Genomic DNA, 209,406 nt, shown 5'->3' with positions numbered 1-209,406 from the left:
TTGAATATCAGTATGACCAAATATAAAGAAGACCTTGCAGTTTTTTTTCCCGGTCTGTAGTCGGTTATTTGCACCTGGTAGAAAATTGGTTAATCACACAGACACAGTTTCACAAATGTGGTTTTATAGCCACAATTTAATCTAACTGTTGGAAGCAGAACAGCAGCCCCCTTGAAGTAGTAGGCACATTTGTACATCTGTACATTCGTGTAATTCTTAGTCAAAACAAAACCATGTTTTGAGGCCCCACTGTGTGTGCACTGGACGGTGCATATTTGGCTAGCAAGTGCTGTTGGTGATGTAAGGAATGAAACCTACTTGTCTAGTGTCTTTCATTAAATCAAAAAGAAGCTAATTGATTTTCCCTTAAATCAAAGAATATGGGAGGAAGATCATATTCTTCCATTGTATGCATTTAACTGTTTAACCTTAAAGGTTTTCCTGCTGTTTTTTGAACACCATTGTTAGGTCCTTAGAAAAAATTCTTTCAGTCTATTCCCTCATAGTGTAACGGTTTTGTTAACTGAAATGTCTCAATAGATTTTTTTTGAGACAGTGCTACGTTTTGAACTTGTGTGTATTCTTAAACTTGACATTTGTTGAATTAACAATTCATCAGCAGTACCTTTTACTTAATTAATTTTTAAAAAAAAAGATTTATTCATGAGAGAGAGAGAGGCAGTGACACAGGCAGAGGGAGAAGCAGGCTGCATGCAGGGAGCCCGACGTGGGACTCCATCCCGGGTCTCCAGGATCACACTCTGGGCTGAAGGCGGCGCTAAATTGCTGAGCCACCCGGGCTGCCCCAGCAGTACCTTTTAAATCTTTTTTAAAAAAGAATACTTTGGGGGCGCCTGGGTGGCTCAGTTGGTTAAGTGTCTGCCTTTTCCGAGTCCTGAGATCAAGCCCCACTTGGGCTCCCTATCAGCAGGGAGTCTGCTTTTCTTTCTCCCTCTGTTACTTCCCCCTGCTTGTGGTCTCTCTCTCTCTCTTTAAAAAAAAAAAAAAAAATACTTTTGGGGCACCTGGGTGGCTCAGTCAGGTGAGCGTCTTGACTCTTGATTTTGGCTTAGGTTATCATCTCAGGGTCATGAGATCAAGCCCTGCATCAGGCTTCATTCACACTAGACCTGCTTAAGATTCTTAAGATTCTCTCCCTCTGACCCCCACCCCCTATACCCTCTCCCTGAAGAAAAAAAAAAAGAAGAAGAAAATGCTTTGGTGCATCAACTCCAAGGTCCAGCCATGCAGGCTATACACTGTAACAACTCCAGGGGTCGCCATCACGTATTGTGCTTAGTCATGCAGGCAGAAGACCTAGCGTGTGTTACGCAGCTCTTTTCCTCTGATCAGTTGTCATACTGCTGTTTAAAATCAAGAAGCTTGGGACGCCTGGGGGGCTTAGCGGTTGAGCGTCTGCCTTCGGCTCAGGCGGCTCAGGGCGTGACCCTGGGGTCCCCAAATCGAGTCCCACTTTGGGGCTCCCTGCATGGGGCCTGCTTCTCCCTCTGCCTGTGTCTCTGCCTCTCTCTGTGTGTCTCTCATGAATAAATAAATAGAATCTTAAAATAAAATAAAGAAGCTTGGGATGCCCAGCTGGCTCAGTCAGTAGAGCATGCAACTCTTGATCTTGTGTTTGTAAGTTCAAGCCCCATATTGTGGGTGGGGTTTACTTAAAAAAAAGTATTTTAAGTAAATAAAATGAAGAAGCTCTTTGACAAATTACCTTTAAGATACCGTCTTATGTCACCCCTTCTTCCTGTCATTTTACAAATCCACTTTAACCTCAAAAAAAAAAAAAACGCACTGCTTACAAGTAAGGTGTATGTATGCGTTTTGATCATCCTTCCATATTTTTTCCCGTTTTTTAATTAAATGCTTTTAACATAGAATATTAAAACTTGGGATTAAAGTTGATAAAGTTACTGTGGTAGCATAAATACGGTATTTAACCTGCTGTACGACTTGAAGTCTTTGGGCAGAGAAGCGGCAAACAGCGAGGAAAGCTTAGTCCCTGAGAACTGCAGTTGTTCGCTCTACCCTGCTCCCACCGCGGGGGAAATACAAAAGGAGCATTTTAGGCTTCGGGGCTTTATCTCTGGTAAAGGAAGTGGTGTGGCAGATTGTGGGGTTATTTTTATGTGTTTTTCTCCATTTTAGAGAACAGCCTAATATTTCTATTTGCCTTTTAACGGAAAGTGGACCTTGTAACATTGTTGTCACTGGATTATCTAAGGCGGTTTGCTTTCAATTAAAAGGGCATATAAACATCATAAAGCAGGCAGGAATCTCCAGGTGCAACATCTAAGAGCTAAAGGCACTAAGCGGACAAGCAAGAGGTGATTAAGACTGACAACAAATGTAGAGAGACTTTATTGAAGATTGTAGTTCAGATATTTATTTTTCAAGGTTGGAAAAGTAGGAGCATGTGGCTATAATACAAAGCTTAATTCTTGCTTAAAGCTGTCGTGTGTTCTCAGATAAATCCTAATTTCCTTAGTCTGCTTTCATATCTGTGCGTTGACATTAGTGTGAGGGAAGAATGGGGAAATACAATTTCAGTAACCTTTTAGGTTTGGGTATTATGCCTGCAGATGTAACATTGCCCCTCAGTACAAATTAACAGCGATTATACAGAGCATTTTGGAATAAGAACTGTTCAAGAAAAGGCCAACTTCCGAGGAGCATTCTTGACTTTTTTTTGTTGTTCAACCTCACAGTTTCACAATTGGGTCTATCTTTGTCTTTCCAATCTGTGATACTGAATGTAGGTGATAGAGCTGAGCTGGATAAAAGTTTTGTTTTTTTAAGATTTATTTATTCATGAGAGACACAGGCAGAGAGAGAGAAGCAGGCTCCATGCAGGGAGCCTGATGTGCAACTTGATCCCAGGACCCCGAGGTCCGGCCCTGAGCCAAAGACAGACACTCAACCACCCAGGTGCCCCTGAAAAAAGTTTTATTTTCTTAGGGCTGTGTTCCATTTACCACCAAGAAGTCCCCTGGCTTTCTGCAGGTGTTCTTCAGTAGTGCATTTATTATTCAGGGGGTTAGCCGACCCTGCCCTCATTGCCATGGCCCACCACCCCTCACATAGCCTACTCAGTAATAGTTAGGCTGTACTTTGTATTACTTGAGGTATCTGCAATAAATGTGAAGAGTTTTTCTCTATTTTTCCCTCTGACATCTTTGAGGTAGATAACAGCTGTGTCTGTCTTTCATAGGTAGTAAAATGGATGTAGAATTTGTCTCCACTCTTCATTTGATCTTTACAAGAGAGAACCCACCACAAGTCTTCAGAGACTCCAGAGAACAATCACATTTTTTTTCTTCATTTCAGAATCAATCTGATGGGCCTAGGTGGCTTAGTCAGTTAAGCATCTGCCTTAGACTCCGGTCGTGATCTCCGGGTCCTGGGATCAGCCCTGTGTTGGGCTCCCTGCTCAGTATGGAGTCTTCTTCTCCCTGTCCCTCTGCTCACCCCCCAACTCATGCTCTCTCTTTCTTCTCTCTCTCAAATAAAATCTTTAAAAAATCAACTTGAGCTTTGTGCTAGGTATATGCAAAGATGAGAAGAGAGGCCCATGAATCTTAACAGAAGAGTATGTGCCAAGGAAGTTTTTTTTTTTTTTTTAAGATTTTATTTATTTACTTGAGAGAAAGAGCGTGATGGAGGGAGTGCAGAGGGAGAAGCAGTGAGCCAGACAAGGGGCTCCATCCTAGGACTCTGGGATCATGACTTGAGCCGAAGGCAGACGCTTGACCAACTGAGACTGAGCCACCCAGGCTCCCCGCCAAGGAAACATTTTCAGAGGGCTCTGAGTTTGGGCTGGGAAAGGTTGGGCAAGTCTTCTTGGATGAAGTGAATCATCGGCTAACTCTTAAAATAAAAGTTAAGGCCAGTAATATTTTCAAAAATTACATGCTACTAATACCTGAATATTGTAGAAGGGTTTCACATTGTCTATAAACCGGTACATTTTTTTTACAACTTCCTGAAAAGCTGCTTCAACTTTGTACTAATTCACAACTATTAGACATGATGACGAGTCTGACACGTTAAACTCCATACCAGCCTCATCTGTCCGTCTCGGGACACATTGGGCTTCCAAATCCACATGAACATGTTGAATAGGAGTCATTCTTGTCAGGCCCAATTTAAACAGCTTTGATGTGCAGAGTCTGATTGGAATTCCAACTGCTACAACTGACGTTTTCTTTTTTCCCCCTAACTCCATGGGTAATGCATGAGTAAAATGCTCCTCTGAACATTTACCAGGATCTGCAGATGCTCCAGAGCCCTGTTCAATCCCTGCCAAGGGATTGAACAAACTTCTGTTCCATGACTCTGAGACTCACGGTTATTTTTCTGTCTATAAAAGAACTACCTGGAGACAGCCCAGCTTACAGTGCTTTTAACTGATTTTTCCAAATGACATAGTGTAGCCCAACACAAGAAATGTTTCAGTGTGGGACTCAGGAATAAAGTAGTTCCATTGGGGAGCAAAAAATTTCACATGAGCTTAGAAGGAATGTGTGCTTCTTGGTTTCATCAAGAAAGCAGAGGATCCGAAATACCTGAGGTAAATTTGATTTGTCTTACGTGATTTTCCCGTGAGTGCTCGTGGGCCTGAATCTTTTTCCTCCAGTTTAAAGGTACAACTTACTGCATAGGTGACCGCAAATAGAATACTAACAACATGTGAGTCAACTGCATATCACAAACACCGTAGAATAACAAATATTTTACTTATATAGAAGATGTTAATAAATTTGGGGGACCACCCAAAATAAAAATGAATGCAACTCTTCAAAGAGCCATCTTCGGTGAATTGGGTAAAAGCCTAAATCCCAACAAGAAAACTGCACAGCTTTTCTAAAAGATGATACTGCATTTGCCTTTAACTTGGTAACATAAACTTCAAGATTATCAAACTTCAACCAAAATCAAAGGTGGTTTGACAATAGTGTTTGGTCAATGAAGCAAATTAAATCTTGCAAATGTTCTTACCTAGTGATGTAAGCTTATGAAAGAATGATAGCCAACAGCCTAAGGGAGCTGGACCGATTAAGAAGAGTGATAGAGTACTGGTGAGCTGTTGGCATTAGTGGAGATAATCGGGACATTGTTGCCCAGGCCCCCCGCTCAGCACATCATACACTCAAAATGACGAGACTGCCTGTGGATAGCTTTGGCATTTCGTGCTGGTCGAAACGGAGCCACAAAGGAATAGTTTCAGGAAATAGAGGGGTATGAACCAATGTGAATAATGGGAAAAAAAAAAAAACACATAGCTGAAAGATCTGGATGTGATTTAGCTCCACCATTAACCAGTGCGTAATCCTAACAGGGCATTTCATTGCTTCTTGTCTGTTTCCACATACACAAAATAGGTAAGGGGTGCCGAGAGATTATATAGCAGAAATCTTTTTTTTTTTCCTTTAAAGATTTTATTTAATCATGAGACACACACACACAGAGGCAGAGACACAGACAGAGGGAGAAGCAGGCTCCATGCAGGGAGCCCGACGCGGGACTCGATCCCTGGTCTCCAGGATCAGGACCTGGACTGAAGGCGGCGCTAAACCCATGAGCCACCCGGGCTGCCCCAGAAATTATCTTTTTAAACATAGAAATATCTTGAGGGCAAAGAGATGGTACAAAATAAGTTTGCTTTGTAAAATTTTGTGGACATACCCTACTGTCGGAGCATGTGATCAAATACTCCAGCATGATTTAGTTGCCGTCCCTAAGAAACCAGGGAAAGCACTACCACTTAAATTTAGTGGTGTTCCTGCCCAAAATAACAGGTAAAACTAGCCATTAGCAGATGGTATTTACTTCAGGTTTAAGTCAGAAGAGAGCAGTATGAAGATCCTGTGTCACCAGTTCTGAGGTTTCTCAGCATGTTAGCTTATTTGGGTGGTGTAACGGGGGAGGACCACTTAATTCCGGGCCCCGTTTCCACTTCTTGAAGGGTGGGGAAAGCATGCATTGCTAACTGAGGTGTAGAGAGTAGCCAACACTGTTGGAGTTGCGCCTGAAGAGCGTGGCACTATTGACCAATTCCGGCTGGCTTACTCTTGCAGGCCAGGCAGGAGTAATAAAGTGACCTCCTAATTAGGCAAGAGTTTGCGTGATCCCCAAGCTGGCAGACAACCCTCTGGGGACATACTTAGAAGAGAAATGCTTTTTTTTCTTTAACCATAATTTTACTCTACCGTAATGATTCCAAGTCTGGGGGAAGCTCTAGTCCCAGTGGTGGAAAGAAAAGAAAACCAGAGAATGTGTAACAGAGGGTAATCGGTAGCATTCACTTTTGGCTGTTGATTAATGTGCTACTAAATAAAGGCAACGTGATATAATGGGGGGAGGGGGGATAGAAAGCATGAATCCAAACAGCCGAGAATAAAATCCAAGGCTCTCAGTATGTTGCAGAGGAGTCTCCATGTCAGAACGGACAAAAATGCAAACAGCAGTGGCTTAAACGCGGTGGAGGTTTAAGTACAAATGCAAGTAAGGAGAGGCTGCCCGGCGTGGCACCGCATGGCCAGAGAACCCCAGAGTCCCAGTCTTGCTGCTGGGTGCGCGCGGCCCCTGTTCTCCAGAGGGCTGCCGCCTGAGGGTCCGCAGGTCACTTCCTGCATGTGGCCGAAGGGCCGAACTGGCAGGTGGTGCCGTCGAGCCTGTGATCAGCGGACCGGGGCCTAGGGAGAGTCAGCCTGGAGGAAAGGGGCCTTTTTATTTTTATTTTTTATTAAAAAATATATTTTTAAAGATTTTATTTATTCATGAGAGACACAGAGAGAGAGAGGCAGAGACCCAGGCAGAGGGAGAAGCAGGCTCCACGCAGGGAGCCTGACGCGGGACTCGACCCTGGGTCTCCAGGATCCCGCCCTGGGCTGGAGGCAGTGCTAAACTGCTGGGCCACCCGGGCTGCCCAGGGGCCTTTTTAAAATTCACACAAAGGGTCACCTGGACCCCAAGTTCTATGGGAAGGTGGGCCTCTTTCTCAATTGTGCGACAGCATCTTGGGGGGTGGTCTTGATGATGCGAGGTGGCTTCTCCAGCCCCAGCCCTTTGGTTTACATTATGATTGGCAGGAAAGAAGAAACAGGAGAACGAACTTCCCCTCTTGAGTACTTGCCAGAAGCTGAACATAACCACATCTGCTCTAGTATCATCGTTTAGGACAGGCACGTAGCCACTTCAAGGGAAGCTGGTCTAGTCAAGGATGAAGGCCAGCTGAGCCTCCCTGTCACACCACCATCAAAGGGTCAACAGACTATAGGGTGACGTTAGTGACTTTCTAATGGCAAACCACTAATATCCCTTCCAGGTCCATAGTCCTGCTCCATGAATCTCCCGTTTGGTATAGAAGAGGGGAAAGTGCGTTTCCCAGGGTGAGCGGGCCAACGTAGGTTCACAGGCGGCCATTCGTACAGGAGCTAACACTGAGGCCCCAACTCTGGTAAGTGCTTCAGGTTTGTTAACAGTTAAATCCTCACAGTGCTCCTATGAAATATTTTTTTTTCTTTTTACTTATTTATTCCTGAGGGACAGAGAGAGGCAGAGACCCAGGCAGAGGGAGAAGCAGGCTCCATGCAGGGAGCCCGACGCGGGACTCGATCCCGGGTCTCCAGGGTCATGCCCTGGGCCGAAAGCAGGCGCTACACCCCTGAGCTCCCCAGGGGGCCCCCAATTTTACAGATGACAGAGCTGAGAGAGGTTAAGGAACTAAGCCACCAGCATCGTACATGACTACGCAGGAAGGCAGCTACAGGCTGTGCCCTGCCCTGGCAACTTCCCTGAAGTCTAAAGTGAGCTAAGCTGGTCCACCGAGAAGCAGTCCTGGAGCCTGGAGGGAATTACTGAGAAAAGCTCTTTCTTTTGGGTACTGAGCTGGAAGGATGCAAGCCTGGAGCTTGGTGGCCGCCTGGCCAGCACGCCGTGAAGGGCCCGGGAGTGAGGCCCAGAGGGAGGTGGCGCTGAGGGTGCCGCAGGATCCGCTCTGCCTCAAACCAGAGACCTACCCCTGAAGGATCAGGCATTCAACAGCTTTCATTCTCATCAGCCCACCTGCCTCCCCTCCCCTCCCCGCACCTTTTTAAAATGAGCTTCTGAGATTCAGTGGAAGTTCTGGTCCTCGGGCGACCCGGCAGGTTGACCAAACTCAGCACCTGTGGCCCCGTACCTGAAGAACCAATGGCATCACTGCCTAAGACACTGGGGACAGAAAGTGGAGCAAGTCCACAACCTCATGAATAAGGCTGCTCGAGTAGTGACTTCATGTTGAAATCGAAGAGTCTGGAAGACGGGATGGTCAGAGAGTCGTATATCTAGAGATGTAGGGACTGGGGCTGGGATGAGAAGCCGGGCTGGCGCTGGGGAGCTCTACTGGAAATTCAGCACCCTCTGCAGGACCTTGGGAAAGCTCACTGGACTCCCCAGGGCACCGGCTCGGCACTCGAGCATGGAGGAGCATGGAGGAGCATGGGTGAGCATAGAGGAGCGTGGGTGAGCGTGGGTGAGCGTGGGTGAGCATGGAGGAGTGTGGGTGAGCATGGAGGAGCATGGAGGAGCATGGGTGAGCATGGGTGAGCGTGGGTGAGCATGGAGGAGTGTGGGTGAGCGTGGAGGAGCATGGGTGAGTGTGGGTGAGCGTGGGTGAGCATGGAGGAGCGTGGGTGAGCATGGATGAACATGGGTGAGCATGGAGGACGTGGGTGAGCATGGGTGAGCGTGGAAGAGCATAGAGGAGCGTGGGTGAGTGTGGGTGAGCATGGGTGAGCGTGGGTTGGCATGGAGGAGTGTGGGTGAGCGTGGGTGAGCGTGGAAGAGCGTGGGTGAGCATGGAGGAGTGTGGGTGAGCGTGAGTGAGCATGGAGGAGCATGGAGAAGCATGGGTGAGCGTGGGTGAACATGGAGGAGCATGGGTGAGCGTCGGTGAGCATGGGTGAGCATGGGTGAGTGTGGGTGAGCATGGAGGAGCATGACTGAGCATGGAGGAGTGTGTGTGAGCGTGGGTGAGCGTGGGTGAGTGTGGGTGAGCATGGGTGAGCGTGGGTGAGCATGGAGAAGCATAGGTGAGCATTGAGGAGCATGGAGGAGCATGGACGAGTATGGGTGAGCATGGGTGAGCGTGGGTGAGCGTGGGTGAGCATGCGTGAGCGTGGGTGAGCATGGGTGAGCGTGGGTGAGCATGGAGGAGCGTGGAGGAGCATGGAGGAGCATGGAGGAGCGTGAGTGAGCATGGGTGAACGTGGGTGAGCATGGCAGAGCATGGAGGAGCATGGGTGAGCGTGGGTGAGCATGGAGGAGCGTGAGTGAGCATGGGTGAGCGTGGGTGAGCGTGGGTGAGCATGGCAGAGCATGGAGGAGCGTTGGTGAGCATGGGTGAGCATGGAGGAGCATGGAGGAGCATTGGTGAGCATGGGTGAGCATGGGTGAGCATGGAGGAGCATGGAGGAGCGTTGGTGAGCATGGGTGAGCATGGGTGAGCATGGAGGAGCATGCTAACTGCTGAAGCTTCCTGAGGGTAAGGAAGGCCTGAGGAACACACTGTGACTGAGGAAGTGGAATAGGCAAGTAAATTAGCTGTGATATAATTATTATTGTCGACTTAGGCCAATACGTATTTGGCAAAGGTCTACTGGACGCTTGGAAGCATCGTGGTGCTGAGGGATGGGATGGACTTCAAAGAGGTGAGAGAGGGCGCAGCCTTCTCCGTTGGCGGTTCCCTACTGTGGGGACGTACTGACCCGACGCAGCGATCTTCGGTGCGCCTCTGGGCCTACAGCATCTGGGGCATCCGGGAACTTGCTAGACGTGCAGGAGCTCAGCTCCCCCCAGACCTACGGAACTGGAGTCTGTGTTCTAACGATCCTGGGGTGATTTTATGTTCATTGGAATTTGAGAAGCACTGCTCTAGGGTAGAGGGAAATTTGTGTTTTTTTATGCAAGAGAATAAGAAATGTCCGGAACCATTGGAGTATCTACTTAACTATCTGGAACACAGTGGCTGTAAGTTCCATGGTTTTCCTCAGGCTCTGTCCCGTTCTGCGTGGGCACCCACCAAGTCTCAGGAACACTACTCACTGCAGATCTACGTCGTCGTCGATGCTCTGTTCTAAAACCTGCTCGGGAATGGTGCGAACTCCACGAGTCTTAAATCTTCACGTGCTCTTGAAATCTAAGAGCTGTTGGATGACAGCTGCTGGTGTAGTCACAGGGACGTTGCAGGAGTGACTTACTGTGGTGTAACAAGTTTCCCCCTGAACTAAGCGGTTTATTTTATTTATTTTTTTTTAATTTTTTTTAAGATTTTATTTTTATTTATTCATGAGAGAAACACACACACACACACACACACACACACACAGAGAGAGAGAGAGAGGCAGAGACACAGGCAGAGGAAGAAGCAGGCTCCATGCAGGGAGCCTGACATGGGACTCGATCCTGGGACTCCAGGATTGCACCCTGGGCTGAAGGCAGGCGCTAAACTGCTGAGCCACCAGGGCTGCCCAACTAAGCGGTTTATAACAACAAGCTTTTGCATCATCAAGTCTGCGGGTCAGGAATCCGTCAGGGCCAAGCCAGGCGGTTAGGTGCTCTGGTTCAGGGTCTCGTAAGGAGTTGGAGCGAGCTGTTGGTGGGGGTGCAGGCCCTCGGCCGAGGCCTAGCTGGAGCTCAGGGGTCAGTCTGGAGCTTGCTCACATAGATGTTCAGGGCCTCGGCGTCTTGCCACTTGGATGTCCCCACAGACTCCCTAAATGGCTCTGTGGCATGACAGCTGGTTTCCCCAGAGAGAGCGAGCCGGGGGACACCGAGATACGCCGAGACAGAGACAGATGACACCCAAACAGAAGTTGGCATCTTATAACCTAACGTCGGTGACGGCATGCCATCACTTTTGCCATATGTTACTGGCCATGCAGACCAACGGGGTACAGTGTGGGAGGGGATTACCCAAGGGTGTGACCACTGCAGGGGGAGATCCTGGAGCCCGGCTGCTGTGGTGGGGGAGGCAGGTTCCCTATGAGCAGGGAAACCCATCAGTAGCCCAGGTGCAAGCTGGGCAGCTGGGAGCCTCCTCAGTCTCCACAGAGGAGGCAGGCCAAACTATAAAGGACTCACAGATGTCACACCCATGTTTGAACTACTTCAGGAGCTACTGATCCCAGCGCAAATGGATTCTAGTCCTAACTGGATGGGGAAATGAGGGGAATATGGAAGCAAAGAGCCTGTTCAGTTGAGACAGCCTTTGCATTCCAACCCCTCTGGGTGCAGAGTGGTCCCAGCAGTTCTTCAATTCATCATTGTATCAAAAAGTAGGGAGGGATGTTTTACCTGAAAATAGTCAAACTGATTCCTCTAGACAGGCCATACTCATTGCACAGAATGACCTTCCCACATCAAAGGTGGGTCTTTTTGACCTAGAGCCACAGAAGCAGGGAACAAGGAGTATAACCAAATGTCCAAATGTTGGAGAGACTCCTAAACTCCTCTTATCAACAGGCCAGCAGATGGGAGGGGGGGATTTCTATCACTTTGGTTTCATTTCCCTTTATTTTATTTATTTAATTTTTTACATATTTTTTTAATTGGAGTTCAATTTGCCAACATATAGCATAACACCCAGTGCTCATCCCATCAAGTGCCCCCCTCAGTTCCTGTCACCCAGTCCCCCCACCCACCTCCCTCATTTCCCTTTATTTTATTTTTTTAAAGATTTTTTTATTTTTATTTTTTTTATTTATTCATGATAGACACAGAGAGTGAGAGAGAGGCAGAGACACAGGCAGAGGAGCCCGACGTGGGACTTGATCCCCGGTCCCCAGGATCATACCCCAGGCTGCAGGTGGCACTAAACCACTGCACCACCAGGGCTGCCCCCTCATTTCCCTTTAAAATGGGACTGCAGGGATGCTCGGGTGGCTCAGCGGTTGAGCATCTACCTTCTGCTCTGGGCATGATCCTGCGGACCCGGGATCGAGTCCCAGGTCAGGATCCCTGCATGGAGCCTGCTTCTCCCTCTGCCTGTGCCTGTGCCTCTCTCTCTCTCTTTCTGTGTGTTTCTCTCATGAATAAACAAGTAAAATCTTTTAAAAAAAATAAAATGTGACTGCACCCTTCTACTTCAGGTGGTGCCACCTGTTTCTTATTCAGTCCCGTGCATCTCCGCCATTGGAGCAATCATATGACCAACCCAGCTTGCTTTACATCCCATTGTCCACGAACTATTTAAGTTGGAAAAATTGCACAGAGGAGCTATCGTCCATCTCCAAGAAATTTTGGCTGGACATGCCTCCGTCACACATGACCAATATGTAAACTATATTTCTCATTAAAAAGGTGCTCTGAAGAAAAATTGGATATTCCAGAGATCGTAGCAGGCAAAAATCAGCTACACAATCTTTTTCTAATCATCACAACAAAGCAGCACATCAAGAATTCTCATTTTTCGGGATCCCTGGGTGGCGCAGCGGTTTGGCGCCTGCCTTTGGCCCAGGGTGCGATCCTGGAGACCCGGGATCGAATCCCACGTCGGGCTCCCGGTGCATGGAGCTTGCTTCTCCCTCTGCCTATGTCTCTGCCTCTCTCTCTCTCTCTCTGTGTGACTATCATAAATTTAAAAAAAAAGAATTCTCATTTTTCTATTGGAAAATAAAGTTATGTTAATCAGAAACAATGGCATTTGGTCTACTTTAGATCAAAGGCCCCTCCATACCCCAGAGGGCCAATTCCCGCTCTTGTTAAGACAAAAGCCTTGGGTAAAAAATATACAACAGTACTTTTTTTCTTTTTTTGTGGACCATTTCCTCATTGTGGCTTCCAATAAACCTCTCAGTGGTTAGCAAGTTTTGACCAAAATGTTGAGCAAGATCTTTTCCTACGGCGGAATGGAGATTTAAACTTTGAGGACTCAATCAGGTAGGCATCAGATAAACATGAACTGCAAATCCCTCCAATGAAAATAAATTCTTCAATAATTAATAAAGCTCCGTGCCCCACTTCACCCTGGATTTCTACAGTCAATTGGAAAATGAACTTTGTTGACAGATGTGGTTTACTGTGGGTATCAACCCCGTGTCCTAGTGAGCGCTCTGGAAGGGGAAGTGAAGACACTTGCTCGCTAGGAAGCACAAGAGCTGGGATTGGCCCCCAGGCCTCCGGCTTCACAGCCTGAAGCCTCGGTCACCACGTTCGATTCCTCCTCCGCATGACCACCCGGTGCATGTTTACTACCTACCTGATGTGCTGTAATGTGAGCTACACGAATTCCCTGTAGACAAATGTCAAACACAGGAGGGAGATGCTTTACAAATATTTCTCTTAGTCAAGGCTTTGGCCAACATTTCCACTAATTTTTCTTAAATTTGAAATAAGTGCCATCCTGTCTGCCTCTACGACTCCCCTTTTCTCTACACTCCAAGGCTACTTCTTTCCATTTGTTTCCTATTCCCCTCTCCCTAGCAGGGCTGGCTCCACCCCACCCCCACCCCCCGCCCCCAGGGACCCAGGCTCCATGGGCCGGAGAGCAGGAGCCGGTGAGCCTGCATCAGCATCACCTGGAGGGCCGGTTGGCGGTTGGCCCATGTTGCTGGGCGCCAGCCCCCGAGGTCCTCGAGCACTAGGTCTGGAGCGAGGCCCGAGAATGTCAAGTTCTAGGTTCCTAGGGGCCACACCTGGAAAATCAGTCATGCAGCTCCTGAAAGAAAGAACCTCTGAGGGGATCCCTGGGTGGCTCAGCGGTTTAGTGCCTGCCTTTGGTCCAGAGCGTGATCCTGGAGACCCGGGATCGAGTCCCACATCGGGCTCCCAGCATGGAGTCTGCTTCTCCCTCTGCCTGTGTCTCTGCCTCTCTCTCTGTGCCTCTCATGAATAAATAAATTAAAAAATCTTAAAAAAAGAAAGAAAGAAAGAACCTCTGAGACCCACCCTTACTATTTACAAGGGGAGGGATCCAATCTGTGTTGATCAAAACTTGGTGGGGGCACCTGGCTGGCTCTTGACCTCAGGCTGGTAGGTTCAGGCCTCACGTTGAGTGTAGATGACTTATAAAATAAAATTAAAACAAAGACAGCTTTGTACTACGGCTTCCTCATCTATAAAACAGGGGTGATAACAGGACCCATCTCCTAGGCTTAGCTCCTAATTCACTGAGGAATACAATACAATACCAACACCGCCCGGCATAACCAAGCTTCCAGGTAACAAAATACATCTAATACTCAAATCATAGTAACTAGCCAAAAAAAAAAAAAAGTATTCCTTGATAATTACTTCTCAGTAGAGAAGTGTTTTCTTCTGTCATGACCCTGGCCTCTCAGGCTACTTCTCTCAGGGGAGTAGACGAGCTAACCCTTCCTAGAAAGTCCAGGAGGGGCATCTGGCCTGCCCGTGTAATCCCCCTTCCTCTCTTTTTGGAAATTTGGAGCTAAAAATACAAAATTTGGAGCTAGTCTGTGCACAGGAACCATCAGTCTGGGGCCCCATGAAGTAGCAAGGGGAAAGCCGATGCCCCTGTGGGAGGCCTGGGTCACCCAGGGCTGCCTGTGTCTGGGAAGAGAAGACCACTGATCCTCGAGAGCGGTGAAGGCACACCCTGCAATATTAAGTTTATTAAAACTTAAAAACATTAAACATTAAAAAATGTGACACATCGACCCATTACGTGCTTCATTTTTTCTGATTTCTCAGTTCCTTAGAATACAGGCGGAGAGAAGGGATGCACGAGCCTGAGGCCTCTGATGCGGGGTGAGGGCTGGGCCACTCCGTGGTGTCCCCGCCTCGGTGGACGACAGGCCTCTGGAGTCTGTGGCCCATGAGCTCCGGGGAGGCTGCCTTGGGCCACCGAGTGCCTGCGGCCTGAGCTGAGAAGGGACGGGGCTCCTCGGAGAACACCTTCTGGAGATTGAGCTCCGGTATCCCTAGCCCAGGGATAATTCCAGAAGCTGGGTTTCGCCAACGTGGAGCGAAGCACCCCGACTGGCAGCCGAGCGGGCCTCTGGAGGGGTGGCCCTGCGGCCCTGAGCCCAGGTGGGGGACAGGTGAGGCTGTGGCCTGCCCGGGGGTCCCAGGCCCTGAATGGGGCAGGGGGGGGGGATGTTCATGCTAACCAAATTCTGTTGGAGTTTTTGGTGCAAGCACCCATCCCATTATCATCTGACTTAGTTAGACTGCCTCAGTGTCCTAACTCTGAATTCTTTGGAAAGAGTATCTGATTGGTCTGGCTGGAGTCAAGGAGGATGTGATAGGGGTGGCGGCCGGGAAGCGGTGGCAACCATGGTGCAGCCATGGGCTGGACAAGAACCTCCAATCTGTTTCCTTTACTAAGGAGAATCGAAATCAGTCACATGTACCCAACGGGCCAATCCAGAGCCCCCAGACTCTTCTAGAAGATCCATGCCCAGGTAGCCTGACAGGGAGATGACGCTGAGGTTCCGTAAGTCCTGAGGGTCCAGACTTTGGCCATGTGCCCCTGACTTCTCATCACCACCATGAGTAATTGGATCAGGAAGGGCTACATGACGCAGAGGCAGCCTGTGCACCATCTGGGGAGTGGTGTCTGGGCCTGTGTAGCCCCCGAAGCTCTGGCCCTGGGGACAACAGTGCTCCATCGATGTCTTACCCTTCTAGGGTAAGAATGGAAGACCCAGGATGAGCCACAGCAAGGAGAGCAAGTGGGGGTCCTACAGTGAGACTTGGGGGATGGTGGGGGCTCCTGGGAGACACCAGGCTGAGGTCGTGAATGACCCCAAATTATAAATAACCCCAACTGTGCATTAAAGAGAAGTTACAGAGTGGAGATGGCCCATTGGTAGCAGTGGAAGGAGTGGAAGCACAATGACTGGGTCACTTTAAAGGTGAGAGAAAAAAAAAAGAGAGATAAAAAAATAAAGGTGAGAGACCCATAAATTTAAGGGGTAAAAAGAATGTTCCATTCCTAGAGCTGGGTTGAAGGCTCCTAGGTCTCCACACCACATGGAATTTCTTAGGCCCAGCTTTATTGTCCCTGTGTTCCTATGAGATTCTTGTTGTTTGTTTTTTTCAAAAAAACACTTATTATTTTGAAAGAGAGAGAGAGTAAGCAAGCACATGCACCCGGAATGGGGGGAGGAGAGAGAAAACCTTACGCGGACTCCCCGGAGTGCAGGGCCCAGGCGAGGCTGGATGTCGCCATCCTGAGGTCACATCCCAAGCTGAAATGGAGAGTCAGACGCTCAACTGACAGGGCCACCGAGGCTCCAGCTTTTCCCATTGTCACGGTGTCCTCCCGGCTGCTCTATTCTCCCTCAGCATGGTCACAAGGCCCTAATTAGCCACGACTACTGACTGTCACCTCAGCACTTTAGTGTGTACAGCGTAGGGTAGAAAATACAGGAGAGGAAGAAGAAGGACAAAAAGGGGGGAATAAGGATTTGAAACAACCGAGGTAGAGTTTGGTATGTGCCCACCAGCCTGGCTACACGTGACCTTTGGGCTGGTGCCTCCCGTGACTTTGGGCTGTGACCCTCCGGCTTACTTGGCCCTTACCTGCCCCTCTCATGACCCGGGAGAGACAGCAGCAGGAGAGAAAGAGGCTTCAAACCTACTGTACCCTTGGAAAGTTCAAGTTCATTGGTAGTTTGAAGAAGAATGAGAGACAGTGAACAGCCGGAGAAATTAAGAGCTGCCCACGATGCCTGAGCGTCTCTAAGAGGGGGTTTAAGTTCCAAGTCTTTGCTCCTCGTCGTCACGAAATGGATGGACAGAATGCCATCACTCGTGACCCACAGCTCCGTGCTCCAGCCTTCAGGACGTTGGTTTACGAGCTCACCGCCTTCCCCAGCGAATTCATACATCTCTAAAATTTCCTCTACGTTTCCGACACCAAGTCCCATGTGTGGGTTTCCTTCACACAACCACAGTTCAACCCTCCCACCGGTTCAGATGCCAGTGGCAAGTCCCAGGTTGTGCTTCTGGCAAAGTGGCTGCAGATGCGATGCTCCAAAGACACCCTCCTGGGGTTCAATTAATCTATGAGTTGGAGCGGCTCATGGGACATAGAGGAGGAACATTTTACTTCTTGGACCACCGGTTCGTTATAAAAGGACATAACTTGGAAATCGATGGAAGAGATGCGTACAGCAAAGTATGGGGGAAGGCGCTTCTTCCACGGTTCTCCAGGACAGCCACTGTCCCCAAGTCACATGCTCACTAACCTGGAAGCTCTCAGCCTTTTGGGTTTCTATGGAGGCTTCATCACATAGGCATGATTGATTACATCGTTGGCCACTGGTGATTGGACTCAATCTCCAGTCCCCTCCCCTCCCGGGAGCTCAAGGATAGGGTCAGGGCTCAGGGCGAGGAGGTGGTGGGGTGGGGGTGGGGGTAGACGGAAGCTTCCAACCCTCTCATCACAGGGTTGGCTCCTCTGGCAACCGGCTTCCATCCTTAGGTGACCTAGGAGTCCCCCCAAAGTCATTCCTTAACATACAGAACAGACTTTTGTGGTTCTCATCAGTTAGGAAATTCCAAAGGTTTTAGGAACTCTGCTAGGAATGGGGAATAAGACCAAATACATATTTCTTATGTTAAATCACAATACCACACTCTCCAAGAATTCATCTACAACACTGAGAATTGAGAAGTTAACCATTATTTGATGTAGCTTCTCGCTGGATATAAGAGACTGTCTTTGGAATTCAAGACATCTGACGGAGTGAATCTTGCTTACATTAAGCCCAACTCTGCCTCCCTGAATTATCCACCAAGTGGTTTTTGTTCTCTAAAAGAGTAATTTGGGTCATCCAGCGACTGCCTTTCAAGTGCTATTATGTAAAATCCAAGTTTTATTTTTTTATTTATTTTTATTTTTATTTCTTTTTAAATCCAAGTTTTAATCATAGCTCCTTATTTTTTTATCTTAGGGAGTCACTTCTCCACTCTCTCAGTTTACCTACAAAATGGCAGATGCCGCTTTGCTTATGTCCTAGGGCTGTTGGTAAAGGGGAAAAAAGACAGCAGTCATTTATTAAACATCCGCTCTGTTCCAGGTGCTGTGGTGAGCGCTTTATACACATTGAGCTCTTAATACCTCTGGTCCTATGAGACATTTGAGTGAGGACAAAGTCGAGGCTAAGAAAAATTAAATATTAAAAAGAAAGAAAGAAAAATTAAATATTTTGCCCAATTACTACACAGGTAGCAACAGAACCAGAATTTGAACGCGGGTTTGACCGGTAGCCTATTTTACTATTTGGCCTGCTATGAGCTGCTACTTAGGAAAGCACTTACTAAATTTCAATTATTCGAATATCTCAAGTGCTTTTCTTGAGCTTCTTTTTCTCTGGGAAAAACATTCTCAGTCTTTTCTTTGGAAGATTTTAAGTACTCTCTGCACATGATGTGGGGCTCGAACTTGCAGCCCTGAGATCAAGTACTGCATGCTCTACGGGTTGAGCCAGCTGGGGGTCCATCAGGTTTACCTTGATGAGCTATCATTTCCCTTTATCCACATCATTAGATTCCCTCGACTCATGGACTAGCATGTTTTTAATGTTCCAAAACTAGGGGTGGTGGAAGGGGAGGAGGGCGGGGGGTGGGGGTGAATGGGTGATGGGCACTGAGGGGGGCACTTGACAGATGAGCACTGGGTGTTATTCTGTATGTTGGCAAATTGAACACCAATAAAAAATAAATTTATTATTAAAAATAAATAAATAAATAAATAAATAAATAAATATTAGTAAAGCTTAAAAAAAACCTACAGTAAGGATGTCTGGGTGGTTCAGTGGTTGAGCATCTGCCTTTTGCTCAGGGCATGATCCCAGCCAGAGTCATGGGATGGAGTCCCACATCAGGCTCCCTATAGGGAGCCTGCTTCTCCCTCTGCCTATGTCTCTGCCGCTCTCATGAATAAATAAACAAAATTATTTTAAAATTATATAAATAAATAATAAAATCTTCAGTAAATCAGAAAACACAACTTTTAATGTGGGCTGACACCAATTAAGAAACACTGCTGAATGTTATTCCACCCAATATGCCATGTATTCAAACCGGAAAAAACAACATGCTTATTGTATGTGTTCCAAATCTACATATCAATGAGAAGGATGCCATCATCCCTGTTACCATGTTAGTTTGGGTAAAAATAGATGAGGATGCAGCTAAGTTGCATAAAATTTTACTGGAGAAAAAAGATGTCTGAACATACTTCGATGGAAGAATTTTTCACTAAATTGCTGCTTCCCCACCACCTCTTAAACTTAGTTTTTCTTCTCTTCTTAATTTTACATTCTAAGAATTTATAGATAACTTAAAACTTTTGTGATTAATATGGCCAATAAAATCTTTAAATGTTAAAAAATAAAATAAAATAAAATGTAGCAACCAGAATGGGAAGTCACGTCTTAATGTGTCCAGAGTTGGAAAACCCAAGGCGGGCAATGCTTCTCCAGTGCATAACATTCATTTTCTTCTAGTTTCTTCATCCAGACAAGCTAAGGCTGTGTTATCATCCTACCCTATAAGCTTTTAGGGTCTGACCCGCTGGAACCTGGCTTTGAGATGAAGGAGTCAGTGTCGAATCTGAGTCCAGAATCTTCAGAAATGCTCATAAGGAGCTCATTGAAGTGGGGCTACGGTTACAGGAACATCCTCCCAGACCTAACTGTATTTTAGGGCCTCAGAGGCCTAAGAGAGAAGAGTTTCAGTGTTCAGTGGTTTGGGGCGGGACAGTCTCTTTTATCTACATAGTTGAACTGGGATCCCTGGGTGGCGCAGCGGTTTGGCGCCTGCCTTAGGCCCAGGGTGCGATCCTGGAATCCCGGGATCGAATCCCACGTCAGGCTCCTGGTGCATGGAGCCTGCTTCTCCCTCTGCCTGTGTCTCTGCCTCTCTCTCTCTCTCTCTCTCTGTATGACTATCATAAATAAATTTAAAAAAATTTACATAGTTGAACTGTAAAACCAAGTTTCCAAATGCAGAAGAGCATGAAGGGAGTTCGTGTGATCACAGGGAGCCCCATCTCATTATCTAGGACTCGTTCTCATGGTGGCTCATGGGCCCCTGAGCTACATGTAGGGATAAGATTCAGAAAAAAAGCCAAACACCGTTAGTTTTTCAGATGTTGAAGCTTTCCAATTTCTAAATAATACACAGGGAGGTTGCTATACTTTTATTGCTTTTCACTACCTTGCTTTTCCACTTTGGGCCAAAACAAAATGAAAAGATGTTTTCTTTTTTGTACGAGAATGATTTTCTCTAGCAGTAGTTGTGAGAAAAAATTATGTGCAGTAACAGCCACCTATTTTTATATTAGAATGTCATTTAAAACGATTTGTTGGGGGTGACCTATGAAGAGGGAGACTAAAAACGATGAGTTTTACTGACGTCACCGGTTGAATGGTAAAGCGAAGGTAGCTCCTTTGTGAATAATATCTTAGTTTAAAAGGTGCCTTTCTGGGCACCTTTTCTTGAGCTCTATATTCAAAGGAATCTGAAAAAAAAATCTTTGGAGAGGCCGTCTAGAGTGGCCAGTCACTGCTGCCATGCTGTTGAAGCTTCCTTTCCTTCACTCGGGTTCCTATCGCGTATTTCCTCGTTTATATTTGCGAACTGTCTACCTCACCGCCCCTAGGGTGCAAATTCCAGACCAGGCTTGGCGAAGAAACCCCAGGACAGGACGTGGCTCATCGCGGGCACACGGTATTTGTCGAATGAGCAAATCCATCTTGAAAACACAGTTACTCCCCTACTCTAGACTAGCCCCCCAGTTGACAGTCCTCTGGTCTTTGTTTTTGCTGCTGTTCCATCGGTCGCCGATCGATTGTGTCTTTCCTGCTTCTCACTCTAGGTCTATTTATTTGCCGATGCAATTCCAGCCGTTCCCATTTGCCATAATACAGTGGAGAGCATTTATGGGACGCTGATAGGGCCTGTTTGGTGGGAGGAGTATCTTAACTAGGTTTTGCTAACAAAGTCATAGAGTTTGTGGATTTTTAAAGGAACACATCAGATTGGATTTCCCCCTCCCTTAAAAAAAAAGCTACATCACCGACTTGTGTTTTCTTGAGTGGGGCAGAAAGAGGCAGGCTGTGGGACTGGTCCCTAATTTCAGGTACCCAAAAGCAAGTACGTTGAGAAGGAGGACTGAGCTCCATTGTTCTAGAGGCAACTTTTGTGTCCACTGTCTGGGGTCTGAGGAAGGAGCTCATGTGAGAACCCTGGTGTTAGATGAAGACAAACCAAGTGCGGGTGGCCCAGTAGACACCACTGGATGCCTGGTAGGGTGGTTAGGTTGAGGCATATGGTTACACAGGACGGGTGGTGGTGAGCTCAGGGCCGGGGACTCAGTGTTCAGTAAATATGGGTCAAATTAAATATGGGACAAGGCTGGGCCTCCAACCAGACTTGACAGCCTCGCTTAGCAACCCGCATGGGGGCAGCTGGAGTCCCCGCTGGAACGGGGAGGGTTTGGCACAGGATGTTGGGAAAATCATTTCATTTCTTATGTGTCGGGGGATGGGAACTGAAGGGCAACAGCGCATTTCTTTGAGTCCTTGGAAGACGTCTTGGCCTTCACGTGGTCATGAAATGTGGTTGCTTTTCTTAAAGGGAGGATGGATAGAAAAACTCATCTTCATGTTGAATGATTTTAACAGTGATTTGTTATTTATATATTTCTTTCTAGCTGTGGATTTTTTTTTCTTTCTTCTTAAACTGCAAAAGAAATAGGTTCTGGCTATGAAATCCAAATCCGCACTGGGGGCAGTAAACTTTACCAAGTCGTTTGCCATGATAAAATTGCTTGTTAGCCCCACTTAACACGATCCGGGAGTTGGTAGAGACACCTTGATTTGTTCTTGTGGGGGATTTGCTTCTTAAGATAAGTCCACAATACCTAAAATGTTAAGGTGCAAATACGTAGCAGAGGTACTTATTCATCAAAAAAACACAAAAACAAACATTCAGGAGATCATATATTCGCCTCTGGGCTCAATAAAAGAGCTGAAGATATCTTGTTTTATAGTCACACATTTTATTACAAATTTATCTTATTTTGTACCCAATAGAAAAGCAAGTTTGGGATCTATTTACAAGTACTATACATTTACACATATTATATACAGTTAATGAGTTTTAAGAAAATGGGCAGAGAAACACAATATATACGGAAGATTATGCCACTGTACATGGTTCATTATCATGGTCCTCTGTGTTACTGAATCTTTGCTGTAGTAATAAATACAATTCTATATTTACACATCTTATAAAACATCTCATAAATGTATTTTTTTCAATTCCAAGTTAAAACATCTGATCAAAATAAACATGCTTATATAAAAATAAATCTACCTAACGGTCTTTTGGTTTGGATGTATTGAAGCTAATGTAGTATAATAGACGTTACAAATTAATCCTTTGACCTTTAGTATTTAATGATCTTGCTTCGTAAGATACTTAACACCTGTATTACGTATGGGGTAAGCAGAGAAGTCATGTTCCTGACATCAAGTGGGTTGGTCCAGAGACAACACAGCTAAAACCAAGCTAAGTAAAAAGGCTACGTCACCACGTCCCCGGTTGAGTCCAAAGTGGTTTCAGTCATCATTGCATGGAGCTACAGCAATATGTGTGCGAGAAGCTTCTATGCCAGTGGATTTCACTTGTGCTGGTCTGTGTTGGATCAGTTCCTTAAGATGCACATCGGTTCAAGCCACCTGATAAAGCCTCCTGCAAGGAGCCTGCACTCCCCTGAAGACCAACCAATCAACCACCCACCCACCCAAACCCCTCCCAGGTTGCTCGCCGTCTTTCCCAGGTATATATCGCTGGCAATGGACTTTTATTCTGAGCTCTGCACCGCAAGGAGGCGACCATGAATGCGACAAAGCAGACCTGGCTCCTACCCTGAGAGCCTCGGTGGCCACCTAGGCATCTAAGCTCATGTTCCTTTCGAAGCACTTGTAGGCAGTTGTACATCAGCAGGAACCATCTGCTGATAGATAAAACCTGGCGTCTCTAAGACTGACATGACTGTAGCTCATGAAGCCTTGCATTATCCACTGGGGGGGGGGGCCTGGAAGGATCCTTTGTGAGGAAGAGCAAAGGGCGGGGGCATTAAAAACAGTCCTACGGGTCATGGTCTTTCCTTACTGCCTGTTGAGGACTGTCTTCTGCAAAGAGCTGCAACCATCTTCTAAGGGTCTAAGACGTGACTGTAGCTCCTGAAGCCTTGCATTATCCACTGTGGGGGGGGGGGGGGCCTGGAAGGATCCTTTGTGAGGAAGGGCAAAGGGCGGGCATTAAAAGCAGAGTCCTGCGGGTCCGGCCTTTCCTTCCTGCCCGCTGGGGGCCGCCTTCCGCAACCACCTGCAACCACCTTCTATCTGAGCGTCTTTTCGGGTCTAGGTCGTCTTTGGTGGGCAGGTGGCTCGCCCCCGCCCCCGTCCCCCAAGTCGTCAGCCGGGCGGGTTGGAACCGTGGAGCATCTTCCGGGAAGGCTCTGCGGCACCGGGGCCTGCACAGCAGCGGCGGCGGCGGCCCGGGGGCCGGGGTGGGGCCTGCGCTGCCCGCGGGGGCGGCTCGTCCCCATCCTCAAGCTCGTCCTCATCGTCATCCTCCCCCGCGGGGGGGGGGGCGGGGGCGCGCCCCCGGGGCGGGGGCCGGGTCAGAGGCACGGCACGAAGGGCACGGAGGGCAGGCGGCAGCCCTGCGGGCCGGGGCGCGGCGGGTCGCGGGCCGCGGCGACCAGGGCCTGCGTGGCGTCGCCGGGGGCCTGCTTGTCGGCGTCGTCGGAGCTCACGGACGCCAGGCTGGGCTCCCTGGGCCTGGGCCGCCGCGGGCCGCCCGCCGGCGCCGGCCTGAAGTGCGGGTGGAAGAGGATGTAGAGCAGCGGGTTGAGGCAGGCGGGCAGCGGCGCCAGCACGAGCAGCACGAACCTGCTGAGCTCGGGGCCCGCGGCCGCCACGCCGAGCAGCGCGCACAGGCGCAGCAGCGCGGGCGGCCAGTACAGCACGCAGTTGGCGAGCAGCAGCAGCGCCGCGTGCCGGGCCGCCGCGTCCCCCGCGGGCGCGCACAGCAGCCGCGCCGCCGCCGCGCCCATCACCGCCGAGCACGCGCCGTTCAGCAGCTGCAGCGCCGCCGCGAAGGCCGCCGGGCCCGCGCCGCCCGGGGGCAGCGCCAGGCACAGCGGGGACGCGCCCCGCGCCGCCGCCCCGAGCAGCGGCCCCGCCGCCACGGCCGCCGCCGGCAGCGCGCACAGCGGCCCCGCCCGCGCGCCCCGCGCCCCCCGCGCGCCCCGCGCGCCCCGCTGCAGCGCCGCCGCCGTGAGCACGAACACGGCCGCCTGCGCCGCGAACAGCGACACGCACGCCAGCAGCCGGCAGCCGCCGCCCTGCTCCCAGCGCGCGCCGTGCCGGGCGAAGCTGCCGAACGTCGCCGCGTCCACCGCCGCCCGCGCCGCGCTCGCCGCCCCGGTCAGCAGGTCGGCGGCCGCCAGCCAGCCCAGCAGCCGCTGCGCCGGCCACGCGCCCGCCGGGGCCCGCAGCGCCGTCCACGCCACCGGCGCGTTGCAGCCGAGCGCCAGCACCGCCACGGTCCACACGCCCACGCGCGTCAGCCAGCTGCCCAGCAGGTCCTCGCACAGCTGGAACGGGCCTGCGGGCGGAGGGAGCGGGGGCGTCAGCAGGGCCCGGCGGGACCGGGAGCTCCGCCCCCAGCACCTGGACGCCGCTCCCGGGACACGGCCGGCCTCCCCCCATCTCCACCCCCAGCACCTGGAGGCCGCTGCCGGGACACGGCCTCCCCCCCCCCACCTCCACCCCCAGCACCTGGACGCCGCTCCCGGGACACGGCCTCCCCCCCACCTCCACCCCCAGCACCTGGACGCCGCTCCCGGGACACGGCCTCCCCCCCCATCTCCACCCCCAGCACCTGGAGGCTGCCCCCCCCACTCGGACCTCCACGCACCTGGACGCCGCTCCCGGGACACGGCCCCCCAGCCCAGGACCTCCACCCCCCCCCCGACCCCCCAGCCCCCTGGCCCCCTGGACGTGCGCCTCCCCCAACCCCCTCCCCGCCCTCCACCCCCCCCCAGCACCTGGAGGCTGCTCCCCGGGACACACGCCCCCCCAACCCCAGACCTTCCACCCTCCCACGCCCCGGCCCTCCACCCCCCCCCGCCCCCCAGCCCCTCCCATGCCCCGGTCCCCCAAGCACCTGCGGTGGCTCCCCCTGAGACACACGCCCTCCACCTACCCCAACCCCGAACCCCCACCCCCAGACTCCACAGCCCCTGCAGCGGCTCCCTCGGACACACGCCCACGCCCCCTCATTCCCCCACCCCGCCCCTCCAGCCCCCCCAAGCACCTGCGGCTGCCCCCACACACCCTCCCCACCTTCGCCCCGCCCTTCAAACACCTGTGGCGGCTCCCCCCCCACAGGCCACCCCCCTACCACCACCCCGCCTTCCAGGCACCTCGCTGTTGCTTCCCCGGGAAGCCCCTCCCCACCTCCGCCCCTCCAGGCACCTTGAGGCTGCTCCCCTGCCCCCCAACAACCCCTCCTCTCCCCCCTCCACTCCCCCTCCCTTCCTCTCCTCCTCCCTCCTCCCCTCCCCCTCCTCCTGCCAACACAGGCTGCCTGCTGGAGCAGCTATACGCAGAGAACCGCGGGGGGTGGGGGTGGGGGGGTGGGATTTAAGTCCCTTGATCCCAGTCCCCCAGGGACGGAGGACTGGGGCCAGCTGCAGGGCCAGCTCTCCGGGGCTTCCCTCTACATGTTTTTCTAGAATGCCTCAGGAATGTTTTGGAAGCAGAGAAAGAGCATCTCGAGTAGATGCTCGAGTAGTAGGAGTAGAAGAGGCAGGGTGGGTAGTGTAGACGTGCATTTCAGGAAAACCTGGTCTCAGGTTGATAAGGACATTTGATGTCTGAGAGCAAGACAGGCTAGTTGTTGAAACTAAGATCTCAGCCCTTCTTGGCTGTTCTTGTTTTCCTTTCGCCTGGCCCACCCTGTTCCTGGGACTGGGACAGCGCTGTGAGGTCCATATACAGGATTTTGCTGGTCTGTATGGACTGTTACTTGCTTTAATCAAATGGCTATTTAGGGAAGATGACACTTTAAAAAAATAAGTGATAGGGACGCCCGGGTGGCTCAGCGGTGGAGCACCTGCCCTCGGCTTAGGGTGTCATCCCGGAACACAGGGATCAAGTCCCACATAGAGGGCCCCGCGGGGAGCCTGCTTCTCCCTCTGCCTGTGTCGCTGCCTCTCTCTGTGTGTCTCTCGTGAATAAATACAAATTTAAAAAACTGATGACGTGAAGCAAGACAGCTGTGTGCCAGCTCAGGCTGGATGGCCAATATCTAGGCAGATGCTCAGGTGAGGCGCCTGGGTGTCTCTGTGGGTTAGGGTCAGACTCTAACTGAGGCTCAGGGCCCGCGTCGCTGTCCCTGGTTTGGTCCGGGGTCAGCGGGGAGGTGGCTCGAGAGACTTTGCCTCCCCATCTGTTGCTCAAGGACACCCCCACCCCATGCTCCCTCCCTCCCTCTGCCTCAAATAAGTAGGTAAATAAATAAAATCTTTTAAAAACTGGCATATGCTTTTAACTACCCGACTGATTCCTCCGTTTTCACTGATCTGAGTCAAAGGTCTTCCGCAGCAACCCTATGACCGGACACCGACCCCAGGGCATGGGCGTCTCTATCCTAAAGGTTCCCACGGGAGGGATAGAAGAGCCTCGGAAGCAATTCTGCTGGGACAGGTGGCGGGTATGTCACCCCAACCTCAGGGGCAGGGCGGGGACGCTGCTCGGCTCACCTGGGGCAGGTGAGCACTGCGCCGAGTGGAGGGCTTTCAGGTCTTCCTCAAAGTCCAGCAAGAAATCTTCAAGATCCCGCTCATCTGCAGGAACGAGAAGCCCTGTAATGGGGGTTCTGGGTCTCTTGGCTGGAGACCACATCCCAGGGGAGAGAGGCCTGCATTATCCTCGAGACACGGGATGGCACCAAGGGAACTGAAGGCCAAGGGTCCCACATTCCCCTGGGCTCTGGCTTTCTTGCAATCTATTACGAGGTTCCCTGGGGATGTTCTCAAGCTACTGGATGACACAGGATTCCGGGGAAACGGGGGTGAGGGAGGGAGCCCCAGCCGCCCCCCCCCCCCCGCCGTAGCGCCTCAGCTCTCATTCTGTTCTTGTTCCCTGCAGCTCACGAGGGCCCCGAACCGCACTGACCTCACACTGGGTGCCAACCCCCCAACACCGGGGGAGCCTCGTGGCAAATGTTCTGGGCTGTACTCTCGGGGCCCAAGAAGGAGAACCAGGTGCAGTGAGTTCAGCCTTTCTGGGAGATTGTGCTTAACAGAGGACCAAGCAGGACACAAGTGGTGCTCGGTTTAGCGCCTATTTCTGCAATGGGAGCTTTGTGATCCAACACACGGCATCACTGCCCTTAAAAATAAACTCCTTGAAGAACGTTGTCTTTCTTGTTATCGTGTATCCTGGCACACGCGAGGCATGCTTACTTTTTTTTTTTTTTTTCCCCTGAGTGACTATAGTAAAAATCAGCATGGATGGGGCAGGGAGCAAAAACTCAGGGAAAAACCCAAGTGAGATGCCTGCTGTGGCCTCAAACAAAAAAGCCACGGGCTACAATATCAGCTCCTTAAACTGATGTGTGTACATGAAGAAATGGTGGGGCGCCTGGCTGGCTCGGTCGGATGAGCGTCTGCTTTCGACTCCGTTCATGATCCCGGGGTCCTGGGATTGAGCCCCGCATCGGGCTCCCTGCTCAGTGGGGAGCCTGCTTCTCCCCCTCCCTCTGCCTGCTGCTCCCCCTGCCTGTGCTCTCTGTCTCTGTCTCTCTCTCTCTCTGTCAAATAAATAAATAAAATCTTTAAAAGAAAAATAAATGAAGTAACACTCAGACACAATCACACTTGCTTGGGAATCAAGAGATCATTAGGGCCCAATGGAGGAGAAGCCCGTCTGTGCAACTCTGTGCAAACTTGCAAGGCTGGCAGGGAGAGGCGAGTGGGAGCCGCGTGGCGTCTCCCCGTTCCCACACGTGTGGTTTCAGGGGCATTGCTGTCTGTTTAAGTAAGCTCTTACTTCAAGGGGAGCCAAGTGCCTTACAGACATTATCTCATTTCACCTTCCTGACAGATACCTTTGCGGGGGGTAGGAGGGGAGAACGTTTCAGAATTAGTTGGCTAAGAAGTGGGGTGTTTAGGCCCTTCTGCTCCCATGCGGAGGCGTCTAAGTGCCTGTACGGTCCACTTCTCTCAGGCCGTAAGAATAAAAATGGATTTTATCTTCTGGAGAAGGACGCTCAGAAACACGGCTAAAAAAATAAAGCCAATGAGGAGGAGGCCCTTTTAAAGGTTTGTGAAAAAAATAAAATAAAAGTTTGTGAAAATACTGGTGATAATTAAGAATTATCCCTGAGGATAGTACATGCTAAGGGGGAATCGAATTATTAATAAAAGTATGAAGGAGTCACCTACAGAAAAGATGAACTTTTAGAGTGAAACTTAAGGGGTATTTCTCTTTCTCTGGGGGTCTCTAAATACTGGGATTGAGTCCCAACTTGCTGGGGCTGCTTACATAGGGACTTGTCCCGAGTTCAGATGACCCGTTTGATGATTTTTCAAGACCCTTCTGGATAGGATTTCATCACTGTGACGTAGCAGGTCTTACCTTGAACTTGAAACATCCCGGCATCCTTCTGATGAAGGTCATCCGTACTGCTGTTGTCATCCTTAGTCCACTGATTGGAGATTTTATAGACATTCTCACACACCCCAAATACACAACACTGGTAAGCATAAGGCATTTCTATGACCCTTCAAATGAACGAAACCAAGCAAAAAACACAGGCTTAAAGACACAGGTTGTCAAATACCGTCTTCATCTTCTTTCACTCATTAATTCTGCTTTTGGGTCTTAGCCTTAATTAATAATCTAAAATAATGACTGTGTACAAAGATGTTCATTACTGCGCTATTTATAATAACAACGGAGTCATTAAAAGTTATTGCCATGAAATGTTGATAGTTGCTGAGCTTGGGCGATGCACAGATTCTATTATTGTCTCTACTTCGGTGCTTGGGAATTTCCATAATAAGGAAGTCGAAAAAGAACTGCTAGGAAAATTGTAGCACCATTAAAAAGTGCTTTTAGGGTGACATAAGGTAAAGCAGTGAGAACATGATGTAAGTCCGTATACGTACTGCGGTTCTAACCGTTAAAAATACATCGCAAACAACGAAGGAAATACAATAAAAAGTTGTTTGGGGGCATTTTCAGATTTTTTTACTCTCTTCTCCCTTCCTAAATCTCTTTTGGGGTTATGGTTCTAAAAGCATGTAAAATGTAGTGTGGCTTAAAAAAATATGTATGTATATGTACCCCCCCACACACCTACTACATACATATATGTATATATATGGTCTTTCAAGGGATTTTTTTTAAACAGTAATACGCACAACAGGTTTTAAAGAGCATTACTTCCTCAAAGAAATAGCCATTTCGGACATTTTATTAGAACGTACAACAAGCTAGGTAAATCTTAAAAAGTAAGCAGGACTGCGATCATGTTATAATGTTATTTAATTACGTGTCCTAGTTTCTACCCCATGGATCGGTGGTTTTCCAACTCTCCCGGTGAAGGCTAGGATGCGGGGGGGTGGAGGGGGGGCATCTTCAAGGAAGAAAGGAACTGTGGTCAGGATGACGCTCTCCCCCTGCAGGGCTCGTCCTAACCGTGCCGCAGGGGTGGGGGACTTGAGGGCATGAAATGCAATTCAAAGGAGTCCCATGACCTCATAAATTTCGAAAACCACTCTAACACGTCTATTATTTCGCATGACCACAAATGTATCTTATTAGTTTTAATGACAAACTCACTTGAGTTCTGGAAAGTTTTCAGATGATATCAAGCTCTGTAAGGCATGATTTCCTGTTAATTTTAAGTGAGTTAAACCATGTAACCCCGTTACAGGAAAGGACGACAGGCGGTTGGACGACAGGTCCCTGCAAAACATCAACAACAATTGGCTTTTGGTCTGTGTTAGCAGAAAGCGTCGATGTTAAAAAAAAAAGAAAAGAAAAGAAAAAAAGAAAAAAGCAACCTAAAGATTATTAAACTGCTCCATAAGGACACCTAAGCAGGGTCCATACCCTGGCGGTAGAAATAACCATTTTGGGCTTAGCTCCTGATAACTTTTCGGTTTACGATCAGAGTTGCAGGGCCGGGGGGATGTCTCTGGGGCACCTGCACTGTCATTTCTGCGTTCAGCTGCATTTTGCCTGGTGGGGACATCAGACATCAGAAGGAGCTACAGGTCATCTGAGAAGTGCGGTGGAGCGGATTCAGCTAGGGGTGGGGGAGGCGCTGCGGGTTTAGTCCCTTGGGTCCCTGCGCCCCTGGCTGACCAGCTCCTTCCCTCTCGGTCCAGTCGACAAAGGACAGGCTGGAGGGAGTCCCGCGCAGAGGAGAATCGGGACAGGAAACCTCTTCGTCGGGATGGCAAATAGGAAATGAAAACCCTTTGGGGGGCACCTGGGGGCTCAGTGGTTGAGCATCTGCCTTGGGCCCAGGATGTGACCCTGGGGTCCTGGGATCGAGTCCTGCATCGGGCTCCCAATGGGGACCCTGCTTATCCCTCTGCCTGTGTCTCTGCCTCTTTCTCTCTGTCTCATGAATAAATAAATAAAATATAAAAAGAAAAGAAAAGAAAACCCTTTGGAACTGAAATGACATCTATTCCGCCCCACCTGACTGCTCAGAGAAAATGGAAAATTTCACCTCAATAACCAGAACCAGCTGCCACGCAGATCGTCAATTAGCGGGTCAGGGCCCATGTGGCCTTGGTGGGGGGGGGGCCTTGGAGGAGGGAGGGTCTCCTGGGGGAGGGTCAGCAGGGGTGGGGGCTCCCCCTGGTCCCATCCAGCTCCAGGGTGCAGAGCACTAAGGGCCGGGCAGTGTGTGCATCGTGGCCTCTTCAGCAAAACCAATGTTTCCGATGAATTTAGGTGGCCCCCAATTACGTAAAATATGCCATCAACGAGCCATGAAACACTCACAGCTTTCTTAGAGATGGCAACGTGGAAAATGCATTGGGATGAATGATGGCAATTTTGTTCCAGGCTAAATTCCTATTAAAAAAAAAAAAGAAGAAAGGCAAGTGAGAGGATTATATATATATAGTGTGAAGTTTTACCACATATATTCATTCTTCTGCCAAAACTTAGCTTTCATTCAGGACAAAACACTTAGCCCATCACATCAGCCTCGAGATACAGATGTCTATAGTACAAAGTGACTAAGGCTGGAGCTTTGCATCAATCTTGTTTTAAATTAATCAAGGGAATATTATTCAAGAGGATATTTTAGATTTTACTCTGCTAAAAAGTTGACTTAAACATGCTCGTTAGATTTTATGAGGGCAATTCTGAGATGAGTGGGGACAGAGGAGGAGTTAGGGACCTCAGCTTTGGAGGGTCTTCCTCTGACTACCAAGTAAACTTGGAGAACATCCTGGAAACGTAATGAAACTGAGCCACACGCTGTGCATATTGTCAGGTACGTCGGGGCCGCAGGAGATACACTGAGAAGTATTAAAAAAAAAATCCCAGTAACAGAGATGCACATTTAAATTCTTAACTGCAAAATAAATCAAAAAGGGGCTAATACGTTGGGAAGTCAAATTCTTTGATAACCAGGAAAAACCTACAATTCACACCCCCTACACACACGCACTGAAATGGAGATTATTCAGCAGGAATAAGAACTTACACATTTCAAAGAAAGGAAAAATGAACTTAAATTTTGTATTTTTAAAATGCAGAACTGGGTATGCCCAGGGGGCTCAGTGGTGGAGCATCTGCCTTGGGCCCAGGGCGTGACCCCGGGGTCCTGGGATCGAGTCCTGCGTTGGACTCCTCCCAGGGAGCCTGCTTCTCCCTCTGCCTGCGTCTCTGCCTCTCTGTCTCTGTGTCTCTCATGCATAAATAAGTAAAATCTTTAAAAACTAAAGTGAAATGCTTAACTAATGGGGATAACCAAGGTGTAGGCCTGTGAGGAACCTGAAAGCGGCCACCATCCACTTCCCGGTGGCTCGTATGAGGCCGGCCCTCCTGCGTTTCCCTAGGGAGATGCTCTTCGCAGAACATTCATAGTCGCATGTGAAAGGCTCCCTAACCTGGATGAAACGTCTTATTTTGGTCCATCATGGGTCTGGGAACCGACAATGATTTTGGCCACAAAGGGGGGGTGGAGGCAGCGGGAAGCTCCAGCGGGGGCTGGGCAGTGGGAGGAGGAGAGCGCCCTCCAGCAGCTCACAAAAGCTCGAGGGCGAGGGGAGCAAGTCATCCCCGCCCCACTCTCCAGCGTAGCCCCCTCCTCGGCCCTGGCCATTACCTTGACCCTGGCCGCGACCTTGACCCCTGCCCCCTGGCTGCCGGGTGGAAGCTGGCCCCGCCAGGCCCCTCACCGACACACCCTGGGCGGCCAGGTGCGCGTTCTGGCTGCAGGTACCGAGGTCACGACTGCACACTGACCGCCGGGAGGTTAGGAGCCCAGGGTGTTGTTTCTGCGCGGCTCCAACCCTCAGCTCGGGGCTGAGGCCCAGGCTGTTAGTGTCTCTTTCAAAGCTGTGGAATGAGGTCAGGGGCTGGCCTCTGAGCCCAGATGACACAGGGTCTCGGCTGTGGCTCAGAACCTGCTGGAAGCTCTTCAGTAGACGGTGAGAGAGCCCGGGCGCTCGGGGTTTGGGTGCTGGCCACCCAGGGCCGCGCTATGCGGGCCACACAGGACAAGCCTCAGGGCTGGGGACCCCGGGGACGGCCACTGTGGGGCAGAGGCCTGGCGACGCCTGGGTGCATCGGGGGCTGCAGGACCAGGCTGGGGTCGCAGTTTGAAGGCGGGGCGGGAAGGGTCACCTGCACCTAGAAGGAGACCCCAAGGCTGGGGGCGCGGTGACCACGCTGGTGCCCAAGCCACAGTGCACGCGGAGGATGGGATGAAGAGCGGGGCGGCGTGGGGCACAGGCCGCTCAGGAGGGCGGGGACCCAGGGCAGAAGCCTGGCCCACCTGGGGACAGGTGGGTGACCCGTGAGCTCTAAGGAGCTGCGGGAATTCAGGGGGACTCAGACTCTGGCCTTCAGGGCCTTCTGCTGTCGGTAGGGGGCCGCCTTTCATTTCGTGTGACTGTGAGAAAATCTACATATGCATTTCCGGTGGGGACAGGAGTTCTGCGACAGCAGCGACTTGCCGGGGCCGCAGGGACCATTACCAACTCTATCCGCCATTTAAAATGGGACTGACTTTGGGAAGCAGCCAAAACTCCAAATGGGTGACCATGGCAGGTAATGGAAATAGGTTAGGGATTTTTGTTTTACGTCTGTTAAAAAAAAGTGCAAGCACTTCACAAGCTCACACTCGTGACAAGTAGGGAAAGGGCAACACGTTTAAATTCAGAACAAGATAGTTTTCGTGGTAAGTTTTTAGGAGAAGATAATTCTTAAGGATAAATTTAAAATGTTTTGAGGATAAATATTATTTTACAAAGGTGTAGGGACGCCTGGGAGGCTCAGCGGTGGAGCGTCTGCCTCCAGACCAGGGAGTGACCCTGGGGTCCCGAGATCGAGTCCCACGTTGGGCTCCCTGCATGGAGCCTGCTTCTCCCTCTGCCTGTATCTCATGCCTCTCTCTCTCTCTATTCTCTCATGAATAAATAAATAAAATCTAAAAAAAAAAAGACTATTTTTCAAGGGTATAGTCTCTTAAGTATTAAGAAGAACTTCGGGTGGGGGGAGGTTGGCGCCTGGGCGGCTCAGTGGGTTGAGCATCGGACTCTTGATTTCAGCTCAGGTCATGATCTAAGGGTGGTGAGATGGAGCCCTGCCTGGGGCTCTGTTCCCGGGGGGAGTCTGCTTGAGATCCTCTCCCCTCTCTCTCTGCCATCCCTCCCCCTGACTCTCCCTCACTCTCTAAAATAAATAAATAAATCCTTTTTTTTTAAAAAAATTTTTTCATTACTTGAGAGAGAGAGAGAGAGAGAGCACGAGCGGGGGGGTGGGGGCAGAGGGAGAAGCAGATGCCCCGCTGAGCAGGGAGCCCAATGTGGGGCTCACCCCAGGACCCCGGGATCATGACCTGAGCTGAGGGCAGATGCTTCACTGACTGAGGGACCCAGGTGCCCCAATAAATAACCCTTAAAAAACACAAAGAAATACTTTAGAGAGAAAAGCATTTTTAAGAAAATATACCGGAATTTAAAGATTAGATATTGTCATTATCCATCAGAATAATCACATTGAAATTCAGTTTTGACATGAAAAAGATTTAACTGTCCCAGAAAACAATCTGTTACCAAGATGTTTTTTTTTTTTGTTGTTGTTTTTTGTTTTTTTTAAATGTATGGTTAATAGATGGTGTTTTCCCTCATGGAGTGGAATTAGATACTCTATTTACAATTCTTAGTCATCTGGTCAACAGGAGCGTTTGCCAGGGCAGTGGTACTCAACCCTTGGGGTACTTGCTCACTTGCAGATGGTTAGGAACCACCTGAGATTCTGACTGAGGAGGCGGGTGGGGACGCCTTCCTTCCCGCAACCCCCCAATGATTCGTAAGCCCTTTGCAACACCTACTGGGAACCGTTCACCCAGGAGACACGAGCAAGTGGGAAGAACTGGGTGGTCATCCCATCCCTGTGTGGGAAACAACCCCTAGCAATTCCGGGCTGCTGGCAGACACATGTTTCGTAGGCAATTCAATGACTTGGCCTCCTTCTTCTTTAGCCAAATTCCAAGCCTGCAAATTTACTGCTTTCGCATATATTCCTGGACATGATCACGAGCAAGATATTTGCCTTTATGTAGCATAACTCGGCACAAAGGCCCAAGGACGCCAGCGTAGGGGGAGGATGCTGGGGAAGGGGCTGGGGAAGGTGCCGGGAGGCGGTACTCACAGCGCCCGGAGGCTAAGCAACTGCTGGAAAGTGTCAGCTTTAATTTCATAGATTTCATTATGTCGCAGGTCTCTGAAATGACAGAGGGCCAAGATTGATCCAGAGTCAGTGGCTTCAAAGATTAGTCCTCGGAGAAGGGCTACAGAGGGATTAGCTGCCCTCACGCAAAGGAGCAGGTGACTATCAAGCGACCGATTTAACAACCTTGCTTAGCCTAAAGAATGGCATCGGCATCCCAACGTTTACATGTCAGCACTGCCTCTTTCGAGGCAGGAGTTCCTCGGGTGGACGTGGGCCTCCGCCAGAAACGCGAGCATCGCTCAGCCACGTGGTGCCTGGCTCTGCCTCTGGGCCTCAAGAGCACCCAACCCTTACCTTTCAGGGACAGTTCTGCCCTTCTTTCTCTCTCTTAGGTGCCCGAAGGCATTCAGAGAAAAATGAAATGGGAAAAGATAGATGGTTAATAGTGTTCTGATCAAAACTGAAGTATGCCTTGAAAGCAGCAGAGCCGACGTTTTATGAAGGCAATTTTAAGGAAGGAGTTTCAAAATGTTTCATGTGGAAGTGGCACCTCCTCTAGAGGTGGCTGCTGTGAAACGAACACCCCAACATACCCCAATCCCTCCCATTTTTACAAATAATACTGCTCATTGGATATGTAAGCTTAAAAAAATTCAAGGCTCGGGCAGCCCGGGTGGCTCAGCAGTTTAGCGTGCCCTTCGGCCCAGGGCGTGATCCTGGGACCCGGGATCGAGTCCTACGTCGGGCTCCCAGCATGGAGCCTGCTTCTCCCTCCACCTGTGTCTCTGCCTCTCTCTCTCTCTCTCTCTCTCTCTCTCTCTCTCTCTCTCTGTGTGTCTCTCATGAATAAATAAATAGCATCTTAAAAAAAACTCAAGGCTCGAATGACACCAAAGTTCCATCATAAGCCAAGTTTGGGGAAGGGGAAGGGCGGAAGCATAATAAATGCTTTACTTACAGTAAAATGCCTGGTAAAATAATATTATCTATGTTTCCCGAACTTAATAGACATCCTACCCAGTCACACCTTGTGCGCGTGAGAAGGGAAAGCGCCAAATGTCTCCCCGGGGACTCGCGGGGCAAGCAAACCAGTGACCCTTGGAAATGTGAGTCTTGGCTCTTGTTTTTTGTCAGGCGACTTAGAGACTCGTATAGACGTACATTTTCTGAAGCTTCCGGCAGACTGAAAAACTGGGTAAATCTTCCAGCAGGTTGTAAGACAGATCTCTGGAAAACAGAAGGTACGAAAGGGGAAGTCTGTTACATATTAATCCTAAGGAAACATGCTCTGCTCTCCTTTCCCGTCCACAGGGACGCATCTCCCAAAGGCCAGCCTGACCGTCTCGCCGGCCCTGATGTGGAGCCGGTAGGCCCGGGCATTATTGGATTAAGCATAGAGCCAAACATTCACTGAAATGTAGCTGTTGTGCTTCTTTAATTGATTTAAATAAGTTGCTTAACGGATTTATTTATATTTTGTTAGTGATGATCTACAATGTTCTAGCTATTATCTTACCAAAATGACTACAAATTAAATTAAATTAAATGATTTGTGCCTCCCTGAGCGCTGCTATAGCTCTACAGCTAAGAGAATCACTGTTGGTTCTTTTCTAATCAACTTAAAAAAAAAAAGCCAAAAACCAAAAAACAAACTCACAAAAGAACAACCCAACAACAATTCAAAATGTAGCACTAACTTTGAAATCAATCACCGCAAAGGGGGAAAACAACCTAAGAAAGTCTTCAGCCAAAACTCAACAAATTACAGAATAACAAAAACATATGGACGTATTTAGGGTATAATATAACTAATCTAAAACAAGCTGTGGTAATTTGCAGAAAGCTTAAAAAAAAGAAAGCTGGTAGATAAAGTAACATAGATACTTTTAAAAGAAATTCCTGTCTCATGTTTAAAAAGTTATCAGCTAATCAACTAACACACTTTCATGCCTGATTCTAATTCTTAAAACCAGATCAGCACTACGCAACTGAAAAATCCACACTGTGCTCGAGGAGGGTTTTTCATGATCTTGTTCTCCTAGTCGATCACTCCCTTCTACAGTTACTGCATGAATGGAATTCACACAGAAATACAGTTTACCTACTACACATAAAAATGCAGATGAAGCTGTTTGCAAACACAAATTCATAGTTTATCCAAGAGGCTTGAGACCAAACTAAACCAAACCAAACAAAAAACAGGAAAAAAAGAACAAACCCCAAAACCAGGCCCCATGCCTATGCACAGATGCACCTGGTCAACAAAATGCTGTATATTTTTTAAAAAGCAGTGGTTGTGAGAAAATGCACATATGTCTCATGAAAGCCAGTCATGATTTGGTTCACTCATCTGCAGATGGCCCGGGGGTCGTAAACCCGCCCGCGCGGCTCTTCCTCCACGATGCACAAAACCTTCTACATAGACACTGTGTCCCCTTCTACCCACCTTCCACCTAATGATTTTCCCGGCTAACACCGACTGAGCACTTGTCATCTATAGACACCATGTTCACGGTGTCACCTAATTCATTTCTTTCTTTCTTTCTTTCTTTCTTTCTTTCTTTCTTTCTTTCTTTCTTTCTTTCTTCTTTCTTTCTTTCTTTCTTTCTTTTTTTTTTAAGATTTTATTTATTTATCATGAGAGACAGAGAGAGAGAGAGGCAGAGACACAGGCCAAGGGAGAAGCAGGTACATGTGGGGAGCCGGATGTGGGACTCGATCCCAGGACTCCAGGATCAGGCCTTGGGCTGAAGGCTGTGCTAAACTGCTGAGCCACCTGGGCTGCCCCCTAAGTTATTTCATTTGCTCCCCGTGGTCCCCTCATGAGGGAGACGCCGATCACCACTGCACAATGTCCAATAATTTGCTAAGGTCACCAGCTGCTTAGTGGGGAGAGCCAGGCCCAGCCCAGGCCCTCCCATGGGGGCAAAGCGGCCTGGGGGTGAGGGTAACAGGTGCTCAGTGAGGACCGCAGCCTGAGGTGGGGGGCTCGTACACTGATGCTTCCAGAACATCACTTGGACTGTAGTGGAGGCTGCGACCCTGGCTTGTACTGTCAGCCTCCCCTGGTTCTTCATCTGGGCCAGTGCAGGTGGCCGCACAGTAGGGCCCCTTCAGTTCTCCCCTTGGAGGAGAAGCCCGCTCCGCCCGCCATGAACAAGTCCCAGTGACAGGCCCAAGCACATTGGGAGCGACAAGCTCCTGCGGGTGATGGGTTTGCTCTCTCAGGCCTTTCAGCTGGAGGAGGGGGGCTGGGAAGGACCAGGGGCCTGGGACTCTGGGGGGCCTCGGTGGTGGAGCACCTGCCTCTGTCTAGGGCGTGACCCTGGGGTCCTGGGTTCCAGTCCTGCATCGGGCTCCCTGCAGGGACCCTGCTCCTCCCTCTGCCTGGGTCTCTGCCTGTCTCTCTGTGTGTCATGAATTAATAAATAAAATCTTTATACAAAAAAGAAAGAAAAAAAGGGAAAGAAAGAAAGAAAGAAAGAAAGAAAGAAAGAAAGAAAGAAAGAAAGAAAGAAAGAAAGGAGGAAGAACGGCCTAAGGGAAGGGAGAGGGGTCAGAGGAGCTGGGGCCGCCTGAGCTCGTGTTCTGGGTGTGAGCCCTGGTGGGTGTAGCCCGCTCGACCCTCATGCCCTTCCCGGGTGGGTGTAGCCCCCTTGACCCTCATGCCTTGCCCCGAGGGAAGGGCCGCGTCTCTGTCGCACAGGTGGGGAAACGGAGCCCCGCGCGGACGAGTAACTGGCCCACGACACCCCGCGGGTACCTGCGGAGCTGGGCTGCGGCCCCAGCCTCCCGCCAGCCGGCCTCCCCTCTCGCGGGGCCTGCCCCGGCCGCAGCGGAGACACCTGCGGTGTAGACCGGCTCCTCGGGCCCCGCGGCGAGCTCGGACCCTGCTGCCCTCCTGCAGCACCGAATTCCCGGTCTCCTCGTCGGTATCACACCTCGCGGGCGGCGCGGGATGAAGATGGCGCTTGCCCCATCCCCCCACCCCCATCCCCCCATCCTCACCCCCCCCCCCCGCCGAGGCTGTGGCGGGTGCGAGACCACGGGGTTGGGCCGGAGGGCGGGGGGGCCCGTGGCCGAGGGTCCGCCCTCCCACCCCACGTTGAGCGGCCCGTGGCTGCGCCACTAGGGGCCTGCGCTGGAACCACAGGCTGCGAGTGCCCGGGTGCCCGGGGAGAAAGAGCTCGCGAGGCTCGGGGCCCGGGACAGGAGGCTCAGGGTCCTCGCGTGGGAACGGGGCGGGGGGGGGCCTGGAAGGTCAGGACAAGGCCTTCAAACCCCCAGGACCTACTGTTCAGAGAGGGGAGGGTGGGGGGCTCCGCGTGCCCGGAAGGCCCCTGGGAGCCGTTTCTGCCCCGGGGGCGTGAGGCGGAGGCACCGCACCCGCACCTGCACCCGCACCTGCACCCGCACCCATCCTGCACTCACCCTGCAGCCGCCCCACACCTTCACCTGCACCCGCCCCGCCCCGCACCCATCCTGCACCCGCACCCACACCTGCACGGCCCCGCCCCCGCCCCGCAGCGGAGGAACGCTGCTCGCCGCCAGCGCGGCCTGTGGGCCTGCCCTGCCGGTCCCGGTGTTCTACGTGGGCGCCACGGGCTCCGGCCCTTCTGGCTCCCGGTGCCCCGACAGCCCCGCGGGGGAGCGACACCGTCTAGGCTGGTTCGGGCGCGTTTGCTGGCAGGAGCTGGGGCCAGTGGAAACCCGCGGGGGACGGGTGGGCCTCGGGAACGAGGGGCCCCCGCGACCCCCTGCGACCCTCCCCCCTCGCAGAGAGAGCACTTTGTCCTACGCACAGCACTCGCAGGGCGGGCAGCTGGTCCCAGGCCGCTCCAGGGAGGGACGAGATCTGGGCGCCGGTTAACGTCCTGTGGAGACACAAGCAGGTGCCGCTCGTTCACCGAGGCCTCACACGCCCGGGTCCTCCCGCCTGGGTCCTCCCATCCCACGTCCTCCCGCCCGGACCCTCCCACCCAGATCCTCCCACTCTGATCCTCCCACTCCCATCTGGGTCCTCCTGCCCAAGTCCTCCCACACAAGTCCTCCCATCCTGGTCCTCCCATCCCACGTCCTCCTGCCCGGGTCCTCCCACTCGGGTCCTCCTGCCCGGGTCCTTCCACGCTGATCCTCCCACGCAGGTCCTCCCATCCCATGTCCTCCCGCCCGGGTCCTCCCACCCTGGTCCTCCCACCCAGGTCTTCCCACCCCCACCTGGGTCCTCCCCCCCCCCCCCCGGGGTCCTCCAGCCCGAATCCTCCTGCCTTGGTCCTCCCACCCAGGTCCTCCCACCCAGGTCTTCCCACCCCCACCTGGGTCCTCCCACCCAGGTCCTCCCGCTCGGGGTCCTCCAGCCCATGTCCTCCCACCCGGGTCCTCCCGCCCAGGCCCTCCCACCCTGGTCCTCCCACCCTGGCCCTCCCACCCTGGTCCTCCCACCCCCACCTGAGTCCTCCCACCCGGGTCCTCCCACCCGGGTCCTCCCACCCAGGTCCTCCCACTCAGGTCCTCTCACCCAGGTCCTCCCACCCAGATCCTCTCACCCAGGTCCCCCACCCCCACCCAGATCCTCCCATCCAGGCCCTCCCAGCCAGATCCTCCCACCCAGGTCCTCCCACCCTGGCCCTCCCACTGTGGTCCTCCCACCCCCACCTGGGTCCTCCCACCCAGGTCCTTCCACCCGGGCCCTCCCAGCCAGATCCTCCCACCCAGGCCCTCCCAAGCAGGCCTGTTGGGCTTCTGGGGAGCCGCCTGCACAGAGCCCAGAGCCGGGCCAGGTACCTACAGGCTCTCCAGGCTCGCCGTTCCGGTCAGGTCTGGAAACTCGGTTATTTGCGAGGCACCGTTCAGAGTCCTAGGAGGAGGGGGACAGGAGCACCATCGGAAGGAGGGTCCAGGAAGGGGTAACTTTAGTGCCATCTGCAAAGCGCTTTCACCAAGTGAGACGGTCACTTGGTGTGTACACCCCCCCCCCCCCCGCCGCCCGGGGCAGGTGGCCTGTAAGAGAAGCACTTACAGCGTTCTTAGCTCTGGTAAATGTTGAAAAGCGGACCTTCCGACAAACTGGATGGGGTTATCATAGAAATGTCTGGAAAAACACAAACACCGAAGTCTTAGTACAAAAGTTGAACGACAAATGGAAACCTGCTCAAAATTCCAACAAACACAGGGGATCCGTGTGCCCTTGCCGATGCCGCTCACGTGGCATTCCCAATTCCTCGGTACCAGCAAAGCTCGAGGGCATTCTAACTCTGAGGACACTTTGGGTGAGAAATGTGTAAGAATGAGAATTTCTGACAGCAGGGCGGAGAGAAGGGACAGGCGGCGGCTGGGGGTGTCCCCAAACCTTTCTCTGCCTCCAGTGTCTGTGGAAGAGCCACCAGGAGGCCGGAAGGTGACTCAAGGTGCTGGCAATCGCATCGTTACAGAAAGAAAGTTGAAGTTCTCTCTCCACGTGAAGGTTAGACTCTCAGGCCAAATCTTCCCCTAACAGACGTGAAGGACTCCTCGGATGATCTGAGAGGAAATCGGATATTCTGCTTTTTTGGGGGGTAATACTCGGTTTTTAAAAGATCACCTACTGCTTTAAAAGGTGAGGCATTCTTAGGACTTAAATATTTTGAGTTACAGATGTCTGCAGTGTAGAGGTATGTGGACCGTCTGGTCAGTGAAGCCCTGCAGATAGTTCGTAGCGGAGACATCCCAGCTCAGGGACGTTCAACACACATCGCTGGGCGTCAGCTGTGCTGGGTGTGAGGCGGGACTGTGCGAGTCTACAGGCGGAGTCATGAAGGGGGCGGGCGCCAAGTGCCTACCGCGTGCCTGACATTATCCCAGGTTCTGGGAGCTCGAAGAGGATGGATAAAGTGTCGCTGCCCCCAAAGAAGCTCGGAATCCGTGGGGATGGAACACAGCGTGACACGTCCCGGTTGATAAAGCACTTCCACATGCAAAGCTCAATCGACCCACTCAACGACTTTATGGGATCCATAGCACAGACACTTAAATACTATTTATCTCATTTCTGGAGGGGGAAACTGAGGCTCAGATACTTTGGCAAGGTCAGCATCTCCCAGAGCTTCACTTTTCTAATTTGTTAAATAGGATAATAAATCTGAGTTGCAGGGTTTGTGCACAAATTGCTCTACACATTAGTTTGCTAATGCTCCTGTAACATCCGGCATAGTCCCTGGGTTGGAGTTGTCACCCAACAAACCTAAGTCCCCTTCTGTGTCCCTGTCCCCTGCCCTCCTTCCTTGAGTGGGATAATCCATAAGAGAAAGAGCTAGAGCTAGAATGTCAGTTTTATAACTAAAAGTGGAGTTCTCCTCAATGGATGACACTGTCCCTTATCCATATCATATGCTGGGATGCATGTCATCGGGTTGGCCTGCGTATACATATGGACGTACACTGGGTGCATATGAATCCACACGCTTGTGTACCTAAGTTTCGCAAACACAACTAAGGACTACAGCATTCTCGGGAAGGAGATTTCCTGAGAGATCAAGAAAAAACCTCATATAATGTCATTTGAAACGGGCCCTGGAAGACAGAATTTCAATAAGCATAGTGAGAGGATGGAATCAGAGGGGCAAAGGACGTAAGAGTTGGGTTCTACAAGCACTGTCGACGTGGGCTGTGGCGTCGGGGGTTGAGGAGAGCTGTGGAGAGCTAGCTGGTCAGGAGACAGGACTCTAGACCATCCTGAATCTCCGTGTGTTTTGCAGCAAGACGGATGCTGTGTTTCAGGGCAACAGCTCTGTTCCCAGTGGAGATGGGGGGCGGTTTGGAGGGGGATGGACGAGGTGGCGGGGATGAGCCTCAGGTTGACAAGAATGTTGAGGTAAAGGCTAGCTGAGGCGGAGGACGGGACCACAGCCTGGGGACATGGGGACTAGGTGGCCAGTGGGACCACAGAGACTGGGAATTGGGGATCTGTGAGAGGATGCGGAAGCCAGGAGAGGGGAGTTTCAGGGAGAAAACAGTGAACACCATAAAATACTGGGTGGAAGCACTAATAAATTTTGGGGATTGTTAGTCCTTTCTCGAGTGGTATTAGCATATCAAAAGAGTGATTAAAAAAGCACCCAAACAAACCCAGTCTTGTGGCTGGGAGGAAAAAAGAAGCAAAAGCAATGCAATTTGCCAACTTTTAATATGTAAATACTCTCTAATGAGGCCTAATGTTTATTGGCAATAAACCTTAAAACCCTTAGTTGGCCAACATGCTGTCAGGCTATCTCAGAAACAATGAATGTTTTTTTTTTTTTTTTTTTTCAGTTGTCAGGGCTAATTGGGATTCCAGCTCATTTGTGACGGATACTACGCGGTTCCAGAAAGCCTCTTAATCAAGTTGGCATGGGATGAATATCTGCCAAGAAATGCCCCTAGAGTCCTGTCCAACAGCTGTCCGTACCCTCCTCCTGCCTATTGGGGGCCCCTCCTGCAAGACCAGGCCAGTCCTCCGCCCCGGACCCACCAGCTCTTCTAACTACGACCCATCCTCACACCTGTGTTCACCTTCCCTTACGTCTACACGTGGCCCATCTTCTGTCCATGCTGACGGTTGAACACATAGCTCATTAATTACAAGCCATGGCTCTAGGTCTATTTTATGCTTTTACGGCATATGAATTCTGATATACGCCTTTTTAGAAAATATGCACCTTTCTAGAATTACAGCCTAGCTTATGATTGTATAAATGTGACTCGGTGCTTGGGTTTGATAACAAATAGATGCAGAGACCTACCTAGCATGAAACAGTCTTCCCCACAACACCCGCAGTCAATGGAATCTATTGCCATAAAGGACTCCTATTTGTATATAATATTTATTAGGACACCTGGCTGGCGTCAGCATCCAACTCTTGGTTTCAATAATAGGTCTGATCTCAAGGTCTTAGGATGAAGCCTCACATCTGGCTCTGCACCCAGCGCGGAGTCTGCTTGAGTTCCTCTCTCCCTCTTCCTTTGCCCACCCTCCCCGCCCCCCGCCAGCTCCCTCTCTCTCCCACAGAAATAAATAAATCTGTAAAAAAATAATTTCCATTTCTAGTATACTTGGATTCACGTTCTGAATGACTAGCTGACCTTGACAATGATTCTCTAAAAATCAGTTTTATTCCTTAGAAAATAGAGATATGTAAAGGTAAGTCCTAAGATTACTGCGAAGGGAGACAAGGCTTCTGGGGGAATGAAGCACAATGCCATGTTCGCTTGTAGGTTCTAGGAAAAAAAAGAAACTTTTATGTTATTTCGGCATTCAGCTAAAACCCGGCAAAACATCTCTGCGTACGCTTCTCTGTAAAGAATCTTATTTTGATAAACACAAAACTCGAGACCATACAGGACACCCATTTTATTATATTTAAAAGTGCAATATGTATTACATTTCAGGATGGAAAAAAAGCAAAAAGAACCCCGGCCACTTACATTGTAATAAGAGAAGGATTGCCTACAAATGCTTTCTCTGGTATCGACTTGATATTGTTGCTGTGAAATCCTCTAGAAAGAGAGGGAAACATTTGTTTTAAGACAATGCCATGGAGGGTGACATCATGTAACAGTACCCCCTTCCGGTGGCAATGATCACCATCTTCGATAGCCAGAGGATAAGGCTCATTTCTTCTACGCGTTTCGAAGCACATGTGCTCTCTAGGAGGAAAAATCGCAAGCTGTCATCTTGGAAGAGGAATAAAGAACCTGAAAATAACAGTGGTGCCTTATGGAAGCTTACACCCTAATGTCATAAAAGGAAGACCCATCTGTTTCCATCCAGGAGGGCATCGCCGTATAACCACTTGGGAAAGGGGGAGCCATCGCTGCAGAGAGGTTTATGATCACTCCTCTGACCCCATATGAGGAGACCAGGAGACAAAGTTGGCCTAAGCTGCTGTCAAGTAGAGATTTAAGTAATCGCCTTAGGAGGACAAGGTTTCCTGAGCTGAGGGAAGGCGCTCAGTGCGTCGGTCTGAGCACACTGACCCTCCTGTGGGTCCCATGTGGGCCGCGGCTGGAATGAGGTGAGGGCCGTCGTTGGGCTGCCGGACCACAGGCCGGGAGGGTTTCCCAGTCAAGCCACACGTGTGGGTTCCTTAGGGAGACCCCCCCGCCCCCCCCGCCCCCCGCCCTGCAGGCTTTCTCTTCCAATGGGCTCTATTGTCTACTCCTTTAGTTGTGTGTCTTACCTCCCTTGGCCAAGAGAACAGCCTCCATGTCCTTTCTGAGCTCTGGAACATTCCTTACGTATGTTATTTATATTTTTAGGTAGGAAGAAGAGCTAACTGAATGGAGTCCTTCAAAGACAACGTATACAACCTAACAGCTGAAAGCTGGCTTAACTCTGGTAAAACTGTGGGTCTGTAAAAATTAAACACGATTCACCTAGTATCTAAAGGATAGGAAATGACGTAGGTGAAAGCACCGAGCGCGGTACTAGACACATACATTTCATTTCTCTAGTCCTAGACCTACATGACCTTAAAAAGCTTGTCTTTCAAAATACTCAGCAGGCAACTGAATTCCATGACAGTTTTCTATAAACATGTGAAGTGTATAAATGTTGGGGAATATAGCTGAGGAAGAGAGCATGATTCAGAGAACTATATATTTTTTTCTCATATACGTATATTTGAGAAATCCATTACATGTCTAAAAAAGATGATCTGATGTTTGTTGGCAGTAGAATAAAATATATTTTAAGCGTACTTAACCATCATTTATACAAACAAGGTTGAAAACCTTCTCGTCAGTCATGCTCTGTACAAAAATCAAACATATTTTAAAGTGAATTCACAAAGAATAGACTTTTCCCATTAAATCTGTCCTAAATACTCACAGTTCTTTAAGGTTGGAGAGTGTCCTGATGGCGGTGGGGAATTCATCAAGATTATTATAATTTAAGTCTCTGCAAATAAGTAAACAGTATTCTCAGTTTTTAATTTAAAAAAATTCATGCATACGACACATACGGTGACAGCTGACATGCTCTTCCAAGGGGCCACCGAGGAAAGCTCTCGTTCCTTCTCTTTGCGGAGAGAGCGTCTGGGCTGGCTGACCGAGCCCTTCACCAGCGTCTGGCTTAACATGGTCCTCACACGGCTCGCTCTGAGAAATTTCAGAGTCCAACCTCAAGGGCACCGAGGTGTTGACAAACGGGGAGCCTAGAGCCACGGGCAGGGCTGGCCCAGCAGGAGGGGGCCGGGGCCAGGCTGTGGGGCCTGCGGCCAGCTCTTCCCCTGAACCTGGCTCAGCACTCCTCCTGCCTCCCCTCCCAGCTCCTCCCCCATTCCCACCTCACACGCTGACTTTCCCCCTTGCTTTTCTGTGTCCCCTGAAAGGGCACCTCGGAGGGCTGCTCTGTTCCTGAGGCCTGCAGAATGCCCGGGATTCCCCAGCCCACGTCCTCAGAGGCTTCTGTGCTACGGGCCCTCCCAGGAAGGGCATGAGGCCTAGAATTTCTGCAGGGTCACAGGACATGATTCAGACCAGGAGTAGGTTTTCCTTGGCCTTTGAGGCCAAGCTCCATGTTACCCCGCCCCCCCCACCCCACCACGCAGACACAGCAGGGCCAGGCCGTTTCAACCCCTCCGTTTCCCTAGCTGTCCTGACACCAATGGCTTTTCAGTCCCATCACTCAGACTGACTCTGCCTCGTATCTACAGCTTCTGATGGAAAAGCCATTGCGTCCTGGGCTCAAGGGAATGGCAGGTGTCCCGGATGACGCAGAGGGACCTTTGGGCCAGCCGATCAGATATGCTCAGATCTTCCTCTATGGGGAAGGACCGCTTTTGAATTTTAAGGGAGATCATCTGACCGAGGCAAGCATCGAGAGCCCTACTTGTCGGGCACGAGCCATCCTTAAGCGGTAGTGCCGCCAGGAAACCTGTGTCTGTTGTGGACATAAATTTCCTTCCTGTTTGTGAATCTCTCCAGATGCTCTGTTTTGATTAAACGAGGACTGGGTCCTTATAAATGACTTGGGTCTCTTGTGAGGGAAAGGAAGAGGTTGGGAGGAACCAATGTACTGATGCTCTGTAGCCCTGGGCAAGGTGCTAGGGCGGGGGGGGGGGGGAATGGCGGAGGGCAACGAGACTCAGATGAATTTGCCCTGAAATGTTTTACTCCTCGGTATTTACATGAAACCAGGTCCTCATCTCAACCAAGGGGCGGGGGAGGGAGACTATTTACGGAAATACCCTTGAAAGCCAGCATTGGTTTTTGTTCCTCCTGCGTTGGAAGGGACGGGAGGGTGCTTTCCACTACTAAGATCCTGCGCCCAGCCCTGCGGCCCCAAGAGCCCCAAGTGTTTTCCAAGAGCTCGCAGGGACGGCTGCCCACGCCCCTACGTCGACCTCAACGGTCTGCCCGGTCTGCCCGGGGAGCTCCATCTGCGGCATCTCCCCGCGAGGGTGGTGCCTCCCTCCCAAGAGGGAACACAGAGTGGCTTCAGCAACCTTGGGCGGGAGGCCATGAGCACCCAGGGGCCTCGAGAAGGCCACCAGCCGAGGGTGGCCCGTTGGGAGATCGTCACACCCGGACCCGATGAGCAGCTACTCCGACCATGTGCAAAAGCTGAGCTCCGGGTACAAGTGGCCGACAGGCTCCGCGGCCCCACGGGAGGTGGGCTTTGGTGTCTCGCCTCACAGCCCGCCCAGAGCCAACCATGTGGGTTCGGTGGTGCTGTGTGGCTTATTGCACTTGAGTGTTAACAGCATGGGGGCAGGGGGGCACAACTGGAAGCACGTGCCCTGCTCCAGACCCTCCGAGCGCTCGCTGCCTGTCTCCTCACTAGGGCGGTGGGGGGCGGCTGGCCCAGGGGGCCCCGGGGCTCAGCGCTGGACTGTCTCTATGAGGTGCCAGCTCAGGTCTAGGCTTGTGCCCCGACCTTTGGAAGCAGTGTGCACAGGCAAACACGGATGTCCAGGCCAGGCTAGAGCAGAAGCGAACCCCAGCCATGCAGTCGCCTAGATGTGTCACGCTGGCAAAGCGACTTCACCGACTAGAGCTTAGCGTGGAAGGCTGATAGCTGCTCTCACGGGGTGCGCGTGGGGTCAGCTGAACCCGCGCACCTGGCTGTGCGATCCCCGGAGGTGGGTGCACCCGACAAATGGTAGCCGTTACTCCTTTCTCGTGTGCACTTCTGCTGTTAGGGGGACCCCTGCTCATCTCAGATCGGAGAGCCCTGATCGGAGAGCACTCGCCTGGGCGGAATCCTCGTGGGGGGTGCAGGGAGGAGCAGACTCGCGAGGAGTTGATCCCTGACACCCACAGCCCACGTTCCTCAGCAACCCGTCGCTGCTCGGCTGAGAACATCTCATTTAGCTTATAACGGCCCTAACTAATTTACCACCCTCGTCCCATTAGAATGAAATCTCAGTTTTGCTACTTAGCTGCGTGTGCACGCGCGTGTGAGGTGAAGCCACCGTAAATATCTGTTCAGAGCAATTAACCAAATCAGACAGCAGGTTTGGCTTTAAGGCCATCTTGATTCTTTCAGAATACTCATGAAAACACTGAAAAAAGGAAACAAATAAAAGGTCAACTCACAAAGTCTCTAGGCTGTGGAGCCCATCAAAGCATCTCTTTCCCAGGGAGTGAATTCTATTGTTATGGAGATGCCTGCGGGAGAACGATACAGACACAGTCAGGAAGGCGCAGTGCGCGTGGAAACTTCGCGCATTCTGATTGCTTTCATAAAAAGCAAGAAACTTAGAGAGAATGCATTCATTACATAGAAGAAATGCTTTAACTTTAAAAAAATTTTTTTCCCTGAAAGGCCAAATGACCCATCCACTCTCATCGTATTTGAGTCTGTACCATAGAATTAATTAATTAATTAACTAATTAATTTTATTTTTATTTTTTATTTTTTATTTTTGTACCATAGAATTTAATAGGCGATGACAATCTTACCTTTTGGGTCTGAGACATCAAGGCGCATCGAGTAGCATGGGCAACACGACTGATACAGGGAAATGCAGGTTGTTAACATAGCTTTGGGACGTCGGCGTTAAGCAGAGATTCTGGTCATTATTGACAAATGAAGGTTGGAGGGAAAGTCCTAGCCTACCGAGCCTATTTTCTCTTACAGTTGCTGGCCTAGAAGGGACCTCATTCCGGGGCGGGACCACGGGTTAACAGGCAACAACAATTTTAGCCACAGAGGATGGTGATCAGGTTTTTTTTTTTTTTTTTTGGCTGCCCAAGGAGATCAGTTATCTCGACACAGTATTAATGCGTATGATTATCATCTCTGGTTCCCTGGTGAGTCAGTTAAGTCAGGGCCAATGAGAACAGCTGTGCACATGACTGAAAACTGGACTAAGACCCAAGGGATTTTTAGAAAATGGGCCTAAGGAGCAGAGGGTGACAAAGAATCGCTGGATCTCTGCAAATCCACTCCCTCAGGCGGGGGAGAAAATTAAAGCACGGCCCCAGCTTCTGGTGGGTCAGGAGCATCATGTTCACATGGGTGAGTCAGAGCAGAAATTGGCCAATATCACCCCAGGTTTCTTGTCCTTTAGATTAAGGTTCTGTTTCTGTGTTTTCCCAAAGATCTTATTTATTTGTTTGTTTTACTGAGGGGGGCGGGGGGGGGCGGAGGAGCAGAGCGGGAGGAGAGGGAGGGGAAAGCACCCCCAGCAGACTCTGTGCTGATGCACAGCTAGGCCTGGGGCTCGGTCGCATGACCCTGAGATCACGACCTGAGCCAAAACCAAGAGCTGGACACCCGACCGACCCAGCCAACCCGGCGCCCCAACTGAGGTTTTTGTTCTAATAAATCGATGTGGGTTTCATGTGAGATCTTTGTGACATTTATTGAAGATCTTCCACATGCAACACATGGGGGAGGGCACTGAGGGCACCTAAAAAGATGGTTATTATTTTTCAAACTATGACCCGAGACCCATTTTGGTTTACTTAACATAATGAAATCTCGACCCATCGGGGGGAGGGAAAAGCCACATGAATGCACAGCTCTCTGTCAACGCTCTGTCCCTACCTCCCTTCCCTTGGGAGGGGCTCAAAAAGGATTTTTGAGCCTACATAACAAGAAGGGCGCATTGCAATTTGCCCTGAATTCTAAGTATTGCCAGAAACGAGGAGCTTTGATTCCCCGCAGTCCCAGGGCCAGTGGGCGGTGGGCGACCGTCGGGGGGCCACCCGTGAGCTCCGGGACACAGCACTGCCATGTGGCGCCCAGCAGCTGCGCGCTGCATGTGGCCCGAAAGTCTTCATGCAATGAGAACAGTCGTGGGTCGTTTGGGGGAGGAGCTCGGGGGGTTTTCCTCCCTGTAAACGTCCCTACTCGAGGTCTGAAGGACCAGCACTTGGGGCCAGCGTCCCGCGGTGCAAATTCAGAAAGTGGAGAGAGAGAGAGAGAGAGAGAGAGAGAGAGAGAAAACTTACAGAACCACCAAGCTGGAGAGGTTCCCAAAAGCATAGTCTGGGATGTGGCGGATTTTGTTCAGGGCCAAGGTCATGGCCTGCAGGGCCGTCAAACTTCTGAAAGCCTGCACGGGGATCTCAGTCAGCGCATTGTCATCCAGCCACAGGTGCCGCAGGGCGTGCAGGCCGCTGAAGCAGCCGGGGGGCACTGCGCTGATGTGGTTGGCGTCCAGGCGTCTGGGGAGGAAGACAGAAGGCCGGTGACCAGGGCCAACCTGGGCAGGACGAGGACTTGGCGGCAAAACCATCCCCACATGATGAACAGGAGGGCATGGGGCGCGGTGGCTCTCCCGGTGGGCCCTCCTCGCGCCGCCCGGCCATGGCTGCTGGGGCCACGGAGACCCCCAGGCTCTGATTCCCTCCAGGCAGGCGGGTCACACGCTTCTGTGCACGGAAGTGGCCCCTGGGCCACGGTCTGTCAGGTGTCCCTGCTGACACCGGGAGATATGCCCCTTGCCCTCCCCTCAACCCAAGCCGAGTACCTGCCTTTGCTTTCTTTTTCTTTCCTTTCTTTTTTTAAAATATTGTATTTATTTATTTATTTATTTATTTATTTATTTATTTATTTGAGAAAGAGAGTGAGCCTGAAGAGGAGGAGGGGTAACAGGAGAGGGACAAGCAGCCTCCTCCCCACCCCAACTGCAGGGCTCGACCCCAGGACCCTGAGATCGTGACCCCAGGACCATGAGATCATGACCCCAGGACCGTGAGATTGCGACCCCAGGACCATGAAACCGTGACCCCAGGACCCTGAGATCGCAACCCCAGGACCATGAAACCGTGACCCCAGGACCGTGAGATTGCGACCCAGGACATGAACCGTGACCCAGGACCCTGAGATCGCAACCCAGGACCATGAAACCGTGACCCCAGGACCCTGAGATCATGACCCCAGGTCTGTGAGACCGTGACCCCAGGACCCTGAGATCACGACCCCAGGACCATGAGACCATGACCCCAGGACCCTGACATCGTGACCCCAGGACTGTGAGACCGTGACCCCAGGACCCTGAGATCGTGACCCCAGGACTGTGAGATTGTGACCCCAGGACCATGAGATTGCAACCCCAGGACCCTGAGATCATGACCCCAGGACCGTGAGATTGTGACCCCAGGACCCTGAGATCATGACCCGAGCCCCCAGCAGATGCTTAACGCGCCGAGCCTCCCCGGCGCCCCCAGGCCTCTCCTGTAAAAACACACAAACACACCATCCCACTGCTTTGCCCACCGAGCTGTGGGTGAGGATCGGGGGTCATGCAGGCTGCAGGGCGAACCCACAGTGAGAGAAGATGCAGCCCCCCTGCCCATTACTCAGCACAGTGCTGAGCGCGCGAAAACTGCCGGCTTTCTGGCTCCTTCTAACCATCTGCATGAGGCAGGTATTTGTTTCTCCCGACATTTTCTTTTTTTCTTTTTTTCTTTTAAAATTTTATTTATTTATGATAGTCACACGCAGAGAGAGAGAGAGGCAGAGACACAGGCAGAGGGAGAAGAAGCAGGCTCCATGCACCGGGAGCCCGACGTGGGATTTGATCCTGGGTCTGCAGGATCGCGCCCTGGGCCAAAGGCAGGCGCCAAACCGCTGAGCCACCCAGGGATCTCCCGACATTTTAAATAATAATAAAATTAACAGCTTTCTCAGCTTTTGCTTCTTTCTTCCACACACCGTTATTTATTTATGTTTTTGCAGGCCATTATGTCTGATATAGGTCTGGTCCCCGGGCTGTTGCAGCTTTAGAACCAGCAGAGGGAGTGCAATGCACTTACTTCGTCCCTACCCAACAGACACTCAGGTGGTAGTGACAACGACTGGACTTTTCTTATTGGAAGTTGCAATTTTCTGTAAGGTGCGTGAACAACGGAACCACCACCACCCTGCTATGCTTCCAATGACCCTCACTCACTTTTCCAATTTGTTCGTAAGGCTCACATATTTGTTTGCATTTCCAAAGCTAGGATTTAAAAAAAAAGGGTTGCATTTTAAGCAGCCCATTATTAGGAAGGATTAGAAAATCACGAGTGGATTCTGAAAAATGTTTTAGGAAGCATTTAAGACTAAACAGATGCAGGAGGCACACCAGGATCATGAAATAATCCCTTGCAAACCAAATTTAAACAGTTTAGAAGTAGAAGTCTCTCTAGTGGGGAGCTAATCTCTTCGGAAAGCAGCTTCCTCGCTTTTGGTCACATTTGTCACTTCACTCGTCCCCGGCTCCTCCTCCTCTTGACCAAATGGGGACTAGTAATGCCTGGCCCCGGACCAGGTTTTGATAATAACTGAGATAAGGTCACCTGGGATGAATTTGCAGGGTTTGGGGTTAGAGCCCCCTCACGAGCACATCTCCAGGAGGGCAGCGGTCATGGGAGGGAACAGTAAACGCAGGTTCCAAGGATCTCAAGGTCCTGCCAATAAACAGAACCCGAAAGGTTTAGGAAAACCCAATGCTGCCTCCTCCTCGTGCCTCCAGTGACAACCCGCTCAGCCCGGGTTCAAATCAGGAATGATTTCATCAGGGGGAGGAGGTGATGATTTTCCTTCGACCAGAAGTGAAGCATGGAGGGAAACTCTCGTAACGACCACACCGATTAAAGACGGGGGACTTTATTTAAATAATACGAGCCTCCACGTTTTAGGTGACAGATTGTAGGATCATGGCCAGTTGCTTATGTGATGCAGCAAGTGGCTTCTAGAGGCCTGAAGATGACTCATCTTAAAGTTCGGTGCAAACATTGGGGCCCATTTACAGAGAAGGCTCTCAGCGCTGAGCCAGAGGCCTGTCTTCTTCCAGCCTCAGGTTCCCGCTAATGTCCCTGCTGGATCTCGAAGTGACCCGGGTCTCAGTTTTCAATGTTAATAAACCCATTTCTCTGGATAGATGAATTTATGAAAAAAATTAATTTATCGTTTATGATTTAGGAATCACTTTTTTTCCCCCTCGAGAAAAGAATATGATCTGCCTTCCACATTGTAAGCTTAGGGCAATTTTGCACAGTCCTATCCCTTCACATACCAATACTCCCAGGTGTCCTGAGTGTGGCACTAAAACGGGTCTCTGCCTCAATAGTTCCTTCATATAAGAAGCTCCCCATAAACCACAGTTCTTCTAAACGCCGTGTTTGGAAGTCCTTGTCCACATGCCTCAGTGGCCCAAACAGCGAGTGGTGTACTGTTCACACCCAGAGACATTACCTGATTCAATCCTAACAGAAGATCCTAAGGCTAAACTGGAGTATGGAATTCATTATCAGGCCCGTCGTACAGGTGGTTCTCACAGAACAAAGTTAAGACTGCTGACAAAGCCGCTGGCAGGGCACAAGTTGTGCCTATTCAGTGAGTAAACAAAAAGATCATATCATGTCAATCTGGTTTGGGGCCGCTGGGCATTTTCTATTCATATGCTTGGAAAATGCAATATTTAAGTGCTGGCGTATAAGAAAAACATCACCACAGAGCCTCGAAAAACACAGCTCTGTAATATTATCAAATATGACAAAGAAAAATGACTGCACTCTATAGCTCCACTTTTTTGAGTGTTTCTTTGCTATTATTTCTATTTCATGCCAAGTCACAAAGGGTGTGTGTGTGTGTGTGTGTGTGTGTGTGTGTGTGTAGGCAGCTTAAAATCTGAATTAGTGCAGATATTTGGGACGAGAAACGTCAGGTCCAAGTCAGTGCACAGCAGCTGTGTGTGACTGTGGTCAAGTCAATAGACTTCAGCCTTTGCACCTGTAAAATGGGGGTAACAGCTATTTTATAGGGTTGCTTCATGATTAAAGGAACACATACACCAAACTATAAATTGCCTTAATGGTTTTAAATTATTATTACTTGAGGCTGGTTACAGTTTGTATTTGTATTTTTATTTTTTGACCATGGAAACCCCTGAGGAAAAAAAAAAGGTAGACTCAAATTTTGCCTAAAAGTTGGCCAAAAAGAATCCTATGTTGTCGGTGAATTTCGGTTCTGAAAAATGCTACTTCTTTCATTGCTCACGACAGAGATAATTAAGAGGTGTCTGGTCTCTTCAATAAATGGTGCTGGGAACATTGGACATCCACATGCAGAAGAATGAAACTAGACCACTCTCTTGCACCATACACAAAGATAAACTCCAAATGGATGAAAGATCTAAATGTGAGATAAGATTCCATCAAAATCCTAGAGGAGAACACAGGCAACACCCTTTTTGAACTCGGCCACAGTAACTTCTTGCAAGATACATCCACGAAGGCAAGAGAAGCAAAAGCAAAAATGAACTATTGGGACTTCATCAAGATAAGAAACTTCTGCACAGCAAAGGATACAGTCAACAAAACTCAAAGACAACCTACAGAATGGGAGAAGATATTTGCAAATGACATATCAGATAAAGGGCCAGTTTCCAAGATCTATAAAGAACTTATTAAACTCAACACCAAAGAAACAAACAATCCAATCAGGAAATGGGCAAAAGACATGAAGAGAAATCTCACTGAGGAAGACATAGACATGGCCAACAAGTACATGAGAAAATGTTCTGCGTCACTGGCCATAAGGGAAATACACATGAAAACCACAATGAGATCCCACCTCACCCCAGTGAGAATGAGGAAAATTAACAAGGCAGGAAACCACAAATGTTGGAGAGGATGTGGAGAAAGGGGAGCCCTCCTGCACTGTTGGTGGGAATGTGAACTGGTGCAGCCACTCTGGAAAACTGTGTGGAGGTTCCCCAAAGAGTTAAAAATAGACCTGCCCTACGACCCAGCAATTGCACTGCTGGGGATTTACCCCAAAGATTCAGATGCAATGAAACACCGGGACACCTGTACCCCGATGTTTCTAGCAGCAATGTCCACAATAGCCAAACTGTGGAAGGAGCCTCGGTGCCCATCGAAAGATGAATGGATAAAGAAGCTGTGGTCTATGTACACAATGGAATATTCCTCAGCCATTAGAAAAGACAAATACCCTCCATTTGCTTTGACGTGGATGGACCTGGAGGGTATTATGCTGAGTGAAGTAAGTCAATTGGAGAAGGACAAACATGGTATGTTCTCATTCATTTGGGAAATATAAAAAATAGTGAAAGGGAATAAAGGGGAAAGGAGAAAAAAGGAGTGGGAAATATCAGAAAGGGAGACAGAACATGAAAGACTCCTAACTCTGGGAAACGAACTGGGGGTGGTGGAAGGGGAGGTGGGTGGGGGATGGGGGTGACAGGGTGACGGGCACTGAGGGGGGCACTTGACGGGATGAGCACTGGGTGTTATTCTATATGTTGGCAAATAGAACACCAATAAAAAATAAATTTCTAAAAAAACAAACAAAAAAAATTAAGAGGTGTCCACACTTAGACTTACTAGAAGTTACCCTTATTTTTCAGCCTTCAGCATCACAATGACATGTGTGTGCATGTGCATGTGTCGAATCACAAAGGGCAAAGGGTTTTGTTCCTGATACTTTAGTGAGTGGCACATCTTCATTCCAAAGGTAAAGGAGGAGAGGTGACACATGATAGCACGTTCTCAGAGACATGTCCTACCGGGGGTCTTGGCATTTAAGTATCTAGCAAGACTGTGAAGACGTAGCACAAAACCTGCACGCTGGTAGGCGTAGCGAACTAAATCCTTTAAACAACGGGAGTGGCCCCATCACCTTTTAGGCAAATAAAACCTCTTCATCATGGTCTCAAAAGGTGTTCTGCAAAGTGATCACTGTATGGAAATGGGACCCCTTTTATGCTCCTTCCGTCACTTATAAATTCTAGCAAACTGATAGGTAAGACATTTTACCCTCTTTTCTATGCGGTAACAACTACGTGCACGTGGTTCCTGGAAAGTGCACTGAATTAGAAAAATCAAGACAAATTGAGTCAAGTCTCCGTCAGTGATTAATCCTGAGATGTGGAGACACACCGATTAATTTCTCCGAGGGTCACTTTTTATATCTGGAGAGCATAACAGGTCACAGAACTGCAGCGGGAATTAAGCGAGAAAACATGTGCAAGTGCTTTGTAAGTAGTAAAGCGCGCTACAAATGACAGGTGTTATTACTTGAGGAAAATCTTTACGTTTAGGGAGTGATAACATTTCCCCCCCCCCCCCACAAAGGTTTCCCGAATTTTTCCTGAAGGTTCTTAACCCTTTGTCGTTTCAAATCTCTAAATGGAGATGGACATATTTTTGAGGGGGTCCTACGGGCTGGCAGGCCTGCCGCTTTTCTAGTCCCCGTAATCCTTCCTACGTAAGGTCAGTAGCTACGCTGCGTGTTTTGAGAGAGTCTAGGAAGCCTCCCATCACAGACAAAGGAGCACACACACCTTCTGTGTTAGGCCTGCAAAGGTCGAGAAGGCCCAGAAAGGCCCAGAAAGGCCCAGAAGGTGAACATGGCTGAGGAAAACTATGACATCAGTTGGTGCAAGAACAGAATTGTCATCAAGTGTGAATCTGGGCAGTGTGACCTTGAGGACTACCATCAAGGCCAAGCGGATCTGTCAAGACTGTGGGGCACGTGTTGAAATAACTACCTCTCTGTAGGGAGGCCTTGAGGTTGGAGGACTCCATAATTACCAAAGGGAATCTGCTGCCCAAACTGCTTGGCAAATGGGACTGTCCCTCATGGACCTGGGGTCGTCCCTCCTCGCTGCTGGGAACTTGTCAGGGCCATCCAAGGTCACCCTGACAGGCTTCGGTGCTTTTGAGTATCAAAGGTAGACATTTAGTCTGGATAACTGCGCTAAAGGAGGCTAAATGGATGCGTGGGAGAGAACACGGTCACTTGTCGGCTGTGGGCCCCATGGTGACTCCATGTGCCCTCCGGGGCGCCTGGGCAGGTGGGGATCACGCAAGAGCAGGGATGAATGTTACCCAGTATTATGTGAACTAGAAACAAGATATAACCGCATGTTTGCTGTGAACTTGCACACATTACATTACACTCTGTGAGCGCGGAGTGTCCTGTGTGATGAAGACTTACGGGCAAGAAAAGCAATCTTTCATGTCAGGCCATGGCGAAAACAAAAACAAAAACAAACAAAACACACAAAAAACCAAAAAGAACATGTAAAAAGCTCATGTTCTTACCTTCTGTCTAAAGATTTTTTTTCCTCCATGATCTTTTCATGTGTAGATGCTGGATTTTACACGTTTTTCTCTCTTAAGAGAAACAATTTGCCAATCTGTTTCCTACTCCAGAAAGGAATTTTTGATTTATCAGTGGCATTACTGTAGGGATTAGAGAAGCTATGAGATCATGCCTGCTATTGTTTTTCCAGAAAAAGGCCCTTTACATCTATCTCATATATGATACCTTGCCAGTGTATCACACAGACTCATATCTCTGTTTGAGAATGTTTTTTGATAAGCCACAGACTACAAGGAAGAAAGCGTTAGTCGGAAGATAAGCCGTAGATCTTGGCTAATTCCGCATCTGAGATGGCTGTGCTGATGTCAATTATTAACATAGATGACTTGAGAAAAAAAAGCCAAAAGTGTGAAAATGTTGCAGCTGCAGGTATAATATAAGTTTATGGGGGTTTTCTCAATCGACACAATTGAGAAGCATGGCGTTTTCATCACTGACCTTTCTGTTTTATTTTATTATAAATTAATTAATTAATTAATTTTTAAATTTATTTTACCTTTCTGTTTTATATTTGGATGAGCAATTTTCTTTCTAAGTCTAATGGGAATGACCGACTCACTGGCACGGACATTCCTGCATTTTCTGAGACCACTCCAAGCAATCCATGAAGGGTCAGAAGAACACAACCATTTAGTTCATTTATAAAATCTTTAAAAAACGAAAGCATTTTCAGTGATTACCTTGCTTTGCCTGCGAGGTGAAAAGCACAGAGTTCCAAGCTCGTACGTCATACAATCTGATGAGGCAGCTGAAATATTTGTTACAGTCAAGTTCTACCGCTTGGAAATCGCATCGCCCTGGAGCCAGGGGATCACTGGAAATTGAATTTGTCAGGTCGTCGTGATAATACTCTTGGGACAGAATTGTATCGCTGGGAGCTCTTAGAGATGGGATTCATGTTGATTTATAGAACTCCTTATATTAATAGGAGCCGTTTTTACTATTATTTAATATTTGCCGAGTGACCACAAGGTGGGATTTCTCTTTGGATGAGATTTCCCACCCATATGCTGGCAACGCACGACGTGTGTGAATTCACAGGAGCAGCACGACAGCTGACGTGGGCGGTTCTGCGCCTCCCTTTCTAGTCCCCATCCTATTCGTTGCTACACTTACTGTAAACCGGGAACATAAATTAGTGCTTTAAACTCTGAAAAGGTGAGCAAGTCGGCTCATCTCCGCGGCTTGGGGGGCGAGACAGCCTCCAGTGCCCAGGACAGCAGAACCCTAGAGGCAGGCGAGTGGGCCTGGCCACAGCCACCTAAGGGACCCGGTGTCCGTGGCGCCATCGGGCGGTGACAACTGGGTCTTTTTTTTTTTTTTAATAATAAATTTAGGGATCCCTGGGTGGCGCAGCAGTTTAGCGCCTGCCTTTGGCCCAGGGCGCGATCCTGGAGACCCGGGATCGAATCCCACGTCGGGCTCCCGGTGCATGGAGCCTGCTTCTCCCTCTGCCTATGTCTCTGCCTCTCTCTCTCTCTGTGACTATCATAAATAAAAATTAAGAAAAAAAATTAAAAAAAATAATAAATTTATTTTTTATTGGTGTTCAATTTGCCAACATACAGAATAACACCCAGTCTTAAAGTCAATTTGCAAGCCTGGCTCTGCTCCCCAGGGGTCCCTGCTGCTGTGAGTTTCATATCAGGGCCTCGGGCACCAGGAGCATTCCCGTCTCCAGTTTCACTTTTCTCCAGAGAAAACAAAGGCTTTTATTTATTTGTTTTTTTGGCCAAGGGCAGCCTTGGTCTCCTGGGCCCATCAGGGCCTGAAATCTGCGGGTCATTCTTTTGGATCTTCTCAGCCTTCCAGTCAATCCTGCACCAAGCCCTCTCCCTTTATCTCCCAAACTCTCCACTGTCTGCTTCAGCCTCTTATCTCTTAACACCTGCGGGGCCTGCAACAGTCCCAGAGCTGCTCCCCTGCCTTTGATGTCTTATCTCTGCAATCACTCCCTGGGCTGTGGCCCGTCTCCTGGGGCGGCCCATCAGAGCTCAGCATCCACCTTACCCACCTGCCCCTCGGTCCCCTCGCCATCCACCTTACCCACCTGCCTCTCGGTGCCCGTCCCATCAGGGCTTGTCATCCATCTTACGCACCTGCCTCTCGGTCCCCATCCCATCAGGGTTTGCCGTCCACCTTACCCACCGGCCTCTCGGTCCCCGTCAGGCTGTCCCGGGTTCGCCCCCCCCACCCAGGTACTCCAGGGCCTTGTCCCCGGGAGCATCCCCTCCTTCCTGCCCATCTGAATTTCACCAGCCCTCCAAGGCCTCACATTAAGGTCCTTCCTCGAACCCTACTCCCTCCCCCCTTTTTTTAAAAAAAAAAGTTATTGCGGTACAGTTGACCTGCCGTATCGCCGCCGTGGCTTCAGGCGCACGGCATCGACATTGAACAGCTCTACGCGTTACTCTGCGCTCACGACGCTAAGAGCGGTCACCGTCTGTCTGTCACCGTGCCACATTAGGACAGTACGACGATCATGATCCCTGTCCGGCCCTCTTCACCTCTGCGACTCGTTTGCTTGACAGTTGGGAATTAGTCCCTCTTAAGCCCCTTTGCCTCGAGCCTGCCCCTTGGGTTCCCAAAGCAGAGACGCGGCTGAGACCATGGAAAGCCAAGTTGTGCGGACACATCAACGCCGAGGCCCCGGAGGAAGCCCTGCGGCGCAACCGCCAGCTCGGAAGGGCAGGTAGGAGAGGCCCGGGTGGCAGGTGAGAGCCTGGCACCTGGGAGAGCTGGGGACGGGGCCACAGGCCCCCCGGGGGAGGCTGGCCGGTCCGAGCAGATGCTGAGGACATCACTTAGGGCTTTGGTGCAATAAACTCAATAAATATTTCCTGAGCACGTTTTCTGCAGGTCCTGCTCCAGGTGCTGGAGACCTGATGGCAAACGTGGCAGGCGTGAGCACGCTTTCAAGATGCGTCCATCCAACATTTACGGAGCCTGTTTCCTAAAGTGCAGCCAGACAATCATCACAAACGAGACGTTAGGTGAAAGGGACCGTATGGTGGGAGGACCTAACCCACAGTTCCCTTTTCCTCGGGAACCAGGCTGCCTTTCCAGCTGTTTCGACTCAGTCTTTCCTCCACAGCACCCACGTGGGAGACCAGGCCGGTCATCTCCTGCCGCTGCCCCCCGTGCGGCCCCAGTCCCGGTGTTGCTGGTCTCGGCGACGGGCCTCACTAGCACCCACGCGACTCCCCGTCCTCCTGCGTCCTCCGTCGCCAATTCGTTCCCAGTGCCGGCGACTTCACCTATTTCTCAAGCCCATCTCCATTTTGCCGTCTCCACGGGCCCAACCCTGATAAAGTCCTCCGTCTGCAAGACTGTCCCGGTGACCCAGGCCAGACGACGGCCTTGCTGCCGGCACGCCTCCCGTGGACTCCGTCCGCTCTGGCCACGGACACCAAAGCCTTGGCACCCCCCAACGGCCCTCGGGGTGTCGGGCCAGCCACCTGGCTGGACTCTGCTGGGACACCTTGCAGCGCACTCTTCCCGCTTCAGCCCTGTGGCCCTGGATTCCTGGCTTCTGCCCCTGATGCGCGAGGGCCCTGCCTCCCTGACGGCGACCAGTGCCTGCGTAGTCCCTCCGTCTCGAATGTTCTTCCCTCTTGTCTTTGTCTGATCGACTCTCACCTTTGCAGAAGGGCTGAGATACCCTTTCGTGCCTACGGTTCCCGCGTCAACAGGGTGGAGACGAGCCCCACCCACAGGCACAGAGGCTGGGGCAGCGCGAGGCCCAGGGAGACAGCGGGGGCTCTGTGGGCGCTGCTCAGCAGCCTGGCCCCCTGCCCCTCTCTAGCCACCTGCGGCACCACCTGCCCCCCTGCCAACCTCCCCGGCGCGCTCCGGAGGGCAGGTGTGATTGGCTCGCCCCCTTCCAGGGCTCACTCCCGGGAGCTCTGGCACCCGCGGCCATGCGCCCATTGTCCGGCCTGCATTCCGGAGGCCGCAAGGTAGCGCAGTGGCAAATGTGCATATGTGGGAGGTCTTAGCTGAGCCTCAGCCCTGGCCTGACTCCACTAGGAGCCCGATGACCTTGAGGAGGTCACTGAACCTCTGAGCTTCCGGCCTCCTCCTTGCTGAGGAAGGGAGCATCTCGGCTCGTCCCTGGGGGACGCTGCTTCCAAGACGGGGCCGTGTACACGCGCCTCACCAAGAGGAGGGGCTGCTGCTCCCATGACCCCAGGGGGCTGACGTCCTGGGGCCCTTCCAGCAGCCTTCCCAGGCTTTGCTGCTTCCTCATGTGCCTTTTTGCAATTCTGTCCTGACCTCGTCTACCCCAAGGAGGGGGGACACAGCCCCCCTTTGGCTGTGCGCCTTCCCAGTGAGGCCCTTCCTTTGGCTTCTTCAGAGTCTAACCTATTTTCCAAAGGAAGGCCTCCTTTCCTATCACAAGACTGAGAAAAGTGGCATTTTACTGCTCATCGATGACGTCCTCGCTCTCGCGGGGCTCTTTATCCAGCTGACAGGACGGTCCCCTCCGGGATTTTCCCGGGGCCCGGGCACAGGGCCCACTGCAGAAAGCCTCAGGTGGGGGACCTTGCCGTAAGTGCTCGCATTTCTTGTCCCATATGTGATCCTGAGGACTGTGCCCCAACTCGCCGCAAACACGCTGTAGGAAGGGCCCCCCTCTGGAAATAACTTTTGCCTCCTGCTTGCACGCGGGGAGGGAGACCAGGAAACCTTGTCCTCTTGACAGGTCGCTGGGTGCTGGTGTGCACGTGGCTCCGGGAAGTGAGCTCCTCACAGTGCATCAGGCGCACGCCGCGGCCTCTGCAACATCTAAGTCTGCCTCCATCCCAGGCTGTACCTAATATGCTGGCACTTTGGTGGAAAAAAACCAAACTAAAAAAATTTTTTTTACTTACTGGATGTGCCTTTTTATTGCGTAAGCTTGTAATTTCTCTTTCGGGAGACCATTTTAGTGGAAGGAATAATGTCACTAATATGAAACCATTGTTTGTTTTTTGTTGTTTTTTAAATCCCTTTGGTCTTTTAAACTTCTCCTCTGGGTTACCTCACCCTGCTTTCTTCTTATCTGCTTACAGCACCTTGTCTTTTGTTCTGTCCTTCCCAGTCTTTATCCAGGGTCTGAAACCCAATAGGCTCCTGGATGTCAGAGGGAGAAGCCGGTGGCTGGTTCTAGGCTTGCTTTGCTTCTTGCTCAGCTCTGCGAGCCCTGCCCCTTCCTCCTCATCTCTTCTTCTTGCTTATTCTCCTGGGGACTCTTGGCAGCAAAACCCCACATGGTAGGCCGTGGGCCGGTGAGGCTATTACGGCCTCACAGGGCTCAGAGGGGGAGCCTGTGGCCGGGAAGCTGCCATTGCAAGATGCAGGGGCACATCATGGTCCGGGCACGAGCTACGTGTTCTCCGTAGGTTTTAAAAACAAGGTCTTAACGCTCTGAAGATGAACATCAGCTGGTCGGAGGATAGAGACCACACTGCAGATACGCCAAGCCAATTGGCTTCTCCAGCACAAACGTGGAACCCACGAGAACTAACGCGTATTAAATAACACTGGGCCGACGCGCCTACATCACTCTGTTGGATCACCTTGGACTTCACCACGGGCGGCGAGATGACTGTCAACGGATGAAGCAGTGATTCTTTTTCATAGACCAATCTCTTAACTACAGATACAAAGGTGTGAGGGCCCGGGAGGGGAAAGTTTCGGGTTTCCATCAAATCACTGTAATCTGAACCTAGTCCTCAGATGACTATTATGCCAACAGTTTCTTGGTGAAATACAGCTCATTGTGAATTCTGATTACATTTCCTATTCCGTCCCAAAGAGACAGAAAGGAAGTTAAGTTATATTCGATCATATTACCCAAAGCCACCTGGTGTCTGGGCGGTCATTGCCACGCAGAGGCAGAGGGCCGTGCCGTGCAGGGGCCGGCTCTGGCCTGCTGGGCTCTGGCGCACGGCCTTGACCTCTTAGGCTTCAGGCAAGGAGTTTGTAAGCATCAGGAGTGGGTTACAAGAACACAGGTGTACCTGTGTGCTTTCATCATGGACAAAGGCGAATGATTTTCGCTCACGTTAAATGAATGAAGATGACGTCCCTTGAAACGCGAGCATGATTTGTCTCTTGCTCACAGCAATGTTACCGATTTTAATATATCCCGTTTCTCCAACCATATTCTATGAAGCCAAGTCCACAGGGTGGAGCAGGTGTACCAAGGATCTATTTCAGTGGGGATGGGCCGCTCTGGGTATGTGGACCACTCGTGAGCTCATAGAACAATGTGGATGGTCATTTCTCAAGTGCGTCGGCCACACCGATCCCCAGAGGAATTTGTTAAGATGAGGTTTCTGATCAAGACGGAGATGAGGCCGGTGTCCTGGGCGGCTCGGAGCTGCGGGGGCTGTGATGGACACGTTAGGGTAGCAGTGTGGCCTCCTGTCTTTAGGGGCCCCAGACTGTCAGCAGAGTTAATAGGCGCACGTGTGCTATTTCAAGTCCACGCAACAGTGCAAGCCCCGGTTCTCCGTCCTGTTCTTCGCACACATTGCTTCCTCCTGGAAAGCCAAGTGTGGGTTAGGCCAGGAGTTCGGGCTCCAGCACAGCTTGGGGGGCCGCCCAGCTCCGGCTCCCGGTCCTCGGAGGGTGCCTAGCATTACCGTTGGGCCAGGCAGGAAGGCCCCAGGGAACACAGCATCAGGCTTTGGGCCTGAGAATTACCGTTGGGCCCCCCAGGCCAGGCGCCACGGGGGTGATGCACCCCAGCTCCGGCGGCACAGGGTGCCGCCCAGGGAGCCGAGGGGGAATGCGAGAGAAGTAGTGATTCCCGGAGAGAGAAAGAGGAGGCCCCGGGACCCAAGGGGCTGACTGGCTGCAGTGCATGGGCCTGGGGGGTAGGAGGGTGTGGGTAGGAGGTGGCTGGGGGGAGGCCGGGGTGGGAAAGGCTAGGTAGGAAGCCTCGGGGGAGCTAGGTAGGAGGCCGGGGGTGGGGGGGTGGAGGCCAGGTGAGAAGGGGGGGTGTAGGAGGTGGGAGGGGGTGTAGGAGGTGGGAGGGGGTGGGGTAGGAGGGAGGGAGGCCAGGTAAGAAGGGGTGCCGGGTAGGAGGCTGAGTGGGGGGAGGCCAGGTAAGGAGCCTGGGGGAGGCCGAGTAGGAGGCCGAGTTGGGGGGATGAGGCCAGGTGAGAAGCCTGGGGGGGGGGCTGGGTAGGAGACCCGGGGTGGGAGTGGGGTGTGGGTGATGGAGGCTAGGTAAGAAGGGGAGAGTCCAGGTAAGAAGTGGGGGTGTGGGGGTGTGGGGGCAGGTAGGAGGTATGGGGGGCAGGGGGCACGCACACGGCCCAGGTCCGGGGTCCCCCTCTTGCACCCAGGGCCCCCGTACACACCCCAGTCCCGGGGTCCCCGTGCTGCACCCAGGGCCCCCCCACCCTGGTCCCAGGGTCCCCCTACTGCACCCAGGGCTCCCCCACCCTGGTCTGGGTCCCCCTGCTGCACCCAGGGCCCCCACCACCACCCTGGTCCGGGGTCCCCGGGCTGCACCCAGGCACCCCCCGCACACAGCCCCTGGAGGAGGAGCGATCCCGGGGTGGCCTGAGGGCACTCCTGAAATGCCGCAGCCCTGTGGGGTCCACAAAGGGGCCCTTGTGCGTCTGTTGATCCAGGGCCCTGACGCCCTGGGAAGGCTGTTTGGCTGCGCTACAGCCCTTCACATGGTCTCCAAGCACAGATTTGCTTTCATTAAGAAGAAAAAAGATCAAAGGAGGAAGGTCTCATCTTGAACCTCGCCGTCCTTCTCTGTCCTTCTCTGGGCCAGCGCTGAGAAGCATTAGCAGACTATATATAACGATTGACCTTGACCCATGGATCTTTCTCTTGGTTTACTTTTTCTTCTTCTTTGAAAGGGGGAGGGGCGGAAGGAGAGGGAGGGAGAGAACCTTAAGCTGACTCTCCTCTGAGAGTGGAGCCCGGCTGGGGCAAGATCTCACAACCTTGAGGCTATGACCTGAGTGGAAATCAAGAGTCGGCCGCTCAAGCGACTGAGCTCCCGGGGGGGCCCCGTGATGAACCAATTGATGCTTTGAAACACTTTTCAGCTTTTCAGCCAGAGTCTGCGGCACGTGTTTGGCTTTTTAATGCACTTCTCTCCCTCATCGTGCCAGACTGGGTGCCGGTATTTTGTTGGGAGGAGGAAGACTTCCAGTGCAAGTAAGACAAAAGCAGGTATCACACATGATATATCGGGAATTATGTGATGGGACCTGAACACCTACACATCCCAAGGAGATGAGGATTTCCTGGCCACTCATGGCACGGTCTTGCCAAATAATCACTGTCAACAAATGTTTGCACCCCAAGCTCTAAAACATTTAGTTGGTAGGAAAGGGCTTTTTTTTTTTGTGAGAAATAACTCATTTTTGCTTATCCAAAGATTCTAACTCAATGAAGAATGGAGACTCCTGATGGAGAACTTGTGTGTTCAGAACAAGGAACGACAACACCCCTGCTGTGTGTTGTGTGTGTGTGTGAGGCTGCAAGACGTACCATTAGATCCTCATTTACTGATATGAGGACCCCTAATGAACATAAAGAACTTTAAACGTTAAATCTTTGACTCAGCACACATTTTATGGCAAGCAGCTCAGATCATCTAAAAACAGAATAAAGAGGCCACGATATCTAGGTTGTGAGACTCATTTTTTTCTAGATAAAAGGAGAAAGCATGATTTCTACTTTGACCTCCAGAACTAAAATGTTCAGGGGAATGCAGGGCAAGATCCTGGATGGTCTGTCCTGTGATCCCAGCAGGGACGAGAGGCTTTTCACTGCAGGTGCTGGGAGCGTCTGATGGGGAACTCCACACATACTGCTTAATGAGGATGCGAAGGACTGTCGCTCTAAGGAAAACTCTCCTGCACCACCTATGTAGGTTTGGTCCCCAACCAAGGAGTTTATTAAAATGGTCATCTGGACATTTCCCATATTGAGCTCCTTCCCATATTGATCCTGAGAACATCTGCAATTTATACTTACAGGGACTGAAGGCTTCGCAGGTTCTGCAGAGCTTCCGAGGGAACCTGTCCTAGGTGATTATTCTGCAGCATGCTGCATGTGAAAACAGATGAAGAAAAGCATTAAAGGAGGTTTACAGTAATTTCTTTTTACAATATTTTATTTATTTATTCATAAGAGACACACAGAGAGGGGCAGAGACACAGGCAGAGGGAGAAGCAGGCTCCCTGCAGGGAGCCTGATGCGGGACTCAATCCTGGGACCCCAGGATCACGTCCTGGGCCCAAGGCAGATGCTCAACCTAATCAATAATTACATAATTATACAGTTAAAATCAATAATAACCAGCCATAGCAGTGCCAGGCACTGATCTAGGTGTCAGGGAAGCAGCAGAGCCTCAGACCGAGTCTTGGCCCTTGGGGAGCTCCCATTCCTGTGTGGACTGAAAGATAATTAAATATGAACGGATGAGCGTATGGTGTCAGACAAGGGATAGGTACTGTGGATAGAAAACAAAACATGGATTTGGGATAGATGGCTACAGGGGTGAGATTTTTTATTTTAAAGGTGGTCAGAGAAGATCCTTCTTAGGAGGTGACAGTTGAGTGGAAACCAGAATGGAGTCAGGGAGCAATTCGTGTGTACATCTGGGAAGAATTTCTGAGTTGGGGGAGTAAGTGCAAAGGCCCAGAGGCCGGAACTTGCCTGACTCGTTCAAGGAGCAGCAAAGGATCCGAGTGAGGAGGAGTGAGTGAGTGCAAGAGGTTGGGAGAAACTGAGGCCATCCCATGGAGGCCTCACAGGCTCCGGTGAGGCTTTAGGTGTGGCGAGAAATGCATTGAAAGGTATCAGAAAGGGAGACAGAACATAAAGACTCCTAACTCTGGGAAACGAACTAGGGGTGATGGAAGGGGAGGAGGGCGGGGGGTGGGGGTGAGTGGGTGACGGGCACTGAGGGGGACACTTGACAGGATGAGCACTGGGTGTTATTCTGTATGTTGGTAAATTGAACACCAATAAAAAATTAATTTATTAAAAAAAGAAAGGTTTATGTAGGGAAATTATAGGATCTTATTTATGGTTTTTCTCCCCCCCTTTTAAAAAGTTCAGTAGAGTCGGCACACAATGTAACCCTAGTTTCAGGTGCATGACCTGTTGATGTGATTTACGCTATGTTCATCACACGTGTAGCGACCACGGGGCCCTTACGTGGCTGTTATTATGAGGTCGCCGACTGTGTTCCTTGGGCTCTGCCTTTTATTACTGCGACTTATTCATCCCATAACTGGAAGCCTGTATCTCCTACTTCCCTTCACTGATTCTGCTCACCACCCTTACCCCCGGCCCCCTCGGGCAACCATCAGTTTGTCCTCTGTATTTATAGGTCTGAGTCTGCTTTCTGTTTGTTTATTCATTTTTTTAAAATTCAACTTATGAGTGGAATCATGTGGTATTTGTCCTTAGCCGGATTTATTTTCCTTAGCATAACACTCTCCGAGTCCATCCACATGGTCTCAAGTGGCATGACCTCATCCTTTTCATGGCTGCATAATATTCTCACACACACATTTTCCTTATCCATTCACCTACTGATGGGCACGTGGGTTGCTTTCATATCTTGGTCACCGAAAGTCACTGCAGTAAAGACAGTGGTGCATGTATCTTTTCAAACTAGTGTATTTGTCTTCTTCTTTTTTTTAGTTATCTTTTTTTAAATAAATTTATTATTTATTGCTTAGTGTATTTGTCTTCTTTTGGTAAATCCCCAAGAGTGGAATTATTGGAACGTATGGGATTTCCATTTTTGACTTTTTGAGGAACCTCCATGCTTTTCGCCACAGCGGCTTGCTTACCTGATAGGCATTCCCACCATCAGTGGACAAGAGCCCCCCATGCTTTCTCCACATCCTCAACAGCACTGGTTTTACTTGTGTTTTTAAAAGACCACTCTGATGACTATATAAATTAGGCAAAATGGAAATATGGATACACTAGGAAGCTATTCAAGATCCCCTTTCTTCTTGTGTGTGGTCCTATTTTAATACAGAGCTGTTGCACTTTTGCTCGCAGGGGTTCAACAGTTCTTTTTAGGACGTGAGGACCACGGAATAGAAACACCTGGTAACAATGAAATAAAAAAATATAAAAAAAGAAATAAAAATATATCGTTGCGGGCAGTGAACTAGCAAGGAAAAAAAATCCCCATTAGATGCCTTGTATTTTGCTATCTTATTCATAAATGTTTACAATACCCTAATTTTGCAGCCATTCCCCCTGTATTCCATGGTTTATGTAAACCAGAGGCAGAAGACTATTTTAGGAAAGCAGACATTTGGTGGAAACATTTCTTTTTTTTTTTTTTTTTGGCGGAAACATTTCTGTTTGTTAGGTTACCAGCTTACATTTGGATCTCAGACCATTTGCCTAGTTCTCTTCTGCACAATGGACATTTTTTTACATCAGGCGACCAGTGGGGATCCAGCCCCAGGGACGTCTGACTCTGACCTTGCTGTGCTTTTTGCAGCACCTTGCAGCGTTGTCCTGAGGGGTATTTGCTCAATGTACAGATTCCCAGGTCTCATGGCGGATGGTATGATTAAGGTATGGGTGGGTAAGAGGGTGGGTTCTTTTTTTAAAAAAATATTTTATTTATTAATGAGAGACACAGAGAGATGCAGAGAGAGAAAGGCAGAGACACAGGCAGAGGGAGAAGCAGGCTCCATGCAGGGAGCCCGAAGTGGGACTCCATCCCGGGTCTCCAGGATCAGGACCTGGGCTGAAGGTGGCGCTAAACCGCTGAGCCACCTGGGCTGCCCAAGAGGGTGGGTTCTTGAATCTGTCCACCTCTCCCCTGCCACCAGCAGTGTGGCCTTGGGGAAATCATTCAATTTCTCCACATTTCAGTGACCCATAGTAACACCTACCCCGAGGGCTTACTGCCATGATCCCATGAGCCAAAGTACATGGAACAATCCTTGCTGCATGGTAAGCATTCAATGAAAGTTGGCCCTTTTTGTATGAATTGATGGACTCCTTGTCAAAACGAGCAATATAATGAGATCATACTGGATGTGACATTTTAATTGACCAGAAGATAAAATGCACCCCCCCCCCGCCAAAAAAAAATCTGTGCCAGTGGTTCTCAGACTTCAGGGTTCATCAGAATTCACAGGAAGACTTGTTAAAAAAAATGCAGCTTGTTGGGCCCCACCCTCAAAGTTTCCGGTTCAGTAGGTCTGGGTAGGAGCCAGAGATTTTGCATTTTGCACAAACTTTCAGGTGATCCCAGTGCTGGAGGGCAAAGGCACCACACACTAAGCATCACCCTCTGCTGCACTTAGTTGTTGCTGGTAGCATATGTCTCCTAGACTTGAGGCTACACTGAGGTGGAGTCTTAAGGAGCAACCTATGGAATCTCCCCGACCCTTGGTCATTTATCTGTAAAATGGGAGAATAAGAGTGTCTGATGGATGGGGTGTTTGAGGTTTGAAACATGAAGGCGTTTATAACCCTTTCATCTGCACAGATACGCGTTTGTATACAAGTAAGACATGAAAAATATTCAGAGGTCATAAAATTTATACTTTTCTTACCGCGGCTGAGATCCTGTTTAATAAGGAATAGAATCATGTCACTTGTGTTCCAAAAGTATACCGAGATAATTTCATTATTCAACTCGAATTCAGTTAACATTTCATAAATTAAGAGGGTCAAGTGTATTGGTTCCTTGGGAACAAAGTCAAATTTTAGGAAGCTCTCACACTATGCATACGTGTTAAGGAACTGGGAAAACTGTAGCTTGAATTCCATATTTTGCATAATTTACCTGAATATTACAATTTTACATTTCCAGGGTATGTTGCACTTTTCCGAGTAGTTCTAATATATTATGTTAAACCACAGAAAGATTTTCTAAGTCACTCAGTAATTGAGTGATAAATTTAAATGATGGTAAGACACAGATAATGGACTTAAATCGATGTCTAAACTTTGTAGGTAATATATCACTCTATAAAGTATTTATTGGACTGTCCCTCTATGCTTTGCTAACCAAACGGTGGAACTATTAAAAGGTGGACTTCTTTAAAAAAAAATTAGAAGATTGAAGTAGAGGATAAGACTTATTCAGACGGTTTTCCTTCAAGTAGTTGCAAACTCTTTCTGAAGTTTCATGTATCGGGTTTCAGAAAACAGAGCTTACATGAGCTTTGCCAATGAAAATTTTTAGAGCTACTCCTGCACTACCTCTCAGCTATTTAATTTTTGAACTACTTCTACTACCAGTAAAATACCAAAATTATAATTAAAAAAATCACTTGAGTCCTGATCTTTCCCTAAAATAAAGAACTTCTGTTTAATTACTTTTAAATGACAAAATAAGAGCAAGTTATCTCCATTATATCCTTATAAGTCTCCAGTGAGTTAATTAAAAAATTCTGTTTTTGTTTAAGATAGCCTAGTGGGAGACAAAACAATTAAAGGGTTTATAGCACTAAGGAGTGCAATTAAAACAGAAGGCATTCACAACATGGCTACTGATTTCTTTTGCAAATACTCTTTATTCAGTTCATTGAATATCAGCAGAAAGCACTGAGAACTGAATATGGGTTCAGGCACTGTTAGCTTCATTTTTATCATTTGCATATGGGTGAGAAAAGAAAATAAAACACTTTCTCTAGAGACAGAGGATGGCTGCATCATTTTTTTTGTGCATCATATTTTCTTAATTTCTGTCTCTGATTTTCAAATACTAAAAATCTTAAAATATTTTTATTTTTAAAATTCATTAAAAATCTAAAATGTTTAAATTATTAAACATGCAAAATATTATTTCCTACAGCACCCCATGCTTCTTAATGATACAATGTTTGGTTATCTCTTTTGCCAACAGGACTGATTGAGAACAGGTACAGAGAAGCAAAGGGAGATGAAATCCTCTGTTGCAAGGGGACTTCCAGGGGACTTCCTCATGATCGGTGGCTTGGTATTCCTTCTGCTTAATTGTTCTGTGTTTAGATATCAAGTAACTGTGGAGGCTCTGTTGTAAGTCTATGTGGCAATGAGAGAATTTTGGCTACTGGTGACTTTCCTGCGGTGGGTTTTACCCATTATTTCCACATGGCTTTGGTTCTGGTGCTGGGTGGCAGGATGACTCAATGGCCTACGTGAGCAAATGAACCACGCAAATGAGAGCCTGGTTCAGAATTCCATTGGATTGGGTATTTTGCAATACAGAACCAATAACTTATTTTTTTTATGAGGCCAGGATACAGGGGTACTCTTAAATATTAATGATCTTCCAGAGTTCACAGTAGCAAGATTTCAGATATAACAGAGTCCTAGCCAAGGAGGGCATTGCTATCTTCATTGTCTTAATGGACTGGATTATTATTCTCTCCTCCTCTCTCTCGCACTCTCTTTTCTTAATAAAAAATCCTTACCCTCTCTATGCTGGTCAGGGACCCACGTAACTATAACTTTTATATTACCTTTCTTATCATGCTATACTGTTATCAGTTATTTCTTTCTTCCTCCTAGACCCAAGTCTCTCTTTAATACGAAATATTTTATAATACCCTCTTTATTATATTTAGATAAAAATTCATAAAAATAATTACACATCATTTTGAAGAAAAAAGTCAATATAATGTCCTGCCCTGACTATATTATGAAGGACAAATAAAAAGAAATTTATAATAAAGTGATACATATATCATTACACACATGATGTTCAGATAGGAGACATCTTTATGAATGAGTCAGATATCTGCCTCTCCTTTTGATGAATAAGGTTGGGCACGAGAGGAACAACATGATCCCAAGCTATTCTGTTCAAGAAGAGGGAATGAGATTAGAGGATACTAGAATAAGAACTAGAGTTAAGATATATAACGGACTATACTTTTATGGGAAGGATGGAAACAACCTTTATTAAAATAAAGATAACATGTTAAGACAAATTTTAGATGTTCTAGGGGAGAAAGTCAGGAAGTGTTAGACTCTCACAAATGAGCATGGATATTTTCACAAATGACTTCCTTATAGAGAAGAGTAGTGTCAAAATAATTCTCCACTAGGACAAGATAAAGGTAGGATTGAAATACCACAGGGAACGTTTATCCTATCTTAAAGCTCCATCACACGCTGCGGCAAGTATTCATTCTCCAGTCGTTCAAGAGGTCCTGGAGAACATATAGGCAATGGGGAATTGAAGCCAAATTGGAAAAAGGAATATCACACTATTGCCTTCATAGAAGTTGGGTGGTAGACAGGGGTGGAGAGTGGAAGAGCAAGGTTACAAAAGCAACAGGCCACCCCCAATAAAGAAATTATTATATAATCGTCACAACGTAGATTTTTTTAATGACTATTCTCCTAAACCTTTTAAGGGCCCAAAATACAAAGTATTTATAAAACAATCTCTGTTAATGAAATTCAGTGAGACCCTTATGTTTCATGTTTCTCTTCCGATTTAATGGCAATTATTTTTTAAGAAGTTTTACACCTCTGCCTTTATTCATCTTTATTTTTTTTAAAATTTTTTATGATAGTCAGAGAGAGAGAGAGAGAGAGAGAGAGAGAGAGAGAGAGAGAGAGAGAGGGAGGCAGAGACACAGGAAGAGGGAGAAGCAGGCTCCATGCACCGGTAGCCCGATGTGGGATTCGATCCCAGGTCTCCAGGATCGCGCCCTGGGCCAAAGGCAGACGCCAAACCGCTGCGCCACCCAGGGATCCCACCTTTATTCATCTTTAATTTGTTCTGTGGCTTTTGAAGTAATTCCCCCTCACTAACATTATTTTCAACTAAATATTTCATTCAATACCTGGAATAATGCATCAACAGAATTGTTCAATGGTTTTAAGAGAATATACTTATGCCATTTAACTTCTCCTGTACAAATTATCAGGCTTATGCAGAACTTCTTGTAAAACCTTTTAGTATTATTATGCATGAAGATATTATTGATTTCCATTTGGCCTGGAGGGACAGACTGACATCAGGTCACGTGCGGGAGATTCCTTTATGCTGGGTTGAGTAGCACATCACAGGACAGTTTACTCTGTGCCGATCATCTGGAAAACCAAAGAGGTCCCCATGCATTTCCACTCCACTCGGTGGCAGGCAAAGTGACCGTGGTTGAGGACCCTTGTTCTACTGTCAACACATTTTCAAAATATTTGCTGACTGAATTTGCTCATTGAGTATCAGTGGGCAAAGGAAGAGTGAAGACCCCTCTTGGCAGAGGTCTTGCTCCTCTAAGGTCCTCTTCAGGTGCACAGCGATCCCGCTGAACTGCTAAGTCTGAAACTGCCACTCCTATGTTGACAACTTTTCCTTGAGTCCTCATCATGCCCAGAACAGGATAACGCCCGTGTGTTTTTGATGTGATGTACATGATCTCTGGGACCAGGACCCTTTCTATCTGTCCAGGCTCTTCTCCAGATACTTTGCACCTTTTGCCAAAGGATGAGTACCAACCTTCTTAGAGCTGCCTCTGTGTCTCTGGGGACATTATCCCCTCAGGTGGCCACCAGCTATGGATGGCTATTTCATAGGTGGGCCAAGGTTCAGCTCCCAGGTCATCTCTCTGGAAAAACATCTCTCCCAGGAAGCTAAACCTGACCCATCAGACCAGAGTAAACGTTTCCCAACCTCTGGAGTTCCACAGTGTCTTGCATAAATTTCTAGACACACTTCTCAGATGAATCAGAGATCTGTTTGTTTGTCTTCGTCCTACTATCCTGACCCCACAGCCCATCACTATATTATAAACTTTCCAAGGGTATGGACCATACCTATTGATTTTTGTATTTTTAGCAAAAATGTGTTCAATCCCGTGCATGCACACACATGTGCGCTCTGTCTTACTCAGTACACCCAAAATACATTTTGTGAAGTGAATTAAAATAGTTGATTCTAGTATCATTTATTTAACAAGTATCCAAAATACTCTGTGGCACATACCTCAACCTTGACAAAACAACATCTTATTTGTCTAATCTAAACTTGATTAATTTATGACGCATTTTGAATGGTTCCAAGTATTTTGCTGGGTACATGGAGTTGTCAGTGCGCTAAAGAGTTGGTGCTACAGCTCAAAATTTAACCACATAATGAATTAACATGAGGATTTGGTAATAGGACAACCTAAAAAGATTTCTGACTAATAGCGAACCAAATTAAGCGTAGGGGGATCAAACTTAACTATGTAAGCAGACCAACCTGATGGTTCTGCTGTTAAATTTAATTTTTAATGAAATGTAAATTTTAAATAAAACCGCTTTTCTAATAACCTATGAGTGTCTCATGTCAATGAAATGCAATTTCCATTAAGGAGAAGTATATCAAAATACCTCCCTAGAGTTCATAACTTTTATCTCAAGAAAAAAGGATATTTATCAGTATATTCTCTGAGATAAAATTTTCCTGGTATGATTTTCTTTTCTTTTTTTTCTTTTTGGTATGATTTTCAACTTATGTTACCTATTTTCTCTACCTAGGCGACTTTTTTTTCCCTACAGGAATAAAGTGAAAAAATATCTAGCAGTGAGTACTAGAAGAAAGATGTATTCAGTAATAGTGAATTTTCTGATGAACACACTGGGAAGCTGGATATTAAATAATAAGAAAACTACCTTACAAGTCTCAATGAATGAACAATTCTCAACGAAATAACTACTCAGTATATTTGTTATGCACTGGGCTTTTCTCTATTCACAAGTGGAACATAAACTTGGTGGAGTTTTTTTTTTTTTTTAAGCTAATCCTTATTCGGTGCATTACATGGAAGCCAGCTTGACAAATGGTTTGAGGCTGTGGTCTCATGATGTCAGCATCATAATGATTTATTCACTTGGGGATGAAAATGATCCAAGACACTGTCCCCAACTTCATTACACAAAAGGAAAGGGAAATGCTCTATTAAGAGTTTGAGCTAAGTTGCTTCTTTAGGGGCAATTTTAGATATTAAATTAGAACAGAAGACATGAATTTCTTTTCATACATGAATCCAGCCAGGTATAATGTGGTCCTGCGGTACCAGTGAAGGTAGACTTGAATTTATTTTTTATTTTTTAAAAGATTTTATTTATTCATGAGAGACAGAGAGAGACAGAGAGAGAGAGGGAGAGAGAGCCAGAGACACAGGCAGAGGGAGAAGCAGGCTCCATGCAGGGAGCCTGATGTGGGACTCGATCCCGGATCACGCCCTGGGCCGAAGGTGGCGCTAAACCGCTGAGCCACCCCGGCTGCCCGGTAGACTTGAATTTAAATGAATTATCTTATGGTTCTAAAGAGCTTATTAGAGGACTTTAGTCTTTACAAGTTAATTAGCATCCACTTGACACTAAAATCAGAAATATGACCAAAAAATATATAACAAATAACACTCTGTTTACTTACAGAACTTTAAGACTGTGAAGGCCAGTGAATGCTCCCTTGGGAATGTATGTCAAAGCGTTTCCGGCAAGACGTCTGTGGGTTTCAAGGGAGAGGAGAGACAGTGAGCAGAGTTCTCTTCATGTGGAATTCATTTAGTTGTTAAGAAATGCAATAGAATTTTGTTCAAACCACAAATGCCAAAGATAACTGTAAAAAACTTTGTCTTGTCATATTCCGTGAAAAGTTTCTGTAAATTTCTAATAAAAAAACTGGCAAAAGAGATGCCTGCGAAGGCGTATTAAACATGACCTATCGGACAATAAATCATTTACTAGCTTGGACTATATGCATAGTTCTCCTTTCTAAAAAATTTTTTTTATTTTTATTTATTTTATTTTATTTTTTTTTCTAAAAAATTTTATACAGAAGTTAGCAACACATAATATCCTTCAAAAATTGTATCGTCCAAATGTGATGGTCACATGATTTTTACAATTAACCTCTATAAGCATAAGTAACATAAGAGTATTTCTGTTGCAATTATCTCACAAAATACCCAACTTTCTTACTTAGGTTGGCAAATAAGAATGTAGACTATCACTGTTTCTAATTTTTTTTTTATGATAGGCACACAGTGAGAGAGAGAGAGAGGCAGAGACACAGGCAGAGGGAGAAGCAGGCTCCATGCGCCGGGAGCCCGATGTGGGACTCAATCCCGGGTCTCCAGGGCCGTGCCCTGGGCCAAAGGCAGGCGCCAAACCGCTGCGCCACCCAGGGATCCCAACTATCACTGTTTCTTTCCCCCAAACCCTATCAGAAAAGGGTAGAGTAGCTTAATTAACGGTGTGATTGAGCGACGCCTTAAAAAGTGAAAAACAATAAAGCGTGTTTAGTATGAAAGACATTAACATGGTTTATGTAATGGAAGGTTTTGACATGATGAACTGGTAAAAGTTCATGCTTTTAATGAACTTTTTAAAAAGCCTATAATGCTTTTCTGAGTGGGAAACAGTCAAGGTGGCAACATATGCAAAAAAGATGGGCGAGGTATGGCCCCCCGAGCATCTGGTTCAGTCCTTTCTCAAAGTCCCATCGAAGCCATAACCTTGGGTATTTGATGGTCCCACAAGATGGAAAATCCAACACCATCACCACAGTGACTCAGGAGAGCACAGGACCTTTTACGGAGCTGATCACACTGGAGAGGGTCGGGTAACACTGGGAATCAAGACACCCCTGTGTTTTCTTGATGGAGATGGAGATGGAGGTAGAGGGTGGAGGGGCCCACCTGACTGACGCTTATTCCTAAAGGGCTTAACAGCTTCACATTCATATTTTGATATTATCTACAAAGGAGACAGAACTCAGTTCTGCTGAGTTCCCCTGATGGGACTGAAATGGTCCCCTGACCATTGGGCGTGCGCCTTCCAATAAGCATCCTGTGCGGGTCCACACGCTAATAGTAAACTCTGAGCATTTTTTAAAAAAGATTTTATTTATTGAGAGATTTATTTATTTATTTATTTATTTATTTATTTATTTATGAGAGACCCAGAAACAGAGGCAGAGACCCAGGCAAAGGGAGAAGCAGGCTCCATGCGGGGAGCCCAATGCGGGACTCGCTCCCAGGACCCCGGGGTCATGCCCTGGGCGGAAGGCAGGTGCCCAGTCGCTGAGCCACCCAGGGGCCCCTAAACTTTGAGGACTGACGTAAGTAGGATCCCATACACAGAACTTCTGAATGGCGCTTTTCGTACGTGCATTAGGAAGCACGATTTGTTCGATCCAAGTCAAATCGACTTGAAATGAGAATAGATCACAATTGTTGTCATCTCGCTCTAGCTGTCAAGTACGTTTGTATTTCTAAGTTTCATTTCCTCCCTGATCCCACGAAAGATGGAGATAGCGTAGCTACTCAGGTCCCCCTAGCTCTGGAACTCTGGTTTCTCCGACTCGTCTTGGGTTCACCTGCTTTCCCTTCTGTTAACCAATCTAGTCGTGTCGAGACGCGGACAGCTTTCACAGCGTGCTCCCCTGCCTTCCATGTGGTGGCCATGGGCGTCTTTCTCAAACCCGACAAAAATTGACTGGCTTGGAAGAGAATCGAGGAAAAAAAAAACCCCAAAGTACAACAACCACAGACTGAATTTTCTACTCTAGTAAAAGTACCATTTTATGAAAGCTTTGTTTTGAAATATGTTGGTGGAACTGGCTTGTGGGGAAGAAAGTGATTTCCTCCTGCCTGTGGTCAGAAGAGTGCGAGGGCCGCCAGCGCAGAGCACGGTGAAGGCTTCCACTGCGTGTCGGTGACATGGGAGTCAGGCAATATGTAACCAGGGTGGGTCCACGGGTGTTTTGCTTGTTTCCTATGAGGTTGTCTTTCTAGAACACCCCTTGAGGCTCCCGGGCTGGCCTCCAGCTGGCCTCCCACATTGGATCCCCCACCCCCACTCATCCTGTGTCCGCTGGTGGTCTTTGGGACACCAACTCTGACCGTATCACTGCCCTGCTCAGCATCCTTCGCCGGTTCCCAAGCCAGATGGAAAGGAAGGCCGCATCCTCAGCCGCCCCCGCCATCCAGGGTCTGAGCTGGGTGCTGGAGTGGGTGCACCCGAGGCTCGCTGGCCTCAGCATCCCCCCGGCCCCTTGCTCTCCCTGCCCAGCCCTCTCGGCGACTGCATCCCTTCGCTTTCCAAGCTTGATGGGCAACCTCCCCTTGGCCTGGCCCCGCTTTGGGGGCACTTTGTGCCTCTCTAGTGGGTTTGCTGGCCACCTCGTGTCCGGTGTGCACTTGTCCCGTCACAGACGTGACACTGGCTATTCCCTACGGGTGGGAATCCTGTGTGTCCGGGGTAGGCCCTTGTGCAGCGCCTGGCCCCGAAGGGGCTGCCCCATACATCGGAGTGGACACCACCAGCTGTCCCCGCCTCCGTCGCCCCCTCCTTCCAGAAGAGCTGCCTGTACCCAGAGCTTAATGGACTGTCCGGTCACTCGGCTCGAGACCACACCTGCTGGCCTTCCTTGCAGCCACGCTGGGCTGTGAGCGGAGCGCCGTTGGGGGGTCCTGGGTCACCCCCGAGAGAGGCTGCTTGTCCTCCGCTCTGCCTGACGGGGAGCTCCTGCGGGCGGCGCTGGCCTGGAGAGCCCTCTGAGGAAGGCGCGGCAAGGACAGGGAGGCGCGAGTGGCCCTGGGCCCCTGAGGGCTTCACGGGGCGCAGCCGCCCGGCCCCCAAGTCAGATTACTCAGCTGGCGAGGCCGGTTGGCCTCCCCTGTCACAGACCTTTCTAGATGCCGGGCTCGAGGGACCACGTTTGCAGCCAGTGTTCCGACTGCAGCGTTGTCGCCTCGCTTGACCTCCCTTGGTCCTCGCATGGTGGCTGGCAGCCGCACTCCAAGCTCTCTGGGACACTGCTGTCGCTGTGCTCCTGACAGCCATGCTGAGGCAGGGGGACATGGCCTTCCCCTTCCTTCTGGCAGCCTGTGCCTGCACTGTGGGGTGCTGGGGATGCCGGAGGGGGGCCAGATGTGCCCGGCTCTGACCCTGCCAGGTGCGCCCGGCCCGACCTTGCCAGGTGTGCCCGGACCCCACCAGGTGTGCCCGGCTCTGACCCCACCAGGTGCGCCCGGCCCGGCTCCCACCAGGTGCGCCCGGCCCGGCTCCCACCAGGTGCGCCCGGCCCTGACCCTGTCAGGTGCGCCCAGCCCAGGCCCCGCCAGGTGCACCCCACCCGGACCCCGCCAGGTATGCCCAGCTCTGACCCCACCAGGTGCGCCCGGCCCGGACCCCGCCAGGTGCGCCTGGCCCAGGCCCTGCCAGCCTCCTTACTAACGGGCCACGCAGTCATTGGCGACGCCACAGCAACACGCCACACGAGACCCACTCCGAGAAACCCACCAGGGCAGGGGGCTGGAGAGCAGCGTGCGGGGCAGCGAGCTAGAATTTCAGCCCCGAGCCTCTCTGCGGGGACGGCGTTTCAGCGGACGTCTGAGCCACGCGGGCCCCTGGGTGAGGGCAGCGGTCATGCAAAGGCCCTGAGCGGGGACTACAGGGAGGCCCGTACAGCCGGAGCGGGGTGACAGACGGAGACAAGGGTAGGGGCGACTTGGAGAGGCGCCGGGTCTACCTCCCACAGGGCTCTGGCGGCCACGGCCCAGGAGAGGGCATGTCATCAGATCTGGGCTTTAGGTGGTTTAGTTTTTGAAGATTTTATTTCTTCATTTGAGAGGAGGGGGAGAGCGAGTGAGCAGCAGAGGGGCAGAGGTGGAGGCAGCAGCAGGCTCCCCGCGGAGCCCGGAGCCCGAGGCTGGTCTGCACCCCGGGGCCCCGGACATCACCCGAGCCGAAGGCCGCCGCTTACCTGACAGAGCCCCCAGGATCCCTGCATCTGTGCCTTAAACTGGTCCTTCTGCCAGGAGCTTTTATAGGCGAGAGTGGAGTGGAAGTGTGTGTGTGGGGGTGACCAGAGCAGGTCAGGTGGGGGTGCTGGCGCAGGCATGTGGGGCAGGAGACAGGGAGGCCCAGCCGGCAGCCTCTGAGGGTTGAGGGTCGGGGTGAAACACAGGCTGCCCCAGAAGAAGAGCGCTTTCTGTTTATGGCCATAGCGTAGGTCACTCACGTTGGCCGGCTACCCTACGTGCTGGTGCAGCCCGCTAAGGAGCTGCGTGTGGGTGGGAGCCGGTTAAGGATCGAGGGCCCACTCAGGCTTGGCTGGTGACATGTGACTTGACCAGTCACACTGAGCTGACAGATAATGGTCATTTCATCCCAAGGGTCCCTAACTGCCCCTGCTCAAGGCCCGAACCTCAACGGTACCTCTCTGAGTCCAGGGCAGAGCTTTCAAACGTGGGCTCGGCTCCTGGGCCACCAACGCCACCAGGGTCATCAAGGAGCCTTGATGGTTCCTGAGACGCAGACGTTGGAGATGAAAGGGAGGGAGTCCAAACTTTTTATTTACTTATCTTGTTAGCTAAAATCGTTGTCAGGCCAAATACCTTCCTATCACTTCCCACGCATTGTTTCTGTTTCCTGGGCGAGGGCTGTGGAGCCCAAGTCTGCATCCACAACTAACCCGTGGACCCGGGAACCTGTGCTTCCGGGGAGCTCGTCCTAAAGGGATTCACAGGGCGCTGTTAGCTACCTGCTGGGCTGCTGCAAGACCCAGCTCACTGACAAAAACAACCATTGACAGCAATCATTGGGTCCCCCTCTGATTTCTTCACCATGTGGGATGCTCTCAGGAACTCTAAAATCAAATACATATAAACTATAGAGGAAAGAAGGCTTTCAAACAAATACACGGATAATGAGAACTGTGCACACATCTTTCCTGGGATGATTTGAACTAACAAATCTCCGGCAACTGTTCCAGCCCCAGAGACCCACATACCATTGGACTGAAAGTTTTTTTTTTTCCTATTTCTAAAATTATTTCATGGGAATATCTCTTCCATCATCTTCATTTCTTTTTTTTTCATCATCTTCATTTCTATACTAAGATACCACTTAATAAGGAAGACTTTTTATATATTTTTTATATGGCATAAAAAACGTTTTTATTCCTAAAGATACTGCTCCAGATGTAAGATTCATATTTGTCCCTCTATTGTTAGTTTTACTGACAAGAGTCAGATGCTTGGGGACTCCTGGGTGGCTCAGCGGTTTAGCATCTGCCTGCGGCCCAGGGCATGACCCCGGGGTCCCAGGATCGAGTCCCACGTTGGGCACCCTGCATGGAGCCTGCTTCTCCCTCTGCCTGTGTCTCTACCTCTCTCTCTCTCTCTGTGTCTCTCATGAATAAATAAATAAAATCTTAAAAAAAAAGTCAGATGCTTAACTGGCTGAACCAGTTGTAACATTTTACAGGTGCCCCTATGTAACATTTTAAAATTTTATTTACTTATTAATCAGTTTATTATTATTTTTTTCTTTGTAACATTTTTAAAAAGGATTATTTATTTATTTTGGAGAGAGGGAGGGAGGGGGAGCAAGGGTGCATTGGAGGGGGAGAGAGGGAGAGAATTTTTAAGCAGACAAGCCCGATCTGGGGCTCAACCCCAGGACCCTGAGATCATGATCTGAGCTGAGACCAAGAATCTGACACTTAAACTGACTGAGCCACCCAGGCGCTGCCCTCACCGTGTAACATTTTCATTTTCTGTTACTTCATAGCAGGACGTAGATCAAAGATTATTATAGTCCATATTTTGTAGGTAAAGATACCAAAGCTCAGAAAGGTTTTATGTAAAATGGAAACCATTGTCCTTTGCCCAGTTTTACTTACACATAATGTAGTCTTGTGTTAGGGAGCACAGCAGTTATGTAGCAGCAAGGGCTACTTAAATAATCAGAGCAGGATGAGCTTGAATATGATAACCCTTATGATTTAAAAGAAGACATTTCTGGGACGTCTGGGGGGCTCAGTCGATTAAATGTCAGACTCCTGGTTTTTGGTTCAGGTCATGATCTCAGGGTTATGAGATCGAGTTCTGAGTCGGGCTCTGTGTGGGGAGTCTGCTTGAGATTTTCTCTCTCCCTCTCCTTCTGCTCCTCTACACCCCCTTCTCTAAAAATAAATAAATAAATAAATAAATAAATAAATAAATAAATAAATAAATAAATAAATTAAAAGAAGACATTTCTGACTACTTAGCAAATTCATGCTTTGCTCCTAGAAATTACTGCTTTATTTTCCAATTTTTTTACAGAGTACATGAGACCCGGACAGCACACATGCCATCCTTGCAAAATTAATTTGTTCTAGAAATTTGGTGACAGCTAAGATCAGGCTTGATGGTAGTAGTTGCCCCCGCTCTTCCCGTTCTGAAGCTCTGGATGACACCTGCTGATTTCCAGTGTTCTGGTACTGTTTTCCTTCTCTGTGATTTTCTGATATCAGTTTCCAGTGACTCTGTTACTGTTTCTAAACATCTTTTCATTCTTCTGGGTTGTGATCAATAATTGTAGTTAAACTATCACTTAAACATGAAATCTCTAAAGTTTCCTATTCCTGCATGATGCATCAAAATATTCTCATGTGAAAAAGTTCTTCTATAATAAAATTAGCAAGAACTGTAATAATTTTGTAATTGATGACTTTCAAAAGACAAAGTGATGAAAACAAACCTCACGGTCAATTCAGATTGGCCATTCATGATTCAACTCTATGGATTAAGTGCTCTTCTTGCTTTTGGGGCCACCCCGTCCATTGATGAGTGTGGCTTTGGGTTGTCCTTAAAGGAGCCAAGTGTCTGGATGATGAAGAGTTAGACATAAATAGGATGAAACTCTTAATGAGACGTCATCTACTAATCTTATCTCTGCTGGATGTAATGCATCATCTTTGTAATTGACCAAGCTCACCGTGGTGGGTTTTCTTTTATAAGACGTCCACGCTACTCAGAAGGGCCCAGATGCTTAGACATTAACCCACTGGTATTCATCTTTGGTAAGGTTTGCTGAAGCCTATTTAGCAGTCTTGGATGCAAGGACCATGAAATCCTACCAACTCTTTTTCTTCCCATTGGAAGAAATAAGTGTCTTTCCTAATATGCTTCAAGAAATTGTGATTTTCAAAAAAAATATGGTTTCCATCCCTCCTCCTCCATAAGTTAAGCATATCCCATTGGTCAAGTCTAGTCAAAAATCGTTCTTTTTTTCTGTGTATTTGTGAGCTATCCATTTTGTTTTCATTATTAGGATAAAAATATTCAGATTTCAAATTTCAAAGGCTAAGACCACTGGAGTGAATAAATGAACTCTTCAGGGTAACAGAGAATAATACTTCAGAGGGCATAAAGTCCTATGGTTTCTTTAATCACAGACTAGTAAAGTTCAATATTTACTCCTTTGTGAGGTTTCCCTTAATTACCTCAGTCCACAGTCAACTTTCGTGTAGGACATATTTTATGTCTATGAAGGTTCATTTTCTACCTTTTTATTTGTAGTTTACCCCATTGGATTATAGATTCCTAAGGTCAGGAATCTTACTGCTCCCACAGAGCAGGTAGCCGAATCAATAAGTATTGATGGATCATTTGATCTTGTTTCTAAAGACAGTTGGCCATCGTGCTACAGTTGCTTCCGGTCTGGCATAACTATTCCAAGATGCCTGGTCAGTCATATAACCAGACCAGAAACAGCTAAAGAATATTCCTTCGTTATGTATCAAATTTAAATTCAGCAATTTCTTTGAGTACTTAAAAATTTTTTTTAAATTTATTTGAGAGAGATAGAGAGCACGAGCAGAGGGAGGGGCAGAGGGACAAATAGACTCTCCACTGAGCAGAAAGCCCAGTGCAGGGCTCAATTCCAGGAACCTGAGACCATGATCTGAGTCAAAGGCAGACAGATGCTTAACCGACTGAGCCACCCAGGTGCCCTTCCTGTGAGTACTTCCAATATGCCACATACAGTGCTTTGCGGCGTAAAAGTAGTATCTACCTCTTATTAGTCAATTCATAAGCGCCGGGCACACTGTTAAGTACTTTCCATATATTGTTCTATTTAATTGTTATAAAATCATATCAAACAACATGACTATTCCCCTTTTACAGAGGGGAAAATGAGCCTAAGAGAGGTTATTTGCTCACACTTACATAGAAAAGTTTACACAAGAGAATTTGGTTCATCATAGCATTTTGGCTCAAAAATTTGAGTTTTTAACCATTACTTTGGCTAAAAGTAGGGTGCTCTGGAACTTAGGTTGGTCAGGAAAAATCCATCTAAAACAGGAAGAACACAAGGACACAAATAGCTGCATCACTGTGGTTTAGGCCAGAAGAAAACTGTACTCACTGCTTCTTATTCAGCTTCCTTGATGGCCCTCCAGATCTTTGCAACCTTGTTGCTCTCACTACTATCACTGGCGGTCTCTCTTTCTTCTCGCTAGCCCTCTTTTAATTCTCATCCTCCAAACATAGATGGTCCTCAAGTTTCTGTCCTTACATCTTTTCTTTTTTCTCTGTCTAGTGGTGCTCAAACTTTAGTGTGTATTGTCATCTCCTGAGAAGCCACAAAAATTCAGATCCCCAGGCCTCAACCCAGATTTAGTGAATCAAGAGTTTCTAAGGGGAAGGATTCAGGTGATTTTAATATGGGTGAGGGCCACACTGGGAAACACAGAGCCTATACCTTCTCTCAAGGTTCTCATCTGCCCCAGCACCTTCAAAAATCACTTTTTTTTTAGAGGAAGAGAGAGGGGTGGAGAAGAGCAGAAGGAGACGGAGAGAGAGAATCCTAAGCAGGCTCCTCACCTAGCATGGGGCTTGATCTTACAACCCTGAGATCATGACCTGAGCCAAAATCAATAGACACTTAACTGACTTAGCCACCCAGGTGCCCCCCAAATCACCTCTTTGTAAACAACTCTCTAGTCATTATTTCTGGAACACAGTCACCATGCTCAAGACTCACATTCCAACTGTGTTAATGATATCTCCATTTGGATGTCCTACACGTATCAAAACAAGACATCCCCTGCCTCCAAAATATCAGTTGTTGCCCTTGATTGAATTCCCTGTTTCACTGACTACCTCTCACGAGTCTTCTGGCATCTAGTCTCATAACTTTACTCACAATCATCTCTCACCTTCAGACTTCCATTTGACCCCCTTATCAATCAACTGATGAGTCCCTGACTGTCTTCCTGCACTGTGATGCTTCCATATATCCCAGTGGGTCTCAGCCCACCTGAAGAGCTTTAAAAAAATTCTGTCTGGGTCCCCACTGAGACCCATTATAGCAGAATCTCTGGGAATAAGTCCCAGTAATTAGTAGTTTTAAAAATGCTCCATATGATACTAATGCATATGCGAAGATGGGAAACTCTGAAATAGTTCTCTCAGTATAGTATTGATAAGATCAACAAAAGGCCTTTATGGTTTCCATTCCCAGAAACGATGATTCATTCATTACTTGTTGGAGAATTAGGAGAGGTGATTATTTAATGGATTTTAATAGTTATCCAGAAGAGACAGTAGGAACCTGAACTATGTGGTGATAAAATCGAGCAAACGAATGGGAAAGACAGTTGTGGAGTTGTGGGTTCTGGATCTTGGAAATTGGCGGATACTGGGGGTGAGAGAGAAAGAATTACAGAACAAAAGGAGTGATAGACACAGTGATCACAAATTTGGGTAAGAATGCTGATGGCAAGCAGGAAAGGCAAGAGAAAAAGCTTGTTGGGGGGGCTGGACGAGGAAATCTGGTTCTGCACTTGTTAGGTTTTAAAGTATTGGTAGGCTAGGTGGAAGTGTCACTTGGCAGATGATTCTCAAAATGTGGACCCTAGACTAGTAGTACCAGCATCCCCTGAGAATGTGATATAAATGCAAATTCTTGACATCTTCCCCTCCCACATCCAACTTGGTGAAGAAATGCTGTGTTGGGTCTCAGTGATGGGTTTAGCAAGCACTCCAGAAGATTCTGATCTCACTAGAATTCAAGAACCCCTGGCCTAGAGTAATGGTCCTCAAATTTATCATGAATCAAAATCACCTAAAGAGCTTATTAAAGGCAGTTTCCTGGGCCCGATCCCAGAATTTCTGATTCACTAGGTTGGAATGTGGCACAGGATTTGCATTTCTAACAAGTCCACGGGAGGTGCCAATACTGCAGGTCCAGGGACCACACTTTGAGAACCACTGGTGCAGCGGTCAAAGACAAAAGAAATATTGATTTGGTGGTCATCTATCTTAACAAAAATAGTTCAACTCTTGGGTTTCTTTCCAGACAACTGCAGTTGTCTCCTAATGGGTCTGTAGCCTCCTATCAGGTTCCTTTGCTTCTGTAATTCCCCAATCTCTTCTGCATACAGAAATCAGAGAAATCATCTAAAATCATAAACCCTATTGCTTCACTAGCTCTATGCAACCCTCCAATGGTTTTCCGCTGCTCTTATTTGAATTCTATACGTAGCCTGATTGGTCGTGCATGATCTCGTCTTTGCTTCTCCAACCTCATCCTGTGTCAATCCCCCTGCCTCCGACTATGTTTCAGCCCCGATGACCTTATTCCATGCCCACTGACATGTCATGTTCTTTCCTACCTCAAGACCTCTACTTACACTACTCTTTTGCCAGAAACATTCTATCTCAGCCCTTAGGACAACCAATGTCCTTTCATTCTCCTGATCTCCTGATCTCAGTTTAGATGTCATCTTCTTAGAGATACTTTCCACTCCTTGTCCTCTCTTGTTAGTTATTCTCCACCTGTGTTTGTGTTCTTCCGCACTCTTGATACAAATAGCATAGGTGCTGGTTTCCTCACTGAGTATATCTGTCTCCGACTAAACTGTGAGCTCCCCTGGGATGGGGACCTGTTGAATGAGCAGGTGAACCATAGCAACTCTTCTCTGTTACATTCCTGGTGGCTCCATAAAGATGTATTCAATGAATGAACTGAAAAGTACCTGAGAAAGGAAACAATGAAATGAACTACAATGATCTGGGGAACACCTACATTTTATAGGAGTTGGGAGTGGAGGGGAAAGGATGCTAAAGAGAAAAAGAAGAGGAGCCAGAGAGGTAGGGCACTTGCAGAACACTGCCAAAAATGTCATAACAAAAGGTACATACACGTGTGCACACACCCAGGGACAGCTCCCTAAATGTCTATATCTAGCTATATGGGTAGACATTCGGAAGAGAACCAAAATAACTGCCATGAAATAACATTAGAGAAAAAGAATTTCAAAGAGGCAGCATTTTTCATCATTTGCCAGACCTCCGAAGACAAGGGACTGAGTACTGTGACAAAGCCAAGGGGCAGGAAGATTACTCACGGGCATGAAGGTGTTTCCACTTTACTAACACAACCAGTATGTGAATTACAGTTTACCAAAGTTCTTTCATCATCATTTCATTTGATCCTTAGGAAAAAAAAATCTCAAAAGACAGGCAGGACAGCTCTCAGCACTTTCAGCAACATGATGAGGAAGCAGAAGTAACAAGCATAGATTGTGCTTTCAGGAAGTTTGGTGGTATTTCTCATTACACATTTCATCTGCAATAATCGGTATCTACTATTTATGTAGAGATTCTTCAAGGCCAACCATAATATGAGCAAATAGTTCCAGGGAACAATAGTAACTTAAAAACAGACCTCCCTAGAGCTTCTCATGTTTCCTTGACGGCTAAATCGAGTATTTGATTCCAATAGCATTAGAATCTGGAAAGATTTTAAAATACTCCTCGGAAACAAAGGCCTTCAAACGCACACTGTTTAAAATGGTAACAGTTCATTTTCCCCTCTGGTTTCACCAGCCTACGAACCTAAGTTTCATGGGACTCGTAGATGTCCGCCCTAGGCATGCTCTCCCATTAGCTCTTCTCATCTAAATACGCTCTGGGGGCTCAAATGTAGGATCTTTTATTTGTCCAAAGAGCGAACATGAAGACAAGTCCCTGGTAGAACCGAATCAACAGAACCAAGAGAGACACTGTTGGAGAGAAACGCAATGAGTGCACGGATTGTCCCAATGTGGTAAAGGGCCATCCCGCCCTGATCCTGTAAACCCTTTAGAGCTCACAGCTTGAAACAACTTTTCCTTCCCAAGTCCTGGATCCCCGAGTGGCCGCACAATCGGGCTCAGGAAATAGGAAAGAGGGAGGTTAGAATCTTCCCGAAGGTGCTCCCATTTTACTAATACAGCTCAGGGCATGAATTAGAGTCTAGCAAAGTTCTTTCATCATCATTTCATTCGATTCTCAGGGACATCTCAAGACGCAGGCAGGTAGCTCTCACCGATACCCCCGCAGGCCCAGTGGGGCCAAGTGGATTATCAGCTAGGGAATGGCAGAGACAGGATAAGAGTCCTGCGTGTTGCCTCTAAATACTGTGCTTTTTCTCTCTACACAGCGCAGCCTTGTCACACTCATACGATTTCTGGTTTTTGCTTTTGTTTCCAGAAGGAAAAGGCTCTCCTTCTCTTTGCCACAACAGGACATAAGGCCTGTGCATGTTTGGTCACCATGCAGAGTTAGGAAAAGGAATAACAAACGATAAACAGGACATGAGTGCGCCAACACACGTGGCACAGGTAGGAAGCATTCCAGAATGTCACGAGGAAGGGGAGACCATGAACGGTGATCGCTTTTATTCTTCTTAAACACTTGCTTCAGGCAGTCACTTTCTCCAGTGATTGTAATAGCCGTGTATTTCTAAACGCGGAGCCATTGAGTGCCTTTAGGACTTTCTGGATTCTTAGAGGAGTTTATTTATTTTATTTATTTATTTTTTTGATTTTTATTTATTTATGATAGTCACATACAGAGAGAGAGGCAGAGGGAGAAGCAGGCTCCATGCACCGGGGGCCTGACATGGGATTCGATCCCGGGTCTCCAGGATCGCGCCCTGGGCCAAAGGCAGGCACTAAACCACTGCGCCACCCAGGGATCCCTCTTAGAGGAGTTTAAACTGTGACACCTTTGTCAAGCTCCGGGGACGGACAAGGGATGAATCACTGTCTCTTTCATTCCTCCACAAACGCACAGACAGACAGAGAATATGACAGATCGATCATTACCAAACTCAGTTTAAATATGGATTTTTTTAAATTTTTATTTACTTATGATAGTCACACAGAGAAAGAGAGAGAGGCAGAGACACAGGCAGAGAGAGAAGCAGGCTCCATGCACCGGGAGCCCGATGTGGGATTCGATCCCGGGTCTCCAGGATCGCGCCCTGGGCCAAAGGCAGGCGCCAAACCGCTGCGCCACCCAGGGATCCCCCCAAACTCAGTTTAACACAACATTTTAAAGGATTCAACTGTGCAAACTGCTGTTCTAGGCCCTGTTAGGGGAGAGAAATGCACGGACAAACCATGTGCAATTCCTAACCCTCCCTCAACTTTGTGAGGTTAGCTTCGAAGGTGGGTTTGAATCTTAGCCCTGACACTTAACCATTGCATGATCTGGAACTGGTTCCTTATTTTCTCTGTTCATCATTTCTTAAAAAAAAAAAAAAGAAAGAAAAGAAAAAAGAAAAAAAGAAAAAAATCTACGTTTATGGCCATGATTTGGAACTAGTTCCTTATTTTCTCTGTTCATCATTTCTTAAAAAAAAAAAAACAAAAACTACGTTTATGGGGCTGTTAGGAGGGTTTATTTATTTTATTTTTATTTTTTAATAAAGACTTTATTTATTTATTCATGAGAGACACACACAGAGAGAGGCAGAGACACAGGCAGAGGGAGAAGCAGGCTCCATGCAAGAAGCCTGATACGGGACTCGATCCCGGGACCCTCGGGTCACGCCTTGGGCCAAAGGCAGATGCTAAACTGCTGACCCCCCAGGGATCTCCTGTTAGGAGGGTTTAGTGGGAAAACGGGTATATAGTGTTTTGAACAGTTCCCGGTACAGAGTAAACTACTATTTGTTGTCCTTATAATATAACATGTCATTATTTTGAAGCTCTTACACTCTGGAAGAGAGACTTAAGCACAGCTAAGTCTGATAGAAATGATCAGCAATCTGAGGCATAATCGCAACGCTCTGCAAAACAGGTGCTTTCTCGTTATGGTTTGTTTTGTTTTAAAGACAACACCCTAAAATTAGCCTTGGGAACAAAGGAATAAACCAAGAGGAGTTGAGCATTTCTCCAGGTTCTATGAATACTATGCCCTTCTGCCACGAAATGAAAAACGATGTCTTCGAAACATCAGTCAGATGCAACACAGGATTATATATGAGAAAGCGGTCTAGCTTTTGAATTCCGCAAGTCAGCCAGCTCAGCAGAGGGAATTCCAGAACAGAATGAAAAAACTAGAATGAATAGCCCTTTAAGGGTCCCTGCGATTTCTGAAATTCCGTGATTCCACGGTCGACACACTTAATGGACTTTCCAGATATAAAACTAAGACAATACAGAAAAATATCTTTTTCAAATGGTAGTCCCCTCCCTCTTTTTTTTTTTTAAGTTTTTCTTCCTTGAGTTTTCTCAATTACCTTTTGAAAAACCGGCCTTGGAACAGAATTAACGTTTACTTCATGAAGAAAGAGGAGTTATTTTGAATGAGTTGGGTCGAGGAGGGAGGAACTCTGCTGAACAAAGTCCTTGGGGAAGTGAATGGTTTATTGATTCAGTTTGTGGTCTACAGTTGAGGTGCATGTTGACTCAGGACTCAGGCCTGTGCCATTGCGGGGTGTGAGGAAATTTAAGAGGAAAGCAGAGCAAATGCACACCTTCGAAATACGGGCTGGGAGGGTGTAAATGGGACTAAGCATCATGTATTAATTACAGTGAGGAAGGGAGGATGGGAAGGATGGAAATCAGGAGAAAACCTTACTTGAAATTTGCTACAGGTAACCTTTAGAAATATTGGCTAGTGTCTATCCCATCCGTTGTTTTTTCCTAAGGCAGCTAACTGTTCACGTGTCCGGTTTTCTCAGTATTCATTCACGCGTGGGTTCATCCAGCAAAAATATGCTGGTTATTTATAACATCCAAGCCTTGACCAAGAGGAGGAGGACTCGGCCCTGACCAAGGTTACTCTTCAGCGATGGAAATCGCCAGAGAGAAAAGAGAAGAGGGGCGAAGGGGAGCCTGGACAACCCCGAGCGAAAACCCACAAATGATACAAACTTGCTGGACAGTCTCATCATCTGAGCTCTCCCCCGGCCCCCACCGTATCCCTGGGTAATAATCTGGGCAGATATTCAACTGATTTCAGTAGTAAAACAACAGCACTTGCTAAAAATACAAGGCCATCAAAAATACAGATGAAACCCTAAGGGGGGAGACTTGAGAATACCCTCCTCCTGAAAAGGTGGACATAGTGTCATGTGGTTAAGGTGGAACATTCCTCCCACTTCCCGCGGTGGATCACGCAGCACTTGCACCATTACAATCACTCCCCAGATTGGACCCCGACTCCCGGATTTATGAAATAAGTATTTTCAAAAGAGGCCGTTGCCTCCACACAACTCCTTTAATCAGCAGTGGGAGGACTGACTCGGGCCATGGTGCCAAGCTTTCTTCGCGGCGCCTGCGACTGCACGGGGCTCCCTCGGCCTCCCTCACTCCAAAGGGTAAGAAGATCACATGAATTTTTAAATGCAGATTTTTGGACTATACAGTTCTTTTTCATCTTCTGGCAAGTGATTACGAGACTCAATCAAGATTCTTCTGTGTATCATTAGCTAATTTTAGCTTCCTCCCTTTTTATTTACTTATTTATTTATTTTTTGCAGTGACTTTGGGAGAGCCCGGCCTCAAGTCCTCTGTGGCTTTCCCGTCTTTCTGCTCAAGCCTTGAGGGCAGCTCAATTAGGGAGTCGGAAAATAGTGATTAAAAGTGATTAGGCCGCGACGATTCGGTGCCACGGAGCGTGGACTCCGTCCTCTCCGTCACAACCCGAACCGAGCGGCAGTTTTTGGTTTTGATTATAGCTTTACTTGCTATTTTTTTTTTAATAAACATGAGCCGGTATTCAAACTTTTAATATCCTGCTGCTTAACTCTTTCCAAAGAGACATCCAGCGCTCTTAAACAGCTTTTGTTTTAAAATTTTAATTTGTTTGGCCAGGTCTCACCTTAGAAAGTTGTAGCCTCGTGGTAAACTCTTGTATAAGTTGATTTCCAGAATCAGAGGCAATTCTTTTTTTCTTTCCTCCCCTCCCAACTAAGTGTTTCCTCATGTGCCAAGATTGTTGGTGCTGACAGCTTTTTTTTTTTTTTTTGCTTGTTTTCTCGGGCCTTGGTCTGTCTGGTCCCCCAGCAAGTGCAAGGTGGTACTTACAGCTCCTCCAGGAAGCGGAGACGGGCCAGGGCGCTCGGGGGCAGCTGGCTGATGTTGTTCATACTGAGGTCCCTGGAGAGGAAGGACAGACAGCACGTGAGGGGTTGCGAGTGCCACCGCGGGGAAGTCCAGCCGCTCGCTGCACACGCTTTCAAGCAAACCAGCCAAACCACCCCACTCCTCTGCTTGCCAGGTGAGCTGCTACTTTGCCTCTGAAGCACAGCCTCCCCGCAGCCCAGCGCATCCCGGGTGCCCTGCGCCACAGTAGAGTAACTGCAAAGGATCCAGACTGTTCCCGGGCATGGTTTGCCCCACCCAGTGTTTTTTTTTTTAATATTTTATTTATTTATTCATGAGAGACACACACACAGAGAGAGAGGCAGAGACAGGCAGAGGGAGAAGCAGGCTCCCTGCAGGGAGCCCGATGTGGGCCTCGATCCCGGGTCTCTAAGATCAGGCCCTGGGCTAAAGGCAGGTGCTCCACCGCTGAGCCACCCAGAGGTCCCCCCACCCCGTGTTTGAAATGACATGAGGCAGACAGCAGAGGGACCAGGCGTAACTCGGGCTGGGACAGAACCCAATGTTGCATCTTGCTCTGAATTTGGCCACAAAAAGCAACGTCTTCAGCATGCAGCTCTGCAAGGCTACAAGCACCTTGTACAAACCACTGTTTTGATTCAAGGAAACTTAAAAAAAAACAAAACAAAACAAGACAAAACAAAACAAAACAAAAGGCCTATTCCCTCCTTCTAACATGTTCCCTTTGCAGGTTCTCGGATTGCATTAAATACGTGAAATGAACCATAAAACAAGGGTGTAATGTGATCCTGCTCTGTAGCACACTTCCTGCTGGGCCGGCACAGTAGTTCCTGGCACAGGAAACAAGCCACTTTGGGCAGAACTCAATCAATTTTTGTTTTAAGGGAAACGCCGTGTAATTAGATTTTATTCTGTTTTTTATGTTTCTGTTTCTTTACTGTCTCCCGCATAACCCCACAGCATGGTTGACATCTGCCATCTGTATCGCAGAGGACAAAAGACCTACGATGGTGGGACAGATTGTCATTAAGACCAGCTAAGACTTTATGCAACAGTCAGCGGAAGGATGACTTAAAAAAAAAAAAAGTCCTCCTTGCTCAAACCTGAAGATTCAGATTATATTCAGGATTCATTATGATCTCAGGTCAGGTGTACAAACTTAAAACTTCGCTCAGGATAAGACAATGGGCTTTTTATTAATTATTTAAAAATGGACTCAATTGGCATAGGACATGGTATTAATTTTCGGCGTCCGACGTGATGAAGTGATATATGTCTATACTGCAAAACGATTACTGCACTAAGTTAAGCTAACATCCATCACCGCACATTTTTTCTTGCAATGAGAACTCTTAAGATTTACTCTCGTAGCAACTTTCAAATAAACAACCCAGAATTATTAACTATATTCGTCCTGCTGTACCTTATATCCCCCGAAATTTGTTTCTCATATAATTGGAAGTTTGTATCTTTTGACCACCTTCACCTATTTCACCCATGAGCTTTTTAAAAAAATCCGAATTATTCCTGTTATTTAAGTGGCCACCCCCCATAGCTTCTGACCAGCTGATGTCAGTATGGATTGCTTGGTTCCTTTATCAAATATTAACTTTTTTAAAAAATAGATTTTTATTTATTTGAGAGAGAGAGAGAGCAAGAACATGAGCCGGGCGAAGGGAGAAGCAGACTCCCCGAGGAGCAGGGAGCTAGACGTGGGACTCGATCCCGGAACCCCGGGATCACGAACTGAGCTGAAGGCAGACGCTTAACCAACCGGGCCACGCAGGAGTCCTTAAATATTAACTTTTAATCATTGATGGAAAGAATTGAGGGATCGATCATTTACTCTTTAACAAGTCAGCAATATACAGGGAGATAAATTATTCAGTTTAAATGTTTCAGATGTATGCTTAAAAAATTATAAATTTTATTATCTGCTACTGAGCAGTTTATAGCTGAGCAAAATGCTATATTCTCAAGCGCAAACTAAACCATGCCAAAAATACACACTAAAAAAACCCTTATGTTTCCGTTTATTACAAATCGGGGTGATTTTCAGTCGAGGTAAGAGTGCCAAATAATTGATTAGCAATTTAAATTTGTCATGCAGATATTGCTGTGTAGTAGCAAAAGTGTATTAGTTCACTGAACAGACATGGATTAAACTACTCAATGAAGTTTCTGGATTCCTCACGGGGATGTACAATCCCTGCGACGTCTAGAGAGATCTCAGGTGCTCACTTATGTCTCGTTGACAGCCCACTTACGTTCTAAAAGAATCAAGGGGGTTTGCTTTGGGAGCACGTTGATTAGCAACCCTGATCAAACCAGTTCCAATGTCAAGGCAGCTGGTAGGGCTGGCACTAAGTTTCCTGGCCTCTTGGGTTTGCCTGCGTGATGTGCAAATGAGTTTGGGACAACCTTCGCTCTCGTCTATAGTCAGAAAGCTCTAACTAGAACAAGGGAATTAAATGTTAAGGAGTTCATAAACATTCCACGTTGTTTTGACTTATTATCCTATTTCAGGTTCCTGGCAGTGCAGCTTATATAAGCCTTTGCTCCCAGGGTTTCCCCTGGAACAAGCGTGTAGTGTCTTGGGTTTGAATCCTGACTCTCCACTTCACAAGCTGCGTGGTCTTGGGAGAATTAATGTCCGCGTGGCAGGCTTCCTTGTATTTAAACTCGAGTGTCCCTGGATGAGTAGTTTATGCTATTAGAGTATTGCTAGCTGTTTCCAGTCAAGAGTGACTTGTTTCTTAAAGAGTGTGTCCCCTTCCCAAAACGATTTAGTAACGTCTCTGTGTTACCTGATGCTGGGGGTTCCTCTCAGAAAATGAGCAAATGCTGCTAAACTGTCCCTTTACCACTATTTTCTAAGACATCTGTTTTCTTTTTTAAAGATTTACTTAATTAATTAATTAATTAATTAATGTATTTATTTGGGAGACAGCAAGTGGGGAGGGCGAGCGAGAGAGAATCTGAAGCAGACTCCCCGGCGAATGCAGAGCCTGGTGTGGGGCTCAAACCCGCGACTGCAAGATCAGGACCTCAGCTGAAACCAAGAGTTGGATGCTCAACCAACTGAACCACCCAGGCGCCCCGAGTCTGCTTTCTTTTAAAGAACTTCCAAGCAATGCGTGTAAGCTTATGGCAGAAAAACAGCTTCTAATATCAATAGGGTAAAATGAAAGTGGGCCTCTGAAATATAAATTCAAAGCAGATAAGGTAAAAAAGAATTTGTCTGCATTCCCTTTTTTCTTGTGTTAACCTTTGCATTGATAGTCAAGTGGAACACGGGGCCTCTAGCTCGGTGCTTCCCAAACTAAACTATCCATCCTGAAAGACCAACTTTAAAAAATTCTGAATTTGCCGTGGGTTTAAAATTCTTTTTTTAAAAAAATAGTAAAATTAATTACTAGGAAAGGGAACTGAAAACACTAAAATGCATAAAACAGGAGCTGAATACTTTGTTATGTGATTCGACAGAGATTATTCAGTTACTATAAAAATTTCCAAATCTTTACTCTCAAATTCTTATCTGTTGTGGATCAGTAAAAAACAGCCTTGTGCTGGGAAGGACGCTTCCCTGGACCACTCTTTGATTAGCAATGCTCTTCTTGGTTTCATGTCAATTTTGAGTTAAAAATGATAGAATGAGAACATTAAAACTCTGTACAAAAATACTCTCTTTCTTACTTAAATGATTTGTAAAAACCTTTCTTTTTAGTATTTGGTCTCTCTGGCACCCGGAACACATATAACTTTAGCAGGAAATCAGGAGTCTTAAAATAATTTCCAAACCCGTACACGTTTATTTTTCAAAACAATGATTTTAAAAGGCAGCCTCATGTTGCACCATATTTTGTCTATAATTCAGTTTCCTAACATTGGTGAAACAACGTGATGGATTTCTTTAATTTTTTTCATCTTTTGCCAAGATGTGGGAATTAATTTTGAAGAAGTGGCCACCATGCACCAAGATTTCATAAGACACGGAGGGTTTACTGTGACAAGATGCTCAAATATGTTCACCCATCCTGCCCTGCCTCTGACCCAGCTCTTGGTGGTGGTGTGTTGATGACCATGTCTGGAAATCTAGAACCGGGGGCTCCAAGGCTCTATGGGAGCAGTTGACTATGTATTGGAATCACCTCAGGAGCTTTATGGGATATTGAGGTCTGCGTCCCATCCCCAGAGCGCCTGAGTTGATTGGTCTAGTATGGGCACGGAGATGTTGAAGACCTTTTGCTGTGATTGGAACATTCAGGCAAGGAGGCCCCCCCCCCAAATTTCCAGATGAGTTCTCTGAGCTCTGTGACTCACTTAAGAATTCAGGAGGCCTAACTGTACCCTAGGAATAGACTTCCGTCCAAGCAGACGGTAGCTCTCTCCTGCCAATGTCTTCGTTGCCTGCAGCTCTATTGTTTTTCCTCATTTGACAAATGTGAGTTGAACATTAATTGTGGGCAGATCTAGGGACCCAGTGGGGAGAATCAATCTCCAAGTTATCTTCAACTTTTCCCTTTCCTGCTTTCCCTATGTCCTTAAAACACCCAGTATTAATTCCATAGAGCTTTCTTCTGGATCTGGCCTCCCTTCCTTCTTCCTGGCTGCTACCTTTGGTCAGGTCCTTGTGATGGGGATCACGGTTGTGCTCTCCATGCGGTAATCACTGAGCCCCCTCATACTGGGTCTAGTTCATCTTCTACGCTCCAGCCAGAGAGGTCACCCTGAAGAGCCCTTCTATGTGGGCTCAGAGCCACTATTAGCCAATAAGAAAGGCAACCCCTCAGGTGCATCCACAGGAAAAGGGGCCTCCTCTGGAGGTGGGCATGTGAGCGACAGAAAGCATCCTCTTGTTTGCACTGAAGCAGAAGCACAAGGGGAATGGTTTGCAAGCAGCGCCTGGCCTGGAGTTCAGCCCCGACGGAGTAGTCCCCGTGCAGGGCAGACCTGCACAGCTGTGGCCATATGGGCCTCCTCCATCTGAGAACTCCTGCAGGCTCCAGGCTTCGTAGAGGAACGAAGGCCTCAACTATTTAGGCTCTTCACGATCTGGCCTTAATGTGTGTTTTCACCTCTATTTTATGTCACTTTCCTCTCTGCATGTGTGGGCCAGTCACACACTTGGAATTCTTGCTGTTGCCCTTTGCATCTGTTTTTACACATGTGATTTTCTTTCCCTAGAATGCATTAGCCTCTTTATTTCCAAATGCCTCCCACCCTCCCCTCACCCTGATTCAAGATCTAGCTTTACAGACCCTTGTGTTTCTGACACAGGCTTTTATCTTTCCAGCTTAGTTTTCTATTTCAGTCTCTAGTCCTTTGATACCTCCAGTACGAAAGCTTTGTCTTCGCCCAAGAATCTAGCTTAGACCACACATTGGTCACCTGGATCGCTACCTCACCCACACCCTCAACCCCCTGGTCCCTTGTCTTTTGTTTCATTCTCCTGGCAAAATCCCAGTCCTGGAAAAACACCATAATTCATTCTCTCTGTTACTATCCCAGGGTACTGAGCACTACTAGAAAAGGGAAACTCACAAATGTGCAGACTGGTGACTATAAATTCATGGTCTTTGTGGGTTCTCAACACGGCTGCACAATCCTGTTATTTGGGATTGCTCAATTCACTCCCACAGGAACTGTGGCCAATCTTTACCACTTGCCTCAAACCTCTTAATCAACAATGACTCCCATCATGGGACACCTTCCTTCTTACTTCACGGAAACAACTGAGATTCTGTAGGCCACCAAACATGAAATAAATCAAATTCTTATTCTTTTTTTTGTCCCCTCCTTACTATACCTATACTTTTCTACTTGCTTAGCCTTGCTTATGGGTCCCATCCCCTCTACGATGCTATAGCTCGTTACTCTATGAATAATTCTTTCCACTTCCTCTATTTTCCACCTATTTTTCTTCTCTTTCCATGTATAAACAGAATCGAGTCTTTTCCACTATTAAAACAGATGGGAAGTGGGACCTTCCAATTTCATGTCTTCCTGTACTTGCTACTCTGTCTTTCCCATTCCCTTTGGAGTTGTTTATCGTCTACCATAGTAGTCTCTGCTCCCCATTCCCTTTCCAACAACCCACACTGACTTCCATCCCTATACCTCAATGAAATTGTTCTTGCCAAAGAAACAGAGACCTCCATATTGTCAGATTTAAGGAACACAGGACTTACTGAGTCTCTTTCCTGCATTAGATTTGCTCTTTCTGGAAACTCTATACTCTATTGGTTTCCAAGTCATCATTCTCTCAGGATTCTTTCCATATTTTCCAACCTTTCTACTTTATAGGCTCCTTTGTGGGATTTTATTCTATTTATTCCATAAATGTCAGTGTTCTCTGGAATTCCGCCCTTGGCCTTGCGCTCTTCAATCTCTGCCCTTTCTTCTTGGAGACTATTACTTACTTTCATGGGTTCAAGTGCCTCTTAGATGCCCATAACTCCCCACATCCATATTCCTCGTCTTAATCCCTCTCCCCTAAATTTCAGAACCATGTAATCTGATTTCCTTCTGCATACGTCCATTTAGCGATCTTGCAGGAATGCACCATGTCCAAAATGGAAAAATTATTTCCTGTTCCAAACTTGTTTCTTTTTCTGTAGTGCCAGTTTCTAGTGAGTGCCATCACTACCTCCCTGTCAAAAAGTCCAAATCTTAGATACTATTCAAGTCTTCCTTTTTTAAAAATTTTCATCCTATCTGCCTATCCTCTTGTCCTCTCTCTTTCCTCTTTCCTGCTGCAGCTGCCTCAGTCATCTGAAATTGTCTCCCAACTCTGTGGTTGCCTGCTATCATCAGTCTTATCCCTTCAGGCTCACCCTCTAATGACTAGAGATACATCCAAAAATGCAGAATTAGCCAAATGACCATCCTACCTAAGACCTCTCAGTTACTATAATTTTCCAAATGAAATCCACATTTGTTAGTACTGCATACAAGCTCCATTGCGCAGCACAACGATACTTCACTACTCTGGCATATTGACTTCCCTTCTGTTTTCAAGGCTCAGGTAAGATGTCGTCTCCTCCCGGGAGGAAGAGGAGGAAGACTTTGCCCAACTGCAAGGTTAGGGTAAGTGATTTGCCCTCTGTCCTCCCATACCACCCAGACATTTAATGGCATCATATTGAAGTGATGCGTTTATGGGCCTCTCTCCTACAGTAGGTTGGGACTCCTCATGGTCAGTGGCTGTTTTTTTGGTTTTTGTTTCTTTTCCATTAGACTGCTTCTAGTGTCTAGTTGAGTCTTGCCATAAAGGAGAGACTCAGTGAATGCTGAATTGAACTCTCCTCTATTGTGGCCTTCCTGTAAGTGAGCTGATGATCTTACCTGATCCATTAAAAAAAAAATCCTGTTTCTCATCAAATGGCTACATTGCTTCTAAGTGTGAGGTATATATCACACTTCTAGTATTGGACACTTTTGGGAACAAGACCCACTTGGAGGGTACCCACCTTCCACAATGATTGATTTTTGCTCAAAATTAGTGTTACCCTTTCTCTCTTCAGTCAGCCTGCTTCTGTCCGAGAGATTCCTCAAAGATTCTTGTTAATTGAAAGTTCGCCTTCTACTCCCATACCCAAGTGCCTCTACCCTGCTACTATTGCTTTCTCTTCCCGTCCTCTTCCCCTCCTCCTCCTTTCTCTTCCTCTCCTTCTTTCTACTTTTCCCTTTCTCCTCTTTCTCCTGCTAAAATATCTTTCCTATCGTTTCTTTAGATACACTGTGGGAGGAATGACTGCATTAGGTACTTAATCCACTGTCTTAAAATCCAGCTATTCTGTTTATATGGGAGATTCGGTACATGCATCAGTGAACAAAGAGGCCATTCCTTATAGTGTGGCTATTAAACAAATTAAGAAAACAACTCCCCAAAATGGTTCTTCAATCTCGGCCACCGTTGAAGACAAATATTTTCTTCTTTAGCAGCACAGTGCTATTCCCATTTCTTCTAAGCACAGTCATTTTAAATTTGTCTTGGGAGATCCAGTAGCATTTAGCTTTCTGCCAGATACCTTTGCTAACAATGGATCCAGGCTGGAGCCATTCCAGCACTTTTTAAATCGATCACTTTTCAAATATGCTTCTAGAGATAAGCCCTCCTGTGAACTTCAAAGGGAAAGGTGCAGGCTTGAGTAGCATTTTATGATAGTATGAATAATGTTATTTCCACATAATTTTCTCATGTCATTAACTTCAAAATAATGTGTCTTTGAAAAACATTTTTTATTGAAGTGTAACATATATGGGAAAATGAACAAATCTTAACTGTCCAGCCCATTGAATTTTCAGTGTGAACATACCTTCACAAATCCACACAAATCCAGAAATAGAACCTAGTCATTGCCTCAGAAGCTCCCTTATGTTCCCTTCCACCCACTTCTCCCCCAAAGGGAACCAGTCTGCTGACTTCCAACATTTTATATTAGTTTTGCTTGGTTTTGATCTATCTATATATAGAATTACACGGTGCATAATTCTTTTTTTTTTAAAACACATTTTATTTTTTATAGCTGTTTTAAGAGGACACTGCAGAAATTTCCCATGTGCCTCTTGCCTCCACACATGCACAGCCTCCCCTGTGATCAACATTCCCCACCAGGGCGGTATATTTGTTACACTGTTGTAACAAGCAAAACGAACCTATTGACGCTTCATGATCACCCAAACTCTGTAGTTTACAGAAGGGTTCACTCTTGGGGTCCTACATTCAATGGGTTTGGACAAATGTATCCACCATTATAGCATCATACAGAGCATTTTCACTACCCCAAAATCCTCTGTGCTCTATCTACTCATCCTTCCATTCCCCATCCTCAATCCTGGTTATCCTGAACCTTCTATTTTCTCCATAGTTTTGCCTTTTTCAGAACGTCATATAGTTGAAATCAAGGTAGCCTTCTCAGACTGGCTTCTTTCACTTGTAGTACAGAGCCAAGTTCTTGTGTTTTCCTAGCTTCTCTCGCTCATTATGTTTATGAGATTTGTCCATGTGTTGCATGTAGCACTAGTTTATTCCATCTCAATCTAATACAGTATCTTGTTTTGTTATTATACCACAACTCAACTCTTGATGGGCATTTGGGTCAGTCTGTGCTCATGATGAGTAAGTAGTGCCCCTATAAACATTCTTAAATACATCTTTTGTTGAGCATATATGCAATGTATGCATTTCTATTGGGTATATATATATATGAGTGTATATATACTAATGTGTATACACACACATATATACACATATATGTTGTTGTGTATATATGAGAAATGTGTGCATTTCTATTGGGTATATATCTAGGAGTTGAATTGCTGGGTCTTGGGGTATGCATATGTTCAGTTTTATTTATTTTATTTTTTAATTTTTAAAAAATATTTTATTCATTTGTTCATGAGAGACACACACACACACACACGGAGGCAGAGACACAGGAGAGGGAGAAGCAGGCTCCATACAGGGAGCCCGACGTGGGACTCCATCCCAGGACCCCAGGATCACACCCCGGGCCTAAGGCGGTGCTAAACCGCTGAACCACCCAGGATGCCCTATATTCAGCTTTAATAGATCCTGCCAAGCAGTTTTCTAAAGTGGTTACGTTGAGTCATACCTCCACTAGCAGTGTATGAGAATTCCGATGGTTTCACCCCTGTTTTTCTCCATTTATTATCATCAAAATTGGTATTATTTCTCTATTAAATTTTAGTCATTTTTGCTAAACGTACAATGGTATTTCACTGTGGTTTTAATTTGCATTTCCCGCATGTCTAGGAGAGTCAAATACCTTTTCATATGACTTTTGGCCATCAAGATACCCTTTCCTGCAAAGCTCCAGAAGAATATTTTATTTGATTTGATGACCTTTATTTTTAAAGTTTATTAAAAAATATTTTATTTATTCATGAGAGACACAAAGAGAGAGAGGCAAGACACAGGCCGAGGGAGAAGCAGGGTCCCTGCGGGGAGCCCAATGCAGGACTCGATCCCAGGACCCCGGTGTCACAAACTGAGCTGAGGGCAGATGCTCAACTGCTGAGCCCCTCAGGTGCCCCTGCTTTTTTTTTTTAATTTTTATTTATTTTATGATAGTCACACAGAGAGAGAGAGAGAGAGGCAGAGACAGAGGCAGAGGGAGAAGCAGGCTCCATGCACCGGGAGCCCGACGTGGGATTCGATCCCGGGTCTCCAGAATCGCGCCCCGGGCCAAAGGCAGGCGCCAAACCGCTGCGTCACCCAGGGATCCCAGGTGCCCCTGCTTTATTAAATTTTTAATGGAAACTTAAAAGACAGAGCCTCAGAGCAAAGCTCATTTGAAAAAAGTTTACATTGTCATCCTTTTCTAATAGATAGAGATAGTTAACGTGACTAGGTAGTCACGTACCTTACTTATATTATTTAGTAACAAGAGAAGAGGTAGATGTAGAGGCCGCATCTAGGTACCCAGGACTGAACGACAGGATGCAGATGGGGCACACCGCGCCCCCAGGCTGGGTCCACGCAGGCCCCCAGGGACCCACCTGCCAGCACCCAGAGGCCCTAACTGACCAACGGGCCCGCAGCCCCAGGCGCAGCTGCCAAGGAGGGAGTCTCCACGCGCCCACACCTGGTCACCGGCTCCCTGGACACCCAGCGCCTCCCTGGTCTCCCCGAAGCCCCCGCGCTGTCCCGCCCGCAGTCCCCCAGTGTGCTGAGCTCAGGGACCTCCCCTGCCCTTCGTCTGCTGCAGGTGAGCCTCTGGCTGCTGCAGCCTCCCACACAGTCGCTGCGCTAGGCCCAGCCCTCGGGACACCCACCCCCTGAGCACCCGTGGGGAGCGGCCACTGACTGGAGAGTCTGGGCCCCAAGCACCCGCTGCACGCGGGGGGTAGGCGGGCAGGCGACAAAGGGAACCACACATGGACGGACAAAGAAAAAGAGTAGGGCCAACCCAACCTTCTAACCTTCACCCGAAGCTGTCGGGTCCGCAGCCCACGGCGGTCGCGAGCGGCCCTGCACCTGCCGGAGGGAGCAGCCTCGGTCGGAAGGGAAGTACTCTGGGAGACTCCTGGGTGAGGTTCTTGTTCTGAAGTCCAGCAAATCACCCGTGAGAAGCAAACGTGACAGGGTTGGCAAGGAGGTGGGAAAGCAGACTTACGATGTCAAATGCTGGGGCGCCGGGGGTGAGCGCCGGCCGTGGCTCGGGTCACGACCCTGGGTCCTGGTGGGCCCATGTCCAGCCCCATGTCCGGCCCCAGGCCCTCGGCTGGGCCTCTCCCCAGCCCCGGCACGCTTGCTTGCTCGTTCTCTCTCTCTCAAATGAATAAACGAAATCTTTTTTTTAAAAAAGAAGCCAAATGCCATCAGCAGCAGCACTGTCGTTGTCATCAAACACACAGGTCTTTGGGGATCCCTGGGTGGCGCAGCGGTTTGGCGCCTGCCTTTGGCCCGGGGCGCGATCCTGGAGACCCGGGATCGAATCCCATGTCGGGCTCCTGGTGCATGGAGCCTGCTTCTCCCTCTGCCTATGTCTCTGCCTCTCTCTCTCTCTCTCTCTCTCTCTCTCTCTCTCTCTCTGTGTGACTATCATAAATAAATAAAAATTTAAAAAAATTATAAAAAAAACCACACACACAGGTCTTTGGCCATGGAGTGTAAGAGGTCTAGCCATAGCGTTTCAAAAGGTCTCAACCGATTCGGAACTGAGTTTTCCCTCCGCTACAGGGTGGCGCCTTGAACAGTCGAAAGGGCTGCGCAATCACCAGACATCACTAGGAAAAATTACATATCCAGGAATTCCCTGAGGTTCCATCTCTTCTGTTTTTCTCTAGTCTCTGGGAACAATCTCCAGCCTTGGGTGGGCAGCTGTTTGCAGATCTGTACTTCTCCAAGCTTCATTTCTGAACTTCTCCATGTGGTTAGTCAACTGGTCACCTAAAACTCAGCACATTTGGGATCCCTGGGTGGCGCAGCAGTTTGGAGCCTGCCTTTGGCCCAGGGCGCGATCCTGGAGACCCTGGATCGAATCCCACGTCGGGCTCCCGGTGCATGGAGCCTGCTTCTCCCTCTGCCTATGTCTCTGCCTCTCTCCCCCTCTCTCTCTGTGACTATCGTAGATAAATAAAAATTAAAAAAAATAAAAAAAAAGAAATCGGATATTTAAAAAAAAATAAAACTCAGCACATTTCTAGCTGAATTTATCGTTTTCTCCCTTTCCCCCCTGGTGCTTCCTCATATCCCCAGTGAGTGCATCCTGGTTCTTTCAAGTGACCATCCTGGAGGCCTCAGGCTTATTTATCTACGTATACAACACCCTGTCTACCAGTCACCCCCACTCTCTAAGTGGTCATTAGTCTCACTGATTATAACAGTTGCCTGTGTCAGATAATTAATAATAACTAGCATTTCTCTCTCTCTCTCTGACACACATACACACACGCACCATCTAAGGAATCTTCAGGTTACAATCCAATTTACAGATGAGGAAATAGAGGCACACAGAACTCTAGTTTTCCTAGGATGACCCTAGCAGTTGAGTGGAGAGCCAAAGTCTGAACCCGGTCCATGGGACCAGTCCTTTGCAGCTGGAATCCATGATCTGATTTCCTGCCATAGCTTAAGCTCAGGTCCTAATATTTGCTCGCCCTTTTTGACTCTTCAGTACCATGTTATCTAAGAAGGCGCCTCGGAAAAGTCCCCTCTCTACCGTTCACACTTCTGTGCGGCATGTCTGGCTGCTTTTACCTCTTAGCCAGCGCCTGGAGTGACTCTATTTGAGAACACCCCCCCCCCCCGGCCCATCCACTCTGCTTCCACTTGGCCTTTGGAATCCATATTTTGGGTCCTTCTTGGCTCCATGGTGTGGAGCCCGTGGCCCATTCCTCTCCCAGCCCCAGATTTCAGGATTCCAGTTGGAACCCCGGGCCTTTCACTTATCTGGGAGGAAAGAGAAGTCAAGCAACTGCAATGGGATCTTCATGGTCCTCTCTCCTTCGTTCTGTTCCCCCTTTCCAGTCCACCTGAAGTTATCTTGATTGGTTTTCCCCTGAAGGATGAAGGAGCTAATATTTTACATTGTGCTTCCTTTTTTTCCCTTTTAACAATGACTCCTTTTATTTGTCTAAACAGTTTAGGAAGCTCGTTCGTGCCACAAATTGGTCTCAGCATGAGGCAGCTGAATATGGATATTAGTAGAGTCCTACTCAAGACTGTGCTATAACTCACAACAGGAAAGTTCATTTGAGTGATATATTCTGTTTCTCTTTACACTAGAAAAAAATCAGACCAACCAAGTTTGGAACTAGAACAGGGTTTCTCAAACTTGGCACTATTGATTTGGGGGCTTGAGGATTCTTTTTTGGTGCAGGGGGGCTATCCCGTGCCTCGTAAGGTGTTGAGCAGCACTCCCAGCTCTACCTACCAGGTGCCAGGAGCATCACCACTCCTCCAGGTGTAGGAACCAAGAACTTGTATAGACTGTGACAGGGTGACTTATATTCCACCCCGCACTCCCCCCCCCATTTGTATACTGACGTTCTCATGCTCGGTAACTCGGTATGTGATTGATTCGGAGACAGACTCTTTCAAGAGGCAATTAAGTTAAAATGAGGTCATTAGGGTGGATCCTACTCTGCTAGGACTGGTGTCCTGATGAGGAGAGGACATTTGGACACAGGGACAGAGGGAAGACCATGTGAGGACACAGGGAGAAACCAGCCAGCCACAAGCCAAGGAGAAAAGACTCAGAAGAAAACAACGCTGCCAACACCTTGATCTCGGATTTCCCAGCCTCCAGAACAGTGAGAACATGCATTTCTGTTGTTTCAGTCACCCGGTCGGGGGGTACTTTGCTCCGGCGGCCCTGGGAACCTTGTGTACAGACATGGCCAAATAGATGTTCCCTGGGGGCCAGTCGCCCCGGGCTGAGAATCGTTAAACTGGCACATGCTGATTACACACAGGGGACTATTTGTTTTGCCTTTTGCGATGACAGAAGTTAGTTCCTAATGACTTTTTTTCTTCAAAAGAGGAAATGTAGGAAAACCTTCCCTCCCTACTCCTCTTTCACACCATACCTGCCTTTTAGCAGATAAACTCATTGCTTAATTATTGGACAACAAAAATATACAAGAAAGAGAGTAAAAGGCTCTGGGATCTACCCTGCGTGTGTCTGTGGGTGGATGACACTGGGCCTGTGTCTGTGTCTGATGGCTCCATAATGATTACACTGAAGAGACTCCAAGCCCGGGTTGCAAAGAAAATCTTTCAAGAGCTTTCATTAAAGGGACTAGACCCACTTTATTCCACCCAGGCAGAAATTCCCATTGTTTTTCCCGTGCTGTGCAGGAAGCAGTATGCTGAAAGATCTTGCAAGCAACCTGGTGTGACTAAGGGATCCTTCCACGCCAACAGGATGAGATCTTCCTATTCCATCTAACGTGCTGAGCACATGCAAAGAATCTGGGTTATTATTTAAAAGGCAGATATGAGGGGCGCCTGAGTGGCTCAGTGGTTGAGCGTCTGCCTTTGGTTCAGAGCATGATCCCAGGATCCAGGATCAAGTCCCACATCAGGCTCCTTTCAGGGAGCCTGCTTCTCCCTCTGCCTGTGTCTCTGCCTCTCTCTCCGTGTGTCTTTCATGAATAAATAAATAAATTCTTTAAAAAAAAAGGCAGATATGATTCATCACCCTATAGTATCCCAGGGGTTCAAAAAGCCTTTGTTGGTTATGTACCATCTGCAAAATGGAGCCTAAATACTGTCATGTAGGCGTGGTCCGCAGAGAGGAAAGTGGGTTACAGATTTGGAAGAGAAGTCAGGGTCTCGAATGATGGTTTTGCCACCACCTTGCTGTTAGATCCTGTCTCCCCCTCCCCCCCCCGCTTTTTTTGCTTTTGTGGGCTTGACGTCTTCTTTTTAAAAGATTTTACTTATCTATTTGACAGAGAGAGTGAGTGTGCACACAAGCAGGGGGAGCAGCAGAGGAAGAGGGAGAAGCAGGATCGCTGCAGGGAGCCGGATGCGGGACTCGATCCCAGGACCCTGTGGTTACGCCCTGAGCTGAAGGCAGACGCTCCACCAACAGCCACCCGGGCGCCCCGGGCCCTTAGCTTCTTGATATCCTGTCGTAGCACCTGTTTCATGGGGCCACGGTGAGGATTAAGTGACCTAAGGTGGGTTCACACCCTTGGCCGGGTGGGGCCCTTGGAAGGGCTTCCTGGTGGTGGGCCGAGGTCCCCAGGGCCCAGTCCCGCCTCGCCGGGTTAGGTCGACGTCCCCAAATTTCCCGAGTGCAGATCCGCCTTCCCTATGCTCGAGTCACACCCTCACAGCCCGACCCAAGTGCAAAACTCCGGAGGCCCGACGCCTGCAGGACCTTCGCCTGCCGAGCACGCGGCTTGGCCGGGCCGCCCTCGAGGAGTGGGGTCGTGCCAAGCCTCCCGGCGCCGGCCTGGCCTCTGAGCGGTGGCCACCATGTGGGGCCACGCGGGCCTGTGGGGCTGCCTCCCGCCCAGGGTCCCCAGAGGCCGAGGGGCCCAGGACCCCCACTCCTGTGGGCTCCCACTGAGCCTGAAGCGGGGACAGCGCCCAGGCCAGCCAGGTGAGCTGGGAGCAGGGGCCAGCTGCTTTGGGCTGCGGCCTGCGCCTGAGGTTCGTGCCCCCAGGGACACAGCCGTCACTTCCAGGGGCCTCGTGCTCCAGGGCAGGGGCCTGGAGGCCTGGAGGCTCCCCGATGCTCCCTCTCCCACCCTTCCCTGGCCCCGGGCCTCCAGCAGGCTCCGCACCGAGGCCAAAGCCAGCCTTTCAAAAACAGACAATTCCCTGGCACTGCCTGGAATCTTCCAGCGGATTCCTGTTTTCTCTTAGATTAAACCCAAATGCCTCAGGCCTGGCTGACGGGCCCCAAGGCCTAGGCTTCCACGCTCGACCTGGCCCCCGGCCTCTCCCTGGCCGCACCCAGGGCACAGCTCCCCTTGCGGCCCTCCACCCCCCACGGGCTTCCCTCCCTGCAGCCTGTCCTGTCCGTTCACCTGCACCCAGGGCACAGCTCCCCTTGCAGCCCCCCCACCCCACGGGCTTCCCTCCCTGCAGCCGGTCCTGTCCGTTCACCTGCACCTCACCCTCCTCCTTCCAAAGCCTGGCTCCTCTTCTTCCTTAAATGATCCCGGTTTCGGGTGCTCCTCTTGGCCTCTCCCAGTCCAGAGCAGGCCTCTCCCCCTTCCCTGCTCTTCCTCCTGCCAACCCCGGCCCTCCTCCTGCCTGGCTGCCTCCCCCACCCTTCCTTTTTGTGGTCACCTCTTTACTTCCCTTCCTGTCTTCCTTTCCTGAACGCCACGAAGGCAGGGTGTGCTAAATCACCAGCTCTTAGCCCAGTGTCTGGCATAGGGTTGACAATCAATAAATACTCTTGGTGAGTGACTGACCAGCTGAATGAATGCTGCATTCTCTGGCATTATTCCCTTCCTTTCTTATTTCTGGGAGGATTATTTTTACTAAGTATGTTTTTGTGGGTCTCCGAGGAGAGTACAGCAAGCAGATTAAAGAACACTGTGTCTACGCCATGGTGCCTTTAAACAGTTGGCCGCAGTGTATTAAAAATAACTTTTAAAAATAACATGACTATAAATGTTAATCTATTTATCGAAAATATATTAATGAACAATGGATAGGAAAAAAATAAAAAGGAACTCAGTCTTGCTGAGTAATTTTTGAATTAGTTCTAGCTGAGTAGGGAAGATGTAGAAACATGACTGCGTTTTAAACAAATAGGGTATTTGTTTTTTTGCATTTTTATTTTGCTATTGGACAGTAAAATAAATAAATAAAAAATTGCTGTATTTTTATTTTGCTATTGGACAGTAGCTGAACCTGCATAGACAAATTTCTCCCTAAATCGAATTTTCCCTCCCGCTAAATGGAAAAATCTTTACAGTTCTTAGCTCAGTCATGTGGGGAATGTGAATGAAATATTTATAAAGCATATTCTGAGATCCTTTGAAGTGTTTACTTAATGCTCAATGAGCTCCTGTTATTTTTGCAGTGCTTTTAAGCATTTTTAAGCTCAAAATAGTAAAAACAGAAATCTAAGTCTCCGAAAGAACAAATGCTACAGGATAGACTTTGAATCGAATTCAACTACCTGAAAGTTTGATTTAAGATTCCTCTTCTTTAGACTAACGTAGCTCTCTGGACGCTGCATCACACTGCTGCTCACGTTCAAAAGAGGAAAGACGAAACGTGCCTTCATGTGGTGGTGATACTTTTCAATTAGGCAGTGGGAATAATCTAGCTTAATGTTTGCCTTTGCTTCTCTCTGGGACTGCTGGGCCAGCTCCAGAGGGACACTATTCCATTTCAGGTAAACCGCTTTTCCCCCTGAACCAAGCTTCCAGGCATGGAGGCCGAGTCAATGATCAGAGAAGAGAGATTTCAAAACCTCGGACACTCAACAGTGAAAAAGATCAAATGCTAAACCAATTTGAGCAATAGAAAAGATTTCATTTTGGCTGCCACTCACGGGGTTTATCTCTTTAGCTTCCCAAGCATCCGTCATAAAGGCAAGTGTCTGCTTTTCTTAAGCATTTGCTTGGAACATTCATTTATATGCTCAGAATTGCCTAGAGAGCCAATAAGTCACCCATGAACTTTTAAAAACAACCCAAGGCGTAATTATTCACTGTTATTGGTTAATGAGTTACAAAGCTTCAGAAAATGTAGACATAAGTATGACATTTAGGGTCTTTCACACCAAGTGTGACTACAGATTATAAGTAGAGATATCAAAATGTCAGTGTAAGCTGTATCAAAGGCCTCATTATTAACTGAGAAAAGATGGAAGAGAAAAAGAAATGGGGGAAAATCCATGCTTGTATTTTTACAATGAATCTTGTTAAAGGCACCGAATATCCTACGTGGGAATTTAACAAGCACGTGCTGATGATTAAGCCAAACAAAAACCAAAGCCAAACAAAAACCAAGGCAAGGAGTTGTACCAACCTCGAGGAGGTGGGTTTACAAGCTCACTACGAGTTCCAGAGCAAGAAGGAGGGCCCTAACACTCGGACCCTGACCATTGGTGGTCCCACTGTCCATCCCAGCTCCCGTGCAGCTGGGCCGCGCACGGCCGTGTGACCATCCTGCCCACCAGGGCCTGGCACCGAGCATCAGGAGAGGAGGTCATTGTGACAATGTCCGGTGCAGCTGGTGGAAGAAAGTACTGGTGACAGGACAAGGATTTTCTTCGTTGGTACAATACTGTGTAGTTTTTAATTGCATTTTCACGAATATGAAACTTATTTTTTTATTTGACTTCCTTAAATTAAAATTAAATTTTATTTTAGGTCAAAGTGATCATACATTTGCACCTAGATACATATGCATTATAATACATATTGATTATAATATGTTATCTATGTGATAGATATATTATATATATATATCATCCATTTGTACATCTGAGGCCAGAGTCTCTCCTGGCTCATTCTTTTCAGGCCTCAACCAGGATTATCGTTTGTGCCGGAAGTTTGGGTGGTGAGGAAAGAGTTGTCGGGCTGTATGAGGTAAGAGATGTCTAGCTGCTTCTTATTAAGACTTTCAATGAACCTCTCTATTTTTACCAGTAGTAGGACTTTCAGAAATACTCTTTTCTAGGAATTGGGTTGCTGCTTGACCAACCGTATGCCATGTCTCTGCTAACTCTTGTCCCAAATTTGTTGAGACATTTCCTGTATTATCATTTTCTCTCCTCTTCTCTTTGTCTTTGTAGGTTTATGCTCTTCAAACTACTTTGCTGCTGCCTGAGGTAAACGCATGTGTAATCTCTTATGTGTTTCTGACATTTTTCTTAAGCTGGAGCCACAGGCCAATTATTCCGATATCTACTTGTGTTAGGGGTAATGTTTCATTATCCCAATCCATGCCAGCCTGGTTAGAAATAGCCATGATATATCACTTACAGGGTGTGGCTCCCAGTCACACAGCACTTAGGAGGTTTAGTCTCCAACAGATTTCCTTCCCAAATCATTCTGGAAGTTCCAGCTTTGGCTGGGATGACTCATCTGCAATGCCAGAACTCGTGTTTTTGACCACAGGACGGTATCTGCTGTTTACCCCCTCTTCTGCCCAAAGTTGCCACAATGATGTATCAAACAAAATGCTATCAATGATCAATCAGTTTATACCCAGATAATCATCCCAGGCATTTTCCACCTGAGACTACAAAGCATCCAGGGCTCTATCGCTCCCAACATCACCAGGGCCACCACCGTCGCCCATATGCTCTGGACCCAAACTTCTGCAGTTAGGCACGATTTCTTTTCGATACTTCCGAGAAGTTTCCCCCATATAAATAAACCCTTCCTCAGTCATGCTTGAATCCCAAAATAGAGACAACGTGGGTGCAGGTTAAGAAATTTACCCGTACTGATTCCGCTTATAAGTCTATATGCCTCCAAGAACAAGTCTGTAAGTACTGCGGGTCCAGAAAGCTGTCAATACATTTTCTATTAGTTAGAGAGGGCTTCTTGAAGGAGTTAAGATTTCAGCAGTGTTTTTAGTGTCCAAAGAAGAGTAATAGTAAGTAAGGTAAAGTGGCTGTTCTAAGGGAGTAGCTGCTGGGGTGCCTGGGTGGCTCAGTCAGTTGAGTGTCGGATTCTTGATTTCAGCTCTGGTCATGATCTAAGGGTCATGGGATCGAACCCAAGTGGAGCTCTGTGCTCAGCACAGAGTCTGCTTGAGATTTCTCCCTCTCCCTCTGTCCCTCCCCCCTGCACTCTCTCTCTCTCTCTCAAATAAATAAATAAATAAATAAATAAATAAATAAAATCCTAAAAAAACAACAACAACAACAACAAATCCAAAACCCACAACAAAGGGAGTGGCTGGAGTCCCAACTGAGGAGTTTGGGTAACTCTGCTGTCCACCTACTGATCTGGCTGACAGAGAGTACCCTAATCTTCCCTCATTAATAGATCAGTCCCATCTGCTTAGCTCAAAGAGAAAAATCCTCCAAACCAAAGGAAGCCTATGTTTTAAGCATTGACATATTGGTGATTTTTCTATCCTATTAGCATCTCCAGGCTAGCTCTCAAGATCCCAAGGTGGAAGTAAAATGACCAAAGAGGAAATGAAATGTACAGAATAAAAGTCTTCATTTTCTAAGCAGGGATAAAAATGGTAGAAGTTGCTTAGCCCTAGAAAATCCAGTATAAGCCCAATCTCCCCATAAAATCCCTCCCAGATCTTAGCTGGTTAGGAATGAAAATCTTCTGCGACCAAACTCTCAAAGAACTTCCTTTTATTAACCTATGTTAATCATAGTGCCCCTAATACCAGAGTTCTGAGAGGACCAACACTTACACTGAGGCTTTGAGAGATGTGCTGGCTGAGACCAGGGAGGGGTGGAACAGGGAAGAGCACTTCTGGAGGGTAGGGGCATGCGCAGAAGCACAAGGGCCTAGGAAAGCAGGCCGTCCTCCAGAAGCCCCCAGTGGTGCGGCAGGGTTGAATGGAAGTGCTCATGTCGCAATATGACCTCACACACCAAGGCCCGGGGTGAGGGCCAATGGCCAGAGCCAAGACCAGCTGGCCTCATGGGCCATACACAGAAGCTCAGACCATCCTGGAGGCTCTAAGAGCCACTGCAGGATTTGAAGCAGAGAAATCATCTTTGCATTTAGTACATCTCTGGGGCAATAGTTCTTTTTCTTTTATTTAAAGATGTAAAAAAAGGAGTGATGTTTTATGGGGGCGGGGGGTCGGGTAATATATTTTACTTTATGTTCTCTCTTGGGAGCAAGCACTGAATTTTGTGTCATTTTTTGTGCATATTACATATTCATTTTGAGTTAGACACACTAAGAGGCTTAAATCAGAACAGTTCTTCACACGTTATTTCTTTTGTGGCCAGGCAATCCTTCTAGACGCATTTTTAGGAGACTTTACATGTCTGCTAGCCTCAGACTGGCTGTAAGAATCTCCCCAACCTGACTTGCAATTCCAATTAGTCATAGATCAAAACATTAATGTGGACAGATTAAAGCAGAAGTCCTCATGCTTTATTTCCTAATATCATCTGTCTTTGCTTTGAAAAGCACACCAATGGAATCTTCTGCATCTGTACACCCCAAAGGCAATTTAATCTCCCTTGGCCAACATTACAGCTTTAAAGTAACTCTATGCTATGATGTATTTTTCCTCGTTTCCCGAGTTTAAGCATTATATAATTCCCTTTTTTATCAGCCTCATTCCTGCAAATGGTCAGTTGTCACATTGTTTATAGTTTTTACCATCGTCCAAAAGGAGCCTTACAAGCTTGGAGTTAAGTAAATTGATTTTCCACATATTGTCACGTGAAACTGAACATAGGCAAGGACATAATCTAGAGCGTATTAACACATGTGGTTTTAAAATATTTTTATTAATCTAGTATTTTCAAAGGTTTTGAAGGTAAAGAACACTCATGTATAAACTTTATTTTTTTCATGTATAAACCTTAAATGTGAAAAAATTTCCCCTCATTTGCTAGATATATCTTAGAACAGATATTCCATACATATGAGTTACCCACTTAAATTGAATCTTATCCTTTAAAATGTCTAATTTTTTTTTCAATGTTAAAACCACATATAGAAAACTTTAAAAATTTTGGTTCTATACTTTAATGCCATCTTAAATTAAATTGCTCATGGTTACCATTGTAAAAACACCAGTACCTGCGCTGAAGCTTCTTTTGAAACAGTTCAGTGAGGGCCACAGGATTCCTTGTCTGTACACCAGGTGATGGCAGATAGGGTTGTTTTATTTGGAGGGCTTAGTTTAGAAATTCTTTCTCCTTTGCTATTGATTGGGTTACCAGTTGGTACATCTCACAGTTATCAATGAAAAGTGAAAGACTTCTTAGTCTTCAACTTTTATGTAATTGCTGTTTATACTAAACATGCATTCAAAAGCTAAATAATCAACCTTATCAAGATTATACGTGAAAAACCCCAAAGAGAGTGTGAAAGAGAGTCAAAGCCTCCTTTTCAAAGAGGCTTAAGTGTATGGGATTTGTACAGTAATATTTGATGCTCAGAGTCCTATTACATTTCCTGGCTCTGTCTAAAGTTGCTGGAAAACTGACCTCTGGGAAAGAGAGGTGTTACTCATCTGCCCTGTATGACCCCGACTCTGATGGTTCCTGATGAACACAAAGTATATAGAAGATATGTATATATATATATACAGAAGATATATATATATATATATATATATATAACTTTCATAATTTTGCTGAGTGCCATACTTTGAAATCACATTTCAATTTCATTAAAAAAAACATATGCTCAAAATTAAGGAACACTTAGCTTAGCACCCCAAATTTACCTTTCTTTTTTAAAGCAAATTTTAAAAACATTTTTATCTATTTATCTATCTATCTATCTATCTATCTATCTATCTATCTATCTATCATCTATCTATTTATTTATTTTTGTATATTTTTAAATTGGAGTTCAATTTGCCAACATATAGCATAACACCCAGTGCTCATCCCGTCAAGTGTCCCCCTCAGTGCCCGTCACCCAGTCACCGCATCCCCCCACCCACCTCCCCTTCCACTACCCCTTGTTCATTCCCCAGGGTTAGGAGTCTCTCCATGTAAAAACATTTTTAAACGAATTACACAGACAGGATAGTGAACATTAATGAAAATCTTATTCATGCTTTGGTCTCTTTCCAAAAATGCAGCTTGCCATAGTAATCCATTCATCCATCATTCGACATATTATTTATCTAATTTTTAAAAACTGAAGTGTAGTTGACATACAGTATGATATTAGTTTCAAGTGTGCAACAGTGATTCAACGATTACATACATTATGAAATGAATTACGAAATGCATTTAAAGTCCATTCATTCGTCATTCAATAAATTAATGATGAACATTTAAAAAAGTGTTGAGTAGATATTAATTTATAAATGTGCCATGCAACTTCCCCCCAAATTCACTCACTCATTTACTCATTTATTGACTCGACCAACACTTAACTGAGAGCCTTCCATGTGCCAGACCCACGGAAAGCGCTGGGAATATAAAATCCAGTAAGACGTGGACACTGTGAGAATCTCTCAGACTAGATTGTAATCCCTTTGACAGCAGAGGTTTAGTGAGAATTAAATACTACACATGGCTCTGACCATATATTAATTATTTATAATCTAGCATATGTGGGGGAAGCTTTGACCTATGGATTCATTGAATACTCTTGGAGAGAGAGAATTTAATCTGAAGCCCCATAAACTTTGTTCCCAGATGTTCCAAGTGAATTCTACTATCCACTTAGGATTAGTTTTGCATTGTCCTTTTTGATCATAGGATGTGCTTCATACAATCAACTTGTGTTGCGGTATGCATACGCCATGTGTAACACATTTTTTGCTACTGACTACAGTGATTGAAGTCAGATGTTATAAGCGCTATTCTTAATAGTGTCATAATGCTGGTGTTGAGAGAAAAGGCTCACACTCTTCTGCTACAGACCCCCCAGGCCTACCCTTTCTGAGGTTATATTTGTTTAACAGCATTCTTGAGACAAAGCCTCTGCCTATTATCCATTTCAAAAGAATATTTCTTAATGTAAAACCTCAGACAAGACAGGAGGGCCTGTTGTGGCAGTTTCACGTGGGAGATGTGTTTAAATGAGGAAAGCACTGTGAAGTCCGCCACTGCCACTGAGCCGGTGCTCTTTGTGGGCAACTGCCCTGTTTTGGGGGGGGTGTCTGTGGGCACCCCTGGTGTACCGGAAAGGGCACTGACTGAGGGGTTGGATGCATTCCATTCTGCACTTACGAGGCACGGGAAGTTGAGCAAGTTGTCCTCTCTGTGTACTCCTTCACTTGTCCATAAATTGGGGACAAGTAGTAGTTACCTCATGGGTTGTCCCGTAGGGTAAACCGTGACCTAATGTGTGTATATGCGTGCGTTTTATGATGAGCTGTCCATGGTGCATGTAGGATGGCGTATTGACCATAAAATATTCAATATGCTACAGGTATATCACCACTTGTGCAAGAACTACGACAGTTCATATTACAAGTACGTTAACATTTGTCACATTTCCCCCTCACGACTCTGTGTACCCTACCTAATCTTTTAGCAGTCACGGTACGTGATGTTTTTTGAGTGCTATCATTTCACAGGCAGTGTGCTAGGTGTGCTAGGCATATTCAGTGTTCATAATGATCCTCTGTGATGGGTACTATTATTACTTCTGTTTTGTGGAAGAGAAACTGAGTCACAGAGAAGCTAACTACCTTGCCCATGATCACTACCTGGTAAATTATGGAGGATCTGACAATCTGACTCCGAGCCTTCACCTTGTTTTTATAAAACAGCTTTACTGAGCTATCATTCACACATCATAAAATTCACCTGTTAAAAGTGTGCCAATGATTTTTTAAAGTATATCCACAGAGTTGGGCAACCCTCTAAAATCTAATTTTAGAACATTTTCGTCAGCCCAAAAAGAAACCTTGTGCCCATCAGCAGTCACTAACCAATACCCCCCTGCCCTCTCAACCGTGGGCATTTGGGTTATTGCCATATTTTGGTAGGCTGCATTATTTATGAATCATTTACTGTACTATTATTAAGGTTTATTTATTGGATATCTTGCTCATATGCCTTCCAGATAAAAATAATGTGTTGATTGATCAAACATTTATTGACTCAACATCAAATTCCAGACAGGTGTGTCAGAGACCTAAAAGAAATTCCTGTCCTCATGGGGTTTATTGTATAGGAGGAGAGGTAAACAATTTGAGTTACAAAAGCAATAAATGATGTGGGAACAAAGGCAGAAGAAAAAACATTAAATTTCCTTACTACCTACAGCCCATTGACAAGTCCTTGAAATGGGCAGAGTGATCTTCCTCTAGGGTGCAGCTGCCTCGATGTTGATACTTTGCTCAGGGCAAAAGGCAATGTTAGCTCGAACCCAGCATGCTGTAAATCTACTTTAACATATAAAAATTCCTTTAGAAACTTCCTTCATCTCTAAACCCCCCAGGATATGTGTTGGCGATCATCCCTCCCGCCAAATATATGACCACCGATACACATCCGAAGGGCTTCATGACTCAGGTTTTATGAGATGGCAATAAGTGACCTTTTCCCAACAATAGCCAGCCCCCTCAAGGCCCTGGAACCCTTGCTTCCCCATCCCTTAGAGACTTAGTCCATCCCTCACCCCCTCCCAACTTGAAAGTACAGAATGGGCGGCTCCTCATCACCCGGTGCACCTCCTTCTGCCCACGGCTCCTGTCCCCCGTGCTTTCATAAAACCACTTTTATGCACCAAAGATGTCTCAAGAATTCTTTCTTGGCCGTCGGCTTGGAACCCTAACGTCTTTTCTTACATCAATAAATGCTCTAATAAAGATGTAACCAAGATGTTGTGGGAGCTCCACGGAAGGGACCTTAATTCAACAAGGGGAGCATGTGCAAAGGGTGGGCAAGATAATGGGGCAGAAAGGCTTTCTTGAGGGGGTGCCCTAGGGCCAAAACCGGAGGGAGGACTAGGGATATGTGGAGAAGGATGAGGGAGACAATGTAGGTAGAGAGACTGTGTGTGCTCTACACAGGGGCCCAGAGTGTACCACGTGTGGTACATGCAGTTATGCCATCCATGAGTTGTTATGACTTGTTACAGGATGTGCATGAGGCAGTGGAGGGATCTGAGCCTCCCGGAGACAGGAGTGAGTGAGAGATTATAGCGGGATTTATAGGCCATGTAAGGAGTTCGGGCTTTATTTAATAGTTCTGTGTTTCCCCAAGTATCCGGTCATGATTCTGGCATAGAAGGACAGTAGCTTGACTATGATTTAAAAATTTTTTTAAAAAATACTTAATTTATTTATTCATGAAAGACAGAGAGAGAGAGAGAGAGAGAGAGAGAGAGAGAGAGAGAGAGAGGCAGAGACACAGGCAGAGGGAGAAGCAGGCTCTATGCAGGGAGCCCGATGTGGGACTTGATCCCAGGTCTCCAGGATCACGCCCTGGGCCAAAGGCAGGTGCTAAACCACTGAGCCACCCAGGCATCCCTGAACTATGATTTTATATTCCTCACATATCTGCATACCTCTACATCTACAGCTAGGCACATGTGTCGATGTACCTATAGATAGGTAGACATATATTAATTGACTCAAATTGCTTAGGTAAGTCTCATAAAAATGGAACATTTCTATTCCTACCTGTAAGTGGAAAACAAGAATCACCTCTCATAAATAGAAGGAAACTGTTAAAGTATATACAATGAAAACCAAATGATGTCATTAAATTCTAATTAGATTCCTCGTTATATCTGCCAAGTCAAACTGAGCCCGAAACTCGTATTCCCTTTGGAAAGAACGGGATGTAGTGGGTTCAAGAGAGATGTGGAAGACAAACCAGGCCTCGTTGAGGCCCTCCCACTGATGAAGCCAGCAGGTTGAAAGAGAATCGGAAAGGGGGTAACTTTCCCATTAGGTGAGGCATTGGTTTAGATTCAGTGGCCAAGTACCAATACTCAGATACTGTTGGGTATGGGTACCCAAGGAGTCACCCAAGTTTTTTGGGAGAAACATGTATGATATTAGGATGACATTCCCAGAGAGATCGTCCCATGTGTGTGTGTGTGTGATGCTACTCTGGTTGTGGGTGAGCCTTTACCGGGTGCTAACTTTTAAAAGAGCAGGAAAGTGAGTACCAGGCTTTTTAGCTGCTGCGGGAGGGGCTGGAGGCTCATGTGTACACATCCTTCCTTCATGGCATTGGGCTCATAACTATTACCAAGGCAGTGAAGTGGGAGCATTTCTTCCTTGGTTGGGGTGGCGTTGGTGGTGGCCAACTGATGGAAGCCCGGAAACCTGCCCTTAGCCCTCATGTGTTTATCCTCCCTGCTTCCACTTCACTGGATTTTCTCAGTTTCTCTGCTTTGACCTCATCCCCATCTTCTGCCCCTTTCGGCTTCTTTGTGTCAGTGTTGCTTTCTTGAGATCATTGTCAGCAACCCAGCAAAACGGGCAAACAAGGCCAGAGCATAGGCTGCTCCCAACCCTGCCGGCGCCTGGGGCAGCGACGGGGCAGCTGGAGCTGCACAGGCCGCACCCAGCACTAAGTGATTCATCCAGCAATCCGGGGATCAGTCAAGAGGATAGGAGGTGTCATCTCGTTTAGGAAATCCTCTTGAGATTTCACTGAAGTGAGGAGAAGAAGGTGATGACAAAGTATAAAGTGGGGCCAATTCTAATCCACATTGTGACCTGGTATTTTATAATTGCATAATACTTGAAAATTGCATTCAGATTTTTATCCTATGAAGAAACATGTTGAATATAATGTCTTTGGAAATGTTCCTCTTCAGGCTGAATTACATTTTCCTTGCACCAAAAAAACCAATGGGAAGATGCACAGAAGACTGACTGGCAAGGAAAACGATGCCAATGTTCATTAAAATCTGATTTATAATGTCTATGAGGCCATGACATTCTAGAAGTCTAAGGTAATGTACATACTGACCAAAAAAACCTAAAAAAAAATTTCCAAGCACCTTTGAAAAGCTTTAATTGTATACTTGACAATGTTATTCTGAACTTTCAATACTGGGGCGCTATTTACAGCTTCCATTTTAGTAGAAAGGTATTTGAGAAAGACACTCTGTGTGCACAACTGTCTGGAAGGATTTATCTCATTCTCCCTGATGGAAGCATACGTGTACCTTCCAAACGTGGAAATACGTTAGAGGAAGGTTCATCATCTTCTTGTTCTGAGCCACATATTTTAGGAATTCAGCAAAGATGCAGAGGGGGGTGAAGAAGGCAGGAAAGAGAAAACACAACAACACATCCACACACCTAAAAACCAGAGGCTACCACAGAGATTCTTCAAAGTCGTCTTCTATAGTGGGAGGATTTCCTTTAAATCCTTTTCAAAAGCATATGGCTGGCTTTGAAAGCTTAAATGGCATTTGTCAACCATCAGTAAATCTTTAAAATTGTTTCTGCAAATAGGCCAACTCAGTTTCGGCTTTTCCCATTAATCTTTAGGTAGGACCACTGAAGACTTTTTCAGAACCTAGAGAATGCCTTGATTAAAAGGCTCATTCAAGAGGGAAGGCTTTAGCATTCACCTTGGGTACATAGTCATTTCTCCAGGGTATTCATGGGCTGTTATTTCAACTCTGCAATTGTGCCCCAAACAAGACATTCCCCTCCCAGCACCCCCCCCAACAAAGCTTTGAGTAGAGACATTCTTTAGTGAATTACTGAAATCTTGCCCTATTTGTCACAGCTTGTTATTTTTTTTTTATCAAGTGTAATCAGTTCAAATAAGAGCCTTAGTTTGACAACTTTACAATTGTTATCATTTAAAAGAGACAACATTTTATTTTATTTCTCCAAGTGCACCAGTAGTCCTGCTCCAACTACCTGTACCTGTCTTGAGGGCTGTCTTGCTTGCTAGTTCATGATTTATAGCACAGTTTCTGGCCTTCAAAGATAGAAACGAGGCAGATGAAGTCTGATGCGTGAACAATATTCAGTTGTAATTTTTAACTTTTGCAATGTCTAGTGAAAATTAATCTGCTCATCACACATCACTATTACATAACGTTCTTTGTTCTCTTCAATATTTTTAAAAGTATTTGCATCCAATTTAGAGAAATATTGTGAGAATTAATAAAAATTTGGATAAGACCCTGGGATGTTCTTGCATGTAGTGGTGCTATACGAGTTTAAACAATAAAACACTTCTTAGGATTTTCATGAAATTAAGGCATATCTATCGAGGGATTTCACCTGAGGTTCATCTCTAGAACTTTCAGCATTTTCATGGAAATGACATGAACAGAACAAGTAGTTTCTAGGCACGATATTCAGAATTATGGCAACTAAAATTACCGTCTGTGTCATTTTCATGGCACCTGCCAGTTTGGCCTCAGTTTTTCCAGTGTCTCAGGTCCAGTGGAAAATATCAACTTTGATCTCTACCATCATTCCAAGATATATATTTTTAAATTTATTCATGAGAGACACACACACAGAGAGAGGCAGAGACACAGGCAGAGGGAGAAGCAGGCTCCATGCAGGGGCCTGATGTGGGACTTGATCCAAGATATTTTTTGAAGGTACTAACGGTCACTGAAGTTACATGCAGATAACACTGTCCTTAGGAAACAACGCTATTAACTGGCCAACAAACAAACCAACCACTTTGATTACCCCAAGAAAGATAAAGATAACCAGACACAGTTGGAATGCCAGCCGGCCATTCCTGATGCAGATCTTTTTTTTTTTTATTTATGATAGTCACAGAGAGAGAGAGAGAGAGAGAGAGAGAGAGGCAGAGACACAGGCAGAGAGAGAAGCAGGCTCCATGCACCAGGAGCCCGACGTGGGATTCGATCCCGGGTCTCCAGGATCGCGCCCTGGGCCAAAGGCAGGCGCCAAACCGCTGCGCCACCCAGGGATCCCTGATGCAGATCTTAATCATGACAATGATGGAGACTCCATAGCATCTTTGGTCCTGAGGTCCCTAGCAATTTTTGGTGCTTCCATTTCTCCAGGCCAAAACCACCCTAAAAGTACTTCCACACCAGTGAAATCTTGAGCAACACTCTTGCAATTGTACAATTGCCTTTACCACCTTTTAAAGTCTCTTTTTATGCATGAACACTTCAACCTTCTAAAGTGGTCATCACAGCTGACATGAAGGCAAAGTATTTGGAAATTCTTTGTGTAGTCCTGGGGAAAGCATAGGAATCAGACCTCTTTTCAGATCCTCTCTCTCCACCATTTATTAGGTTTATGACCTTGGAAAATTCTTCAACTACTTTGATTTCTTTATTTATAGAATAGAAATAACAAATCTCACTGGCTTGGCATCAGCGGTGAATAAGATAACATATGGGAAATCTGGCACATCATAAACGGTGGCTATTTTGGTTAAAAAAAATCTGGTCTACATTATTTTCTGCTTTGCATTCCTCATTCTCCAAGTATTCAGACCCTGCCTCACATAACTATTTTGGTAACTCTCATTATCACTCAGGATCCACTGCAATGTTCAAATCAGTTGCATTCTCCTTATTTTCAGTGAGGACATGTTGCCAATTTCATTTAATAATAGCTCCCGAAAGAACCATAGTTATGTTTCTATTCCCGCAACTTCCTTAAATTTGGAAAATCTGAAAATGACAACCAGAACTTAGATACCCAAAAAAAGTCTTTTAATTTTTAAATTCCTTATAATTTGCCAGATTTCCTTAGATACTACTCATGAAAGGCCAGGACAGCCAGAGGATATCATTAATCATATATAGATTCTATTTTTTTTTGGCAGGTAACATAAGTGCAAAATAGTGTCATCATTAATGTATTACTTTCTTTTAATCCCCCAAATAACTAGGTGACTTTTATTTAAGCTATATTTATTTACATTGCATTTCTTCATCATCTTCCCAGTTTAAAGGTATCGATGCAAGACAATTTTTCTCTGTATGATGCCCTCATTTGCACATCATCTAGTATTTTATCAAGCCAGAAGTCCTGAATTACTGTAAGCTTAGTAAGAGCACCTCAGATTTAATAAAAGGAAATCTTTGCTAAAATGAAATGAAGGAATGTTAAGCCCTCTCTCAGGATTGATATTACAGAAGTAACATAATTTTATAATCCTCCTTGCTCCTTTAATTCTCCTCTTGATTCATAAAGAAAGATTATACCAGTATATTTTGTCCTCATTAAAAAAATACAAACAAAAAACTGTTCTATTCAATGGATAATCCTCATAGCAGTCTGTCTTTAATTCATGACTTTCTACTTCTACATAAAGGCACAGGAATCACTCAAGTACACCAGCCATCTAGTTGGTGGCAGCCTGCCAGTCTTCCCAGGTGCAGTGTTGGATAAAATATTATCTCATTCTATTGAGTTCTAACAGTGTGCTAGACATTGTGCAATGGAAAGGCGCGCAGAACAGGTGCAACAATTACTGCCTTTCAGGAGCTCATGGTTGAAGACCAACAAAACGTTTGTCTTTGCTGCTGCTGTTTCACCAAATTATTTTTACTTAGATTTTTCTGAGTAGTTAGGAAGTGGCATCTGATAACCTCTGCGCTGGGTGAATTACCAGGGACTGCTTGTTTTCTCATTTCCAGTTAATCAGTTTATGTTACCTAAAAAGGGAATTTCGAGGTGAGTTTTCTACTAGAGGAATTGAGAGACACACCTCTGCCAGGTTTTAAAGGGCATGAGGCTTACCCGATGGGCCAGGAGAATGTAAATATAGGAAGGGAGAAAATGTATGCAACTGTTCGGGAGATGGGGCTATGCTAGCACGGTAGCATTCAGAGGCTCTTCTATAACTCCCTGGGGAATCTTAGGAGACAGAGATTTGTTTAAAGACAGTGGAGGAAAGCCAAAGAGCATATACACATTCCTTGGGATAGTAGAAATGCAGAAACATGTATACATATGATTAAGATGGGAGAGAAACTGGTTAGGACATTATAAGGGAGCCTGTGGAACAGAAGAAAAAAAAATGGAGGAGGAGGAGGAGAATAATTAAAGTCTGAAAGCATTTTCAGGATCTTGCTGCGGGTTGGCCATTCTCAGAGTAGCATGGCCTCAATATAGTGAGTCAAGCCCAGTTGCTCTCCTAAGAAGCCCGGCCGCCTGGCCTGTTCCCTCCCACTTCCAGACTAATTCTTTCTTGACCAGTTGTAGGGAATGTGACGGCACGCTGTCCAGGTGCCCCACCTTCGGGACCGAATGGCTCACCCCCACAGCTAGGGCTCCCCCTGAATCTCCCTGTCGAGCAATTAGAGGGAGCCTCCTGAGGACTTTGCTGCAACCTCATCTCGGTCCTACTTCTCTCTCCCCACTACGGGTGTCACCTTGATGCCCCAGGAAACTTTCTGCCCTCCACTCTACAGCTCTGAGCCTACTTCCCAGGAAAACTTTTCTTTTCTAACCTCCAATCCTGTTTTTTGAACATAGAAATCTCATGCCGATTTTTAATGTTCGAAGAATTTCAAATGAAATATCACTACAAGAATAAATCAAAGCAATGACAGTATTGAACGCACCACATCCTCAAACAACATCCATATCCTCCCACAGTCCAGTTTGTTGAAACTCATTTTGATATGGACTTAGGACTATTTCCCTTGTACCTATTCCAGGGCTATCACTGTAGCTTCTGTGATAGAATTCTGATTTTTCTTAACTGGTTGTTTATTTTTCGGTCTCTTTTTCACCCCATCTTCAGGATCAGCTTGGAGTCGTAATTCTCCTCTACTTATGTTAACCCCCCTGGACAGTCATCATCTCCCTAAAAACATTTATTAAGTGTACTGGACAGTAAATATTTCTAAATATTTCAGGTATCACTACACTAGTTAGACTTTAAACTTTGGTAAGTTGAGGTTGTCATAGTCTTTATATTTTGTTGTTGTTGTTGTTTTTTTAAGTCTTCTTTATATTTCACATGTGGTTCCAAGTTTATTCTGTGCACTGCTCCTGGTTCTGGGATAAATATGTGGGAGTGCTGCCCTCCCCCATTTCCCTTTTCTCATCTTCCTTTCTTGTTCTCACTCTACAAGCATTTTCCTGGTACTTACTATGTGGCAGGCACCATGCTGGGTTCAGGGGATTCAATGGTAAACAACACACACATAGTTCCTGTCTTTCTGGAATCTCACATTGAGATACTTGTCACGGAAACAGTTAACTCATTGTAAGGCAAGTAATTATTTAATTATAACTGTAAATGTTGTGAAGAAAAATAAGATATTTTGGTGCAAAAATGATTTAAATAATCTTTATTAAACTAACATGTAAGCTCCACTACATAATTTTATATTCTGGCAAAGGCTTCTATGTTACTTTGACCAAAGGTGGACACATCAAAGGGCTATCTAGTAACCTCTGAGACAGGGCTTTGTTTTTACCTGTGCCAAAAAATAGGCCTCCTAACTCTTTTGGCTTAAATGCCAGACAAGGTCAAGGACTTTTATATGGCCGCTTAAAATATTAGAGATTACACACACACACACATACGTTACATGTATAAAGTATAATTCATATATGCTAAAACTCATTCTAATAACCTTCAGAGACATAAATAAGAAATATAAGAGATATATAATCTTTACCAGTAGAGGGATCAATTAACTTACATTAATATTTCCTTCAGTACTGTGTAAATTGGTTTTGAAGCTACCTGGTCGCTTAGACACTTGAAGAGAGGGACTTAAATCATCACCATTGTCAAGAGAGGGACTTAAATAATAATTGTCATCGTCACAGTCAACATTTATTGATTACTTGCTGCGTGGCAGGTGCTGTCTTGAAATCTCTGTGGATTCGATCTGATTTGATCTTCCCATAAAGGAAGTCTCAGGATTGTCTCATTTTACAAACGGGGAAACCAAGGTTTAGAGAGATAAGGCAATTTCCTCCAAGTCCCACAACTAATAAGTGACAAAGCAAATTCTAACACAAATGCTTCTGGTTTTGCTAAAGTCTGGGTAGCACTCAATGGAGGCTGAGGGACTGCAAGCAGAAACTGTGCCAGGCTGCTGCCCAGAGCTGTGCGCTGCACAGTTCCCAGGGTTGTGTGATTCGGTGAGCTTGGCCGCTGGGGCACTGTTCAAACACAGATGCCCAGGTTCATTTCCAGGTCTACCCAGTCAGAATCAGGAATGTGGACTTTAAAAAAAACTCCATAGATGATTCTGACTTTTGCCCCAGTTATGAACTCTTGAACTAGACTATAAATACAATGAAATATTTATGGGTTTCACCTAAGACCTATTGTTAAGTGGATAAATGTGCTACAACCATAATGCTGTAACCAAATTTTTAATAAAATGTAATCACAGTTGAAGTCTTTTTAAGTACATTTTTTTCCTATTTGCTGATTTTATACTAACATGTAAATGCATTTTCCTGGTCATGATATAATTAAATATTAAAAATTCAGGCTCCTTGCAGCTCAGCTCACTGGTCTCCTTGTATGACTGCAGTTATATTGGCTTAAGTTTGCTGTGAATAGTGGTTGACAGATGAGAGAACAAAGGTTATTTGGAATGTGTCAGCGAAGTTTTCTGAAGCTTTGGGTAAAAGGTGTTGGATTAGAGGCGCTGGGCAATGTCAAGGCCTGGTGGATCTTTAAGCAGGAGGTGGCACAACCAGAGCTGGCAAGAGGAAGACAGACTTGACCAAAGTGCAAAGGTGAGCCAGTGGGGGAAGAGTGAGGAGACAGTGGTCCAAACGGGACTTCCCTAAAGTGAATCCACCGTAAAAGAGGATGATCGATACCCTCTGGGTGGGACAATGACTCCTGGCCATGGAAGAGGAGATGACACCTGAGAAGAGCCTGAAGGAAGAATCTGTATATGTGGAGATGGGAAAGCAGCCAGTCCGGCCAGAGAGATTGGGAAGAGAAGAAGTAGAGAGGCGGGAAAACAAGGGGCATGTTGGGGAAATGGGGTCCCTTCCCATTGGCCAGAAGAATAGAAAATTTGCTGGGAAAAATATGGAAAAATGAGGCCAACATGTAAAATCACCAAATTTCACCGCCAAGTGGAGCATTAGCTTTAAAAGAATCTAACATTTCAATTTGATGATGGAGACACGTGAGATAGAGAGAGATTAAGCGGCCAGTAGAAGCCAAGTGGAGCCGTCTCCGGGATTCCTGTTGGTGAGCTCCGCTGGCACACTTGAGCTGGCCGTGGGGCCCCGGTGGGTGGGGCCGAGCTGCCCCAGCAGGGAAGTGACACGGTCGGTGAAGCTCAGGAAGGTCAGCTTGGCAGCCGCGCACGTGTCACAGGAGCGAGGTCAGGGGAGCAATTAGGAGGCTGAGCGTGTGTGCCAGACACAGATAGTAGGCTTTATTAGCCCCATTTCCCAGATAAGGAAACTGAGCTTTGGGCTGTGGCCAGGCTCGGGCCTGGCGGATTCCAAAACGCGTGCACTGGACGGTTGGCAGGGTAGCACACTCGCTTGGCTGAGGGTGGGAATAGTGCTAGCGGGCAGGGCTAATGCCGCAAAGAGGTCTAGAAGGCCTGAGGGCTGAGGAAAGGTCTCGTGGATTTGGCAGTCGGAGGTGGGGCGGGTGGAAGAGAGAGTGATTTCGGTTGGATGATGGGAGTGGCAGGCTGACTGCACAAGGAATGGAAGAGTGAGTGGGTGGGAATGGAATGGCACTGGCAAAAACCGCCTCCCCTTTCAGGAATTTTGGCAATGAGGGGCCCCTGGGGGGCTCAGTTGGGTAAGCATCTGCCTTTGGCTCAGGTCATGACCCGGGGTCCTGGGATGGGGCCCTGTATCCGACTCCCTGCTCAGCAGGGAGTCTGCTACTCCGTCTCCCTTTGCTCCTTCCCCTGCTTGTGCTCTGTCCTCTCTCTCTCTCTCTCTGTCAAAGAAATTAAAAAAAAATGAATTTCAGCGGTGAGAGGAAGGAGAAAGAGGAGCAACTGTTTGGGGAAATAGCAGCACAGAGGGGAGGCATCCCTCCTTCCACCAGAGAAGACATCTGTAGGATGCGCATGTGTGTCAGCTGCTATGCTAGGTAGTGGGGACATGACCATACGTAGATGAAAGACGATGTTCCAGAACAACCATCTCTAAAGGGAAATCCTTTTGTCAGATAACATGCCAGGTGACCACATTTAATACATAAATCGATACCAACATTTTAGATTTCTTTTTTTTTTAAGATTTGATTAATTTATGAGAGAGAGAGAGAGAGAGAGAGAGAGACAGGCAGAGGGAGAAGCAGGTTCCATGCCTGGAGCCCAAGGTAGGACTCGATCCCAGGACCCCAGGATCACACCCTGGGCCAAAGGCAGGTGCTAAACCGCTGAGCCACCCAGGGATCCCTAGATTTCAAACTTCTACGAGACAATCCAGGGATCTGGTCTTCACCTGTGTGTTCCCTCCAGTACCTTGCATGGCATGCTCTCCATCAAAGGTTCACCGAAGGAATAAACCATGGGTCCCTGAGAAAGAAGGGAACTCGAAGATGAGGGGCAGCTTTGGCAAAGCCTTTGGAGACTCGAGGGAAGGAGGGGTGGGGTGGGGGGCTCATCGGTCGACAGAAGCCTGGAGGCCGAGCTAAAGCTCAAGGGTGGATTCCAGATGCAGGTCTTATGGTCACCAAAGGGGCAGGAGTTGAGATTATGACCCTCAAATGGGAGATGCTCTGGCAAGGAGAAGGGATAAGGAGCCATTTCTGGGGAAGAGCCATCGTAATCTGGCTTTCAGCAGGACAGCAGCGATTGACCCTCAGAAGTGGGTGGGCTTGACTTTCAAGAGACAGCAGGCTTGAGAGTATCATCCAGAAACCGTTGGTTCATGTGTTCTTACTCTGGGGGTTTGGGAAAGGACACAGAGAAGGAAGCAACCTAACCTGGTTTTACAGCTGGGAATGGGAGTGGGGTGGAAGGCAGGCTGGCTCGGAAGCCAGCGTGGTGAGGGCTCAGAGCTGGAGGAGGTCCCGGCCTGACTCCACGGCCGCTCTCCCAGGGGGTTGGGGACATGCAACCCCCATGGCTGAAACCTGGCAGGGGCCTTGGCTTGCAAGTCCAGCCTGCCTTCCTGGATGTAAAGTCAACCCAGGGTGACAACTGCACTAAAATGGACACTGGATGTCCTCTCTTACTCAGCAGATGACAAAACAGATGGTCTCCGTGGGCATATAATCAATCAGTCGCAGGGCAAGATCAAAACCCTGAGCCTCGGGGGTGTGGCCTGCTGTGAGGAGCTCCGTCATTTGAGGGAAAACCTGGATCAAGGCCCACGGCTTCACCTGGCAGGTGTTGCCCACACTCGAACTGTGCTTCAGCACGTTTCTCCACCCCGAACACTCGGTGTCTTTCCAGGAGCCCTTAGCCACTTGGATGCTTTCTGGGCTCTCGGCCTCTTCAGAGCGCTCCCATTTCCAGGCACAGGTGCCTGCAAGGAACTGAAGGAGAGCTTCAGGAAGTTTCCTCCCATGTGCTTTCCTGCTCGTGGCGCCTCTGCTCCTGTGCCTCCATGAGCCACGTCCCGTCCGTGGGGCAGCATCCTCCCCAGCCTCTAGAAGCAGGGCCCGGCCCATCCTCTTTGGCAAGTCCGTTCAGCTGTAGGGGGGTGAGTGGGTTCCTTGTCCTGCCCCCTCAGGACTCCACACTGACCCTGGAGTGAGGGTCACAGCTGTCGTGGCCGGCGTGTCAGGCCCTGTTCTAAGTGCTGTGCATGTAATGACCCTCACGATCAGGCCCGTGAGAAATGTCCTGCTGCAGGTGGGGAGGCCAGGCGGCGGAGCAGTACAATGATCTGCCCAAGGTGGCAGGTGCGGCGCCAGGACTCCAGCAGGGAGCGTGGCTCCAGAATGTGGCCCCGACCACGAGGCTGCCTTGGTTTCCAGGCCCATCTTCCTCAATTATGCTGTGAGCGCCAGAGAGCAGAGGCTACTGGGTTCATCTTGGGTTCTTGGGCCTAGTCGAGAGGGTAAGGGGCAAGTGGGTGAATAGTTTAAAGAATAAATAAGTGTGCACAGCTGGGTCTGACCAGGCCCCCTGTGAAGAGGAACTGGAAGCGTTTGTTGTGAGCAAGAGAAGGGTAGAGGGCAGAGCTTGCCCCCCGCCCCTTGGCTCCCCACCATACAGGTGGGGACACAGGCCTGTGCAACACAACAACTGCTTCTTCTTTCCAGGTTATTCTTGGGGGTCCAAGCGAGTGAGTCCGTAGTTCTTGAACTATGGGAGCAGTGGGTTCAGCGTGCCCAGTAAAAGGATTGGCTGGCAAAGCACAGGGTACACGGGCGGGACCGGCACATGGCTGCGGAGCCTCTTGCAACACAGACCTCAGAACTACGTCCTTACGAGATGCTTCTCGGTGATGACAGGTCAGATCTGAGAGGAGGATCCTGCCCCCGGGGGGGAACCGTGTGATGACCTCCTGCAGCCCGAGTCCTTAGAGGTCCCTGCCTCCTGCTCCATGTTGCAGCGGCCGACGGCACGGAGGGGATCCAGCCAGTGTCCACACTGGAGTGGGACAGTTGGTCCGGAATGCTCTCCCTCTCCTCCTGCCAATGCCAGCTCGTCCTCCTGTCCCAGAGGCACAGTGATGGTCATCTCGGTTCCCCTGGAGCGCACTTCCAGTCCCCATCAGTCTTTTCACATTTTTTTTTCAAAGATTTTAAGTATTTATTCATAAGAGACACAAGGAGAGAGAGAGAGAGAGAGGCAGAGACACAGGCAGAGGGAGCAGCAGGCTCCATGAGGGGAGCCCGACGCGGGATTCTATCCCGGGACCCCAGGGTCACACCCTGGGCCCAAGGCAGACGCTCCACCGATGAGCCTCCCACACATCCCCCCTTTTCATAATTCTAATAACATAAATTTAAATAAGCCTTTACTTCATGTTTGTCTCCCCCGCGAGGGCCCCGCGGCTATCCTCTCCGCATCCAGAACAGTCGGCAATAGATGAACATTAATTTCAGGAGGGAGTTCATGATCACGCAGGACCATGATGTTAACACAGCGGAGGATTTGCTCCCCAGCCATAGACTGAGTTCTTATTCCCGAGACTTGCCATCTTTTCTAGACCTTTCGACAGTCCACAAGAAAGTGAAATAGACTTCTTGGTATTTTTAAGTACTTATGGCCAAGAACTTTATTTATTTATTTATTTATTTATTTATTTATTTATTTATTTATTTATTTAATTTTTTTATGGCCAAGAACTTTTTCTTTTTTTTAATTTTTTTTAATTTTTATTTACTTATGATAGTCACAGAGAGAGAGAGAGAGGCAGAGACACAGGCAGAGGGAGAAGCAGGCTCCATGCACCAAGAGCCCGATGTGGGATTCGATCCCGGGTCTCCAGGATCGCGCCCTAGGCCAAATGCAGGCGCCAAACCACTGCACCACCCAGGGATCCCAGAACTTTTTCTTTTTTAAAGAACTTTTAAAACAACGATAAATGAGTTAAAATGTTGACTGCAGCTTTCTCAAAGGAGGAGAAGACCATGAGCAAAAGTCCGCCAGATTGTCTCGAGGAATTTTAAAGGCAGGCTGGAAGGGTGGTTCTAGTTCCCAGTTTCCTTTGCAATCATTCTGTCAACAACAGCTTCTACATAACCCTGAAGGCTGCTGAGCTCCAACCTCACGGAGAGATCCCGTGAAAAGATCCGCTTATTCTCTAAGACACATTGAGGGCGACATGAACTGTACACTTTGGTGTCTAAGAAGCCCTAGCAAAGGAGATTAGCAGCCCAAAAAGCAATGACGCCTACGGGAGGGTCACAGATACCGTATCAAGTACAACAGCCTAGCAAAGGTCATATCAACAAGTAAAAAATAAAGTGACATTAAATAGCACATTTATTTATTTTTTTTTGGGGGGTGGTAAGACACAGAATCCCATATTCCCCAAATCTTTCCTTCTCATCTGATAACTAAATGTGTTTGGGTGCTTGGCAAAAAAAAAAAAAAAAAAAAAAAAAAGCAAGAGGCGAGGACGCAGCGTTCCTGAAGCTGGTAACAGGCACAAACAAACCCCAGGGGGCCAGGCTGTGAAATAGAAGCATCTGGAGCATCGGGTTCCTGATGAGCTTTTGCAGTTTGATCTCAGCTCCCGGCCGAGTATGTCTAGGGTCGTGGAGCCTCAAGCCGGCTGTGTCTGTGAGCAGCGGCTCGGGGTGCCAGCGGACGCATCTAGGCACCCCAGCTCCTATGTGACCACGTCAAGGCTGAGTCGCTGGCAACACCAGCCAGGTGTCCAGGGCGAGGCGAGAACTGGGCCTTCATGCACCTAGATGAAGGGGTCCCCAGGGAAGAGCGGGCTCCGTGCCACGGACGCCAATCATCAGCCAGCCCTTGGTCATTCTGCTCGGCCACACAGCCTTGCAGGCCCCGGCGCTTACAATGGTGGCACAGCCCACGGGGCTACCCTGTGCCAGGGTCCCTCTTCTGTGTCACTGTCCTGTTTTGAACCAACAATGCTCCCAGATGGGCCGAAAAGATGTATTTAGCTCCCACCAGTACGATTTCTGATCCTCTTTACTTTGGCCCTTTTGAAATAACACGAAAGCTTTGGCTGAGCTGCTTACTTTGATCCAGCCCAGAGAAAAATTAGTTTATCTTCCCAATCAAAGCAAATTAGGCAGATCACGGCTGATTAGAATGCAACAGTAAAATCGCCACACTCTCCCTCCCACCCCCTTTCTCTCAGGACGAGGGCCTGTGTCAAATATGTAGGTGTTTCCCACGGCCAGGCTGGACTCTGTTTCCAACAGGGACCGCAGCCCGGACAATGGTCCTCACACAGACACTGAAGTTCTTTAGTCCAGTCATTGTGTTCGAAAAGAACCAGTAACCCCTTTGCCAGCATTTGATGAAACATCTAGATTTACATATTTCCTTAATTGCATTTTTGAATGTGAGTGAGATTTATCTGACCACAGTTAAATGCCTCTTTTATTCCCCTACCCAGGGCAAAATTCAACTCTGTGCTCTTAAAAAAAAAAAAAAAAAAAAAAAAAAAAAGAAAAAAAAAGAAAAAAAAGTGAGGTGCTGTGTGTGTGTGTGTGTGTGTGTGTGTGAGTTTAACTTAATTCTGATCTGAATAAATGTGAGGGTTTCAATGAAGTGGGACGAGGGAGTTACGTTACCCAAGACAGGAAAGATATACCTTTACCTTTCAAGGAGGAAATGGCAACTTCCAAAGCTCTGGCTTGCTCTGCTCTCTGGAAAAAGGCTATTTGGGTTTTAATAATGAGTGCCATTCCTGGTTGCCAGGTTCCCCAAACGAGTTGCTCAAAAGCTGCAAAAATTGTCGTCCCTAGTAACTTCTTGTTAGCGTCCCTACGTGACTGTAAGAAGTTGCAAGTTAGGGTTCCTTTCCCTTATTTATTTACTATAAATTAACAGTAAATCTTGTATTTAGCTCCATTTAAACCTCCCTCTGCAGCTGCCCATTTGAAAACTAAAATGGTTGCCTTCTCTCACTTCAGTGGGCACAATACAAAACAGCCATTGAGCTCTCCCTTTATTGCAGCTGCCAATGCCCAGCCGACTTTTAACAAACCAACCAAGCGGAATCACAATGCAGCTGCAACATTTTATGGTATTTCTGTTGGTTCTCTTTTGAGACTGAAGGTGTTAATTAGGAATCAAAGAACACAACCCTGCCAGCTTTCTTTCACAGACCCGCACCCTGGTCACTGCAGTTTTCAGAAGCAAATAAATCTAATAAAGGGATAAAAATGTTGTTTGTCACACCAGTAAAGTGTACTTAAGGCCCTTTGATCAAAAGCTTTTTATGTAGTCTTGTCAGATGGGTTGGAAATATTGTATTTTTCCCTTGCCTCTCTCTTCTTCACGCAGACTTCTCTGGATTTTGGATTTAAAGACTGTCTAGAAGGAAAAAAAAATAGAAGCGTAGTCATACGTGGGATCATTATTTATAGGGGGTCGCATAGAGCAGAATCATTTCGCTTCTTAGAAAATGGCTCATATTCAACAGCCCGTCGCCTTACAGCTTCACACAAAGCCGGGCCTTCCTGCGTTGGCGCATTTACCGAGTTCGAACCGCAAGCTCTCGCGCTTGCACCACATAGACACCTGTCAATACTCTATCTGGGGTAGATCACTTACCGCATAAATCCTTTTCCGTGTTAAAAGGATCTTAGTCTACGCAGAACTGCGGATTTTCATCAGTGTAAAAACCATACACACGAATGCACATGTATACCCACGCACGCGTGTGCGCAGACACCTGTATGCAGTGTCAGTTCATCAGACAGCGTGTCTTTTCTACAGAGTTTCTGTGCATCTCGAGTATCACACGTTCAGATGTGACAGCGTGAAGTCATTACCTTTAATCTTCAGTCAAAGTTAAAAGCTTATGGTAAGTTTATGAAGTTAGCACTGCTGGGAATTAGTCAAGGCTGCTAGCTTTCTCAGCAAGAGCTATTGCTGCTAGATGCACAAATCAGGCCAAAAGCCATTAATCCTGCTTGAGAGCGGCAGAAAGAAGGTCTGCTTGTTGATTTAATGTTAATGAAATGAATGGGCTCCTGAGGCTGCCTACGAGGCCCTCTCACTGCAAAACAAATACAGTTGGTCCAAGTAATGCTCGTGGCAGGAGAGGAAACAGTGCTCCTGATTTGGTGCAAGAGGCCTGCGGGTGTGGCCGCCCCCCCCTTCCCCGTCTCCTAGCACCTGGCCACACCTGTCCTGGAACCATCGGGCAAATGTCAGGCTGACAGAGTCCCGCAGCCCTGGAGGGGCTGCACCTCTCTTTCTTTACAGATGTGCAAACTGAAGCAGGGAGGGTAGGTGTCCTGCCGGAGACGTGCCCCCGGCTGATGAGTGGGGTGACTCGCTAGACCTAGTCCTGTGGGTCCCCAAACTGGGCTGCATATATTAAGCTTCCCTGGGGGAGTAAAAAATCATTCCGTGGCGCAGCTTCCTCCCCCAGAGATGCTGCCTGGGTTGGTTTGGTGCATGATCCAGGCCTCAGGATGCTCAGCATTGGGTTCCAGGTACAGCTATGGTGCAGACGAGTAGAGGACCACAGCCTGGAGTTGGGACCCAGCCTCTGCTCCTGTGCACGTCGGGTGTGTCTCGCTGCACCAGGGTGTGGGATGTGCACCCCAGCTCCTAGGACGATGTGGGGGTGCTTACCATCCTATGGGCAGAGTAGACCCCCGTGCTTGGAGATTTGGATGTTGTTTCCAAAAAGAATTAGTTTCTTCTATGTGTGAATGCAAAGCCTTGCCCATGTGCATGTGCGTGTGTGTGTGTGTGTGTGTGTGTGTGTAGCAGGCGGAGTAGGTATGTAGACACCGCCAGGGACTGACATCTACCCAGGGGTGAGCCCACCCCGCCGCGGAGACGGTTGCTGGGGCCACACCTCACTTTTCTCCCCATCCTGCAGTTAACCTCACCTTTGAGGCTTTCTGGACTCTTCTTTATTCTCTCCATCCTTGCCACAGTCTCCTCTGGCCTGTCGCTGTCCTCTTACCCCCTCTCTCTGCCGAGAGAACTGGGCTTTGCTGGAGGGAGATCCTTCTGACTCTCCGTTTGGAATTGTTCGCCTTCTCCTGCCCTCGGATTCGGCCTGGCTTGGTGATTGTCTACACTGCTTACTAACCCAGGCTGATAGAGCCCTCTTGCCTGATCTGAGCTGCTGGGCAACCATCACAGACATCCGCCCGCAACTTCCTTTGGTTTTGGCTTTAGGGCTGTAAAATAAACCAGCTTCCTACTTTAGTGATTCAGTGCGCTCTCGAGAATTCCAGAATCATCCTTTCGCACGTCGTAAGATGTGAAAGTGTCCTTAGAGGGGGAGATCTCCCTTGTCCCTTTCAGACCTGCTCTCTGGATTTCATTGGTCATGGGCGGGGTGAAGCAGCTTGCCTCTTCTGCAGGGGCAGGGGGTGCAGAGAATCTGTAGAGATGGTGACCCGGGGCTCATCCAGCAGAATTAAAAGGCTGTCTGGTCCAATAACCGCCCACCCATCTCTCCTCTCTGCTGGGGATCCCTGGGCCTAATTCCAAGGCCCCCCTGCTCAAAGACAAGTCTGAGTGGTGCTTTGACTCTGTATTTAACTTGGAATCCCTTCCCCCTCGCAGAGTCAAGTCATTGGTATCTATTCTTCTCCAGGAAATAATCTTAGCCTCGTTGGCATCGCTGACTGCAAAGATCCTTCCCACAACTGCACGGAACTAACTGCCTCTTTTTCAAAGACAGCTACCATCATTCCTCATGAAAATTCAACTCTTTGAAGGTATTTTCAGATAGACATATTCCTTATATGGGGTTTTTTTCCCTTAGAATTATTTTTTTTTCAGCTGTTAATGTATTTAAAAAATCGAACTCATTTTTGTTGTGTTGAAGACATAGTTTTCCTGGGTGCCTCTCTGGCTCTGAGAAAAGGCCAGATTCCCTGTGTCTCCTCTGCCCCCCCAGCAATCCATCATCTCTCGCCTGCAGCTACAGCAAGTCAACTGCTGAGACTGGGCTTCTGAGAGGCCAAGGAGTCCCCAAACCGATTCATTCCTACCTACTCAGGAAAAATCATGGGGAGGGGTGAGATGAAAATGAGAGGAGAAAAATAGTTTCAGCCCAGGACTACAGACTGCTGGCCATTCGCTGAATCCTGTCTAAAGAGTGGGCTTTTAACATGAGGCCACTGGTCCGCAATCTGTGACAAAGCGTCTGCCCAGTTACCAGCCACCCCGGAGGTCTGTGCAGCGCCTACGAAATGCCAGGCACCCACGTGAATGAGACTTCATTCAGTGCACAGAATCTTTTATCTATTTGATACCGAGGATCAAAGACAACAGAGCCTTTTAAACTTAAAACAGGTGTTGGGTGATGCACTATTCATGTGAAGCTGCCCCTTTTGGCTTCCCCTATTCTTTTACCCGGTAGGTAGAAACTCTTGTTTAAGGAAAATTATACAGTTTTAGGGCAATAAATTTAACTACTTGGGCAAGAGCAATAAAAGGCAACACTGTATTTAAAAAGCATGGGTTGAGGGCCACCCGGGGGGCTTGGTCAGTTAAGCGACCGACTCTTGGTTTCGGCTCCAGTCATGATCTCATGGGTCCTGAGATCGAGACCCGTGTCAGGCTCCAGACTCAATGTGCAGTCTGCTTGAGATTCTCTCTCTCCCTCTCTCTCTCTGAGGCCCCCTTTGCGCATGCTCTCTCTAAATACATAAAATCTTAAAAAATTAAAAACAAAAAGAGCATGGGTTTAGTGTTTTAACAAGTGTAACCTCATCACCAGCAAAGGCAATAGCACCTGACAGGTAACGGGTGCTCTGTATATGAGGTGCCGCGCAGAGTGCTTTACACGAATGGGTTTCCCAATCCCGCGATGTAGATGTTGTACTTATTGCCATTTTACACGTGAGAAAACCAAGACACGTAGTAAACTGCCTGGGTTACTCCAGACAGGCCTACGATCTTTGTCAAAGCAGTTCTCATTTCTAAAGTAGGGAGCACTTGATGGGATGAGCATTGGGTATTATTCTATATGTTGGCAAATTGAACACCAATAAAAAATAAATAAAATAAATAAAAATAATAAAAATAAAGAAAATCCATAACAAAAATAAAGTAGGGAGAATTACGACTATTTTACCACCAGCTATGGGGGTCGCATGAGGCATCGAGGGCAAAAGTGTTATAAAAGCACTTTCTGAATTGTTTTTTCCTGTCTCTCTTGGGAGTTTACAAACAATGCAGTCTGCCAAGTTCAGAGGGAAGGACCTCTGCTATCACAATATGAGACCAGAGATTATATCAGCTTGCCCCACTTTCTGCTACACGTCTGACAGCCAGAAAAAAAGGTGCCCTGTATCTTAGATGCAGGAAAGTGCTATTTTCCATTGAGTTTAGGGGACAGGAGAGTGCCCCCTGGACAGAGAAAATGACTCTCCCCTGAGCATGGCCCAGGATGGGCATGCACGCACAGAGGGTGACTTAAAATGTAGGTCTTGATGTTGTTGAAGTACAAGATGGCCAATAGGTCAGGAGACAACTGCTAGTGAAAAGACAATTTGTTCCTCGCAGTTGCCAAGAGCTGGGAGCCCCCCGGGCCTTGCAGGATCCACCTGGGCCAGAGTACCAGGGTCAGTCAGGAAAATGAAGGAGACGAGGAAAGCATGGGCACAATGGACTTCTACTGGGGTTCCCATGTAAAGGAGTAGACAGGGGAAGCAGGCGATGACCTGGCTAGCTGGAACAATTTCAGCAGACTCTGGGGTTCAGGGGCTGCCCAGACTTGTCTGGGACCTGGCCCTGGGGTCATTAGGGTAGGAAATATTGACCTAGAGTGTAAAAGCCCTGTAAGAACCGAATAAGGAAGGTGCTGGGTGTGGGCTTTGGATTGGTTGGTTTGCATATGAAAGGCACACTTGCAGAGGAGTCATCTCTATCTCCAGGGGGTTTAGGCAGCCCTGAGAGGAGCCCTCTCTCCTGGGTCAGCACGTCCACAAGAGAGCAAAGCAACACAAAACACAGAAAATGAGACACATGATTAACACACAGGGATTCCAAAAAAAAAAAATACATGGGGTTTGTATGTTCTGATCTAAATCCCTTTGGTTCAAGAAAATCTATAATTCGGGGGGGGGGTATACATAGTCTAGTACTGAAAACAGACAAGTGTTTCAGACAAGCAGACAGGTAGGGTGACCACGTGCGGTGAGGTCTATCCCGGAGGTGGGCTCAGCAGGATGGGAAGCTAGAGCTTCCAGATTCTTGTTTCTGGAGCGGTGGGTCACAGGCGGCCTTCCAGAAGAGGTGATGTTTGTTTGAGCTGAGTATGGAAGACTCCCAGAAGTCGGCCAAGTGACACAGAAAAGCCCCACAAGCAGACACCAACACATGTGAACAGCGGAGGAGTGCAGGCCGCGTCCAACAAGGCTGCGGTGGGGAGAGTGGGCGGGCCCAGGCGGGGGACCTGGCCAGGTGTGCAGGAGCGAGGCAAGAGAGGCCTATTCCGCAGGCTAAACTGAGAAGTTAAACTTCATCGCGAAAGCCACAGAAAACTGTTTGGAGGACTGAATAGAAGAGCGACACGATGGGAGCTGCGGTGTCGACAGAGTGTGCTGGGAAGGGACGTGGGTGCAGACAGCAAGGGGAGCCCGAACTCAGGTGATTTCGGTGTCAAAGCAGGTGGGGCGCACCTTCAGGGGACATGAAGACGATCTGAACGTGGTCGGGTTAAGGTCGCAAAGGAAATTCCGATGACACTAAACACACGTTTAACCACTATGAACAGAAATTTGGGGAACTATTATTTATTTATTCCTCACACTAAATCTGATTGTTCCCTTCTGTGTGGCAGATTTTTGGGGTGATGCAGAGACACTTTATCTGTATCCACAATGGGCCCAAAAAAAGACGACGCGGTTAAAAGCCAAGCACACGTATTTTCCATAGGTAGCACGTGTAAGCAACGGTATGATTTGGCGACATCTGGAAATGTAACTGGGAGTTTTAGAGTTCACTGGGCTATCTGGCATCAGAATAAAAAAGTGACAAGAAGGGACAGTCAACCGGGGTTTTCAGGACAGCTGGGGCCCGATTGCTCCTTTGCCAGCCATGTGTTTTGGGGAATGTCATCACCTGTGAAATGAAGGCGTTGGATTAGGTGACCTCACAGGCCCTTCACGTTCTAACTCCCCCAGGCGGACACAGCACGGGGGACTCATGAGAACACGGCCACAACCTAGCTCAGGGACTTGCATTCCGTTATGTGGGCAGTTGGGACAATGCTCCTGCAATCACGATTAAACTCCAGTTTTGCACAGTGTAACGTGACCCTGGGTACATGGGTCGGTCCTGCTGGTAACCTGCGCATAAAAGATGATCCTCAGTTCCTTACAGCAGAATGTCCTCTACACGTGGCTCACGCTCTGAACTTGCAGTATAATTAACAGCAATCTATCAAAATTAGCCTTTTCTTTCCCAATATGCAGTCAGCTACGTTTTGAGGAGTTTCTACCGTGAAGGCCAAGGGGGCTTCAAATTACCACCTACTGGTCACTGGGGACCAGGCTATGTCCACCTAACACTTCTCGTGATTACAAGACCCTGGGGAGGCGGACTTGATGCCGCACGGCCAGCAGCTGTAAGGTGGAAGGTACACACTTCTTGTCACTTAATCATGTTGCTAAAACTTTTGAGATCTTCAAATGAGATACGCTTACACCCTGGGAGAATCCGGTTTAACTAGGATTTCCTTCTGCGACCCGAGCTTGAAGAGTCCATGAAAAAAGATCTGGAACTTCCTCTGTGGCCCTGAGCCCCCAAGAACAACAGCTGCCGAGCGGGGCTGCAGGAGTGCAGGCCTCCCGCCCTCTGCAGGGAGAGAGTTGTGGCTTCCCCGAGTTAAAATCAGAGACCCCTATTTCGGTGCATCAAGAGTTGATACTTTAATTCCAAGAGAGACTCTTCTCTCTAAACCTCCCTTCATCCCGCAGCTTGAAGCCCTAGGGGAAAGTGTCTGAGATAAGGAAGGTGCGGGCTTCCAGGCCTCTGATGCCAGGTGGAAGCGAGGGATGGACAAGGACAGGGAGAGACACAGACGTGCACCCTGTGTGTCAGGGACCCTAGCAGAGGTCTTGTAGTCTCTCAGTCCCACCCCAAGTTTCTTGGGTAGCAGATGTCCTCACTTGTCTTTCCACCTCTCTTGGCATTCCCCCCCCCCCCAGGCTTTACTTTATTGGGCAATGGACACTCTTAAGGGTCACAGAGTAGGTCTACAGCCACATGCAGGCATGTCTGCTAAGGATCTCCCAGGACAGGAAGTTTGAAGGGAAAATAAGGAAGATTTCTTATTTCAGGCTTCACGAGAAGACTCCAAACTCATTCTGTAGATTCAGTCAACAAACATTGGGAAATAAATGTTTATTACAGAAGTCTCAATATATATATACCAAAAAAAAGTAGATGACTTAGGAATGTGACTCCTTCCATGGACAGTTTTACTTGGTTTTTATAATCAAATAATCTTCACCGTCCGTATATGTATACAAAAAGTGAGAAGTGATTTTATGCTGATAGATTTAAAGACCAACTGGATTATGTAACAGAGTTCCTCCAACGAAGTGTCTCACAAGAAAATTTATAACCTGAAAGCTTCAAGTGCCATGTGGTGTTTTGTGTGTTGAACCAATAAACTCATTAAAATAACATTGGGCAAACCCAAACACAACACAATGAAATTTCTAACACAGCCCACATTAACCAACCAACTTTAAAATAATATCTTTGTTATGTACTAAGGTTAAAAATTCAGCAAATTCTTTATATTTTTTCCACTTGAGATCATGTGTGGTTTTCTACTTCCCTGAGAAGTACACTTCTGTGGCTTTTTTGATCAAAGGCAGGTTATTTTTGCAAATAGACATCTTTTGTAGAGGTCCCTTGTTCTCCTTAATCAAGGTTTCAAGAAAAAAAAAAAGCACAAAAATATTTACTTTTTTTTTTTTTTTTTTTTTTTTTTAGTGACACATCAAAATTCTTAGGTTCCTTTCTGAGTGTAGGCTTTGGAAAGAAGGCAGGGATGTAAGGTTAGCCATCACAGTGCGTGCGTGTGTGTGTGTGTGTGTGTGTGTGTGTGTGAGGGAGAAAAGGAGGAGGAAAGAGGAAATAAAGGAATTTGGCTGCAAAATTGAGTAACAGTTTGAAACAGTTGGCTTCCAGTTGTGAAAGATGAGCAACACTGGGGGAAAAGGCTGGGCTGACAAGGGACCACTTGAGGGAAGCTTAATCTCAGCTGGCAGGCTGACCATGGAGGTCAGCTCAGTGCACGCGTTCTCAGCTGGAGCTGGGCTCCCTTTGCCAGGACGATTGTCTTCTGCATTTCAGCTTCTGAACTAAACTGAAGGTGCCTCCAGACAGCCAGCGACTCAGTGTCTTCCCTTGAAAGCCTTGGCCCTGCACCGCCAGGCCGTGTCAACCTTATGTATCATTTCCATTTGTGCGACTGGGACAAAGGACACGGTCTCTGATTGGTACGTCGGGGCTGTGTGTTGGTGTGTGCGTGACAGAGATGGCCCTCCTGCCCCTTGACAACCAGAGCCCTTGTTAGAAGGCGAAAGCAAGCTCCTCTGGAAGGCAGGCAGGATCACCCGACTGCAGATACAAATGTGCAGGCCTCACAAATGAGACACCTGCAAATGACTGCTGCAGAATTTAAATTTTTTTTTTTTAGAATTTTGTTGTTAAAATTAAATTGTTGATGTTAATACAAAACTACAATGGAGGGGCATGCGAGGGGGCTTTGGAGATTAAATCCGTATGCAGCTGACATTTCCTAAACATCAATTCGTACTTGATGGGGTGATCTTTCTACTGAATACAGTTTATAATTAATTGGCCAGTTGGGGGTTTTTCATATTGTTGACTTTGTAGTACGGTGAGTGATTAACACACATTAGATTTCCAGCAGCAAGGGAAATGAAAGACTGATGAACTAGGACGGACGGTTTAGGAAGAGTTTTTCTTTGTCTGAAGGAGGGAACTTTTCTCCGATTTATCCAGATTTCTAGTTCACACAGAAGTCTGTGTCCCTGGCCTGACTGTTAAACCATGCAGTTTCCAGATAGATCTAAGTAGAAAAAACGTTGAAATAATTTCCATTCTGAATCAAATGCCAGTAAGGCAGCCTTTATGACATCAATTCATCTTATCGGTTTTAAAGGTGAATACAAATTCAATAAAATTTGCCTATTAAGAAAGTTCATGTCTCTCTGAATGGAGAAATAGTTCCAAAGAGTTTGTCTACTTTATTTGACACACAGCTCTGGTCATAGGAAAAAAAATCTGTTTTATCCTCGACTTGGAAGTTATTAGTCAACTGATCACTCCTTAAGATGCTGGGGCAGCTACCACAATTTATCCCTGACTTGGAGATAAGAAACATTGTTTTGGTAGTAGTAGGAAAATGGATCTATGGAAAGATACCTACTAAACTGCAAACACTGGCCATCAGCTATATAATGTTATTCTCATTCTACTAAAAATTAAAAACTGCCATTTCCCAGCCAGTTGAAGAAATATTTTTGGTATTAGAGCTTCATAAATTGCGTTCCTGGGGAAAAAAAAAGTGCTTAAATATTTCAGCACCAATTATAATTCCCGTGAAGCATGACTATGAATTAGAAGGCCGGTATTCTTATGCTTCTGGTAAACTGGCCCTGAAGATGATTTCAGAGAGGCCCCCAAACCCACGGAGCAATGTAAATACCTTGGAATATGCAGACAGGCCTGCAAGTTAGGGATGATGATAGTATCTGCCTCACAGGGCCTCTGCGGGGCCTACGGAAAAGTCAAGTACTTAGCATAATGTCTAGTACTCAGGAGCAACGATATAAATGTCAGCTCTTATTACAATAAAAGTGATTTAGATATGTAAATTATGGTGTGTTTGTTAAAATCAACAACTCGTTGCATCCTTTAAGCTGAATACAATTTAATTGTATTTCAAGTGGGGCTCGGCCAGACAGGCCTCTTTTAGCCACTGGGATTTTGGCAGCTGGCTCAGCCAACTCCAGTCCTTCAACACCATCAATGCTTCGGGAACATCCCGGGAGTGTCAGGCACTGGTGTGGGAGCGGGGCTACCAAGTGGAAAATTTCCTCCTCCCTGGAGAAGTCCACAGTCTAGGGGGGAGGATAAGCCGGGAAGGGAGGAGAGCTCGTAATCACACCCCAGAGTGTCACACCATCTGACCTTAAGGGAGATGCTTTCACGGACATGGTCAGTTCTTCTGTGTCCTCTCAAAGCCAACCTCTGTTTCTCCAAGCCCAGACTTAAACACTGACCACAGGGGTAATAAATTTACGAAGGGATGAGGAAGGAGTCCAGCTTCTTCCTGGAAGCTGGGGGTCCCTTAAACAGCTCTTCTACTAAGGCGGACGCCCTGTTAACAGTCCTTTAGTGTCACCGGTAGGTCAGGTCACCCCATCGCTTGAAATCAAATGACTCCCCCCCTACCAGTTTCAAATAAGGCATTTCCATTGGGCTTGCTCCATGTATTTAAAAAAAAAAAAAAGAATTGGGAGAGGTAGGAGAAAATACCAGGGATTTCAAGAACCAGCCTGCTTCCCGCCTCTGGAGAACAAGATTAATTTTGAATCATGAAAAATTTTATGAAAACCTCCCCCTACTAGCCTATGAAATATCTCCCTTTACCATAGAAAATGAGTTGCCTGGGTGAAACGGAGTGTGGAAGTTGGCGTCTATAATGAGTGAGTACAAATGTGGATTGAAGCTGACAGATATGGGAATAAAAGAGTTGCAGCAGGTTAGAACTCATGGATACATTCAACACATGAAATTCTGCTAAGATACATCAAAAATAGCAACAGGACCAGATATTCAGTTTGTTTTCTTTGGTACGTAATAGATCAGTCGTGGCTCCGATGCCAGTCTGATTTGTCTTTTTGCTAGAAAATGAGACTCCATAAAGGAAAACATTGCCAACAGGATTGAAGAGGTTGAAACTCATAGGAAGGAATTTGCCTTTTCACGAAGAATTCAATTTACCAGAAACATCCACTTGTGGGGTGTTTATGAAGAAATGTACCATTTAGCATTATTCTAAATTTATAGAAATAACTGAACAATAACAAAGATTTACCCCACAAAATGCTCAGTGCAGAGCTCACTACTGTTTTTCATTTCTATCTTATGGCATATGATTTGGATTAATTGGAGACATACTTCAATTTATAGCTAAAATGACTTAAATGAGTTCAATAGAAAAAATATTTAAAAATGCTTTACTAAGGTAGGTAGTTATTAGGTATCAGTTTTAGAACTACAAATATTCTGCAATGCCTTTAATTATATATTTGAGGTTAATCGTTTACATGGATACTAGTTCTATGCCTTTGACAGATGCCTTGAAAATTAAAAAAAAATCAAATCGTTCAGATAAAAAATTTAACTATAAGAAATCATAGACCAGCTTAGTGTTTTTGAAATTCTTCAAACACATCCGAGTGGGAACAGTTCCATTATCAAAACACATTTTATTTAACTACGAAAGTTCTTTTTAATTCCAATCTTCTAATTCGTTTGTGATTGCTATCAGAGCTCCTTTACTTTGAAAAAAACGCATAAGGACAAAAAAAAAGATTGAAGATCCTATTGAAGATCGTATTTCTTACATGTAAAACTTCATTCTCATCACACAAACTCTGTCGTGCACACGTTGATCATATTCAATAAAATATTTATTTTAAATTCATGCCACAAAATTGAATCAGAACTACTGCTTTAAAACGAAAAATCACTCGTAATAATTTAGTCGATTAGTTTCAGTAATTGCCCCCATAACAAAAACACGACTGAAGCAACCCTGGGAATCCTGGGGGAAAAGAAAGAACTTCTTTAAAATGAAGAAAAGTCACTGACATCATTATACTTTCAACGAATTCTGAAAGCAGTCTGTAGAGCAAACTGTATAAATTTTGCAGTTGATCTAAAATTTAAGACTGTTACAACAGCTAAAAGCTTTTGTAACCATTTCTAAGCTACAAACATTCTCCTTGATTTAAAATACTTTTCTTTGCTTGAAGGGAAGCAGAAATATATTAAACCATTTCAAAGAAGATTCTAAAAATATTCTTTAATTTTGAAACTGCATCTTAAATGCTTAAAACATATGTATGACACCAGGGCCATACTTAATTAGTTATAATTGAGGTTTTTGATCAGTTTTTATTAATACCAGTTTTGCTAACTATGTGTAAAATTAAATTTTGTTATAAAGTTACATATGGAAAAGTAAGCAAGCTACATAAAAATAAAAAATAAAAAAAATCATTCTCCCCGTTGCTTTGGTTCATGTGACATGAATTTGCTTGTGGATGAAATGTTCACATCTTTAAGCAACAGCAGGGAAAAACTCAGTTTGCATTTACAAATAAAATAGCTGCTCCAGGTCAATAAAGAAAAGTATATTTTCTCTACTAGAACTATATTAGGAAGTTCTTAAGGATTTAGTTTTCTATCTGGATGTCACACTAACTGGATGAAAGACACATCTAAGTGGCAGAGGGGAACTTATTTTTAAGACCGGATTAGCAAAACACGTCCACGTTTCATGCATTAAAATAATTTCTCTATAATAAGATCATATGCCGGAGCTACTTTATTTCTGACAGATCATTACTGGTAGATAGAGATGTATTAAACATTGTAAACAATTATTGCCTGCTTTTATGTCTCAACCTTAGCGTTTTTCCGTATTTTATGCAGAGTGAGCTTTATTAGCCTATTTATTAAGCCTATTTATTGTTTTGTGAAATCAGAGCCCAAAACGACTGGAAGAGAGAGAGAGGGAAAGAGAAAGAGAAGATTGAAATTTTCCAGTGTTTCCACCATGTTCAGTGGCCCAATTACAGATCTACTGGGGAATGCAGTTCAGTTAAAAAAAAAAAAAAGAAAGAAAAAAGAGAATTAATATCGATGTTTAGACTGACTTAAGATTGAGCTTTTCTGGGGGACCAAAGCTTATGAAACTGCACATAAATAGCCCTTGCCTCCTATGAAGAGGTTTAGGAAACTTTCTTTACCTATGAGTCTGACTAGCCAGCCAGCTATCGGATTATGGCAAATCCACTGGCCGAATGGGTACAGCTGCAATCTGTACATACAAATTTGCCATCATCAATCTGTTTGAAGAAAATGAAATGCTTGTTCTTTTGTGGGGAGGGGAGGAAGATTGAGAGATAATATTTTGACTCAAATAAATGGTGATAACCTACTACAAACAATAAAAGATAGTAATCTGGCTTTTGCCCCACATCAGTCCCTGCACATTTTGAAGTTCTTGCCAAAGCTTAATCACGCGGGGGGCCCCAGCGGTATGGGGCTATAGCCTAGTGGTCTCTTTCAAGAGCAAAGGGAAGTTATTTCTTAAAATAAGTAAACCGGTATAACACATACTTTATTTATTTGCATATGACTAAATAAAAACTTCTCTTTTAGGTTAGGAGAGCACATGTGAAGGCAGACACGGTCAGATAATTCTAGGTGTAACCAAAAGAGGGCACCATCTACCCTTGATGCCTGCAGAGTTCCTGTGGTCATGCAAACAAAATCCCCCCAAAAAAACCCCAAGCCCCTGAACCCCAGAAGAAAGGGCATCCCACGGTTCCTGACATTTTGTAGCTCTCCATGGAGACCGAATTCTGGAATCGCCCCTTTATGCAGCACAGCACTTTGGTTGTTCACTTCAGGACTGATTTAGCACGAGGAGCAAGTATTTAACATTCCCTGCGACACTTTTCAGAGCCTTCAAGATTAATATTTTATAGGGCACTGAGACAATTTCTCCTTAGGCTGGAGCACAGGCTGTCATCAAGCAGCACGAGAAAAAAGATGACAATTAACTTCCTAATGCTATCCTAACGCCAAGAGGTTATCTGTAGTGATAGATAGATAAGGAACAGTGGCAGAAGGATCTCCTGACACACGGAGGACACAGTTAAGTGCATCTGAGGTATGTGGGAAATAATTTGAAACCGCATTTGATGCCAACTTTTAGTAACAGAAGCCTAACAAATGTTCATTCTTGCAAGTGGGAGAAAAAAGCATCCCGACGCGACTCATAAATGTATTTTCTGTATTCTCAAACATGCTTTATGACAAGTGCACGACTTACATAGGTAAGTGTTTGGGGGGGGGAGGATTGCACACCTCCCTTGTATCCAACCGATTTCTTCAGGGAGGTGGGGAAGAGTAGTTTCGGGCTCGTAAATCTAGTTGCCAAACTGCTCTCAAAAATTCACCATTCAGAAGACCGCATGATTCTCGAAACCACGAGTCTCGCATTTTTAAACCAGAGGCTGGGGTATGAGCGTTTCACTGGGCAGCACAGACAAGCCGTTGAGGGAAATCCTAGGGAAGGGCCATCTCCGTCTCCATCTCCAACACCAGTGAACAAACACGTCACTACCTGTGCAACGGGTGCCACTGGGGAGAAACCTGGTGGGGAAATAAATAGTCCTGGAAGCTTTTCAAGTCAAGCAAAGTACCAACAACAGCTTTATGGCAGATGACAAGGGACTGCCCTCTGCTGATGCTACTATCCCGCAGGAGGGTCTCCTCTTTTCAAAGCAGTAGTAAAGCCAATTAAAAAAAAAAACAGAATTTTTCTTTTCTGTTCTATTCTGTCTCTGTAGAAAGAGAATGGCTAGGTAGTGGAAGGCGTTGTGCAAGCCTCTTCATGTTTCTTTTCTCCAGAAAACAACGGAACAGAGGAAGGAACGAGTTCACACAAACATCCCGACTGGCTCCTGCCAAGGGACATCAGAGAAGCCGCGATGGGGATTGCGTGGGCTTGGGGGGGGGGCTCGGGGCGGTGGCTCCCATTAGGCCCTGAACGTGCCACCTGTGACCACCCCGTGACCCCCCGTGACCCGCTGCCCCTGGTCTCGGTGCCTGGAGATACTGCACGGGACTGGGGGCGAGCAGTGTGTGGGTCCCCGCAGCTGCACAGACACCTGTTACCTCCGGGCCGGGTTGGGGTTGGGGCTCATCCCGAGGGTGTCGCCCCCCCTTCCCTGCCCCACTTGCCCCTTCCTCCCCGGGAGGGGGAGACGGTTAAAGATTACACGGGCCGCGGCCACTTCAAAGGGCGGCACGGGCAGCCAAAGGTGGAGATAACACTCCTGTGGTTGCCACACTCTAATCACTTCATTAAAAAAAAAAAAAAAAAAAAAAAAAAAAAAAAAAAAAGAAAAAGAAAGTAAAGAAAGGAAGAAAAGAGAAGAGAAGAGGAAAAAAGATCCCATCCCGCGCTGGCGCAGGGGATGCACAGTGAGTCCCTCCCGGGCTGGGCAAGTCGGGGCTCCCCTTTGGGGACAGTCGCCTTCGGCTGCCCGCGGGGGCGGGAGGCCGCGGAGGGGAGGTCGAGGCAGGGGTCGTCGGGCGCCCGCCCGCTGGGTTCCAGGCGAACCGGCCCGCGACCTGCCTGCAGCCGCATCGCGGCGCCGACGCCCCGGCGCTTCCCGGGCTTGCACTTGCAGCGGGGCCTCCGCGGCCCTAAACTTGCGCTCGGGCTGCCCCCCCGCCCCGACCCCGCCAGCCTGGCCCTGCGGCCCAGCGCGTGTGCCCGAGACGCCCTCTGAGGACTCGCCCGGCGCCCCCGGGACCCCCCGGAGACCCCGGTGTGCAACTGGCAGCTCCTCCCCGATGTGCACCTCCCTGGGCCCCCCCAGGTGTGCGGCTGGCAGCTCCTCCCCGATCTGCACCCCGACCCCCCCAGGTCCTCCCCCAGGTGTGCATCTGGCCGCTCATCCTCGATGTGCCCCCCCGACCCCCCATCGGTGCGCGGCTGGCCTCTCATCCCTGACCTGCACCCCCAGCACCCCCCCCCCCCGTGCAGCTGGCCGCTCATCCTCCATGTGTCCCCCCAGCAACCCCCCTCGCTGAGCGGCTGGCTTCTCATCCACGATCTGCACCCCCCCTCGGTGCGCGGCTGACCTTTCCTCCCCGATGTGCCCTCCCGGGCCCCCCAGGTGAGCGGCTGCCCTCTCCTCCCCAATGTGCCCCCCCCCCCGCTGAGCGGCTGATCTCTCCTCCCCGATGTCCGCCCCCCCGGACCCCCCAGGTGTGCGTCTGGCCGCTCGTCTCCGAACTGCCCCCCCTCGGTGCGCGGCTGCCCTCTCCTCCCCGATGTGCCCCCCCGGACCCCCCAGGTGAGCGTCTGCGCTCTGCTCCCCGAAGTGCGCCCCCCGCCCCCGCCGCGGCCGAGCGCGGCGCACTCACAGGTAGGAGGTGAAGACGCTGAGGTTGGAGGGCAGCTCCGAGAGCCCCCGGTCGGAGCAGTCGGCCCGGAGCAGCGTCCTGCCGTCGGGCTCGCACTGACAGCGCGCGGGGCAGCCCCGCAGGAGCGCGCGGGGCCCGGGCGAGCCGCCCACGGCCGCCAGCTGCAGCAGCGCGGGCAGCGCCAGGAGGGCACCGGCGGGGGCGGCGGGCATCGTGGGTGCGGGGCCGCGGGCGCTCAGCGCGGGCTGGGGCCGGGGCTGGGGCCGGGGCCGGGGCTAGGGCCGGGGCCGGGGCCGGGGCCGGGGCCGGGGCCGGGGCTGGGGCTGGGGCTCGGGCTGCGGGTCCCGCCGTGCGCGCTGCCGCCGCCGCGGGGGCCGAGGGCGCTGCTGCGGCGGGCCGCCCGCTCGGCGAGGAGCAGCATCTCCGCTCGCACGCCGCTGTTTTAAAGCGCTCCGGCCCGAATCGCGCGCGCGGTGACGTCAGCGCGGCCCGGCTCCCCCCTCCCCCCCCCCCCCGCGGCCGCACTTTCCCTCCCGGGCCCCCTCCCTCCTCCGGGCCGGGGCGCGGGGACCCCACCCCCCGGCGAAGGGCCACGTCAAATAAGGGATGGGATACACGGAGTGATTAAAAAAAAAAAAAAAGACTAAAATTCAATCCAGAAACACAGTCCCGGTCACCAGGGTAAGGAGGCAGGCATCCCTGGCGACGGCGGGGTCCCTCCGAGCCTCGCCCTCAGCACAGTCTTGCCCCCCGAGGCCCTGACCCCCAGGGGCGGGGGCACTGGCTGAACCTGGGGCCGGAGGGCTAGGGGGCTCCTTTTCCCAGGTGCTTCACGATCCCTGGAAAGGCAACTTTAGGTGCACAGGGAGCTGTTTGCTTTCGTCCAGCGAGGGGCCTTAACCTGCCAGGTGCTCCGGGGTCCTCCGAATGCAGCACCCCTCCACCTCCACCCCAACCCGGGGGACGAGAGCAGGACGTGCGTCTCCTGCAGTGAGACAAGTGAGACAAGTGAGTGGATGGGAGAAAGGAGGAAAGGGACTTAGGGCTTTCTTGCAGAGAAGGCCTCCGTGGGGACAAGTCAGTGCCCAGGCCTGTCACATCAACCCACAAACACGCACGATTTGCTCTCTGGGGCACAATGCCTCCTTGTTTCAGGAAGGTGGAGAACCCTTTTGGGTCTCAAGGCCTCTCTTAATCTTCTCCCACTTAGCCTTTCCCACCGAATTTCCCACATAAACTTCTGAATTTTACAGCTGGGAAGTGCTCTTCCTGTTTGGTTAGGCATGTTTACCCTCCTTCACTGAAGGAGTGATCCCTACACCTGCCTCATCAATCACCTGTGCAGGTTTTCCGATTAAACAGGTACCCGGACTGGAATCAGTATTACGGATGTGTCCTTTTCTGGAGTGAATCCCTTTATTGGCAAGTTTGCGAGTGTCTGGGTTAGGTGGGGGCTGGGGGGTGGGTGGGAAGCAGAGTGCCTAGGAATTATAAACTCCATCCTCCTCATTTTGCAAATAAAGGAACTGTGGTGCAGAGATTTTGGAAAATTTGGCAGCGGCTGCTGCAAACTGTGAGTTAAGCCTGGTCTCTGGCTGTCAGTGCAGTGCCCAGCTCTGGACTGTGTTTGGTGCACACCACATCCCCAACCATCACTTTGCTTGCTCTCGCCTCATTCCTGTTCCTCCCACCCATCCCTTCCACAGGTAGAGAATGACTTCTAATCGCTAATTTTCCTCCCCACTTTTTTTTTCTTTCCCCAGATTACTTAGGCTGTCAGTGCAACTCAAGATTTACTTTTTTCTGTGAAGCCTCCCATGCCCACAGTCTGCATTAATCATCAAGCAAGCAGTATTTGTAGAACAGCGAGGATCATGATGCGGCAGCAGCGACCAGAGGGGCAAGTTAGCTCTCCTCAAGGGGCTTGCAGTCTACAGGGGACCTTAGGCTCCCTACAGGAATCCCACAGAGGATGAGTCTCACTGAACAGTATGTTGTAAATAGCACAAAATGTAGTTCTGCAGCTTTCTTGAAAGCATGTTTGTTTCATTTGGCCAACTTTATTGTGATAACTTTGGAGGCAGTGACCAGGCCATTTGTCTTATCTTTACCTGTAGGACTGGAGCTCACGGTCGTGACCCCAAACCTAACAAATATTTACTGACTGATTTATCAAGATGGGCATCCAAATACGGTTGTGTCCACCGTCTGCCTGAAAACTTTTGGCAATACTTTCTTGACTTCAGCGTTGCCGAAGAGAGCATAACACTTCAGTTTTGAGTGAACGGGGCAGAACCAAATTTAAATGTAGGCTCTGCAAGTTTCAGGCTATTTGATCAGAGGCATGGAATGAGCCCACCTGTCTCAGGTGCCTTCTCTGTAAAAGGGGGATAATTATTTGCCTGCGTCGTTCTCAATGTGAAAATGTCTGGGACTTGGCCTAGAGCAAAGTAGATTTTCAACCCACGTTTGCACCTTTCCTCTTCTTTTTCAGGAATTGAAATTTCTCGATGAATTCATGTAGAGCAGAGGCTATTTCTGACTCAGTTAAAGGGGTAGGCAGCTGTGCTGAATGAAGCCAGGTGTAATGAGCATCTGTCATAGATCTGTCTGTCTGTCTGTCTTCATGCCAACATTTCTCCCCTTTCCCGTAGGTAGGAATACTCCACACTTCTCCTTGGGAAACTTTAAGTGGGTCTGGCGACGCTGTCTATTGTGTGGCTCTGCCTCCCTGCCCTGGGCAGGTTTACGACCCAAGCAGAGCAACCCGAATCTGTTTAGGGGGTTTTCATAGACCCCAGGGTGGACAAGATCCCTGGTTTCTTGAGTTGTAAGGACAAGGAGATTTAGAGTCGGGGGGTGGGGGGTGGGTGGGTGTCATTCTGCTGTAGAGAAAACTCACTGGACATGATTAGCACTAGCAAAGCGAGAAACAAAATCCTTGGGTCATCTTTTAAACACCTGGATCTAAGGCTGTTTCTACCCATCACCTCTAGGTTGGTGAATCAATCAATTTTGTTTTGTTTTGTTTGAGGTAGTGAGTGAAGTTTTAGTTGTGATCACTTACAAGCAAGAATGCTCAGTAAAAACCTGAAAGCACAGGAAGTATGAACATTTAAGAGTGGCTTGATAAACCCCCAAGGTCTTGTAGATCTTAAAAGAAAATCTCATAGGTTGCAAATAAGAATGATTTGGCTAATGGTAATTTTATTGATTGAATGCATGTAGGTTAGTCGTTAGTCACTTTGTCTAACTATAAAGATGAAAACATAGCAAATCAGATTCCTTGCACACCAAAGACAAAACAAAACAACAGTTCTAGTGAGAACACTTTGTCTATTTTGTGGCAAATGCCATTTAATTTATAAGATCAGGCTCTCAAATTGCATCATAATGACCATCAGCATTGACTCAGCCCTTTATACATTCATATCCTCCCTGGAACCTTATGAGATGATAATATTCTTGCCCCAATTTTAAGGATAGGAAATGCAAGTAGTTTTCCTAATGGAGACCAGCAAGTCAGTGATAGAACTAACATTCTGAGACTTATGACTTTATGTTCTTTTCCAAATCCCTTGAGAATTCTGAGCACCACCACCACCACCACCACCACCACCACCACCACCACCGCCACTCCACCCCAACCCCCAAGCATGTATGTATAGACTTAAACTGGATAAGATCTTGGGTTTACTGTCATTTCTTTACAAAAGAAATTCACATTTAAAACAATTTCTTAAAGATTTAATTTTTCAAGCAATCTCTACACTCAGTGTGGGGCTTGAACTTACAACCCCGAGATCAAGAGTTGCATGCTCTACTGAGTGAGGCAGCCAGGGACACCATTACATATTTTTTTTTATACAAGAAAAGTATAGTCTTTTGGGCTGCAGTGGATCCTACTGGAGCTGAGAATGGTGGCTCTTTATGTGCAGAGTAGAGGCAAGTATACATTCAAACTTCTTCGTCTTAAATATATGCATTTCTGTTCTCTCTTGATAACTCACAGGAATACATACAGGTGAGATGTCAGAGCAAAACAACAGTACCTTTACCTGTGATAGCAAGGTTATAGGCTAAAGCAGATTTGTTTAGTATTTTGTCTGGGTGAAATGTTCTTATTGATGATTTTGGAAGGTATCTCGTGTTAATGAGCTGGTATGTAATGGAAGATCTCATGCCAGAATTTAAATCGCTTATTGCTCCTCAGACTCTTTGATTGCAAGTTCCTAAAATCGATTCTGGTAAAGCGCAATCTGGTATGTGTCTACTTTTGGGGTTTGCTAAATGGATGATTTCCTAATTCTTTAATCTTTGATAAAAGTCCACAGCTAAAAACATTCATGTACGCCACAAGAATTACTAATAAGCTTAGTTGAAGCATGCCAGGATAATTTTAGTTAACAGGTAAGTCAATATTTCTTTTACAAGTATAGTGAAATAGTGTTTACACAACTGGTGGGCTATTATGGACTTATTTAACTTGTTTGAGAGCGTATAGAGCCCATTATTTGCCCTGCTCATTTTACATTCATGATATAATCAGGCTTATGCTGAATTTCTTAACTTCCTTTCACCAACAAAATCTAATTAATTGGGAAGGGAGGAGGATTTAAGAATAGAGATCTATTTTTCTTCCAGAATTATTTATTTTGCAAGAAAGCATTAGTTCGGCTAGTTCATTACTTTGAAATAGCCTGTTGTATAAAATCAATTGGATCTGTCTTTGATATTATCCAACAAAAAGGAAACCTTTAAATATATCCACATGCTCACAGCAGGCTAAAAGAAAAGACAGTGGTGTATGATATTATCAATTCGTTAGCTCATTTGATCCTCTTGTCTTATTTCATGTATGATAATGAACATGGTTCTACTGGTATGAGGCCTGCTTCCTGAGAATGAATGTCTAATCAAACTCACATGTAAACCAGAGATAGATTTTTCTCTTCAAACTAAGAATAAAGTAAGTGAGAAAAAATATAATAAAATACTTCAAATTAAATGAACTTACTGCTTATTCACACGCTTTATTTGATTCTGCTAAGGACTACCTGAGTATCCAGACAAAGCCTTCCATATGCCCAATATGATGGATCTTTTCCTGGTCTTTTTAGAAGTAGACTTTTCAGATTTCTAACCATCTACCATGTACACATGCTCTTATTTACCCGGCAGGGCTCAGATAGAGCATAGACCTTATTCCAAAACGATGATGAGGTGCTAATAGGTTCCTATTCCCAGAACTGCTTCCCCCAAGGCATGTTGCTAGAGTATATAGAAATCTACAACCCCTCATCCACAATTCCGAAATCCTAAGAGCTCTGTAAACAGAAAGGTTTTCTGAAACAAATTTGGTGGCACAATCTGAACTGAGTGGATGTGAATCTTTCTTGCATTTCCTGTTAACTTTCACTCAGTTTGCTGTAGAAATATTGATGTCCTCGATTGCAGCATGCTATCCCGGGTTCCCCTGGGAGTTTCATGTAATATATGGGGTCTCCTTCTCAATGTAGTTAAGTTTTTAAATCTTTCAAAATTCTGCATTTGGCAAGATCTGGGACCCTGGCATTTTTGGCAAGGGGATTGTGGACCTATACTTATATTTGGAATATTTATTTCATAAACAATTTACAGGGGAAAAAGAAAGACAAAAAAGGAATATTAGAACCCATATCAGTGGGACACCTGGGTGGCTAGGGGGGTGAGCGTCTGTCTTCAGCTCAGGGCATGATTCTGGGGTCCAGGGATTGAGTCCCACATCAGGCTCCCTGCATGGAGTCTGCTTCTCCCTCTGCCTGTGTCTCTGCCTCTCTCATTCTGTCTCTCATGCATAAATAAATAAAATCTTAAAAAAAAACATGTCATCAAGAGCAAGACTCAGAAGAGAAAGGGAGTAGCTCAGGTGAGTGAGTGGCCATCCCTGAACATGTTGTCCTTTGCAGAGATGTAACTTCCTGTCTCTTGTTCTGGGCATATGTTTGGGAAACGGCTAATAGAAAACATCCTATATATTAGAAGTTAGTTCTCTCAAGCACTGAAGAGTAAATAACAAATGGTAAGCATATTTCAGACAAGAAAAACCAGAGACGTTAGGCAGAAATAGTGAAAGGAGAAGAAAATGTGGAGCTTACCTAGAAGAACGAATTTATGGATTTGCAGGATTTGTAAAGTAAAATAAACGAATACAGAGCATGCTGTTTCCCAAAATGCTTTATTTTGATAAGTCTGGTGTATTTTAATTGAGTATGCATAGTAGCATTTCACTGCAATTACAATCCCATAAAGCGGGGCAAAATATATTGCACAAACATTGTGGTTCAAGTAAATGAGTCATAATAAAACATTGTCCAGATTGCTGCAATTAAAATTTACAGAAACCTTTTGTTGAGTGTTGTTTGGTTTGTGGATTAATAAAATGAGCCTGTTTGTTTTAATTTTTCTTTAACTAGGGCTAACATTTTAATTTTAAGTTTCATAGATTTTTCTTCTTTTGCCTAGATTGTTAGATCAGTACTTGGCAGAAAGAACTCTCTTTGCAGTTTCAAGAAACAGTTATTTTCTAAGAGTTGATCCCTTTCATTTCCTTATTAACCTTCACTCTCCTTTGTTTACGGTCTCTCTGTTTTTCCCACTCCCATTTTCTTCCTAACTTCCCGTCAAGATTGCTGGGAGAGGGTGAATAGCATGAGGGCCATTGGTTGGGTCACAGGGGAAGGGCAGCGTGGCACAGCAGCGCAGTCTGGGTTTGGGGTTCTCACAGACTAGGCTTCAAGTCTCTGCTCGGTCATTTACCACCTGTAGGGCTTGGAGCAGCTTCATCCCCGAGGCCCAGTTTCTCATCTGCAAGGTAAGGACAAATAAATAGTAGACCCCTTAGCAGAACGAGGGCTAATGCATTACAGGGCTTGACATGCAATAAGCACTTAATATATGGCAACGATAGGGGACTTTCCATGATTAGAAGGTAAGAATCACTGAACTCTTCAAGAGTTGTCGAGTTGTCCCCTTAACAAAGTCTGTTCAACTCTATAGAGACGGTAGGATAAGAAGTAGCAAATGGGTCTTTCACTTTTTTTTCTTTTGCTAATGACTTCAGTACTTTGAACGTTTACTGTGGTTTCACATGAGAGTAGAAATATATCATGAAATTTTGAGTTCACCTTGATTGGGAATATTTGCTAGTGAAGGAGTCTGGGTTTCATTCAGCATACCTCGGTTTTCAGTTGTAGTAAAGCCTCAGTTCCCAGTTTTAATTAGAATGTATTTAATCAAAAGCAACTCTTGCGTATGGAGAGATGCCCAGATCTGGGAATGGGGGATAAATACATATGGCGCCTGCTTTCAAGTGATTTACTATTAAGTTGAGAAGACAGACACGGAGAACAGATCATTAAAATGCAGTATGTAAAATCCAGAGATGAGAAAAATGCAGTTAGGGTGAAAAAGGAGGGCCAACTAAGTGAGAAAGCCTTCCTAGACAAGGGCACCAGGAATTTGTGAAGTGAAGAGGAGTAGAAGGATATCCTTGGGAGCCGGATGGGGACCAAATGTAGTCTGTAGGTGATGATTAGGGCAGCTCCAGCTTAGGGTGAACACACGTGAAGCTTGGGAGACCAGCAGAAGGTAAAGCTGGAGAGACGCACCAAGGCAGGGGGATTGTGAGAATGGGTACTAAATGCCATCTTCCTAAGCTCAGGCTTGATCTTTGCAACTAGGGGCCCAGGCCCCTTACTGCACGGGAATGACATCGTCCTATTTCATCTCTGGGAAAAGAGAACAGTGGTGTCTCTACAGGGCCCTGTTGGAGAAGTCAGAGATGAGAGGTAGGAGCAAGAGTCAGGAGTTAGTGCTGACTGGCGTCTGCAGAGCTGAGCAGGAGGCAGCAGTCAGCGTATTAGAGGTGGGCGTGGGGAGGAGGCGGGTCTTAGATTTCTGGAATCTTCTGGGGGCACAATTGGCAGAACTTGGTGATTGGGTGACTCCAGGGAACAGCACAGCAGTAACACCTCTGGTGTCTCTGGCCTGGGAGGCTGGGTAGATGCTGATTATTGACTGCAAAATATGGTTACCATTCTTGAGTCCTTATTTGTGCCAGGTGCTATGCTGGGTGACTTAAGCGCATTCTTTTACTCATTCATTCCTCTCAACCTGGAGGTAAATATAGTTACCCTCTTAAACAAACAAGGAAAACGGGGCTTGGAGAAACTAAGTAACTTTCCAAAGTCACTCTGCCAATAAGTGGCAGAGTTGACGTTGAATCTGTGGTCTCCTGGACTCTAACGCCATGCTTTTAAGCCCTGGAAAGGGAGCAGGCTTTGAAAAGAAGGTTGTAAATTTAACTTTGGATATGTTGCGTTTGCAGTTGAGAAAAGTTTCCAAAATCATGAAAGGTGCTGACTCTTAACGTGGACCTTTGCAGCTTCAAATCTTTCTTGATGTGGACTCTTTGATTTCAGCCAGACATAGATTCTTGATCAGAGGCTTGACACAATGGCCTCTCTGTAGTGCGTTCTCCCAATGGTAGACTGGATGGATGCAGGGCTCTAAAAACCAAAAACTCAGGAGCTGCCTTGGTGTCCTGACCAATTATGGGGGCAAATATTTTTGGTACATTTTTTTCTGAAGTTCTTTGTGGTACTTGAGCTTTTCCAAGTCACAGTGTGACTGAAGTTTGATGCATTTTGAAGGTATAAATATCCCCCTCCCTTGATTTTTTTTGGATGGTACTAAGCTTCATCTATTACCCTAGTAACCTGTTTTAATATTTATTCTTATAAAATGTCTTTCTTCTTACTCCTTTTTATATTATTGGGCCATAACATAGTTCTATAAATGCTTGTTTGATGACTCAGTTACAAGACGAATACAAGATGTGAGGTGAAGGACTATTCCTTAGGAGGCTTACTAGGGCAGCGGGGTGGGCGGTGCACTGAAGGGAGAAGGTGGCCGAAAGACCATTGACTAGACCATTGACACACTGTTGTGTGCCAGCATGCCGACTAGAATGCAACCACAGAGAAGTTTCCAAGTTGGTTGTTTGGGAGAAGGGTCATGCTATTTAAAAACAAGCAGACTTGGGGAAGAAGAGTCCACATCTGGTTGTGTTGAGTTTGAACGGCTCAAGACTCAGTTGGGTATTCAGGCTGGTGGTGCCTCAGAGAGAGGGCAGGGGTAGATGTCTTACGTCTAAGAATTTGGTTCATGAGGTGGTCCTGGTTGATACTGATATTGAAAGATGATGGATCTAACTGTGGGGACTGATGAAATTAAGGAGGAGAGATGGTAGATAAATAGCTAACATTTGTTGAGCACTAACTACTCGTTGGGAACTGTTCTGAGCATTTTATAGCTAGTGTCTCATTGAATCTTCACAACAACCCAATGAGAGAGGTACTGTTAACATCCTCACTTTATAGAAACTCCCACTGGGTAGATGAGTAAACTGAGGCCCAAGGTCACCCAGCTAGAAAGTGTTAGATCTGAGATTTCGCCTCAAGCAGGCTGACTCTAAACCTATGTCGTCAGGCCTGACTTTATGCTGCTTCCCAGACTGAAGGGAGAGAGGAAACAAATCTGAGGACCATTCACCTGTAGAGGAGAAGTCAGGAAGAGGAGGATGCAGAAACCAAAAAGGAGCAGTTAAAAAAAAGCACGGGAAAGAAGCCAAGAGAGGCTGCTGCCAGGATGGTGGGGAGGCACAGTGTCAGATACTGTGGGCATTCTGTGTCCATGGACAGGTTCGTCATAGTTGTCATGAAGCAGGTGTCTGTGGGACACCAAGGCTTCATCTACATGGTTGGAAACTAGGTTTTCTTCACTTACTTATCCAGGAGGGATATTCAGAAGAAATATGGCAATGAGGCAACTAGTACCTGGTTGGTTGAGAATACTCTGTATCTACATTTAAATACTCCTAGTTTTTCAACACCACGACTAATTACTAATCACTGGAGATTTGATGTAAGCACACTCTCTAATAATTTTGAATACCTGGAGGAATAATTTATCCAAGGGAGAGGAGAGTCTGACTCGTGTGTTTTGCTGAAAAGAAATGCATTTAATAATTTAGGGCATGAACAGAAAAGAAAACTATAACCGGAATTGGGTTTAACAAAATTATGTCAAATTAAGCACACGCCTGAAGGGAAGTTACAAATGACTTCCAATTATTATTTCAGTGTTTTAATGAATCAATTTGTAATTCCAGAACCACCTCCCTCAAGACTATCCTCTTAATGCAATTCAGTAAGAATTTATTAACCGCTATTACCGATTCAAGTATCCCAGGCATGGAGGGCCATAAAAGGCACAATTTTTTATTTGTTGAATAAATATTTATTGAGAACGTACTCTGGGCTTGGCACTGTGTTTGGCACTGGCGATACAGGGAGAGTAGAACAGAAATCTGGCCTCCTGAAGCTAGTGGCCTAGTGGGAGTCACAGACGGTGATTAAAAACAGACACACACAAACATTTGTTTACAAACTGACCTGAGTGCCATGAATGATCTTTTCAGGAAGCAAGATTTACCAATGGAAGAATAAAATAAAATCACAGGCAAAAACAAGCTCCATTCCTTAGAATGGTTTTTATATCATTAACTTGTTGAGCTGTCCTCCTTATCATGGAAGATGAAGCAGACACTGAATATTAATCCAATGATTCTCCTTCTCAGTTAGTGGGGGTACAGTTTTACTTTTCATCTGCCTTTTTTAATTTAGGCAATTTTTTTCCCTCTCTCTTTTTATTTTCCCATGGCTTACGAAGCCATATCATTGGGGTGATGGCCTGTTAGTTGCAAGTTCTTCCTAGCGGCGAGGGGACGTTGAAAATGGAGCAAGGAATCCTATTAATAAATGGGGTTTTTACACCTTACTTTTCTGGCTGCTTTGAGGGTTGTAAGAGGTGTGTGTGTTGTCTTCAGCATGAAGATGGGTAACTCTGTTACATCGCTGAACTTCCTTAGATACTTATTAAATTGAAATCTTTCAAGAACAAGACTGATGTTTTCTACAGAGTGTTAAAAAAAATCTACAGTGACCACTCTAGTGCCCAGTCACCACGGACAGTAAAAACAAAAGCAAACCTGAAAATAAAAAAAATGTGATTAATAAAGAGCTTGTGAGGGAATTTCGCCTGCCCTGTGACTTCCTTCCCTCTTGGCTATTTCGGTTGGGTTCTAGAAAGAAGTAGTAGATTATTTTCACTCTGTTGAGGACTCTCCTGAAGGAGGGGAAGCTGCTCCCTGACTTCTAATTTAGATTCTTATACATTAACTATCCTTCCAAAAAGGGGCTGCTTTGTGAGTAATCGCTGTTACCCCCAAAGAGAAGCAAGATTGGTGGAAGAAAAAGAGCAGCAGCGGATTACTAAGGCTTAAATTCTAGTTTGATGTATATACTACACTTAGTGAGGTACTATAAAAGGAATGTGTTTGCCTAGTGGGTGATATATATTTACGTACGTATATGTATACACAGACACAAATACAGACGCAGACACACACCCCACACACACCCCACACACAGACTACTGGATGCGAAGGGACCAACTGTCATGTGTGCTACACTAGATTTTGTTTCGTAAGCAAGTTTTTAAAATTTAAAACTGATCTACGTAAGTGCCAAAAGCCTTAAGGCTTTAATTATATTTAGGAGGTTAATTAACATCTTTTCTTGGCCTAGGAAACCTACCCCTTCATCATGTTCACTTATTCAACCAATAGTTGCTGAGTGCCTGCTAAGGCACGATGTTGCTCTTGGTTTTGGAGACACAGCAAACAAACAAAACAGACCAAAATTCTTGCCCTTTTACATTCCAGAGAGTTTACATTCTAGAGAGACAATTAACAAATAGATCACTGAAATATATAGGGAAGCAGGAGGTAATTAGCTAAAATAAAGCAGGGATGGGGAGCTAGGAGGTGTGTGAGCAAGAAGGGTGGATGCAGTTTGAAGGTAGAGGGGCCAGGGCAGGGCTCACAGAGAGGGGATGTGGAAGCAAAGACCTGAAGGAAGTGGGAACTGGGACTTGCAGACATCTGCGTGGAGGACCTTTCCAGGCAGAAAAGATAACAAAGGCAAAGGGCCATGAATGGGCAGGAGCAGACCCGCCATGTTTGAGTGCAGGAGGGAGGCCAGGGCAGCCAGAGGACACTGAAGAGGGAAGGGTCATTGCAAGGACTCTGGCTTTTACTCCGAGTGAGGTGAGAGCCACTGGAGAGTTTGAGCGGAGGAGCCACTTGGTGTCATTTACATTTAAAAGAATGATTTTGTCTGCTAGTGGGGAAAAGATGATTTATGAGGAGAGCTAAATGAAAAGGCAAGGCTGTTGTAGCCCAAGTGATGGCTTGGGCCAGGGTGGTAGCAGGGAGGTGATGACAAGGGACAGGATTAGGGGTTGCCTCCTGGATATGTTGAGAGTACAGCTGACTGAATTTACTGATGGATTGGATGTGGGCTTTGTGAGAAGGAGGGAGGAATCAGGGAAGAATTTAGGGTTTTTGACCTGAGCAACTGGACGGATTGAAGTTGCCATTGATTGAGATGGAGAGACTGTGGGAAGAAAAGGTTTGGGGGACGGAGGAGGTTGAAATTGAACATGTTAACTTTGAGAGGATAGTATATGTCTAGATGGAAGTACTGAATGTGTAGTTGTATATATATGTCTGGCATCCAGAGACTCTAGGCTGGAAACTTAAAATTGATAGTAGTCAGAAGATAGGAGGTATTAAAAACTACAAGACTTTATGAGATTATTAAGGGAGTGAGTGCAGATAGAAAAGAGAAGAGATCCAAGGTCCGACTTGAAATACTCCGAAGTCTACCATGTAACAGGTCAATTGTAGAGACTGGGACACAGAAACATTACCAGTGAAGGCCAATGGTCAGTGAGAGAGGAGGAAAGTCAGGAGAAAGATGTGTCCTGGGGGCCAAGAGAATAAAAATTTCAGATGGGAATGCATGATTAACAGTAAAATATGCTCCTAATAGATTGAAAAAGAAGAGAGAGAACTGTCTATGGAGTTCAGCACGGCGCAGGTCATTAATAATTTTCATAAGAGCAATTTTGTTGGAGTGACGGGAACAGAGTCTACTTGGAATGATTCGCTTAAGCTTTTTGAAATAACAATAGAAGTCATTTAATCCACTTGAAAATGTGAGATAAATAGCGCACTCCAAAAATACTTTGTTTGAGAAAGACCAAAAGCAGACTTTTAGGAACTGAGACAAAAAACAACTGACATTTATTTAGCACCTACGTGAGCCCGGCACTGTCAAGCAGAAGTGCTGAATTTATCTGACCTTCACAGTAAATCTATGAGTTAGATGCTAGTTATCTCCATTTTATGTGAGGAAATTGAAGTTTGCAAAGGTTAAGGGGCTTTTCTAAGGTCATATAATGAGTGAGTTGATAGACCCAGGATGTTGAATGTACTTTCATAATTCTCTTAAGGTGATTATTTGTTTCCAAGATATAACTTGTTTGTTAGAAATTTAATGGTCTCATTCTTTAGAAACTAAGTATCATTCCTTCATTTTGTCCATCCCATGTATTTCAGGTGTCTCTATTTTCCAGATATGGAGCGCTATGGAGTGCTTCTACAATATTGAAAATTTATATCCAGTTGCTTTAGTAGTTGTTTTCCCCTTTTTTAATGCAAAAAAATGACCCCAAATGCTTCAACTTCTTGAATTAGATTTACATGGTCAATCATGCTAAAATGTTATTAGAATGCAGTTCTCTAGAATGATTTCTATAGAAGTTTGTTGTATAGAAGTTTATTTGGAGGAACTTGATTACATTTTTGGAGGTACATTCTTACCATAAAGATCTGGAAGGAAAGCCACTGACCATTTACCATAGCTCTTTCATGTTCACAAGCGCTCTGTGAGGTGGAGGTTGTCATCATATACATTTTACAGATGGGGAACCAGAGGTTTGGAGAAGTCGGATACGTTGCCCAGGCACCGAGCTGGTAAGTGGTGGAGTAGGGACTGACCCCACGTCCTCTGAAATTACATTCCATGCTCTTTCCACTACAACATGCATACAAATTTAGTTAATTCCAAAGAACGGCTTGAAATATTATCTTTCCTCATCTGTGTAAAATTGATTACCCTCATCTGATGCACCATTGTGACTCTAACAGCTGGCGCAACCAGGGCCGAAATTTTAGGAAGCACGTATACATTTTTTAATTAGACAAATTTTCTCTGGGAAATATGTTCAGTGGGTTGATTTTTTTTCCTGTATTAGCATTGGTTCTACCTAAACCTATAGAGGGGGGGAAAAACCCCACCAGTATTACTGTTTCCTTGGCTATACTTTCCATAGTTGTTGATCTTTTTTGAGGATGTAGCTGGGATTGGCTTGGGGAGAGAACTGCAGTGAACACAGGGTTATGCCGCAGATCCTGGAGCCTGCCATGAAATGGGCCTGAGAGTATGTATTGTTTTTCTAGAATAATCTTACAATTTCTCATTGCCCAACACCCCCCAACCCACCCCAACCTCACATCGCATTCACAACAAAAGCATTGGTTTCTTTAAATGAGCATGCTCTTCCCCGTGTCTACCTTTGAGCCTCTTTAGTCAAACTGCCACTTTATGGCCAGAATGGTATATTAAAAATGCAACTCTGGGGGATCCCTGGGTGGCGCAGTGGTTTAGCGCCTGCCTTTGGCCCAGGGCGCTATCCTGGAGACCCGGGATCGAATCCCACTTCGGGCTCCCGGTGCATGGAGCCTGCTTCTCCCTCTGCCTGTGTCTCTGCCTCTCTCTCTCTCTGTGACTATCATTAAAAAAATGCAACTCTGATAACCCACTTACGTGCTTACAGTTCTTCAATGACTCTCTGTTATATTTAATATAAATATAGTATAAATACTATAAATATATAAATACAGTATAAATATATAAATTATAAATATATAAATATAGTATAAATACTATGTATTTAGTATAAATACAGACCACTGTCTATAGCCTATAGGGTGTGATGGGACCTGGCCCTTGTCCTACTCTCCAGCCTCAGGCTGGCACCATTTCCCATCAGCCCATTGTGCTTCAGCCCCCAGGCCTTCTTGAAGCTCCTTCAAGGTTTTTCTAAATTCAAGTCTCCCATAATACTATTTCATTTGCCTAGAACTTTTGCTCCTTTATTGTCAGGGTAGCTGATACCACCTTAGAGGTCCTCCTTGATGACCCAATCTAGATTAGACCCTTGGTTATCATTTCTCTGATGACCTTGTGCTTTTACTTCCAAGTACTTATACCAATTTAGGATTGCATTTTATTTGTATGTTTGCTCCATATCACTTTTCCTTCACATGAGCATAAGCCACAGGAGGACAGTTTTTATACCTGCCTCCCCCCCCACCCCCCGCCACTACTGTTTGGCTTATAGTAGATACGCAATACAATTTCTCAAGTAAATGAATGCATGTTCACAAACTTCTCAGCCTGGAGCACAACAAAAAGGGTAAAATTTATTTTGTACTTACACCCTAAGCACCACAATGATATTACAGCTCGAGCCAAGACAGCAGGTACATGTATATAGTCAGTAACGGTGAAGATGTTTTATGGGTAGTTACACCAACTCGAGTTTTCTTCTGGATTTCACAGACTGCCTTAAAAGCAAGGGATAGGGAAGGGGCACCGAAGGATTGGGTCAGACGTCATGGTCTGTTCTGTTCTATCTAGACATGTTGTGGAGAACACCATGCAGTTGAGAAGCTGGGGTATGTAAGTGTGTCGGTGTGGGTTTCTTTTAAAGAGGCTAATATTCATATCGACTCATATTACTTTGATGGGATAAGTAAAGATGAAAAAATGTCACCTATCCTTTATTTTCTCTGATTTTGGACATAATTCTTTTTCTGTCCTCCCAGGAAACAGGACTGGGAGCAGAGACTGGGTAAAGCTATTGTGTTAGCCCCCCCTGCTGGTGGTGAGTGACTCTTCTAGCAGAAGGCGTGTTGAGATACAGTTTACGTGTTACAAAGTTCACCTGTTTAAAGTAGTTTTTTAGCATATTTGTAAAATTGCACAACCATCCTCTATAATCTGATTTTAGAAACGTTTTCACCCCCCCAAGAAACCTTCCATCCATTATCCATCACTCCTCATTTCTCCATCCATTTCCTCCTGCCCCTAGCCTCCTGGCAACCACTAACCTACTGTCTGTCTCTATAAATTTACCTATTTTGGACCTTTTGTATAGATGGGATCATATTATGACGTGGTATTTTGTTATTGCCTTATTTCACTTAGCTTGCTGTTTTGGAGGTTCAGCATTATGGTATACACGTATCAATACTTCATTGCTTTTTATTGCTAAACAGTATTCCATTTTATAGATATACCATGTTCGTTGATTTTTTTCTCTAGTCAATGGACACTTGGGTCGTTGTCTCCACTTTTTTTTGCTATTATAAATGATGTCACCGTGAACGTGAGTGTACAAGTAGGTTTTATGTGGGCACATGTATTCAGTTCTATCGTGTGTATACTTAAGAGTAGAATTGCTGGGTCATATCTGTATTTAGCAGTTGAGGGACTGCCAAATTACTTTCCAAAGTGGGTGCACTGTTTTACATTCTCACACACATGCTCTTTTGGATAGTTTAAAAAACAAGTACTTAAGAGAAAGAGAACCTCAGTTTAGTAAATATCAATTATTCTTCCATTTTCCTTAAGTTTTTATGTTGCCTTCATTTGCCTTTTTATTGTGGCTCACTATCTCTTTTTCTCCATTACTATTGTGAAATCTCTTTAGTTTTCTCTCCAGTAGGGATGGGTGATGAAATAATGTCTAAGCTTCCACTCAGCTAAAAACTATTAGGTGAGAATAAAAAAAAAAACAAATATTGTCTTGATCATTAGCTTCCTCAATGACATTGCCGTAAAAGTCCTTCTGGAGAAGTGGCTTCAAGTGTTGACTCTTGAGTCAGGCTATCTGAGTTTAGATCCTTGGTCCACCACTTTCTCATTGGGCAAAGATTTAATTTTCTAAGTCTTGTGTATAAAATGAAAATAATGCTAGTGGTAATCTAATGGGATTGTTATGGAGATTAAATGGAACAATGTGCTTTGCATAGGGCCAGGTTCATATGCAGGGAGCTCTCAGTAAATACTGGCTATTATTATTAGTCTACCTTTTCCCTCTGAGCTCTTTGGACCTGGAGGTGGAACTAGGAATAGGTCGGTAGATGTAGAGATTGCTCCTGGAGAAGAATGGGTACTTCATTAAATAATGGCTCCTTTAGAAAACAGGAAGAGGAAAAGAGTAAACAATTAGGATGATTGCTGTTGTATGAACATGCCCGTATGTGGAATCTTCAGTCTATACCTGTATCTTCAAAAGCAAAATGCTCAGCCTTGGCAAAAATTTTGTGGCATTAAAGGGCTGAAAAATAGGATGAGATAGGGATTTCGAGCTTCTTATTAATTTAGCTCCTCTAAAATTTTTTGAGCCCATTTACCCTATTTAAAATTTTATAAAAGCAATAAACCCTGTCTACAAAAAATACTCACGCATGTATATACTCAAAATTTGCATAAACTTTCAGGGTACATACACTGAGGCCCTAAAGACCATGGAAGTCCATGCTAATAAGTGCATTGAGCATGAAAGATTATGTAGCTCCCTTCGACATTATGAAATTCCTTATTTTTACCTTAAAAATTCTATTTTCATTTTCCTCAGGAAAACTTGGAAAATGCATGTAAAATTGTTGTGCTTGAACCATTAAAATGTTCAATTTATTTTTACCCTACAGGTTTTTTTTTCAGATTTTATTTATTTATTCATGAGAGACCCAGAGAGAGAGAAAGACAGAGAGAGAGAGAGAGAGAGAGGCAGAGACACAGGCAGAGGGAGAAGCAGGCTCCAGGCAGGGAACCCGATGCGGGACTCGATCCCAGGACCCCGGGATCATGCCCTGAGCCGAAGGCAGATGCTCAACTGCTGAGCCACCCAGGCATCCCTTTACCCTATAGTTTTTAAAAAAGATTATACTCGTAGAGTTTAGGGAGATAGTATGAGCTTAAGCTCTTGGTCCAACAGAGACAAAAAAAAAAAAAAAAAAAAAACCTCAGAGAACAATGTCATGGCTCCCAAGTATGTAAAATTCTTGAGCTTCACTGTGATGAGACCAGGTCTGTGTTTATGAAAGCCTTGAACATTTTGTACACAAACGCAGGAGAGTAGAATGGAGAATGTGATGGCCTTTCTCCATGCTGGGATGGACAGGGGAGGCAGCACCTAGGGAGGACTGTGGTTCCTTCTGATGTTTCTAGGAGCCTTGAGTTCTGCGAATAGTCCAAAAGCTTCTCCTAGACCTTGGAGCTCTGTCCACTTCTCCAAGACTATGAAGACAAAAGAGTTGGAAAGTGGCTCGTGCTTTGAGGTTCATTCCCTACTGGCTGAGGAGTTCCCCCTTGATCTCTAGAACTTGCAATATCGAGTTGGGCTCAGGTGTGAAATGAGGGCACTTTACGTAGATGCTCATAATCGAGGATGATGCCTCAAGATTTCCCCTCTGTTCTGCCCTCTTCTTTGGCTTCGTTCTCTTACCCGAGCAATTCCTCTGCTTTCTTCCCACCTCCCCAAATACCCAGCGCCGTGTGTATCATGTGAGATATACTCTTCCTACACCTACAGGATTAGTTAGATTCATCATCTAGTGTCATACTACAGAGATGAGGTCAAATTTTAGCTCCTCACTCTTACCCAGAAATTTAAAATGAATTCTAAATCAAGAAGCTGAATCTCTGATTGGAAAAAGTGCATGAGCATTTATAAATTGGACTATTTTTATGGCTAGATATGTTAACTCTTAAGGAACTTGAAAGTTATAAACTGCATCTCCAATCTGCTACTGTGAATAAGACGCTAATCAAAGATTTTGTGGTATTTTTTTTTTCTTGAGGGCTTTTTGGACCTGTAATGCAAAAGGCATTTCAAATTTTGGATTGCACTTAAAAAGAAAATGCCAAGTATGTTAAATTGCGCACTTAGTTTGTAACGTGGAGGGACAAATTCCAGATTCAATGAATTAACAAAATTTTTCAGAGCTCTAAGGTGTACTTGCAATTAAGACCCTGTGCTTGCTATACACTGGCTGATTCTTTCCCCTGGAAAGCTTTGTTTCTCTGTGAAACCAAAAATCCTGCCATTGATCTGTACTCACAAAACCCTGTTGATTTAAACAAGACTCCCAGAGGTGGAACAAGAGCAAAACCAAGAGACTCAATTTACTGAGCTTGGGTTACAGGAAACATATTTAATAGCAGACAGTTCCTGTTTTCATTGTTTTCCATCTAAGTTCCTACAAAATCAGATTGTCTTTAAATAGATGCTGCTGCCATTGGGACAAGGTTCAGTTTCACATCCCTAAAGAAATAAAGAGTTTTGTAAAAATCCACTCTACCTTGGCCTCACATATAATGAGCCTAAGTCAAGCCAGAAGGATCAAGATGGATATCATGCTAAAACAGTGATAGAATAACAACACCAAAGATGTGAAACACATACTTTTTTTTAGACTTTTTAATGTAGCCCTCCGTAACCAAGGAGTGATTGCTGGTGGATGGAAGTGAAAAGGATTTTCAACTGAGAATAATAAGTTTTGTCTGCTTGAGAAGCACAAGACAGGTTGGTCTTAAAGATATCTGAGGCGAGAAAGGAGGGGGAAATAGTGTGAGAAAATTATCACTTATGGTTATTCCCACTGTTTGGAAAGATCCTGGGTTTGTCAGGATTCCTGGAATTTTGCCCCCATGGAGGTGAGCTCTGCATAAACAGCAGCAACACTAATGCTAGTGATGATGATGATGATGATGATGGATAATATTATTGAGCACATAGCGTATGTCACAAGCCCTATGCTGAGCAGTATATATGTATACAAACATACATACATATATGATCTTATTTACTATAATATCAGTTTGTAATGTTTGGATTAACACCTCCATCCTGGATGGCTGCATTGTATGATGGTTAAGGGAAAGTATAGGGTTTTTGTTGTTCTTCTATCACTAATTTAGTGACCTTAAGTAAGTTACTCTCTGAGTCTTTGTCTCTTAATCTGTAAAATAGCTCAGTACGGTTTACCTCATTGGGTTTCGTGAGATTAAATAATACAGGCCAGTAGAGGAGATAGAGAAACAACCCTGCAGTTCGAATACAGTGATATCCATGGGATGTAGGTGTGGAGCCCTGGGAACAGCTTGCAGGAGGATTTTCTGCTGTTCCAGGTCTTTGGGTATGCAGAACTTCCTCAAAGAGCTGCCCTCTACGTGGACACTTGGGTTATGAATGGGAATAAGTCAGAGGAAAATAAGGGAGGGATGTGCTAGGTTGAAGGGTTAGCGGGTTCTTGGGGAGTGGTCTGTGGATGCACAGCGGCAAGATCAGGAGTGGGCAGGTTGGGAAACCAGAAAAAGTAAGCAAGCTCATTTCCTGAAGGAGTTGGGCAGGCGTTCCAGGGAGTTTGAACTTTCTCCTGAGGTCAGAGGGGAGCCACTGAAGAGTTTTAAGTGGGAGAATGACATAATTAGATTTGCTTGCAGTGATGTTCACTCTCTGAGATTAAAGATACAGTGTGAACAGAGACCCTTTCCTGACCCCCCAGTAGAGCGAATCTATGACTTTGACCTCTTTGGTTTTAGGATTGTCATCAAGTGACCACAGTATCATCCAGCAGGTATTTGACTTCTGCTGCTCTGATTTCTGTTATAACCCTATGGCTCTGAATTATTTCCTTCTCAAAGTGGGGTGGTTGCTAGGATGAGAAAGGAGCATTTCTGCTTGCACATAAGACTGGGGCCTTGATGTGGGCCACACAAATACATTTTTTCTAGAGTTGCCTTATTGCCTATACTTAATGTATTAAATATAGCTAAAATTTAGTCTTCAGGTTGAGTTTCAAGGGCTTTCTTCTCGATTGCAACCATTTACTCAGAGTTGGTTAGGCAAAGCAAACCATTTTCTCATGGTTAATCTAAGTAAAACAATGGGAAAGAACATTTGTAGACACTTCGTCTCTTCTTACTCTCAACCTGCTGCTTGTTATTTGAATGAAACACACAATGAAATCTAATTGCATACGTGATTTGGGAGGGGGGTGTGGAGTGGGGAGAGGGCATGGGAAGGTTATCCGTGCCTCTCACTCTGAATAGAAAATTGATTCTGGGACGCCTGGTGGCACAGTGGTTGAGTGTCTGGCTTTGGCCAAGGTCATGATCCCAGGGTTCTGGGATTGAGTCCCCCATCGGGCTCCCCTTAGGGGGTCGGCTTCTCCCTCTGCCTGTGTCTCTGCCTCTCTTGGTGTCTCTCATAAATAAATTAGAAAATTGATTCTATTTTAAACATTTTATTTTTTTAAAGATTTATGTATTTATTTACGATAGACAGACAGAGAGAGAGAGAGAGAGAGAGAGAGAGGCAGAGACACAGGAGGAGGGAGAAGCAGACTCCATGCACCGGGAGCCCAACGTGGGATTCGATCCCGGGTCTCCAGGATCGCACCCTGGGCCAAAGGCAGGTGCTAAACCGCTGAATCACCCAGGGATCCCCGAAAATTTATTCTATTTTATGATCACAATCTTACATTCCTTGAAAAGTCTAAATTTGATTTGTTTTAAAATCACCTTTAAAACAAAATTAGATAACAATAGCTTTCTAGGGTACATTTTATTAAATGGTTAGCAATTACTATTTTATAAATATTTATTAAAATATCAATAAATGCATAGTAATAAGTTTAAAGTTAGGTAGGACAAAAATAAAAAGTCACACTGGATTGTTTGAATTTCTGGGGAAGCAAACATTTAACATGTTGAAATCAATAAATGCTTATTTAGAGCTCCATATGTTCTAGACTTGTGATGAAATTAGAAAGTTTTTAATATACCCGCAAATAGTAACCTATACATAATACCCAAAGGGTAAATAATTATAATTTAATTTCAAGAGAAATTAAAATGTTAGAGGACTACGCTACAACTTTTATTGGAAAATTTTAGAATTCCTTAAGCAAGAAAAATGTGTATAATGGAAATCAACTATATTTGCTTTGAGTTGTTCATGAAGTGACTTAGCACTCTTGGAGCATTTCATGTTTTACTAACGTTGTTAAATCCCATCTGGTGTTTGTAAAGTCTTTTACTATCCCCTGCTGGGACAGGCAGACATTGGTTTGTATGACTGTGTGTTCCCAAAATATTTTTAAAAAGTATCTAGTGGATTTTTACCAACTGTAGCAGGATGATAGAAGACCACATTTCCATTATGATGCCTTTAGGAATGGAGACAAATGTCATCAGGTCACAAAAGATTCATCAGTTTTATACTGTGTGACATTTGGGGAAGAATGTAAATGATTAGTGGTTTTCAAAAGTTGTTTGGAATTCAACATTCTGTGTAGATATTACTTGAAAAATATTTATAGGTTCTGAGTCAGTGAGATGCAATTTATTCCTCCATGGAATTCATTCGAGAATGTGTGGAATATTGCCTTGAACCTTAGTCATTCCAACATATTCCCTGGAAGTATCATTATTGTCAATAAACAGGTTGTTCTGCCTCCTTGAGTGATTTTTATTGTATTATGATCACCCTGTATTTCTGGAAATCGACAGGATCTTTGCATGGAGAGAAAATAATTCAGCAAGTACTTATTGAATCACTCCTATGTTCGAGACAGTCTTATAGGCATTGGGAGAAATGAAAAACAATCAGACATGATTCCTAGTCTCAAACAACTTATAGTTTAGGTGAGGGACAGATAAAAAGCAAGGCAAGCTGTTTCAAAAATGGAATATAAGTATCTCACTGATACTGAGAAGGAAATATGAAACTTGATTGGGGGATGAAAAAAAAGCACCATGGTGAAAATAAAACAGGCCTTGAAGGATAAGCATAATTTTAATTTTAAGGAGGGGATAAAGGTCATATATGTAAAATAAGTAGTAAAATTCAAAATGTATTATATTCCAAGAAAAACTGATGTAAGAGTCAGAATGTAGTAAGAGGAATACGTCGATGGACACCTAAATTTTAATCCTTGCTCTGGAACTAGCAGTGTCAGCTTAAGCACTGCTCAACTCACATTTATTGAGTCCTTATAATATCTTGGACAGTGTTTTAGGTGCTGGAGTTACAATGCTAAATGTGACAGGCAGGGCACCTAATAGCATGCATTTTAGTGGGAGGATACAGGAAGAAAGAAGTACAAAATAATAAAAAAAAGGAAACAGCAAGGAGTAATTAGTACGGCGATAAAATAAAACTGGGTAGTGTGATAAGACAATAGGAACGGGCTGCTTCAGGTTGTCATGAGAAAAGACTCATCTGAAGAGGGGATATTCCAGCTGCTATATCGATGAAAATGAATTTTTCATGTGAAGAGCTGTGTGAAGATAGTTGGAGAGCAAAAGCCCTAGATTAGGAGCAAGCTCACAGTGTTCCAGGAAATGGGTCTTGATGGCTGGAGAGAGGGAAGAAAAGGCTTGAAGTTAGAGTTCTTGGCAGATAATCCAGGGTTTTGTGTACGGGATGAAATAACGTGGCTTCTATTTTAAGTATGGTGGGGAATCACAGTTTGTGTTATGAGTTATGTTTTCACAAAGATCACTCTGGGTGGTGGGCTGGGGTATGGAGTGGACAAGTGTGGAAACAGGGACATGAGTTAAGAGGCTCTTGCAGTAGTTCAAATAATAAATGATGGTTATTCTGATTGCTGAGAGTAGTGGACATGAAGACACGCATAAACTTCAAGGATGTCACATAGGTTTTTTTCTCTTTGGGCAACTGGAAGGGTGGTAGACATTTACCGAGGTGGGGAAGACTTGGAAGCTATGGAGGTTTGGAGGGCATGGCTCTCGACACCCCTAAGCCCCTCTCCCTGGTTATAAAATGTCAGGGATAATATCGATCTTACTGGATTGTTGTTGTAAGAATTAAATCAAATGAAGGAACCTATATAGAGTATCTTGCAAGGCTCAGCAATTGCCAGTTACTTTTTCCATATCCAATAACAAGTTTAAATAAACAGTTCCACACGAGGAGAGGTGGAAATCAACACATTTTTCATGACTCTAGACTTCAAAATGTAGTGTTTAAAAAAATTCTCATTTCATATGTTTTATTCTAAACTGATTATTTGAGATCTTGTGTTGGATGTGCTTGCAGCCAGGAAACATTCTATTGAGGCAATTACTCCTGGAAGGAGATATAAATGGAGCCATGAGTGGGACATGAGATTCTACTTAATGGAGCCTGACAGTGTGGGGTGTGAGTTGCTTTCTGTGCACCTGTAAGGATATTCCCATCTGAATATATGCCAGTGATGGTTGAGTTGGATCCTGTTGTAATGCCTGCAGGCTTCAACTTAACCTTAAATTACAGTGGGATACTCATGTCACTCCACTGGATGGCTCCGAGGCTTGGGCCTGTGATAGGATAATTTCTCTATTGCCTCCTTTAGGCCCCTAAATCAGTAGGCTTTTGATTACATTGTTTGCTTTGTCTCTGATATCAAGATTAAGTGGAAAACGTGGAAACTTGAAAAATAAGAATCACCAGGTTGATTACCGAGTATCAGGCTGTGGTAAGAGGGGGTGGGTCCTTGATCTTAGGAACTGAGAAAGTTTTCTATTTTTGACATGCAATGAAAGCTTTTGGACACTAGAGGACACTTTGCAGACTATATCCTCAGGACAAAGCAACAGCCTTCCCTGTGCTTTGTCTTCGGCAATACTGGGTTAGGATCCCTGAAGCAAGGGTTTGTCTAGCTGTTGTGAAAGCTCTGTGTCACATCGTAGACTCCTGTTGTCTGTGTTGGGGTCCTACCTTTGTCTTAGGGTGACTCCATGCTGGGGTTGTCTTCCAAAACTCAGTACGGGCTTCCTGAGCCCTTTAGGACCTTCTCCTTTTTACCCAAGACACCTGTCCTGTGGGGAAATCTTCCAGATATTATTGTACTTTCTAGTCAGGCTAAATGTGGCTCAACTCTCCATTGGCCCATCAGTGTCAGGGAACTGCCTATGTTCTAAATTTAGATAACTTAATTATTTGCATTTATTCCTCAAAATCTGCTCTTGAGTAATAATCATTTAACTATTAGAAAAAATTTTAGTATTAGCTACTGTTCATTTTTTCCCCTGTATTTTTTCTTTTTTTATGGTTTCCAACACATACAAGTGCTTAAAATCTTATTTACTGATGAAGCTGATCAACATTCATAATTGAAATCGAACAAGACAAATTATAAACAAGAAATACAATTTTTTTCTGGATTAATTAGACTTGATTCCATTTATAGGTTCACAAATACTCTTACCCTTATTTATAAGGTAGGGAAAGGCAGAGTGACAGTAGAACTCTTGGTGGTGCACTCTGGTGAGCGGGGATGTAAGGTGCCTTGAGGTCAGGGTGTAGAGCAGTCATTCATTTCTCAGCCTAGCACCTGGGTCTGCTTTGAGGAAAGAAATTCACAGGTATTTAAGTGCATACTAACTTAAATTTTAAAAATAAAGATCGTCCTTTTGTTAATTTTTGCATAGCTTCATACTTAGATTGAAGATATGGTATTTATGAAATTAATAACACTTTGTGAAGATTAAAGTACAGATTTTAAAAAGATTTACAATTTATGAAATCTTATAATGGAATATCTTATCTATCTTTTCTTTTATATTTTGGCCTTAAATAGGACATTATTATTCCTTAATCCTTAATTCCATTTGTTTTTTTAAAGAGACCTGAACCTTCTCTTAGACCCATTTATGACCTCTTATCAGTGACTTTGAAAATTAACTTGTCTTTTTCCCCCACCAGACTCTTCCCTCAATTATTGTTGTTTATAGTAGACATGAAAATCTTGAGGATTCTCTTGTTGTAGACACTTCACTTATGTAGTTGTTTGATAGGAGAGTTAACTTGCTATTGGTATAAATAGCACCTCCAGGCAGGACTGAGAACACTGTATTGTTTCCCCAAGGTGAAGGGCAGGTGCCAAGAAGGAATAGTAAATGATTCCTCAAGCTGTTTGATATGATAGGCTTTAAAGAACATTCGGTGATGAGATAGTGAGTAAATCATTGTTTTTGAATTTTCTTTCCATTCTTCTGATTAATTTAAAAGTCAGTCTTAGTTTGATGTTAATTACAGTCATATTTTTCAAACACTGACTTTTTCATCTTAAAGAAGAGGATCAGGATTCATACTCAGTCTCAGTAGGTATTAATGTATCATTAGAGACTTTTTTTCTTATTCTTTTTTGTATCGTTAAAAAGAACATTTCTTAAAAAGAAGTTAATTTTAAGGTAAAATATAAGTAAATAATAATAGAAATACATTTTGTAAATAAATATTTCAAATAAATGAAAATTGTACTTCACTGATTAAAGCTTGTGAAGTATTGGTGTAACTGGTAAAGGCACAGACTTTGGACTTAAAGTCTCTTCCATTTAGTTCATGACTTGGATGAGCATAAAATCTTTTCTAAATTTCGGTCTCCTCAACAGTAAAATGTGATAATAACAATACCTATCTCATATGGCTATTTTGAGGATTAAATGAAATTTAATATTAAGTCCTTAGCACATTATGATCATTCAATGAATATTAGCCTCCTCTACTTCTACTATTTCAATTACCACTATTACTTTTGTCTGTATTTTTGACTAATCACATACACATATTGAATAGAAACTAAAAATTAAAAATAATACAGATATAGTTTCATTACCATAGCTTTATTTTTATGAGCACTATAAGGCTCTCTACTTCCTTTTAGATAGCCTAGTGACTAAAATATATTGAATTATGATTGCTAAGGTTAATGAGATCTCGTGGGATAATAACAGTAAAGTATAAGGGTGAATGGTAGAGCAAAGGAAAATTAAGAAGGAAAACACAAAATCAATATAACTCTTGGGTTGACTTTGAACTGAGTCTAACTAATCTAGGAATTCAGAACCATCGACTTAAAACTTTTCATTTTCTCCATCTTAGGTAGATTTTATTTCCTCTACATTCTACTTTATTATATTCTTCAAAGGTTTTCTATATCAGGTACAAGTGGTATATAATGAAATGTACTGCACCTTTTAGAGTCAAATACTTTTATTTATTTATTTATTTATTTATTTATAGATTTTATTTTTAAGTGATCCCTACACCCAATATGAGGCTCAAACTTACAACCCTAAGATCAAGAGTCACATGCTCCACCAATTGAGCCAGCCAAGAGCCCCAAGAGTCAAATAATTTTAGAAGTAGGTGAATGAGACAGCAAGTGTATTTATTATTTATGTAATAAACTGTAATTTTATTAGATAATACTTATAGCAGAATTCATTACAAAGTGACTTAATTAAAATATCCAAAGTACAGTGCCAAGACTATTGAATGGATAAAGGGCAGTTTTTTCAACAAGTGGTGCTGGGAAAACTGGATATCCACATGCAAAAAAATGATGTTTGGGCCCTTTCATTAAACCATATATAAAAATTAACTTGAATCAAAGACCCAGGCATGGAGCTAAAACTATAAAACTCACAGACCAAAACAAAAGACAAAGAACTCATGACATTGGATTTGGCAGTAATTTCTCAAATACAATACCAAAACCCCAAGAGGCCAAAAAGAAGGTCAGGTTTCATAAAAATTAAAAAGTTTTGCACATCAAAAAATACTATCAAGAGAGTGGAAAGGCAATCCATGGAACAGGAGAAAATTTTTCTAAATCACATTTCTAATAAGGGATTGATATCCAGAATGTGAAGAACTCCTACAATTCAAAACAAAGCAACCTAATTAAAAGTGGTCCAAGGACTTGAATAGACATTTCTCCAAAGAAGGTATATAAATGACCAAAAAGCACATGAAAAGATGTTCAACATCACTAATCATTAGGGAACTGCAAACCAAAACCACAATGAGATAGACCTCTACACACATTAGGATGGCTACTATTAAAAAATCCAAAGAAACAGAGATAATAAGTGTCGACAAGGATGTAGAGAAATTGAGGAACCCTTGTGCATTATGGGTGGGAAAATAAAATGGTACAGTCACTGTAGAAAACAGTATGATACTTCCTGAAATAATTGAATATAGAATTATCATGTGATCCAGCAATTCCAAAGAATGAAAGCAGGGACTGGTACAGATATTTGTACATCCATGTTAATAGCAACATTATTCACAGTAGCCAAAAGGTAGAAACGAAGGAAATGCTCATCAATAGATAAAGAAACAAGATGCGGTGTAACATACGTTAGAATATCATTCAGCTTTAAAAAGGAAGGAAATTCTACAACACGGATGGACTTTGAAGACACTATGCTAAGTGAAATAAGCTAGTCACAACGGACAAATATTGTGTTGTTCCACGTAGATGAGGTACCTAGAACAGTCAAATTCATAGAGACAGAAAGTAAAATGAGGGTTACCAGAGGCTGGGGGAGAGGGGAATGGGAATTACTGTTTAATGGGTACACAGTTTGTCGGGAAGATGAACAGATTCTGGTTAGGATAGTGGTGATGGGTGTACAATAATGGGAATGTACTAATCCATAGAACCATACACTTAAAAATGGTTAATATGGTAAATTTTATATCATGTGTATTTTATCACAAAAAATAATAAAGTTGGTACATGTGTATTTCAAATCTACTCTGTGTTTAGTCCTGAGCTGGGGGAAGAGACATTTCCGTAAGCAATATAAGACCTGGCTTTTGCCCACAAGGAGCTCAGGAAGTTCCTCTGCAAGTTCTGTCGTAGTTGCTAAAGATAATGTATTGACTTCATTTATATCCAATTGATATGGAGTGCTTGCCATGCATCTGGCGATGGTTGGTTTTGAGGGATCTTTAATTCTTGTGGGAGAAGAGAGGCAGTGAACAAAATTATAGTAACATATAGGATGCACGTGGGAGGGGGTGATTAGTACTCTGAAAAACAAAAGTAAATTAAAGCTGTAAAAGGAGAGTAATGTGCTAGAGGTTGGGGTAGAGAATGTCTACTTCTGAATAAGGTGGTGAGGAAAAGCCTACTTAGAGGTGACATTTGAGCAAAGACCTGCAGAAGTTGAAAAGGAAAGACATAAGATTATCTTGGGGAAAATATTCTAAACAGATGGGCTCTGCTGAGCCTAGAAGTGAGAAGGAGCCTACAGGACATAATAGGGAGCAGTGAGGAAGGGGAAAAGTGGAGCATAGGGAAAGAAGAGTCGGGAGGGTGTGGCGGGTAGGGTGAGGAGTAGATTTGTATGATCTGGAAGGTTGGTCTAAGGTCTTTGGCTTTTTGCTCTGTGTAAGAAGAAGGAAGACAGCAACTGGACTGGAGGGTTTTTTTTTTAATTTTAAAGATTTTATTTATTTATTCGTGAGAGATGCAGAGAGAGGCAGAGACACAGGCAGAGGGAGAAGCAAGCTCTCTGCAGGGAGCCCGATGTGGGACTTGATTCCCAGGTCTCCAGGGTTATGACCTGAGCCAAAGGCAGAGGCTCAACCACTGAGCCACCCAGGTGCCTCTGAACTGGAGAGTTTTAAGGGAGAAGTGATATGATCTGACTAATGTTTTAAGAGGATCACTCTGTCAGATTAAAAATAAACTGTAGGTGCGTGTATTAGTTTCCTATCTGTGCTATAATGAATTTCTACAAATTTACCAATACAAATTTATTACAAGTTTAAACCAATACAAATGTATTGTCTTATAATTCTGTAGGTCAGAAATCCCACTGGGCTAAAATCAAGGGGTCAGCAGGATTGCATTCCTTTTGGAGGCTCTAGGGGATAATCTATTTCCTTGCTTTTTCCAGCTTCCAGAGGCCACCTGTATTGTTTGGTTCCTTTCTCCATCTTCAGATCCTTCAGATCCTTCTCACTATCTCTTAAGGACCCTCATAGTTATGTTGGGCCCACATGGATAATCCAGGATAATCTTTAGAAAGTCTTTAACTTAATCACACCGGCAAGGTCCTTTTTGCCATGTAATGTAACATAGTCACAGATTTTTGTTATTAGGATGTGAATATTTTTGGAGGACTAGTATTTTGCCTACCACAGCCCACCCTGTGGCCCCCAAAAGATTCAGATCTGCCCTACATACATAATGCATTCTTCCAATCCCAACATCTCCCAAAGTCTCAACTAATTACAACAGCAACTCTCAAAGTCCAGACAACCTCATCTAAATCTCACTAGTTTACAAGTCCCAGATCTCATAATCTAACCAGATACATTAAAGGCTCTGAGTGTAATCCGTCCTAAGGCACAATTCCTCTCCATCTGTGAACCTATGAAACTCAAGAAACAAGTTAGCTGCTCCAAAAATACAGTGGTGGGATGGGCATGGGATAAAAGTTATAGACATTTCCATTCAAAAAGAGAGAAAAATGGAAGGAAAAAGAAGTCACCAGTCCCAAGTAATTTTGAATCTAGGTGGGCAAACAACATTGTTTCAAGGTCTTTGGGTTTATGGCTCCCCCTTTGAAGCTGTCCATACTCTTCCATGAAGAGTAGTATGGGTTTGTATCTGAGTAGTTTTATCAGTCTGCTTACTGTTTGTAGAATTTTGGAAGTCTGACAGCCTTTCTCATTTGTTGTCTGTCTTCCTCAGTCCACACTAGTTCTGCTTTTATAAAATTTTTGAGTTTTGTGTATGTCTTGTGTACATTTTGGGATTTATTCCATTAGACAAGAGGCCCTTCCATGGGTCTCTCCTAGATAATCCCATCCCATTGTTTTATTGAGATGGTCCGGGGAAATCTATGAATAATGTATTTAATCTTTTAAGAGTCCTTTTTGTGATCAAAGACTCTGGTCCTTTTGACCCTTCCAAGGCATATAGCACACATGTATTATAATTATTTGAGGTATGATCTGTATACAGTAAAGTTCATGAATTTTAAGTAACCAGTTTGATGGATTTTAACATGTTTATGGATCCTCGTAACCATCACCCAGATCTGACTATAGAGCATTTCACCTCTAATATTTTTTTTGTATGAGTTTTCTTTTTTTTGTATATTTTTTATTGGAATTCGATTTGCCAACATATAGCATAACACCCAGTGTTCATCCTGTCAAGTGCCCGCCTCAGTGCCCGTCACCCAGTCACCCCATCCCCCTGCCCACCTCCCTTTCCACTGCCCCTTGTTCATTTTGTCAATACCCTCAGCAGCTTCCCAGAGGTAATGACTATTCTGATCTCTCTCACTGTAGAGATAGTTTGGAGCTAATATTTTCTGATGGTTTGGATGTGGGATGTGAGGGAAAGAGGGAAATCAAAGATGACCTCAATGTTTTTCTCCTGAACTACTAGATGTTGCTATTAATGGAGGTGGGGAGGATTCAGAAATGGGGATGTTAGAATATCAGGCACTCAATTTTGTACACATAAATCTTGAGATATATGCTAGATGTCCAAGTGGAAGTACTGAGTAAGCAATTGTTTATGTGCATTTGAAGTTTAGAACTAGTGACATAAATTTGGCCATCCTCAGCATTTTGATGGCCTTTAAAGCCCTAAAAGTTGAAATAATCAAGGTATATAGAGATATTGGAAGATGGAATGCTGCAATATTCCAAGTAAGTGTTAAAAGATCAGGAATTTGAGAGGAACCAGCAAAGCAGACCAAATAGGAGCAAACTGAGAAGAGGAAAACCAGTAGCATTGCTACACTGGAAGCCATCTTAAAGTCCTATGTAGCATTATGACTACTCTAAATATTTAAGATAAAATCATTTTTATGGTTCTTTTTTAAAAAAGATTTATTTATTTATTTATTTATTTATTTATTTATTTATTTATTTATTTATGAGACAGAGTGAGAGAGCACTATATATAGAGAGAGCAAGCATGAGTTGGGGGCAGAGGGAAAGGGAGAAGCAGATTCCTCACTGAGCAGGGAGCCCAATGTGGGGATCCATACCAGGACCCTGGAATCACGACCTGAACTGAAGGCAGACACTTAACTGACTGAACCATCCAGGTGCCCTCATTTTTATGGTTCTTTTATTTTTTATTTTTATTTTTTTAAATTTTATGATAGTCACACACACACACACACACAGAGAGAGAGAGAGAGAGAGAGAGAGGCAGAGACACAGGCAGAGGGAGAAGCAGGCTCCATGCACTGGGAGCCCTACGTGGGATTCGATCCCAGGTCTCCAGGATAGTGCCCTGGGCCAAAGGCAGGCGCTAAACCGCTGCGCCACCCAGGGATCCCCATTTTTATGGTTCTTAAAAAGCATATGAACAACTGCATTAGTAATATTTTCCAGAAATACAGGTAATGAACTGGTGGCTATTATAAGAGTGGACAAGAAATTATATCACTAGTACTTTTGAATGACTAAGCACAGATTAATCAATATTCTTTTAAGCTGATTGCTTACTTTGGACTTTAATTTGATACTTGGGCTTTGTTGGTCCCTAACACTGAGCTTCTCTCATAAGAAAATTGGCCTTGGGATAGGGTACCCAGGTGGCTCAGTCGGCTTAGCGACCGACTCTTGATTTCAGCTCAGGACAGATCTCAGGGTTGTGAGATCGAGTCCTCAGTCAGGCTCCATGCTGCAGCATGAAGTCTGCTTGAGATTCCCTATCTCCCTCTCCCTCTACCCCTCCCCTGACTTGCGTGCTTCTAAACAAATAAACAAACAAACAAATAAATAAATAAATAAATAAAATCTTAAAAAAAAAGAAAAAGAAAATTAGCTTTGGTAAACTTCACAGGAAACAGATTATAGAAATAGAGACCAAGAAAAATATCTCGGGCAGCCCGGGTGGCTCAGCGGTTTAGCGCCACCTTCAGCCCAGGGCCTGATCCTGGAGACCTGGGATCAAGTCTCACATCAGGCTCCCTGCATGGAGCCTGCTTCTCCCTCTCTGCCTGTGTCTGTTCCTCTCTCTCTCTGTGTCTCTCATGAATAAATAAATAAATCTTAAAAAAAATATCTCGAATCCATACAACATCAATGGAATCGTGTTAAAAAGCCACATGATTCCAACTTTCAGAGAGTCAGGAGTTTCTCTTTAAATATCACTCTAAAAATTGGGCTTTAGCTGGAATAAGCTCAAAAGATGTGCTTGGATCAGCCAGGTCTAGACTAATTTCCACCTGGATATCCACTAACAGTCAGTCAAGTGATAACCAAGTCATTCAGAGTTTCTTCCAAGCAATGGTTGTTGACTCTGCTCGTATCATTGCTGACTTTGGTTTTCTAATGAGTGAATGACTCCTGGAACTAGGTAGCTACTATGAAATTGTTTTTGATGTGACAAATTGCAAGACCCTTATATTACTTATGATAACATTTATGAAACTTCTGAAATTCTCATTCATAAATGATGAGAATACCATGTGTGCTAGCCTGATACTGTCAAACTGCAAGTGGGAGATTATACACCATGTCATAGTCTCCATCTTAAACATTTTTCAGATTTTCTAGAGCTGCTTAACATAGTGGTGCTATATGACCCTCATGCCTTTAGGGACGAAATTATAGAGAAAATTACTCTCAGCAGATTGCCTGATGACTTGTTAATGATGGCAATGTAACCTGTTCTAACGGAATATTTGTCAGCAGCATTTCAGGTGGCTGATCATGTGCTATTGTGGTCTTAGTTACAGTTCTTTGTTGGGTTGGTTGACAAATGCTTGTCATTTTATTTTATGTATTATTATTTTTAAATATTTTATTTTTCTAGAGAAATAAAGAGAAAGCTCTTGCATGAGCAGGGGGGTGGAGCAGAGGGAGAGGGAGAGAATCGTAAGAAGACTCTGTGCAGAGCATGGAACCATCATGGGTCTCGATCTCAACACCCTGAGATCTTGCCCCGAGCAGAAGTTGGACGCTTAACCAACTGAGCCACCCAGGGACCCCTATTATTATTATTTTTTTAATGTTTGCAATTTTAAACTGGTTCTTGGGGGGTAGGTGAAAGAGAACATTAAATTCTCTGAAAGAGCTTTCCCTTATGTTTTTAAATATGATTGGAAACCAACCTTTATTTATTGAAGAGAGTAAAGTGTGGCCAAATTTACAAAGATCTGATCAGTAAACTAATCAGCAGCAAATTTAGGTATGATTAACCAATAGGTGCCTTTCGTTTTGTACCTTTTTCTCCTTAGTTTTCAGTGTGTGTGTGTGTGGGGGGGGGCGGGGCACATATGTATGTTTCCTAAAGAGTAGCTCTGGAAATGTAGAAAGTTGCTTTCATTTATGGAAATATTGAATGTCAAATAAGGAAGATGTGGGAACTCAAAATGCATTAAAAAACCCCACAACTCTTAGTGAATGATGATTAGATGAATTTTAAAACTTTTTAATATTGGAAATTCTAAGCATAGCAATATGGTTTTTTCCCCTTCAATACCCGAAGTTCTCCTAAATTTTATGCTGAAAGCGCAACACTTTTCAAAATTAAGATGTACAACTAAACCGGCGGTTGCTACCATGATTCTGACTGCCTTTGTAGGATGTTCCCGATGCTTTGGCATAACAGCAACTAAAAAAGCAATAATAACTTCATATTGTAGTGTAAAACATTTAATTCTGTTAAAAATATTTAAAAAGCTTATAATAAATACGGCATTTGTGTCTTTTTATTCATGTTCCATCTCTGCTGTATTGTACTTTAAAACATTATTTGGTTGATTTAATTTTATCAGTAGGAAGGCACTATTGACATTCTTTCCTTTCTTCAGGATTTTTTTTTTACATATTTTTACTTATAAGAAGCATATGCACAAAGACTGTGGTCCATGTCTGCCTCCTTATTTAGTCCATTATGTTTATTAGACCTTGGTCACAAAGATCTGGGTTTGAATCTTAGGTTTGACAATTGCAATAAACAAAGAAGATATTTAGAATATTTAATAATTTGGGACTCATGGTTACCAAGCAGTCTGTCTTCAAGTCCTTCGGCTAGCCAGGTATTAACCTTAGAGTTGCTGGATCACGGAGAGGTCCATGGTTCCAAAGGGAGGAGCTGGAGAATGGGGGAGGAGGGAGGTTGGTGGAACATGGGATGCTTTCTCAGTGAATCCTTGGGAGTATTTCAACATTTTAGTACCTGACAAGAATGTACCATTGCGTGCTCACTGAACACTAGCTCTGTCTGTAAATTTAATTTCACTTTCCTCATCTGTAAAATAAGTAAAAAATACCTACACACAGAGGCTCTGCCTGCCTTATCGAGTTTTTGTGAGATTCAAATAAAATGTTTGTAAAATACTAACAATAGCTTTAGGTCAAGCACCATTGAAAGTGCTGTAATCACTGCAGCATACAATTCTCAGAAGAATCTTATGAGGTGAGCATTCTTATTCCTGTTAGAACAACTCCATGAGCCAACATGTTTACAATCCACATTTTACAGAAGGAGAAACTGAATTCAGAGATTGGGTAATATGCCTAAAATCACATCACTGGGTAATTCCTGGATGGAGAGAGGATTCAAATACTGCTCCTCATTAAAAATATGAAAGTAAAACTTACTGATAGTAAAAATCAGTTTCATAGATCACACACCTGATAGAGTGGTATGAAACTTGTAGATTTGTATTCCAACCATAAATTATTGTAGTCCTTTTTCAGATGGCTAACTAATACGTACACTCTATCACCCTGATCAAAATTTGGCAAAGGGAATTGAAAGAACATAGGAGGTAAAAGCACAATTAGAACTATGTTAAGTTGGGAAAATTTGTTCAAACACAGAGTTTAGTTTGGAGCTCAGTGTTACATTGGCAAGAAATTCAGTCTCTCAAAATGAGGTCTTCAATTTCTTTATTAATAAACACACAATGAGACATGGTCTTGCCTAAGTGGCAGATAGGGTAAAAATGTTCAAACATCATACTTAATGGAGAAACCTTGGAAGCCTTCCCTTTAATGTCAGTAACAAACAGGGATGCTTGCTGTGACCCTTTCTGTTCAACAAAGAACTGGATGTCCTGGTCAATGAAATATGAGGTATAAAAGAAATAAGGGATAAGACCATAAGGGAAGAGACAAAACTGTCAGTATATGTAGAGGATTTACTTATTTACACAGAAAACCTAAGAGAATCAACAGACAAGCTTTTAGGGCTGAAAAGAAAAAAAAGTTCAGTGTGGTTGCGTGAGAACAAATCAATAAATAACAATCAATGGAATTCTTTTACACCAATACACATTAGAAAATGTAATAGAACATAGTATGATATTTACAATAACCAGAAGGAAATCTGTAAGGATCTAGGAATTGACTTAAAAAGGCAAAAGTGGGATCCCTGGGTGGCGCAGCGGTTTGGCGCCTGCCTTTGGCCCAGGGCACGATCCTGGAGACCCTGGATCGAATCCCACGTCGGGCTCCCAGTGCATGGAGCCTGCTTCTCCCTCTGCCTATGTCTCTGCCTCTCTCTCTCTCTCTCTGTGTGACTATCATAAAAAAATAAAAAAATAAAATAAAAAAAATAAAAATAAAAAGGCAAAAGTTATTACGGAGAACATTTTAAAAACATTATTGAAGGATACAACAGGAGATCTGACTAGGAAGAAATATCATACTTGTGGAAGGGAGATTTAACATTGTAAGGATGTAAATCCTTCACCAATTAAAATATACATTTAATGAAGCTAAAAGAAGGAACCCAACAGAAATGAAATGGGCATGACAAATCCACACATACCTAAAACAGTTCTTTTTTGTTTTTAAAGATCTTATTTATTTATTCATGAAAGAGAGAGGCAGAGACATAGGCAGAGGGAGAAACAGGCTCCATGCAGGGAGCTGATGCGGGACTCCATCCCGGGACCTGGATCACGCCCTGAGCCAAAGGCAGATGCTCAACCCTTGAGCCACCCTGGGGGCCCCTAAAACAATTCTTAAAAAGAAAAGTGATGTGGGGAAATATCTTACCAAATACTAAGATATGTTAGCTAGCTATAGTAATCTGATATTGATACTAAAGATTCCAAGAATAGAAGAGACTCTAAAATAAATCCACGTGTATATGGGAACTTGGTGAATCGTTGGTAGATAATTGGGGACAGTGGTTTATTTGATAAACGAAAGATTATTTGATAAACAGTATTGTGAAAATTGGCAAAATATTTGAAGAAAAAACAGGCCCAAAACTTATCACCACAAAATAATGCAAAAATAATCTCCCATTGGAATAGACATCTAAAAGTAAAAAGACAAAATTCCAAAGCTTTTATAAAAAAGATTGGAGAATATCTTTGTAACAATAGAATGGGAAAGTATTTCTTAAATTAGGTTAAAAAAAAAAAGCACAGACCATAAAGAAAAAAATTACTGTCATGGATGACATCAAAATGAAAGATTTCTGCTCTGTGCAGGATACAATAGACAGAATAGAAGATATTTGGGATGTGAGGAACCAATAAAGGATTAAGCTATAAAATCCTACAAACTAACAATACAGAGCCAGGCAATCCAATGGAAGAATGATCAAAGACTCTACAGAGACAAATCACAGAGAGGGCAAACCAAAATAACTAAAAAAGCACACGAAAAGAAGCTCAGATTGAATAATTGAAAAGTGAAACTTTACACGAGAATGTCAACAATTAGAAAATTAGATAATATGTAGTCTTGCCAAAATGGCTGAGATACTAACTACGTGCTCCTCCATGTGGCTTCTCTCCAGCAGAACCACTGGTCTTTCCCACATGCCCCTCGGAGCTCGGAGAGAAAGGAGCAGAGGCTATAGGGTCAGATAAGGGCTGCGTCCTAAGTAGCGGAGGGTGTGTGTACAGGACTCCACCGTCCAGGCAGTCACAGGGCTGAGATCCCAGGGGGTGGAGAAATAGATTCTACCTCGTGGCAGAGCAGGGAGTCTGCATCACTGATGAGCTTGGGAGAAGGGAGATGATGTTGCATATTTGAAAACTTGTTGCTCATTCATTTTTTTAAATTATGCTTTTTTCCCATTTAAAAAATACTTTCATTCAAATCTCAGGGGCTGGAGTATTTCTTAGAGTAGTTGTTTCACAGGAGGGAGACCCTTCCTGAATCTGTCTTGGATTTTTTTTGCCCTTAGATGTAAGTGATAATGTGAATACATACAGAGTCCCTGGGTCACAGTGTTTGTCTTTAAAACCGATCTGTAGCATTTAGTGTTGTAGAGAGGTCTGTTTCTAAATGTTTTTCACTTTGTGCATTTTCTCTTGTTTCCCACCTCCCACCCTCTAGTCTAGTTTGAACATACTAGTTCTCCTTTCCTAATGTCTTCAAATTCAGGAATTTCATCAGTGAATGTCCAGCTTTGTTTCTTTCCACATAAATTTGACCTGGCGCTAATTAACCCATTTGGGCTAAAAAAATAAGCCTTTTCAGCTAAAGGAAAACTTATTCTATAATGATTAGTGATTTTTGTCTTATCTTCATATGGTCTATTTCTCTACAGAATCCCTATTATAAGTAAATTGTATCTCTTGGATTTGTTCTCCTTATCTCTTATTTTTTGCATTTTTAAAACAAATTTACTGATTCAATTTTTCTCTAGTAATCTCTTATAAAATGTGTCTTTATGATAATAGTGATTTTGAATAGATCAATATTTGCACCCTTTAGATTATTCCTCTTTCATAGATATAGCATATTTTTAATTTTTGCTTAGAACACAGTTGAAAGATTTTGTAATGCTTTCTCCATTTCTTTCAGTAAGTCTATATATTTTATTTTTTAAAAAATATTTATTTGAGAGAGAGAATGAGCAGTGGGGAGGGGCAAAGGAGAGAGAGAGAGAAAGAGAGAGAGAGAAGCAGACTCCTTGCTGAGCAAGGAGCCCAACACGGGGCTCCATCCCAGGACCCTGAGATCATGACCTGAGCTGAAGCCAGAAGTTTAACCAGCTGAGCCACCCTTTGTTTAAAGGGACATTTTAATCTAGTGCTTCAGGTTCCTCGTCCTCTTTAAAACTACTAAGTAATGTCGTAAGTTGAGTGATCTTTCTCTTTTTGTAGATTCCCACGCTGGGGATGTAGGAGTTGATGCTTCCCCAGCATTCGGAGTTATGCATTTTATAGATTCTGTAGATTGTCATTCAAGTCTTTCAGATCCTAAAAACCTAATAGCAAAACATTTGTTGCCATGGGCCAAGGAAGGGTGGGTGTGGCTCCTTCTCTCTTTCAGGTCTCAGTTCCAGTGCTGTCTCTTCATAAAGGTTTTTCCCCGGCTGACCCTTAAATCTAAAGTGACCTACCCTGATTTTCCTTTTTCAAGGGTTGGCAACAAAACTATGGCTCACAGGCTAACTCTGGCCTGCTGCCTACTTTTCAAAGTGAAATTTAGTGGGAACACAGCCACACCCACTCACTTAGGTATCGCCTATATTCATTTTTGTGCTGTAGTATCAGAGTGGAGGAGGAGTTGCATCAGAGGCCATGTGGCCTGCAAAGCCATTCCCTTTCCAGAAAAAATTTGCTGACTCCTGCTCTATCTCATCATCCTATTTATTTCCTTTGTGCCATGTATCATACCTATAGTTGTCTTATGTATTTCTTTGGCTATTTATTATCATATCGCCTCAAGGAGGAAAGCTCCATGAGGCCCTTAATCTGCCTTGTTCATCTCTGTACCTCCAGTAACCTGGTACAGTATTTGGAATGTAATAAACACATAATGTTTGCTGAATATATAAATTAATTAGATAGATATTAAAATGTTACATCATTCTACTTATTTCACTGAGAATTTGAGGAGCAGGATGGGGAGAATTAAGTGTATTTTGGTATTTTGGCCCTGTTAACATATTAAATTGGAGATAGGTGACAAAAATATTTAGGATCTGAAGCACAGATTTTGAAAGGAAGGTTGGGCTAGAACAGCCTAAAAGATAGGAGGAAACCAGGAGTGCTCAAAGGCCAAGGGCAGGAGGAGCTCAAGGGCAGGGAGTAAACAATTTCATCAAATGCAATAGAGAGGCATCAAACAAGACTTGAAAATTATCCTCTGGGTTTAGCAACAGAGACCTTTTGACAGTGGCTAGGGTTGTTTCAGTGGAATGGTTGGGGCTGTATTAGTTTGCTAGGGTTGCTATAACAAAGTACTACAAACTTGGTGACTCCAAATGACAGAAATTTATCCTCTCACTGAAAAGCAAAAAATCAGACGTCTAGAGGCTAGAAGTCTGAAATCAAGGTGTCGGCAGGACCACAGAGACTCTAGGGGAGGTCCTTCTTTGCGTCTTTCTAGCTTTTGATGGTTGCCAACAATCCTTGGTGTTCCTTGGCTTGTTGTAGCATGACTCCAGTCTCTGCTTCCACCCTCACAAGGTGATGTTCTATAGATGTGTCTCAGTTTTATTGTGTCTTCACATGACTTTCTTATAAGGTTGCCAGTTATTGGGTTTAAGGGCCCATCCTAATCCAGTATTACCTTGTATTATCTTGATTTCATCCTCAAAGACCTCATCTCCCAGTAAGGTCACATTCACAGGTACTGGGGTTAGGATTTCAACATGTTTGAGGAGCACAATTAAACTGGCGACAGGAGCAAATGTCAGATTGCAGTGTGTTGAGAAATGAACGTTGCAAGAAAGTAAAGACAATGGGTAAAATCTTCAGAACACTTGGTGGTGAAGAGAAGAGAAGCAGAGCAGTAGTTAGAGAGACCCAAGGTTTAGAAAGATGTTCAGATGGCCCAGGGAAAGATTCACTAGAGAGGGGAAACTAAAAGATATGGAGGAAGGAAAATGTGAACATAATGAGGAGGAGGAGAAAGAAGAGATAGAGACTGTTGCTTCTGCCCCAATATCCATTCTCCCTCGCTTTGCTTCCCTTCAGTTTTAGCTGGGTTCATAATTGTCCATATGAAGAGTACTTTTCCTAACTTCCTTTGTGGCTGGGTGGACCTTGTGATTAGATTCTGGCCAACGGGAGGAAGGTTGATGCCTTGTGTGTTGACTGGAATGTCTACACATTGGCTGGAGCTTCAGTGGTTATCTTGGACCATAGGGTGGAAGCCATGTGCTGAGAGTAATGAAGACACATGTTTAAAAAGGAGCCACCTCTCTGATTACTATAGAAGTATTATAATAGCCCTGATTTGCTTAGGTAGAGTCTTACATAAGCAAAAGAGAAATAAAAGTCTGTTGTGCATAAGCCACTATCATTTTGTGTTTTCCTGCACTTTCTGCTGAACTTAATTGTGACAAACATAGATAGATCTAGGGTGTGATGTATCAATTGGGCTCTTTTCAGGCAGAGGGTAACCTAATTCATTGAGGCAGGAGGGGAGGATGGTATAATGGTTGTGGATGTGGATGCGCTGGTGAGTAGATGGTGGGAAGTTTGGAGAGTTGGTGTCTGAAGGCTTTGGTTTTCTCCATAAAATAAGTGTATAATTACTTTGTTGAGACTAACGGAAGCGATTTTAGTAGAGCAGGTTTGAGTTGGATGGTGATGATTTAAAAGAAGTCATTATGTCAGAGAGCTGACAAGTAAGGGTTCGGGGGGGGGACACTGAGGTTAGAAACTACATAATTACAAGGATCAAGTGAATTCCTCTTGTTCAGTGGATGGACGAATGTTCATAGCAGAAGTATGCATGATTGGACTTTTGCTTTATGGGAATAAAGAAGGGACCGGGGCAGGGGTCAGGGGCTTTGCAGAAACACCTGAACCACTTTCTATTTGACAGTTCCCACCCAGCAGATGGACTGCACGAATGTCCCGAGATGAACAGTACAGACCTCACTCCAGCTGTAAGAGGAACCTGTTTGGAAGGTCTGGTCCTTGGGGAAAGCTCCTGAACTCAAGGGCACAGTGTGTGGGGAGGTGCGTAGATGCCACTTGTGAACATGTTGAGAGGTGAAGAAATGTCCTAACATTTCACAGGCCATACTGGAATCACCATCTTGAAGACAAAGGGACATAGATCTGTCTGGGCAGCTGACTCACCACTCCTCCACATTCTACTGACTCTGCTCAGAGAGATGAGGACCATTGTATGATCGCACGACACAGGGAGAGAGTGTGGCAAGCCCTGCTTTTAAACCTAAAGAATCTTTGTTAGACCAGTAGTTTGTCTCGGATCTATCACTGTCCTGAAAAGTATATCGTTCAGAGGGAAAAGTCAGTACTTCAACAAATAGTGATATCAGCGTCCTGAAATTTGTTACTGGTTTTAGAACTTGACAGTTTTCAAGGTACGCTCTGAACATATATGTTATCTCATTGGATCTACAGACAATGCTGTAAGGTGGGTTTTCATTGTGACTACTTACCTTACAAATGAGGACGTTGAGGCTCAGAGAGGTTGATGATTTTTCCAGGACATGCAACCAGCAAACATTAGAATCAAGTGTTGACTCCAGGGCCCCAAAGGGGGGCATTTCACCGTGTCCATCCTTAATTTGATGATTACTCACAACAAGTAATTAGTCTGGACAGCTCCACTGTGAAATAGGCAAGGTTTTCATTTTCCATAAAGGTTCTCCAGGAGTCTGAGGCTTTTTCAAATTATTATTTAAAACTTCAATTTGTGGTTTGTGGTTGTTAGTTCAAGGGAACATATCCACCTAAAATGGAACCTCTCTCCTCTTGAATTTGCTTTATTTTCTAAAGCCTATAAATCTCAAACTCCTGAAGATTGTACTTGGAGGCACTGTTGAAGGAATAAAATATATCACGTTCATGTTGGCCTCTAGAGGTCACAAATGCAACAGAATCTTGTTCCCTTCTCTTCTCTCCAAGAGTGTTTTTGACAGCCCACAAACCACTATGGTTCTGATGCATGTGTGTGGTCACCGTAATTCTTATGATTGCATTACAAGAATAAGCTTGCTTACAAATATGTCCAGAACTTTCCTTTTTGTATTAGCATTTTCTGAGTATTCATAGAATAGGAAAAAAACAATAGAAAGGATTTTTTTTTTCGGAGTCTCTGCAAAGTTTTTTTTTTTTTTAATGCAGAAAGTGAGGTCATATTATTCTGAGAAGACCCTTTGGGATGATTTGCTATCACTTTTGGAATCTGGGTAGATCAATGTACCAATGACAAATAACACACTTATTTTATAGGCCTAGGCAATAAAAATTTTTGAAAAATAATTCACTTGTGTATAAAAATAAATGAGAAAGTATTGTCAGCTGTTTACATGAAATAGTTAAAACTTAAAATTTAAATTGGCTTAAATATTATGGCAACATTTTAAGAAGCAATAAAGTTGGTGGTCAGTAATGCTTTTTAGTATTTGAATTTTATGGCATTTTCCTAATAAAAATCTCTGCCACTTACTGGTCATTTATAACCTGCTGGGCATCGTGCTAAATATTCTTTAAGCTTATTATCTCATTTATTTTCATGACAACCCTATGCAGACCTTTTGTTGAATTTAAAAATTAATGCCTTTTATTTGCTTGTTTCTTTCCTAGAAAATGTTTCAAACTGTTCCCACTATATTAATTTGGAGAAAATAAGCACAGCTATTTAAAATTTCAAGTGACTGCTTTTTTTTTCCGAGTCGTTGGCAGTGGGTGTCGCCACAGCCTGAGCTGAGGGTCTTGTGCTGAGATGCTTCAAAGCCTTAATAAAAGTGTTTGGATCCCCATGAAGCCCTACTACACCCAAGCTTACCAGGAGATCTGTCTGGGAATGGGGTGGGTGATTGTTGTCATTTATAAAATCAGGAGTGCTGATTAGAGAAGTAAAGCTTTGGAAGCTTCGAGTCCTGGCCCTGCTCATGGCCATCATTAACCAGCTTGGGGCACACATCAGGTGGAAGGTCAGTCTGGCTGAAGGTGTTGGCCTGCTCTGTTAGCCGGGAACACAGAGCTCTGCTGCACACTTGTAGGGGAGCTGTGTCCTTGTAGCGTGAATAAATGTGACTGTGAGGTGCAAAAAATTTTTTTTAAAATTAAATTTCAAGGGACTACACAAAATGAAAATATTTGTCAGCCAAGTACGCATGTTCCCATTGAGAGACAACTACGGAAACAAAAGGAATTCCAGGTAATCTATAAAATATACGTGATTATTGCTGTATCACTACCTAATCTTTGTCGGCGTTTCTTGAAGATGACTTCATAAAGTCACTTCTCAATATACTGTAGGCTCTGAATTACAACCATGAATGGCTAGTATGTAGCTGTGGCTCTGACCAGGAAACAATATTGAACGTTACTCATGACGTTAGTTTTACAGAGGAAGAGGCAATACTCAATGGGATGGACGCCTGGCCTCAGGACAGCTGTCCTCTCCCTTCTGAGCTGGCTCTGCAGCATGGGAGGAGCATGGCTGGGCTTTGGGGGGATACAGGGCTGGGCTTAAATTCTGACTCTGGGCAAAATATTTATCTCCTCTGAGCCAGATTTCTCTGCTTGGAAGGGGATAATTCTATGTCCTTTGAAACCACTGGCATGGTGACCGCATGGCCATCCTTCATCCTCTTTACCTTTCTCTGACAGGCAGTCGTTGACTCTTTAGCGTGTAGGAAAGAAGGAAGGAAGCAGGGGTGAGATGGAGTCTTCCCTGCTCTCCATTAGCTTCAGTGTTTCCTCTCTGGCAGGTGGGTTCTATTACTGCTCTGCAGTCCCTACTGTTTATTTGGATGGCTGGAAGAGGAAGGGGAGCACTGTGACTGCAGCCGGGCATCTGGATCAGTTGGCAAGAGCAGCTTGGAATAACACACCCTATGAATCAGAGATTTTGCACATCACACCCTAGGGGTCACAGAGCAATTCCTCAAATACAAAGGACAGCAAAAGAGAAATACCATTTGTAAAGTGGGTAATATAGGATCCGGGTTGTGAGAACAGGTTCCAAAGCCAGGCCACCTGGCTTGAAATTCTACCTCTGCCACTTGCCAGATCTAGAACCCTTCGCACATTACTTCACCTTTCTGTGCCTCAGTTTCTTCATTCCTCAATGTGATAATTATTAGAGCCCTTACCTGATATGAAGTTTCCATGACTTAATATGTAAAGCAGTAGAGTGGAGCCTAAAATGTTGTCAGCCCTGCCAGGTGTTTACTGCTGTTATTAATGATTACAAAATAAAACAATGCCAGCTTGGCTGCCTACATAAGAAAGTGGAAATTAAGCTCGTTAAAAAATGTAATTAATATGGGTTGTTTCCCTCCACACCTTAAATTTTGATCCTGGTGTGTGGGTGTGAATAACTGAAAACAATGCACAGTTGAAACCAGCGTGTAAGTTCCAGGAGATGAAATAGAGCAGAACCATCATATTTATGGTTTTCACACCAAACCTAAAATGAAGCCAGGTTTGCTTTATACTGGCACCTGCTTTGTTTGGTTTGGTTTTAAAGAGTAGGTGGTCTCTAAAAGACAGTGTGCCCTTTGCTAAGTGTTTCAAAATGTCTGATGAGGATTCAACATTTGAACTAAGACTAGGCCAGGTGATTTCCATTATAAAAAGTAGGCTTGATTTGTAAAATGCAGTTAGAACTTCTGAAAAAGAGCACTAAATCTTTCTGAATCTAGTATGATAAAGACACAATGATATGATGTATCGCATTTGTCTTTTCTTCTTTTTTTGTCTTTTCTTTTTTCCCACTGCGGGCTAACTTAGGAAAAAAAGCTTGAAAAGTAGAGGAAGACCTGACTTTAGATTGCCTTTAATTGCTTGTGGGTAGATAACTTTCCTTGCATCTGGATGAATTTTTTTTTCTTTTGTATTTTTTTTTTTTTTGAGAGAGAGAGAGGGAGAGAGAGAGAGAATTTCCAAGCAGGCCTGGTGTGGGGCTCAATCTTACGACCATTAGATCATGACCTGAGCCAAAATCAAGAGTCAGACGCTTCAGTGATTGAGCCACCTGGATGCCCCTGGGTGGATTTTCATATCTATAGTTACCTCAACCTCAACACGATTAGGAAACATTCTCTCTCAAGACTCATTTACGGGGCTCCTCGAGTTCCGTTAAGAGCACATCGTTCACCCAGTCCATCCTCGATACCTTTGAGTCATTGTTTTGATCATAGACTCTTATTAAATCTACATCTGGAGAAACTGTGAAGCCTCTTTCATTCCCAGAGCCAGCCTCATCCTCTGTCACTCTTCACCTTACAGCTTAGCTTGGCCATGTTGGGTTTTAGGCACTTTTATGGTTTTGGGTCTTAAATATAAAATTTTCCAATAAGATTGCTTTAAGGTATTAGTTACTTATAGGATCTCAGTTTAGATTGATTAGAGAATTCAGCATTTCCTTCTAGTAGCCCAGGAGATCTTCTCTTCATTTCCTGAGCAAGTGTGTGTCCTAGAACATGGGAGATGCTCCATGAATGTTTGTTGATTGAATGGATGAGCCCCCCAAAAGTTGCCAATTTACTCATGCGCCAAAATGGCTTCGCATAAGGAGGTTTCAATTATGAAGTAGTTCTGAGAAACAAAATGTAAACATAATTTAATTGAATTAATGGCTAGGAGAGATTCTAGTTTCAAAAGTATACATAGCTTAAGAAATCTAAGATTGGAAGAAAAGTATTAGTGAAGACTAAGTTTTTCTAATACCCAGAGGGATTAATAGATTAGATCTGCAATCAGGTATTTTTTTTTTAATGGAGTAGGAATAAGAGCCAATTCCCCTCCAGGTACACTCCCCTGGGGGGAAACAAAACAAAACAAAACAAAACAAAACAAAACAAAACAAAACAAAACAAACAAAACAAAAAACGAAAGGCAGGAATGGCCAGCAGTCCCTTGGAGACTTTTGCTCCATCCTTCATAGTGTGGAGCTATTTCTAGGAGCTAGCTGTGCAGACAGCCCTTCCAGGTGTTGGTGGTGCTATGTCATTAGTTCCCACAGTGGATAATAGGGCATGTGAGTTACTTTACCCCTGGACTAAAGAGGTTAAGAAGTGGTATACCTTCTCTATTCTGTCTTTCTCCATTCACCAGCTTTCGTCGGAGGACTACAAGACTTCTAGCAAATGGCAGAGAAACAAGGTGGAAAGAGCCTTTGCTAAATTAAGATTGATTCAGTAGAGGCTAGGGTGTTTAATAGTGAACCCAGATTCACCAGAAGACCACAAAGGAATTGAAATAAAGAAGTGTATTACTCACAGGTCTTGAAGAGGTCCTCAGCAAGCCTCAAGGGTCTTGAGAGGAGGTAAAGGCAGGGTACTGGTAGACAGAACAGCAGCACTTGAACACATGTTTTTACGAGGGTCTGTGGGTGGAATGCTTTGGGGTTCACAGGCTAAGGCCTTTTCAAACAAAAAGAGTAGAGGAGAGTGCTTATCCTAAGGTGGTTGGGGAAATCATGTCAGGAGGTTAACATTTACATGTAACTCTGTGCGCTGTTATCTAGGGCATGCACTGGAGGGAGAGGCAAATGTCATCTTAAGTTCTCTGCAGGCCACTTAACCACACAAAATTGTTGTTGAGGCAACCATGATATGGAGTGGTTTAGCTAAACTTTCATTAATCATCAAATGGAGGAAAACCACCTTAACACCAGGAATATATGCAATGGATTCTTACTTGAACATGAGATAGACATTTATTAGGTTAAATCAACAGAATTTTGGGGTGTATTTGTTATAGCTGCTAGTATTTCTCTAGTACATTGTCCTACTTCCAGGTGTGCATTTGTTGACTCTGTAGTAATAGTGCATGTCCTGCATGGGCTGGCAACGTGTCAGTCCATCGGAGAAGGACAATCATCATATGGCTTCACTCATACGTGAAATATAAGACATAGTCAAAGGAATTATAAGGGAAAGGAGGGGAACCGAGTGGGAAAAATTAGAGAGGGAGACAAACCATGAGAGACTCTCGGAAACAAAGGGTTACAGAAGGGGAGATGGGTGGGAGGAGGGGGTGACTGAGGAGGGCACTTGATGGGATGAACACTGGGTGTTATACTATATGTTGGCAAACTGAAATTAAATAAATAAAAAAAAAGAACGGTAGTGTGGATAGTAAATCTTTTGACTTGATTGCTAGTTGTTGTTTTTTTTCTTTTTTTGAATAACAAACTCCACTGAAGAATTTTCAGGGCAAGCTTTGACTTTACAAAGTTTCCTGACAGTTTTACCTCATATTCCCCAAGGCAAAAATGACCAGCCCCTCTTTTACACTTATAAAGACATTTTCTATAGTAACTGTAACCTGGTATTGCTCTAAGTTGCTTGTACATCTGTTTCTCTCTACCATAAACTCTCTGAAATAGGCACCATGGCAAATGCATCTTTTTTATCTCAGCAGTCTAGAAATTTAGCAGGGATAAGACTTGACTTCTGCTCTGAAGGAGCTATTTTTCACCTACTACTGAGTGAGGAATGGATGTTTCAATTGTTAGCTGTGTGTGTTACCTTCTCTCCCTAAACGAAGACGGCTAAAGCAGATGGTGAATTGTATCAAGAGGAAAAATGTCTGAAATGAGATCAGGATAATAAAATAATAAAAGTAAAATTATGTCAAAATCTTGCCCATATGCAAATCTGAAAAGAATCATATTTTAAAACACAATGGCTGCTACTGTTTCGAGAGATGGATTCATAAATGAGAAAAGGTGAGGACACTCATATATTTGAAAAAAACTGGTATCACACTGTATGTTAACTCCCAATATTTTATTTTCTCTTAGTATTTTTAGAGAGGAAGCATGATAAAATAGATTGTGGGTCTTTATTCTAAAATGGATTGCCTATATATTACTGGGTAAGTTACTGGTCATTTAACTTTTCTGAGCATGAAACTTTCTTATCTGTGAAATGGAATGTTGGATCAGACGTTCTAATTTCATGGTTTAATTACTCATTTTGAATGCAGGATGGTTAAAGAATATGATGTTCACTTAAAATGTTTTGCCTAGGAATTATTTTACTTGAATATATTTTTTGAGAGATTCGTGATATTTTAAATATTTGTAATCACATTAATCTTGTGTCTTACTTTCTTGTTTTTTAATTACTTTTTATTTTTATTTTTTTAAATTTTTTAAATTACTTTTTAAATAATGTAATTTATTTTACTTATTTTGACTTAAAATTACTTACTTTGATCTGATTTAAATATATATAAAAAATAAGAAAAAAGCTTAAATTATTATAGTCCTTCACCAAAAGAAAGAAACCTCTATTCATATCTTGTTATAGATTCTTTCAGTATTTTGATTATATATATTCAATTGTTCTGCATATAAATATATTCCTTTTATTTCCTTCTTTCTTTTTGATTTTAACATTATCTTTTTTTAATAATAAATTTATTTTTTATTGGTGTTCAATTTGCCAACTTACAGAATAACACCTAGTGCTCATCCCGTCAAGTGCCCCCCTCAGTGCCCGTCACCCATTCACCCCCATGCCCCACCCTCCTCCCCTTCCACCACCCCTAGTTCGTTTCCCAGAGTTAGGAGTCTTTATGTTCTGTCTCCCTTTCTGATATTTCCCACACATTTCTAACATTATCTTTAGAGCATTTTTCTTTGTCATTGATTTGATATTCCTTTGTATGGAAGATCCAGAGTTCATTTAACTCTTTCCCTGAGATTAGTTTAGTTATTTAGTTATTTGCACATTTTCAGTTATAAAAAAAAAAGCTATTCTAAAGAGATATCATTCTCCTCAGGCTCTGTTTATAAAAGCTAATCATGAAATATTGTGAAGTGCATTTCAAGTAGAAAAGACTAAAATTCCATATTCTTAAGTTAGTTTTCTACGTATGAGAAGTCAGGTTGACATTTATCATCATCTATAACTTACGTTTTACTCTTAATTAAAAATGCCTCAATTACTAGTAAAGCAAAATAAACTGGAAAAGTCAAATAACATGAAAGCACCTTTTACAGATCAGGAAGCGTTTCTAGGAACCTTCTTAAAAAACGATTAGAAGAACTTATGCCTTATTCTTTTAAGAAATTATTTATTGAGGGGTGCCTGGTGACTCAGTGGGTTAAGGGTCTGCCTTTTGGCACAGGTCTTGATTTCAGGTTCCTGGGATGGCCTCCTCTCTGCTCAGCGGGGAGTCTGTTTCTCCTTCTCCCTCTCTCTGCTTGTGCTCTTTCTCTCTCAAATAAATAAATAAATAAATAAATAAAATCTTAAAAAAAAGGAAATTATTAACTCAAGTGGCACTGAGTTAAACAAATGCATTTTTGAACTTTTCTTTCAAAGGCATATCATCATATTTAGTCCCTATTATCTTTTTGTTTCTCACTAAATAATGAAGGATAATGATGGATAGAAAGAATCATTTGAAAAAAGTTGCTTCGCATTCACAGAATTTCCTGCAAATGAAGATTTCATTATTTGGATTAAAAAAAAACCTACACATTTCCAAATATTGTTCTGAAAAAAATTTATCCTGAGTGAAAAGTTATTACTACACATTATTTAAAGAGGTTGAGCACTCTGTGGGGCCAGTGGCATGGTGTGCTGAAAAGGCATGATCCTAGAACTTGGAAAACCTTTTTATCTTGGTTTTGTAACTGCTTAGCTGTTTGACTTTTGTTTTTTTTAAATTTATTTTTTATTATTTTTTAAAGATTTTATTTATTCACTCATGAGAGACACACTGAGAGAGAGAGGCAGAGACACAGGCAGAGGGAGAAGCAGGCTCCATGCAGGGAGCCCAACGCGAGACTGGATCCCGGAACTCTAGAATCATGCCCCGGGCCTAAGGCAGGCACTTAACCGTGGAGCCACCCAGGGATCCCCTGCTTAGCTGTTTGATTGTGAGTCAGTAAACCCCCTTGTGCTTCAGGTACCATACTGGTAAGTGAAAGGATTTGGGAGCATCACCACTCAAGTCACTTTCAGCTCTAAAATTTTATGGGTCTTTGTTTCTCTTTTTCTAAGGTGAGGAAACAGAAACAGGCTGTATCAGAGAAAAATAGATTATGATTCATGATGCGCTGATTGCAGCAATGGCCCTAATTCTTCAGTGTCCATACCCATTAAATGTGACCTTGAATTTCTCCTCATCAGAAAGTAGAGTCTAGTTCCCTACTCTTTAAACCTTTGTTGATCTTATAATTTGCTTTGGCTGATAGAATTGCAGAAGTGAAGCCGTCCACAGTTCTGAGCCAGGCTTCACTAGGTCTTGTGAGCTTTCACTCTCCCTCACTAAGTCTTACCACTGCCTTGACAATTAGCCTGTTGAAGGATGAGAGATCACACAGAATAGTGCTTGGGTCAGCCCAGCTGTCACAGCCTAAGACCTGACCACAAGAGCAGGAGTGAGTCTAGCTGTGACCAGAAGAACCACCCAATCACCAGCAGAATCCTGCACTAAATAACTGCTTATCATTTAAAGCCATTGAGTGATATCATTGTTTGTTACACAGCATCATTGTGGCAAATAGATAGCTGGTACATAATCCTCTAGGGCTTTTTCATATATCTTGCATTTTCCCTTACTCTTGAGATTTCAAGCAGGGGTATCTTTTTCTCCTACCACTCCAGCATCTCACCCAAAGGCATTTGGTCCTGGAGGTATTTTGCATGATTTTTATGATTGAAGTCATCATTTCTTCCCTCTCGGTCACACCAGAGCTATTTCTTATGTGTTTCCTATCTTGGTAAATATAGTATCAAAACTCTCTCAGGTTTCTCCCAACCAGAAACAATCTTGGACACATCTCTAATACTTCTTTTTCTTCTCCATTGTCTCCTCTCCCCCTTCTCATTGTTGCTGTCTTAGCTTTAGCCTTAGCATCTTGCTTCGGAAAAGTTGCATCAACTTTCTAACTGATTGCTCTTCACATATCAACTCTCTCATGAGCCAAACCGGGAGAGCCTGGGGCAAACAAGGGCACATGCTGAACTTTCCATAGAGAAATCTATCATTGTTGGAAACCCAATTGAATTCTCAAAAGTACACAAAATCAGCTATATATACAGTACAGGATCCAGGTCAATAGTTTTATTGAATCTGCTATAGTAATAATAAAAGAAAAAATCCTTAAAATCTCAGCAGTACAGAAAAGAAAAACCAACCATGGCTGTATCTAAATAATTTGCTTTGCTAAAATATTGTTTCTTTGGGGGAACTTTAATACTTGCTGGAAAAATTAATGAACAAATTCATTAATCATGGCACTGAAATGCTATTTTTTTAAAAATAAAAGTTTTTGTTTATCTTTCCACTGCCTGGCACATACAGACACACTCAGCAAATATTTGTTGTTGTTTTGCTTCATTTTAATCATTAGTGCTTATCTGCTTGAATTTCACGAGGGTGGTAGATTTCACATTGTTGCATTGAATGCCATACTTAGGTTCCATAAATATTTTCACATACCAATGTGTGCAATCAAGGCAGGAGATATTTAAACTGACACATGGTTTTTCTTCAATCAGGACTAGAAACAGTCACTTTATTTTGTGGCTTTCTGAAAAGTACACTTCTGTGTGTGAACATCAGCCTCTGTTTTCAAAGAGTGGAATAGCTACAAAATGAAAACAGGGTCTGTGGTTGTGAAGACAGATGCTGGGCTTACAGTAAAAGTAAATAGGATTTTGTGGCTGGCACCTGATTTTTGGTGAAGATCAAAGGAATGGAAAGAAAATCTACTCGCTGCTGAGAAAAGGAATCTGGGGTCTTTTGAATTGTCATTAAAGCGTTGACCAGATGAAGTAGATTTGCTGGGAAGGAGTCCTCTACTGTAGTGCAGGGGTTCCCAAATCTGCAAAGTCACGAGGCCTACCTGGAGAGTGCTCAATAAAAGCAACAGATTCCTCAGCTTGACACTTGAGTGTGGCCCAGTCATCTGCATGCTCTGAGAGCCGACCAGGTGATTTCAATAGTCAGGCATATTTGGGCCTGAGTGTAGGATCGGTAACTACATCCTATTTTTTGCAGGACAGTGATGTTTTCCCAGTGCTAATTTTCTGAAGTCTCCAGATAATTTTTTTTGAAGAAAAAAAGACATTATAATACTACTTTTCCCAAAAGCTACGTAAGAAAAAGGATTTTTTTTCTCCCCTGAAACGGACTTTTCTAAGGGAAAGGGTTGGGGGTTGTTAAGAAACTATATAGACCTCTGTTGTGAAATCTAAAAATGTCAAGGTCACAGAAACAAGGTGTGGAATGGTGGTCACTATGGTCTGAGAGTGAGGGAAATAGGGAGATGTTAGTCAAGAATACAAGCTTCTAGGTATAAGAAGAGAAAGTTCTGGAGATCTAATGTATAGCATGGTGGCTATAGTTAATAACATCTACTTGAATTTTGCTAAGACAGTAGACTTTAAATGTACTTACTACATACACACAAAGAGTAATGATGTGAGGTGATGGATATGTTAATTAGCTTGACAATGTATATCTATATTAAATTTTTATTTGTCAATCATACCTCACTAAAGATGGTAAAAACATTTAAAAAAGCTAAGCTTAAAAAAGGGGAAATAATGTAGATCATGTCTGCTTATGACAAGTTTTGATTCTAAACTTTTAAAACCGAATTTCTCTATTTAACCAGAGGAAAAAAGTCATTATTTTGCATGATTATAATTCTTACTTCCTTTATTTTGCCATCTGGGTATCTTATGACAGGGGATATTGTGAAAATACCTTTAAAAAAACATTATGCTTTTTGTTTCATAAGACTTATTTGCAGTGCCATATTGTCTATTTTGTATTGAAAGTTAAAAGCTCCCCTTATAGCCAGTAAGTTATCAACTGTGACAGTTGACTGCAAAAAGAGAGAGTTCTTAAGAAAGAAAGGAAGATATGAATCCTTTCTGGGAATGGTTATTCTGAAAACAAGTTCTAAAAACTCAAGAATTTCTCTAGGGACGATGGGTTGATGATGGGTTGGATTTTGTCAAAACATTGGCTGCCTTTGTTTTTTTTTAATAATACATTTATTTTTTATTGGTGTTCAGTTTGCCAGCATACAGAATAACACCCAGTGCTCATCCCGTCAAGTGCTCCCCTCAATCATTGGCTGCCTTTGTTAAAAAAAAAAAAATCAACTGCCCAAAGTTTAGCCACAACCACTGAGAACAGTCAAGAATCAACCAAAAGACAATCTACCTGTCCTGATAAAGCTGAAATGTTAATACGCATGTGACTGGGAGTACACTCAAAAGCCCTAGTTCTTCAATATGCCTGTTTCTACTTGGAGCACTTTTTAAAGGAGCAAATATCTCCAGGGCCACAGCCTAGGTTTCATGCATCTTTTGATGATGTTTTGAACCAAGAATAAACTCCCAGAAGACAATTCAGTGGGTAAGTCAAGAATAAAAGATAGAGATTGATGTTGAGTATGAAATAAAGTTAAGTTTTACTTATTCAGCAAATGCTTCTCTACTGGCACATTACTCTGTACCACACCAGGAGGTGTGAAACGCTATGTATTTGCTATTACGAATGATCGAGAATAGTTTTGTGGTCCTATGAAATTAATTTTTATTCATTTAGTCAACATATTTGAATACCCAGTGTGTGCTGGGGATACAGAAAGAGCTAGTTCCTTGCCCTCATCAACCTTTTGGTTTAGATAAACTCATGGTGAAATCTGACCTGTCACCTGTTTTGTAAATAAAGTTTTATTGGGAGACAGCCACAGTTCATTTGTTTACATATTAATCAGGGTTGCTTTCACAGTTACAACGACAGAGTGAGCAGTAGTAACAGACTGAATGGCTTTTGCCCAAAATGCTTTCTGACCTTTTACAGAAAAAAGATTGCTCACCCTGGCCTAGGTTCTTTCTGAAGCAGTAAATCTAAGACAGAGAAGGTAAAGACACAAATACGTCAATTCCATATATTAAAAAAAAAAAAAAACAAAAACCCAAACACAATTTTATACATATAATGGATACTGAAAAATCTTTTAACTGGATAGAAAATATCTTTTGTTGGCTGGCTCAAACAGTTATGACACCACATTAACAACCCAAGACCATTTACTCGATCCTCACATGAGAGATGATTTTCCCTTTAGTTATTACAATCTAGTGTCTAGGCTAAAATATTGATGCCCATGGCAAAATCATGGTGTTGGTTAGAAGGGTAACAGGTTGAAAATGTGTGATTTAATCAATGCAAAATTCTTTTAACATGGCAAAATAACTTGAAGCATATCCCTTTTTGGTGATGGGCTCATAGTGCCTTTGTGTGTTAAGCTTAGAAAGAAGTGTTAGGGAGGAGGAATGGAAGATGGGAAAGAGACAGCAACCAAAATGGCAGCACCTTGAGTCGTTCTGTTCAGTGGGAGTGGCTGATGTCACAACCAGATCACTATCCACTTGGGAGATGTTTTAGTCCAAAAAAGTCAAGAGTCTCATCTTGTCAGATAAAACTAAGGGACGGGGCATAGTGCCACCACCGTGCCACTGAACTGCTAGATTATTTCCAGTATTCCCCCCGAGTGAGAATTCGGACAACGCTTAATTTCACTGAATCATCAAATAATGCAAATTCTTTTTTATTTTTATGTATTTAATTTTTAAAAAAGATTTTATTTACTTATTTATTCATGACAGACAGAGAGAGACAGAGAGAGAGGCAGAGACATAGGTAGAGGGAGAAGCAGGTTCCCTGTGGGGAATCTGATGCAGCACTCGACCCCTGGACCCCGGGATCACGACCTGAGTCGAGGCAGATGCTCAACCACTGAACCACCCAGGTGCTCCTCTTTTTAAAAATTAAATTAGTGTTACTTGTTCATGATTTGATTTATAATATCAAGCTTGTTGAATCATATAAATTGTCTGGTTTTCAACAAATGGGGGTGACCAATTCAAGCAAATGACTTCACTTGATCCAGGAAAAGTTGAGTCAAATCCCAGTAAGAGGTCTAGAGAAGAGAAATACCATCTTAGTAGAGTAAATTTACTTAAAATTATGAAGCTTTGTGAATTAGGCAAACTATCTGGTTTCAGGACTTCGGCCTTCAATCTGGGCATCAGGAGCTCATTGCTGTTACACTGTGAGTTTCCTGCCTTTGCTTTGTTTTGAAAGTTTATTTTTTAAAACATAATCAAACTTTTCAGTTGACTAAATATATAGCTCTGTTCATTTTCTTCTTCTACTTAAAAAAGGAACTGTGATTTTAGGAAATTCCTTTTTTTTTTCTTAGAAAAATGTCTCCATAATAAAATGGTTGTTGAGAAGTGCAAATATATACTGATGTTATAAATACAAAAAGAGGTTTTCTCCCTCTTCTTATAAGCTTATTCTTATTGGTGGTTCTTTCTAGTTCTTAGGTCCTTCAACTCTCTGTCCAAGATGGTTGGGTGGACAGCTAGCTTTGCCCCAACTTCCCATCCCTCCTGGGATTGGGGGAAGGACATTTTCTCCGACGCTCTTTCCCTTCTTTTATAAAGTCTAGATTATTATAATGCATAACTAGGTTTCTCATGAGGAAACAACACAATGCATGTAAAACACCCAAGTGTCTAGCATATAATAAGTGTTAAATAGATATTAATTATTATGATTCAAAGTTCAGAATAAAGCATGGCAAATATTTCCCTACCCAAGCAGCGATTGTAAATTGAAAGCATGTGCCCTTTGCCAGAAGTCAGAGTTTGTGGGATTAAATCTCAATATGGGATTCTAAATGTTTAATTGAGGAGAATCCTTTCTTTTTTTTCTTTCATTTTTTCCCCTCTGGTATAAATTTTACTTTATTTTAATTTAAATTCAATTAATTAACATACAGTGTATGTGTAAAACTGTACCAGTTTTACAGGTGGAGTTTAGTGATTCCTCAGTTATATATAACACGTAGTACTCATTACATCATATGCCCTCCTTAATGCCCATCACCTTGTTACTCCACGCCCTCCCCACTCCCCCTCCAGTGACTCTCAGTTTGTTTCCTATAGTTGAGTCTTTTATGATTTGTCTCCCTCTCTGATTTAATTTTATTTTATTTTTCCCTCCCTTCCCCTATGCTCCTCTGTTTTGTTTCTTAAATTCCACATATGAGGGAGATCATATGATAGTTGTCTTTCTCTGATTAACTTGTATCGCTCAGCATAATACCCTCTAGTCCCATCCACATCATTACAAATGGTAAGATTTCATTTTCTGATGGCTGAATAATATTCCTTTGTGTGTGTGTGTGTGTGTGTGTGTGTGTGTGTGTGACCACATCTTTATCCATTCATCTGTCTATGGACATTTGGGTTCTTTTCATAGTTTGGCTATTGTGGACATCGCTGCTGTAAACACTGGGGTGCAGGTGACCCTTTGGGTCACTATGTTTGTATCTTTAGGGTAACTACTTCGTAATGCAATCGCGGGGTCATAGGTTAGCTCTATTTTTGACTTTTTGAGGAACCTCCACACCGTTTTCCAGAGTCAGCCTTTTTTTCTGGAGCAGGAATAATTTCTTTCGAAGTCCCAGGTCCCTTGAGTGTGATGGGATAGGCTTTGTCTTGTCAGGGCTGAGCAGAGAGGAAGTAGAGAGGCCTCATCTTCTCCGGAAAGGAGACAGTCGTTTAGAGGTTCTAATTATCCAGTAGTTTTACATTATGCCTAGGACCTAGGCAACAGACATGGTGATAAAGACCAGGAGAGGCTAGGGATGGCTATTGCAAGGAGTGGATGTTGTGAATATAGTGTGAATCAGAATGGATATGTCGTAAAGGGGATATGACACAGTCTGGGAAGGCAAGCTCTATTCACTTACTATAATTTGATGTGTTGACTATGGAGTGCGGGTGAGTGGTACACCCAGGACGTATGGATGAAGATGTATGGTTGAAGATGTAGGGAAGCCCTGCTGTGCTGTGTGCTGGAGGTAGGTTATCTCAGTGAGCATCACAACTGCCGTCCCAGGTGGTTATTATTCCTTCAGTTCACAGGTGATTCAATAGAGGCCGTGAGAGGTTAGGCAGTCCTCTTGAGACCTGAGAGCAAGGAAATGGTAGGGCTGGGATGCAAATTCAGTTCTCAGGCTTTACAGTTCATAAACTTGTATTTTATTTTTTAATTAGAAAACACTGCCTTCCTTTAAAATAGCATGTGCAGACAGAAAGAAGCAAACACACGGAGAAAATCCATAGGCTAAATACCTGGGATCATGGGATTGAGAAAGAGCCTCAGAGAAAAACCCTAAAGCTTAGGGCACAAGAAACTGAAAGTGGAGACTGAGCCATATTAACCAAAAATGGGATTTGTGATTGGGAAGTCAGCCAGAGCCACTGTGCTTTCCACCCTTCTTCCTACCACCTTTGACACACCTCTTACTCACAGGGACTTGGTGGGGAGACAACATGATGTCATGGAAAAAGCCCAGACGTCAGGGCTGGATACACTCGGCCTGGAATCTCGGCTAGGCAGTTGATGGCTCTGTCGCATTAGTCAAATCACTTAACCTCTCTTAATCTGTTGAATGGGCTAATCTCCCATGTAATCGAAAAGAAAAACTGCAAGCAGCCTAGTATAATTGATCTAAAACTCCTGCTTCCTCACAATTAAACTAACCCTCCTCCCCTCAGTTATCTTTTGTCCCAGGGAAATAGACCCTGAAATGGAAATTTGTATGTAGATTTATTGAGAAGTGACCTCAGAAACATCACCTGTCAAGGGAAGAGGGAAGCTGGATGGGGCAGGGGAACAAGTTCGTCGGTGATACATCTGCAGCGTGTCTCTGTTGATCCTTTTCCTCTCTCGAAAGCTGAGATGATGCTTCAGAAGTGCTCTGAATGGAGCCTTTGTACCCATGTCCTCCTCCGGTCATGAGGGCAGCTGCCTCCAGGGACAGAGCAGGGCTTTGGGCACACACCCCTCGTCAGCCAGGGGCCGTCCTCTGAAAGGGACTCAGCTGTGGGCTGGGGGCTGGCAACCTTGTTGGCCTTCTGGGAAGGGGCCCTCTTGAGCACCCTTTGTGTGTCCAGCACCTTGGCAGGCATGTCGCATACATCATCCTATTAAATCCCCCAAAACAATTCTAAGAAGTAGGAGGAAACAAAAGTTTATGGAGTAACTTGGCCAAAGTGGCCAGAGCCAGGTTTCCGATGCGAAGTACTTTATGGCCAAAGGCCATGCTCCTCCTGTAACATTGCTGTTATTCCTTGCCCATCACCCTCCCTTTACCGACAGTTTTCAACATTGGGATTTCTAGTATCCCTTCAGCAGATGTCTCAAAAATATGCCTTACCACATCACTTTTTGGAAATGTGTATAGTTTATTTTATTTTTTTCGTGTATAGTTTATTTAAAAATACCAGCAGCATCCTCCTTTTTCATACCCTGCATTTAATTTGCAAGGTGTTACACAGTTCAAAAGCCAATAATCAGGGCAGCCCAGGTGGCTCAGCGGTTTGGCACTGCCTTCGGCCCGGGGTGTGATCCTGGAGACCCAGGATCGAGTCCCACGTCGGGCTCCCTGCATGGAGCCTGCTTCTCCCCTCTGCCTGTGTCTCTGCCTCTCTATCTCTGTGTCTCTCGTGAATGGAT

The 209,406-nt window shown here is 45.3% G+C and overlaps 1 protein-coding gene, 1 long non-coding RNA gene and 1 pseudogene across 2 annotated transcripts; 2 read left to right on the top strand and 1 right to left on the bottom strand.

Annotated features, from left to right (window-relative positions):
- Positions 1–21,958: 21,958 nt before the first annotated feature.
- Positions 21,959–150,272, bottom strand: LGR5 (leucine rich repeat containing G protein-coupled receptor 5). Its single transcript, XM_055327817.1, has 18 exons — positions 150,023–150,272; positions 92,672–92,743; positions 75,956–76,027; positions 66,574–66,645; positions 50,406–50,621; positions 48,543–48,614; positions 45,832–45,900; positions 44,427–44,498; positions 41,008–41,079; positions 40,777–40,845; positions 39,791–39,862; positions 36,150–36,215; positions 34,968–35,039; positions 31,080–31,151; positions 29,901–30,026; positions 28,692–28,837; positions 26,813–26,896; positions 21,959–24,651 (listed from the first exon to the last, which is right to left on the bottom strand). Exons 1-18 carry the CDS (start codon positions 150,232–150,234, stop codon positions 23,663–23,665), a joined length of 2,625 nt encoding a protein of 874 aa, XP_055183792.1. The 5' UTR covers positions 150,235–150,272; the 3' UTR covers positions 21,959–23,662.
- On the top strand, positions 148,965–152,860 carry LOC129511283 (uncharacterized). The gene is made up of 4 exons (XR_008664787.1): positions 148,965–149,071; positions 149,671–149,772; positions 151,786–152,011; positions 152,140–152,860. It is a non-coding gene; the product is annotated as an uncharacterized LOC129511283 (long non-coding RNA).
- A 40,731-nt stretch (positions 152,861–193,591) lies between these two features.
- Positions 193,592–193,774, top strand: LOC129511282 (ATP synthase subunit ATP5MJ, mitochondrial-like; annotated as a pseudogene).
- The last annotated feature ends 15,632 nt before the right edge of the window (positions 193,775–209,406 follow it).

Source organism: Nyctereutes procyonoides, unplaced genomic scaffold (assembly GCF_905146905.1).
Source record: "Nyctereutes procyonoides isolate TBG_1078 unplaced genomic scaffold, NYPRO_anot_genome, whole genome shotgun sequence".
NCBI lineage: Eukaryota > Metazoa > Chordata > Mammalia > Carnivora > Canidae > Nyctereutes > Nyctereutes procyonoides.
Note: the sequence above shows the minus strand (reverse complement) of the source record. Positions and strands in the feature narration are given on the sequence as shown.

Excerpts from the sequence above, each read along its gene's own strand:
- LGR5 (XM_055327817.1), bottom strand. The coding sequence starts at position 150,234 with ATGCCCGCCGCCCCCGCCGGTGCCCTCCTGGCGCTGCCCGCGCTGCTG. Across the intron at positions 92,744-150,022 it reads AGCGTCTTCACCTCCTACCT|GGACCTCAGTATGAACAACA; the intron begins GTGAGTGCGCCG and ends CTTCCTCTCCAG. Across the intron at positions 35,040-36,149 it reads TGCCGGAAGCTTCAGAAAAT|AGACCTGCGACATAATGAAA; the intron begins GTACGTCTATAC and ends CTGTCATTTCAG.